At 39.8% G+C, this 288,358-nt stretch overlaps 2 protein-coding genes, 3 long non-coding RNA genes, 1 other non-coding gene and 1 pseudogene across 13 annotated transcripts in view, besides 20 other annotated features; 5 read left to right on the top strand and 2 right to left on the bottom strand.

The window, feature by feature from the left end:
• Nucleotides 1-94,222, top strand: part of HOMER1 (homer scaffold protein 1) — a 141,499-nt gene extending 47,277 nt beyond the window's left edge. For 2 of the 5 annotated variants that reach the window (NM_004272.5, XM_047417894.1), the window contains exons 2-9: nucleotides 9,840-9,996; nucleotides 15,737-15,868; nucleotides 19,713-19,805; nucleotides 27,709-27,848; nucleotides 64,803-64,959; nucleotides 69,221-69,331; nucleotides 69,955-70,035; nucleotides 90,661-94,222. In NM_004272.5, the coding sequence (NP_004263.1) occupies nucleotides 9,840-9,996; nucleotides 15,737-15,868; nucleotides 19,713-19,805; nucleotides 27,709-27,848; nucleotides 64,803-64,959; nucleotides 69,221-69,331; nucleotides 69,955-70,035; nucleotides 90,661-90,849 (1,060 nt within the window). In that variant the 3' untranslated portion in view covers nucleotides 90,850-94,222. Of the gene's footprint in view, nucleotides 1-9,839; nucleotides 9,997-15,736; nucleotides 15,869-19,712; nucleotides 19,806-27,708; nucleotides 27,849-41,623; nucleotides 44,613-64,802; nucleotides 64,960-69,220; nucleotides 69,332-69,954; nucleotides 70,036-90,660 lie in introns of those variants that run through there. The other 3 variants (NM_001277077.1, NM_001277078.1, XM_017010059.3) reach the window with 3 other exon arrangements.
• Nucleotides 50,344-50,393: an enhancer, noted in NCBI's record as "active region_22724". NCBI's record gives its function as "activates an Ori minimal core promoter by ATAC-STARR-seq in GM12878 lymphoblastoid cells {active_cell/tissue: GM12878}" and the evidence as "EXISTENCE:reporter gene assay evidence [ECO:0000049][PMID:35858748]".
• Nucleotides 85,659-86,158: an enhancer, noted in NCBI's record as "H3K4me1 hESC enhancer chr5:78676523-78677022 (GRCh37/hg19 assembly coordinates)". NCBI's record gives its function as "activates a minimal SCP1, AML or CMV promoter by ChIP-STARR-seq in primed H9 embryonic stem cells {active_cell/tissue: H9 hESC(primed)}" and the evidence as "EXISTENCE:reporter gene assay evidence [ECO:0000049][PMID:30033119]".
• Nucleotides 85,802-86,008: a silencer, noted in NCBI's record as "fragment chr5:78676673-78676879 (GRCh37/hg19 assembly coordinates)". NCBI's record gives its function as "represses an EF-1alpha promoter that drives an FKBP-Casp9 reporter gene in an ReSE screen in phorbol 12-myristate 13-acetate-treated (for megakaryocytic differentiation) K562 erythroleukemia cells {active_cell/tissue: K562(+PMA)}" and the evidence as "EXISTENCE:reporter gene assay evidence [ECO:0000049][PMID:32094911]".
• Nucleotides 94,223-101,757: 7,535 nt separating the features above from the next.
• On the top strand, nucleotides 101,758-117,503 carry LOC101929201 (uncharacterized). 2 transcript variants are annotated; one of them, XR_007058838.1, is made up of 5 exons: nucleotides 101,758-101,798; nucleotides 103,257-103,331; nucleotides 104,555-104,907; nucleotides 107,923-108,083; nucleotides 117,108-117,503. It is a non-coding gene; the product is annotated as an uncharacterized LOC101929201 (long non-coding RNA). The 2 variants fall into 2 exon arrangements; XR_002956216.2 differs by lacking the exon at nucleotides 101,758-101,798 and having other exon boundaries at nucleotides 103,136-103,331.
• A 1,340-nt stretch (nucleotides 117,504-118,843) lies between these two features.
• On the top strand, nucleotides 118,844-149,849 carry LOC102724530 (uncharacterized). Of its 2 annotated transcripts, XR_001742755.1 has the most exons (4): nucleotides 118,844-119,041; nucleotides 131,639-131,826; nucleotides 133,035-133,234; nucleotides 149,224-149,849. It is a non-coding gene; the product is annotated as an uncharacterized LOC102724530 (long non-coding RNA). The 2 variants fall into 2 exon arrangements; XR_001742756.1 differs by lacking the exon at nucleotides 133,035-133,234.
• Nucleotides 119,518-120,717: an enhancer, noted in NCBI's record as "MED14-independent group 3 enhancer chr5:78641964-78643163 (GRCh37/hg19 assembly coordinates)". NCBI's record gives its function as "activates an origin of replication core promoter dependent on BRD2, BRD4, P300/CBP and CDK7 cofactors, and independent of MED14, by STARR-seq in HCT116 cells {active_cell/tissue: HCT116}" and the evidence as "EXISTENCE:reporter gene assay evidence [ECO:0000049][PMID:35650434]".
• Nucleotides 139,647-230,727, bottom strand: JMY (junction mediating and regulatory protein, p53 cofactor). The gene is made up of 11 exons (NM_152405.5): nucleotides 229,176-230,727; nucleotides 188,775-188,948; nucleotides 176,587-176,737; nucleotides 175,559-175,728; nucleotides 166,540-166,705; nucleotides 165,995-166,182; nucleotides 160,397-160,483; nucleotides 154,360-154,455; nucleotides 152,007-152,601; nucleotides 150,548-150,858; nucleotides 139,647-145,252 (listed from the first exon to the last, which is right to left on the bottom strand). Exons 1-10 carry the CDS (start codon nucleotides 230,205-230,207, stop codon nucleotides 150,551-150,553), a joined length of 2,967 nt encoding a protein of 988 aa, NP_689618.4. The 5' UTR covers nucleotides 230,208-230,727; the 3' UTR covers nucleotides 139,647-145,252; nucleotides 150,548-150,550.
• On the top strand, nucleotides 181,916-182,770 carry RPS3AP20 (RPS3A pseudogene 20; annotated as a pseudogene).
• Nucleotides 202,543-203,067: an enhancer, noted in NCBI's record as "H3K27ac-H3K4me1 hESC enhancer chr5:78559614-78560138 (GRCh37/hg19 assembly coordinates)". NCBI's record gives its function as "activates a minimal SCP1, AML or CMV promoter by ChIP-STARR-seq in naive H9 embryonic stem cells {active_cell/tissue: H9 hESC(naive)}" and the evidence as "EXISTENCE:reporter gene assay evidence [ECO:0000049][PMID:30033119]".
• Nucleotides 203,133-203,312: an enhancer, noted in NCBI's record as "active region_22723". NCBI's record gives its function as "activates an Ori minimal core promoter by ATAC-STARR-seq in GM12878 lymphoblastoid cells {active_cell/tissue: GM12878}" and the evidence as "EXISTENCE:reporter gene assay evidence [ECO:0000049][PMID:35858748]".
• Nucleotides 204,479-205,016: an enhancer, noted in NCBI's record as "NANOG-H3K27ac hESC enhancer chr5:78557665-78558202 (GRCh37/hg19 assembly coordinates)". NCBI's record gives its function as "activates a minimal SCP1, AML or CMV promoter by ChIP-STARR-seq in primed H9 embryonic stem cells {active_cell/tissue: H9 hESC(primed)}" and the evidence as "EXISTENCE:reporter gene assay evidence [ECO:0000049][PMID:30033119]".
• Nucleotides 205,017-205,554: an enhancer, noted in NCBI's record as "H3K27ac hESC enhancer chr5:78557127-78557664 (GRCh37/hg19 assembly coordinates)". NCBI's record gives its function as "activates a minimal SCP1, AML or CMV promoter by ChIP-STARR-seq in primed H9 embryonic stem cells {active_cell/tissue: H9 hESC(primed)}" and the evidence as "EXISTENCE:reporter gene assay evidence [ECO:0000049][PMID:30033119]".
• Nucleotides 206,769-207,428: an enhancer, noted in NCBI's record as "H3K27ac-H3K4me1 hESC enhancer chr5:78555253-78555912 (GRCh37/hg19 assembly coordinates)". NCBI's record gives its function as "activates a minimal SCP1, AML or CMV promoter by ChIP-STARR-seq in primed H9 embryonic stem cells {active_cell/tissue: H9 hESC(primed)}" and the evidence as "EXISTENCE:reporter gene assay evidence [ECO:0000049][PMID:30033119]".
• Nucleotides 208,089-208,750: an enhancer, noted in NCBI's record as "H3K27ac-H3K4me1 hESC enhancer chr5:78553931-78554592 (GRCh37/hg19 assembly coordinates)". NCBI's record gives its function as "activates a minimal SCP1, AML or CMV promoter by ChIP-STARR-seq in naive H9 embryonic stem cells {active_cell/tissue: H9 hESC(naive)}" and the evidence as "EXISTENCE:reporter gene assay evidence [ECO:0000049][PMID:30033119]".
• Nucleotides 210,694-211,482: an enhancer, noted in NCBI's record as "H3K27ac-H3K4me1 hESC enhancer chr5:78551199-78551987 (GRCh37/hg19 assembly coordinates)". NCBI's record gives its function as "activates a minimal SCP1, AML or CMV promoter by ChIP-STARR-seq in primed H9 embryonic stem cells {active_cell/tissue: H9 hESC(primed)}" and the evidence as "EXISTENCE:reporter gene assay evidence [ECO:0000049][PMID:30033119]".
• Nucleotides 229,166-229,585: an enhancer, noted in NCBI's record as "active region_22722". NCBI's record gives its function as "activates an Ori minimal core promoter by ATAC-STARR-seq in GM12878 lymphoblastoid cells {active_cell/tissue: GM12878}" and the evidence as "EXISTENCE:reporter gene assay evidence [ECO:0000049][PMID:35858748]".
• Nucleotides 229,198-229,492: a silencer, noted in NCBI's record as "tiled region #9907; K562 Repressive DNase unmatched - State 1:Tss". NCBI's record gives its function as "represses a minimal TATA promoter and a strong SV40 promoter by Sharpr-MPRA in K562 cells {active_cell/tissue: K562}" and the evidence as "EXISTENCE:reporter gene assay evidence [ECO:0000049][PMID:27701403]".
• Nucleotides 229,637-230,273: an enhancer, noted in NCBI's record as "H3K27ac hESC enhancer chr5:78532408-78533044 (GRCh37/hg19 assembly coordinates)". NCBI's record gives its function as "activates a minimal SCP1, AML or CMV promoter by ChIP-STARR-seq in primed H9 embryonic stem cells {active_cell/tissue: H9 hESC(primed)}" and the evidence as "EXISTENCE:reporter gene assay evidence [ECO:0000049][PMID:30033119]".
• Nucleotides 229,637-230,655: a biological region, named in NCBI's record as "H3K27ac hESC enhancer GRCh37_chr5:78532408-78533044".
• Nucleotides 229,776-230,045: a silencer, noted in NCBI's record as "silent region_16131". NCBI's record gives its function as "represses an Ori minimal core promoter by ATAC-STARR-seq in GM12878 lymphoblastoid cells {active_cell/tissue: GM12878}" and the evidence as "EXISTENCE:reporter gene assay evidence [ECO:0000049][PMID:35858748]".
• Nucleotides 230,216-230,655: a silencer, noted in NCBI's record as "silent region_16130". NCBI's record gives its function as "represses an Ori minimal core promoter by ATAC-STARR-seq in GM12878 lymphoblastoid cells {active_cell/tissue: GM12878}" and the evidence as "EXISTENCE:reporter gene assay evidence [ECO:0000049][PMID:35858748]".
• Nucleotides 230,686-230,735: a silencer, noted in NCBI's record as "silent region_16129". NCBI's record gives its function as "represses an Ori minimal core promoter by ATAC-STARR-seq in GM12878 lymphoblastoid cells {active_cell/tissue: GM12878}" and the evidence as "EXISTENCE:reporter gene assay evidence [ECO:0000049][PMID:35858748]".
• Nucleotides 230,776-230,825: a silencer, noted in NCBI's record as "silent region_16128". NCBI's record gives its function as "represses an Ori minimal core promoter by ATAC-STARR-seq in GM12878 lymphoblastoid cells {active_cell/tissue: GM12878}" and the evidence as "EXISTENCE:reporter gene assay evidence [ECO:0000049][PMID:35858748]".
• Nucleotides 230,835-283,311, top strand: LOC124901011 (uncharacterized). Of its 2 annotated transcripts, none has more exons than XR_007058836.1 (2): nucleotides 230,835-231,047; nucleotides 282,988-283,311. It is a non-coding gene; the product is annotated as an uncharacterized LOC124901011 (long non-coding RNA). The 2 variants fall into 2 exon arrangements; XR_007058835.1 differs by lacking the exon at nucleotides 282,988-283,311 and adding an exon at nucleotides 242,932-245,339.
• Nucleotides 237,082-237,161: an enhancer, noted in NCBI's record as "active region_22721". NCBI's record gives its function as "activates an Ori minimal core promoter by ATAC-STARR-seq in GM12878 lymphoblastoid cells {active_cell/tissue: GM12878}" and the evidence as "EXISTENCE:reporter gene assay evidence [ECO:0000049][PMID:35858748]".
• Nucleotides 245,785-245,916, bottom strand: LOC124900205 (small nucleolar RNA SNORA18). The gene has a single exon (XR_007059155.1). It is a non-coding gene; the product is annotated as a small nucleolar RNA SNORA18 (small nucleolar RNA).
• Nucleotides 283,312-288,358: the final 5,047 nt, after the last annotated feature.

Genomic DNA, 288,358 nt, shown 5'->3' with positions numbered 1-288,358 from the left:
ATTGTGCCACTGCACTCCAGCTTGGTGACAGAGTGAGACTCTGTCTAAAAAAAAAATAGTTTTTAAGAACTGGATGTCTATTGGGAAATCACTTAGATTTTTAATAAAACGCCAGGAGTTTAACCTATTTGGCAATAGGTCAAATAGTACTACCTATATTAACAATAATTAAATTCTAGTTATTAACAAGAGATTACTTTCTTTAGATTTCCCAGGCATATACTGTCAGTTCTCAGAATTTAGCTTGAGTTAGTGGAAATCATTTGGGAAGAGGAGAATATTTAAAGTCAAGTAAAATGGAATGTGCCATATCAATTCTAATTGTAATTTATTTATTATTATTATTATTATTATTATTTTTGAGACAGGGTCTCCTCTGTTGGCCAGGCTGGAGTGCAGTGGCACGATCTCAGCTCACTGCAGCCTTGACTTACCTGGCTCAGGTGATCTCTCCTGTCAAGTAGCTGGGACCACAGGTGTGCGCCACCATGCCCGGCTAATTTTTTGTAGAGATGGGGTTTCCCCATATTGCCCAGCTGGTCTTGAACTCCTGGGCTCAGGCAATCTGCCTGTCTCAGCCTCCGAAAGTGCTGGGATTACAGGTATGAGCCACCACACCCAGCCTAAAAATGTAATTTTAAATGTGATCTATCAGGCATACTTGATATATTTTTAAACACTGAAATTTTACCTGAAATGGATGGGGTTTTTAATGGGTGGTAAGGACAAAGTCACTTGGCAGTTATTTAATACATACCAAGCAAGTTTCTTTGAACATTGAAGATGTTGCTTAAATGTGCATTGAATGAGGTTGCTTGCTTTTTACTCTGAATTTCAGCATATTCCTTAATACTTTATAGCTACTTATTAAAGTGGCCAAGAGTAAGTACTAAAATCTCTTAATAACTAATACCATGTCCTATAGATTATAAAAACTACTCTTAAAGTAAGAGGTGACATATAAGAAATGTAAACAGTAGCTCACGCCCGTAATCCCAGCACTTTGTGAGGCTGAGGCCGGCGGATCACGAGGACAGGAGATCGAGACCATCCTGGCTAACACGGTGAAACCCCATCTCTACTAAAAAATACAAAAAATTAGCAGGGTGTGGTGACGGGTGCCTGTAGTCCCAGCTACTCGGGAGGCTGAGGCAGGAGAATGGCGTGAACCTGGGAGGTGGAGCTTGCAGTGAGCCAAGATTGCACCACTGCACTCCAGCCTGGGCGACAGAGCGAGACTCTGTCTCAAAAAAAAAAAAAAAAAAAAAAAAAAGAAGAAATGTAAACAGTACTGTTACTCTTTAAGTGTATTTTTATATAATTTAAGAATCTTAATTTCCAAATGGAAATTTTAGATTTGATATTTTCTTCAAATACATCAATTAAATACTTAATGTCATGAAAATATTTCTGATAACTATAATGCAAACAATTATTTTTTAAAACCTTTAATTTCAGTGTTCACCCAACAGATTAAAAGATCAAGGAATTCAGATCATACATTTTTTTTTCTTTTTTAAAGAGACAGGGTCTTGCTCTGTCACCCATCCTGGAATGCAGTGGTGTACAATCATAGCTCGCTGCAGCCTCCAACTCCTGGGCTCAAATGATCCTCCTGCCTCATCCTCTTGAGTAGCTGAGACTATAGGCATGTGCCACCACAGCCAGCTAATTTTTAAATTTTTTATGGAGGCGAGGTCTTGCTGTTGGCCAACCTGGTCTGGAACTCATGGGCTCAAGCGATCCTCCCGCTTTGGCCTCCCACAGCACTAGGACTACAGAGGTGAGCCACTGTGCCTGGCCAGATCATACAATTAAAAAAAAAAATCCTTCCAGAAGTCTCGATACTTCTATTATAGCAAGGTTACTTTACAATTTTGTATTTGCTATAGAGTAACTTCCAGGTTTTAAAAAACATGCACCTGCTATATTTTTGGTTCATCACTAGGTGGAGTTGTTGCAGTATAATTATGTGTTGGGTAGCCATTAGCAGAAAAACCTTTGCATTCTTCAAAGTTCGTATATGGTTTTTAAAAAAGAACATTGTATGTATAAGCAATCAGCTTATTACACATATCATGGCATAGGGACATACAGTTGGTAGTATGTTATATTATGCAGTCATAATCTCTGAGCAGCATCAAAACAGGTATCTTAATGAGATTTTTCATGGGGTAGGATATATGTATGAGAAAGAGAGGAGGTGGTGAGATTTAAACCAGTTCCCTGATAATCGTGTGGAGTTTCAATTTATATTATTAAGTTGTACAGGATAATTCTTTCTAGGAAATTCCAGTGCTTGAGCTGCTGCATCCAAAGTCATGCTATGCCACTTCATAGTGGCACTGAAACTAAATTCTCCAGCCATTACCTATCAAGTTAAATGGTAATTAGTGTCCGTCTATTCCTGGACTTATCCTTGTCATTCTCATTTTGGCCTGAACAAGTATTGTTCAGCTTCTCTTGCCACTTCAGTCACCCAAAAGCAAGCTGAGGGTAGAATGTTTTTTGTCTTACTTTCCTGTTTACTTCAAATCAAGGGGGATGTTTTTGTCGGGAATTGGATGTACCTTCAGCACCTGTAGTCCTACAGTTAGGCATGTTTGGATTTCGCTCCTCTCCTACTTTCCCTTATTCCTCTCAGTTGAGTTCCAACCTGTTAAAATTGTCATTCTTTGATTCTTTGGCAGTCTTCAAAAATGGCCCCTAAAGCATTATTTTCCATCGTTAATTGTTATGTAAGTGTAATTTCTTCACAGTGCCATTTTAGAAAGATATTTTAATACCTATACAAGGTTAAGAAAAATTAAACAATACCTAAAGGATAAGAAAGCGAAGTAATTGAGCCCCATCCCCAGAAGCAACTACTTTTAAAAAATGTAATTTTTATTTCTTTTAGTGGTTGCCTCCATAGCTCTAATAAGCTCTTATATTACTATTTTTTTAATTGAAAGCTTTGGATTTTAAATCCTTATTGCAGAAAGTCAACTAGTGGTGAATTTTTGCCAGTTCCACATTTACCTTTCCATTTCTTCCTCTTCCCACCCATCTCAATGCAGTTATTCTTATAAATTGCTCTGTTGGTTCTACAATTTTAAATGGGGACCCCAAAATCAAATTGTGTATACTGTGGGGTGGTGTTATGAAGTGAATGAATGACCAGTGTGTAGCTTGTATAGTTCTGAACTGCCACCAATTACAGTATTGGGGGGGCATGTTAGTGCAGAGTTTATTGTAAGTAAGCCTCTTTCCTCAGTTTTCATTTGCATAGTTTTTTAAATGACAACTGTTTGAAACAATTAGCAAACGTATTATCATATAGAAGCCTGGAGATAAGGTGATTTGTTGGTCCAGTGACATCATCAAGGAACCAGAGTCTTTGTTTTTCCGTATGCTATTATCGACAGAGAATGTTGGCTTTGGTCTCAGGTATGCGCCCCTCACAGCACTAAGGGTTTCTTTAGGTCCTGATGTCACATGCAAACATACCGTTTCAGAGAATATTCCTTCTTACATGTGTACTGTCTGTGAGTGTACCTAGAAGTTTCTAGCAAACTTTTCTTGGTTATTTCTTGGAATTGTTTCAGAGGTCCATTCCTAACCCAACTTCTGGCAAGAATGGGATTGCCATGATTATCCTTAGCGAAGCTCACAGTCATATGGAAGAGGGTAGAGTATCTGAGGTTTGTTGGGGAGCAGCAAGGAAGAACAGTTGGTAGATAGTCAGCGAACAGGGTCTGCAGCAGAGTCAAATCCTCAGTGGAAAATATTACCAGCCTTATTTCTAATACTTCTTAGAATACTTAGAATACTTTCAGGCTACTTTCTTTTGGAAAATTAAAAAGAAAGGAAATTATTTGAAACCATAACCTTCTTTATAATCTCCTTTGCTGCAGTAGCCATTTGTACTTACATATCTGAAAAGGATACTTCTAAGCTAGGCATTAAAGGTATACCAGGAAATGTACAATTTCTCTTCCTTTCCTTGAGTTTGATTGTATTTATTGGACCTATGCCTTTGCACTCTCTTGGGATGAAGATTTACTGGTTAATCATATAATATTTTTGAAAGTATAGACTTCATTGGTAACTGTAAAACAGCATCATCATTGATTTTTAAAAATCAGAGCTATCCAAGTGATGAATGTTAACTGTCTGCTTTTTTTCTAGACCAAAACTTATGTATCTCCTGGAAAATAGTTTTTTGTTTTGCTCTAGTTTTTTTATGATCCTCGTTTCTTTCTTATTACGCAGATGCCTGAGAGCTAAATGTAGTAATTCTTTATGTCAGCTCTAGTGAGTTTGAGTAAGTCTTGTTTTTAAAATAAAATTCTGATTTTATTACTTTTTTCTCAGGGTTATCTTAACATTCTTCCAGTTTTCCACATCCATAGTAAGTTTTAGCATCCATCACTGTATGTAGTACTTTTAAAGAATTGTAGCTCAAGATGAAGAACTTGAGAATTATTGTTACACCAATTTCCTAGAATTCGTTTATGAATCAACAGAAAAATACTCCAGTAAGCTTTTCTTATGTCAGTAAAGTAGTTTGAATTACTTACTGTTCTGGTTATTCATGTAAGAAGTTACCGAATAGATAGTGCTCTATGATTAAAGTGTGTGTGTTTTCTGGTTTTTTTGTTTGTTTGTTTGTTTTTGAGATGGAGTCTCGCTCTGTCGCCCAGGCTGGGGGTGCAGTGGCGTGATCTTGGCTCACTGCAACCTCCGTCTCCTGGGTTCAAGTGATTCTCCTGCCGCAGCCTCCTGAGTAGCTGGGATTATAGGCATGCGACACCGTGCCTGGCTCATTTTTGTATTTTTAGTAGAGATGGGGTTTTACCATGTTGCCCAGGCTGGTCTCAAACTCCTGACCTCAAGTGATGAACCCACCTGGGCCTCCCAAAGTGCTGGGATTACAGGCGTGAGCCACTGCGCCCGGCATGGATCTATTTGTCTTTAAAATTGATTTTTAGAGCAATTTTTAAAGAGTAATTTTTAGTTTCTTAGAAGAGTTACTTTGAGTGTTCTTAACAAGTACCCGTTTAAGAAATAATACTGTAGTCGTTACTGAATAAGGCTTGAATTTTATATTATAAATATAATTAGTAATATCAGTAAAGATGGTAAGCTATCCAGACCAACTTTCAGTGAGATATTTACCTCAGAATTTGTCTTTTGATTCTCATAGCCATAAATATAAATCCTAGGAGATGTAAATATATTACATGAAAGAGTTCTGAGGTCAAATAATCTGCCAGATGCTGGATTATTTGGTGTTAGATTGGTTTCTTTACCGCAGAACTTCTCAGAACCTTTAACATGCTAATGTACGTTATAAATATTTTAGAATATAACACAGTGTTTGCGAAACTTGTTTGAACATGGACCATTCATTTCTCAGACTGTTGTTCAATATAAACACACTTCGGGAAATGCTGGTGTTTGATCCAGTTAGTATTTGTGTGAATTGTTGTAAAGAAAGCAGTGTCTAACCTTTATTTATGAGTTTTATACAGTTTATGAAAAGATATTAACTTTGATACCTGGACACTTGAACAATCAATTTCAAATGTATTACAGGTCTTTTTAAGAGATTAAGAGCTAGATTTTTAAGATAGCTTTTTAAGAGTTCAGTTATATGTAAATCTCTTAAAGATTTTAGATATAGCTTCTCTACTGCCTCTTCTACAGCTTTTTTCTAAATGGAAATTACGGACATGCTTAGTATTGAAACATACCCATCATAAAATCTGGTGATTCCCCAAACTCTGCATGCCAGCCTGGTTTTCTCTGAGCTCCAAACAAGTGTTTTTAAGTTCCTGGCCCAAGAGTTCTACATCCAAACCCTGTAGGCATCTGAACTCCTTCAAAACTGACTTCATCTTCCCCTTCCACTTCCCCAATCTTAGACTTTACTTTCTGTGGCCCATCCTTGCTAGTGGGACTGTCTTCTTTTCAGTTACCCAAAGTAGAAACCCAGGAGACTCAGATTCCTTCTTTGTCTTATACATCAGGAGTTCTCAACCTTGGCACAATGAACATTTTGAGCTGGAAAATTTTTTGTTGCGGAAAGCTATCTTGTGCATTGTAGATGTTTAGCGGCGTTCCTGGATGCTACCCACTAGATGCCAATAGCAGTTTCCCTCATTGTGACAGCCAAAACTGTGTCCAGACATTGTGAAATGTCCCGAGGAACAAACCCACCCCAGTTTGGGAACCACTGCCCTATATCCAATCTATTACTTATCTGCTGATACTGCTTCCTAAATTTACCTTTAATCCTTTATCACATCTTCATCCTGTTCCCTAAACTCCTATCCTCTTTGTTAATATTTGCGATTCTTTAGTAAGGTTCTGACTAGTCTCCCTGTGTCCAGTATTTCTCTCCAACCCACCTCCTTTTTATTGCTGCCAAATTTTGTGCATGTATATGAGAAGGTCTGGCTCTGTCACCCAAATTGGAGTGCAGTGGCATGATCTTGGCTTACTGCAACCTCTGCCTCCCACCCCAGCCTCCCAAGTAGCTGGGACTACAGGTGTGCACCACCACGCCAGACTAATTTTGGTTTTGTCATGTTGCCTAAGCTGGTCTCGAACTTGTGAGCTCAAGTGATCAGCCCAGCTTGGCCTCCCAAAGCACTGGGATTACAGGTGTGAGCCACCACACGTGGCCCAGATTTATCTTTCTAAAATGCAAAGCTGGAGCTGAGCTAGGTGGCTTACTCCTGTAATCCTAGCAACTCGGGAAGCTGAGGTGGGAGGATTGCTTGAGGCCAAGACTTCAAGACCAGCCTGGGCAATATAGTGAGAACCTATCTGTTAAAGAAAAGAAAGAAAGAAAGAAAAAAGCAAAACTATTTCGTGTTTATAATCTCTCAATAGCTTTCAGTAGACACCCTCATGAACTGTCTTCTCTCTTTTTTCATTCTCTATTTTTTCATTCTAGCCTCATTCTTCAAAGGCACTCAAACTTACCTGTACTAAGGTTCTTGCTACACAATGTACTTAGCCCTCCTCCCACTGTGCAACAGTTTGTTTCAAACTCTATTTAGGCATCTGTTTTCTATCATAGCTGTCAGTTACTTATTTTTAGAGAATCTATCGTAGTGAAGAGCATTTTGTTTTTAACATATCCATCTTTTGTCACCAAATTGAATTTTTCAAGGGCAGGGACCATCTGGATCCTACATCTTGGCATATAATAGATATTCAATAAAAGTTTGAATCATTTATTAGTATGCCCTGTCAGATGCAGTAACATCCTCATTACTTCTAGGAATTCTGTTCCCTGGATCTGTAGTGAAAATTATTTCCCTAGTCTTTATCATATAGACTTTGAAGTACAGGCTTTTGACCACAGAAATCTTAAACTATAATTTTCTTTAAAAAAACCAGCTGTTCAGAAGAGAATTAAAGAAAGCTATGTATTTAGTTGATATTCAAATGGCATTTGCTTATACAATAGCTAGCTTAAAGATTTTTATTCTGAAAGGAATTAAATTGTGTGGATTAATTAAATGTATGACTCAATATGATGTAGAAAGTCTTTACCGTACTGAAAACATTGCATTTCCATTGAGTAAGGATTTGTTGATTGGTTGTAGAAAGCTTGCAAAAGCAACGTTATTATCTTAATAACTAATTTACTATTTTAGAAAAGATGTTTATTAGAACACATTCTTATAATCACCAACTTGTGTTATTTAGGTGAATTTAGGAAACTTAACCCCTACCAAATGAAAACAACAAAAAAATCAAGTAATCGAGTTAGTAAAGAATAGTGTCTTACCTCCCTTCCTTATGTGCCTTAATAGAGTTGTGTATGATTAGATGTCCCTGTGACTTGTAACTAGCCACTCCCAGCCTGACCAACAATACTTTTACCTCAGACTTTAATTAGAAGGTGAAAAAAGAAAAATAGGGGTTGCAGGGGTTTTGGAAGATAACCCAAGCTTATAGCACCAGCCTCACTGAAAGTCAATGGTTGAGGATGGGGAAAGAGGGAATGAATAAGACGTATTCCCAATTCAGAGTTCATCATCCTGGTACAGTGTTTTGCCAGATTGTTAATAATTATTAAATGAATCCATATATAGTGGCAGTTAAACAAGAAGTAATGGCTCCACTTCATTTTTTAGGGAGTGGCACAAAATATATCACTTTCTTTTAAGAGAGATTCTTTAATAAGAAAAGTTGTATAGGAGGTTTCCAGAAATAAAACTAGGAAAGTGCCAGGTTACCTACAGGGAAGGTACCTCACTTTCACACCAACTCTCTAAGGGTTGAAATGGATATAGGAGTCACCCAACCTTTTATTAACCTTAAGAGCCATTTTGCCGTGGACTCAGATTTGCCTTGCCGTTTTTCTAATTTTTCTCCTCTCCATATTTACTCTTCCTTTCTTCAAATTTAAAATTTTAGAAATTTTAAAATTCTTCATAATTTTAAAATTAATTTACTTAATATTAAATATTACCAATTAAAATTTTCTTTATGACATTGAACTGCTTTAGAAAAGAAAGATGTGCAGTGAAATGAAATAAATGAGTTTTATTTGGGCTCTTAAAAAAACAAGCTTGATAAATGCTGCTTCCAAGATAATTTTTACTCAGAACTTGGAAATTTTTGAATTACGATGCTTCTATTATATATAGATCATCTTATGCCTGTTGTTCATACTGTAAAGAATTCTGTAATGATATTTTAAACAAGTATTTTTTATTAGTTTTGGTTCTTTGTAATTTTAAAAATCTATATCTTTAAGGCCCTGCTTGATCTAAGTAAGAGATATTTGTGGTTTCAGCAACTTTGTTTTCCATAGACTTTTAAGTATAGTAGCGATTATAGTGAATGTATGTTTTCCCAGTAAGTTCTTTACCTATTCCCAGATTATTCTGGGTTTTAAATGGGTAAAATGTGTTTAAATGGGTTTTAAATGTGGTTTTAAGTGGGTAAAAATATTAACTTTGTAAGAGTCAAATATAAGATACTTGTATTTTAGCAGAGCATAGTTTATTCTCATTATTCACATCTTCCATGAAGGTGCCAGCAACACTAAGTTAGCAAATACTGTACTGAACCATTGCTCTTAGGGAAAAATACTGTGTCATGTTCCTACCATCCTCTGCTCACGACATTTTCATCAACTAATCAATACATAACTATGTTTTATGTGTGTTTCTACTTAAAGACACCTTGCTTAATATATATTGTTAATGCATTAACATTGAACTGATGGCCAACAGCACTGTAACTCATGCCTCAGTGAAACTTATCTAACACATATTTTCTCCACATCACAGCCTTCTTGCACCTAGGAACAGCTAGCATCTGGGAACACTTCAGCATGATGCTTATGGGCCATTTTACACAGTAAAAGCACCAACAAAGTGTGAAATGTGTAAAACATGGTGCTAAATAGACCATAAAAAGGACACTTGTAAATGTAGTATGAGAACTGAAACAAGAAGGCATTGTCACTTTGTTCAGTTTCAGATGGAAATGTGCCATGTCAGGTGATGCATGGTTTTGCACTGCCCTGTGTGTGTCTGTGAAAGACTAAGAATGTGCCACACTATTGATTTGGCGGTTACAGATAAATTTTAGTGAGTAGGTGAATTCACATGTACAGACTCTTCAAATAATGAGGATTGACTATAATTGTTTTTAGAAACCTTATGACTGAATACTTAGAATATGCAAATTTGAAAGTTTCTCTTACTTTCAGGTATGTGGAAATTGTTGATTAAGCAGAATCATCCTTGCAGTTTTCATGTTCTCTTGTCTAGTGAAATAAAACTGGCTGCTTTCAGTCCATCATTTTCTTTTCTGCCCTGCAGGGAACAACCTATCTTCAGCACTCGAGCTCATGTCTTCCAAATTGACCCAAACACAAAGAAGAACTGGGTACCCACCAGCAAGCATGCAGTTACTGTGTCTTATTTCTATGACAGCACAAGAAATGTGTATAGGATAATCAGTTTAGATGGCTCAAAGGTAAGCTACGTTTACTTTGAATGATTTGGCTGGTTTTGCTTTTTTCAGTATGACATTTTAGTTCTATTCAGAACATTTTATCTTCATTAATATAAAATGTTTCCTTTTGAGTTCTTAAAACTTTTAAGAAACAAAATGGATTATTAAGGTAGCAACATGTTTTGTCCACTAAATGACTAACCACTTTATTACATTGTTACATGCCAAAATATTCTACAAATTTGAGGTCATTCCATTTATTTAATGTTCATTGCATATCTGTTATGTGTCAGGCATTATGCCAGGTACTAGGAATATAGTGGTGGACAGAATAGATATGGTCTAGAATTCTAGGAGCTCTAATTCTTTTCAAATATACTGCTACAGACTAGTAGCAGTTTAAAGTCCCTATATCCTATGAAGTTTGTCAGTGTCAATACTAAAGCTGACATTTCTTCTCTCAAGAGAAGTATAAGGACAAAACCTATTTTATTTTTAGGAGAGGCAATTAGTGTAACAGGAGCAAGGACTGCCTGGGTTCAGATCTCAACTCCACCATCTACTGAGTGTTTTCTCTTTGGGCAGATTACTTCTCTGAGCCTCATTGTTCTCAACTCAGTACTGGTGGTTGTAAGGATTAAATGAGTTAATATCTGCAAAGCACTGAAATCAGTGCTTAGAGGACAGTGTGCCCTTCAGAAGAGTTGGTTGGGGATCCCTTTTTTTTTTTTTTTTTTGAGACGGAGTCTTGCTCTGTCACCCAGCCTGGAGTACAGCTCAGCTCACTGCAACCTCTGCCTCCTGGGTTCAAGTGATTTTCTTGCCTCAGCCTCCCCAGTAGCTGGTATTACAGGCGTGCGCCTCCATGCCTGGATAATTTTTGTATTTTTAGTAGAGACAGGGTTTCACCATGTTGGCCAGGCTGGTCTTGAACTCCTGACCTCTCGATCTGTCTGCCTCAGCCTCCCAAAGTGCTGGGATTACAGGCATGAGCTACCGCGCTGGGACGGGGGATCCTTTAATCATCAATGAACTTCATGGAACTCACTTAGAGAAAGAAATTCCAAAGAAAAATCAGACTCTAAGATTCTAGGTTTGAAGTGTGTAGAAAGATGAGGTCTTCAGTTTCTTAAAGCCATGAAGCCTTTCCACTTTCAGGAATTTTAGCAATTAAATGAAGAAGGGGTTAAGTGCACACACTGTAGAGCCAGACTGACTGGTTTGAATTTTTGTTTCTACTACCTGCTTGCCATCTATATTAGTCCATTCTCATACTTCTATGAAGAAATACCTGAGACTGGGTAATTTATAAAGGAAAGAGGTTTACTTGACTCACAGTTCCACATGGCTGGGGAAGCCTCAGGAAACTTACAATCGTGGCAGAAGGTACGTCTTCACAGGGCGGCAGGAGAGAGAGTGAGAGCAAGCAGGGGAAATGCCAGATGCGTATAAAACCATCAGATCTCGTGAGAGTCACTATCACAAGAACAGCATTGGGGAAACTGCCCCCCATGATTCAATTACCTCCACCGGGTTCCACCCTTGACACATGGGGATTACAATTCAAGGTGAGATTTGGATGGGGACACAGAGCCAAACCATATCACCATCTGATCTTGAGCAAAGTATTTAGCTTCTGCATGCAGGGCTGGGCACTGAGGTTTGTGCCTGTAATTCTAGCACTTTGGGAGGCCGAGGCATGAGGATCACTTGAGACCAGGAGTTTGAGACCAGCCTGGGTAACACAGTGAGTTCCCATCTCAAAAAAAAAAAAAATTAGCTAGGTGTATTGGTGCATGCCTGTAGTCCTAGCTACTCAGGAGACTGGGGCTGGAGCTAAGGAGGTCAAAGCTGCAGTGAGCTATGATTATATCCAGAGCGAGACCCTGTCTCTTAAGGGGAAAAAAAAACTGTATGCCTCAGTTTTCTCATCTGTAAAAAGGAATGAATAAAAATACCTACATCATTCCACCATAGGGTTGTTGTGAAAAGTAAGTAAATTTAGGCAAAAGCACAGTGTATATAGTAATCACTATACAAACACTCACTGCTATTGTTGTTAATACTATTATCAGGCGATTATTGCCTAGTGTTTTATGGGGAATAAAAGATAATTTAATGCTAAACTTTTTGTCTGTTTTTTCTGTGTACTCATTCCTTATCTCCTTAACTAGGTTAACTAGATGATAAGACCCTAAGCGCTATTTGCACTTTGTGTCTTGTACATAAGTAACTAATATGTATTTACTTGAATAATTGACTTTTTCATTTTTACTTGGAGGATTTAAAGGACTTGAGAAATAGAAATAGTTCATTTCCGTGAAGCTTTATTTAGTGAAGAATAATTTTGTCATATTTTGTAACTGATTTAGTGAAGTTTGACAGATACTAGATATTATAACCTGAGACTCTAGAGTGTTTATTTCTTTTCCCTTATTTGAACCTTGAATTCTCTGTAATCTGTTTTGTTTCTGGGCCCAAACGACAGATAACGTGCCTCCTTTATTAGAAAGGAGGGTTAACAGAGGTAACAGAAAAAGATAACAATCCTCCTTTATTAGAAAGGAGAGTTAAATGTTGTATACAAAAAAAGGTCAACTGAATAGTCCCATGTCGGAGAAAAGAAACCATATGGAAGTGATTAAATAGATTTCATTTGCTAACTTAATTTTCACCAGATTAAAATACTTTGAGTTATTTTAAAGGAAGGAATTTTAGTGATTAACACATAATCCTCATGTGTTCTTCCCACTGAAGCAATATGAAATGTTGCTCTTGCATTTTTCCATTTCTGAATATACGTTGCTGATTGTAATTATTAGAATCATAAATGACTTTGGAAAAGCTTTTTGTATTTTTTTAACAAAATCTATCTTCTGTAGCAGAGTTATATTTTCTATCACATTTTCCATTTTCTAATTACTTTTCTAAACTGATGCTATTAACTGCTGCAGTTCCTACAGGAGTGGTTGTTTTTTTAAGTCAGCAATAGTGGTTTATTTGACTCAGCTAAACAAGTGTTTTCTCCATCTCACCCCCGACTTCTGCTCTTCATGATTGAGTTGGAAACCCCTTAGGTGCCCTGCCTAGAAAATGTGCACTCGTTCTCACTTAGTGCCTCTACTGTGCATATGAAGTTTGCTTTAAGGTTTTCTGATTATTCTACAGAGACCTCAGCATGGTCAAGGGCCAGGATCAGGGCACTGTGTGATCCATACATGAGGTAGTAATGACACTGCATTTCTACCTCTTTTCCTTAAAAGGACTAGAACTCCAGGGTTGAGAGACATATTTATTTTCAGAACTAAAATTTTTCTTTTAAATGCATTCTACTCAAAGAAGCTAAGAAATAAAGCTTTTTAAAAGTGTGGGATCATCTATCATTTTAAGGTTTTCTTCATTAAAGAACAAGTAATACAGAGACAAGGGAAAGGTTCAGAATGGAGATTAAAATAAAACTCATAAAAGCGGAAAGAAGTTAATTTGAAATAGTTAAAATGAGGGGGCTTAGTGACCAACTACCAGCACGTTGGTCAGTTTTCTTAGATGCCTATAAAACCTGTTGTTGACTCACTTTTGAGTTATTAGGGTCACGTATAAAATGCCCTTGTCAGAAAACACAGAGATCCCAGTTCAGATGTGCCCCCTCAGGACCAGCAAATCTAAGGCAGTGCCTACCAGTCTTGATTTCTTGCGTTTCACTCTGTCACATCCTGGTCTTTATAGTACTTACTACTGTCTGAGATTACATTGGTCAGCTATTTATTTACTTGTATGTTTACTGACTCCTTTTATTCTAGACTGTAATTTCCAATTATATTGCCCCTCTTATTGTTGTAGCTCAAATTTTTAGAACTGTGCTTGGCATTTAAAAGGTACTCAATTAAAGTTGAATAAACGAATGATTCCTTAACCATTTGTTGATAAAGTCCTTCCTATTTAGTCTTTCATTTGATGACTTCATTTGATGCCATTCAAGTTAGAGCAGTTATTAGCCACATTTTACACATCCCAAATGATATGCTAAGAAAAGCAGTTTTTGAACTGAAGGGTAAGGAAACTGTATAAGTATGAATATGTAAATTTTGTCTGAGGTAAAAACACTTAATTGAGCATAAGGGCTCTCATATAACAGTGGACACATCTTCTGTCTGAGAGAAAGGAAGGGACCACTCTGTTTTACTGGTTTTTTTTTTAGTAGGACAGGTGTCATGCATTCATTTTTATGACTTCTCCAATACCTGCATAGCTCTTAAATATTTACTTTTATACTGTTGTTCACATGGTAAACAAATTTAGTTTTGTTCAGAAAATGCTCACATGGTAAGCAAATTTAGTTCAGAAAATGCTTGATGTATCATTCCACATTTAAGAGTTCAGCAGATGACTGCTTATGGATTTGTTAACATCTGTCTATTACTATTGGAATCACTTTCTAATCTTAAATTTGGAGTGCGTTAGACTAAAGAAATGATTCCTCACTTTTATGGTATTAGCAGAGAGAATGAGTTAATATTTTATGATAATTGAAATTTATTATGGTGATCACCAAAGTTAATATTTAGTAACATGCTAAAATACTAGTTTTCTAAGAAATTATGTGTGAAACAAAAATGATAGCAATTCTCAATATCATGAATCTATACCACTTTATGAGAAAAGAAATGAGTATGCAGTTGACTCATGACACTGGTTTGAATTATGCAGGTTCACTTATACGTGGATCAAAAAATACAGTATTTGTAGGATGTGAAAACCAAGTATTAGAGAGTTGACCTCGTATATGCAGGTTCTGCAGTGCTGACTATGGGACTTGAGTATGCATAGGTTTTTAGTATACATAGGGGTCCCGGAACCAATCTCCCAAGTCTAGCAAGGAACACCTCTATATTTAGAGGTTTGTTTTTTCCTTGAGTAAAGGGAAAAAGTACTAAACGATTGCAAGTCTTTTCTGTATCATAATGTATTTCAGGTAAATCAGCTTGAAGAAAACTCAATTATGGATTTTAGAAAATCAGTGTCGGCCGGGCGCAGTGGCTCACGCCTGTAATCCCAGCACTTTGGGAGGCCGAGGCGGGCAGATCAGGAGATCGAGACCATCCTGGCTAACATGGTGAAACCCCGTCTCTACTAAAAAAAATACAAAAAAGTTAGTAGGGCGTGGTAGTGGGCGCCTGTAGTCCCAGCTACTCAGGAGGCTGAGGCAGGAGAATGGCGTGAACCCGGGAGTTGGAGCTTGCAGTTAGCCGAGATCACGCCACTGCACTCCAGCCTGGGCGACAGAGCAAGACTCCATCTAAAAAAAAAAAAAAAAAAAAAAAAAAAAGTGTCATATTTTCTATGCATATTTTCATTTTTGAAAGATTCTTTGGAGGGTGGTACCCTACTTTTAAATAAACCACTATTAAGGCCTACCTTCTTCTAGTGATTATCATCCAAAATTAATAAATATTGATTCTAAACATTCAAAAGGAAAAAACTGACCATATTAAAAACTCTTTGACACTTTTTGGATCATAGGTAAACTTATTTGAGTGTAAAATGTTGAAATTTTTGATAGAGTGTCATCATATTTATATTTTAGTTAACATATTTCCACACTATCACTTATAATGCCAGAAACTATTTCTGTAACTATCTTTATGTATTTAACGTTGTGGCTTATTGATAATCTTAAGCTTTTATGTAACTGAATGGTCTTGTATTTAAATGCCTGTTTGCTGATTTTTTGCTGGTTGCTCATACTTGCTTTATTTTTTAGGCAATAATAAATAGTACCATCACCCCAAACATGACATTTACTAAAACATCTCAGAAGTTTGGCCAGTGGGCTGATAGCCGGGCAAACACCGTTTATGGATTGGGATTCTCCTCTGAGCATCATCTTTCGAAAGTGAGTTAAATCATAAAATTTGAATGAAAATCTTCATCTTCAAGTCGTATATCTTAAATATATAATACCAAATGGAGAGTATAAAATATAGGAGAAATTTATTTAATATTCTCGAAACAGCAGTAGTGACTTCAGAGCAAGAAGTAAGAGATCATTAGATTCTGCTGTCACTTGGAAAATGTACACATTAAAAACAGTCACCATTGGTTGAGAAGGATTTATGTGGTTAATTGTCTGTGTGATAGGAATTAAAAGGTGGGGATTATCACTTCAGAATGGATTTTTGTCAGAGATTAGTACCCTCAATTGGAGATGGTCTACAAGATAGGCAGATACCAAGCTCTTTTGAATTGTGAAAACTCAAGCTGACAGTGATATAGATTTCAGCATTTTGATGTGACAGCAGGTACATATAAATTACTGTGTTTAGGGGAAATTGTGCTTTATCTGGATGTGGAATACTCCGAGCTCTGATGCAGTGCAGACTGAGATACTATAGACATCATGAGGAATTTTTAGATAATACTCACCATGTGACCAGAAAGGCCAATAAAATGCAAAGCATCACCAGGCTAAATATTGGAAATAAGACAGTTCTCCTGTCAATAAGCAAAAGCCATGTAATGTTTATACCAGCAGCACCTTGGGTTCTTGTGGATGTTACACAGAAAAGAATATATAAGAAAAAACAATCTCAGTATACTAAGTGATCAAAGAGAAAAGTAAAACTCACTTTTCTCTTCAGAGCTTGTGCCTGCCAGACCTAAAGATTTATTCTTAAAACCTCTGTTTGAAGCATTCAGTTAAAAGAATAACCATATATTTTAAATACTTTACATATGATTTGGTATATGCAGGATCTGATACTGGAACTCAGGCTAGAGAGTTGAAATTATCCAAGTGCAGAGAAATCAGGCTCTTGTAGATATACAGTGTTTATATTTACATTAAATTTTAAGCTGTTTTTCTTTACAGAAATTATTCTGTATTCAAATTCTTAAACTGGGTTCTTTTTAGAAATCTTACACTTTTATGAATATATATTGAATCTATTTTATTTTCTTCTAATTATAAACATTTCTTAACACTGTTTTCAAGTGTTTTTGTTATCTTTTGGATATGAATTATAGTTTAAATCTCAATTTTAAGGGTATTTTAACTTTCGCCTTGGTGATTATAAATCATTTTCTGTAGGATGATTAAAACAAATATTAAGGCTGGGCACAGTGGCTCATGCCTTTAATCCCAGCACTTTGAGAGGCCAAGGAGGGCAGATCATTTGAGGCCAGGAGTTCAAGACCGGCCTAGTCAACATGGCAAAACCCCGTTTCTACTAAAAATACAAAAAAATTAGCTGGGTGTGGTGGCACACACCTGTAATCCCAGCTACTTGGGAGGCTGAGACATGAGAGTCATTTGAACCCAGGAGGCAGAGGCTGCAGTGAGCCAGGATTGCGACACTGCACTCTAGCCTGGGTGACAGAGCAAGACTCTGTCTCAAAAAACAACAACAACAAACAAATATCATTTTGGTTTCTCTTGTACACATCTTATTCTTTAAATGTATTTCTTGAACTGTGGTAAAATAAGAGTTTTACATTCAAAGTATCTCAGCATAACTAGGATACAGGTTTCCATTGAACATTGCCCTTCCATAAACAGTTCTGTTGAGAAATTATATGTTTATTCTAATACTTTTGCCATCATTCAGAACCTTTTTAGAACTTTGTGTTTTTTTTTATTGCCTATTAAAGACTATAGCAAAAATCTATAAATATATCTTGCTGAATTTCTTAACTTGACAATACAAGAACTAAATCATGGATTATTTTCTCAAACTTGCCTTAAATGCTTTTTGGGCTGAGTAATTTTGTCTGTAAATTAAGTTCTTCGTTACATCTTTCAAGTTACTGAGCAGCTAGCTAATGTAGTAAAGGAATAGTTTATTAACTTCTGTCAGTTCTACTCTTTTCCCTTGTTTGAACTTTTCTCTGAGAATGGCTTTTTTTTTTTAATTTTTTTTCTTCTTTAAAGTTAGCATATGCTTTTGACCAGCCTTACTGGTGGTAAATCTAGTATTTGAGGGTAGGTTGAATATTGGGAAACAGCTCTTAAGCTCTTGGAGCCAATTCTAGCTTATATACTCACAGAACTTGGCTCCAAGAGCTTCAGATCAGTCTCTTCAGAATGTTTTGATCCAAAGCTGACAAAATCATAATTTATTTTTCAGGCTACCTTGTAGACTAATTTTGGTGTTTTGCAGACTGTAGGAGGCTCAAAGGCATTTATAATATTTTACATAAACAAAGCAAGTACATAAACATTCTAGCTTGTTTTATCAGTTAAAAGCCATGAGTAAGTCAAAACATTATAAGGGTTTGGAGAAGGCAATTCTAGACAAAGACATCTCAAAATAAGGGAAAGTACCATCGTTGAAAAAAAATGTGTGGTCTCTTAAGATTGAATGGTATGAGCAAAATTCCAGCTATGCTTGGATTGTTAGAGTGCTTACTAAGCTGTATTTTGTTATTATGGGAAATCTAAGCTGTCACTTTTTTATTTTGCTGAAAACTAAGGATATACAAATTAGCAATAGTGTAGATTTTTACGAAGTTGAGAAGGCTTTTAAAGATTAACTATTGTGGAATGTTAAATTAGTGTAAGAAAAACCTTGTATACTATTTCAGATTACATAAAGAGAAGTTTTGTTTTGATTTCATTTCCACCAATGTGAGTGAGACCCTTGTAGCTTCGTATTCAGATGTTGTACTGTTTGGAGATACTCTGTTCAATTGGAGAAGTATAGTAGCACAAATTCACTTTCCTCAGATACACATTATAGGTAGAAGTGACAAGGTTTAAGGTAAGAAGGAAAAGTTGTGATAATGATGGCTTTAATTTTGACCCTCCTCCATCTCGCCAGGATTAGAGTATCACAGGCCTTTCCTTCCAAAATTTTTCTTCCCAAGATGGAAATGAAATCAGAGTTCGTTTATGAGGGTTTGAGAAAGGAACTATAATTTCATGTTTTAATTACCAGCTCTAACAGATATTTTAAGTTGCATAGGGATTTGGGGTTTTTACATGTAGTTATTATGTAGTCTTAACTTATTCTCACTGATAATAGTGATAGACTAGCTTCCACTTCCAAAACATAAATAGATATTCTTTGTGGCCAGGATGTTTTATAGTTTCCTATGAGTTCCTAAGAATTAGCATTTCATGTACAATAATTTTTGTTTTGAAATTGTTATCCATCTTAAAGACCACTGAGTATTATTCCTTTCTGCTGCTGTACATGAGCTATTTAGGAATCTTCGGAAATAAATTTTTAGTTATGTCAGTTAGTGAAAATAGTAAATATTACTATTTGTATTACTGAAAATGCATTGTGTATTAAGAGAGTTTATATTTTAGTAAAATTTAAAAGCATTTTCTAAATACTGTGATGTTTACAAGTGGATACTTGTGAAATTCAGTTTTCTCAATGATAAACATAGCACAGTACGCTTATGTTTACTGATTCTTTCCCCTACCTTGGTCTCAGTAAATTATTTCTGAACAACCAGGAGTCCTTTAGGTAAGCTAGCTGACTCTGAAGTCTGACTTAGCTATATCATGATGTTTTGAATAAGATTTGTCAAAATACTTCATAGTGCACAGACAACTGTTTGGAATTAGGTTTCATTTCCTGTCATTTTCATATTAGAAGCTATAATTGGTTTGGAGGCTATATTGCTTGTGTAGAGTCAGTTATTCAGAAAATGAATAACTTTACTAAGGTAAAAGTGGGCACTGTGACCTATTTTTATTTGGTTAATGTATGTAGTCTCTATACATTCAGTTTGCAGAAAAGTTTCAGGAATTTAAAGAAGCTGCTCGACTAGCAAAGGAAAAATCACAAGAGAAGATGGAACTTACCAGTACACCTTCACAGGTGGGTATATCATTTCTATTCTTAATTATGAACCTTGTTCATTTCAGATAATATCCTTCATGCCAGAATTAAATCTCCAAAGTACACACAGAAATGCACCCTTTAGTGTGGTGGCTCACACCTGTAATCCCAGGACTTTGATAGGCTTAGGTGGGAGGATTACTTGAGCCCGGGATTTCAAGACTAGCCTGAGCAACATAGGGAGACCTCATCTCTACAAATTAAAAAAAAAAAAAAAAAAAAAAAAATTAGCCAAGTGTGGTGGTGCAAGCCTGTGGTCTCAGCTACTTGGGAAGCTGAGGTAGGAGGATCACTTGACTGGGAGGTCGAGGCTGCAGTGAGCTATAATTGTGCCACTGTGCTCCAGCCTGGGCAACAGCAAGACCCTGTCTCAAAAAGAAAAAGAGAGAGAGAGAAATGCACCCTTTACTTAATTTGTACTGGTGGAAAAAGGTTTTTCTATATGCCAATGCCTACAAGAATATTTGTAATCAAAATTTCAGTTTAGTAATTCAATTCAAATTATTTAATGTGCTTGTAACTTAGCAAAAGTACATAAAGATCATGTGATAGTCAAATGTAACCACAAGGGGAGTCATAGGAAAAGTTCAGGAAAACAAGTTTATTATACTTGCTGGTCCTAGAAACAGGGAAAGTCTTAAGGTGGTCAAGAGACAGAAAGCAGGAGTGAGGGGAAAGCCGAGGTAGAGCTTTATTGGAATTTCCATTGGAAAGGTAAAGCAGGGGAGGGGAAATAGTTTAGGATTGGCTGGGTTGAATAATTTCAGGGGGCTCTAAACTGTAGGGGTGGTCCCTCATTGTCTGGTAACTGGCCCTGGGATGGATTAAGTTAGAGGAATATTGTCTCCTGGATCAGATGTATGGATCAGATAGAGGAGGTATGGCTCTGGATTGGCTAGTTTGCATATCAGAGGCATGCTCTGGACTGGGCTCTTGCTGTCCTTAAGAATTAGCTAGCCCTAGAGGGGAGAAGCAGTCTCTTTGCAGCCAGAAAATTTTTTTAAAAGATGTCAGAATGTCATAATATACATAAAGTTAAAATACATGCACGTGCGTGCACACACGCACAAACAATAGGGTTTGTTTTACATACTTTTATTATTTATTTATTTATTTTTGAGCTAGAGTCATGCTCTGTCACCCAGACCGGAGTGCAGTGGCACAATCTCGGGTCGCTGCAACCTCTGCCTCCCAGGTTCAAGTGATTCTCATGCCTCAGCCTCCCAAGTAGCTGGGATTATAGGCGTGCACCACCCCACCTGGCTAATTTTTGCATTTTATTAGTGGTGGTGTTTTATCATGTTGGCCAGGCTGGTCTCCCTGGCCTCAAGTGATCCGCCTGCCTTGGCCTCCCAAAATGCTGAGATTACAGGCGTTAGCCACAGCCCCAGCCTGTTTTACATACTTTTAAAGTATACTTAAATCTGACAGTTGGAACATCTTTATGCTTAGCACTGAGACAATGGTTATAGGTTTTACAAAAGTATTACTTTTTCTTTTAACAAAGGACCTTTTACTTGTCCATCATAATCTTCCTTCAGTTGGAAGTTATATCTCCAAGTAAAGTTGATTAAATAGTTACATTTTGGTACTTTTATAATACAGTGGTTTTACTGTATGATTAATATAGAATGCCACTATTTTCAGCTTTTTAATAGTAGGCTTTTCTAAAATTAATTTTTATTTTAATTGTATCCTACTAGTAGGATTCAGCTTTTGGCTGTTCTCCTCTGTAGTAATTGTTTCTGAACTGTACTCAGTAGCTTTTATGGAAAGGAAGAATCAGATGTTACAAATGTTTCTCTGGAATAATGTCAGTAGTAGCAGATTTACATGGAACTTTCTTGAAGAAAATAGGAATTGCCTTGGAATTTAATAACTAACCAAATGATTGGAACAGTTTAGAAAATTATTTATTCTTTATCTCCCTCTCCACTTCTATCACCCAGCTCTATTTGGAAAACTACTGGTATAGAGAGTTGATTTTTTTTTTAATAAGAATAAAGGAGAGCTCTGTTAAATATGCTTAAAGTGCATATTCCCTTAGACTAAAGGTGTACTCTGGATTGAAGCCAAAGCTCCATTATACGTCTGTACATGCAATGACCTGGAATAACTTTGATGATCATTTGAAACTTCTCTTGAATCTGTCTTCTCTAAGTGCTGCGAAGGTGTAGTGATACTTTTAAACATAAAACCCCATTTAAAATTAAGTGGCAATACATATTGGGAGCTCTAGTTCCTCTGGTGAGTGATTCCAGTGTTATAAGAAGATCCAACAAACAGCACATTCAGTAAAAGAGTACTCAAAGGATTTTAATAAAAGTGTGATGGATTAAGCTTTGCCATTGTACTTAGTTCCCGTTTCTCTAATCGTAACTTCCATTTTAGTTGAATTGGTCATGAACCATTATAAGTTGCTGCTAACACCTTGTTCCTCTTTGGTGGAAGGAATGACTTTAAGCCTCTGCTTTGATTAAAGGAATATATAAAAGATGCTTATATTTGAAAAATACTATGAAATATAAAGAATAAGGAAATAAGTTCATCACTATTTGAGAGCCAAAATATATGGACCTTAATTTATCTTATCAAAACATTTGAAGCCTAATTGTCAATTTAATATACAGAAGCCAGAGAGAATCATTTTTTAAAAAGCATTTATCAGCCAGGCATGGTATGCACCTATAGTCCCAGCTACTCATGAGGCTAAGGTGGGAGGACTGCTTGAGCCCAGGGGTTTGAGGCTGCAGTGAGCTACAATCACGTCACTGCACTGCAGCCTGGGTGACAATATCTAATGTGTCTGTTTTAGTTTGAATTGTATGACCATTGGCCATACCTACCCTACTTGATTCTCAGTGGTTTAACCCAATCTGCTGAATTAATGCTGCCTGAAGAATGTAACGTAACTCTGGAATTTAGCAAAAGAACGGTTAAGTGGGGTAATTGATAATAGGTTAAACACGAAAATCGATAGTAGTAGAAACTTGGTTGGTCAAAGCTTTTGTTTTTATTTGAGGGAGGTGTAAGAGACTGGTTAAAAGTTTGAGTCAGACAAACCTAGATATAAATTACTTTTCTGTTGCCATGTAATACACTTGGTTGTTTAACACAAGTGTGTTTATACATTTATAACATGAGTATTACATTACTTATAGAATCATTGATCATCATCAATAAGTATGGTAACGACACAGTGTCAGGTCATGGTTAATAATGGGAGTTCTAGAATCTGAATTTGAAACTGGGCTCCAACCCTTAATAGTTTTCTGAGCTTAGGCAAGTCTCTGTTTTTCTTCCTCTATAAAATGAGAATGAGAACAATATGTCCTTAATAGGAATATTGTGAGAATTAAATGAGGATTAGAAAGTACTTAGCATATAGTACTAAATGCCTAATAAATGTTAACAACTGATGTGGTTGTAATGGGGAGGATGATGATGTAAGGCCTTAACATACTGTCTGGCACTAACAGTTATCTTTAAAAATTCAGATGCCTTAATTGTATATTTATACAATATGTATTTGAAAAATACTATGCGTCAGAATTCTGCATCAGAATTCCCTGAAAGACTTGCTAAAACTCAGATCGGTGAGCTCCACTCCCAGACTGTCTGATTTAGTAGGTCTAAGATGGAACCCAAGGATTTGCATTTCTAACAAGTTTTCTAGGAGATGCTGAAGCTATTCCTATGTTAGATATTATATTATATTGTAGAATATTATATATGCCTAATTCAGTTGTGAGTATTATTTTAATTTTTTAGCCATTTACATTTTAGTCATTTCAAAGTATTTAGCCTGGCTTTCATTAAAATTACCACTCTAGTTTTGCATTCAAAATCAGTAGTTTACATAGTACTTAATTCAGTTTTATAATTATATAAATAGAATTGGCATAAACAGGTTTGGGACACATACAGCTGACTCTTGGTAAGCATTTGATGCAGCTGGTGGTTGCAAAATATTCAAGCAGAGTAACAATTAACCCACTAACCCTAAGCATCAATCAGCCAATATACTTTACATAGCGAAGGAAGAGCATAAATTAATCCAGAAAGTCAGATTATAAGAACTTCTGTGGTTGTCACAAAATGGATTTCAGAAATGGTGGCTCTGGATGGTGACTAACTATAGGAAAAATGTATGACTGAGGATATGAGGATCTTGTTTGAGAGCTCAACCTCATCTTCCTTTATGTATCGTTTTGCTGTCTTCTTTCCATTCTCACTGCCATGGGATCTCAAGACTATTAGCTCCTCCCCAGTTTTTCTGTCAGGCCCTCTGCTGAGAAAACAGTGGTGTTCTCATCTTTGTTTAAGTATAAAACTGGAATGGACTGAGTCTTCCATGAATGTTTGTTAAATGGTAAAGAGAGGGCCTTGTTTTCCTTAAGCCAACAAGGTTGAAACTGTAATGGGAATTTAATTTCAGGTTTTATTGGCATGAAATGGAAGGTGGTAGTGGTATTTGGTATAGTGGGTCATGGCAGTGCTGCTGCGTACCTCCCCAGCCCATCCTTCCAATACACAGTAGGTCACTGAAACCACCCTAAAGGCTTGTCCTAGAGTGAGGGTCAAGGTCAACTTTTTTCCATGTGTTCTAGAATATTTCTCATTTTTTGGCTTTCATAGCCAAAATTTCAGTTGTGGGTTTTATTTTAATTTTCACTTAAGTTACCCACTTCACAAATGGGTAGGAAGAGAGAATTCTTAAGAAGCATTTCCTGAATCTCACATCTGTGCTCAGGTGCCTTTTTTATAATAGGTTGCATCTGTTAGTTTTGATTTCCTTGATACTCTCTCAGATTTGTTCTTCCAAAAATAAATTTTTTCTTCAGTGTTACTGTCCTTTTTCTTACTGTAGATTATTTGTTTTGGTGGGAGTTATAGGGAGAGTTTCTCAGAAAAAAAATGAGATGTAAGTGGTTTTATTTTCTCAAAGCAAGGATATAAAGTCAATAGAAAAGATTATTTCATCTGTTTTTATTTCATTTTATTTTTTGCTTTTTTTTTTCATTTTTCTTATCAGCTTTGGGTATACACACACACACACACACCCCAAAAAAGAATAACTGAAGTAGGATGTTTAGGAAATTACACACAATTTAGATTAAAAAAGAAATAGATGCTTAGAATATGTTAAATAAAAAACATGTTTCAAGTACTATTTTTAGCATATGCAAAATTTCTGGAAGGTTTTGCAGAATACTTTTGGCTACCTCTGCGGTAGTTGGAGGGAAAGAGGGTTTCATTTTCCTTTTGTGCCCTCATGTACTGTTGGAATTTTTTGTTGTTTCTCATCAGTAAATACTAATTTTATATTTTTAAAACTGACTTTAAAAAAACCCAAGTTCTCGATCGGTTCAGAATAAAAAATTAAATTAAAAAAATAAAATACCATGCTTTGGGTGGGCTTTTTGTTTTTTACTTTAGGTATAATGACCTAGGATAACTATGCCTTTACTTAAATATAGCTAATATTCAAGTTTTCTGAAGAAAAACTTGCTGCTTTGAGATGTTGGAATTGCTACAACCTCTATCCCTTTCTTTCTCCCCTTCTTAACTTGCCCCTGGGAACAGTCTTTCTACTTTAGTAGCATTAACATTTGTAGCCTCCCCAAGTTCCATGCCTCAAACCCTACTCCCTCTTATATTACCCTCAAAGTGACCGGAGCATTTATCCCAGAAGATGGTAACAACCATGAGTCAAACTGCTACTGCTCTTCCTCTCTCTCTTTTGATCCTAATGTACTTTTGCACACTCTTGTCAACCAGTTCCAGCAAATCCCTGAGTTAATCCTTAATTGCTAACCCTAGTTATGCCCTTTAAGTTTAATAAGGTAATTTATTTTTATTTTTATTTTTTATTTTGAGATGGAGTCTCACTCTGTTGCCCAGGCTGGAGTGCAGTGATCTCGGCTCGCTGGAACCTCCACCTCCCAGGTTCAAGCGATTCTTCCACCTCAGCCTCCCGAATAGCTGGGACTACAGGCACCTGCCATCATGCCCAGCTAATTTTGTTTGTATTTTTGTAGAGATTGGGTTTCATCATGTCAGCCAGGCTGGTCTTGAACTCCTGACCTCAGGTGATCCGCCTGCCTTGGCCTCCCAAGGATTACAGGCGTGAGGCACCACGTCCCGGCCGGTAACTTGTTTCTGTTATCATTTCTACTGAATTGAATCTTCACCAATTTAACTGTTTAGCAGGTTGCACATTCAACCTTTCATTATTTTAGTTTGGCTTGGCCTGTCTTGGAGAGAAATAAGCCTGATTTGTTAATACCAGAGATGATTATTTTATGATATCTTACTGGCTGGTTAAATTTTTTCTGACTAATTAATATGGTCCATAACTGACCTAGAAGTAGTCACTTTGTGATTGCTATTCCCATTATTCACTTAATAGGATTTGACTTTGTTGTAAAACATTTTTATATTGTCACATTATACTGTAGATTTTATTCGTGCATTGACTGTCAGCTAAAGGAAACAGCTGATTTAGGAGAAATATTTAATAAAAATGAAATTAAAGGTCAAAATTAGAAGTTTTACTGAAAATTGAAAAATAGTTAAGTGATAATGTGGAATTAAGAAAGTATCCTTTTGATCTTTAACAGCTTGTATAGTTTATAGCATTATGGAACCATTAGTTAAAATACTTAAATGTGAAATAAAATTCATACAGCAGTATAAAACCAGAAGTCTCAAAAACAAAAGTCTCACCACGTTAATATTTACATATTTTTTCTAGCACTTCATGTGTAACATTCTAAATGTGAAGGATATAAATATAACCCAGTTACTGTTTTACATTCTGATTTTTAAAAATTATATGCTACATTGCTCATATTTGTCTTATTTTTATTAGAGGAAATCTTGTATTTTTTTTAAGTTGACAAATTATGATCATTCCTAACCACTCCCCTGTTGGACACTTATTTTTTTCTCCCAAATATAGACAGATATTTCAATTGTAACATTTTTTTGCCCAGGGATCATAAGAGGTCCACCAAGCTGCTCTTTAACAGTCTGGTTTTAGCACCTCCCCTAGTTAATAGGTCTATCAAATGACTCCTCATTCTGATTTCCAATATCAAATTTGGATAATCTGATGGTGGCAGACATAAGTGTCAGCTTGAGCTTCATTTTAAATTCAATTTATTTAAAATGACATAAATTTTAATGTTATTTAAATAAATTTACTTTGAAAGGAAAATCTTAATGAAAAGTAGAAATAAGACAGGAAATTTTGTAAAGAAAAGTAATCCCACTATGAGTACCAGACAAGATAAGTTGAAATGCACTAACATCATTATAGATAATAGGTTATAGAGGCATTTCTTCTTGCTTTTCTAAGTAGCTCTATAGGGATTGAAAAGTAGGGCAGATAAAACGTGTTGCAAATTTCATTCACCCCTTTGCCCTCCCCCTCTCCTCATCCACTTCTTCTCCTGTACCCCTTCCATTATCTACTTCTTTCACCAAAATCACATCTTCTTGCATTTTTGTGCATCTTTTCTTCTGAAGTATAGTAATTCTTTGAATATCTTTTATTCTGACCAATTAGTTAAATAAACCAAACATTTTTAAATTATTCGAAACTGTTTCTAAATTGTGTTATATTTCCGTTTCTAAATTGTATGTTTCAGAGAGTTTTCTTGTGAGTAGCCCAGCTTCAAAAAACTTTTTCTCCTAGCTTGCCATGAATAAAAAATAAAAATTTCCATGTTTTATGTTTTTAAGTCTTTGACTCAAATTTCAGTTGAAATTTGGTTCATCAGTAAGCATACATCAAAGGCAGTTTTAACCTCAAGATGATATTGTGTACTTTAACAAAAGTGTAACTATTTTTTATCCCCCACCCCTTTTTTTAAAGGAATCCGCAGGCGGGGATCTTCAGTCTCCTTTAACACCGGAAAGTATCAACGGGACAGATGATGAAAGAACACCTGATGTGACACAGAACTCAGAGCCAAGGGCTGAACCAACTCAGAATGCATTGCCATTTTCACATAGGTACAGATTCAATTCAGCAATTATGATTAAGTAAATGTGTAAATATGGAAATGTTTGGTTTCAGGAACCCTTGTAGTTACAAGCTTTGAGTGAAAACTCCAGGTTGACTTTGACTTTTTTTTTTTTTTTTTTTACTGCTTCTGTTAACCTCAGAAATGAAATACACAAACTTTTTATTAATTTATAGTTTATAGTTGCATAGATGGACTGCAGTGAACATTTCCTTTATGTAGAAAAAGGAGCACTAGGCTAATTACAGTACAAATTGTTTTTCAGTGAAATAAAATCTTGTAAGTTGCTTCTACCTGTCTTTTAACATAGCCTCTAAAAGGCCTCCTTTATTAACCTGGTTTCTATTTTTGTGTATGTTCTTGAAGGTTATAAGTTGGAATTTTTTTTTAAGTAGGCTTTCCACTCTGAAATTAAGCTTTATCATAGTCTTTGAGATGATCTCACCACGTGATTTCACAGAAGGAAACAGTGGGATAACTTTTAGCATGGGTTTGTTAATGTTAATGGCAGATTTATCTTTGCACACCAACTAACAGGAGATAAGTCTTCACTTGCTTTTGAATTTTAAAAGAATCTGTTTCTCTGAAAACATACTATTTATCCTAAATGTGTTCCAAACCAGTTACATTCATTATTGGCCATACTTGGTGTATTTAGGATGTAAGGAGGTCTGTGCAATTGCAATCTTGCAAATGTAAAACAAGTACCTATCAGTCATCTGTTTTAAAGTTAATTTTTTGTCCTTCTTTGGAAACTTTTCACTAGGTTAGTTTTAGTTAAAGTTAGGAAAACATTTTCCTTCATTGAACATTTCTTTTGGGGACCAATTTTAAAAAAATCCTTTGGCATATTAAGCAAAATTGAAGTGAGATACTCTTCAACCCTCTTTCTCATGAGAATTTTTATTTTGATTGAAATTTGTTGAATATTAAGGGCATTGGATTAAATGCCCTTAGTAGAGGCTTAGTAGAGGCTAACATTGGGAGACCTCATTGTCAGGCTGAGGAAGAAGAAAAAATTAGTTAAGGTTTTTTAAGGAATGGCCAGGTGCAGTGGCATATGCCTGTAATCCCAGCACTTTGGGAAGCTGAGGTAGGAGGATCACCTGAGGACAGGAGTTCAAGATCAGCCTGGGCAACATAGTGAGACCCCTGTCTCTAAAAATATGTAAAAACTTAGGCCAGGCATGTTGGTGCACACACCTGTAGTCTTAGCTACTTGGGAGGCTGAGGAAGGAGGATCACTTGAGCCTGGGAATCCAAGGCTGCAGTGAGCTACGATTGTGCCACGGTGTTGCAGCCTGAGTGACAGAGTAAGACCTTGTCTATAAAAAACAAAAAAGGTTTGTTTAGGAATGAACAGAGGAAAACTGTGAGGCTATTCTAATTTGTTGCTAACAGTGCTAATAATTTTACATAAAACAGTAGATATATTGTGGAGTTATAGATTTATTGTTGTGGTATAACGATATTTTCTGTTTATAGTGATAAAGATGACTGAACACATGAAAAATTTTAGTTGTTTCTATCTGAATAATATGTTTACATTACATAGTCTTTTAAAATATGCAGTTACAATTAAATAATCATATTAGTATGCAATTTTAAAAAATATTTTACTATGTTGAGGAAAGGAAAAATTTTCTTCCTATTAAACTATATTTAACATATCCATTTAATAAACAGACTTAAAACTTCACTGAACATAATTATATACTTGATTTCTTTGGCTAACACTTAAATTGAGCCATCTGTGTGGAATACTGTAGCATTTAGAAATAAATTCTGTATTTAACATTTGTAAAAGCTATTTCTAGTTTACTTTATGCACCTAAAATTTTCTAAATGTCTACGATTTTGTTAATCCTTAGTATTTGGAGTTACTACCTGGAATTGGTCTTCTCTACGATTTTTCTCTGTTCTCAAGAGTCTAATAAGAGTTACTTTGACTTGAAGTACATAGCTGCTTTGACTACTGGAATTTATAGATGAGTCATGGAGATACTTGACAGAGTTCTGAATATAAAATTTAACAGGTCAATTTAAGTTTTTAATTATGTGAAAGGTATTACATAATCTTGTAGTTCTTACAGAAAAATACTTCACAGGATTTTTTTAAGACATTCTCTGAACTTGTTTTGATTTTACATTAATCAGTATTAATCAGTATTCACTAGTTACTTGACTGAAAACAAGATTTCCACCTGAGGTATAGAACACTGAGTATTTTAAGTTAATGCTAGAATCCCAGAATATCAGAGCTAGAAGAAACCTCAGAGATGATATAATCCATGATTTTCCAAACTGTGGTAGTTTGATATCAATTTAATAGGCCATTCGTGGCTTTCTGAAAAATGAAATGTAATGAAACCAAAGAGAAAACATTAGAGTAAAACTCATATTGAGGGTAGAAACTGTTTCAGTAGTGTACATATATGTGTGTGCGCTGACTATATTGTAAAATGTCAAAGTTTGAAAGTGTGTGCCTTTGGCATGTGGAAGACTAAATCCCAGAGGTTAGGTGAGTTGCGTAAGTCACATAGTTCATTAGTAACAACTGTGAGTCTACAACTCAGCTCTCTGATTCTGGTATGCACTGTCAGTTACAGTACATTAGGCAAATACCCAACACAAGCACATTGTTGTGTCAGGAAGTTAGTAACTGTTCCTATCCTAGGAGACCTATATGGAAATAAGATCCGTGTTTCATGATTAGAAACAGATTATTGAAATAAATTTTATTGAAATCTAAAACTCACAAGTTTTTAAACTGGGTACAGTATTATTTTTTCCCATCACAAAGGAACACAATTAAAATCTTATTTATTTTTTTATTTTTATTTATTTTTATTTATTTATTTTTTTTGAGACGGAGTCTCGCTCTGTCGCCCAGGCCGGACTGCGGACTGCAGTGGCGCAATCTCGGCTCACTGCAAGCTCCGCTTCCCGGGTTCACGCCATTCTCCTGCCTCAGCCTCCCGAGTAGCTGGGACTACAGGCGCCCGCCACCGCGCCCGGCTAATTTTTTGTATTTTTAGTAGAGACGGGGTTTCACCTTGTTAGCCAGGATGGTCTCGATCTCCCGACCTCATGATCCACCCGCCTCGGCCTCCCAAAGTGCTGGGATTACAGGCGTGAGCCACCGCGCCCGGCCTATTTATTTATTTAGAGACAGAGTCTCACTCTGTTGCCCAGGCTGGAGTGCAATGGCTCAATCTTGGCTCACTGCAAGCTCCGCCTCCCAGGTTCATGCCATTCTCCTGCCTCAGCCTCCCGAGTAGGTGGGACTACAGGCGCCCGCCACCACACCCTGCTAATTTTTTGTATTTTTAGTAGAGACGGGGTTTCACCCTGTTAGCCAGGATGGTCTCAATCTCCTGACCTCATGATCCACCCGCCTCAGCCTCCCAAAGTGCTATAAAATCTTAAGTTTTTAATGCTTATTTAGACTATATTGCCTTCCTTCTCCAATATGTGTTTTAGCAGAGAAGAATGAATAGCAAAAAAATTTTTTGCCAGTATTTCTGTTTTAGTTGATTCCATTTTACTGCTAAATAAGGAGCAAAATCACTAGAATGTCTATGTGCTAAAAATAAAAAAGATGGGATATAGGGAACAGTGATCTAGTCAGTCAGATTAGTTAAGAGTTGACTGTAGTAATAGCTACTTAGCAAGCCATTTGTTCTTTTCTTAAAATTCAAATTTTTGACTAAACCTCATGAATTTGTTAATTAACATGTCAAAAGAAGGTCCTACTTTTCATTTAGCACTGAAAGTTTTAGTAATGTGGTTAGTTTGTTCTTTAAGTCTTTCTTAAAAAGTTACTTAGCTTTAGAGAAATAAGCAAGATTTAAAACATTTTTAGTATTTATAACTTTTTATTATAAAAATTTTCAAGCATACATCAGAGAGAAAATACTATAATGAACTCCTATAAACATGTCACCTGCCTTCAACAGTTATGAAAAAATGGCCAGTCTTGTTTCATCTCTGCCCTCATCTAGTCCTCCTCCACTGTGTTATTCTTAAAGCAAATTCACAAATACTTTTCTAAAATTACTTTTGGACTTTTGAAAAACTTATTTACTAAGCTATTACAACTTTTTATATCATACCTGATTCAGTGGCATTATAGATTACCTTGAATCATTTACTACTTTCTTTGATTTTTAGCTATACAGCTGAACTAAATTTTAAATGTATGAGCTGCTCAATACTCCTTAGTCAAGTGCTATAGTACTGTATCCTTGTCATAAACTATGCAAAAACATTCTTATTGAATAAGCTTCAGTGAATTAATACTGTTTTAGTGTACTTATTTTTAAAGTTTAGAGACGTGTAAAAAAGGGAGATCATGAGGATGAAATGTTTACTGATTTTTTGGGGGGAAATGTTATTAAATTTTATCTAAATTGCTATTTCTTTCTAAAAACATTTTTTAACCTAAATGATAATATCTTTTGAGATTGAGCAGGTATACACTTGAACATCCTTTGAAACCAATCTTAGATTAGCTATATATCAAGTAAAGTAGCTATATACTAATAGGCTGGCATATACGTAAGAGGGAAGGTTTTGTTCTCTTTCCAGGGAATTCTTGTTTGCTTCATAGCATCAGCTGTCTAGAATTCTAGAATTTACTTTTTTTTTTAATAAATAATAATAGATTTTTTTAAAAAGATTTAAAGCCACTGAAAATTATCTTGGAAATAGTTGATTTTATAGTATTCCAGTGCTGTCACAATGTAATACTGAAAACTAAAAGTTTTCATTTTGTTCATTACAATTTTTTGATCCTCAAATATGGTACAATATAGATAAATAATTGTTGTCATATTTTCGAGAGTTCAGAAAAGACATATACATTAGCAGTTTGTGAAGCTATTTTTGTACTGATAAATTTTAATAACAGTTTGATTACCTTGATAGAAAATGGGCTCTTTTAAACACTGGTTATATTTAGATTCTTCTAATGTTTAGATAACGTGTTCTCATGGTGCTTCTAGAATTTATGTATTTTTGGGGATATTGCATGTACCTTCTATTCTGTTAAAGAGATTGTTTTCTGCCACATTATGTGTTTCCAACAGATAATCATTAAAGGATGTATGCAGAAATATTATTTTCTAGCATATTAGTCTTGCTTTATATCAGTATAACTACAGTTTTATCACAATGTATGACATCTGTATGGGTTTACTCCATCTGTATTTATCATCAAAGTTTTAGAAACACTCTAAAACTATGACTAGGAATTTTTGTGCAATTTCAAAAACTAAATTTCACTGGAAATTTTACATAGCATTTTAACTAAATGCTGCTTAAATACAAAAACACCAAAATAAATACAAAATTTTTATATTTAACAGAATAAATGCAAACTAAAATACAAAAGGAAGTGCTTAATCTTTTTTGTTTGTTTGTTTTTCTTGAGATGGAGTCTCACTCTGTTGCCCAGGCTGGAGTGCAGTGGTGCGATCTCAGCTCACTGCGACCTCCACCTCCCGGGTTCAAGCCATTCTCCTGTCTCAGCCTCCCAGGTAGCTGGGATTACAGGCTTACATCACCACGACTGGCTAATTTTTGTATTTTTAGTAGAGACAGGATTTCAGCATGTAAGCCAGGCTGGTGACTGAGGTCGAACTCCTGACCTCAAATTATCCACCTGCCTCGGCCCCCCAAAGGAGATGACAGGTGTGAGCCACCACGCCCAGCCCTGATCTTAAATATAGTTTGGATTTACTGTACTTTTAAGATGATAAAAACAGGAAAAAAGTGAATGGCTGTTAAGAGCTCTCAGGTACTATATTCTCCACACTGTGACATGTTTCCCTTTTTAATGGGTGGTAAGCAAATCTTAGATTATAGTAATAAACTAGAATAGAAATAATTTCTGGGAATAACTTTTGTTTGGATGAGACTGTGGACTGTATGTAAAGCTGGGACTTGGTTTCACAAGAAGTGACTTTATCATTGATATAATTGTAGGTGAAAAATTTAAGTTGTAGGATTCTCTTTAATAATTGACTTAAATATCATTATTCCTCCACTATCAAACCTCAAAAACTAGATTAAGTTTTTCTAGATTAATTTGAAGGCAAGGAATATTTGTGAGAGATCATAACTTAACAATTTAGAGATGTCAGAATTTTTTTACTATAATTGTGAACAATAGTATTTTACAAGAAGTACGGTAGTAATTTGGTCATGTACATTGTTCTGCATTCTCTGGAAACTGAGAAGCAGTTTATATATTTTAAAATAAGATGAAATAAATATAATTTAGTGACTAAGAGTGTTTATTAGCTTTCTGAATAGATACATTTACATTTTCATGTCTTGATTTTTTTTAAGAACTGACCTTCATTCTCTAAAGATTTTGAGGAAAGTGTTAAAATTTGCTAAACCATTTTGTCAAGCACTATCACTTGGTAAAGATTATTCACAAGAAAAAAACTATTCTTTATGTGAGATAAAGACATTACTAACCCACCTCCAATGGCGATTAGACCCTTCCTCTTCTCTACCTCTGCCTTACTGTTACAATTAATGGGAAAGAATTGTTCATCAATCCATTCCTAGTGATTCTCAGTTTCTCTTTTCAAGAAGACTAGCTGGAATTACAGGTGTGGTCATTTGCCATGGAACAGATTGATCCTAGATTAATTATGATCTCTTTCTTGTGGAGGGCTTTAAAAAATTCCTTTTTCCCCTCCATTTCTGTTCTTAGCCTGCTACATGGGGATTTCATTGGAAGGGAGGTAGGTGATACGGACAGTTTTGCTCTAGGACGTAGAGAAGAATGTTTTTTTCCTTTGGATTTGGCCATCTTTCCTCTTACCCAAATAGTTAGGGCCAAGATCAAGGTGTAAACCTAGGCAGAGGCCAGGCAAGCCACAAAATGTGTGACATTTGTGATATATGTGACAGTAAATAGTGGTAAGGCCTTTGGTAAAATGGAGTGTGCAGGGTTCACCTAAACATATTAAAGCTGTTTAAAATGAAGCCAAAAGAGGTTGGAGACTAGGTAACCCACATAGTTTCTAGTCTACATCTTTAAAAGAAATCTCTGTAAAGATTGGATCCAGTTCTTGCTTCATGGGGATAATACATAAGATTCATACTTCATGTGGAAATAAGGTCACAATCACTGATATTGAAAGTGGTCATTCTCCAGGGACTGCCTTCCTTGTAGAATGTGTCAAATGTAGATATGACTGAACAGTTTAAATAAATGTACATTGTACTTTTGTTTTCTGTCTGCCATTTTCCATTTAGAGTTTAGCTTGGCCGTATATTCACTGTTGACAAAATTGTTAATTTTGGGGACCTTGTTTTATTATATCTCAGCTTTATTGAGATATAATTCAAATACTAAATAACAACTACCTCAGGTATACAATTCAGTGGTTTTTAGTATATTCACAGAGTTGTATAACCATCACCACAGTGAATTTTAGAACATTTTCGTTACTCCCCACCCCCAAAAAACCCTGTACTCATTAGTAGTCATTCTCCCTATACACCCACACTCTCCCTCCACCTACCCTAGGCAACCACTAATCAACTTTCTGTCTTTATAGATTTGCCTATTCTGAACGTTGCGTATAAATGGAATCATAATATGTGGCCTTTGTGACTGGCTCCTTTCACTTAGCATGTGTTGTTTGTTTGTTTGTTTTGAGTCTTGCTCTGTCACCCAGGCTGGAGTGCAGTGGTGCAATCTTGGCTCACTGCAACCTCCATTTCCCAGGTTCAAGCAATTCTCCTTCCTCAGCCTCCCAAGTAGCTGGGATTACAGGAGCACACCACTATGCCGGCTAATATTTTTTGTAGAGATGGGCTTTCACCATTTTGGCAGGCTGGTCTCGAACTCCTGACCTCAAGTGATCCGCCCACCTTGGCTTCCCAAAGTGCTGGGATTACAGGTGTGAGCCACTGCGCCAGGCCAGCATGTGTTTTTAAGGTTGATCCATGTTATAGAATGTATCAGTATGTCATTTCCTTTTCTTGTCTGATATTCTTGCTCTATGAATATACCATGTTTTATTTATTTTTTTTTTATTTTTATTTTTTTGAGACAGAGTCTTGCTCTGTTGCCAGGCTGGATCTCAGCTCATTGCAACCTCCGCCTCCTGGGTTCAAGCAATTCTCCTGCCTCAGCTTCCCGAGTAGCTGGGACTACAGGCGTGCGCCACCATGCTCAGCTAATTTTTGTATTTTTAGTAGAAACGGGGTTTCACCATGTTGGCCAGGATGGTCTCGATCTCTTGACCTCGTGATCCACCCGCCTCGGCCTCCCAAAGTGCTAGGATTACAGGCGTGAGCCACCACGCCCGGCACCATGTTTTATTTATCCATCCATCAGTTGATAGACATTTTGGTTGCTTCCACTTTTTGAAAGTTCCAATATTATGAATAATGCTGTTATAAACATTTGTGTATGAGTTTTTGTGCAGATGTATGTTTTCAATTCTCTTGAGTATATACCTAGTAGTAGAATCACTAGGTTATGTGGTAATTCTATGTTTAGCCTTTGGAGGAACTGCAAAGCAGCTGTGCCATTTTGCATTCCCACTAGCAGATATATAAGGGTTCTGATTTCTCCATGTCATCAGCACTTGTTATTGTCTGTCTTTTTTATTATAGCCATCCTGGTTTAAGTGTGAAGTGGTATCTCATTGTGGCTTTCATTTGTATTTCATTGATGGCTAATGATATTGAGCATGTTCCCATGGGCCTTATTAGTGACTTGTGGGTATTCTTTGGAAAAATGGCTGTTCAGATCCTTTGCTCATTTTTAATTAGACTGTTTGTCTCTTTGTTGTTGAGTTGTAGTTCTTTATAATTTCTAGTTATTAACCTCCTACCAGATAATTGATTTTTAAATATTTTCTTCAGTTCTATTAGTTGTGTTTTCACTATTTTTTTTTCTTGGTGCTTTGCAGCACAAATGTTTTAATTTTTTTTTTTTTTTGAGAAGAGTCTTGCTCTGTCCCCCAGGCTGGAGTGCAGTGGCTCAATCTCGGCTCACTGCAAGCTCTGCGGCCTGGGTTCATGCCATTCCCCTGCCTCAGCCTCCCGAGTAGCTGGGACTACAGGCGCCCGCCGCCATGCCTAGCTAATTTTTTAAATTTTTAGTAGAGACGGGGTTTCACCGTGTTAGCCAGGATGGTTTTGATCTCCTGACCTCGTGATCCACCTGCCTCTTCCTCCCAAAGTGCTGGGATTACAGGCGTGAGCCACCACGCCCAGCCAATGTTTTAAATTTTTAAATAAGTCTAATTCATTTTTTTCTTTCTTGCACTTTTGGTATCATATCTAAGAAATCACTGCCTAAACTAAGGCTACAGTGATTAACACATGTTTTCTTCTGAGAGTTTTATAGTTTTGGCTCTTAGATTTAGGTCTTTGGTCCATTGATTTTTATATATGATGTGAGATAGAGGTCCACATCTATCCAGTTGTTCCAGCACCATTTGTTGAAAAGACTGCTTTTTATACACTGAACCTTGGCACCCTTGTCAAAAATCAGCTGATGGTAAATATGAGGGTTTATTTCTGGAGTCTTAATTATGTCCCATTGGTCTCAATGTTTATGCCAGTACTGCACTTTCTTTTTTTCAGACAGAGTCTTGCTTTGTCACCCAAACTGGAGTGCAGTGGGGCCGTCTTGGCTCACTGCAACCTCTGCCTCCTGGGTTCAAGCGATTTTCATGCCTCAAAGTGATTCTCATGTCTCAGCCTCCCGAGTAGCTGGGATTATAGGCATGCGCCACCACCCCCAGCTAATTTTTGTATTTTTAGTAGAGACGGGATTTCACCATGTTGGCCAGGCCAGTCTTGAACTCCTGACCTCAAGTGATCCTCCCGCCTTGGCTTCCCAAATTACAGGTGTGAGCCACTGTGCCCGGCCTACGCTGTCTTAATTAATGTATCTTTGTAGTTAAGTTTGAAATTGGGAAGTATGATCCCTTCGGTATTATTTTCAAGATTGTTTTGACTCCTCAGTACCTAGAATTTCCCTATGAATTTTAGTGCCTAGAAATTGTATATGAATTTCCTTGTGTGTTTCTTCAATGAAACCAGTTGGGATTCTGATAAGGATTGTATTGTATTGAATATGTAGATCAGTTTGGAGCTCACGGCCAAAATGTTCCTCTTAATGTTAACTTTTGTGATCTATGAACTTGAGCTGTTTTCCCATTTATTTGGAGCTTCTTTAATTAATTTCAGTGATGTTGTTTGGTTTTCAGAGTATAGATTTTCTTCTTTTGTTAAATGTATTCAGATTTTATTCTTTTTGGTGCTATTATAAATGAAATTGTTTTGTTAATTTCACTTTTGAATTGTTCATTGTTAGTATATGGAAGGATGATTGTTGTGTAGTGATCTTGTATCCTACAAACTTACTGAACTCATTTATTAGTCTTAATCATTTTTTAGTGGGTTCCTTAGGATTTTCTATATATAAAATTATATCATCTGTAAATAAAGATAGTTTACTTCCTCCTTTCCTATCAGGATATCTTTTCTTTTTTTTAAACTCATTGCTCTAGCTAGAACCTGTAGTACAGTGTTGAATAGAAGTGACAGGAGTGGACATCTTCTTAATCTTGTTCCTGATAGAAGGAAAGCGTTGAGTCGTTTACCATTAAATATGATGTTAGCTGTATGTTTTTCATAGATGCTCTTTATCAGGGTGAGGAAGTTCCCCTATATTCCTAGTTTTTCAGTGTTTGTTTTTTTCTATTAATGTTTGTTCCTATTGATTAATGATTTCCTCTTATACCCTCAGAACTTGATGGCTTTAGGAATTTATTCATTGACAAATAGAGCAATATGCTTTCTTATGTTTATTTCTTAAAAGCTAATTGATGGTTTATTTTAAAGGAAAAATGAACTGGACTAAAGAGGAAGAATTCTTACTAAAATATCACTGTTTTTAAGAGCTCTTCACTGAGTATCAGTTTTCCTATGTAAAAATATGAAACCTTCCTGTCTTCTAGCATTTTCTCTCTCCAAAATAGGTGAGGTAGCTCTTATAGAGAGGGAATGGGGGTACATTTGCTGTCTGATTTTTAAAGAGGTTTAGTTGATTTTTTTCCTTTAATTTGTTTCTAATTGAAAGAAAATAATATAAAAAAACCTTGAAGGAAGGAAAGGAAGGAAGGAAGGAAAAGAAGGAAGGAAGGAAAGGAAGGAAGGAAGGAAATGAAGGAAAGGAAGGAAGGAAGGGAAGGAAAGGAAGGAAGGAAAGGAAGGAAGGGAAGGAAGGAAGGGAAGGAAAGGAAGGAAGGAAAGGAAGGAAGGGAAGGAAGGAAGGGAAGGAAAGGAAGGAAGGAAGGTAGGAAGGAAAGGAAGGAAGGAAAGGAAGGAAGGAAGGTTGTAAACATACCATGGCCAACATGGCAAAACCCCGTCTCTACCAAAAATACAAAAATTATCTGAGTGTGGTAGTGCACGCCTGTAATCCCAGCTACTCAAGTGGCTGAGGCATGAGAATCGCTTGAACCTGGGAGGCGAAAATTGTGGTGAGCTAAGATCGTGCCACTGTACTCCAGCCTGGGTGACAGAGCGAGACTCTGCCCCAAAAACAACCAAAAAACAAACAAATACAAAAAAAAACTGGATAAATTATAGGATTATTCCAATGAATATAAAGCATGTTCTTATTAAATACGAATAAAAATACACATTCTAAAAATTATTCATTTCAAATAACTCTGATTTCTAGTGTAATTATTACTCTAGAAAAAGACTTAGCTTGTGTTTTTCCTTATTGCATTATATAAATGTCGGCTGATGATTATTTTAAAGGACCAATTATATGGTCAATACTTGTTTTACATAGACAGTGTTCTACCTAGTTTTTATTATAGAAGATTTGTTTTTCTGGATACATGTAGTTTTGAGTATTCAGCATACTTGTATATTAACCTTCAAGCAGTATATCAATGCCATAATTATGTCAAAGGACATTTTAAAGGCTGCTGTATGTACAAAGTGCAGAATTAAGTCACTAAATTAACCCAATTTTTTTTTAATTTTTATTTTTATGGATACATTATAGTTGTACATATTTATTGGGGTACATGTGATATTTTGATACAAACATACAATGTTTACCAATCAAATCTGGGTAGTCAAATATCTGTTACCTCAAACATTTATCATTTCTTTGTGCTAGGAACATTCCCCATATATTCTAGTCTAGTCATTTTGAGATAATATAATAAATTATTGTTAACTATAGTTGCCTTACTGTGCTACCAAACTCTAGATCTTACTTCTTCTATCTAACTATTTTTATTCCCATTAACCAACCCCTTTTTATCTCCCACTCCCCACTACCCTTCCCAACTTCTGGTAGCCATTCTATTCTCTACCTCCATGGCATCAATTTTTTTAGCTTCTACATATGAATAAGAATATGCAACATTTGTCTTTCTGCGCATGGCTTATTTTATTTAACATAATGTTCTCTAGTTCCATTCATGTTGTTGCAAATGACAGGATCTCATTCATTTTTATGGCAGAATCGTACTCCATTGTGTATATGTAACACATATAGTACCACATATACACAGTGTGGTACTATTTGTAGATATCCATTCATTGGTGGACACTTAGGTTGATTCTATGTCTTGACTGTTATGAATAGTGCTGCAGTAAACATGGGATTGCGGATATCTTTTTGATATACTGATTTCCTTTCTTTTAGATATCCCAGCAGTGGGATTGCTGGATCATATGGTAGTTCTATTTTTAGTCTTTTAAGGAACATCCACAGTTCTTCATAGTGGCTGTACTAATATACCTTTCCCACCAACAGGGTGCAAACTTTCCACTTTCTATCCTCACCAGCATTTGCTATTTTCTGCCCCTTTGATAATAAATCCAAATCTTTCAAGTCTCATTTACCTGACACACTAAAGGGTTTTTTTTTTTTTCAATTTTCATCAATTAAGGTTTTCCATGACATTTAATGTGACATAGTTAATGGAGAAAGGTTCCCTTCATAGCTGCATCGGTGTCTGTAACATAAGGCTATTGGAACTTTATATTAGCAAAAGTGTTTTCAGAAAGCATATTTGGTCTTATGGCTTACTTGCTTTTTCTAATTAGATCATTTTAGGGTGTGCTTTACTCACAATCTAAGTTACTATTAAAGAGACCACCTAAGGTCTCTTTGGCTCTACGAAATAATAGATTTTTTTTTTCTCTAGAGTTACAGAGAATGGATACTAGTAATTTGTTAAGTTATGTGAAGAACCATGTCATGGAATGTTACCTGAGTCCAAGAACACTGCTACTATTAGTAGTTATATCTTTTCACCTTTTTAAAACAGATAAACTGTTCTGTCATTATTACGTATAGTCAGAAAGTCTTAGGTTCCATAGCGAGGAAGGAAGCTGATCTTTAGCTGTACTTTATCTTCGAAGTCTCGCAACCCATGTGATCTACTAGATGTTCAGCCTTGAACTAATACTAGACATATTATCACATCTGGGTTTTTTGCAGAGAGAGAATTATCTTGAACAGTAAGTAATAAAGAAAAAGCATAACACACCTAAATAGTTTCTCCTCCCTTTCCCCTGTTACCACTTTTTAAAAATTTTCTGCTTGAACATTTTGCCTTTTTATGGAAAAGCTGGACTCTTTATTCTCTTACATCCTGATATCTACTGGATATATTTTTGAGAGACAGAAAAGATCAGTTCTCCAAGTTAGATTTTTTTTTTTTCCTACTCCGGAGACAGCCAGTTTCCCTTGGTGGATGATTTCTCTGATCATCTTTAGTTTTGGAACTTAGTGGAGTCACCATTTCTTGTGGAAGAAGAGGATCTACAATTTTTCCTAATTGACAAGATGCAAATAGTCCCTGACTGAGAGAAACTAACATGGAAGAAACATGAAAATTTAAAAAGACCCAATCATCACAGCTTTAACATGGAAGAGTCAAAAGAAGTAGTATCTTTAAAGAAGACACTTAACTGCTTGGATTCCTGTGTATGCCTAGATAGCATTTAAGCTATCTCCATGTAGAGGAAGAAGAGAATGACTTGGCGTGGCATCCCGTGTTTTGTTTCTTTGGCAAAATGCCATTATACTTGCTCTGCTAATTTTTGGAAGATTTAAAAGCCTTTGATGGAGAAAGATTTCTGTTGGTTGAAAATCAAAATAGCTGTTATTTCTGATAAATATAGTCAAAAATAAGCAACCTGATCTTCCTGGACTTCTTTGTAGAACTGACTCATAGATGCCATTTCTTTTTAAGATTTAAAAATATAGCCAGTTTTCTACATGTAACCAGATACTAATATTTTGATCAATTTGGTTTGTTGTCATATGAGAACACTTACCTCCCTACCTCACAGGGATGTTGTGAGGCAAATTTTAAATGTTCCTAAGAAAAGTTTAGAAATAATAACTCTTGTGGGTAGTTTCTATAATCATAAGTTTTTGTTTATTTTAGAATTTACAAATGCTTTCCCATAGTTATGAATAGACATTAGGTAACATTTTTAAATGGAAGATAATGCAGTTGTACTTGATTTATCGATGCATATCCTTGTATAAAGAATAATTTGCATGGAATGTTGCATTTTTTTTAACCAAGAGCTTTTATACAATTAAAGAAAAGCTAAAGTAAAAATGTCTGGTTTCCCCCTTTATTTAGTTGAGATTTAATTATTCATACCTCTTCTGGAATCTAACACCAATAAGTTATTTTTTGATTAAAATATTTAGAGAAAGGGTACTTCCTCCCCAAAATATGATACTAATACAAGATGTGTGCTCTTCTATTATAGAAAGCAAATATTAAAGTTGGTGAAAACGTACTTTAGAAATAAGGAAGAAATATAACAGAATTAGTCATTACCTTAACAGTATTGCTTTTCTGGTATTTAAAACTTAGAAGGGCTTCTTGTACCAGTTCCCATTTTATTATGGGACTAGTTTATAGAATGTGTTCTGAACCTAATAAAATTCAAGAGAAAATAATTTCCTGGGAGAAAATGTGAATAATACAATGGTCTGTCATTGTTGTCATGTTGGTCTCTAAAAATATGACATTCCTACCATCATCTCTGTCTCAAAAATGAAGGGATTGCACTTAGGTTCTTCTAGCTGTGCCACTAGTCGTGTTCACAGTCTTAGACAAAAGACTTTATCTCTTTGAGCTACAGTTTCCTCATATATTAAGTAAAAGGGGTGGTCAGGTGGGTAATGATTTCTGAATCTCCTTATCCTGATTATCTTAAAGTGATCCTGCCTTTAGTCTAGGAAATTAATAAGATGTCCACCTACGGCCTTCCATGGCTGAGCATGAGACTTAGTACTGCCTTTATAATCATTAAAACACCGATAATGTTATTGTGCTATATAAAAGAACCCATTACATAAGGCAGATTAGCCATTTCTGTCTTTAAATAGAACATTAGAAAAAAAGTAGTGTCCTATGCTTTTGCATTATGCACACACATAATTAAAATTACTGAAATTCCTTCCAGATGGCACCATGGATTAAAAATGTGTGATCCATCAGTTACAACTTTTCAACAATAATGTAAAATTAGCACAAGAGACCGCATAGCTTCATAGTATCCTGAAATAGATTATTATAATGGGATAAATTTCTGAACTACAATGCTAATAGCTAGGCTTATAGATTCAAACTTATAGATTGAATTAAATCTTCTATACTTGGGGATGGATTTTAGCAGTATTAAATCATAACCAGCAAAAAGAAACCAGAATGCAACTTGTGCTGTCTAGTGGCTCTCTTTGAAACACAGTGTTGATCAATGGAAAATAGTGAAGTCAATTATGCCATTTTTGGGAAAGCAAGATGTAAGCATTTAATAACTTTTACATACTGCTATACTTGGAAATATTGTAGACATTTAGTGCTTCAAGTAGTGTTGTTTGATATCTCACCTGTGAATCATACCTTACAGTCCTTGATGTAAGTTCTAGACTAACTTAAAGTGTTATACCCAAAAGGACCAGGGAAGACTATCACTTGTTTTTAATTCAGTGAAGTTAGTGATAACAAATGAGAGAAAGGTCATCTTTGTTGTTCTTCATGTTTCTTCCTTAAGAGATCATCTTGTCTCCACTCCCACTGTTTTACTTGACTAGCCAAAAAAAAAAAAAAAAAAAGAGATCATCTTTTAAGAGTCCATTTATTCAGCAATATTAGTATAAAACTTTAAATGCTAGGTAGTGAACACTATCCTTAGTACTTCCAAAAATTAGATGGTATAGTGTATAGAAGTCTATTCATTAAAGGGCCTACTTGGGTTTATATTTAATCCTGTGTTTTCATAATTTTTATTTTTTATAGTTTTATCTCTACTGTTTTTTTCTTTTTTTTTTGACAATTGTCTCATGAGAAGTAGAATGGATACAATTTCTGCTTTTTCAGGAAGAAAAATCCAAAGCATATGGTCAGGGAATTTTTCTAAAATCTATAGATAGGTACCAGAATTAGAACTTTAATCCCTTGCTTCTGTACTTCAGTCTTTCCTTAACCTGTCTTGAAGAAATTTTAAGTCACCATATGGAGACCAAATATAAAAAAGATGATAATTAACAATATTGATTCACTATTTGATGCAAAAATAAGTTATGAATCTTTAAAATGTGTAGTTGAAATTCAATGAGTATTGAGTCTGTAGGCATTTAATTTATTTAAGAAAATAACTGTGTATTTCAGTTAAGTCAGCACAGTCATGTTGATTTTTTTTTTTTTAATTTTTTTGAGATGGAGCCTCCCTCTGTCACCCAGGCTGGAGTGCAGTGGCACGATCTTGGCTCACTGCAACCTCTGTCTCCCGTGTTCAAGTGATTCTCCCACCTCAGCCTCCTGAGTAACTGGGATTAAAGACGTGCACCACCATGCCTAGCTAATTTTTGTATGTTTCTTAGAGATAGGGTTTCACCATGTTGGTCAGGCTGGTCTCGAACTCCTGACCTCAAATGATTCACCCTCCTTGGCCTCCCAAAGTGCTGGGATTAGAGGTGTGAGCCACTGCATCCGGCCTATGTTGATTTTTATAACTATTTACATTGAAAAGTATTGGCCAGGCCCGATGGTTCATGCCTGTAATTCAGTGCTATGGGAGCCTGAGCCAGGCTGATCACCTGAGGTCAGGAGTTTGAGACCAGTGTGGCCAACATGGAGAAACACCGTGTCTACTAAAAAATACAAAAAAATTAGCTGGGCATGGTGGCGGGTGCCTGTAATCCCAGCTACTCGGGAGGCTGAGGCAGGAGAATCACTTGAACCCGGAGATGGAGGTTGCAGTGAGCCAAGATTGCGCCATTGCACTCCAGCCTGGGCGACAAGAGCAAGGCCCCTTCTCAAAAAAAAAAAAAGAAAAATAACAGGGTTTAGTGTGTGTGTGTGTGCTCATAGTATTCTTGATTATGTAACTGGTAGTTTATATTTACAAAGCAAAAGTATTAGAGAATCTTAGATTAAGGTAATTTACATGATTATAGGCCATAGTAAACTTTCCTTATATGTTATATTATTTCTTTGCTCTTTTGTCTATTGATTTAGTAGTATAGCTAAGAATCCAGTCTGCATGTTTACCAAGTAGCTGGCTAAAGCTTTCAGTTCCACTGAGAGTTAAGCTTATGTTTCTGAAACCAGCATAACATAACTAAACATTTGGAACACTTGTTCTACAAGTTTTCGGATTTGAATGTAAGGGTATCTCAACCTTACAGCATCTGGGGGCACTTTGTAACAAAAGTCATTTCTTGGAAGTAGAAAGTTGAAACTTGTAACATAGCTTCAAAGGTATTCTGCAAAATATTGCCCTAATAGTTCAAAAATAGTTTCTAAATTTTATTTGAAAATAAAGAGCTCAAAAGTAGTTCTATTGTAAACCAGTGACTGAAACATATCAAGAGTCTGGGAGTACCTGGAAAGCACAGTTATCTTTGTGGAGTATTTTGTAGGCATGTTGTATACATATATAATCATATGAATTAGAAATCATTTAACTAGCAAGTTATGCATCTAAAATCACCATGAGCACACACATGTAAGCAGTTAGTGTCCAGACTGAGCATGAGCAACTCTTTGGCATAGGTCCATTTTAATACTACTTAGTTCAAAATCATGTATGGAGCATGTCTTTGTGCCAGGTGAAAGGTGAATAAGATTGCCTTCGAGGAGCTTCATGAGACAGCAGAATATATAACCAGTATGGATGATGTGGAGGTAGTGATCCATGGGGTGCTCTGGAAACTCTAAGAACAGTCCCCAAGCTCTCTCCATGATTACTCCAACATTCTCTGATGTGATACTTCCTTTACAGTTTTAACAAATATTTGAGTGCCAGGCAAACATTAGTGAACAGGTAAACAGTCTCTGTTCTTATAGTGTTTAAACTTCAGTGGGGGAATAAGAGAAATAATTGCATAACTATATAATTACTGTTATGGAAAGTGCCACAAAAGAAGAGATCAAAGTGAGGGAAGAGGGCAGGCGGTGGTATGGCTGGATCATGAAAGTAGGCTCCTTGTGGAGTCATACATAACTCATCCTTCCAGTGGGTAGAAGTTGGCCTGTGAAGTGGGGAAGGAGCGCTTCTGGCAGAGGGAGGGGCATCTGCTTTGGCCTTTGAAGCAGTTAGGTGTTTTAGTGCCCTCATCTGAGGTCGTGGTAGTGACAACTGGAAAGAATCTATAAAGACTGGGATGGAATAAATGAGAGAATTGTTCACTATTTAGCTTTGAGAGTAAGGAAATAGGAAGAAATAAAGATATTTCTGTTCACTAGCCAATAACATCTGTATCCTCCAAAATATCAGATACATAAAAGACAATAGATGTTGATTTATTACATTTAATACATTGATTGCTTAAGTTCAGAAGTTACACAAACTGATAGCCTATTTAGTTGTACATGACCGTCACAATACTAGCATCACATGTCTAAATAAATTAGAAATGCAAATCGTAATGCAGATAAAAAAAAGAATGCTTCTTTAATCATTTTACATCTTCTCCAAATGAAACCCATGAGTCAAGATATATAAATGCCCAAATTGTATAGAAATTTGTCATATAGTTCTCAGTTGCTAAAAATTTTAAGGAAGAGGTACTTCCGTGTTAAAATCCAGAAGTCATTTAGCACTGTTTGTTAAGATCCTCTGTGAATATCATGTTAAGTAGTATTAGTAAATGGAATCTAGAATAAGTGTTTTTCTTCTTGAATTTATTCACTTTTACAAAAATGCATTTGAAAGAGTGATTACTCTGAAAAGATTAACATTTTTTAGCTTGCATATGAAGTTTGTTGCCACAAGTCATTTTAATATTATTCTTGAAGAATACTCAGCATGGCAGATACGCTTCCAGATCTATATAGAATGTCTCCTAAGGCTTTAGTATGTTTTCTCTAAATAAGTAATAGTTACAGAGATATAATTTAACTGGTTGAAAGATAGGGAAAATACCACTTACCACAAGCTCATAAAACTTTTACGTAAGCAGTTCACTAATATGGGTGACCATAATGTATATGATAAAAGCCCCTCTCAAGCTTGGGAATATGTGGTCATTTGGGATGGTTTTCTGAAAGCTGTTAATAAGCTAAGTAAACCTATAGAAGCACATTTTAGTACTTAGAGTCTAGTTTTAGTAGAATCTGCATTCATCCATAGAAAGCAGTCTAGCAAATGTTAATAGTAAGGCCTGAAGTAGTTCCACAGATATCCATGTTCATATACTATTGTAAAATTATTTACTTTTCATATAAATATAGGCAAAGCATGCAGTCATCCATCTCTACAATGTAAAGTCTTTCAGGTATTAATGATAGATGTCTATTATTTCCATATCCTTAAAAAAAAATATAGACATCCTTTCTATTTTATTTGTCCATCCATATTTGTAACTATTCTGCATTTTGAAATATGTTTTGCAAATTTTGCAATGATATTTAAGGCCCTTGGAATAATAACTTAAATCTGTTTAATCCATACTTTACCAGGCTATTAAATAATTTGATCCCAACTTTTCCTTTTGATTACAGCATATTCTAAACTAGTTTAAAAGTAGTCACCTATTTTTCAGTGATCTCTGTGTGGCATTCTCAACACCCTTATATATAACTGCATATAGCCAATTGTAAATTACCCCTAAGGTAACAGAGCAAAGGAATAGCACATGTGAAAAAAGACATTGTAGTTCAGTTTGAAAAACCTTACGGGTGGGCGTCTTAATATTGCTGTGGTATGGAAGACAAAGTACCCATCCATTACAGCATCTGAATTTAATAGCCTGTGTTAGTTAATTCATACTTAGGTTAAAGGAAGCCCAAGTCACTGGTCCAGATATCATACATGACAATGTCATACAAAGAAAAATTCTTTCAAAGTCACAGATTACAAAAGAGGGTGTTAGATTAAGGGAAGCTGAGTTTTTGTGAGTAATATGCTCAAGACTGTCACTGTACTGGAAAAACAGCAAAGCAAATGTCCGCTGAAAGGGATTTCTGTCGTGTTGTTTTTCTGTAGCTAAAGTGGTGACTCTTGCTGAACTAATCTGGAGTTGGAATACAGCCAGACTTCATCACATTGGCCAGTAAAGTTAGGAGACTTTTGCTTCCATCGAGGCCGATCAGGAAGGCTTTAGAAGGAAAACCAAAAAAAGCCTCTTTTGATAATAGCTGCGCAATCAGTAGTGGACTAAGCTATTATTGATTCTGGGCTGTATTCACTTACTATCATCTCCATTTGCTTAGAATTCATTTGCATAATACTTTTCATCAGGGCCCTTACCTTTGCATATTATTTACATAGCTTATATGTGCATTTAATAAATGAAGTTGGTAGGGATGATTCTGCCACAAGTAACATGCTATTAACAAACATTTAAATAATTCGATGTTATATCCTTTGATTCTGGCCTCCTCTTCAAAAACAAATTTAAACTGAATGCAAAAGTTTTCTGATTCAAATCATGGCTAATGAAATTATTGGTTACTACTGGTTTCTAAAAGATGGAAATCTGGAAACAGATTTTACTGTAAAATTATCCATATCTTTTCACACAATTTTAGCTTTGGTAAAATCTGTTAATAAGCATCATTTCAATTCTGCCAGTACCAACAGAGATTTTTATCGTTTAAATTATTATTTCCCAACAACACTATGTATTGTACAATTTTTAGGGTGAATTTTCCTTAAGTGACCTACTCTGCAAGGAAATAGTGGCATTTTTGTCTCCAAAGTTAAATCAAATTATAGAAGGCCAGATAAAAACATTCATTTCTATCTTTAATAGATTATAATGATTATAATGCTATTACCCTGTAGATAAGAGAATGGGATTGAAATTAACTGATCTCATTCTTGGCAAGAGATAGATGTATATTCATAAGAGTTGAAAGAAACATAATTTTTTATTTAGTATGTAAGACTGATTTCCTGAAGACATCCCACTGTGGAATAGTCTAACATCATTTCCTGAATAAATTTCCAAAGAAAGCTTTTAATCAATGGTCAGTTTTTTAAGAAGGGAAATCGGCCGGGTGCGGTGGCTCACGCCTATAATCCCAGCACTTTGGGAGGCCGAGGCGGGCGGATCACGAGGTCAGGAGATTGAGACCATCCTGGCTAACACGGTGAAACCCCGTCTCTACTAAAAATACAAAACATTAGCCGGACGTGGTGGCAGGCCCCTGTAGTCCCAGCTACTCAGGAGGCTGAGGCAGGAGAATGGCGTGAACCCGGGAGGCGGAGCTTTCAGTGAGCCGAGATTGCACCACTGCACTCCAGCCTGGGCAACAGAGCGAGACTTCGTCTCAAAAAAAAAAAAAAAGTAGGGGTGCGGGGAGGGGAAATAGGGAAATCAACAAAAATACTGACTTTTGTGAATCTAGTAGATACATAATTCACAGCATCACCTTGGGTCAATTCGTTTTTCTTCTCACTTAGGAACTAGCAGTAGGTCCACTGAATAGCTTTTTATTCCCTTCCCTTAGATCTGGCTCTCAACCTTCCAAATTCACTGATGTAGGGAAACTATGATTTACGTTAAAGTATTTAAAACACCTGTAAGGCACTTTGAACCTTTCACAAATATCCCTGAGCAAGAAGTTAGTATCCACATCTCCTTCCTAAAAGAGGATAAGCTGCTTAAAATTTTCAAAGGGAATTTCTTAAGAGGCTTTAGAGTATCATGGGTAGAAACCAGCAGCGAGGATACAAAGTGGAAGTGAAACTGGGACCTCCTGTGGCTCTTCACCCTTGTATTTCCATTCCTCAGCCACAGCTACATTAGGGCATGTGGCAAAGACTACAGAAGGCACTGTGCCAGGCAAGCAGTGCACAGATGTTAGCAGATGTTACAGTGTGGAGCCATCTCCAATGGAGCTGCCCATCAGCACATAGAAATGTTGCTCTTACTGCTAGAAGCACAGTTACAGGAACCAGGACATTTCTCGGGCCCTCTTATGGGACTCTCCATTGTAGCAAATAAAAATGGAAGTAGAGCTAGACTTTTGCTGTGCTCTCTCAAATCAAATGGGAAACTATGCACTAAAGTACAGAGTGTTTTTATGGAGTACACATAACATAGATTCCCTTCTCCCCTCTCACAATCAGAAATTAACCATACCACTTCTTAGAATCATTTCTGTTTACTTATTTTCTCATTGCTTCATTAACTTGCTAAATTTATTCTGAGGTTACATAAAAGGTTTAAACTTGCTATAAATAATACATCTGTACTAAGAATGACAATATAAATCATTGAGTGCATACAATATAAATCATTGACTGGGTTTGATTTAAATTATTTCTGTTCTTTACATCAGTAATCAAAAGGAGCCACTTTAAAATATTTAATGTTAAATCTTTTCGGCTTTTTAGCAGCTTGCAGAAGATTCTTTGAGGATTCTTTATTGACTGCATATATGGAAGGTACTACCATCTGAGTGTCCCATTTTTTGTCTTCAAGAGTACATTTACATAGGCTATTTACTCCTCAAAATCACCCTATAAAGATAGTTGTTAATAACCCTAATTTTATAGATGAGAAAACTGAGACCTGATGAGGTTAGGTAACTTGCCCAAGGCCCATATCTATTAAATGACTACAGCCATAGTTTGAAGCAAGTCATCAGATTCGAGCCTGAACTTTTAACCAGCTGTTACAGCAATTGATTCTTAATACAGATGTTTAATAAAATTCTTCGAAACTCAGAAATATTTATAGAGTGATAAAGGCATACATTATACATTTTGAAGTAATTTGTTTCAGATTAATTTTCCTCAGAAAAGTCAATAGTGTTTCACTTTCTTTACCAGAGCTGAGTAAAATTCTGTATTTTATCTGATCTACGATACACCAAGAAAAAATATCGTCAATTAAACTATGACTATGACAACTCTTTTAGGTTTACGTGGACATAGATTTTAATATCAGCCTCTTTTGTACACATGTAATATATGTAAAATAAATGGCTTAAGGTGTTCTTATAACTTCATCATATGCAGGGTCCAGCTCTTCTGATTCACTTTATGACTACAATTTATGTCCATGTTTTTCACCTCGATATCATTTTTTTGTGCTATCAGTAACATTGGTGATACATTGTTTCTTTAAAAACTATTCTCGGCCAGGCACAGTAATGCCAACCCTTTGGGAGGCTGAGGCAGGTGGATTGCCTGGGCCCAGGAGTTTGAGACCACCCTAGGCAACATAGAGAAACCCTGTCTCTACAAAAAAAAAAAATACAAAAAATAGCCAGGCGTGGTGGCACTTGTCTATATTCCCAGCTGCTTGGGAGACTGAGGTGGGAGGATCACTTGAGCCCAGGAGGTTGAGCCTGCAGTGAGCCATGATTGCACCACTGCACTCCTGCTTGAGTGACAGAGTGAGACCATGTCTCAAAAAACCAAAAACCAAGAAACTATTCTACTTTTATTTCTGGGATTTTCTTCCAATGTTTATTAAAAGTATTAGTACTTAAATTCTATTTCACTTCTAAACACTGTGTTTCCTAGAATATGACCAAGTGATTTCTAGTTCACTATAGGAACTTCCTGTAAAACTTCATCAGTCAACATATATCTCAATCTGTTTACCTATAGCCAACTATATTGTATGTTGATCCAGACATGCCAGGCTATGTTGCAAAGGTGGTGGATGTTAGGCAGAGAAGGAGTCTGAGATGGAAGGTAAAACCTGGGAGATTATCAAGGCATACATTAAGAAAAAAACAAGGACCAGAGGAGGTGGCATTTAGAAGCAGGTGCCAGCAGGAGTATAAAGAATAGAACAGGGCCAGGCACAGTGGCTCATGTGTGTAATCCCAGCACTTTGAGAGGCAGAAGCAGGAGGATCATTTGAGTCCAGGAGTTCAAGACCAGCCTGGGCAACATAACAAGACCCCCTCGCTACAAAAAATTTAAAATTAGTCAAGTGTGGTGGTATGTACCTCTTGTCCCAGCTACTCCGGAGGCTGAGGCAGGAGGATTGCTTGAGCCCAGGAGTTCAGAGTTGCAGTGAGCTATGTTTGCACCACTGCACTCCAGCCTGGGCAACAGAGGGAGATCCTGTCTCTAAAAATAACAGGCCAGGCGAATAACAGGCCAGGTGCACTGTTGGGAGGCTGAGGAGGGTGGATCGCTTGAGTCCAGGAGTTTGAGACCAGCCTGGACAACACTGCAAAACTGCATCTGTACAAAAAAAAAACAAAAACAAAAGCAAAAATTAGCCAGGTATGGTTGCATGCCTGTAGTCCCAGCTACTCAGGAGGCTGAGGTGGAAAGATTGCCTGAGCCTGGGGGAGGCAGAGGTTGCAGTGATCACATCACTGCACTCCAGCCTGGGTAACAAAGCCAGACCCTATCTCAAAATAATAAACTTTTTTTTAAAAAAAGAACAGAACAATGTAAACATCTGATGAGAGGATCCCAAGAAGTACTGTGTTTAGTAAGTTAATGACTTGCTGACAAATGGAGACTTTCAGTTATATCTAATAGAAAATTTCCTTCATATACTAGGCTATTTGCCTAGCAGGACCTGAAATCGCTACTCATTTAGGTCCTTTTGACAATAAGTATTATTTATAAATAATGCAAGATTACTCTGTTTTCATTTCTTTCCTTTAAAAGGTTAACTTTTATAAAGAAAAATTCAGACCCTAAACTGTTGAAGATGTCATTAGTTTCTAAGATGACCTATTATAGCTTAGGGCCAACAGGCTGATATGAAAGCACCTAGCCCAGAAGGCGGCAGGCACACAAGTAGTTTTTTTTTTTTTTACGTTAAAATTTATTCATTCATTGCACAAATATTTATTTAGTGTTCCAGGCACTGAAAGAAGAAGCTGAAAAGAGGAAGATACAGGGAAGGTATGGGGGTAGGGGGTGGGGGCGTGAGGGTTGAAAATTTACCTGTTGGGCATAGTGTTCAGTATTTGGGTGATGAATACACTAAAAGCCCAGACTTCACTACTATGCAATATATGCATGTAAGAAATCTGCATTTATACTCCCTAAATATATATATTTTTAATGTTTAAAGATACAATTTCCTTGGGTTATATACTTTAATAGATAAGGAGTCCTGAGACCTATATAACTAGGCTATGGGGAATTGTGATGTATGACTAATACATGTGATACAGGATATGTTTGCACTTGTATTTCTCTTGGGCTTCTTGAATTTGTGTTTCTGTCTTTTGCTGACTTTGCCAATAATCTAGTTTCCTGTGATTATTTCCTTAAGTAGTCTTCCTGAACTGTACTCTTTCTCTTATTTTTCTCAAAGTCAGATTGCATAAATGTTAGACTTTCTAGTATTTCCCACAGGTTCCTGGGGCTCTATCAAATTTTTCTCCCATTTTTCTCTCTGATGTTCAAACTGGAAAATTTGTATTGATTAAGCTTTAAGTTCACTGACCCTTTCCTTTCTCACTACCATTCTGCTATTGGGTCCATTCAGTGTATTTTTAAATTTCAGTTATTATATTCTTTAGTTCTGAATTTTCCATTTGATTCCTCCTTATATCTTCTATTTAATGGCTGAAACTTTCTCCCTTTCCAGTCCCTCCTATTGTATTTGCCCTTAGTTGTTATAGCATTTTCATAACTGCTTTAATGTCTTTGTGAGATAATTCCAACATCTGTGTCATCTCGTCACTGACGTTTATTGAACTATCATTGTCTATACAACTTCAGATTTTCCTCATTCTTTGTGTCAACTAATTTTGAATTGTATTCCAGATATTTTGTCTATTATGTTATGAGACACTGGGTCTTGTTTATATCCTATGGAGAATGTTGATATTGTTGTTTTAGGGGACCATAGTTAGTTAGGTTCAACAGTTGCAAGTTTCCGTGAGCCTTCTGTGAGCTGCAGTTCCAATACCAGTTCAGTTTTCAAGTCTTCTTGCAGGGCTATTTGCATCTGTCCCATGTGTGCACTACACATTAACCAGTCTGAGACTTGGGTAATGGAATATGCCACTGTTCAGTTCTCAAAGTGTGTAGACTGTTAAGAGCAGATCCTCAAATGCACAGCTCAGGAATAAGCTTATAAACACAGATAACTTTAAGAGGTTGCTTTCCTGAGCTTATCTCACTCTGCAATGTTCCAAGTATTTTTTAGTAGACTGGACACAAATAGTTTTAAGTCAATATTGGTTGCTTCTGCGTTCACAGTTCTGGAATAGGAAGTGAGGAGACAACCCAGCAGGCAGATCCTGAGACAAGCAGTGCTGTGGAGTGCTTTCATAGTTAGGGATTGACCCCACTACTGATACAGAGAATAATGTTAAGAAAAAAACCTACTGCAACCTATTTATTTTAATTTGATTTAATTTAATTTAATTTTTTGAGATGGAGTCATGCTCTGTCGCCCAGGCTGGAGTGCTGTGGCATGATCTCCACTCACTGCAACCTCCACCTCCCAGGTTCAAGCAATTCTTCTGCCTCAGCCTCTCAAGTAGCTGGGATTACAGGCGTCTGCCACCACACCCGGCTAATTTTTGTATTTTTAGTAGCGATGGGGTTTCACCATGTTGGCCAGGCTGGTCTTGAACTCCTGGCCTCAAATGATCCACCCGCCTTGGCCTCCCAAAGTGCTGGGATTACAGGCATGAGCCACTCCACCCAGCTGCACCCTGTTTTTAAATTGTTTTTTGAAAGAGTATCGGAATATTTTTCTCAGTTCTACATAATTAACATGCCTAAAAAGTACATGCAAGGCGTTACCATTATAGAGACTCTAATAATGGGTCCTAGGCCCTGGAGGAATGGGAGAGAGGCAGCTTTCTTAGACTCTGCAAGTGACCATTCACATGTAGCATTCACTCTGCAGGTTAGATAAGTATATTGCTCATACATTAAGCTCTTATTTTGAAAATAGAGCCTTTTGAAGTACTTTTTCTTCTTGATTTTACATAGCTAATTTAATGAAGTTTAATATCTTCTCATAGAACAACTGTGACTTTATTTTTATTTTATTTTTGAGTCAGGGTCTCCCTTTGTCACCCAGGCTGGAGTGCAGTGGTGCCATCTTGACTCACTGCAGCCATGACCTCTTGGGTTCAAGCAATCCTCTTGCCTTAGTCCCACAGGTAGCTGGGACTATAGGCATATGCCACCACGCCCGGCTAATTTTTCTATTTTTGGTAGAAGTTGGGTTTCACCATGTTGCCCAGGCTGGCCTCGAACTCCTGAGCTCAAGCGATCTGCCCTCCTCTACCTCCCAAAGTGCTAGGATTATAGGCATCAGCCACTGTGCCTGGCCAGAACTTTGACTTTAGATAGGGAAAAACTGTAAAATTCCAGTTTAAGGAACCTTTCAAATGGTGTTTTTGAAGTGTTTTGAACTCCCTCTAGATTTGAAGCCAACAGGAAACCAGCTGGTCCATTTTGAAGGGAAACTTTACTGAACAGCCACAAGAATAAAGAATTGGTTTGCCCTTACTCCAGCGTTGAGACGTGAGATCATAATGGTGTTTCAGTGTATTTTCTGAATCACTGGTCTCTCCAACTAAGCACTTTAGTGATTTCTTTGTGAACAGCTCTCTTAAGGTAAAACTACCAAAACTGTACCTATAAAAAAGAAACCAAATTAACAGAGAACCTCCCCAACAGTTCTAAACAAGTATTCCTGAAAAGTGAGATGCTAACTGAAAATTTTGGTGTCAGAATTAATCCTAAGGTATTAATTGTTGCTAAATGTAAGTCTAATGGAGGAGAAATGTGATATCTTAGATTTGAATATTAAAGAAAGGAACTTTTTTTTTTTCAAAATTAATGTGCAAACTATTGAGAGGTATGGGTGTTTGGAATTTATTATAAGTTGAAGTTGTGTAGGGTATTCTAATAGGAGCATTTATTATACTTGATGAAAGGAATATATGAAGAAGCTACAAAGAGAACAGGGAAGATTGACAAAAATCAAAAACATTTTACTTCCTAAATTCTATTTCTTTTTTCTTTTTTTTTTTTTTTTTTGAGATAGAGTTTCACTCTTGTTACCCAGGCTGGAATGCAGTGGTGTGATCAGCTCACTGCAGCCTCCGCCTCCTGGGTTCAAGCGATTCTCATGCCTCAGCCTCCCTAGTAGCTGGGATTACAGGCATGCGCCACCATGCCTAGCTAATTTTCTATTTTTAGTAGAGACGTGGTTTCTCCATGTTGGTCAGGCTGGTCTCAAACTCCTGGCCTCAGGTGGTTCGCCCGCCTCGGCCTCCCAAAGTGCTGGGATTACAGGCATGAGCTACCATGCCTGGCCCTAAGTTGTATTTCATACTGCTCTAGAAAGACAGATTATTAAAGGAGCAGCTCATAAAATAGAAGAAGCAAGAATGTTCTCAGATTCAAATTTATAATACCTATGTTTTATTATAAAAATTTATTTTTGGTATCTAAGAAAAAAGAAAATTGTAAAAAGAAAATTATTTGAGACCCTGCCTCACTGCTTTTGGGCATATACCTAGAAGTAGAATTGCTGGATCATATAATTCTAAATTTTTGAGGAACAGCCATACTGTTTTCCACAGCAGCTACACCATTTTACATTCCTACCAACAGCGTACTAGGGTTCCACTTTCTCCACCTCCTCACCAACCCAACACTGATTTTGTTTTTTGATAGTGCCATCCTAGTGGATGTGAGGTGGTGTCTCATTGTGGTTTTGATTTGCATTTCCTTGATGATAATGATGTTAAACATCTTTTCAAGTGCTTAGCACCTGTTTATTTCTCTTCTTTGGGAAAATGTCTATTCAAGTTCTTTGCTCATTTTTAAATTGTTATTGTTGAGTTATAGGAGTTATTTATATATTCTAGATATTAATCCCTTATCAGATAGATGATTTGCAAATATTTTCTCTCTTTCCATGGATTGCCTTTTCACTCTGTTGATTGTGTCCTTTGGCACATGGAAGTTTTTCATTTTTATGTAGTCCACCTTACCTGTTTTTTCTTTTGTTGCCTGTGCTTTTTTGGTGTCATATTCAAGAAATCATCGCAGATCCAATGTCACAAAGGTTTTCTCCTTTTTTTTTTTTTTTTGAGACGTCTTGCCCTGTCGCCGAGGCTGGGGTGCAACGGAGCAGTCTTGGCTCACCACAACCTCCGCCTCCCCGGTTCAAGTGGTTTTCCTGTCTTAGCCTCTGGAGTAGCTGGGACTGCAGGTATTCACCACCATGCCTGGCTAATTTTGTATTTTTAGTAGAGATAGGGTTTCACCATGTTGACCAGGCTGGTCTCAAACTCCTGGCCTCAAGTGATCTGCCCACCTTGACCTCCCAAAGTGCTGGGATTATAGGCATGAGCCACCATGCCTGGTCATTACATTGATTTTTGTATGTTGAACCATCTTTGCATTCCAGGAGCTCTTCAATTTTTTTTTTTTTCTCAAGACAAAATCTTGCTTCATCAACCAGGCTGGAGTGCAGTGGCATGATCTTGGCTCACTGCAACCTCTGCCTCCTAGGTTCAAGCAGTTCTCATGCCTCAGCCTCCTGAGTAGCTGGGATTACAGGCGCCCACCACCACATCCAGCTAATTTTTGTATTTTTAGTAGAGACGGGTTTTGCCATGTTGGCCATTCTGTTCTCAAACTCCTGGCCTCAAGTGATTCACTCATGTTGGCCTCCCAAAGTGCTGGGATTAAGGCATGAGCCACCCCCTTGGCCTCTTCAATTTTTAAATAGTGTTGTTCAAAGAGAAGTTTTTAAGTTTATGAAGTTCCTGTGATCAGTTTTTTTAATGGACCATGTTTTTGGTATTGTATAATATCTAAGAAATTTTTGCCTAGCCCAAGGTCACAAAGAATTTTTTCAAGTTTTATAGTTTTATATCTTATAGAAGTTTTATATTTTTAATTTGCGTATAGACTATGAGATATGGGTTGAGATTTATTTATGTTTGTATGTGGTTATCCAATTGTTTTAGCACCATTTGTTTAAAAGACTGTTATTTCTCCTTCGTATTATCATACCTTTGGACCTTTTATAATTATCTTCATTTTAATAATTTTCATCTCTGTGTAGATCTACATTTCTCTCTGGGGTCATACTCTCACTTAAAGAACTTTCTTTAATATTTCTTGTAGGACACATCTTCTAGTAATAAATTATCTGAGCTCTTGTTTACCTGAAAAACTCTTTATTTCACCTTCATTTTGAAAGATATTTTTCCTATGTGTAGAATTCTAGGATGAGGATTGTTTTCTTTCAACACTGTCACTCCACTGTCTTCTGGATTGCATCATCTGTGATGAAGTATTACTATGCAGTAGTCCCTCCTTAACCACAGGGGATATATTGCATACTCCCAGTGGATGCCTGAAACCATGGATAGTAGTGAACCCTATATGTAGGGTTTATGTTTATGTTTTTTTCTGTAGATACATACCTGTGATAAAGTTTAATTTCTACAGTAGGCACAGTAAGAGATTAACAACATGAACTAATAATAAAATAGGACAATTATAGGAATATACTGTAATAAAAGTTATGTGAATGTGGTCTCTCCCTCTCTCAAAATATTTTATCATACTGTAATATTTTCAGACTATAGTTGACCATGTGTAACTGGAACCACAGAAAGAGAAACAATGAATAAGGAGCTACTGTAATTGTTATTTTTGTTCCTCTATGTATAATATGTTCTTGTACTTTTTGCATCTGTGGTTTCATGTCTTTTATTTTTTGAAAATACTCAGCCTTTATGTCTTCAGATATTTCCTCTGCCCTTCTCTCTTCTCCTTCTATGATTCTAGTTAAACATTTGTTAGACAGTTTACATGGCCCTTCATATCTTAGAAACTCTTTTTCTTTTTTCTCTTTGTGTTTCAGTTTGGCTGATTTCTCTTGATCTGTTTCCATGTTCACCGACTTTATGCAGCTGTGTCAAGTTCACTGAGCCTGTCAAAGGCATTCTTCACCTCTGTTGTTATGTTCTGTATTTCTAACATTTCTGTTGGGTTCTTTCCCATAGTTTTCATTGCTCTGCTAAAATTCACAATCTGAGTGAACGTGATGTCCTTCTTTCCACTAACACCTTTAACATTGCTATCTTACTTCCTTGATTTATTCAAGATCAAGATCAGATTAATCTCTGAGTATGATTCTGTTGATTGCTTTCTTTCTTGACAGTGAGGAGTGTTTTTTTTTTCTTGCTTTTTGATACATCTTGTAATTTTTTTTTTCATTGAATGCTAAACATTGTGTGGAGGACAGTAATGATGAACACTATTTCCTCCTAGAAATGGGTATGACTCTTCTGCTAGGCTGTTATTATGAAAGTTAGTCCATTTGGGGGTTGAAAGGGATTTTGATTTTGTTGTTGGTATGGTTACTATGAGTATGCTATAGCCTTTAAACATCTCTAGCATTACCTTGTGCTTAGGATTGCTAGAGGGTTCTACTCACTGCTCGACACTCATCTTTTGGTCTTTTTTTGTGTGTGTGCACACCTCAAAGAAGGTCTGTCTCTACAGTCTTGACCTTCCTGCAGTGGAAGGCTGCTATAATAGACGACAGAATGGGGTTCTCTGTTGTTTTTGTCCAGCCTCAGTCTTGGGTAGACCCTTTGTCCCAGGATCTCAGAAATGAGGCTTTCTCAGTGATCCTGCCCCTCTCCCAGTAACAGGTAAATTCAGCCTTGTGATAGTTGAGAGTCTTGTGTAGGAGTTTCCTGCCTCTGTCCCACAGGTTAGAGACCTCTGAATCCAGGACTATTTTCTGTTCCTCTCACAGAGTTACAGTGTTTTATTCTCTTTGCCCCCAGCCATAACAGGTCTTCACCTGAATCCAGGTTAAGTGGGAGAATGACAGGATTTAGGGGTATCCTTCTCCCATTGGTTTAAGATTTTGGTCCTGTGGAGAAGAAGGGTCTTGGCTAGACTTTGTGAATTTCCCAAATGGAAGTCTCTCCCCTCATCCAGGATCCTTTCTCTAGTCTCTCTCTCTGCCTCTCCAATCTTTCTCCTGAGAACCTGATAGAAGTCTGTGGTAAAGAGCCTGCAAGACGGTACAAATTCCCTTTTGTATCTCTGGCTCCCAAGAGCCTTAGAAATGCTTGTGGTAGCCATCTTGCTCATAAGTACCACTCCAAACATGAAATTGTGAAGTTATCTTCTTGATACAGGTAGAAAATAAAATGATTACACTTACCTAGATTTTATCATTAACGTATAGTATATTTCAAGATTTTACCAGAGTTGTATCTTAAACTTGAGCTTCCTTGGGTCTAAATACCAACCAAATATGAAAATACTGGATAATGCTAGGATGAATTTGAAGAATCTAGTAACCTACTCTAAACATATATTTCAACAGTCAAGCGTTTTAAAATAATTGATGTGGTGTTATAACTACCTAGACTACTCATATAAAAAGTACTTCTGCCAATCGGTATTAACTTGTAAATTACGCCAAAACAAGGCAACTAGTTCAGGAATACCAACCTTTTCTTAAACAGGTTTGTTGTAGATTCTCCATGTTCCAGGTCTACAGTGTTTTATAGATGAAATCCCTGTTACCGTATATGCATGCCTGATAAGTTTAAAATGGGAGTCAAGAAACTCCATATGATTCTACTACCCAAAACTAGTGTGAAATTCCATCCCTGATGTGAGAGCTAAAATATTTATATTTGAGGTTTTTATTAGTGTTGAAAGTTTTATTAAAATTAGTGTTATAAAATTTACTACTCATTAATTGATTTGATCTGAGGTTAGCCTTGCACTTATTTCATAGTGAATACCTTTACTTTTCATTTAGTGCATTGACTAAGCTTGCACAGATTGGCAAGCACCAGGTTTTGCTGGTAAGTGAAAGGATGGGTGTAATAACTGGAAAATACTTGTTGGAGAAAACTTGAATCAATGAAAGGAAAAAATGCAATCTGATAGATTCTGAATATAGAAAAAATTGGACAAAAATTCATAGAAAAAAATGAGAATCTGATTGAGAAGAAGAGCTCATCACAGAAAAGCCAGCTTGATTAGAACAGGAAATATAATCCATGTACTTCAATTCAGGAAGATGGGGCAAATTGATAGGTTACATAATGTGGGTTTAAAAAATTATGTTTATTAGTTTGCTTGAGTTGTCCTAAAAAATGCTGTAGACTGCATGGCTTAAACTATAGAAATCTATTTTCTCATAGTTCTGGAGGCTAGAAGTCTGAGATCAAGGCGTCTGCAGGGTCATTTCTTCCGAGGCCTCTCTCCTCGTCTTGTAGATGGCTGTCGTCTCTTTTTATGTTCGTGTGTCTGTGTCCTAATCCCCTCCTCTTGTAAGGACACCATTTATACTGGATTATGGCCCACCCTAATGACCACATTAAACCTTAATTACCTCTTTAAAGACTCTGTCTCCAAATACAGTCATACTGTGAGATCCTGGGAGTTAGAACTTCAATATATGAGTTTTGGAGGGACACAGTTCAGCCTCACGCACAGAATCGAAGAGGCAATCAGGACCGGGCACGATGGCTCATGCCTGTAATCCCAGCACTTTGGAAGGCCGAGGCGGGTGGATCACCTGAGGTCAGGAGTTAGCGACCAGCCTGGCCAACATGGTGAAACCCTATCTCTACTAAAAATATTAAAAAAAAAAAAAAATAGCTGGGCGTGGTGGTGGGCACCTCCCAGCTACTTGGGAGGCTGAGGCAGGAGAATCGCTTGAACCTGGAAGGCGGAGGTTGCATGAGCTGAGATTGTGCCATTGCACTCCAGCCTGGGCAACAAGAGCGAAACTCCATCTCAAAGAAAGAAAGAAAGAAAGAAAAGGCAGAATGTCAAGATCCTCTTGAACAGTACTGTTCAGTAGAACTTTTTGTCATGATGAAATGTTCTGTTATCTTTGCTGTCCAGGGTAGTAGCCACCAGTCATGTGTGGCTGTTGAGTGCATGAAATGTGTCTCAAATTCAAAGCTGAATTTTTTACTTTAATTTTGAAGTATTACATTTAAATAGCCACATGCTAATATTTGGATAATACAGATCTTGACTGATCTATTTATTTGACATATAAAGAACTGAGAACCAAAGTGCTTGAGTGTTGGGTCCGAGGTTACCCAGATAATTACTGAATACTTGTGATGTAAGCAGTTATAAAATGCTTGATGGATTTTACTGTCTAGTGACTATAAAATAAAACCCACATAAATATAATAGAAAAACACCCTCATTTTAAAATTATTTCTCCTGCTATAAATATGTGGTAATCCATTTTACTTTATAATTGTGTGATTTTGACAAATGGATTTTAGGAGTAAATAATTGTTGTTTCTTCCAGTTAATTTTTAAAGGTGTTTGCTATTGACATGTAACAAGTGTTTAAATTAGTTCACTAAGATGTCAATCGTCAGATTGAAGTTTCCATTTAAATAAAACGCATCTCTATAGGGGAAAAACTGGTAGGTGGTTTAAAGAAAAATCTATAATTCAGTTAGAGCAGGTGAATCCATGCATGCTTTTTTCAGAAGACATGAATCTGAAAAATCATTTCACAAAGGAAGAATAAGAAAAGAGCTTTCCTTTTCAGGATAGAAATGGATTGTTAAGTTAATAGCTTAGCTTGTTGCTTGATTCTATCCTTTCATGTTTTGATGATATTTTCTCACTTAGTAAACTTTAGGAATATTTTTAACTTTTCATTTTAAACTAATTTTAGACTTATAGAAAAATCACAAAAACTGTACAGAGTGCCCGTATACACTTCACACAGCTTCCCTTAATGTTAACATCTTGTGTAACCATAATACAATGATCAAATCCAGGGCAGTAGCATTGATACAATACTACTAACTAACCCTCAGTTTTCACCAATGTTCCCTTTCTGTTCTAGGAACCTACCTAAGATCCCACCTTGCATTTAACTGTTATTTCCTGTTTCCTTCATTTTCTTCACATGTTTGAAGAGTTTCAGTTATTTTACAGATTGTCCCTCAGTTTGGGTTTATATGATATTTTCTCATTGTTTGACTGAAGTTACGCATTTATTGCAAGAATACTACAGACACAATCTTGTGTCATTCTCTGTACATCATATCAGGGGGTTCGTGATGCTAATATGTCATATTTCTGGTGATAAACTTTAGAAATCTTGGTGATGAAAACTATGCTTTTTAAATAAAATATATGCTAAAATTACTATAAAATATCAACCCATCAAATTTACCCTAGAATACAAATGATTTATCAAACCCCCAAAAAATGGTGATTGAAGAAAGCTATAAGCCTCACTAGTTAGTTAATGGGATGAGGTTAGTAGAATTTAACTAATAGAAATAAACTTCAATAATGAGAAAGAGAAACAACCTTTTTCTTTCTAATGAGGCAATTCTTCATTGGAAAGTTAGGAAAGGAATTTTCAAGAGGAGTCTTTCCAACTAAAAGAATTGTCTTGTAGTAGAAAATTGTTTTAGTTGAGGTACTTAACTGTAGTAACTTATCAAGTAGAATATTAAATGAGGAAAAACGGTGATTGCTTTAGTCTTCTTCTATTTATGACACTGGAATTATATCAGAAGTCAAGTCTTTAGAACCAGTTTGTAGGCCTAGCCTTTCCTATGAAATCAGTTTATTGTAGCAAATGTTTGTATTTTTGACATTTTAAGGTCCTGAATAAGATGAAATAAATCAAAAACAATTTCAAAAGAAATACTACATTACATATCCCAAACCTTATGACATTTAAGCATCCTCATATGTTTTCATTAAGGAATAACATTGTACTTTAGGGTTTGACACACGTAAAAAATGTAATACATTGTTAGGTTTTTTTAATAGATGTTTTTCAGGCTATAATGTTTATTCCTTAAAAGAGAATGGGTGGAAACTCTTCTGTAGATAACTGTATCTGTCATAATGAAGGTTGGAAACATTCCACGTTAAGCCTGGTACTTGAGTACTTTTTATATTTCTTCACTTGCCAGGTTTTCTTTACTAGGAATATTTTGGTAAAGTATTTGTGTTTTTTAGTATTTTGAGGTTGTCTTTGAAAACATTCTTAGGGCTGGTCACAGTGGCTCACGCCTGTAATCCCAGTACTTTGGGAGGCTGAGGCAGGTGGATCACCTGAGGTCAGGAGTTCAAGACCAGCCTGGCCAACATGGGAAACCCCGTCTGTACTAAAAAAATACAAAAAAATTAACTGGGCATGGTGGCGTGTGCCTGTAGTCCCAGCTACTCAGGAGGCTGGGGCAGGAGAATCGCTTGAACCCAGGAGGCGGAGGTTGCAGTGAGCCAAGATTGCGCCACTACACTCCAGCCTGGGCAACAGAGCGAGACTCCATCTCAAAAAAAAAAAAAAAGAAAAGAAAACATTCTTAGACTATAAACCCTACAATAGAACTGAGTCTTGCTGTCCCTTCAAGGTAACAGTAGTTGGTGTAATGGATAGAATTTTCTTTTTGTTTTATTTTAGTTCAGCAATCAGCAAACATTGGGAGGCTGAACTGGCTACCCTCAAAGGAAATAATGCCAAACTCACTGCAGCCCTGCTGGAGTCCACTGCCAATGTGAAACAATGGAAACAGCAACTTGCTGCCTATCAAGAGGAAGCAGAACGTCTGCACAAGCGGGTAATTTCAGGGCTGATGTCTATAGGGATTTAGGGCTAACAGGTTTTCTTGATCAGAAGAAATTTGCATGTAGATTCAGCACAGGGATATCTTCTAGTTCTAGGATGTCAGAACATAGATATGGGTTGTATGATATGCATTTGTTTGATTAAGAAAAATATTTTCCATAGTTTAATGAGAATGAAGAATATACGCCTTTTGAAGTCAACAAACCATGTTGATTCCCCATATTATCCATGGGGACTAGCAGTAATGCACAAGTACATAAAAGCACTAATGTATTAGTGCTAGTTGATTAGTACTGACATGGTAGTTAAAGTGTGTGCTGAGAAAAAATTCAGGGAGTAGTTTAATTAGAATTTTAGCTTTGGGTGTTGACGGTGAAGCGGGAATGCTTTTCTCCTGAGTTGTCCTGGGGAGGGGATTCTCCATTTCTGGTTTACAAGACCAGAGTATTCCAGAGTGCGAATTCCAGTTCTGCCGGTTATTATCTGTATGATCTTTGATAAGTTATTTCCTTCTTCCAGCTCAGTATTCTCATCTGTAAAATAGGAATAATAAGTACTCTGTACAATTCCTGTGAAGATTAATTGAATACTTAATTGGCATGTAGTTGCACTGAGTCAAAAGTATGTATTCTGTACAATTCCTATGAAAATTTGTTGAGACACTTAAGTGCCGTGTAATTGCACTGTCTCAATGAGTTGCAGTGAGTCAATGAGCTGCTTTTATTATTTTCTTTTTAAAGAAGGAACAATTTGAAAAATACAAGTAGAAAATTATTAACTTTGGTAATATTAGAGATTTGGTGCAGAAAAAGAAAACCAGAAATTTCAATACCATTAATATCAGAAGCCCAGATAATTACTTGTAAAGTGTTTTAATGCTCTCAGGCCAAGAGTTTGAGATTAGCCCAGGCAACATGGCAAGACCCCATCTCCATTAAAAAAAAAAAAAAAAAAAATCTTTTTTCTTTTTTTTTTTTAATTAACCAAGCATGGGGACACACGCCTGTAGTCCTAGCTACTTGGAATGCTGAGTGGGAAGGATTGCTTGAGCCCAGGAATTGGAGGCTGCAGTGAATTATGATGGCTCTACTGCACTCTAGCTTGGGTGACAGAGCAAGACTCTGTCTCTAAAAAACAAAAAAAAAAAAGAAGAAGTTTTTTTTTTTTTAATTCAAGGCATAGAAGTGCTTCACCCAACAGATGCCTTTAATTTCTCCTTTTAAAAAAAATTCCAAGCTGGGCACATTGGCTCACACCTATAATCCCAGCACTTTGGGAGGCTAAGGAGGATGGATTGCTTGAGCCCAGGAGTTCAAGACCAGCCTGGGCAACATGGTGAAACCCCATCTCCACTAAAAATACAAAAATTAGATGGGTGTGATGGCATGTCCCTATAGTTCCAACTACTTAGGAGGCTGAGGTGGGAACATCACTTGAGCCCAGGAGGCAGAGGCTAAAGTGAGCTGAGATCACGCCACTGCATACTCCAGCTTGGGTAACAGAGCAAGGCCTTATCTCAGAAAAAAAAAAAAAAAGAAAGAAAAGGAAATGCAGTTGAGACAGAGTGGAAATGTTAGAAACTTGAGTAAATGTTATTCTATCCTGTGTGTAAAAATTAACTTAAGAGAGGTGGGGGAAAGGAGAGTTGTTTAATGGGTATAGACTTACAGTTTTGCAAGTTAAAAAAGTTCTGGAGATCTGTTTCACAGCAATGTGAATATAAATACTTAACACTATTGAACTATACACTTAAAATGACTAAGATGATAAATTTTATGATATATGTTTTTTACCACAAAAAAAAATTTATGACAATTGTCATAGCCAGAAAATATTAAGGAGCTATCATGTCTCCTTATTGTGTAATCTCTGCCCTTAAGAAATTTTCTCTTTAAATAGTCAATTGAATATTAAAGAACTTAAGAAACATAATATATTTATTTACTCACATATTTTCAGTTTCCATTGTGCTTCTTTCCTGTAGATCTGAATTTCTATCAGGTATTGTTTCCCTTCAGCCTGAATAACCTCCTTGAGCAGTTTTTGTACTCCAAGTGTACTGCCAACAAATTATCTCCACTTTTATTTAGATAAATTTTGTCTTGATTATAAGTTACATTTTACTGTTTTTTCAGAAAAATGACTAGTCATTTTTAATTTTGTATTGGACATTGCAAATGAGATGTTGTAGAGACCACAGATTTTGTTATTTTTGAATAATGTTGAGTTTTTGTTTCAACAGGCAGTTATTTGGAGATTATCTTGAATTTGTGGAGTTGTGTACTTATGCTTTGTTAGAATTCATGTATTTCAATTTTGCTGTAACCCTAGGGTAAATCACATTGTCCTAGGAAATCTTTATCTCTAAGACATAACCCTTTCCAAAGTTTCACTGCAAAGCTTGAGGTATTTACCAAGGCCCTCTAATTTAGCAGGGACTAGCAGAACTTCAAACTGTCATCTCTGTTGAGCACCATCGCAGTTTAGTTCTTTCAGCCTTCCAGCTCTTTTCCTACTCCTAGTTGTGCCAGGTGTTCTGCAGAGTCCTAAAATTCTCAGGCTTCTCAGAGAAATAAGACTATGGATTTCTGCTTGTTCAGTCAAGCAATGCAGCCAGACTGCAGAGTACCTTCAGGCAAAAAGATGTGGAAATCACCCAAAGTGACTGCTTTCTTGCAGTCTTTTGCCCAATTTGGTTACTCACCAGGTCCTTCAAACAGTTGACTTTTACATTTTGCCCACAATTTGCAATTGTTACCTATAGGAAAGTTACTCCAATAAAAACTATTTCATCATTATCAGAATTGGAACTCCCTTTAAGGAATTTATTATATAATGAGACAAAACAAATACACATTAAACAATAAGTGAAATAATTCCCAAGATTTTTGAACAGATGCTTGGTTTTGTGAACCAGAGGAGAGCCTTGAAGACTTGAGCAGATAGGAATGGCTTTCTGGAGAAAGCACATGCTGAGCTAAGAGTTAAGGGTTCGGTTAGGTCCGAGTGGTTTTCAGAGGCAAGAGAGGACATTCTAGTTAAATCAACAAGTTGGGAATGAATATCACTTGTTCTTAGGACAAGGAGATTTGCCTGCTTTTAGTTGGAAGTACTCACTGAGTATCTTGGGCAGTGTGGATGGTTGAGAAGGTTGGGGCCAATATACAGAGGATCTGAGCGTTTAGATCTGATACCGTAAAAAAGATGAGCTGCTGAAAGTCTTTGAATGGTGGAATCACAGGAATGAAAGATGAATCTTAGCAATTTGCAGAATAGACAAAAAAAAGATTATAATTAAGTCCACTGGGAGGCTGTTGGTTTTGTTCAGGTCTGGATGATAAGGGTTTGTAACGAGGCTATTAGTACATGAGAAGAAAGGAAGAAAATTATATAAGAGAGAGAATCACAGAATGTAGAGGGTAATTTGATATTTGGAAAATGCCAGGGAGAGGGATTTACTCTGTTTCTTTAATAGTCTAGAATTTACTATCTTCTAGTAAACCAAAATTTTATGAGCACATGATATATGTAAAGAACTGTGATAGGGTGTGTGTGTGCATGTGTGTGTGTGTGTGTGTGTGTATTTATATTGACTTCTGTCTATTGCTGATTCTAGTTTTAGATGGTATAACTTGAAGGACAGTGCCCCTCTCTGTTCTCTCAAAAAATACCAAGTGCTCATTAAAAGTTATATTACTCTTTGGGCCCCCAGTAAATTCTTATTGACTAACAAAATTTTATCTTACCCGTAAGAGACACTGTTGATGTAAAGTCATTCCAGTATCTAATGATTTAAGTTGTATTTTAAGCCTATTTTCTCTTCCAGATTCTCTTACATGTTGGAAATGTATTTGAAAAAATTCTCACTTCTGCAAGGCCAGTTTTCAGAACCCATATTGAATTTGAAGGCTACAGATGAAGGACAGATGGTCATATCTGATCTTGAATATGTTTTTGGAAGAAATTTTTACAGAAGACTTTCATTATAGGGATTCTCTACTGTCATTAATCACTTAATTTAAGTTATCCTAACCTTTCTATGACTAAGCCATGTAAATGATTATTTTTCCCTTTTCCTAGTTTTATATCTTTGAAGAATCTATTCACTCTACCTTGAGTGTCTTAATATTTCTCAAAATTAATTTTTATATATTTATTCAGAATATACTATTCACTTATTTGGGGCTATGTATTTAGCAAGAAACTCTTTAAAGTTGAAATTTAAGTTAATCTGTGTTCTCATTTAATTTTAGGTGACTGAACTTGAATGTGTTAGTAGCCAAGCAAATGCAGTACATACTCATAAGACAGAATTAAATCAGACAATACAAGAACTGGAAGAGACACTGAAACTGAAGGAAGAGGTATTTGCTGCTTTTTACTCATCTGTAATCTAGCTAACATGTTTGTACAAAGTATTAGATTCCATGTCAAATTTAAAAGTATTTTATGGAATAAAGTCAGGTTGTGACCTCTTTTTTAGGATGAAATTTTTCTTGAGTGGTATTAAGCTTGCTCATATTTTCTCTATCCTTATTTCTGTTATTATGAACTGTGGTGAGGCAGTCAGACCGAGATACCACCTGTTGCCTTCCAGATGAGAGTTGCATTTATACAGTCAACAGAAAATCATTAGGGGTTAAATGGATTTTAAAAGCTGTTGGTTTCTCTGGGTTCCAGTCAAAACTTTAATATCTTAGGAAAGAATTATATCCACAAAGCTTGAAGCAACATTAAAATGTTCAGGTTGTTATTTCTAAGCATTGCTGTACCAGAAGCACCAAGTTAGACTTGTTGCTGTTGCTTAAGATTATTGTTCTAGACAACATACATATAAAGATGAATTCATCCCTCTAAAAGTCAATATGAAGGAATGTTTTTAAAATCATCTTTTTCTAAGAACTAGAACAATAATTTCAGGGAAAAACAAGACCTTCCCTTGCCTTGATATAGTTTGAATGTTAAGACATTGCTCTGTCTTTTCTAGGAAATAGAAAGGTTAAAACAAGAAATTGATAATGCCAGAGAACTACAAGAACAGAGGGATTCTTTGACTCAGAAACTACAGGTGAGCTGTAGTAAAAATTGTTATTCACTTCTGCATAGAAAGGCATCATTTTTTCACATAGCACTGACTTTTTTTCTGAGACTCCATTTTGTAGGTTTTTGGTCATTTTTCTTTTCCGGGACTTCTGATTCATGCCTAATCTTTGATTTTTAAAAAGTTACTTGATAACTTCATCTATGTAGCTTATAATTATCATAGATGGTCATTTATAAATTGTAAATTATTTAGTAAATCCTTTTGGAAATTTCTACTTTTAATTAAAAAAAAATACTCTGGGTTTGGGCATGGTGGCTCATACTTGTAATTTCAGCACTTTGGGATGCTGAGGAGGAGGATCACTTGAGCCCAGGAGGTTGAGGCTGCAATGAGTCATAATCACACCACTATACTGCAGCCTGGAACAGAGTGGGATCCTGTCTTAATAAAAAGAAAGAGAGAGAGAAAGAAAGAAAACCCTGAATTTAAAGAAAAATTTGCAAATTGATTTCATTCAATTTGGGAACATTATTATTATTATTATTATTATTTTACAATGTACTAATGTATGAATTATACCAATAGTTGTGCCCTAATGGAACACAAGTTAGTACTTTTCGTTCTTCAGTGTAATTAATTTTACTCACTTTTTTCTGCATAAATAGTATTCTTCCTGATTCCAGTGTACAAAAAACATCATGTGTCAGTGATAGTCAGACATGGTAAGGGAAGATTTCTCAGAATTTATTACCAAAGTCTTCTCTTGCCAGCTCAGGCAGTTTTCTTACACCCTCAGCGTTAGGTGCCTCAATAAAGAAGGGTTAGGATGACTTTGGAGTAGAAATAAGTATATGTATAGAGTGAGGAATCTGAGATAAGGCATAATAAGAGGGACCTGAAAGCCCAGGATTGGAAAGAGGACCTAGATTATAATAAGAACAGCCAACATTTATTGAGTGCTTGCAACATATCGGACACTGGGCTTAGCACTTTACCTGTATTATGCATTTAATCCATGTAACAGTCATAATAACCCAGATGAAGAAACTGAAGCTTGGAGAGGTTAACTTGTCCAACCTATATTTAAATGGAGACAGTCAAATTTTAAAATCCAAATCTTTGACCACTAAGATAATGGTCAAAATACATTATTTTAGTAGTCAAAGACATGGGCTTTAAACCCCTTCATAATAATCCTTCATGAAATAAACAGATTCCTTATATAAAATGGAATATTTACCTCTCCCCTTCCCATCACTGGCTTTCAGTAGTCTGGGAAAAATGAGATCACTTGTTTTGGTTGGCCCTATTAAATGCCGTTTGTATATTTTAGTCGTCTATATAGATTAGTGGTCATCAACTTGGGGCACTTTTGAAGCCCAGGGGACATTTAGCAATGTGTGCAAACATTTTTTATTTTCACAATTAGTGGAGCGCCACTGATATCTAGTAGACAAAGCCAGAGATGCTGCTAAGAATCAGATTATCCAACCCAAAATGTCAATAATGCCAAGGTTGAGAAATCCTGATGTAGAACTTAAATATGAAGCATGGAATCAGGGCTGGAAGAAAGGGGGAAATTCAGTCAAGTTTTGTCTTTCGTTTGTTTTGGGTTTCGGGTACTTGCGATGATTCAAGCATATGTTAAGCACTTAACTTACATTAGCTCTAATTCTCACAGTAGCAGGTGAGGTATCCCCATTTTCAAAGAGAAGACAGCAGTTCAAAGGTGTTAACAAGTTTAATTAAGGCACTTAGCTAGAAAGTAATGAGGCCTAGATTTATTTTATTCCAAAGTCCGTTCTTTCTGCATTACCACACTTCTTCAAGCAACAAACAGTCAAGTCATCCTTAATGATTCTTTTAAAAAGTATTTTCAGTTATATACACATTTACATTGTCTCACTTATGAAGAGAAACAAAGAGATGATATATTTATATCAAATTTCTAATGTTGATAATTCTAAATGTATTTGAAGCCAGGCATAGTTGCTTATGCCTATAATCCCAGTGCTTTGGGAGGTTGAGGCAGGAAGATCTCTTGAGGCCAGGAGTTCAAGGCCAACCTGGGCAACATAGCGAAATGCTGCATCTACAAAAAAATGAAACAGTAGAATTAGCTGGGAGTGGTGGTGTGCACCTGTAGTCCCAGCTGCTTGGATCACTTGAGCCTCGCTTGAGTTGGGAGTTGCAGTGAGCTATGATCACACCACTGCACTCCAGCCTGGGTGACAGAATGAGACCCTTTCTCAATAAATGTATGAATGAATGGATTTCATCATTGATAGAGCAGTAATTGAATTTTATAGCTGGCACTTGAAATTGTGAATATAATTCTTACCCATCCTTTCACTGAATATCAAAAATATTATCAAAACAACCTACCTAGAACAGGACAGGGAAGCTTTTAGAAAACCTGAGGATGAATTCTAAAAGAACAAGCTACAGAAAATAACATATTTTTTCCAATTCAAAGAAATTTCCTCCTCTGCAGCCTTCTCCCTCCCACAGAAACATCTCCTGTTTATCAAAGGTCCCAGCACCCTTGAACTCCATTCATAAGTTCAGTACAGAAAATTGGGATCATTAAATTCCTTGGAAAAGAATCCTGAAATTGCAGTATTTAGAGTTGGATTAGTATTTAGAGTTGAATGTGGATAGAAAATGTATAGTTATTGGTAAATTAAGGATACCGTGCTACAGTTTTTCTAATTTATGAGTTTTTGATATTTGGCAATATTTGGATATTTCTGTTATAAATGTCTATGAAAAACATGCCCATTGTAAAAAAAATTAGAAAAATTTCAAAAAATGTACTTAGCAAGGTTAGTATAAAATCATAATTCCATAATATTAAAAAAATCATAATCCTGTCATCTTAAGGCAAGGTAACTGGCATTTCCTTGTCCCAGTGTTGGTTTAGATAATATTTTCTTTATAAGAGATGGATATAGATACCATTTTTTGTTTGTATACATTTTTATCTAACTTTATGTCATAAGCCCAATGGCTGCATAGAATTCTCCCATATAGAGGTATCATAGTTTTCTTCCAGCATTCCTATAGTAATGGCAGTTTATGTTGTTTCCAGTGTTATGCTATAAATAAATAATATTACAACCTTTTTCATAAATCTTTGCCTTTCTGATTATTTCTTTAAGATAAACTTTCAAACAAGAATTGCTTGGTGTCAATGTTTTAAAATTTCTTATGCTGGGAAATTGACATCTGGAAAAGCAGGGTACCCACTGGATATTGGTACCCCCTGGACCCGTTCTTTGCCATCTCTTAAGAAATGAAGTGACTCAACTATTTAGTTAATTTTTAAATTATGAATAACATTGAACAATTTTTCACATGCATTTAGTCTTTACCTGTATCTTGAAGTCACGAGTGCATTTTCACCTTAGAGCATGTGGAATATCTTTGCCTGGAATTCTTTGCCCAAATCTTCAGATGGCTGGCTTCTATTTTTAGTTTAGGTCTTAGTTCAGATGTTAATTTCTCTGACTTCCCAATTTAAGGACTATGCTACAGTCCCCACACCCCATCCCAGGTATTTTTTGTAGTATTACCATTTTTTATTTTCCTTTTAGTACTTATCACTAGCTGAAATGATCTTGTTTTTTATTTCTATTTTGTTTTTAAGCTATTTATTTTTATTTCAATAGGTTTTTGGGAACAGGCAGTGTTTGGTTACATAAATAAGTTCTTTAGTTAAACTTTTTATTTTGAAATAATTTCAGTCTTACAGAAAAGTTGCAAGAATAATACAGAAATTTTTTATATACCCTTTACTTACATTCCCCAAATGTCATTTTGGCTATATTTGCTTTGTTTTATTCTGGATGGCTCTCTTCTCTCTCTCTCTCTCTCTCTCTCTCTCTCTCTCCCTTTCCCTTCTTTTCCCTCCCTCCCTCGTAAGACAGTGGTAAGTATTCATGTATTTGTATCTAAGCACATCTAAACACAGAAAAGGTAGAGTAAAAATACAGTAGAAACGATAGAAAAGGTACAGTAAAAATACAGTAGAAAAGGTAAAAATTGTACACTTGAATAGGACACTTATCATGAATGGAACTGTAGGACTGGAAGTTGCTCTGGGTGGGTCAGTGAGTGAGTGGTGAGTGAATTTGAAGACCTAAGATATTACCATACACTGCTGTAGACTTTATCAACACTGCACTTAGACTACACTACATTTATTTTTTAAAATGTTATTTCTTCAATAATAAATTAGCCTTAGCTTACTGTAACATTTTAACTTCATAAACATTTAAAATTTTTTTAACTTTTTACTTTTTTGTAATAGCTGCAAACATAAACATGTATTCAGCTGTAGAAAACTATTTTCTTTATATCCTTAGTCTGTAACCTTTCTTCCTATTAAAAAATGTTTTTAAAACTTTTTAAACTTCTTTTAAAAAACGAAGACACAAACACACATATTAGCTGATGCCTACACAAGGTTGGGATCATCAATATCACTGTTTTCTACCTCCACATCTTGTCCCACTAGAAGGTCTTCAAGGGCAATAACAGGCATGGAGCTGTCATCTCCTATGATAACAATGCCTTCTTCTGGAATACCCCCTGAAGGACCTGCCTGGGGCTGTCAGATAATTAATGTTTTTTTAAATAAGTAGAAGGAGTACACTCTAAAATAACTTGAATAGTAATAAATAGTATAGTATAATAAATATATAAACCAGTGACATGGCCATTTATTTTTATTAAGTATTATGTACTATACATAATTGTATGTGCTATGCATTTATACAGCTGACAGCACGGTAGATTTATTTATATCGGCATCACCACAAACACATGAGTACGGCATTGTGCTGTGATGATATGGCAGCTGCTGGGTGATAGGAGTTTTTCAGCTCCCTTATAATCTTATGGGACCACTGTTGCATATGCTGTTCATGGTTGATCAAAACATTGTCATGCATTGTCATGCTGTGCATGACTGTATTCAATGGGAAGTCTTATACTTCTTATTTGATATACTTGTTCTTTCTCATTGTCTTTTTTGATTACCTAAAGTTAGTAGTGATGTGTCTACTTTGTGAAGTTTCTTTTTCTTTTCTTTTTTTTTTTTGAGACAGAGTCTCACTCTGTTGCCCAGGCTGGAATGCAGTGGCGCGATCTCAGCTCACTGTAACCTCCGCCTCCCAGGTTCAAGCTATTCTGCCTCAGCCTCCCGAGTAGCTGGGACTACAGGCACATGCCACCACGCCCGGCTAATTTTTTGCATTTTTTTAGCAGAGACGGAGTTTCACCGTGTTAGCCAGGATGGTCTCGATCTCCTGACTTCGTGATCTGCCCACCTCGGCCTCCCAAAGTGCTGGGATTACAGGCATGAGCCACTGCACCTGGCCTTTTTTTTTCATACATAAAAAAAAAAAGATTTTGGCCAGGCGCGGTGGTTCACACCTGTAATTCCAGCACTTTGGGAGACCACGGCGGGAAGATTGCTTGGGCCCAGCAGTTTGAGACCAGACTGGACAACATGGTGAGACCTTGTCTCTACAAAAAATTAGCCGGATGCGGTGGCACATGCCTGTGGTCCCAGCTACATGGGAGGCTGAGGTGGGAAGAACGTTTGAGCCCAGGAGGTTGAGGTTGCGGTGAGCCGTGATTGTGCCATGGCACTTTAGCACTGGAGACAGAACAAGACCTATCTCAAAAAAAAAAAAAACAAAAAAAAAACCCACAAAATTTTGATTAACTAGTAAGTGCCACTTATGAATTTACCTGATGAATTTCTGTTTTTATCTTATTTATTCCTGCCTTGTGCTTTGTTTTTTATTTTTTTAGCATTTTGAAAGGGGATTTAATTCCTTTTTTTCATTCTTTCACTTTTATTTATATATGTGTTTCAGGCTGTAGGTCTTCCTCTGATCATTGCTTTAAGTATATCCCATAGATTCTGATATTTAATGTTTTCATTATTATTTCTGGAAATTCTGTAATTTTGACTTTATTTCCTTTTCATACAACAGCTGTATGAAAGGTATAAAAAGTCCCTTAATTTCCTGGTGGAAGGGTCTTTTTTAATCTTTTGATTTAGTTATTAATTTATAGTTCTATTGCATTGGGATCACAGTGTTTTATTTGTATAATTTCTATGTTACGTAATTTACTGCTGCTTTTTCGGTGACATAATATTTTATCAGTTTTTATCAATGCTGCTTGTGTGTCTTGTGTTCATATACTTGGATAGTGCTTTGTGACCCAACTGAAAATATTTTCTAGTAGATGACTCATTCATGTTTATTGATATGATTTTTATGTTTGGTCTCAATTCATTGTTATCATTTCTGTGTGTGCATTGTATTAATAATTTTCCTATATGATGTGTTCTTTGCTCTTTTTAACTATCTCTTGATTTTTAAATATCTCTTGATATTTAAAATGGTCTTAGTTTTGTTGTAGTGGTTACCTTTGAACTTCCACTCCTTTAAAATGCTCCTAGTTACCTGTGTTCGTATTTAAACGTATACTGTCTGGTTTGTTTTTTGGGGGTTTTTGTTTGTTTGTTTGTTTTTTGTTTTTGAGACAGAGTCTCACTCTGTCACCCAGGCTGGAGGCCAGTGGCACAATCACAGATTCCTACAGTCTCGACCTCCTGGGCTCAAGAATTTCTCCCTACTCAGCCTCCCGAGGAGCTGGGACTACATGTGTGTGCCACCAAGCCTGGCTAATTTTTTAATTTTTTGTAGAAGTGGGGTTTCACTCTAGTGCCTAGGCTGGTCTTGAACTCCTGGGCCCAAGCAATCCTCCCACCTTGGCCTCCCAAAGTGCCAGGATTACAGGCATGAGCCACCGTGCCTGGCCTGGTTTATTAGTTTTTAATGATATCCTTTGACTCTGAATTATTAACACACTTAATAATAATGTGCTTGTTATGCTCTCATTTTTCTCTTTCTCTCCCTGTTTTTTGGTTGCATTATTTCTACCTCGTCAGAATACTAAACAGATTATTTTTTAACTATCATCTACATTTGTTTTAGTCTTTATACATTAAATATATTAAATGTTTCCTGTCTTAGTCCTTTTGTGCTGCTGTAATAGAAAACTACAATCTGGGTAATTTATAAAGAACAGAAAGTTCTCACACTTCTGGCAGCTGGAAAGCCGAGGTCAAGGTACGGGCGGGTTTGGTTGTGGGACTGCTTTCCCCTTCCAAGATGTTGCCTTGTTGCTGCATCCTCCAGAGGGAATGAATGCGGCCTCCTCACATCGGGGAAGATGGAAGAGCAAGCCACCAACACTGGAGGGGAAACCTCTTTTATAAGGACCTTACTCCCATTCATGAGGAGAGGAGCCCTCATGACCTAATCGTCTCTTAAAGGCTCCACTTCTTAATAGCATCATATTGGCCACTACATTTCAACACTTGGATTTTGGAGGGGACACATTCAAATCATAGCACTCACCATTAAGTCCTTTTTCTGAAGTTTCCACAGTGATCTCTTGGTTGGATAAAGCTTATCTTCTTGTGGATGGTTGCAAAAGAGCTCATGGATACATACTTTCTGAGATCTTGCTTATTTAAACTTTTTTTTTTCTCATGTATTCAGTATTGGGGCGAGAGCTTGGCAGGATATTTAATATAAAATCCCTGGTTCATAATTTTCTTTCATTGAGTTACTTGAAAATGACACTCCATTATTGCCTTGTTTTGTATATTTCTTTTGAGAAATCTGATTCCAGTCTGATTCTCTTGCCTTATAAGTTTTGGACTCATTTTGCTTGTGTGCCCTGAGGATTTTTCCTTTATTTTTTAAATAAAGTTTAAATGATATACTAGAATATTTCACGAAATACATTGTTGAGGGTGTTTTCCCAGGTACACAGTGGGCCTTTTTAATTTGTATATCCAGGTTTTTCTTTATTTCCAGGAAGTTTTCTTGCATAAAAGTTTTAAATACTAGTTCTGTTCTAATGTGTTATTTTTCTTCTTCAGGAGCTCCAATCTTGTGTAATTTGATTTTGTTTTTTGCAACCTCTTTCTGTTTTCTTTACTTTATCTCACTTTCATTCTCTAGGATTATTTAAAATAATAAGTAATAATTGAATTAAAAATAGTTTTATTCAAATCTATTTTTCCTTGGGTCCTTATAACTCGGTTTTCATTTCTGATAGATTATGCCTTTTTCTTCTGTTTCTCTCATGAGTTCAATCAACCTTTCTGTTCTTTGGAGTTTTGTTTACCTATTTCTATTCTAAGTTTTTCAATATATAATTCAAACTTGTTTTTAAATGCTTATTTGAGAATATTTAGTTCAGAGTGGAATATTGAGTTAGAGTTTTCTTCTGATTCATAGTTGGTTTTTGGAAGATTCATCTACTCAAGTGTTTTTAGTATTTTCTATTTTCTATTTCCTTTTGTAATAGTTTGTGTAGATGAAGATTGCTTACACATTTGCATTTTGTGGATAGAATAGCAGTTTGGGGTGGTTTATAAATTGTTAGTTCAAAAACACCCTCTTTTGCAGAGACAATCAGAAGAAAGATTGTATGTCCTTTAATAGTTTTTCTTTGGTCTTAAATTTTCCTTTCTTGCTTATTTTTCCCTTTACCCCGCAAGATTCCTTTCTCTTCCTTTTATCTTCTGCTTTTTGGAACTGTCTTCAGCCTTTCTAAGACTACCTCCTCAAGTTTCGTTTATACTGTTAAGTTCCTTTCTTATAGTCTGCTCTGGTTTTCTAGAACTTTTTTTTCAGTATTCTGGCATTCACACTGGTAGTGGTTTTCTCCTTCTTGGGGTTACCGTAGTTTAGTCTGAGCCCTTTTGTTCTCTACTCTTCTGGGCATTGCCCCCACAACTCTGCCTTCCCTTTTGCAAAGGGTTAGAGTGAGAGCTTGAGAAATACCTCTGCTGGAAATTGGTGCTTATATTTTCTAATTAAAGGCAATTTGATGTTTGTATTGTTCTGTATCTTCTAGTTATGTCGAAGTCATGGAATTTGCATGCCTTTGTATAGTTTGTATAGTTTATATAGTTTGGGGAGGATAGAGGACTGTGATTGCAGTGTACACAGTCACTATTACCTTGGCTGCCCAGAAATCTATTCTGTTTACCTCTTTATAGCCAGAGTCTTCCTTATAGAATGTATGTTCTATTAAAACAAGAACCATCTTTGTTTTATTTACTACTTTATCCCCAATGCCTAGTACATAGAAAATGTAATTGTTGAATAACTGCTTCAAAATGTGTGTATGTTTTACCCATTTTTCTATTAAATTATTCTACTTGTCTTGATTATTTATAGTTCCTATTATATAGAAGGTAACAGTCTTATAGGGCAATAATACATCTTATTCATAAGAGCTTAAGAAGTATATCAGATGTCAATTTTTCTACAGCTTTTATTTAGATTAAATGATGCAAGATTTAAATTTATAGAAAATTAAAGCTGGGTTTAGTACTGTAATCCCAGTACTTTGGGAGGCTGAAGCAGAAGGATTGCTTGAGACTAGGAGTTTGCAACTAGCCTGGGCAACATAGTAGGACCCTATCTCCACAAAAATATTTTAAAAATTAGCTGGGCATGGTGATGTGCACCTATAGTCCTAGCTACTCAGGAGCTGAGGCAGGAAGATCATGTGAGCCCAGAAGGTTGAGGCTGCAGGGAGCCATGATTGCACCACTGCACGTCTGGGTGACAGAATGAGACCTTGTGAAAGAAAGAAACGTGTACGTCTGGGTGATAGAATGAGACCTTGTGAAAGAAAGAGAGAGAGAGAGAGAGAGAGAGATAGAGAAAGAAAGGAAAGAGGAAGGAAGGAAGGAGAGGGAGGGAGGGAGAAAGAAGGAAGAGGGGGAAGGGGGAGGGGGAGGTTCAGAGAGGGAGGGAAGGAAGAAGGGAAGGGAAGGAAGAAAGGAAAGGAAGGAAGGAAGGGAGGGGAGGAGGGAGGGAGGAAGGAAGGAAATTAAGCTGATCTGGTGCCAGTGGTGGTATTCATAATTGTTATTTAATTTTCTTTTAATCATTGTAGTATTTTAGGCTCTTTAACAAATAGCATAACCTCCTGCCCAGTAGGATTTTATACTTTGTTTTTGCCTTTGTTTCCTTTTATTGATAGATAATATTTTACGTATTTATGGGATACATGTGATAATTTTTACATGTGTAGACTGTGTAATGATCAAGTCAGGGTGTTCGAGGTATTCAGCTCCTTGAGTACTTATCTGTGTGTTGGTAATATTTCAATCCCTCTCTTATAACTACTTTGAAATACACAATATATTGTTGCTAACTATAGGAACCCTAGTCTGCTATCAAACATTAGAACTTACTTCTTCTATCTAACTGTAAATATATAGCCATTCACCGATCTTTTTTCATTTTCTCCTCCCACCATCACACCTTTCCCAGCTTCTGGTAACCATCATTCTACACTCTATGTCCATGAGATCAAGTACTTCAGGTCCCACATATCAGTGAGAAGATTCAGTATTTGTCTTTCTGTGCCTGGCTTAGTTCACTTAACATGATGACCTCCAGTTCTATCCATGTTGCACCAAATGACATGATTTTACTCCTTTTTAAGGCTGAATAATATTCCATTGTATATATACCACATTTTCTTTATCCATTTATCTGCTAATGGACACTTAGGTTGATTCCATGTCTTTAGTATTGTGAATAGTGCTGTGATAAACATCCCAGTGTGGGTATCCCTTTGATGTACTGATTTATTTCCCCTTGGACATATATCCAGTATTGGGATTACATGATTGTATGTTAGTTTTTTATTTTTAGTTTTAAAAAAAAAATCTCAAATAGTTTTTAGCAGTTGTATTAATTTACATGAATCATTGTGTAAAAGAGTGCCCTTTTCGCTATATCCTCACCAGCATCTGTTCTTTTTTGTCTTTTTAATGATAGTCATTCTATCCATTCAATTCTGATGTTATCTGAAAGTAATGATAATAGCCATTGTAATTGCAGTAAGATGATAGCTTTTTTTTTTTTTTTTTTTTTTTTTGAGACAGAGTCTTGCTCTGTCACCCAGGCTAGAGTGCAGTGGTGCGATCTCGGCTCACTGCAAGCTCCGCTTCCCAGGTTGATGCCATTCTCCCTCCTCAACTTCCTGAGTAGCTGGGATTACAGATGCCCACCAACATGCCTAGCTAATTTTTATATTTTTAGTAGAGATGGGGTTTACACCATGTTGGTCAGGCTGGTCTGGAACTTTTGACCTTAGGTGATCCACCTGCCTCAGTCTCCCACAGTGCTAGGACCATAGGCATGAGCCATCGCACCTGGCCATAAGATGATATCTTATTTGGTTTTGATTTGTATTTCCTTGATGATTAGTGATATTGAGCATTTTTTAATATACCTGTTAGCCATAATATGTCTTCTTTTGAGAACTCTCTATTTATGTCCTTTGCCCATTTTTTAGTGGAGTTATTTGTGGTTTTTTGTTGAGTTGTTTGCATTTCTTGTATATTCTGGATATTAGTCCCTTGTCAGATGAATAGTTTGCAAGTAGTTTCTCCCATTCAACAGGTTGTCTCTTTGTTGTTTCCTTTGCTGTGCAGAAGCTTTTTAGTTTAATATAGTCCCATTTGTCTATTTTTGTTTTAGTTGTCTGTGTTTTTGAAGTCATAGACATGAAGTCTTTGCCTACACCAATGTCCAGAAGTGTTTTTTTTAAAGTTTTCTTCTAGTAATTTTATAGTTTTAGGTATTACATTTAAGTCTTTAATCCATCTTGAATTGATTTTCATATATGGTGAGAGGTAGGGGTCTCACCCTATCTCTGAGGGAAAAGCTTTTCCTCATTCACTATGATGTTAGTTGTGGGTTTGTCACTTAGGCTTTTATTATCTTGAAACATGTTCCTTCTGTGCCTAGTTTTTTGAGCATTTTTATCATGAAGCGATGTTGAATTTTATCAAATGTTTTTTCTGCATCTATTGATGATCATATTTTTTTCCTTCATTCTGTTGATGGGATGTATCATTTATTAATTTCTCTGTGTTAAACCATCCTTGTTTCCTTGGTATAAATCCCATTTGATTATGGTGTATCATCTTTTTGATACACTGTTGAATTCAGTTGGCTGGTATTTTGTTGAGGATTTTTACATCTGTGTTTTTCAGGGATATTGGCCTATTGTTTTCTTTTTTTGTTGTATCTTTGTCTGGTTTTTGGTATCAGAGTAATGCTGGCCTCATAGAATAAGTTAGGAAAAGTTCCCTCCTCTTCAATTTTTATGGAATAGTTTGAAGAGGATTGGTATTAGTTATTTATTGTTTTGTAGAATTTGGCAGTGAAGCCCTCTGGCCTTGTATTTTTCTTTGTTGGGAGACTTCTTACTACTGATTCAGTCTTGCTACTCATTATTGGTCTGTTCACGTTTTTTATTTCTGATTCAAATCTTGGTAAGTTGTAAGTTTCCAGGAATTCATCCATATCCTCCAGGTTTTCCAGTTTGTTCATGTATACCTCATAATAGTCTCTCGTAATCTTTTGTATTTCTGTAGTGTGAGTCGTAATGCTTCCTTTTCCATTTGTGATTTTGTTTATTTGGGTTTTTCCTCTTCTTGGTCTAGCTAGTGATTTATCAATTTTGTTTATCTTTTCAAAGAACCAAATTTTTGTTTCATTGATCCTTTATTTTTTTGTTTTATTTTTTGGTCTTTGTTTTGTTCTCCTCTGATCTTTATTATTTCCTTCTGCTATTTTGAGGTTTGGTGGTTTTTTTTTTTTTGCTTTTCTAGTTTCTTGAGGCACATTGTTAGATTGCTATTTGAAATCTTTCTACTTTTTTGATGTCGGCATTTATTGCTATAAACTTGCCTCTTAGTACTGCTTTTACTTTTGCTGTGTCACATGGGTTTTGGTATGTTGTATTTCTGTTTTGTTTCAAAATATTTTTTAATTTTCATCTTAATTTCCTCATTGACCCAATGGTTGCTCAGGAGCATGTAGTTTAATTTTCATATATTTGTATAGTTTCCACAGTTTTTCTTGGTATTGATTTCTGGTTTTATTCCATTGTGGTCTGAGAAGATAATTAATACGATTTCGATTTTTAAAAATTTGTTGAGACTTGTTTTGTGGCTTAACATATGATCTGTCTTTGAGAATGTTCCACGTGGTAATGAGAAGAATTGTTGTATAAGATGTTCTGTAGGCCAGGCGAGGTGGCTCATGCCTGTAATCCCAGCACTTTGAGAGGCCAAGGTGGGCAGATCACAAGGTCAGGAGTTCGAGACCAGCCTGGCCAACATGGTGAAACTCTGTCTCTACTAAAAATACAAAAATGAGCCGGGCATGGTGGTGGGCACCTGTAGCCCCAGCTACTCAGGAGGCTGAGGCAGGAAAATCGCTTGAACCCGGGAGGCAGAGGTTGCAGTGAGCTGAGATCGCACCACTGCACTCTAGTCTAGGTGACAGAGCTAGAGTCTGTCTCAAAAAAAAAAAAAAAAAGATGTTCTGTAAATGTCTGTTAAGTACAGTCTGTCCAAGGTCCAGTTTAAATCCAATGATTCTTTGTTGATTTTCTGTCTAGATGATCTGTCTAATGCTGAGAGTGGGGTGTTGAAGTACCATACAAATTATTGTATTGGAATCTATCTGTCTTTCAATCTAGTAATATTTACTTTATGAATTTAGGTGTGCCAGTGTTGGGAACGTATATATCCTCTTGCTGGATTGATCTCTCTATCATTATATAGTGACTTCATGTTTTCTACTGTTTTTGGATTAAGGTATATTTTATCTGATATAGGTATAGCTACTCCTGTGCACTTTTGGTTTCCATTTTCGTGGAATATCTTTTTCCATACATTTACTTTTGATCTGTAAGCCTTTTTACAAGTAAAGTATGTTTCTTGTAAGCAGCATACAGTTGGTCATAACTGTAATCCATTCAGCCAGTCTATATCTTTTAAGTGGAGAATGTAATCCATTTTCATTCTAGGTTACTATTGATATTTGAGGTTTTGTTCTGTCACATTGCTAATTGCTTTCTGGTTGTTTTGTTCTTTGTTCCTTCCTTTTTCTCCTATTGTTCGTCATTGTGATTTGGTAGTTTGGTGTAGTGATACCATTTGAATTCTTTCTCTTTTTTATTTGTGTTTAACAATATTTTATACTTTCATGTGCTCTCAGGATGGAAAATGTCATCCTTTCATTTCCAGACTTAGATCTCCCTTGAGCATTTCTTGTAGGGCTGGTATAGTGGTGATGAATTCTTTCAGCTTTTGCTTTTCTGGGAAAGACTTTATTTCTCCTTCATTTACAAAGGATAATTTTGCTGGATGTAGTATGCTTGGATAGCAGTTTTGTTTTTTGTTTTTCCTTTCAACACTATGAATATATCACCCCATTCTTTCCTGGCCTGTGAGGTTTCTGCTGAGAAATGCCCTGTTGGTCTGAAGGGGGTCCTTTTTAGGTGACAAGATGCTTATCTCTTGTTCTTTTTAGAATTTTGTCTTTAGACAATTTGACTATAATGTGCCATGGAGAAGACCTTCTTTCATTTTATCTGTTTGGGGATCTCAGAGCTTCCTGTATCTGGATGTCTAAAATCTTGCTAGATTTGGGGTGTTTTCATCTGGTATTTCATTAAATAGGTTTTCTACCCTTTTGCTCTCTCTTCACCTCCGGGAACCCTGATAATTTGCATATTTTATGGCCACTTTATGGTGTCCCGTATGTCACAGAGGCTTTGCTTATTCCTTTTTATTACTTTTTCTTTATTTTTGTCTATATTATTTCAAAAGACTTGTCTTTGAGTTCTGAAATTATTTTTTCTGTTTGATCTGGCCTATTGTTGAATCTTTTGAATGTATTTTTTATTTCATTCAATGAATTCTTCATATCCAGAATTTCTGTTTGATTCTTTTTTATAGTGTATATCTCTTTGGTAAATTTCTCATTCATAGCCTGAATTATTTTTCAGATTTCTTTGTACTTTTTTTTTTTTGGAGATGGAGTCTTGCTTTGTGGCCCAGGCTGGAGCGCAGTGGCATGATCTTGGCTTACTGCAACCTCCACCTCCGAGGTTCATGTGATTCTCCTGCCTCAGCCTTCAGAGTAGCTGGGATTACAGGTGCATACCACCATGGCCAGCTAAATTTTTGTATTTTTAGGAGAGACAGGTTTCACCATGTTGACCAGGCTGGTCTCAAACTCCTAACCTCAAGCAATCTGCCTGCCTGAGCCTCCCAAAGTTCTGGGATTACAGGCGTGAGCCACTGCACCTGGCCTCTTTGTGCGTTTTTTACAATTCTCTTGTATCTCACTAAGCTTCTTTAGAATCAATAATTTGAATTCTTTTGGGGGGACTTTATGAATTTCGTTTTGATTGGGATGTATTGCTGGAGAATTATTCTTTTCCTTGGAAGGTGTTACATTTCATTGCGTTCTCATGTTTTATGTATTCTTACACTGATATCTACACATCTGGTTTAACAGTCACTTCTGCCAACTTTTAAAATTTGCTTTCATAGGGGAAGATTCTTTCCTGTAGATGTATCTACGCTATTGGATGCACAGGGCACTTTGGCTTTGATTCCGAGTGTGTTCAGTAGCATGGTCTCTGTATGATTTCTTTGGCTGTAAATAGCATCAATAGTACCTGTGATTTTCTTAGTGGCTTAGGGTGCAGTTCGTGGAGGCTGTGGTGAAGTTTTGCTGGGGACTGGGACACCAGGTGGGCCAGTCTTTGGACCCTGATGGTGGTACCAGTGGGCCAAGTATGCCTGTCCTTAGGCTCCAGGGCTGTGTTTGCTTGCACCAGTGTTAGCAGTTCCAGGCAAGCTGATTTTGGGGTCTCCTGGTGTCTTGGAGGCCAGTAGTGGCAGCAGTGCAAGGGTGGGTGGGTTCTCCGACCCCTGGGCAACTGGTGTAGTATGGACGATGGCAGTGGTGGGACAATCCTCTGTGTCCCGTGCAGTGCATGCTGGTGTTGGCAGTGGCGGCAAAGGGCTGGATAGGCCATTCTCCAGGCCTGCAGGTGGTATGTGCAGGTAGGTGCCAGCTGTGGTGGTAGCAGCCAGGAAGGTAAGCCCAACCTTATTCCCCTGGGAGGAGTGTTTAGGTGCCAACATTGGTGGACTGGGCTGGGCAATCCCTTCACTCCCCCTACCCCCCGATTATATGCTGTGACATGGAGGGGATCAAAGCCAGGCCAATTAGGCTAGTTTTCAGGCCCCCTGATGGTATGTGCAGGTGCCAGCCATGGTAGGTAGGGGCGGGGCAATCCCCAGGAATGCTCACATTGTTGTTCTGCTGCTCAGAAGGACAATGCCACCTTCACTGGTGGCAGCCTTGGCTGATGTGTGGGAAATGTGCACGCCACTCATGCCTCAGCCCTGACGGTGGTAGCCTGTGCCTCGATGGCACTCAGCCTGGGTGCAGTAGCCTGCAGTCATTTGCACCTAAGCACTGGGTGTAACAGCCCATGTTTCTCTTGAGCCTTAGCTACAGCACTGTTGGGCTCTAGGACACTGCAGTTTATTGGAGGTGGGGCTCTAAAATGGGGCCTTGCTGCAGCTTAGGTCTCGGGTTGTGTGGCACCCAGCGCTAGTGCTCTCCCAAGAGCAGTGCTGTCACACAGTCTCCCAGCAGTGTTAGTTTCCAGTGCCTGTGAGAGCCAAGAGATTTTCCCATGACTCAGATTGCAGGATTCATGGTGGAAATATGGACCACTGAGGTTCTCTTACCCTTTATCCATATTGGGGAATCTCAGCTCCCCACCAATCCTGGCCAAGCCGACTTCCTTCTTCCTTGCTTTAGGTATTTCTTGTCACTTTTTCTGTTTAATTCCAGTGTCCTCTGTTGGATGATCCATTTGAAGTATGATTAGTCACTATTTCGGTTCTTCTTAGTAGAGGAGGCAAGTACAAATTGCTTCTAGTCAGCCATCTTGAATCCTCTCCCACCTTTTAAAGCACTCAGGAGGGAGTTGATGATTCTGGTCTACTGTGCTTTATCAGGGCTGAACAATGCCTCTCTCTAGTTGCCCCTGGTGTGTGCCTTACATTAGTAAAGGAAAAGAGGGAAATAACAGAGCCAAAATGATAATGAGCAGAAGAATGAGTTTGGAAGGAGAATGAAAGGCAAGGCCGGGCATGGTGGCTCACGTCTGTAGTCCCAGCACTTTGGGAGGCCGCGGCAGGACGATCACTTGAGCCCAGGAGTTTGAGACCAGCCTAGGCAACATAGTGAGACCCCTTCTGTACAAGAAAATAGCAAATAGAAAGGCAAGAAGGGAAAGGTTGGTTGGAAAATATGGACAAAAGGTGCTGAAGTTATTGTTGTCAGAATATATGTATATAAAATTCTCTGTCTGTAATATAAATGTATATAAATATTTATATATTTATATATTTATATATAAAATATATATTATATATTATATAAATATATAATAAATATATAATATATAAAATATATAAATATATAAATATTTATATAATATATAAAATATATAAATATATATAAATATTTATATAATATATAAAATATATAAATATATATAAATATTTATATATTTATATTACAGACAATTTTAATATATATAATAGATATATATAATATATAATATATATAATAGATATATATAATATATAATATATATTATAGATATATAAAAATATATATAATATATATTATAGATATATAAAAATATATATAATATATAAATATATTTATATAAATAATTTTTATATATAAATAAATATTTATATATTTTATATATATATATATATATATATATATATATATATGGACAAAAGGTAGACACCTAAGAAGTGCCACTCACCATGGCTTCTGTTACCTCTTGGCCCCTGTGCTCTAAGTTGTCTATTCTTGCTCTAGGAACATATTCTCTTTGCCTAAAAATAGACTAGCACCATCAAGCAGTGTATTAGGTCCTTTTTGTTATCTAACTAGTAAAATTCCTGCAAACAGAGAGGTGCTTAGAGTAGGGGATTCATTCTAGAGAGAATAACACAATTTTATTAGCTGAGGGAATTTTGTGTTTTGCTTGCTTCCATTGAAAATGTTTGACTATTGCATTGATTGGCAAGGAAACAAGGGAACCTTTCATTTTTGGGAGGGCTTTAGAGGGCAAACTGGGTGGTGCCTGGTGAAGTGGGTGTCTGCTAGTGAATGACATTTGGTCTATTTTTATAGTTGGAAACATTGTACCCTTAAGCTTATTGTTTAAGTAGGCAAGAGAGCATGCTGTGCAGTCATGAGTGGAATTTTTACATTTGATCTCAGGATCTGTGTCCTCCCTCATAGTTAAAACCTCCATGTGTTTGGCTTCTGAATTTATAAATATTTTATTAGTTTGAGATTCTCCTCTCAATTTACTTATCTTGACCTTGCAGATTAACCAAAGTGAAGAGATTGGAAACATACCTGGCTAACATCTAACAGTCAATAGTTTGAGATTCGATTCCTTAAATTCTTCCTTTAAAAATCATTATAGCTGCTTGATTCCTTTCTTATATTTTCCCAGGCTCTTGCAACTCATCTGTAGCATCCTTGAGCCTTGTCAAACCACTGACAAAGATAACCCAGAGTTATTACTTTTTAAATGTATTTGAGCCAATTTCCTTTTTTTTTTTTTTTTTTTGAGACAGAGTCTTACTCTGTCACCCCAGGCGGCTGGAGTGCAGTAACGTAATTTCGGCTCACCACAACCTCTGCCTCCCGGTTCAAGTCATTCTCCTGCCTCAGTCTCCCGAGTAGCTGAGATTACAGGTGCCTGCCACCACGCCTGGCTAATTTTTATATTTTTAGTAGAGACGAAGGGATTCGCCATGTTGGCCAGGCTGGTCTCGACCTCCTGACCTCAGGTGATTCAGCCTCCCAGAGTTCTGGGATTAAAGGCGTGAGCCTTGCCCTAATTATTTTTCTTGAAAGTTTAATTTTTACATTGTGAAAAAAATTTAGTTCTTAATTTTTTTTTCATTCTTTATCCAACTTGAGAGAAGAATAAATTTTTGGAAAAAAGTGTCTGTAATTTCAACACCAGAACTATTTTTTATTTCCTATTTCTACATTAATTCCTAGTGTTTGTCCTCATGCATACGAATTTTTGCCAGTTTCAGTGAGCTACTTTATATTCTGTTCTTTTCATTTAACATTTACCAGATTGTCTTTCAGTGATCTAATTTTTTTAAAATTTCCACTGTCCTTTAGACTTGATAGAATTCCTTTAGAGATTAACATTTAAAGGATGTATTAACATTTTGAAACATCTCATTTTCTGAGGCTATCATGTTGTGTAACTAACATCAAGATATTTTCGTTGTCCCATATAGTTTATATATCTTAATGTAAATTGTGTCAGTCACTTAGTTTCTCTCAAATGTAAAAGTGAGCTTTCCAGAACGGATATATAACAACTTTCAATTCATTGCTTATCTGAATTGCTTATTTAAAGTGTAATAGTTGGCTTTCTCCCATTTTTCTCAATCTGATTTTTTTAACCAAAATGAAATCATTAGCTTGATTTATGTCATTTTATTTTTTTAGACTCACTTTATTATATTTGTCACATTTAGAGACAATTTTAAAAGCAGTAATAGGCCAGGCGGGGTGGCTCACGCCTGTAATCCTAGCACATTTGGAGGCCGAGGCGGGTGGATCACTGGAGGTCAAGAGTTCAAGACTGGCCTGGCCAACATGGTGAAACCCCGTCTCTACTAAAAATATAAAAATTAGCCAGGTGTGGTGGCGTGTGCCTGTAATCCCAGCTACTTGGGAGGCTGAGGCAGGAGAATGGCTTGAACCTGGGAGGCGGAGGTTGCAGTGAGCCAAGATTGCACCATTGCACTCCATCCTGGGGGACAGAGTGAGACTGTGTCTCAAAGAAAAGAAACAACAACAAAAAAACAAAAGCAGTAATAACTGCTAAATAATTTTTAAGTGTGCCAGAGTTTATTCTGTCAAAAACAAATCATTTAGTGTTTTTTTTGTTGTCATGAACATTTGATTTCCTTTTGTCATTTTTTTCCCTTGGTTTGCAATGTATTGGAACTGTTAACTTATAATTCTCTAATATGTACAGTTATTATGTATCTTCACTACAGTTTCTAGCAATTGAGTGATACTCTCTACATATACATTTATTTGATATTGAGGCAAAGCAAAGAATAACATATTCAGAGGATCCTAAAATCACATTTTAGAGAGTTACTTTCTTGTCTAAATCTTTCTCTAGAGTTGCCAGTAAACAGAAAAAGTTAATTTCTTTTTCTTTCTCTGCCTGCTTTCACCTGTGATTGCTAATAATTATGCATTAGGAGAAATAGGTGGACAGCAATAAAAATGAGATCTAAGTGATCCATAAATAGGTCTTCAAGCCTGTCTTGGTATTTGAAGTACCTAGAGTGTTGCCTGGCACAAAGTAATGAGTCAGTAGATTTTCGTTGAGTGGTTAGATAGATTGATAACCAAGCCAGTCATTAAAATCGTATTGCTCTCTGGGATGGCCAAGTCTAAAATCTCCTTAAATTGTGCTAAATTAAGATTCTGCAGCTCATCCTGACAGTCAAACTGCATTGATTACCGCAATATTGGTAATAACAGAGAGTTGTATTGTTTTCTAAGTGATGAATTGACATATATACATGTTACACTTTTGTTTCTGAAGGAAGTAGAAATTCGGAACAAAGACCTGGAGGGACAACTGTCTGACTTAGAGCAACGTCTGGAGAAAAGTCAGAATGAACAAGAAGCTTTTCGCAATAACCTGAAGACACTCTTAGAAATTCTGGATGGAAAGATATTTGAACTAACAGAATTACGAGATAACTTGGCCAAGCTACTAGAATGCAGCTAAGGAAAGTGAAATTTCAGTGCCAATTAATTAAAAGATACACTGTCTCTCTTCATAGGACTGTTTAGGCTCTGCATCAAGATTGCACAAAAAAAAAAAAAAAAAAATTGAATATCACTCCTCCAGGAGGAGGATCTTTTGAAATTGGAATTGTATATTTCACTGTAAATTTTAGAATCCAGCTTGTAGCTAGTTGGGGAAAAAAGATGAAAAACTTGAACTACAAATTACCTCCATGTATATTATTGGCCATAGTTAACTAGAAAGTTATAAATAGACACTTAATGCAATCTTTTTTCCTGATATTAGCCAATGGGAGAATTAACAATGTCTAGGTCACATCCCCTTTTTGTGTTCAACACAGTGAAGATTATCTGCTTTTTAAATTAATTTATTTACGATATCTAGAGCTGTGTTTTGTGCAAAAACTTAGTGATGAAAGCCTGTCTTTTGTTGTAATCTGAATAATTTCTCAGGATATTTTTGCACTGCTGAGAAGCAGTGCCATTACCAATTAATTCTTGCCAGGAGTGAGAGAGAGCTGTATCTTTAATTGAAATATACTATAACTGGGTGTATAGAGTTCTTCCCTTTTTTGTGCTGGAAGATATTTCACTCTGGTGACTACTCTGGTACACTCTGGTGTTCTCTAATCTTGTCTGTTGTATAGTTTACTTTTCCATATTGATTCCATGTATTTATGAGAAGATATTGTCTCCCATTTTATTACACATTTTAAAGCCAACTAACGAAGGCAGCTGAGTCCCTCAGAAATTTTTCTTTTTAAGTTTCTAATAAATTTGACACACAGTACTGAAATACAGCAGCCCGTCATTGACAGGCTGGTCTAGCAATGTTAAGTATATTTACAGAATATGCAGTTACATTTATTTATATATTTTGCAAGAAATCTTTTCTGAATGATCAATGCATTTCAATTTACGAATAATAATGGTTATTGGGGAACTGTTTATTATAGATAATTTTAAGGTGTATAGCTATTTTAAAGGGGGTCCATTTACATCAAACAGCTGATCAGAGGACTCTATCTAAATTGTGATCGTGGCAGATAGAGATGGAGTCATGTACTCTATCTGGCTCTACACATCAATCACATCTTGATTCAAACCTCACAAGGCAATATTCTGAATTGTTAACTAGGTATTTCAAAACAGGAATTAAATTCAATAGGCTCTTCTCAGTGAACAGGTTTTAATGTTGTTTTGATGTAATTTTAAAAGACTTTTAGCAAACATGCATTTCTTTATATGATATATTTCTTTTACGAAGCTATTTTAAAAGTAAGCCAAGTGCTGTCTAGTCTGCTTATAAAGTAGGAATTGCATCAGAGTACATATATTCTTGCTGTACAATGCCTGTGATGTTGAGGAGGGTTCTTTTTTAAAGTGTATGCTTGAGTAACTGACTCTATGGAGTCTATAAATGCACTGACTTCTTGTTTGTACCCCAAAATGATCGAATTGTTAAGTACAAAATTAAGCTAATTAACCAATTTGTAACCATTTTTTCACTCATAAACAGCTACTCAATACTAGACAATTTTGTTTTTTATGTATGTGTATGTACGTAAATACATACATATTAATTTACATTAGAGTGAAAAATAAATGGTTTGTTTCTGAAGTTAGTTTCTTAAGTGAGTTTTCAGGTGTCTCTGAAAAATTTATAACAATCATGTATTATATGTGCTGTAACATCATGTACGTTACCTCCATCTATTTTAGGATATTTTCCTCACCTATATATTATAGGGAGAATAATTTAGATACACATGCTCAGAGCTGAGATATTTCTCTGATAAATCAGGTAACAAAATGTATTTGATTGATGGAATTTTGAAGTAAATGTGTTTTTATCCATCAGTTTCTGAGTAACAAAGAGCACCAAGTTTTAATTTAAATAGGAGATTTAACACTAGGGATCAGGGAGTTTAGTATGAAGAGTTAAAAAAATTTAAAAAACAGTGTAAGCTGTTGAAATGGCAAGTGAATTATTTTAATGATGTAATAAAATATTTTTAAATTTTGACATAGTGATCATTTAATGAAAAAACTCACCAAAATGTCTCCATTTGAATTGTATTGATAATGTGGGACATATGTGTGATTCAATATATACATATACCCATATGTATATACAGAAAATTATTTTTAATACTTTCCTACTGATAATGAAATTTAAAATTGGAAATTTTGTGAGTGTTTTTCTTGTCCAATAGAGCCTAATTGTTTCCTTTTTTAGTGATTTAACAATCTCTTGAGGGCTGCACCTTTAAATTCCCAGATTGTCAATAGACATGTACAGTATATGGGATAAGGTGGACACAAGTGCACATATAAATAAAATCTTCTTAAGACTTTTAACTATTCATTTACAGTAGGAGAGTATGTAGAAATCATCATCCACAAGTCATAATTAGGTTGTGTGCCTACTGTAGTTTTTTCCATTTCTGTATTATATAAACATTTGCATATTAAAATTTGATTTTTCCCAGAGACAAGTATTATATACTGTATCTATATTTAAATCAAACTGTGGTAATATATTTCTCAGAAAATAATGTTGGGGACTATAGCCTGAACATGTGGACTTGAAGCGACATGGAGGAGGAGGTTGATCCCATTGTGTATAAGTTAATATGTGATAACTATTGAATCTTGTACAAAAACAAAAATTGAAAAAAAAAAAGAAAAGCAAAAATACAGTTTTTATTTTGAAATACATTTGTTCTCTGGAGAATGTACTTTATCTTTTTTTCCTCCAGTCTTTTACAGATATTTAAAAGCATTTAAATGATGACAGCATTTACTTAAATCTTTCAGGTGCTACTGGATTTTGCATTAGTGTGTTATGTTGTGAAATCCTAACTTTGACATAAAAGGTTTTATAAGTATTCCCCTGCCTGGAAAATTAGTTTTTGTTCTCCTCTCTCTCTCTTTCTCTTTTCCACTTTCTTTCTGCAGACTAAAACATGCTCACGAAGTTGCATCTCTCCTTGTCTCTATAGAAGATCTCCAGCACCATCATAGATTTGATGTTCTGCTGTCATTGAACTGTTGGGAAGCAGTTAGAGGAAAAGCTCACTTTTTTTTTCAGGTGGAAATAAAAGGAACACTCAAAATTAAGCCAACACCACCACTACCTTTAAAAACTAGTTTATTTGCCCTGTTAAAATTAAATGTATTCTTTAACATGTGGGCTACAGTCTCCCATGTTTTTATTTAACTGAAGCATATACACTTCGGTCATTTATCTCCTTGTGGTCCTGATTTTGTCAGTACTGGAATGGGAGGCAGGTCGGGGAAAGTTTGTTTGATGGCAGTGGATTCTTATTGTTGTTTTAACCATTGCATTTATTTGATATCAAATGATTTTGACATCCTGAAATTCTGTGCTTGAAGTCATGAAATGATTTTCATTGAATTTTTGCCTCCTAAATGTATAGCATGAAGTAAATTAATTTATACAAAATCTTAAGAAACCTTTCAGGTAAGAAGTAGTTGAGATTGACACTGTTAGAAAATTTCTCAATTTCTAAATTTAGAAATTACTAGAAAAGGAAAGGATGTGTCATTCACCTTACTCCAAATTGCGAAAGTGTGTTTTTTCCTAATATTCGTGTTAAATTTTACCTTAAAATTTTTATGATAGTTTTTCTTCATGAGAAACTGATATATAGATGTCACGCAAATACAAGCAAAGTTACTGAATTAAAGTAGTGGGTACTTAGCATTTTTTGTTTATATATTACATAGTAAAATAGCTAAAAATCATATCCCAGAAAACTCAAAAACTCAGTCAGCACTACACTGCCTGGTGGTTTCTGCTTAGTACACTAAATAGAAAAAAAAAAAAATTTTAAGTGATTTTTACCAAAAACTTGAACTAGGGAGAAATTGCATCAGGACTAGAATAGACAGAAGGCCACAAACTCCTAGTCGACTTCTTGTCAAGTCTCTGATCTCTGTAAGGACCTCTCTTTTAGGTTAAAGGACACACTGCTTCTCGGCCTTTTGGCTAAGATCAGGTGTAGGTTAAAGGACATATTCCAGAAGCCACCCAGATTATATCTGGGTGGGAAGAGGATATTTTTTGTGAAAGCAGATGCAGAAAAAAGAGCAGGAACATGCTGCCTTCAGTTTTTATCTAAGGCATATCAGGATAGCCAGAGACACAGACCAACTATTTCCTACCTTGCTGCTGCTTTTAACCAAACAGATCGAGATGGCACTGAGTTTCAGAGACTTTCAGAAAACCCTGTCACTTGTCTTGTCAGGATTTGTAACCCAATATAAGACACCTGACATTCAGAACTCACCATTTTGTGGGATTCTGACCTACTTTTTTTTTTTTTTTTTTTTTGAGATGGAGTCTCACTCACTCTATTGCCCAGGTTGGAATGCAGTGGTGCAGTCTTGGCTCACTGCAACCTCTGCCTCCCAGGTTCAAGCAATTCTGCCTCAGCCTCCTGAGTAGCTGGGACTACAGGCACCTGCCACCACGCCTGGCCAATTTTTGTATTTTAATTAGAGTCGGGGTTTCACCATGTTGCGTAGGCTGCTCTTGAACTCCTGACCTACTTTTGTCGGTTGTTTTCGTATCAGATATACCCAGGGATAGAGGTATTACTCTGTTTTCTTCTAACAACAAGAAGTGAAGATAATGGGTGCCTAATAAATGCAAATATAAGGTCATTTCTGTAGCACAGAAAAATCTTTTGTGTTTATCAACATTCATGATTTTTCTTGTTACCTATGTATTATAACTACTTTACTATATACACAGATATATTGTCAATCACATCTATATGAATTGTGGATATGACTTACTTGATTATTCTACCTTAATTTATAAGGAATGACTATCTCAGGAAGCATGACTAGAAAGCAGATGTAGTTGAAGTCAATGTTTTCTCTGACTTCAGTTTGAAATGGAACATCAAGAAGTATGTATTAAACATCTGCTATGTGATAGGCACTGTACTAATTGATATTTTATTTCTATGGATAGTGGCCTTTCCAGGGGTATTCCTGTGGGAGGGGAGGGGGATAAGGAAGGGAAGAGGCTCAAATGATTCTACCTGCTGTTCCCATGGTTATTGGTCTGGTTATCCAGCACACTGGTGAAAAGGTGGAGGTCTTGCTCATATTTGTGGTACAGTTTTTTTGGCTTTTCTGTCTTGCTTCTCTAGAGTATCTCTGTTAGGGCACTTGTTAACTAAATATTTCACATCTGGTCTTCTGAACGTCTTCAGTCTTTGGTGTTTACAGTACTTCTTATGAAGTTATAAATTTTACTTTCTTTGCAGGTGTCATTTATGCAATATGTTTTGGACTCAATTTTTTTTAAAACTTACAAACTTCCAATAATCCAACGAAAGTAAGTAATTCTTTATATGCATAATTTTAATCTATAAAATTTAAGCAGCAAACTATTCGGCCTTGGGAAAGCAGCTCATCTCTTAAGTTTTTAATGAAATGAGTTGTAAACCTATAAAACTCATCCCCTGACACTATATAGTAGTTCAACAAGATATGGGTTTTGCTGTCAGTACTGGGTGACTTTGTGGTCAATTCTGGTTGTGCCAGAACTTAATGTCTTCCTTTTTTTTTTTTTTTTTTGAGAAAGAGTCTCGCTCTGTCCCCCAGGCTGGAGTGCAGTGGCGTGATCTCGGCTCACTGCAAGCTCCGCCTCCCAGGTTCACACCATTCTCCTGCCTCAGCCTCCTGAGTAGCTGGGACTACAGGCACCTGCCACCACGCCTGGCTAACTTTTTGTATTTTTAGTAGAGACGGGGTTTCACCGTGTTAGCCAGGACGGTCTCGATCTCCTGACGTCGTGATCTGCCCGCCTTGACCTCCCAAAGTGCTAGAATTACAGGTGTGAGCCACCACGCCCGGCCCAGAACTTTATGTCTTTCTAGGTTGATCAAACCATTAGATCAGTTGCAGAAATAACTCATGGCTCTAGGATCTTCAGAGAGATGGTAACAAAGATCAGGGTGAAGACACTTCGGTTTTTTTGTTTTGTTTTGTTTTGCTTTTTGGGGTCGGTTTTTTTTGTTTTGTTTTTTTTTTGGTCTGAGTTTTGCCCTTGTTGCCCAGGCTGGAGTGCAGTGGCACAATCTCAGCTCGCTGCAACCTCTGCTACCAAAGTCCAAGCGATTCTCATGTCCCAGCCTCCTGAGTAGCTGGGATTACAGGCGCACGCCACCACACCTGGCTAATTTTTGCATTTTTAGTAGAGATGGGGTTTCACCATGTTAGCCAGGCTGGTCTTGAACTCTTGACCTCAGGTGATCCACCCACCTCAGCCTCCCAAAGTACTGGGATTACAGGGGTGAGCCACTGTGCCCAGCCTCAAGTGTTGAGTTGTTAACCTTTCTTATTGTAATAAAATGTACATAACAAAATTTGCCGTTTTCACAGTTTTTTAAGTGTATGATTCAGCAACATTAAGCACATTCACAACGTTGTGTAACCATCACCACGTATCCCTTTCCAGAACTTTTCATCATCCCAAATAGAAACTCTGTACCCATTTAATAATAGCTCCCTATTCCTTCTACCCTCTCCACCCTCCCCACCTGCCCCTGCAGCCTGTGGCAACCTCTGTTCTACTTTATCCCTTTATAAATTGGCCTATTCAAGGTACCTCATATAAGTGGAATCATATAATATTTGTTTTGTTTGTGTCTGGCTTGTTTCACTTAGCATAATACTTTCAAGATCCATGTTGTGGCATATATCAGAATTTCATTACTTTTCAAGGCTGAATAATTTTCCATTGTGTGGATATATGATACTTTATTAATTCATCTGTTGATGGATACTTGGGTCGATTCCCCTGTTTGGTTCTTGTGACTGTTGCTGTTATGAACATTTGTGTACAATTTATCTGAGTTCTTGCTTTCTAGCATTTTTGTGGATATTTACCTAGGAGTAGAATTGCTGGATTTTATGAGAATTCTATGTTTAACTTTTTGAGGAACTGCAAAAGGATTGGGTTTGAATTAGGTAAACCTAAAAGAGTTGTAGAACAATGTGGTAGCTCACTAGGAAATCAGTCTTGGGGTTAGTGTCTGGTTAATACACCTGTATGTAATTAATTGGCCTCTGAGTCATGCCTTTTATCACTTCTTTTCTAAAACATTTATTAAGCACGTACTTTGTCGCAGGCCCCATTTTGGAATACAAACTATAGAGAGAAGCTCGCAGTTCATTGCAGAACACAGTTACTTTGCAGTGCACAAGTTATATGACAAAGGAGAACACTAGCACAGGGCAGTCCAGAGGGAAGAGAGCTTGGCTCTTTCCCAGAGGAGGTGACATCTGCCTGAGGCTTGGTGGAGGAGCAGGAGCTGGCTAGTTGAAGAAGAGGTAAAAGACAGTTGCAGAGAGTGTGCTGTGCAAAGGCTCAGAAGAGTGAAGAAAATATTGGGACATACAGAAAGTTAGAATGGATCGATACAGCCCGAAGCATAGGATGTTAGGGAAGGACGTGGCAAATGATGGGGATGGAGAAGTAGCCAAAGGCCAGAGCAGGAAGGACTTTGTAAGTCATTTTAAAAGATTTCCATTTCACACTGAACGTAACGGAGAAATATTGAGGATTTTTTTTTTTTTGCAAAGAAATGATGTAATCAGAAATATATTTTATATAGCTATTATGTACCTACAAAAATTAAAAATTATAACAAATAGGCCGGGCACAGTGGCTCACGCCTGTAATTGCAGCACTTTGGGAGGCCGAGGTGGGCAGATCACTTGAGGTCAGGAGTTGAGGCCAGCCTGGCCAACATGGTGAAACCCTGCCTCTACTGAAAAATACAAAAATTAGCTGGGCATGGTAGTGGGCCCCTGTAATCCCAGCTACTCGGGAGGTCGAAGCAGGAGGATCGCTTGAGCCCGGGAGGCAGAGGTTGCAGTGAGCCAAGATCATGCCACCGCACTCCAGCCTGGGCGGCACAGTGAGACTTCATCTCAAAAGAAAAAAAAATTATAAAAAATAATATGGTTTATAAATCAGGCAGCTATGTAAATCACAATCCCTGTTGAGAGGCTGCATTATGGCAGTAGCGGTGGGAATGGATTCAGAGTCTATAGGTGGTAGAACCGGTAGGACTTCTTGACTAATTTAGATGGCAAGGAAAAGAGGAATGCAGGATGCTTCTAGATCTCGTGGACAACCAGATGAATAATCTCATTTCCCCAGAGAGTGAATTCAGAAGGGCAGAAACTCAGTTTTGTGAGTTCTGTTTTGCATTTTACATGCCTATCGAATATCCAAGTGGAACTGTGGGTCTAGATGGAGCTCGAGAGATAACTATGAGCTGGAGATAAATATTTGGGAGTTGCCACTTTATGTAGTGGTAATTGAGAGCATAAGAAATGGAGAGAATGCAGGGTGAAAATGTCATCTTGGGGCAGATGCAGGACAAGAGCTTGTGAAAGGAATGGCCAAGAGGAATAGGTGGACAACCAGAGGAGTGGGAGCTCACAGGAGCCTTGAGTGGAGTTTCAGAAACCCAGATTTCACACAGAAACATCAACAAATCAACTTCGCGTCTCGAGGTGATGGTATTTAAACTGTGTTCTATTGAGACCCTTCATTAATATTTGGTTTTGAAATATATTTTAACATAAGTTAAAAATAGCAAACTCAAATATGGTGTTTCTAACATTTTAAAACTGAAATCCAGCAAACATCAGTGCCACGTTAACTGTTTTTTTGTGCAGGTGCCAGAATAAGGCCATTTCTGGTAAATTGAAGAGCTTCCTGGTATTTCAAGGTGAGCTGTTGAAAGAACTGGTACCATTTCTCAGTGTGAATCAGGGCTTTCTCAATGCTCTGTCACTGAAACAAAATACAGAAATAGGGTCTACATAAGATAACTTCTGTCTTCTGTAAACCTAGTCTCAAATGTTTGTTTATGAAAATAATTTTATTTTGAATGACTTAACTGCTTAAGTGTGACATCCCATGCCTTCTGTTAATATATGGGGCTTTGATGTTGTCGTTTTTAAGGGTTGGGGAGGTGTAGCTAAGAAGAAGTTAACCAACACCACTTTCTTTCTGTAGCTTATTTGCCTCTCTTCAAAGTCAAGTTTTAGAGGCTTATGTGTATTGTGTGTTTCTTTTTACATGTATTATTTTGATACTGATTATATCACGAGGACCACGTAACTTTGTGTTTGCATTGCTATAGAAAGTTTAGAGAGTTAATATTTCTGTTATCTTAAATGGTCCTCTTTTTTTCATATTTACTCATAAACTTAACTGCTTACAAATTATCTCTGATAGAAGTGCTCTCAAATTATACTCTTTGTATTTGGTTTTAGACTACTGTATGATATTTGATTTTTATTTCTAGTTTAAGTTACAATTAAAATTAGTCTGAATTTGAGTAGAATATGACTTACACTACTTGGTCAACAAATTGAGCATGTTCGACGGTCCAGGAAGAAAAAAGGAGCGATCAGTACTCAACATTGGCTCCAAATAACCCACAGAATTTGCAAATCACTTGCAAATTGTCTAATAAAGTTTAACTTTTAAACAACTTTTGTTTATATTTTTCTACTTAGTGATTAATCTTGGTCTCCTGTAGCAGAGCCTTTATTTTACAATTACAATCTGTGCATTAAAATCTCAGCGTTATACATAATAGTATAAGGCATAGAACTACCTAGACTATGGTGCATGGCCAACTACTCCATCTCACAACAGTTTTCATACAATTTCATGACCTCAGTGTTATCGTTATCCCCATTTTATAGATGGGGAGTCTGAGGTTCAGCAAGATAAAGTGATCAGCCAAACAGGAGGCAGAACCAGGAATAAAACACAGGTCCTCTGCCTCCTCTGTGCCTTTCTCCATCATGCCTGAACCATGACCTGTGGGTATTTTTTAAGAAGGCAGGTACAAAAGTTTATCAATTTTCAGTATTTAGCAACCTATCACTTAATGAGAAGGATCGAATGGTTTTCCATTTCACAATAGTATTATGTCTTCGAATTTCACCCTACTTATTTTTTTAGGAGAAACAAGTTTAATTTTAATTATATAAGTGGTTCATGTATACTTTCTTTTTGTAATTGTTTTTAATAATACAGATAAAGCAAAAATCATCCTTGACCTCTCAGTTCTATCCCTAAAAACTGTTACTATAAGCTCTTTAATGTCTATCCTTTCAGCATTTTGTATGCATTTGTATACAATATGTATGTACTTATAGAAACATGTAGTTTTGGAGGGCAAAGAGTCATAAATTTTATCATATGGTATGTTTTATTCTACAGTGTGCCTTTTTTAACTTAATCTTATTAGATGATCTGTCCAAGTTGGTACATACAGATCAGCCTGATTCCTCCGAACTCCTTCAGAGTATTATTTCATTTTATGGATATATATGATTTATTTAAACATTTCACTATTTTTTCTTTTCATTTTCATCTTACCCCCTTCTTCCCCACCTTGAGCTACTTGTTAAATGTTAGCAATATTCAGGAATAATCAGTGCCTAGTCACCAAACGTCTTGCAGTGCTTCTAATGCCTTCTCTCACTGGGGAGAATGAACTGTGGATGAACAAATGTTCCTGAAAACTAAAACTCAAAAATAAGTTTTACTAGCCTTGATGAAAATCTTCCCAAATTATACTCAAACAACATCTAGCAACATACTTTGGACATAATAATTGCACAATAAATGTGTTAAATGACTGTTCATGTTTACTGCCTTAGAAAAGAGAAGACGCCACGTGTAATTTTATTTTATTTTATTTTATATTTATTTTATTTTTTTGAGATAGAGTCTCGCTCTGTTGCCCAGGCTGGAGTGCAGTGGCAAGATCTCAGCTCACTGCAACCTCTGCCTCCCAGGTTCAAGTGATTCTCCTGCCTCAGCCTCCCGAGTAGCTGGGATTACAGGTGCGCACCGCCATACCCAGCTTATTTTTGTATTTTTAGTAGAAACGGGGTTTTGCCATGTTGGCCAGGCTAATCTTGAATTCCTGACCTCAAGTGATCCACCTGCCTTGGCCTCCCAAAGTGCTGGGATTATAGGTGTGAGCCAGCACGCCTGGCCACCACATGTAAATTTTAACGTTTGCTCGGTGACTTGGTCTTTCAGCTATTGTACAGTGTCACCATCTGGAGATGCTTGGTGATCACCAAGTTTAAAACCCAAAGTGCTGTGCTTTGTAGCCTTCAAAGTGGGAAAGAAAAAGGTAGGATTAAAAAGGAAAGAAGGAATAGGGAAATGTTTGAACCCCAGTATATCCAGACATTTCTCTCTCTTATGTCAAGAGCCTTTTGTCTCCTGATTGGTGGCTTTTCTTCTGACAGCATCCTCTGCCAGTTTGCTGTTCAGTCAAACATCTTGTGAATACCTACAATGTCACTAGGCACTCTGCCAGGCACTGGAATGCAAAGATGGGAAGACACAGCCCTATCCTCCAGAAGCTTATAATCTAATGAGGGAAGCATGCATATTAACCAAGAAGCAATCATACATCAATGCTGTTATGAAAGGTATATACACAGGAGAGAATTAGCCAATATCACTGAGAAGGTAACATTGGAACTAAGTGTAAAAGACGAATAGATGTTCACTTTGAAGATTGGAGTGATGGAGGAAAGCAAGCCACACATTTGAATTCACAGTCCTGACATACACTCTGGCTGAGCTTGGGGAATCAGAGCAAGTCATAGAGTCCAGACTACGGACTTTGTTTCATGTCCTCAGCAGTTCTGACTTTTCCCAAAGGCAGTGGAAAGCCACTGAAACCTTTGAGGAGGAGACATAGCATGACTGGATGCACATTTTAGAGACAGTAAAACATTCTGGCTACAGTATCAAGAATGGCCTAAAGAAAGCTTATGGGGCCAGGCGTGGTGGCTCACGCATATAATCCTGGCACTTTGGGAGGCCGAGGTGGACGAATCACTTGAGGTCAGGAGTTTGAGACCAGCCTGGCCAACATGATGAAACCCTGTCTACTAAAAGTACAAAAATTTGCCAGGCATGGTGGCACTTGCCTGTAATTCCAGCTACTCGGGAGGCTGAGACATGAGAATCACTTTAACCCAGGAGGCAGAGATTGCAATGAGCTGAAATCACACCACTGCTCTCTAGCCTGGGTGACAGAGTGAGACTCTGTCCAAAAAAAAAAAAAAAAGCTTATGGGAGGCCAGGTGCAATGGCTCATGCCTATAATCCCAGCACTTTGGGAGGCCGAGGTAGGAAGATTGCTTGAACCCAGGAGTTCAAGACCACCCTGGGCAACATTGTGAGACCTCATCTTTATAAAAATTAATAATAGTTTCTTAAAACAAGAAAGCTTATAGAAAACCATATTCAGGAAGATCTTTTTTTTTTAATTGTAGCAATCCAGGTAAGAGACACAGAAAACTGTAAATGATGCAAAAACAGCTGAACTGAATATGAGAGATGTTCAAGAGGTACGTGATGGGATGATATTTTGAAATTTGGATTTCTGCTGCTTTCCTGGCATTTATTCTTCCTTTCAACAAATGTATTCTATGCACTTGGCCCTCAGTTTTGGGTTATTACTGTAGTAATGAAAGGGTCAGTTCTCTACTTTTGAATTTCCCACCTCAAATGAGACTTTTTTTTTTTAATGACACCCCCCACGTAGCAAGGAAGGAGAGTGGAAGGAAATGAGAGGGTGGCAAATATCACTATGGAAGAGCCCTGAGCACAACCTCCTTTCTCCGGTTGTCTAGTACATCAGCCTTAGATGGGAGCAGGGAGGGTAAAAAAGTGAACCTTCAGACAGGATAGGAGATTGAAGAGCAGAGGACGCCCATGCCTCAAGTTCCAGGTGTGACCTACAGAAGAGTTCCCTTGGGCCAGGGTGATGCAGCAGCCACTGAGTAGAAATGACAACATGGTGTTTTTAAGCTAAGAGGGGCCCAACACATTTCTTGGAGCCCCAGTGTGGCATCGGAAAGCATCTGAAATGTTTCCGTGTCCCACTGCTCCAGCAGGTATGACAAAAGAGCTACTGTGTTAGATATGAGGACACACGTTCACCTGGGTGGATATGGGACCAAAGACAAGATGGACATCTCAGTGGATGCTGGCAGAGAAAGGGGCCAGAGGGAGCCCACTGTCTAAGCAAATGCCAGCATAAATCAGGTGGATCAAGAAACAGAAACCCTGGCCGGGCACGGTGGCTCATGCCTGTAATCCCAGCACTTTGGGAGGCCGAGGCAGGTGGATCGCCTGAGGTCAGGAGTTTGAGACCAGCCTGGCCAACATGGTGAAACCCCGTCTCTACTAAAAGTACAAAAATTAGCTGGGCATGGTGGCAGGCACCTGTAGTCCCAGGTACTTGGGAGGCTGAGGCAGGAGAATCGCTTGAACCTGGGAGGGGGAGGTTGCAGTGAGCCGAGATGGCGCCATTGCACTCCAGCCTGGGTGACGAGTGAAACTCTGTCTCAAAAAGAAAAAAAAGAAACAGAACCTGCCACACCGCAGCCCTGAAGTGCTTGAACACTGTCATCACTTAGATGTAACCCGAGGGAGCAGGTGGCAGAGGAGAAACCTTAAATTCGCTGAGTTTATATTGACTTGACAAAAAATGTTTCTACCGCCAGGCAGAAAAATGAATTTTGGAACAAAATTGAGAAAACAAAATTACATTCTTTGCATTCCCTAGTTATGACCTGAGAAGATGTCCCCGCCATCAATAGACATTGCAGGATGTGATACCACTCTGGAGGACTTTGAAGTTTCTGGATTTGGTTGAAGAAAGATGCTTTGGACATTTTGAATTTGAGATGCTTCTCCAGAAGTCTTATGGATCTGAAGCATGGGAGAGGAGTATAAGCTGGGGAAATAAGTTTGGGGGTTACCAGAAAACTAGCAGTGGGTAAGGCCATGAGCAAATGAAATCAAATAGAGGATGAAGAGAACAGGAGCCCTAGCAAACCTTGACAGTTAAAGAGTATGCAGGGAAAAGGACTTAGAAAGGACCCTGTAAAGAAAGATCCAAGATGACCTGAAGAACTGGTAAGTGATGCCATATAATCAAACAATCAATAGCATCCAGCCCAAGGATAGTTCAGGGTTGCACACAAGCTCTTTATCATGGCTCTTTTTTCTTTTTCTTTTCTTTTCTTTCTTTTTTTTTTTTTTTTTTTTTTTTTTTTGGAGACAGAGTCTCGCTGTCTCCCAGGCTGGAGTACAGTGGCACAATCTCGCCTCACTGCAACCTCTGCCTTAGGATTCAAGCAATTCTCCCTGCCTCAGCCTCCCAAGTAGCTGGGATTACAGGCACCCACCACCACACCCGGCTAATTTTTGTATTTTTTAGTAGAGACAGGTTTTCACCATGTTGGCCAGGCTGGTCTTGAACTCCTGACTTCAGGTGATCTGCCAGCCTCAGCCTCCCAAAGTGCTGGGATTACAGGTGTGAGCCACCATGCCTGGCCTTAGGCTTTTCTAATTGATCAGGAAATTATTGGCCTCACATTAGAACTTAAGAGAATGTTCTCATTGCCCAGGGATGCCAGGAGTCTGACTACAGGGATTAATTTGTGCTAATGCAGTGCAGCCTTACTTGTCATAATGTTACTGCAAGGTAAATTATAGTTCACATACACAGAGAACACTTCTGCATGCTTTGTCAACATGCTATTAGGATTTTTTCACTGTATTACCCAATTCCCCTTTTAAGAAAAGATCTCTGTCTCAAATTATTGTCAGAGATTAGAACTAGATAAGTGTGTCCTCTTTGGCCTATGTGTCTTCTAGGCAAAGAGGACTACGTAAGTCCATGATTCCCTCTTCACTCTGGCTGCTAGGAAGCTCAAGACAAGATTTTGGGCTTAATTGCTATAATGTTCCTCAGATAGTTTCTACAATTCTAGTTTTTTCTTCCTCTTAGCCCTTATTTATTTGTTCCTGCTCCTATTTCTTGATCAGTCATTTGGTCCTGTTATACTGGTGTGATGGTACCTGTGTTTTCATCAAAAGTTACTTCAAATCTTTGGTGCATTTGGAAAGATACAGAATAGCTAATTGAAAAAAAAGTCTAAGTCAGCTGGCTGTGGTGACTCACACCTGTAATCCCAGCATTTTGGGAGGCCAAGGCAGGAGGATCACTTGAGGCCAGGAGTTCAAGACAAACCTGGGCAACATAGTGAAACCTTATTTCTACAAAAAAGAAACCTAAAAATTAGCCAGGCATGCACCTGTGATCCCAGCTACTCAAGTGGCCGAGGCCAGAGGATCACTTGAACCTGGGAGGTCAAGGCTGCAGTGAGCTGTAATGCACAACTACACTCCAGCCTGGGCGACAGAGCAAGACCCTGTCTCAGAAAAAGAAAAATATCATAATTTTACAGTTTTTTAAAAAACTGTATCTTTAAGGTTGACCATGTAGCTGCTGTCTTCATATATTAGTTATAAAGTTCATTCTGATGAATAATTCAGGGAAGCTTTTTCCCAATAGTCCATCTATATGTCAACAATAGCAAAAGTAACATTTGATTGCTTGATGCTATAGGACATTTAAAGAGCCAGAGTGATAAGGGAATGATGGATTTATGTAGTTCTCTTTGCCTGGATGGAACGTAGACCAAAAAGGACAAATGTATCTAGTCCTAATCTCTCACAATAAGTTGAGACAGGGATCTTTTCTTAAAAGGAGAATTGGGTAATACAGTGAAAAAATCTTCATAGCATCTTGACAAAACATACAGAAGTGTTCTTTGTGTATGTGAATTACAGTCTACCTTGCAGTAACATTATGGAGATGAGCAAGGCTGCATTAAAGGTAACCCAATCCAGTGATAGGAAGCTTTCCTCTCTAGCCTATTATCTGTGCTTATCTCTAATGACCATTCTGGTTAGAAGTGTGGCTACTAATATTAAGTCATTAGTATAAATTTTTCCTTCTCCAAATCCAGTGTCAAAGCTCATAACAAGCTGCTTGCTTTGACTGTTGAATGGTCATGAGCAAGCACTTTTGAAGGTTATCAGAATCAAAATGGAGTCAGTTGTGTTAAAAATTGGAAAAAGGGCAGGGCACAGTGGCTTACGCCTGTAATCTCAGCACTTTGGGAGGCTGAGGTAGAAGGATTTCTTGAGGCCAAGGGTTTGAGACCAGCCTTGGCAACATAGTAAGACCCCATATCTACAAAAAAGTTTAAAAATTAGCCAGGCGCGTTAGTACACACCTGTAGTCCCAGCTACTTGGGAGGTTGAGGTGGGAGAATCACTTGAGCCCAGGAGGATGATCACAGCTGTGATCACACCATCGCACTCCAGCCTAGGTGATAGAGCAAAATTGTGACTCTGTCTCAAAAAAAATAAAAAATTGGCTGGGCACAGTGGCTCAAGCCTGTAATCCCAGCACTTAGGGAGGCAGAGATGGGTGGATCATTTAACGTTAGGCATTCAAGATCAGCCTGGCCAACATGGTGAAACCCTGCTACTACTAAAAATACAAAATTAGCCAGGCGTGGTGGTGGGTGCCTGTAATCCCAGCTACTCAGGAGGCTGAGGCAGGGGAATCACTTGAACCCGGGAGGCGGAGGTTGCAGTGAGCCAAGATTGCACCACTGCACTCCAGCCTGGGTGACAGAGTGAGACTCCATCTCAAAAAAAAAATAAAAAATAAAAAGAGGAAAATAAAACCCTAACAAATAGATCCAGGGAGGGCTATGAAGAGAGGGTTCTCACTTCCATGCCTGATAACAAAAGCTATCACAAAAGGCTGCAAAACCCACAGCCTTGCCCCAAGGCCATCACAACCTTACACAAAAAAATATTTCTATGAGGGCATCTGCTCAGCAACTACCTGTCCAACCTCAATCACTGCTATTGTTGATCTTGTAGTTTAGAATAATCATTTCAAAACAATTATGTAATCCTCCTCATTTTTCCTTTAAAATCTTTTGTCTTCTTTTGCCTCCCTGAATACACACATAGTTTGCTATGACACTCATATTCCCACTGCAATGCCCTATTCCTGAATATATATATATATATATATATAAATTTTTTTTTTTTTTTTTTTAGAGAGAGCCTCTCTGTTATTTAGGGTGACATAAATAGCGTCTGGAAGCAGGACCTGAAGTAGGATCAGTTTTGGACAGAGCTGGCAATTCTTGGTACCAGTATGCAGCACTTACAGGAGCCCTTTGAGCTCTCCACTTTCACGGCTCGCCTCTTCTGCCCTGGTGAGTCTTCTCTCAGGCTGAGCCTCCCTCTTTTTGGTAGAGGCTTTAAAAATTTTTTTAGGATCACTTTGGTTGTAAGCCTGCCTTAATAAAAGACCTTATAGGCTGGGCATGGTGGCTTATGCCTGTATTCCCAGCACTTTGGGAGGCAGGTGGGTCCTTGAGCTCAGGAGTTTGAAACCATCCTGAGCAACATAGCAAAATCCCATCTCTACAAAAAAGACAAAAATCAGCTGGGCATGGTGGCACGTGCCTGTAATCCCAGCTTCTTGGGAGGCTGAGGTGGGAGGATTGCTTGAGCCTGGGAGGTAGAGGTTGCAGTGAGCCAAGATGGCGCCACGGCACTACAACCTGAGTGACAGAGTGAGAACCTGTCAAAAAAAAAAAAAAAAAAAAATTAAAGGACCTGGCCAAGCGCAGTGGCTCACGCCTATAATCCCAACACTTTGGGAGGCCGAGTCAGGCGGATCACCTAAGGTGAGGAGTTCCAGACCAGCGTGGTCAACATGGTGAAACACTGTCTCTACTAAAAATACAAAAATTAGCTGGGCATGGTGGTGGGTGCCTGTAATTCCTGCTACTCAGAACACTGAGGCAGGAGAATCACTGGAACCTGGGAGGTGGAGGTTGCAGTGAGCTGAGATCACTGCCACTGTACTCCAGCCTGGGTAATAGAGTGAGACTCCATCTCAGAAAAAAAAAAAAAGGACCTCAGATCCCCCTGGGATGATAAAATACTTCTTGTTTTTTCTGGCAAGTTCTTTTTGGTATAAAGACAAGTGTCTTTCTGGGTTGAGCACTCTGAATTCTACGGAATTTACACTCTGTCTTTGAGGCATGTTTTTTCTGGTGAACTTACTTCTTAATTTAATATTTTGTTTGATCTGCAAACCTGGCTTAAAATTTTTGTGAACACTCTTACCCTGGTTTCATTTGGTTACAGGCATCTGTAACTCTTTTCCCTTGCTTGTTTCTGAAAATGTTCTGAGAGCAAAAATAAACATTTAATTCATACAGAATGGCTGATTAAAAGCCACTAGGGCAGCCACCACCATCTAAACATTGGTCCAAAGTCCTGACACTCTCTGATAGGATTTATAGGATCTTCTTTGCTCTCAATATATTAATAAGAACAGAATGAGATTCTCAAACATTAAGGCATGCCACGTTTTCTGGGACTGAAGCCAGCTACATATTATGATCAGTTCTTGTGCATATTTTTAAACAGATAGGCAAAGTACATAATGGAAAATTCAGAGCCAAAATGGTCATTATTTTAAACTCTCTTTAAAAACCTTGCAACTATAGAGTTAGCATATAGAGCCTTCTGAGTTCTTTGTCTGCCTCTGTTTTTTTTTTCCTTCTGCCTACTTTAAATCTGCTGATTTTTCTGTCGGTGTTATGGCATTCCAGAAAAGGTCTTGGACTGGGCATGGTGGCCCATGCCCGTAATCCTAGTGCTTTGGAAGGCCAAGACAAGAGAATGGCTTGAAGCCAGGAGTTCAAGACCAGCCTGGGCAAAACAGCAAGACCTCATTTCTACCAAAAAAAAATTTTTTTTACACTAGCTGGGCATGGTGGTGCATGCCTGTAGTCCTACCTATTTGAGAGGCTGAAGCAGGAGGATCACTTGAGCCCAGGAGTTTGAAGTTCCAATGAGCTATGATTGTGCCACTGTACTCCTGATGTGCCTGGATGACAGACTGAGACCCTGTCTCAAAAAAAAAAAAAAAAAAAAAAAGATTTTAAAGCTCTTTCAAATTATTGGCTTTACACATTACAATAGCTCCATGGCAAGTAACAATCTAGAAATCTTTGGGAATGTAAATTTAGGTTTGCCTGACTAATAATTGCATATTGTGATGAAATGGATAATTGAAGGATTGACAATATAAAAGAAAAAGAACCAGATAAGACCAGGTGTGGTGGCTCACACCTGTAATCCCAGCACTTTGGGAGGCTGAGGTGGGCAAATTATGAGGTCAGGAGCTTGAGACCAGCCTGACCAACATGGTGAAACCCTGTCTTTACTAAAAATACAAAAATTAGCCCGGTGTGGTGGCGCATGCCTGTAATCCCAGCTACTCAGGAGACTGAGGCTGGAGAATCGCTTGAAATCGGGAGGTGGAGGTTGCAGTGAGCAGAGATCATGCCACTGCACTCCAGCCTGGGTGACAGAGTGAGACTCCATCTCAAAAAAAAAAAAACAAAAAACCAAAAACCAGATAAATGTTTATAAAGTTACACACTCAGATCAAATAGATCAAAATCTTGATCTCAGAGCAATCATATGATATCTTTGTCCAGCATAAAAAATTTGCTTTGTCTGCCATGCAGGGGCCAAAAGGAGAAAGTCAAAACAAAAGCAAAGCAAAGCCTTCTAACATGTTTCCCCGTCCACATTGACTAGTCAAACACACCAGACTGGCAAAAGATAGATTATTACTAAAAATACAAGGCCGGCCAGGCGTGGTGGCTCACGCCTATAATCCCAGAATTTTGGAAGGTTGAGGCAGGCAGATCACTTGAGGTCAGGAGTTCAAGACCAGCCTGGCCAATATGGTGAAACCCTATCTCTACTAAAAGTACAAAAAAAAAAAAAAATTAGCTGGGTGTGGTGGTGCATGCCTGTAATCCCAGCTACTTGGGAGGCTGAGGCATGAGAGTTGCTTGAACCCAGGAAGCAGAGGCTGCAGTGAACTGAGATCACACCACTGCACTCCAGCCTGGGCAACCAAGCAAGATTCTGTCTCCAAAAAAAATAATACAGAGCTACTTAGAGATTTTGTTTTTCTTATACAATTTGGCCAGTCCTATCTAAAATATAAACATTGAAAATTTAAAACTAAACTTACATGAAACTAAGAAAAAGAAAAAAAAGGTGAAGGAGTTTTTTAAAAATCAAACTGCTATGGAAACTGCTTTACGCAACATTTTGGTCCACAGCCTTCATTAGATTACCTTTTTGGGGAAAATGCAGTTTAGTTGTATAAATAGGTCCCAGTTTTGTCTGAAATTTTGTCATAACTTGAATACAAGTTTTTTTTGTTTGTTTTTTTTTTTGAGACAGAGTTTCGCTCCTGTTGCCCAGGCTGGAGTGCAGTGGCACGATCTTAGCTCACTGCAACCTCTGCCTCCTGGGTTCAAGCGATTCTCCTGCCTCAGCCTCCTGAGTAGCTGGGATTACAGGCATGCGCCACCACAGCCGGCTACTTTTGTATTTTTAGTAGAGACAGGGTTTCTCCATGTTGATCAGCCTGGTCTTGAACTCTCAACTTCAGGTGATCCACCTCGGCCTCCCAAAGTGCTGGTATTACAGGCGTGAGCCACCGTGCCCGGCAATCCAAGTATGTTTTATAAACTGGTGAGTTTGTATTACTATATCATGAATAAAATTGTAAAATGAAAGCTGTAACATCTTCGTGTGTGTGTGTTTAGGTATGTTTGTGCATATGTACATGTATTATGTTGTGTCTGCATGATCAAATCTGCCGTGGTTGGCCAGAAATCATTAAGAAATTCTCTTCTGGTTGGGCCAGATGCAGTGGCTCATGCCTGTAGTCCCAGCACTTTGGGAGGCTGAGGCGGGCGGATCACCTGAGTTCAGGAGTTCAAGACCAGCCTAGCCAACATGGCGAAACCCCGTCTCTACTAAAAATAAAAAAATTAGCTGGGCATGGTGGCACATGCCTATAATCCCAGCTAACTCGAGAGGCTGAGGTGGGAGAATCGCTTGAACCCGGGAGGTGGAGGTTGCAGTTAGCCAAAATCACGCCACTGTACTCTAGCCTGGGCAAAAGAGTGAGACTCCATCTCAAAAAAAAAAGAAAAAAAGAAATTATTTTCAGATTGGCTTATATAACTGAGTGCTCATATAAAATGTGGTAATTCAAGTGCCTTTTAGTTCACATGACTTAAGTAAATTGTTAATAAGATGGTTTTAAAACTATTGGTAAAATAAAAATACAGATATCTTTAGAAGTGTCCACATACATTTTTCCCAGAGTTTACTTGTCAGACAGTTCTATATTTGTCTCTACTAGATGTTTTAAGATGTCTGGGTTTGACACAAAGGTTATATAACTATAAACCCAGCATAAACCAGAATGATCTTTGTGTAACTCTTTGATATGTAAAACTAATTTAATATTGCTCATAATGAAAACAGATTTATGAGTCATGGACAAAATACCTACATGTTTATCTTTAAAGTTCTGACTTAGGTGAAAACCTGATATTCACAGGCTATAAAAATGGTTAATAGCAAAATAATTTGAAAGGGTTCTAGGCTTTGTCTAATATGTCAGTTTTTATAAGTAATCCAGATAAATTATTAAATTGCATAAATGTAAATGGTGTAAATATTTATAAAGAAACTTTTAATTTGAAATCTTAAAATTATGTTAAATTAAGTAATAGATACTCATTAAATGTCTGGGTCATTTCCAAATAAGATTTTTTAAAAACTGAAACAGGCCAGGCGCGGTGGCTAACGCCTGTAATCCCAGCACTTTGGGAGGCTGAGGCAGGTGGATCACAAGGTCAGGAGTTCAAGACCAGCCTGGCCAAGATGGCGAAACCCCATCTCTAGTAAAAATACAAAAAAGTAGCCCGGTGCAGTGACAGGCGCCTGTAATCCCAGCTAGTTGGGAGGCTGAGGCAGGAGAATCACTTGAACCCAGGAGGTGGAGGTTGCAGTGAGCCAAGATCACGCCACTGCACTCCAGCCTGGGCAACAGAGTGAGACTCTGTCTCAAAAAAAAAAAAAAAAAAAAAAAAAAACCTGAAACAAATTGCTGAATATAAGTTTATTTGTTGTTTCTTAAATTTTATACAAAGACTAAATATACTTGGGTCTATTAATACACACAAAGTGTGTGTTTTTTGTAAAAAAAATTATAAGAAAGACATAAAAATCTGTTCTTTATTGAATAAGAATACATTTGTCTAATGTAGAGGTTATTTTAAAATTATTTCAAAATATAACTTTAGGAAGGAAATAGAAGCAAGACAGAAAGGAACCAGTAAGTAGGAAAGAGAGAAAGTAAGTTATGTGCCACATGCAGTGACTTACACTTGTAATCCCAGCACTTTGGGAGGCTGAGGTAGGAGGATCACTTGAGGCCAGGAGTTTGAGACCAGCCTGTGCCATATAGCAAGACCTCGTCTCCACAAAAAACTAAAAAAATTTAGCTGGGTATGGTGGCGTGTATCTGTAGTCCCAGCTACTCTGGAGGCTGAGGTGGGAAGATCATGTGAGCCTAGGAGTTTTAGGCTGCAGTGAGCTATGAATGTGCCACTGCACTCCAGCCTAGGCAGCAGAGCAAAACCCTGTCTCAAGAAAGATGGCTGGGCACAGTGGCTCATGCCTGTAATCCCAGCACTTTGGGAGGCTGAGGCAGGTGGATCATTTGAGGTCAGGAGTTTGAAACAAGCCCGGCCAACATGGTGAAACCCAGTCTCTACTAAAAATACAAAAATTTAGCCAGGCTTGGTGGTGGGTGCCTATAATCCCAGCTACTCAGGAGGCTGAGGCAGGAGAATCGCTTGAGCCCAGGAGGTGGAGGTTGCAATGAGCAGAGATTGTGCCACTGTATTCCAGCCTGGGAGACAGAGCAAGACCCCATCTCAAAAAAAGAAAACAACAGAAGAAAAAGAAAGTAAGGTGTATTTTTGGTAAGGTTAAAAACAAAAGAGAATAAATTTGTATGAGAAAGAATCTTATGTGGTAAATTACTTATTTATTTTTATTTATTTATTTATTTATTTATTTGAAAGGCAGGGTCTTGCCATGTTGATCTTGCACTCCTGGCCTCAAGCAGTCCACCAACCTGGGCCTCCCAAAGTGTTAGGATTACAGGGGTGACCCACCGTGCCTGGCCTTTATGTGGTAAATTTTTGCCCCACTAGTTGTTTAAGAGGAAGTATAGGACAAAGCAGAAAGTCCGAGCATGTTGTCAATGGTATGAGTAAGTCATGAAAAAGGTTTGTGGAGAACTTTATGAAAGGAGTTGTGTGTGTGATTCAGTTGGCTATAATTAGAGGGGAATTATTTGTAAGTGTTTCTAAAGTGTTTCTATGTTATAAGTGATCTTTGATATTAAAAATACACTAATGCGGCTGGGCGCAGTGGCTCATGCCTGTAATCCCTGCATTTTGGGAGGCTGAGGAGGGCAGATCAAGAGGACAAAAGATCAAGACCATCCTGGCCAACATGGTGAAACCCCATCTCTACAAAAAATACAAAAATTAGCTGGGCATGGTGGCGTGTGCCTGTAGTCCCAGCTACTCAGGAGGCTGAGGCAGGAGAATTGCTTGAACCCGGGAGGTGGAGGTTGTAGTGAGCTGAGATCGTGCCACTGCACTCCAGCCTGGTGACAGAGTGAGACTCCATCTCAAAAAAAAATAAAATAAATAAATAAATGCAAAATTAAAGTGTGGTTTCTTATGCTAGAACAACAAAGTTTTCTTTTTTTTTTTTTTGAGATGGAGTCTCACTCAGTCGCCCAGGCTGGAGTGCAGTGGCATGATCTCGGCTCACTGCAAGCTCCGCCTCCCAGGTTCACGCCATTCTCCTGCCTCAGCCTCCTGAGTAGCTGGGACTACAGGCGCCCACCACTATGCCCAGCTAATTTTTTTGTATTTTTCGTAGAGACAGGGTTTCACTGTGTTAGTCAGGATGGTCTCGATCTTCTGACCTCGTGATCCACCCATCTTGGCCTCCCAAAGTGCTGGGATTACAGGCATGAGCCACCGTGCCCGGCCACAACAAGGTTTTCTTTTTTAATGTTTTATTTTTCTAGAAAGGTTCTCACTCAGTCATCCAGGCTGGAGTTCAGTGGCCTGATCACAGCTTACTGCAGCCTCAGCCTCCCAGGCTCAAGTGATCCTCCCACCTCAGCCTCCCTAGTAGCTGGAAACATAGGCATGCACCACCACACTGAGATAATTGTTAAATTTTTTATAGTGATGGGGTCTCACCATGTTGTCCAGGCTAGTCGATTTTCTTGATATATTGATTTGCTCTTAGTAAAATTGCAAGAGGTTTTGATTTTTAAATCTGAAATCTCCTTTGTAACCGCCATCTTCTAAATTGCAGTTTATATTACTGCCATATTTTGTCCTGAGATTCATTTAATTTCCATAGTTTTAGGTTAGAAATGCTGTCTTTTTTATTCAGAGTGGTAATTTCATTTCTTGAGGTAGAGTTTTCCTCTAGAAGTTTCTCAGATTCATATCTCAGAAGTTCAACTTTGGCTGTGTCTCACTGCACACAATTTGCAGGGCATGTATAATTGTCTTCAACTCTCCTTTCCCCTCTTGAAAAGGCATATCTTTTGGCTCAGCTAGGATATTAACTTTTTCAGGTTTTTAGTAAGCTCTTGTGACTTTTTTTCCAGTTCTAACTCTGCTGTTACTGCCTGCTGCTGAAATGACTCTCTTTAAGACCTAGAAAAGCAATGTTTTCCTCTAGTATAACTTGATGTTGTACTCTTAGCTTTTCTTTTCTTTTTTTTTCTTTGAGACAGGGTCTTGCTCTGTTGCCCAAGTTGGAGTGCAGTGGCACAATCGCAGTTCACCAAAGCCTCAATCTCTCAGGCTCAAATGATCCTCCAACCTCAGCCTCCCAAGTAGCTGGGACTACAGGCAATGCCACATGCCCAGCTTACTTTTTTATTTTTTGTAGAGATGGGATATCTCTATGTTGCCCAGACTAGTCTCAAAATCCTGGCCTCAAATGATCCTCCCACCTTGGCCTCCCAAAGTACTGGGGTTACAGGCATGAGCCATTGCACCCAACCAGCTTTTCTTCATGTGTCTGAATTGTTTCATATAACCAGGAAATTTCACATGCTTTTACTTTTTCTAAGAGCCATATATTCCCCTGCTAAATGGTCGTGTGCACCTGTAATCTCAGCTACTCAGGAGACTGAGGCAGGAGAATTGTTTGAACCTGGGAGGCAGAGGTTGCGCTGAGCCGAGATCATGCCCCTGCACTCCAGTCTGGGCAACAGAACAAGACTCCATCTCAGAAAAAACAACAACAACTTTGTTACTTGTTAAATTTTTGTGGACGTAGAAACTCAGAATAACACTGACCCAACACTTTGAGATGACAGCAAAAAACTACACAACAGACAAAATTGAACTCCATAATGGAGTCCAGGCAGACTTAGCCTGAGAGCCAGTCCCTTCCAACCTCCCTTTTGTGCAAAGGTGTTTAAAAGAGTTTTGACAATGACTCCTACTTGCCATTCATTTTCTCCATCGTGGGATGAGACCAGCAACCTGGGACAAGTCTATCCCAGCACCAAGGGACACCAAAACCCAACTACAGGGTGATTGACTAGTGATACTTTTGGAGAAATATCTTGATCAAAAGGGGAATGTTTTGCTTGTGGGAACTAACAATAAAGTATAATAAAGATACAAAAAAGGAAAAAAACAAAAGAGGGAATGTGAAAGCAGAATCAAAATGGAGTCACTTGTGTTAAAAAGGAAAAAAATAAAGCCTAAAAATAGAGTGAGGGTAGGCTGTGAAGAGAGGGTTCTCACTTATATGTCTGATAACAAAAGCTGTCACAAAAGACTACAAAAAACACAGCCTTGCACAAAGGCCATTTAAGCCTTACACGCTAAATGTTCTGTGCAGACATCCACCCAGCAACTGCCTGTCCAACCTCACCCTTGTTATTGGCCTCACCCTTGTTATTGATCTTTGTAGCCAAGGATAATAATTTCAAAATCGTTATGTAATCCTCCTCATCTCTCCTTTAAAACCTTTTGTCTTCATTTTTGCCTCCCTGGGTACACACACACAGTTTACTGTGGCATGCATATTCCCATTGCACTGCCCTATTCCCAAATAAATATATGTTTTTTCTTTTTGAGAGCCTCCCTCTGTTCTTTAGAGTGACAAACTCAACAAAAATAAATAATCAAACATGTTCCTCTGTGCTGTGTTATATTCATAACTTTGGGCTTTCATTCATCATATGTCTTAGTCTATCATCTTTTTTTTAGGTGCCAGGATCTATTTTTGTCATCACCAGCCAGGAAGGATACAAGGCCTCTTCCAAGATGAAGACGAAACTATTGACAGATATTTTGTCAAGACCAAATTTTCCCTAAGGGCCCTGTCATAGATTGTTCCCTGGGCAGGATGCAGCCTCCTTCAGAGAGTGAAGAACACACCAAAAGATCCTCTACTAAATTAATCATAAGCCACATGAGGCAGGCTGGAATACAGTTACCAATCTGCTTTAATTCTCCCACTTAGATGGCCTGAAGCCGCCTGAACTGAAAGTTGGATGAAGCTCGGCTTTGAGTTTCATCGCGGGGCATCGTGTGGCCTAAGTCCTTAGCCAATGCCTGCCAAATATTAGCTTGAGTCGCAATAAAGAGAAAAGGTCCAAATTCTCCCCTTGACTAATGATTTATTCATCAAACCAACATGTCTCAAACCTGTAATTCTAGTTTTGTTTTCTGAAAAGATGTCATTCTATTTGAAAGAGAAACAGCTGTAGGGAAGGAGAATAAGAACTTTCATGGAACACACAGCATGTGTCGCGCACTCAGCATGTAAAGTCACGTGGCCCTTACTACAGCCCTGGGGAGGTGAGCAGTGGCTCTGCTTCACATACAAGCACCCTGACACTCCAGGAAATCGGTCGTCACCCAGCACCCTCTAACTAGGGAAGGATGGAATCCGATTTGAACTCAGGTGTGCTTTTTTTCTCCAGGAAGCATACTTTTCTTTGCCATCTTCAGTGATGAGAGTAACAGAGACAGAAAGATAAAAGGAGTTGACTGCTCACGAGGCTGTTGCTGGACTTTTTAGGACAGTCACTGGAAGATTCTAGTGTGTCTTCTGAATTGCTGACCATAATTCATTCTCTTCCCTCTTTTGCCTGGTTTGTTATTTGATCCCAAGACTGTGCTATAAGTTTTGGGTTGATAAAAGAGAGCTAAGAGTCCATGAAGCGCTCACACCTCCCGTCGAATACCTGATTCCTACAATGCCTGCTTCAAACATAATGGAGAAAATATTTGCAAGAAAGTTGCATGCAATGATTAAACTGCATTCCAAATATAATTTTCCTCTTGTGCCAGAGGAGATTAATTCACATGGACTCAAAAGAGCCTTGGGGACAGGTTTTTGGAAAACCAGACCCTGGCATTCCGGATGCTAAAATGCTGTCAGTAATACTAAGAGTGCTTAGGTCTCCTGCCTCCTCAGCCCTCTGGAAAGAGCCCCAGGGTTATTCGAGTTGGGATCAAATAAAGGGGGTCATTATGATAAAAAGTGGGTGACACCCCCATTCCTCACCTAGAGAACTTACTTAGCCTTCCCATACACCTTCTTCAGTAAAAATCTCCCTTCAACTTAGATTTCAATGTGAAGATTTTGGTTCCACCTTGACTGAATACTGGAATAGTTTTTGTTGCAGACTGGGAGCCAACAGTTTACCTTCAGAGTGAGAATATGTATGGGTTCCTTAAAAACATGCAGTATGGCCGGGCACCATGGCTCATGCCTGTAATCTCAGGACTTTGAGAGGCCAAGGTGGGCGGATCACTTGAGGTAAGAAGCTTGAGACCAGACGCCAACATGGTGAAACCTGGTTTCTATTAAAAATACAAAAATTAGCCTGGCGCAGTGGCGGGTGCCTGTAATCCCAGCTACTCGGGGGGCTGAGGCAGGAGAATAACTTGAACCTGGGAGGCAGAGGTTGCAGTGAGCTGAGATCGAGCCACTGCACTCCAGCCTGGGCAACAGAGCAAGACTCCGTCTCAAAAAAAAAAAACAACAACATACAAAAATGCCTTTGGGATTCAGCGTAATCTGCAGGTTATAAAAGCAACTGCAAGGATGATAGGAGCTTTTTTCACCACAGCCTAGGATGCCTTTGAGAAAACCGACAAATTTGAAAACATGATAAAGGTAACATCTCTCTGTAAGTTGTTATTTCTTCCTCTTTATTATTTGGGTCAAATAATTTTTGAATTTCATTTCAATTCTTTTCACTTTGTGAAGAAAAAGTCATTCCAAGAAACCAACTCTAAGTCATTCCATTCTAACCAATATATTCTTTTCATATCATGAATTCTCTTCTCAATGTTGTTTTTCCTGAAGGAATGAAGTAATTTTATTTGCTGTTGAGGTTATGGTCAAATACTTCCAAGTGACATGTTTCTTCCTCAAAATATGCATTTTTTTATCTACCTGATTGTAACACTCAAAATATTATGCATCAAGCAGCGTCCCGTCTAAAATAAGATTTGCTATCTTATTGCTAAAAGTGATCTTATCAATATCCCTCCAGGAATCACGCATGCTATTGACAATAGACAGCAAACATGAATTGATTTTTTTTTTTTTTTTGAGATGGAGTTTCACTCTTATTGCCCAGGCTGGAGTGCAGTGGTGCCACCTCGGCTCATCGCAACCTCCACCTCCAGGGTTCAAGCGATTCTTCTGCCTCAGCCTCCTGAGTAGCTGGGATTAAGACATGCGACACTACACCGGCTAATTTTGTATTTTTAGTAGAGACGGGTTTCTCCATGTTGGTCAGGCTGGTCTCAAACTCCCAGGACCTCAGGTGATCCACCCGCCTGGGCCTCCCAAAGTGCTGGGATTACAGGCGTGAGCCACCACGCCCGGCCGAATTGATTTTTTTAATTAGAATTTTATGAGGCTTATTTTCAGATTAGGAAAGAGATGTGCTCAATTAAAGATTTCATTCCATTTTTATTGCAAACAAGGATGAAAAAGGAACAACTATTTCCACTGGATTCTACTTGAAGGAATTCAAAGTTCACTACTGGCAGTTTGACATTTGTCAAAGGTGTGAGGTGTTTCCACAGAGGTGTTGACCTACTCAAACTGCAAAGGCCTAGCTGTTTGAGTGGGCAGTGCTGGCCTGGGGCAAAGTGATGGTCCGTCCACATGACTGTTAAGTCTCAGGGCTGGGGTTCTGTCAGAAACTCATGCTAAAAACGACTTTTCCTCATCAGATTCTAAGTTGAGAAGATGTGTCATCCAATATAAATGATGACTAAGGCCACTCCCAGCTGTGACAGTGCACAACTCTAATAGTGTGAGTCAGCTCCCAGAGCCAGGGGGCTCTTCTTGACATTTCCTTCCATGAAGAACTCCGCACACGTGCATTTGCCACGCGGTGTTCTTCACACACGTGACCTGCCACTATCTTCCATGCAGCTTGTAACTCTTTGTTGTTATTGTTTTGGGGGTTATTTTTGTTTTTAGTTTTTAATCAAGCATGATTGTTTTGTTGTTGTTGTTGTTGATTTTGTTTTTTTGTTTTGTTTTTTAGACAGGGTCTTACTCTGTTGCCCAGGCTGCAGTGAAGTGGCATGATCTTGGCTGACTGCAACATCTGCCTCCCAGGCTCAGGTGATCCTCCTGCTGCAGCCTCCTGAGTAGCTGGGATTACAGGCATGTGCCATCACACCTAGCTAATTTTTGTACTTTTGGTAAAGACGGGGTTTCACCATGTTGACCAGGCTAGTCTTGAACTGCTGACCTCAAGGGATCCACCTACCTTGGCCTCCCAAAGTGCTGGGATTACAGGTATGAGCCACCGCGCCAGCCTTTCTGGTTTTTTTTAGACAGGGTCTCATTCCCATCCCCCAGGCTGGAGTGTGGTGATGTGATCACAGCTCACTGCAGCCCCGACTTCCTGGAATCAGGTGATCCTCCCATCTCAGCCTTCCAAGTAGCTGGGACTAAAGGTGTGTGCCACCATGCCCAGCTCATTTTTGTATTTTTTGTAGAGACAGGGTTTCACCTTGTTGGCCAGGCTGATCTCAAACTCCTGGGCTCAAGCGACCTCAGCCTCCCAAAGTGCTGAGATTATAGGCATGAACCACTGTGCCAGGCCTGTATATAACTTCATTTTTGGCAGGTACCTTCATCTCACCAGGCCCTAATTTCCTCCTCTGCAAATGAGGGAAATGATGTATAACTTGTTAAAACCTCTTCTTCCATCCCTGTTATATTCAAAACATTCAGAGAAAGAGAACGTTAAAAATCAATGCCTCCAAAGAAACTCTAACCTTTTTTTGCATTGAGGGCAAAGGTGTGTCTGGCAATCATTTATTGTTTGCCTCAGGATTTTGTGAACTTTCTTTAAACATACACCTACCATATGATCCAGCCATTCTACTCCTATTTACTCAAGAAAAATAAAAATACACGTCCACACTCAGACTCGCACATGAATCTTTATTCGTAATATCCCCTGGAAACAACCCAAATACCCTCCAAGGGGTAAATGGATAAATAAAACATAGTGCATCTATACAATGGGTTACTATTTAGCAATAAAAAGAAACACATGTTGGTACAAGCAACATGAACAGATCTCATTATGCTGAGTGGAAGAAGCCAAACACAAAAGGACATACTGTTTGATTCTATTTATTTAAAATTCTAGACTCAAACCGATCTATATAGTGACAAAAAGCAGGTCGGTGGTTGCCTGTAGCAGGGGATAGAAGACAGGACTGCAGAAGAGCCCAGGAATCTTTTGGTGGCCATGGCAGTGTTGTGATCTTGGTGGTGATGGTAGTTTCATGGTGTATACAACTGTCCAGACTCATCCAGTTGTATACTTTAAGTCAGTACAACTTGTTTGTAACTTATGTCTCAATAAAGTTACTAGGGGGATCTTTTTCGTAAGCTGCTGACTGTTGAATCTGGGGCTAGGAGAAAGGTGTCATGCGCAGCCGAGAAGTTGTGTGGAACCGCGTCATCCAAAAAGCATTGATGAACCTCTGCTTGATAAGTCAGTGGGTTTTTTTTTTTTTTTTTCTTTGAGATGGAGTCTCGCTCTGTCGCCCAGGCTGGAGTGCAGTGGCGCGATCTCGGCTCATTGCAAGCTCCGTCTCCCGGGTTCACATCATTCTGCCTCAGCCTCCTGAGTCGCTGGGACTACAGGCGCCCGCCACCACACCTGGCTAATTGTGTTTTTGTATTTTTAGTAGAGACGGGGTTTCACCATGTTAGCCAGGATGGTCTCAATCTCCTGACCTTGTGATCCGCCCGCCTGGGACTCCCAAAGTGTTGGGATTACGGGCGTGAGCCACCGCGCCCAACCTGAGCCAGTGTTTAAGACTCATGTGAAACATTGTGGAGAGCCTTTTGGTTTCTGGGAAGCCTATGTGGATTTGTAGAAAAAGAGTTTATCTTATGGTTTTGGGTAAAGCCCCTGAGCAGAGAACTAGCTGGGGACTGAACAGGGTCTTGGGTTTGTGGAGCCCTTCTCTTTCTCCAGTCCCCTATGCACCCCTGAGCGCCAGCTGCCGACGGCAGGCAGCCTCTGGGTTTAGCAGGCCAGGCCCCTAGAGACCTATTTCTTTCTGCACCCTGCCCTGCAGTGGTGTGGCTTCCTCGGGGGTAGATTCCATTTTACTTCTTCCATGCCGTATTCAGAAACTAGAAGGCTGGAGAGTGTGTTCTTGTTTTATTGCCCACTGGAGTAACCTAGTTCAGTTGGAGGGGCTCAAAGAATCATAGGTTGTAGTTTTTGGAAGAAACCTCAGAGAGTCTACTGTCCAACCTCCTCATGTCCTGAAGGAGGAAACTGAGGCCCCGAGAAGCTAAGTGACTGGCCTCAGGGCACACAGGACGAAAAGCCACGGCCCTCCAGGAGTTGCCCCTTCACCACGCTCTCTCCACGACAGGCTGAAAAAGTGCAACTCAAAATCTTTCACTGTCTAAACCCAGATCCTAAACCTAAGCTGCTTAGCTTGCTGCATTTGTGCAAAACAGAAGCTGGAAAATGGCAGGCTTCTAGCTGAGAGAAAGACACCGAAGTCTCGGATGTGCTGCGAGGACGCGTGAGGGTCAAGCTTAGCATGTGAGTGAATGAGAGGCATTTATGATGATTGCGGAACTCGGCAGCAGTTATAAAAGCCTGCTCCACGGTGAAAGTGACCATGTTAAATTTCCATTCTTATTTGCATTTGCAAAAATAGAATAAAATTATTTCTTGGGTGGGAACATTTGCTGTGACTGAGCAGTGCTTCTCACTCATTGCTGCTCCTTTTACTTTTCATAGACTTCTTTTCCCATGATGGCTGTTGAAATAGGAGATACTTTATATAGAGAGAACATTCACCACAGCACATTCTGGATTGACGTTGAATCAGATTCTTCCAGTGCCAGGGAGTAAACTAGCCTTTCTGGAAACTGTGCTAACACTCAGTCCAACACGGCTTGAATTTTCAAACTGCGGCTTGGCGGGCTGAGGTCTTAGTGGTGTTCCTAACCCTCTCCTCTCATCCCGGCTCTATAATACCTGGGCAGGAGCGCCAAGTTCCCAGGGCAGAGACACTCCCCTGGCGGGCCACAATGTTCTCTCCCAGTGAAAGCCACACAGCGAGCGTCCTGCCGGTGCTGGTCCAGGGGAGGCAGAAATGACAGTTGTGTAAGTGAGCAGGGGGCTCCGCCCTGGGGTTGACCTACTGTGCTGGTAACATGTTTTGCTCTTCACAGAGATTTCCCGGAAATCAGTTGCAGAGTTTGGCAGAAGACTTCAGGTTGTAAGACAGTCAACCCCCATATAAGAGCGGCACCCTCTGGGGGGACTACTAGGTTCCTGAGGGACAGCACTTCCCCAGGTGCTGCAGGGCTGAGGCCACACCCTCTTCCCAGTGGATCCCTCTTTGCTTTCTATGCCACATTGTCCTCTCCTGATGTCCCTGCTGTGTTGTGGCTGCAGCAGATACCTCTTGTGATTCAGCCATGGTGGGTGCCTTGCATGGGTCTCACACAGGTGTCCAAAACTTCCCACCCTACTGAGAACGGTGAGGGCAGAGCCTGGCCTTTGCAGCTTGTCTCTATCACCTAGCGTTGTAGATGCGTGTACCCTGCCATATTCTGGGGGCTGAATGAATCCTGTTGAATGATTAAATTACTTGTTGAGCAAATGGTTAATAAGGTCACTGACCTGGCCAGGTGCGGTGGCTCACACCTGTAATCCCAGCACTTTGGGAGGCTGAGGCGGGTGGATCACGAGGTCAGGAGTTCGAGACCAGCCTGTCCTATATGGTGAAACCCCATCTTTACTAAAAATACAAAAATCAGCCAGGCGTGGTGGCGCGTGGCCTGTAATCCCCGCTACTCAGGAGGCTGAGGCAGGAGAATCACTTGACCCCAGGAGGCAGAGGTTGCAATGAGGTGAGATTGCACCACTGCACTCCAACCTGGGCAACAGAGCAAGACTCTATCTCAAAAAATAAACAAAAATTGCTGACCTTGAATGTGAACTATTCAGGACACTGCACTAGTGATGCAAGAAACTACTGAAAGTACAGTGGGAAAATGAAACTTTTTCTAGAAAATTAGTACCAGAATAGATCTATGGTTATTTTCATATGCACTGTTTAATTATGGAGAACTGAGGCAGCTACTTGGGGGAAAATAAGTCATACCCTCCCTCATCTCTTATAATCCCTTGAATTTAAATCTTCCTCATCATTGAGGTCAAAGGTGCTTAGGCACCAGAATTCCTGAATTGGAAATTTTCTTTTCCATTTTCTTTTTCTTTTCTTCTTTCTTTTTTTAGAGACAGGGTCTTGCTCTGTCACCCAGGCTGGAGTGCAGTGGCATGATCATAGTTCACTGCAGCCTGGAATTCCTAGGTTCAAGTGATCCTCCCATCTCAGCCTCCTGAGTAGCTGGGATGATGGGTGCGTACCACTTTTTGCAGAGACAGGGACTTGCTATGTTGCCCAGGCTGGTCTCCAACTCCTGGCCTCAAGCAATCCTCCAGCATTGGCCTCCCATAATGCTGAGATTACAGGCATGGGCCACCGCTCCCAGCCCTCCATTTTCTTTATTAATTATAAATGTGAGACAGGCACGGTGGCTCACCCCTGTAATTCCAGCACTTTGGGAGACTGAGATGGGTGTATCCCTTCAGGTCAGGAGTTTGAGATCAGCCTGGCCCACCATGGCAAAACCTTGCCTCTACTAAAAAACACACAAATTAAGCTGGGCACAGTGGCTCATGCCTGTAATCCCAGCACTTTGGGAGGCCGAAGTGGGTGGGTCACCTGAGGTCAGGAGTTCCAGACCAGCCTGGAAAACATGGTGAAACCCCATCTCTACTAAAAATACAAAAATTAGCTGGGTATGGTGGCGCATGCCTGTAATCCCAGCTACTTGGGAGGCTGAGGCAGAAGAATCGCTTGAACCAGGGAGGGAGAGGTTGTAGTGAGCTGAGATTACAACATTGTACTCCAGCCTGGACAACAAGAGTGAAACTCCATCCAAAAAAAAAATACAAAAATTAGCCAGGTGTGGTGGCGTGCACCTGTAATCCCAGCTACTTGGGAGGTTGAGGCACAAGAATCGCTTGAACCTGGGAGGTGGAGTTTGCAGTGAGCTGAGATCGCAGCACTGCACTCCAGCCTGGGAGACAGTGAGACTCTGTCTCAAAACAAACAAACAAAAATATATGTGTGTATATATATTAATATATATATGTGTATATTTATATATATATGGTCTTCTTTACCTCAGAAATAGGAATACAATTACTATTTCAAGCTACTTTTACTATTTATTTTTTCAATCATCATAGAAGTATGTCCTAATGGCTCTTACCTTTAAAAAAAATCCTCCTCGAGATCAGGCAGCAATATTTGCTGTTCTGCAATATTTTCTGTTCTGCAGCCTCTGCTGGTGATACCCAGGCAAACAGGGTCTAGAGTGGACCTCCAGCAAACTCCAACAGACCTGCAGCTGAGGGACCTGACTCTTAGAAGGAAAACTAACAAACAGAAAGGAATACATCAACATCAACTAAAAGGACATCCACACCAAAACCGCATCTGTAGGTCACCAGCATCAAAGACCAAAGGTAGATAAAACCACAAAGATGGGGAGAAACCGAGCAGAAAAGCTGAAAATTCCAAAAACCAGAGTGCCTCTTCTCCTCCAAAGGATCGGAGCTCCTCGCCAGCAATGGAGCAAAGCTGGACAGAGAATGACTCTGACGAGTTGACAGAAGTAGGCTTCAGATGGTCGGTAATAACAAACTTCTCTGAGCTAAAGGAGGATGTTCGAACCCATTGCAAGGGAGCTAAAAACCTTGAAAAAAGATTAGACCAATGGCTAAGTAGAATAAACAGTGTAGAGAAGAGCTTAAATGACTGATGGAGCTAAAAACCATGCACAAGAACTACGTGACATATGCACAAGCTTCAGTAGCTGATTCAATCAAGTGGAAGAAAGGGTATCAGTGATTGAAGATCAAATTAATGAAATAAAGCAAGAGGAGAAGTTTAGAGAAAAAAGAGTAAAAAGAAACGAACAAAGCCTCCAAGAAATATGGGACTATGTGAAAAGACCAAATCTGCATTTGATTGGTGCACCTGAAAGTGATGGGGAGAATGGAACTAAATTGGAAAACACTCTTCAGGATATTATCCAGGAGAACTTCCCCAACCTAGCAAGGCAGGCCAACATTCAAATTCAGGAAATACAGAGAACACCACAAAGACACTCCTCGAGAAGAGCAACTCCAAGACACATAATTGTCAGATTCACCAAGGTTGAAATGAAGGAAAAAATGTTAAGGGCAGCCAGAGAGAAAGGTCAGATTACCCACAAAGGGAAGCCCATCAGACTAACAGTGGATCTCTCAGCAGAAACTCTACAAGCCAGAAGAGAGTGGGGGCCAATATTCAACATTCTTAAAGGAAAGAATTTTCAACCCAGAATTTTATATCCAGGCAAACTAAACTTCATAAGGGAAGGAGAAAAAAAATCTTTTCCAGACAAGCAAATGATAGAGATTTTGTCACCACCAGGCCTGCCCTACAAGAGCTCCTGAAGGAAGCACTAAACATGGAAAGGAACAACTGGTACCAGCCGCTGCAAAATCATGCCAAAATGTAAAGACCATCGAGACTAGGAAGAAACTGCATCAACTAATGAGCAAAATCACCAGCTAACATCATAATGACAGGATCAAATTCACACATAACAATATTAACCTTAAATGTAAATGGACTAAACGCCCCAATTAAAAGACACAGACTGGCAAATTGGATAAAGAGTCAAGACCCATCAGTATGCTGTATTCAGGAGGCCCATCTCATGCGCAGAGACACACATAGGCTCAAAATAAAGGGATGGAGGAAGATCTACCAAGCAAATGGAAAGCAAAAAAAAGCAGGGATTGCAATCCTAGTCTCTGATAAAACAGACTTTAAACCAACAAACATCAAAAGAAACAAAGAAGGCCATTACATAATGGTAAAGGGATCAATTCAACAAGAAGAGCTAACTATCCTAAATATATAAATATATATGCACCCAATCCAGGAGCACCCAGATTCATAAAGCAAGTCCTTAGAGACCTACAAAGATACTTAGACTCCCACACAATAATAGTGGGAGACTTTAACACCTCACTGACAATATTAGACAGATCAATGAGACAGAAGGTTAACAAGGATATCCAGGACTTGAACTCAGCTCTGCACCAAGCGGACCTAATAGACATCTACAGAACTCTCCACCCCAAATCAACAGAATATACATTCTTCTCAGCACCACATCGCACTTATTCCAAAATTGACCACATAGTTGGAAGTAAAGCACTCCTCAGCCAATGTAAAAGAACAGAAATCACAACAAACTGTCTCTCAGACCACAGTGCAATCAAATTAGACTTCAGGATTAAGAAATTCACTCAAAACTGCACAACTACATGGAAACTGAACAATCTGCTCCTGAATGACTACTGGGTACATAACGAAATGAAGGCAGAAATAAAAATGTTCTTTGAAACCAATGAGAACAAAGATACAACATACCAGAATCTCTGGGACACATTTAAAGCAGTATGTAGAGGGAAATATATAGCACTAAATGCCCACAAGAGAAAGCAGGAAAGATCTAAAATTGACACCCTAACATCACAATTAAAAGAACAAAAGAAGCAAGAGCAAACAAATTCAAAAGCTAGCAGAAGGCAAGAAATAACTAAGATCAGAGCAGAACTGAAGGAGATAGAGACACAAAAAAAACCTTCAAAAAATCAATGAATCCAGGAGCTGGTTTCTTGAAAAGATCAACAAAATTGATAGACCACTAGCAAGATTAATAAAGAAGAAAAGAGAGAAGAATCAAATAGATGCAATAAAAACTGATAAAGAGGATATCACCACTGATCCCACAGAAATACAAACTACCATCAGAGAATACTATAAACACCTCTATACAAATAAACTAGAAAATCTAGAAGAAACAGATAAATTACTGGACACATACACCCTCCCAAGACTAAATCAGAAGAAGTTGAACCTCTGAATAGACCAATAACAGGCTCTGAAATTAGGCAATAATTAATAGCCTACCAACCAAAAAAAGTCCAGGACCAGATGGATTCACAGCCAAATTCTACCAGAGGTATAAAGAGGAGCTGGTGCCATTCCTTCTGAAACTATTCCAATCAATAGAAAAAGAGGGAATCCTCCCTAACTCATTTTATGAGGCCAGCATCATCCTGATACCAAAGCCTGGCAGAGACACAACAAAAAAAGAGAATTTTAGACCAATATCCCTGATGAACATCGATGCAAAAATCCTCAATAGAATACTGGCAAACCGAATCCAGCAGCACATCAAAAAGCTTATCCACCATGATCAAGTCAGCTTCCTCCCTGGGATGCAAGGCTGGTTCAACATACGCAAATCAATAAACGTAATCCATCACATAAACAAAACCAACAACAAAAACCACATGATTATCTCAATAGATGCAGAAAAGGCCTTCGATAAAATTCAACATCGTTTCATGCTAAAAACTCTCAATAAACTAGGTATGGTTGGAATGTATCTCAAAATAATAAGAGCTATTTGTGACAAACCCACAGCCAATATACTGAATGGGCAAAAACTGGAAGCATTCCCTTTGAAAATTAGCACAAGACAGGGATGCCCTCTCTCACCTCTCCTATTCAACATAGTGTTGGAAGTTCTGGCCAGGACAATCAGGCAAGAGAAAGAAATAAAGGGTATTCAGTTAGGAAAAGAGGAAGCCAAATTGTGCCTGTTTGCAGATGACATGATTGTATATTTAGAAAATCCCATCGTTGCAGCCCCAAATTTCCTTAAGCTGTTAAGCAACTTCAGCAGAGTCTCAGGATACAAAATCAATGTGCAAAAATCACAAGCAGTCCTATACACCAGTAACAGACAGAGAGCCAAATCATGAGTGAACTCCCATTCACAACTGCTACAAAGAGAATAAAATACCTAGGAATCCAATTTACAAGGGATGTGAAGGACCTCTTCAAGGGGAACTACAAACCACTGCTCAATGAAATAAAAGAGGACACAAACAAATGAAAGAACATTCTATGCTCATGGATAGGAAGAATCAATGTCGTGAAAATGGCCATACTGCCCAAGGTAATTTCTAGATTCAGTGCCATGCCCATCAAGCTACCAATGACTTTTCTTCACAGAATTGGAAAAAACTACTTGAAAGTTCATATGGAACCAAAAAAGCCACATTGCCAAGACAATCCTAAGCAAAAAGAGCAAAGCTGGAGGCATCAAGCTACCTGACTTCAAACTATACTACAAGGCTACAGTAACCAAAACAGCATGGTACTGGTACCAAACAGATATATAGACCAATGGAACAGAACAGACGCCTCAGAAATAGCACCACACATCTACAACCATCTGATCTTTGACAACCCTGACAAAAACAAGCAATGGGGAAAGGATTCCCTATTTAATAAATGGTGCTGGGAAAACTGGCTAGCCATATGTAGAAAGCTGAAACTGGATCCTTTCCTTACACCTTATACAAAAATTAATTCAAGATGGATTAAAGACTTAAATGTTAGACCTAAAATCATAAAAACCCTAGAAGAAAACCTAGGCAATACCATTCAGGACATAGGCCTGAGCAAGGACTTCATGACTAAAACACCAAAAGCAATGGCAACAAAAGCCAAAATTGACAAATGGGATCTAATTAAACTAAAGAGCTTCTGCATAGCAAAAGAAACTACCATCAGAGTGAACAGGCAACCTACAGAATGGGAGAAAATTTTTGCAGTCTACCCATCTGACAAAGGGCTAATATCCAGAATCTACAAAGAACTTAAACAAATTTACAAGAAAAAATCAAACAACCCCATCCAAAAGTGGGCAAAGGATATGAACAGATACTTCTCAAAAGACATTTATGCAGCCAACAAACACATGAAAAAATGCTCATCATCACTGGTCATCAGAGAAATGCAAATCAAAAGCACAATGAGATACCATCTCACACCAGTTAGAATGGCGATCATTAAAAAGTCAGGAAGCAACAGGTGCTGGAGAGGAATGCTTTTACACTGTTGGTGGGAGTGTAAACTAGTTCAACCATTTTGGAAGTCAGTGTGGCCATTCCTCAAGGATCTAGAACTAGAATTACCATTTGACCCAGCCATCCCATTACTGGGTATATACCCAAAGGATTATAAATCATGCTACTATAAAGACACATGCACACATATGTTTATTGTGGCACTATTTACAATAGCAAAAACTTGGAACCAACCAAAATGTCCATCAATGACAGACTGGATTAAGAAAATGTGGCACATACACACCATAGAATACTATGTAGCCATAAAAAAGGATGAGTTCATGTCCTTTGCAGGTACATGGATGAAGCTGGAAACCATCATTCTGAGCAAACTGTCACAAGGACAGAAAACCAAACACCGCATGTTCTCACTCATAGGTGGGAAGTGAACAATAAGAGGACTTGGACACAGGAAGGGGAGCATCACACATGGGGGCCTGTCGTGGGTTGGGGGGTAGGGGAGCGAGAGCATTAGGAGAAATACCTAATGTAAGTGATGAATTAATGAGTGCAGCAAACCAACATGGCACATGTATACCTGCGTAACAAACCTGCATGTTGTGTACATGTACTGTAGAACTTAAAGTATAAAAAAAAAAAAAATTCCTCCTCAAATCACTTGAACCTGGGAGGCGGAGGTTGTGGTGAGCGAAGATTACACCACTGCACTCCAGCCTGGGCAACAAGAGCGAAACTCCATCTCAATAATAAATTAAAAAAAAAAAAAAAATCCTATGGCTGGGCGCGGTGGCTCACGCCTGTAATCCCAGCACTTTGGAAGGCTGATGCGGGTGGATCACGAGGTCAAGAGATGGAGACCATCGTGGCTAACACGGTGAAACCCTGTCTCTACTAAAAATACAAAAAATTAGCCGGGCGTGGTGGCGGGCGCCTGTAGTCCCAGCTACTCGTGAGGCCGAGGAAGGAGAATGGCGTGAACCCGGGAGGCGGAGCTTGCAGTGAGCCGAGATCGCGCCACTGCACTCCAGCCTGGGCGACAGAGCGAGACTCCCTCTCAAAAAAAAAAATAATAATAATAATAAATAATCCTTTTCATAGCTGTCAGTTGATTTTCTTTCTCGCTGTAAAACTTGTGTGTGCTCACACATTGTCTCCTCTTCCTTTCCATTCGCTCCTCAGACTTCCCCCTGGATTCAGCCCCTCTACTCTGCCAACATTGCTCTCACCAGGGTACCCAGTGACCTCCAAGTTGCCCACTGTGGGAGCACTCCTGAGTCCTCATCTTACTGGAACGCTCCTCACGACCATCAGGGAATCTTCTGCTGCCCATGAAAGGAAGCCCAACTCGAATTGCTGCAAGCAGAACTGTGAGTTTCTGAAATCATTTCTTTGATTATTTTCTCCCCTCTATTTTCCTTTCCCTGGGGGCAGTAATCGAATGTGGGTTTGGGAACTCATCCTCTGGTTGTCTTTTCTGTTGTTCAGGTCTTTGGTTGCTTATTCAGCTTTAGGAGTTTCTGGCTGTACTTTTAAACTTTGTGTTTAATTTGTAATTTTAGCTCTCATAGTTTTAGTTTCTAAGTGTGGTTCCTTGTTCTCAGAATATTCCTTTTTATCGCAACACATTCTTGTTTCATAGATACAGTATCTCACCTCATTTTTTTCTGATTAAAAATAATTTTAATTAAACTTTTTTTCCCCCTAGTTTCTGAATGTCTGTGTTTTCTCAGAATTGCTTTCTTCAGTCTGTTTGTGTCCATGGTATGGACACTTTCTGAAAATGCCACTGTGACTCTTAAGTGGTCTGCTTCTGTTCTACAGTGAGATGCTGGAGCTCTGGGGTGGGGACGCTGACTGACTGGTGGCTTTGGGGATCGACATCTTCAGAGAGATTGGGTGGGATGCCAGCTGTGTCATGTCACAAACCTTCCCCTCACCCCCAACACAAACAACATGTGGAGGTCTCTTCTGGGGCCATTTAGCGTTTCCAGGGAGGGTCTTCCAGACCCACCGGGTGTATGTGTTTGGCTGAGTGCCCTCCCAGAACCAGGCAGGAGAGGGCAGCCAGGAGTCTCACGGCTCTGGCAGCAGACTTTATTAATAACGGAGTCCTCCAGTGTTCCATGTTACCTTCAACCTCCTCTTGTTCCTGTTGGTTGAGTCCAGATCTCCTCTGGCTCATTTTGTCCAGAAAATGAACTCTAGTGTCTTGCAGTGGGAAGGGAGGGCATGGAAGAGGGGAAGGGTCTAACTGCTCCTGCTTCAAATTTTCCACCAGTCCCTTTTTTCAACTTTGTCCTTCAACCCCACCTTCCAAAGAACACAGTGCCTCCGAGTGCTGGGCCGCAGGGCTGCACTGCAGACCCTCAGGTCAGCTGCCTCTAGTCGGCTAAGTCATTTCCCCTTCATGCATCCGTCACTTTCTCCCCTTTGTTCTTTGTCTCTCTGCTGCCATGCTAGGGCCTTAGGAGGGAGTATCAAGAAAATCATGTTTTAATCCACTGTATTTAACTCCAAGATCTTTTGTGTTCATCATATTTTTAAAATAGTTTCTTTTTTTTTTTTTTTTAAATAGAGATGGGGGTCTCGCCACGTTGCCCAAGCTGGTCTCGAACTCCTGGGCTCAGGTGATCCACCTTGGCCTCTGAAAGTGCTGGGATCACAGGTGAGAGCCATCAGTGATTGTTTAGGATGCAGTTCCACAGAAAGTCAGTCAGAAAATAGAAATTCCACATTCTTCAATTGCACCCAGTTCTACAAAGAGCAGACATGAAGGTAGGGATTTTTCTTTGTTTTTATTGTTAACTTAAAGTGTTCCCTATTGAATAACATTCATTTTGTGACATGTGAATGAAACAATTCCCATTTCTTTTATGTAAGGACATGTAGATGATTACTGATGCTTTTTCAGATCTGTCCAAGAGGATATATTTTAGCCTCAGAGGTTTTTGCTTTTAAATTACTCAGATCTTTGTAGTCCTTTGTGAATAATTTTGGCATCACATCTTTAGGAGAACAATAATAGCTGACACTTACATAATGTGCCAGGCACTCTTCTATGCACTTTATTTTTTATTTTTTTATTTTTTTATCTTTTGTTTTTTGAGACGGAGTCTAGCTCTGTCGCCAGGCTGGAGTGCAGTGGCACAATCTCGGCTCACTGCAACCTCCGCCTGCCAGGTTCACGCAGTTCTCCTGCCTCAGCCTCCTGAGTAGCTGGGATTACAGGTGTGCGCCACCACACCCGGCTAATTTTTGTGTTTTTAGTAGAGACGGGGTTTCACCATGTTGGTCAGGCTGGTCTCGAACTCCTGACCTAGTGATCCACCCGCCTCAACCTCCCAAAGTGCTGGGATTACAGGCGTGAGCCACCGTGCCCTGCCTATGCACTTTAAATATACTCACTAAACCCATACAGCAACCATGAGGTAGATCTCATTACTGCCTTCAATTTACAGATGAATGAGAAGAAGCAGAGAAGTGACTTGCCCAGCCTCACACAGCTAGTAGGCAGCACCAGAGCCCTTGCTCTTAACCACTGTGTCATGCTATTTTGAAGCAGCTTTTTTCAAAGTAACTTGAAAAAATGCAAACCCACTTCTCAAAGGAGAACATTTAAAATGTTAAAATACCTAGGGCAGGAGAGTTTACAAAACACACACACACACACAAAGCCAATTAAAGGGAGCACAGAACTGTGTAACCCAGAAGTCTGAGATGAGTTGGCTTTTCCATTGGAGCACTAAATTTAGCTTGTAATTCTTGCCAGCTAATAAAAAAAAGTAAAGCATGTTAGATTATATGGTTCTCCTTGTTTTGTAGAGCAAGAACGCTAATTATTTTGTGGAGAAAAAAACTTTTTGGCAACTAAATTCCAGAAGTAATTTCTAGAATTTTAATAAAAAGCCCTGTGTTAGAGCTTTTAAAAAACTTTTTATATTGTAAAATGTAATACTTATTTAGAAAAATGTGTAAACACGAATGCACAGGTTACTGAATTATTGTAAATTAAACCTCACAACCGGCCAGGCGCGGTGGCTCACGCCTGTAATCCTAGCACTTCGGAGTCCAAGGTGGGTGGATCACGAGGTCAGATGTTCGAGACCAGCCTGGCCAACATAGTGAAACCCCGTCTCTACTAAAAATACAAAAAATTAGCTGGGCGTGGTGGCAGGCGCCTGTAATCCGAGCTACTTGGGAGGCTGAGGCAGGAGAACTGCTTGAACCTGGGGGGCGGAGGTTGCGGTGAGCCTAAATCACGCCACTGCACTCCAGCCCGGGCGACAGTGCGAGACTCCGTCTCAAAACAAAACGAAACAAAACGAAACAAAACACCTCACGACCACCCTGGCCCAGAAGTAGAAACGTGACAGCCCCACAGAAGTCCTTGGTGTGTCCCGTTCCCAGTCATAAAGCTCTCCTCTCCTGCAAAGGTGACCACTGTTTTGATTTTTTTATGGTCATCACCCCCTTGCTTTTCTTTATAGTTTTATTGCCTGAATAATACCCCTAAAACACTACAGTTTAGTTTTGCCTATTTTGAAACTTTATATGACTGGAGTCATATTTTATATATTCTTTTCAGCTCCTTTTGCTCAACTTTCTATCAGTGAGATTCATCCAAATTGTTGCATGTAGCTGTATTCCTTTTGCTCTGTCTTACTCCATTGCATCACTAGATTACATTTGAGGAATATACCGCAATTTGCCCATTCACCTGTTGATGGACATCTGGGTTATTTTAGTTGCTGCCTATTGAGGATCATGCTGCTATAAACATTCTTGCCTATGTCTCCCCGTTTAGGCATACACATATTTCAGCTGCATAAGGAAGTGTTGGGCCACAGAGTGAGCATATATTGAACTTTTGTAGATAATGCCTACCAGCTTTCCAAATAGTTGTTGCAGTGTATATGACCATCAGTAGTATATAAACGTTGTTTTCCAAATACTTGCCCACACTTAAAATCGTCAATCTTTAAAATTTTAACCAGTCTTGAGGGTTAAATTTGGTTTTAATTATGCTTTTTGTTACTTTTTTGTATGCACATTTAGCCATTTGTATTTCTTCTTTTATGAGTTGCCTACTCAAGTCTCACGCCCATGTTTCCACTGCATTGTTTGTCTTCTTTTCATTGATTTGTTAACTTTCCAAAACAATGATACTAATATATAGAAATTCAGTTGGTATTTATTTATTTATTTATTGACACAGAGTCTTGCTCTGTTGCCCAGGCTGAAGGGCAGTGGCATGATCTCGGCTCACTGCAACCTCCACCTCCTGGGTTCAAGCAGCTCTCCTGCCTCAGCCTCCCAAGTAGCTGGGATTACAGGTGACTGCCACCACACCTGGCTAATTTTTGTATTTTTAGTAGAGACAGGGTTTCACCATGTTGGCCAGGCTGGTCTCAAACTCCTGACCTCAAGTGATCTGCCCACCTTGACCTTCCAAAGTGCTGGGATTACAGATGTGAGCCACTGTGCCCAGCCTCAGCTGATATTTACTTTTATTACATTAAAAAATAAAAAATAATTTTATTAAGCAACCTCACTAAACCTCTTAATCCTAGTAATTTATCTATTGATACTCTTGGATTTTCTACATATGTAACCATTATATCTGCCACCAAAATGTCCATTTCTGTCTTTCCCTCCAATCCTTAATGCCTTTTATATATTTCTTGCCTAACTGCAATGTTAGTACCTCTAATATGATGGTGAAACAAAATAGTTGACAGAGGGTACCCTTGTTCTTTGTCGCAATCTCAAAGGAGGCTATACTACCTGGTAGTGCACGAGCCCTCTTCATTTGCCACAAAAGAAGAGAAAGATTGGTGCAATCTTGGACTTTCCTATCTCAGGCTGAAAGTGATGCACGTTATTTGCTTTTTCATCTCACCGGGTAGAATTAGTTACAAGGCTCTTTATCAGCAACGGTGCTAGTAGATGTAGGGGGCAGTTGATGGGACATCTGGTGAGCAGGCTCTGCCACACAAGGGGCCGACATAGAGGATAACAGGGGAGTTACTTGAGGAAAAGCAGGAAGTCCTCTGTGAGGAGCTGGCATCTCAGTGGAAGGCTCAATGATGATGCATTAGCTTCCAGGGCTGCTGTAACAAAGGGCACAGGCTGGCTGGCTTACGCAACAGGAATCCCTGTCTCACTGTTCTGGAAGTCAGAAGTCCAAAATCAAGTTGTCAGCAGGATTGGTTCCTTCTAAGGGCTGTGAGGGAGGGATCTGTTCGAGGCCCCTCTCCTTGGCTTATGGATCACCTTTTCTGGTGTTTCTTCCTTCTTCTATAAATGTCTGTGTCCAAATTTCCGTTTTCATAAAGACATCAGTCATATTAGATTAGCGTCTACCTTAATGACCTCACTTTAACTTGACTATCTCTGTAAAGACTCTATCTCCAAATAAGGACACGTTCTGAGGTACTAGGGGTTAGAACTTAAAGTATGAATTTTGGGAGACACCAAGTTGGCCATACTTACAAAAGGGAGGGAGGTGAACAATTCTAGGGAGAGGGCAGAGTCTGCGCACAGGTCCTAAGGTAAGAAAGAGATTACACATGTGGCTGGAGCCCAGTAAGCAGTGGGGTGGATAGCAGGGGCCAAATCACATCTCCTTGTAGTTTATGGGTAGGAAATTTATGGCTTTATTCCAACTGCAGTGGAAATTGGAGAGCTTTATGCAGGGGAGAGACATGATCTCACCACGTTGTGGGTATAGAATGAGTTGCAGGCAGACAAGAGTAGCAGTGGGAAGACAGGGCAGGAAGCCAGTGAAGCGTCTAGTGGATAGATGACGTAGGCTGGGACCCAAGGGTGGCAGGGGATAGAGAAAGAAGTGTGTGTGTGCCAGGTGTATATTAGAGTTAGGTATGACAGGACTGGGAGATTTGGATGGGAGCCGGGAAGTGAGGTTGAGAAAGGTATCAAGGATAACTTCTAAATTCTGAAAGGCAGAACTGGAGGAATTGTGAAAGACGGGGAAAAGTGGGAAAATTAGGGTTCAGGTTTTGATGGTGATAGGGTCAAGGGGACTGTTTTGGGCATGTTATATTTCAGATACGTGTGAGGCTTCCAAAGAAAGAGGTCACTAGGCAACTGAACACATATGGACCTGCGTACATACAGTGAACTGAGAAGAGGCGAGGACATGGAGTCATGATGAGAGAGATGTCATCTGGAACCATGAGAAAGAGTAACTAGGCAGAGAGGGAAGAGTTATGAAAGAAGCCTAGAAATACTTAGATATTTTTTGTTTCAACCATCCATGAAAGCCAAATCATCACGCTTCTATGTAACGGAGTGAAAGCATGACTGGGGTTGAGATGATGCTGAAGTACTGCCTTCTGATAAGTCAACTTGATGCAATGACAAAAGTTAGATAACGGTAGGCAAAGTTGGAATTGGCATTAGAAAACCTTTCAGCAAGTGCTGGGTCACAATAAATGTTTGGTTGCATTTTCTGACAACTCTTGGAAGTTCCAGAGTTAATCCTGTGTTTCAGAAATTGTGGGACTGACCCACGAGCTTGTTGCACAGGTAAGCCATCCTGTTTCTGAAAAGAGGTGGGTCACAAAGTGCCCTATAGGGAAGACCAAATAATTCCTCTAAAAGGATATTTGAGCCACCAGAATAACTTGAATACTTACTTACTCAAGTAAGATCCCAGAAGTTTGGGTCTTTAAGCATGAAAAAGATCATTTTGGTCTATAACATGGAATGTTGTTGCCACCTGGACTACTTCATCTCAGAGAACCACTGTATGGCATCTGTATAATGTAATTTTGAATACACATATAATGTCACATGTCCTAGGCATATCAGAAAATAATATGCCTAGGATGGCTAGACTGTAAGTTCCCCTCCCTCCCCTTACTCCTCTCCCATGACTTTAGAGGTGATCTACTTAATGGCATTTATTCGTCTGGCTTATACACTTACACACTGTACAATATCTGCAAAACAATTCACAGTAGGGTGTCTTTTTATTTTTTTTTTATTTTTTGAGATAGAGTCTCGCTCTGTTGCCCAGGCTGGAGTGCAGTGGTGTGATCTCAGCTCACTGCAACCTCTGCCTCCCAGGTTCAAGCAATTCTCCAGCCTCAGCCTCCTGAGTAGCTGGGATTACAGGCACATGCCACCATGCCCGGCTAATTCTTGCATTTTTTAGTAGAGATGGGGTTTCGCCATGTTGGCCAGGCTGGTCTCGAACTGCTGACCTCAAGTGATCGGCTCGCCTTGGCCTCCCAGAGTGCTGGGGTTACAGGTGTGAACCACCGCGCCCAGCCTATACAAAGTTTTAAGAATAACCATATGATTAATTCCTGCTATACTTCCCTTCCATTGAAAAATGTTTACAAACAATATAAGGTTTCTTGTGGAGTTTTCCAATCTCTCACCAGTCTTTCATTACACAAAACATCTGTTGATGCACTTGGGGATGAATAACCTTTCAATTGTTCTTGGTATTAAACAGTTCTGACAGAAATTGGCCAGTATATTTAATTGTTTAAGGCTTTTCCTCAAAACCATATTTTCCTCATAAGCTTGCAATGACTTGGTAAAATCATTATTGCACATTTCAATATAAAGGGCTCCAGATCACCAGAGGAATATGGCAAGACATTTACTGAGGGTGGAAAGAGATCAAACTGGCTGCGGTCACTGGAATGTTCTAGCTCTGAAAGCGTGTAAGTAGAAATTCCTGAGACTAAGGGAAAATTTCAGATACTACAGTTTTCAGGGTATCACTGGAAGTGAGACAAACAACTGCTGAGGCATTGGTGGGGATCTATGTTTCTTTTCTTCTTTTCTTTTCTGTTCTATTTTTGAGATTTTGATCTATTTGATCTGAGTGTGTAACTTTATAAATATTTTTCTGCCTCTCCCCACCCCCATTTAAAAATTTTCCAATTTGGAAGTCAGCACTTCCAAACTTTGTGAATATTTATAAACAATGAGAAAGTTCATTAATAGCACAAAGAAAGTTGCCATCAAAATATGTCACAACAAACAGCGCTCAGGAAGAGGCAGAAATACAGGCATGGATGGTCTCTGGATCCTGTTCTCCATGTTATAACTTTTGTCATAACAGATATACAACTTGCTATGGTCCTCCTATTTGAAATGAAGTGAAAATATGTACCACTGATATTTTAAACAAACAAAATCAGGTTAATTAATTCAAATAAATATCCTTTATTAAAGAAAAAGAGGAATATTGTTAAAAGCACCAAAACTGTAGGTTGTTACATTGCATGTACAACAAGAGAAAGGTGATTGCAATACTTGGTGTACAAGTACTTAACTCTGAAGTCATGAGTGTAAAAAACATGAAATACAAAGCAATACAATTACAATGCAGAAAAGCTGCACTAAAGAGCAAAAGGCAACAGTCAAAACGATTACTGGAGATTTCATGGTATTGCTATAAATGCTTGCTTAGTTTTTCCTCTGTACTTTTAATACTTTAGGATGTTAATTGAACATATTTAAGTATTGTAAATTTGCAAGAGTTGGCATTTACAATACACTGTGCACACTGTCCATTTAATGTAATGGTACTAAAGCCATCCTTACAAGCCAAGCAAAGCACAATGTGCTAGTGTTTTGCTTCTACCTTTTATAATATTGCACAAAGCTAGTAAATGGTGAATGAGTTTTCCATTAAAATTTTCATTTACCCAGAACCGATAAAAATCATGTCAGTCTCCTTAGCCCTAATGGGCAATTAATTATTCATGCAAAATAATCTGCAGCCTTCCATTTTTCATTAACTACATATTATAGTTTGCACACTTGGAAAGACATATAATACAATGAGAAATTCAATGAAACAATGGAGATTCTGTCAAAGTTAAAGAACTCAGAAGTCACTGTATGGGTAGCATCATTTACCCCTCTTGGTTCACAAATGAAGGGAAAATGCCACCTAGTGATTATGCAGACTTTTTAAAACCAATATAATTAGTATTGGGAAAAGCTGGAATAATTTGTTACACCCTTTGATAGCTACCCATAGAACATGCAAGTAAAAAAAAAAAAAATCCCCAAATTTCCCTTGTTAAAACTGAACTCTGTAACCAACATCCATACCTTGTGTTTTCATCTACACATCACTTTTCAAGGTCTTTCCTATCCACCAATTCCCCCAAATTTAGCCACTCTTAGTGTGCCTAATTAAAAACAACAAAAAACACCAGCAAAAAACAAAACTTTCCCCTAACCCGCAAAACAAATGACTGCTTTGAGATTCAGTGTGAAATAACATTCATCAGTTATTTAACAAGTCAACCTCAGAGGTATTTTCTGTACATGCACCTTACAGTGGCATAATGTCTCTGCAGAAGGGAAGAGACAGTATAAATTTGGAATTCAATCAATTAAATCCTACAATTGCGAAGTTGTACATTTACTGTGGGCAAAACGTAGAAAACTTTACAATAAACACATCTTAAGAATAACCCAATGGGGAAACTTTTCATACATTCACACACACAAACGCACACTCTCGCCGAATCTAGACTCCCTCCCGCCTTTCCAAACCCTTTGCTTACATAACATAGTTTAGGCAACAATATAAACTCACTTTGTAGGAAAACTTTTAAATTACACTATATCGGATAAAAAATACCATTGCTTCATTTTACAAAGCAATTAAGCAGTGACCCTTCTTAATGTGCTTTAACTAAAGAGCACTTTGCAGCAAAGTTCAGAAATAACTACTGAATTGTTCAGTAGCACTAAATAGATGCAACATGCTCTAACAGTAAGGTGCTTCCACTTTCTCACCCCTTTTCCATCTGAAATAAATCTTGCTGGTCACTCCTCTAACCATAGCTCTTTTTCTATGCTAAGCAGTAAGTGGGAAATAGAATCTGTTTAAAATGCACACTTAATTTTATGTTATCATTTACATTTAGTGCAATAATTAGGTAAAACTTAAGGTTTCTGCTTTCATTATCAAATGGCTGCATTTTAACAATGTGTCTGCAATGGTTTTGAAATGTCTTACAGCTGTTCATTTTTTACAAGTAACCTGGTAAAGCGTATGAAATTTCAACTCCCTGATAGAGCCCTTAAGGACCCAATAGTACTTTTTACACATTGGTATCTGATGTTAAGTTTGTAATACTTCAATAATAAAGCTGAAAAAAGAAAACCCCAAAAACCTTGTATTTAGCTTTGCCTAGGCTAAAAGCATTGACTTAAATTTATACAAACACTCATGTGACTGTAACTTAAAAATGGTGTCTTAGGGAATGTGTAAAATTAAATTGTATTAATTGTATACTGATCCCATTCCAAACAGAGAGAATGCTGCCCATTAGTTTTTGTTTCACTGATTTAAGAGTTTTAATTCTTAGTGTCTACTATGGCCCAAGTATGCTTTGCAACTTGACACACATTCTGTGATATAAAGTGGCCATGCCATATGTTACCAAATATTACTACATAGTTCAACTTTGTGGAAACAATTTTTTTCCTTATTACATAGAGTAAGTCAAAGTGCTGAAAATTATTTTCTGGTTTTGTGTTATGAGAAAAGCTCTACATTTCTATTCCCACTATTACAGCTGTGTCTAGGAGTCTCCTTTTAAAAAATGCATTACAGAAATATTTCAGTTCCACAATGAAGAATTAAGGAATGATTGTTTTTATGCTGCTCACAAACTCAGTAAGCCTATATAATACAAGCAAAACCATTCTTCATCTTTTAAAAAATCCTCTTTAGCCAGGCATTCCTCATACTGCTGTAATATACACAATGATTTTAAATAATTAAAAATACCTTTCCTACACATGCTACATTGGTTATAATTTTGGTTGCATTAGGAGCCATTTGAAATTGACAGTCAAGTGGGCAGTAACATTAATCTCAAAATGTCCCAAACTCATTTACTTGTTTTACCTATTTTAAATGCATTGCAGTTGAGACTAGATTGGAAATTAACTTCTAAATTGACTCAGCATAAGCAAACAGCGGTTTGTGGATACAGAAATCATATATTAACAGAAATGTGTCCAATATTTTGAAGCACATAAAAAGTACGGGCGAGTTTGGAACTGGAAATGTGAGCATCTACAAGTACCATCATAACTAAATATACACATATTTAGTATCAAGGCCGAAGATCCTGATTTTATTAGAGGCAAGAAGAAAAAAGGACATTTAACCAGGCTTACATAATTTTTGTTGGGTTCTGAAGCTACTTTAAAATTAACAGGTGGGTTCCACTGGTAATGTCATCTTGATGGACAAGTAGACCCTAGTTATTTGAAATTTTATTATTATTTGTGAGTAACTCCAAAGGTTTTTGACCTGCAATCATTTGAAATTTTGTAGAAGTAGGAACCTGCACCTTAAGGCAAGGAAATGGGTGTGTTGGAAAGTTATTTACAAGAGGATGGGCATAGCTGGCTGCCAACAATACTCTGCTTTAACCTCCTTCTTTTCCAAGTGTGAGGTGACTCTCATGGAGAACTGTAACAGGATGGGTTGAGAGACTTGTAGATGTATCCATGAGGCTGAGTGGAGTTCTACACACCCTCCACCCTCCACTCTTTGCTAGAGACTTATGATTACAGCACACTCTGGAAGACAGACCACAGGACATATGTATAAAATGAGCCTATTTTATAATGAAATCCCAAAAGTAAAAGAGTAGCAAATTCCCTCTCAAGATATGAATGTTCCAGGGTTTCTGGTTAATTTAACATTAGATCCGTCCGTATTTTTCTGAATTTGAATAAATGAAAAAAAGTGAACCAGCACCCAAAGAACTGGATATATGAAATGTTGACACATGGGTACGTAAAAACTGGATAGCATAAAATTGATACATGATTTTGTAAAGGTTTGCAAATTTGCTTTAACTTTTTCAAATATATTCATATAACCAATCACTCTTTGGGTTAAGAAATACGCTTTAATATTTTACCAAGGGCAAATAGGACACTATCACCACCCCCATGCTGTTGAAGCTTCCATATTACATCTGTATTTCTAATCTTCCCAGATAAGATGTGGGAATAGTGTGGGAACTAAAACCAATGTATTATGAAGATGCTGCAGAGAAGCTCCTAGTCTCATCAATAAACGTATTACTAACATTTAAATAAATAAAAGATTTTGTCAGGCTGGGCACAGAGGCTCACGCCTATAATCCTAGCACTTTAGCAGGCCGAGGCTGGCAGATTGCTTGAGTCCAGGAGTTCAAGACCAGCGTGGGCAACATGGCAAAACCCTGTCTCTATAAAAAATATAAAAATTAGCTGGGGCATGGTGGCATGTGCCTGTTTTGTTTTGAAATAATAAAAAAAGTTGTTGTCTTACATAACCTGTTGCCAGAAAATTTTCTCCCTAATTATTTTCAAGAAAACACTTTAAAATAACAAAGGTGTGAGCATTTCTTTTTTTCTCTAGGAATACCAATTCATATACACTGGGCTTTTGCTCCAGTACTGCTTTCTGGGTTTAGGCCAGATAATTGTCTTAAAAGAAATAAAGTGATTTTTGGTATTTTAGTTCTTAACTCCCTCCACAGAAAGGCCAAGATCTGTCTTATGCAGAATTATATGTACAGGGTACTGCACACTGAGTCCAATGATCTACATGTATTCAAGCCCACAACAATCCTGCTGAAAATCTGGAACATATAAATGTGTCCTTCAGGACTCCATCACAGCCAAAATCAGCACCTAAAGCTGTGTATAAGTTTAAAATTTTAGTGACTATAACAAAGGCATTCTCCCAAAATTCCATTCAGTGCATGTGAAGATGGTGAAATGCCAGCCACGGAGACTTGTCTCTACTTTCTATCTTTGTAGAGCACATGCTTTTCACTGTGGAGCATAAAAATAAAAACTTAAAATGGTAATTTGTGAAAAGAGTTAAGATCTGCATCCCTATGATTGAATCTTGATTTTTGATTCTCAATAGGAAAGTCATGTCAGTCATAGCAATCAAGCAATAATTCAAACAAAATAAAAATAATTTGAAATATTATCAAAGTACTGCCTTCCATAAACAAGGATGCACATAAAATTCAAACTATTATAAATTCAAGAAATATGAAGAGTGATTTAAAAGCACGGAAACTTCAAAACCTTACAAAGTATAAGACTCCTAAAAATATGCCATGTTAAATGTATCATGTTGTGAACATATTAATAGATGTATCTCCATAAATGCAGCTTTTCAGATGTTGCTGAACATCTTTATGAAAAATCCTTTGGAAATGAGTAATGCGGACATTTTAGGTGTATTTCCATTTGATTTTAATGCCTGACTTACAGCTATCATGATGATAAACTTTCTCAGAGTGTCACAGTATTTAATATAAGCTGATATGGAAGAAGCTATTTTTTCAGATGACTTTTCAGTGCATTGAAAGATGGTTCTCAAAGCAGTCCCAATACAGCTCACAGTAGATCTCTGTCAACCCAGTGTTCTTCCAACTTACAGCAAGCCCTAGCTTAACTGGCCATTACAAGGATGTAAATATGTGGATGGAAGGAGAATGTGCTTAAAAAACAGAAATCTCCAGAAGGCCTTTTCTTCATTGCAGTCAGGAACATTGCACATGTAAAATTCATGTTAACCATCATCTATTGGAACGACTGGAAAGTGATAACCTGCCAATTGTGCTTCCTTTCTTCACACCACTGAACCAATGAACTTTGGATCTAATGTTATCCAACTGAGGAACCAAGTGCTTAAACTGTCATTTTCCAAAAGAATCAGAACCAATCTTGAATGATATTTTTCTTCTGTTATGTCACCTGTTTACAAACAAAATAATACAGACCATTAAAAAAAAGACCCTTTAAAGATACAGTGTATTTACGTTCCCTCAAAAAGTGTAAAAAAGACATTTTTTACAAAAGGCCATGACTGTATTCTTAAAGCAGTAAAAATGAAAACAAAATAATCTAAATACAGATTTTGATCACTTTTAAAAGACTATTAGATTTTCATTTTTATTATTTTTACTCTAACACTGTATGAAAACTATATACTAAAAAGGTAAATTCAGTCTAAACTATTTGCCCCATAAACTGCTACTAGAGTAAGAACAACTAAATGGTGTCTTCAAAATGCAGTAGAAACTGTTTTTGTTAGACTAACATTTAGAGGACAGGATTAATACCAATCTTTAAATGGATACTTCACCCGGGCATTTTATTGAAAAGTGTTGTGCTTAAGATCTATGGGGCGTACCCAAAGCACAGGAGCATTTATATAAAAGACATACTCTTCAGATAAAAGCTGACAGGAACATGAATAAAGTACCAACTTAATACAGTTCTGCATTTTCTAATACTGTAGCTACATGTGGCTAATGAGCACTTGATATGTGTCTAGTGTGACTGATCTAGTTTGATTTAAATCCAGTTTGATTTAAAAATCTAAAACAGTAAGTACTATTTTTCCATTAAATACAATTTTGCTGTTTTGGTAGGACATTTCTCATTAAGTATCAGATCCTTAGCATTCAAACTGAGATGTGCTACTAGTATATATAAAACATACACTGAATTTTGAAGACTTAGTGTGAAAAAAAGAAATAGAAAGCAATGTCCTTAGTTTTTAATGTTGATTATGTGTTGAAGGATACTACTTTGGCTACATTGTGTCAAATAAAATATTACAAACATCAGTTTCACATGTTCCTTTTCATTTTTGATGTGACTATTGGACATTTTAAAATTACATGTCTCAAACTATATTTCCTTTGAACTACATTGCTATAGTTACTTTAGAAGACTCCTACAGGGGCCTAGCACAGTGGCTCACGCCTGTAATCCCAGCACTTTGGGAGGCTGAGGAGGGTGGATCAGTTGAGGTCAGGAGTTCGAGACCAGTCTGGCCAACATGGTGAAACCCCTCTCTACTAAAACTTCAAAAAAATTAGCTGGGCATGGTGGTGCGCCTGTAATCCCAGATTGAACCCGGGAGATGGAGATTGCAGCGAGCCAAATACGGCGCCACTGCACTCCAGCCTGGCTGACACAGTGAGACTCCATCTCAAAAAAAAAAAAAAGACTCTCACAGGAAACAAACTAGAAGCTTATTTATTTATTGAGACAGATTTCCTCCTGCCTCAGCCTCCCAAGTAGCTGGGACTACAGGTGTGAGCCACCACGCCCAGCTACTTTTTGTATTTTTAGTGGAGATGTGTTTCGTCATGTTGCCCAGGCTAGTCTTGAATTCCTGGGCTCAAGTGATCCACCCACCCCCAGCCTCCTGAAGTACTGCAGAATTACAGGCCTGAAACTTAAAGTTCACACTCAGCCTGAAACTTATTTTAAACCTCTATGTAATTACATACATTTTAAGAAATTTCCTTGAGCATGACTATGGCTATCTCTGGAAAGAGAAGAGTTTCAGAGGGGAACGAACAAGGCAGAACAAGGGACCTTCATTACCTACTTTATGAATATTCAAGAAATTAGCTCTTAAAAGTATATAAGTACATTAATGACAAAATCTATAATCAAGAAATCTGGCCAGGCACAGTGGCTCACACCTGTAATCCCAGCACTTAGGGAGGCAGAAGCAGGTGGATCACCTGAGATCAGGAGTTTGAGACCAGCCTGGCCAACATGGTGAAACCCCATCTCTACAAAAATACAAAAATTAGCTGGGAGTGGTAACACACGCCTATAATCCCAGCTACTCCGGAGGCTGAGGCAGGAGAATCTCTTGAATCACGAGGCACAGGTTGCAGTGAGTCAAGATCACACCACTGCACTCCAGCTTGGGCAACAAGAGTGAAACTCAGTCTTGAAGAAAAGAAAAAAAGAGAGAGAGAAAAAAAAAAGGAATCTAATAAATTAATGGGAAATACAAATTGCGGTAAAGCCTTCTTAGCCATTTGTAGATAAAAAGTTCACAGCCTTTTAGTCTCCATGATCACAAAGTAGTGATACACAGCTACTTCATCACTGCCTAATCAGTCCATACTAGTCTATGGTTTGCTTCTGGGTTAGCACACATTTAGTAAAGGGAGACTGCAAACTTCCAAGCTCATATATTTTCTAAGTGTTTCACTGTTTCTCTCTCAACATTGTACCACATATTCCAGCCATCAGCCGTCTCCCACACCCCCGAAAAAAGTTTTAAGCAATTTTCAAAGTGTATACACCATGCACCATGTTAACATCTGATACTAAGGCTAAATTAGTAGCCAGAAGCTATGAGTAACATCCCAGCCACTTGAGTATACAAAATGCTGATGCAATGTCTAGGGTTAGGCAGGATATGGTGGGATGGGAGGAGACAGACAAGGATAGGCTGACTTGAGCAGCTGCTGGTGTGCTGTGAATGGGCCACTGTGGACCATCTGTAATGAAAGAGCTAAACACACATTTATGTGAAGGTCCAGCTGTGGAATTAGTCAGTGCAAAGATGGTAGTTTTAGGCACAAGCTTAAGCAGCTTCCTGAGAAGCTACAGCAGAAGGAAACAACACATGGTAGTAAGAACTGTAAAGTGGGAGACAACCTACAAATATCCACTATGGAAAAGATTCCCAGTTAGACATACCTGAGAGTCTAGACATTCACAAACTGATATGCATCCCTCTCTCTCTCTCTCTCTCTCTCTCTCTCTCTCTCTCTCTCTATATATATATATATATATATTCCTTTACAAAGCATAGTGGACATATGTACAAGCAAAAATAACTCGAAGTTACTTTGGGATCCAAAAACATAAGTCATACAAAGTGACTGTTACATGTAACTGTATACATAATAGGAAAAAAAGCAGGATAATGCTACTACTGAATGTTGGCTGAATCATGGTGAATGTAATATTACCCTTTTTAAGTTATTGATTGATGCAGATGCTGGTGGAGAGGTACTACAGGAATATTTACCTAATGAACCCATACCCAAAGGAACAGGTGAAACTGCTTTCAGTAATATTTTACCTAATGTAACTAATAGAATCTTTCAATATGTAATCAGTTGTTTAAAAACTGACATACATTACATTTTTATATTATGTCTTCAAAATCTAGATGTGTACTTGCATATACATTAGATCTACTCAGAATTCTTTTTTTTGGGCCAGGCATGGTGGCTCACACCTGTAATCCCAGCACTTTGGGAGGCTGAGGTGGGTAGATCATTTGAGGTCAGGAGTTCGAGACCAGCCTGGCCAAGATGGTGAAACCCTATCTCTACTAAAAATACAAAAAAAAAAAAGAAAAAAGAGCCGGGCATCATGGCAGTCGCCTGTAATCCCAGCTACTCAGGAGGCTGAGGCACGAGATTCACTTGAACCCACGAGGTGGAGCTTGCAGCGAGCCGAGATCATGTCACTGCACTCCACCCTGGGTGAGAGAGTGAAACCCTGTCAAAAAAAGATTTTTTTTCTTTGTTGTTCTACTCAGAATTCTTAAGTCAAGGACAGAATGTCCATTTTTAATAAGCTCCCCAAGTTAATTCTTATGATCAAACATGTTTTAAGAATTATTATGCTAATCGGGGCAACCATAAGGAGACCCTGTCTCTACAAAGAAATTAAAAAATTAGCCCGGCATGGTGGCATGTGTCTGGAGTCCCAGCTACTTGGGATGCTTGATCCCAGAAGGTTGAGGCTGCAGTGAGCCATGAACGTGCCACTGCACTCCAGCCTGAGCAACAGAGGGAGACTCTGTCTCTAAAATAAAAAAAGAAATTCAACAAAAATAATTCACAGGGCTAACACATGAATTAATTATTCCTTTACTTATTCCCTTCTAGGACTCAAGTCTTCCCTACTTTGGTGAATGTTTGAAGCCTAGAGAAACATATTCCATCAAGAAAGAATAATAATTAATAGAACATGTTTGTATACTCTATAAATTTTATACAAATTACAACATTTCAGTTACCATCATTATAAATTTGATATACTGTTTAATTTATACCATGTTATCTTTAATGTTTCTATATATTTGGTGTAATCTGTGCCATATTACTCTATAATTAGTATATTAAAATGTAGTAGACTATAGCTCTCTATTATATTAGGAGAATGCTACATGTGTAACCAAAGAGAATCTTAATATGTATAGGAGTATTCATTAGATATGTAGATAATTTTTATATATTAATGATACCTGCAAATTTGTCTAGATAATACAGTAACTGTGACAATAAGTAGTTTTTTTTAAGGGTTTAGAAAGTTAAATAATCAGACAATGCAACAATTTTTCCAGAATGATCTTAGAAAACTCCTTTGAGGTCAGCTAACATGACATCAAAATTCAGTGTGCATAACAGTTTGTTACTGAAATACTTTGTCAGAAAAGGCTTTGCATTAAAAAAAAAATTGACGTATTGATTTCTTTTTACAGACGGGGTATTGCTATATTGCCCAGGCCGGATTTGAACGCCTGGGCTCAAGAGATCCTCATGCCTCAACCTCTGAGTAACTGGGACTACAGAAGCGAACCACTGAACCTGGAAAGCCTTTTTTTTTTTTTTTTTTTTTTTTAAGACTGAGTCTCACTCTGTTGCCCAGGGCAGTGGCACGATCTCAGCTCACTGCAACCTCCGCCTCCTGGGTTCAAGTGATTCTCTTGCCTCAGCCTCTCGAGTAGCTGGGATTACAGATGCCCGCCACCACGCCCGGCTAATTTTTATATTTTTAGTAGAGAAGAGGTTTCACCATGTTGGCCAGGCTAGTCTTGAACTCCTGACCTCAAGTGATCTGCCTGCTTCAGCCTCCCAAAGTGCTAGAACTACAGGTGTGAGCCACTGTGCCAGGCCCTTTTCTGTTTTTTTAGGGCAAGAATGAGACTGTCACTTTACTTGCAATTACAGCTGTATAGCAGAAATTTTTAATGAGGAGGACATTTTTAAAAATAGTATTTACATAGCAATAATCATTAAAAAGTTATCTTAAGTTTCTAGAAACTACAGAATTAAGTAAAACCTGAAGTTCATAAATTTGTGATCCATGCTAAAATTGGGTTATAAAACAAACGATATGCCTCAGGCTCAATAAAAAATACCCCAAACCTCATCATCCGATATAAAACCTGTATTACTGAATGCTACTAAAGACAATAAGGCCGTTTACTTGTTAGTTCTCCCAGTCTGTGCAAGGTAAAGCCTCCTCTTCGTCCTCTGACTCTGGGGATGCTTCTTTAATTCTTCTAAGAGCTTCATGGATGCTCCGTGTTAGAGGGTCTGTATCGGGTAGAAGTGTGAAGGATTCTCTCAAAACATCCTTCTGTACCTTCTTCAATTTTACCCCTTTCCTTATTTGTGCCAAGATATTATTACTATCATCTTCATCAGGAAAAGGAGGCAGAGTTCGCTGTTCAACCTTTTTCAGATGAAAACTACCACGCTTCAAGGAGGCTAGCACCTCATCCATGGGTGAGCTCACTTTGGAAAATGAAACAGAACAGTATTACAGTTAGGACTGCACTTAATTAGAATGAAACTGTATAACCTCTACCGTTCGCAACTGTGAAAGCACAGGACGCTGAAACACCATCTTCAAAATGGATCATGAAATGTGTGCAGAAGGTGATCAGAACACAAGGGATCCTAATTATCCTTCTTTTTAGAAAATCCCAAGACCCAATCCATGGTGGGTACTGTTGGTATTCCTATCATTTCCTACATGAGAGAAGTGACCAGATTGGGAACTGGGAGGTGGTCTTAGTAGTATTATGGGTGTGATTCCCAAAGGATTTCCATATTGCAGTTGCTCCACCCAAATTCAGAGTGATGGGGTTACACATTTTGTTTTTAAAAATTAATTTTTGTTTATTATGGAGACTGTGCTTTTTTCATTTAGTTGTTTTACATGTGAAATCCTACTCAGATTACATCAAGAAATGTTTTATAGAATGGTCCTTCAGGTTAAAATGTAATATACAAGTAATATGTAACATTTATATAATGTTCTCCCCATGCAAAATGCAAATTCCTTAAAGGCAAAAGGCAAGGGTTATTCTCTGCTCTTTTTAGAAATAATTTTATTTGTGCTTGAATCTCTCTTAACAAAAAAAATTAGAAAAAAAAATAGTAACCTTATTGAGGCACATCTGTCACATTGTAAGTTGAACAGATTACTCCCTGTTCTTCTTTGCTTCTTTATACAAATACACAAAAGTCCTCAACAAATGTATGAACAAATGTTACATGATCCTGCCAATGTCTTCCCTGTGGTGACAGTCCTTACCAGATATCTTACCCTTTCTGATATGAGTATTTTTTTAAAAATCTCAGGTTTAAAATCAAAACTTTTTCCCTAACACAAAAGGAGCCACCCATTATACATTACCAAACATGAATGTATCACTTTAGAAGATCTGTTTTTAAAACATGCCTAACAGCCCAAGAAGGCATACATTTCTGTGTACTTTATGCACTAAGAATTCTCCTCTAGTGTGACTTTGAAAACCTGTTTACTATCAAATAATGTCAAAAATAAAGTGTTTTAAGCTTTGCAACGTCAAAAAATATAGTTTTTTACTATGCCTGATGTCATACAACAGATGGACCATGAAAATATGTTGACGTACCTCTCCTCCTCTGCAAACCTTCAGCAGTCTTTCTGAGCTTCTTCCGTGCACTGACCAGCTGGCTGCTGTCAAAGAGGTGTGCTGAGGGGGCACTGGCTGACTTTGGGATCCTCTTCTCATTCCCCTCCTTTCTAGGCAGATCTTTCTCCAGTGTCTCTGGGCCACTGTCCTTAGCAACAGGCAGAGGTGGTGGTGGTGGGGGAGGGGGAGGAGGTGGGGGAGGTGGTGGTGTTGGAGGAAGAGGGGATGGGAGTGGATTTATGGTAACAGAACATGGTTCGAGGTTGTTATTCAAAAGTGGAAGAGATATAGTGGGAGGCAGTTCAGAGGTAACACCACTGAGAGGTAATGAGGTGGCTTCAAGTTGTGTTAATGAAGTATCTTCAAGTTGCACAAGGCTCTGGGGTTCTGTTGTCTGTGATGGCCCACGCTTGACTCTTCCTTCTCCCACCTCTTCAGTTTTCTCTTCTACCTGTAACACACTTGGTAAAGAGTCACAATGATCCTCTTGGAGAACAGGACTTGCTGCACCTTTTCTTCTTGCATGAGCTAGTCGTAATCTGGTTGATTTAAGTATGACTTGCCCAGGATACCTCTAAAATACCAGAAGTTATTGGAACTGGTTAAATGTTATTGAAACAATTTATGAGCACATGCCTATTTATTTTCTCCTTCAAATAAAAGATGTTATGTGGCCGGGTGTGGTGGCTCACGCCTGTAATCCCAGCACTTTGGGAGGCCGAGGCGGGTGGATCACCTGAGATCAGGAGTTTGAGACCAGCCTGGCCGACATGGTGAAACCCCGTCACTACTAAAAATACAAAAATTAGCTGGGTGTGGTGGCAGGCACCTGTAGTCCCAGCTACTCAGGAGGCTGAGGCAGGAGAATTGCTTGAACCCGGGAGGCGGAAGTTGCAGTGAGCCGAGATTGTGCCACCGCACTCCAGCCTGAGTGACAGAGTGAGATTCCATCTCAAAAATGTTATGTTGGCTTATTGGTTATTTCACCCTTAAAGTTATACAGAAAATCCGAAAGTACCTAATAATAGCTTACAAACAATTATGAATTTATTATTTGCCTATCAAATCCACGATTGATAATTCAAATATTCAAAATTATGATTAAAAAAAGATTTTTAGTGAATAAAACTACTAAATGTATAAAACAAATAGCATGTAAAATGCAAAACATAAGTGATGTCAAATGTATAAATGCTACTGGTATGCAAAAAGTTTCCTATGTTTTCAAATGCACACACGAGAAAATTAAAATATTCTTTAACAGGTTACTTGGCATTTTTAAAAAGCTCCATCAACTATATATCCATTTTATGACAGAATGAAGAGAGAAATACATTTTTTTCAGTACTTACTGGTAGAACTCTTATATATATTTTACCATGGTAAGACCTTTTGTTTGTTTGTTTGTTTTTGAGACAGGGTCTCACTCTGTTGCCCAGACTGGAGTGCAGTGGTATGATCACAGCTCACTGCAGCCATGACCTCCCTGGCTCAGGTAATCCTCCCACTTCAGCCACCCAAATGGCCGGAACCACAGGCATGTTCCACCATGCCAGGCTAATTTGTATAGAGACAGGGTTTCGCCATGTTACCCAGGCTGGTCTTGAACTCCCCGGCTCAAGCAATCCACCTGCCTCAGCCTCATAAAGTGCTGGGATTACAGGCGTGAGCCACATTTACTTAATAACAAGGCTTTTCCCCTGCCTCACCTCCTTTTTTTCCACTGTAACACTTGTTCAAAAGCCTACTTCACCTACAAAGTGATCCTTCAGCATGCATAACTGAAGTAAGGCTCCAGAGTACTTTAAAAATGAGAACTGTGAGGCTTCAGCACAGTTCTGAGGAGATGTGTGGATACTGTGGTATCAGTGTGTGGTCATGGCTTACCCTGGCAAGAGAACTGCTGAAGCATTTCTCAAATATGCTGCTCCCCTCCACCTCTAATTCTGCCAATGGTCATTTGATGTATTACCACCACAGGCTGATGTATGTGGAATAAATAACATGCTGATGCTTGAGCTGGATAGTCAGTTGTGATTTAACTAATTTTTTAAACTCAAGAGGAATCTAGGTTTCCCAGAGGCCCTTATCATTCCTCTTATACTACTGAAGCTGTGGGTCAAAGGTCACAAGAATACTAAATTCGGAAAACCACCAGAGGAAATGGAGCCATGCCATTAAAACAATTTTAAAAAGGACTTCCATGGTTATAATAGTTTATAAATAAGGGAAAACCAAGTTTTTCCCACAAAGAAATCCTACAGGTGTATATGTAGCTCTGTTAAAAAAAAAAAAAAAAGAAAAACAATAAATGGACCATTACTTTTAATACCTGTTTAAATGTTCGAAGTCTATCCAGTGTTCTCTGTCTCTCTTGGCTAACCCAGGCACTTTTTCTTTCTTCTTCATCATGTAATTTTTCTCTCTTCTGGTAAAAAATTAATAATAATTCCATTATGCTGTGTCCCAATTTTTATCATTAATAGGAAAAAAGATGAGAAGTTATCCTAATGTGGGCCAAAGGGGATGATTCACTGAACAAAATTTTTTTTTGTTCATGAAACATGAAATATTTTTAATACTTCATGAAACATGAAATATGAAAGCATGAAACATGAAATATTTTTAATACACAGTTTTAGTGTAAAATACTTCTAGCTGCTATATTATGCTAACTTAAATGTAGATGACTTTAAAAAATAAAATCAGCAACCAGCCAGACACGGTGGCTCACACCTATAATCCTAGCACTTTGGGAGGCTGAGGCGGGTGGATCACCTCAGGTCAGGGGTTCGAGACCAGCCAGGCCAACATGGTGAAACCCTATCTCTACCCAAAATACAAAAATTAGCCGGTCGTGGTGATGCATGCCTGTAATCCCAGCTACTTGGGAGGCTGAGGCAGGAGAATCGCTTGAACCTGGGAGGCAGAGGTTGCAGTGAGCCGAGATAGTGCCACTGTACTCCAGCCTGGGCAACAGAGTGGGACTCTGTCTCAAAAAAACAAACGAACAAAAGCAATCAAATCAACAACCAATATAACCAGCAGTTAGAAAAATATTTTTCAAGCATTATCCATGAATCATCTGGTTTAGTATCACAGCTTATTTTTGGCAGTTATCTAAACAAACTTTTAATTTTCCCTATAGAGTTGAATCATCTAAAAGCTATATAATAAAATCTCATTTGGTAAAATTAATTTTAGTTAAATAAATGAAAAGGCTTTCTATATAGGTAAATGGGTTGTCTATTTTCTTGCTTTGTTTTAAAAAATTAGAGATACCTCCCAGAAGACCAGACCAGATAATTTCAAATGGAAATTAACTACCCTCTCTTCCATTGTTCTCCTGTCCTTTTCAGATCCAACCCCCCATTCTATTCTTCTATCATTTCTCTCCTCTTCCCCACCAGCTTTCCCTAAACAATATAATTTCTAATGAGAATTACTGTTGCATTTGCATTGGGTGATTGTATCATAAACTCTAACAAGAAAGTATGAGCAGGGACGTAAGGGTGGCAGGGAGACAACAGGAAACTGGAAAATAAAGCCAAGTGTGGTGGCTCATGCCTATAATCCCTGCACTTTGGGAGGCTGAGGCAGGAGGATTGCTTGAGGCCAGGAGTTGAAGACCAGCCTGAGCAACACAGTGAGACCCTATCTCTACCAAAAAAAAAAAAAAAAAGAAGGTGTGGTAGGCTAATTTTCTGAATAAAATGCAATCTAGTAATATACTACTAATTTACACAAAAGGACACAAAGATACACCACACATGAACACAATTCAAAAGGGCTCTTAGAGCCTGAAATAAGTTAGCATGTGCCCAAGACAAGCATACGCCACCATGCCCAGCTATTTTAAAAATTTTTTATAGAGACAGGGTCAGCCTGGTCTCGAACTCCTGGGCCCAAGTGATCCTCCTGCTTCGGCCTCCCAAAGGCTAGGATTACAGACAGGAGCCACCATGTATGTTTTCTTGAAGTGAAAGCCTGGAGTTTTGAGTGTACTTACAAAAAATAAGAGTTCATTCTTTAATGGGGAAAACAGAATTCTCTTATCCAATTTGAGCTAATAACAATTTAAAATAGTAGTATTAATAAGTAATCCTCATATTTTGTTTTAGAGAGTTTACTATCAAATATTAAAATAAACTTCCTTAGTCTTGCATATTTAATTCACAAGGATGTCCAGGGGAAACTGTTGCAATAATAAGGTTAACATCTAAGAATCTGTATTTTAAACAATCCACCACATAAGAGGTTCTGACACTGGTGGTTTAAAACTAGCATTGAAAAACAATGATCTATTTTGATCTAAGCTAACTTTCATTATGCTTTATCTGTATGTGTTAAAGATGACTAGTTATTTAATGGATTCATTCTCTGACAATTATATATTCCAACCAAGATATTAGGCAAAATTCTAAGGCAGATGACATTTATCTTTGGGATTACCTTAAGAATCAATTTCTTGGCCAGGAGTGGTGGCTCACACCTGTAATCCCAGCACTTTGGGAAGGCGAGGCGGGCAGATAACTCAAGGGCAGCAGTTTGAGACCACCCTGGCCAACATGGTGAAACCCCATCTACTAAAAATACAAAAATTAGCCAGGTGTGGTGGCATGTGCCTGTAATCCCAGCTACATGGGAGGCTGAGGCAGGAGAATGGCTCAAAGCCAGGAGGTAGAGGTTGCAGTGAGCAGAGATGGCACCACTGCACTTCAGCCTGGGTAGAGTAAGACTCCATCTCAAAAAAAAAAAAAAAAAAAAAAAAAAGGAAAAGAAAGATAATCGATTTACTAATTTTTACTCCTGTTGCCCCCAAAAAATAGATCTGGGAAAAAGATCTGATACTCATTCATTCTAAAAAGTTAATTAGTTCTTCCCCTCCACCAAAATCTTATGTTTTATAAAAAGAAATATATTGGAAGTGTGGAACCTTCATAAGTAAACTGATAATGCAAGTACAAATGGTTATAGCAGGGAGCAACTTACCTCACTGTCATGCTGGTCCCCTGACTAATCTTATAAAGCAGTTTCTGACCCACAGAAACAGTAATGAAAAATAAAAGTACATTAATTAATCTATTTCTAGATTCTAGGAGAAAGGTAATCTTATAGTTTATGGGTAGTTTGGCTAATTTTATGTGGTTAAAATGAAGAGTAAGGGGCAGCATTAGCTAAGAATGTGCCTTAAGGAGTAATGGAGACAAATTTAAGCCCTTTGGCCTTTAGTATGATGCTAAAGACAGAAAATTTTAGAAATATCCAAATACAGAGATATGGTCATGTTGGCATTTCTGATATTTAAGTACAAATTACTGGTGTTAACTAATTTAAGACACATCTGTAAAGATGACTGTCAGGATAATATATATTGTGTGGGATGCGGCACAGCAATATGGGAGTAGGAGAAGGTTTCTAATGTAACTTTATATAAAGTGAACTAATATTCTCAGCAACCTAGGAATAGAGGGGGAACTTCCTAATATTCTTAGCAAACTAGGAATAGAGGGGGAACTTCCTCTACTTGATAAAGAACATCTATCCCAAAACCTACAGGTAACATCACACTTACTGGTGAGAAACTAGAGCTTTCTTGCTAAGATCAGGAACAAGACAAAGATGTCCCCCTTACCACTCCTTTCACCATTATACTGAAGTGCTAGCTAATGCAATAAGAAAGAGAAATAAAAGCTATACAGAAATAAAACTGTCTGAAGACAGATGTAGAAAATCTGAAAGAAAACTGACAAAAAAAATCTAGATTATAGATTATTAAGAAAAAGCTTAATTAACAAAAGTCAATTGTTTTGTAATACACCAGCAATGAACAACTGGAGTTTTCAATTAAAAACATAATACTATTTATATTACCACCTCCCTGACAAAGAAGAGGAAGAAAGACTTAGGTATCTTAGGTATAAATCTTACAAAAGGTGTACAAGATCTTTATGAGGAAAATTATAAAACTCTGATGAAAGAATCAAAGAATTAAATAGATGAAAAATATTCTTTGTTCATGGATAGGAATATTCAATGTTAAGATGTTAGGTGTAGGAGAAGGCGGTAGAGGCTAAAATAAACATAATAATTAAAAAGCAAAAAAACTAAAAGAAGAAGTATTTTAAAATGAAAAAAACAAAAAAGATATTAGGTCATCCCTACTTGACTTATAAATTCAACACTGTCCCAATCAAAATCCCAGCAATTTTTTTGTGGCTACTGACAAGCTGATTCTAAAGCTTATATGGAGAGGCAAAAGACCTAGATGAACAAAACAAAATAGGACACCCAAAAATAGACTGAAGAGACAGAATCATCTGATCTTTGACAAAGGAACAAGACAATTCAATGGAGAAAGGACAGTCTTTTAAACAAATGGTGCTGGAACAACAGGAAGTCCACAAGCCTAAACTAGACACAAACCTTATACCCTTCACAAAAATTACCTCAAAATGGATCACAGACTTAAATATAAAACACAAAACTATAAAACTCCTAAAAGATAACATAGGAGCAAATCTAGCTGATTTGGGGACTGGCAATGACTTTTTAGATGCAACACCAAAGGAATGAACCATGATAGAAAGTGCTGGTAAATTGGACTTTGTTAAAACACTTCTGTTCTGCAACAGACACTGTCAAAAGAATGAGAAAACAAGCCACAGATCATGAGAAAATATTTGCAAAACAAAGGGACATATCTGATAAAGGAGTGTAAGCCAAAATATATGAAGAACTCCTAAAACTCAACAATAAGAAAATAAAAATCCAATTTAAAAAATGAGCAAAAAGGCTAGGCACGGTGGCTCATGCCTGTAATCCCAGCACATTTGGAGGCCAAGGAGGGCAGATCACTTGAGGTCAGGAGTTCAAGACCAGCCTGGCCAACATGGTGAAACCCCATCTCTACTAAAAACAAAAATTAGCTGGGCGTGGTGATGCATGTCTGTAGTCCCAGCTACTCAGGAGGCTGAGACAGGAGAATTGCTTGAACCCAGGAGATGGACGTTGCAGTGAGCCGAGATCGCGCCACTGCACTCCAGCCTTGGTGACAGAATAAGACTCCAAAAAACAAAAGAGCAAAAGATCTGAACAGACACCTTACTAGAGATATATAGAGGGGCAAGTAGGCATTTGGACAGATGCGCTCTTTCGCTCTCTGTATATGTATCTATTTATCTATATATCTGCATTAAAGATTTGCAAATTAAAACAACAGTAAAAGCCAGGCACAGGAGTCCATACCTGTAGTCCCAGGAGGTTAAAGCAGGAGGACTGCTTGAGCCCAGGAGTTTGCGGCTAACCTGGGCAACCTATCAAGACTCCATCTCTTAAACACACACACGCACCCACACACACCAAAAGATACCACTATACACCTGTCAGAATGGCTAAAATTCAAAAACGTAACAACAGCAAAATGCTATAGAGGATGTGGAAAAACCTGAACTCTCACTCATTGCTGGTGGGAGTTCAAAATGGAACAGCCACTATGGAAGACAGTTTTGCAGTTTCTCACAAAACTAAATACACTCTTACCATACTCTCCAGCATTCATGCTCCTTGTTATTTACCCAAATTGGCTGAAATTTATGTGCACAAAAAGCCCTCCATGGGTGTTTATAGCAGCTTTACTAATTGCTGCCAAAGCTTAGAAGCAACCAAGATGTCCTTCAATAGGCACATGGATAAACAAACTGAGACATCCACACAATGGAACATTATTTGGTGTTAAAATGAGCTATCAAGCCATGAAGACATGGAGCAACCTTAAATGCACGTTACTATGTTAAAGAGGCCAACTGAATAGGTTACATACTGTATCATTCCAACTATACATTGGTAAAGGCAAAACTATGAAGACTATAAAAAGATCAGTGTTTGCTAGGGGCTTGGGGAGAGAGAGGGATGAGTAGCGGAACAAAGGGATTTTTGGAGCAGTGAAATTATTCCATATGATACTATAATAGCAGATTCATGTCATTATACACTGTCAAAACCAACAGAACACAAAACACCAAGAAAGAACCCTAACATAAGCAACAGATTTTGGGGAATGGTGATGTTCAATGTTTCACTGATTTTAACAAATATTCCACTCTGGGGGATGTTGACAGTGGAAAGGCTATCAAGTGTGGGGACAGGAGTATAGGAGATGTTGACGGTAGGGGAGGCTACGTGTGCGGGTTGAGGGTATAGGAACTCTGTATTCTCCAATCAATTTTGCCTAAAAACTGCTCATTATATAAACTGAACTAATGTTAACATGCAGTTATAAGTTTTTTTATCATTCTCTACAGATTTTATCCACTCTAAAACATGCAAAAAAATTAAGTTTTGTTCAAAATCTTCGAATCCAAACTTACTAGTTGTACTGTGTGATGGGTTCTATATTCATCTTCAATCCGAGTGCGCTGTTGGATTTTTTCATTGTGTTTTGCAATACATATTTCCTGTAAATACATAAAATGTGTTTTAATACAAGTGAAACTTGAAAGACTCTGAACACCACACCAAGGTTAAATTTTGATCTTAATATATACCACCTACAGAACAAAGTATCACATTGACCACCTCTTGTTTCTTATTTGGACAACTGAAGCTGTAAAAGCCAAGTAATCAGGATCTTACGAAAAGACTCCTCTATGAAACTATTAACTTCTATAGACCTCCTGGTTTCTCTTTTTTGAAGGAGGAGGGATGGGGCAAGGTGGACTGAAGGGGGTTGTCCTGAAAGGTCTCTTTCAGATCTGAAGTCTGCATCCAGAAGATTCCACATCTCATTATACTTTTTTCTGAGAGATGGGGGTCTCACTATGTTGCCCAGACTGGTCTTGAACTCCTGGCCTCAAGTAATCCCCCTGGCTCAGCCTCCTGAGTTACTGGGATTACAGGCATGAGTCATGGCACCTGGCTTCATTATGCTCTTTAAACATGTCTGGGCAAAAAAGAATATGAAAGTATTTACTTATATAAAATATGTATTGTTAAGCTCCCTCTGACAAGTTAAAGACCATGAATTTTTTGTCCAGACTGGCTTAAACAATATGAGATCTGAATCTTTTGGTCGCAGACATAAGAGCTGCAAGAGACCTGGAAGACTAGAAAGTCAAAATTATCAAAATTATTTAGAAACTATGAAAAAAAAGCATATATTTTCCAATCACCATATAAAACAGGATTTTTGCAATAACTGTGAGATATGCACTACTTTATAAAATTATGCACTATATTCTGGTAACTTTTTACCAGTACCAAGCTAAATCTTCATTTACCCTGTGTCCTTTCCTAAGGAAACTATTTGGAGAAGTTTTCCAGATAAAAGGGTTAGTCTCCAACATTCCAAAGCTATACTAAAATGATCACTTTTTTTTTTTGAGATGGAGTCTCACTGTTGCCCAGGCTGGAGTGTGGTGGCATGATCTCTGGCTTACTGCAACCTCCGCCTCCCAGGTTCAAGAGATTCTCCCATCTCAGCCTCCCAAGCAGCTGGGACTACAGGCGCATGCCATCACGCCTGGCTAATTTTTTTGTATTTTTAGTAGAGACGGGGTTTCACCATGTTGGCCAGATTGGTTGAACTCCTGACCTCAAGTGATCTGCCCACCTTGACCTCCCAAAGTGCTGGGATTACAGGTGTGAGCCACCATGCCCAGCCTAAAATGATCACTCTTTCAATTAGAGAAAGTCAAATAATAACCTTTGAAGTCAGTAAACTGTTATTTTAAAGCAAAATGTCATTTTTTACTTCATGTTCTTTACCCACTCTGGTTCACTCTATTGCCTATCAAGAATCTATCCAGTGCAATGGGGAAAACAAAGGGCGTGTTAGATAATGTCATGACTTGGTGATACAGTAACTCAGGTCTCTGAGTGTCTAGGACAGAATCCTACCCCTGCTCCATATTAGCTGCTTTTCCTTAGGTGATTTATGTCACTACCAGAAGCGTTGGTTCCCTTGCTTATAAATGAGGATACAGGTCCACAATCCCTTATCTAGAACAGAGGTCAGACATGTTTTGAAATTCAAAGTTTTTTGATAATTTAGAGAATGGTGTTAAGTTGTATATACCATATATATCCTAATAAGCAAGATCTGAAACCATATCCCATAATAAGCAGTAATAGTTAAATGAATTGTCAAAGTGAGAATAAGATAATAAATAACTTCATGTTAGCTCAGGTCTGGTTTTGCCACCAAATGAAGTATGAAAATGATTCTAATTTTCTGAGCTCTCTGGATTTCATTTGACTACTGGGAGAATTAAAGAAGATAAAAAACAAAGAAAATTGTTATTTTTGTTACTCTTCTTGAAATGTTTAATCACAAAGCATTGACTTCACCAGCACAGCCGGGGACCACCTATCTCCACTCTTTCAAGGGGTGAGGCAGGACATGAACTGTGTATGCAATCTTAAGATGAGTGCCAGAGAAACCAAGAAGCCAGTGACCTTGGGCATGTTGATATGTAAACAAGGGAATATAGGATTATGTTACATAGGGAGACATTTGTTTTTCCTTGTATATTTGATCTTCTCAGTAGCTTTTCTTTTTAGGACTTAGTGTTTTGCATTTCCTATCTTTTCACCACCCTTCCTTATTTCACTACTCCTTCCCTCTGCAGTTCTGCCACCTCAGTTGCTGGGCTTGGGGTACAGGCACACAAGTGTAAATGGAGAGATTCTCCAAGGCTGGGTTTCCCTACTTCAGATTTAGATTAACACAGAAATGAAGACTGAAGAATACTGATTAAATTGCTATGAGCTAACACTTATCAACAAGGGAAGAGCTGGTATTAAGCCGGTATTAAGTTCAGCCTGAAGCTCTTAATACTGCTAGAAGAGTACACAGCTCTGTGGGCCATGGTCACCAAGGTTGCTCCTCTTCACCCCTCACCTGTACAGTTTCCTTTGCTATTCCGTCAGTCACTGCTTTAAACCTCTGCTGCACTCCCTTCTCAGACCACCAAGATCTACTCCTTGCCCACAACTTTTCTCGAAACTCTGAACATAAGGCCCCAATAGTCTCCCAATATTGGATGTCATGGAGTCATTTCTTTCTTCCTTTACCTTTCTGGAGCACCTGAGCCTACTGACCATCCTGTTGTGTGGAATCATCATCTTCACTTCTATGACTTCGAGCTCTCCTGCTTCTTCCAACTTCGATTACCCTTTCTCTTTGATCCCGTTCTTCTGCACACACTTTCAAATGTTCCCCAGTGTTCTTTCCTTAGAGCCTTTCTCCTCGCACTACATCACAGCAGCTCAGTCTTTCATAGCCTGTGCCCTTTACAATGCTTTCTCACCCCTAGCCAAGAACGTTTTGCTTCCTGAATTACAAATATTAAATACAATGAAGGTTTTTCTTCCTCAAACTATGTATCTATCCTGCTCCACCACCTTCCCTTGCTCTTTCCTATCAGCCTCCCACCTCCACCTCATCATTCCTAAGAACACCCTCCTCAGGCTGGGCACAGTGGCTCACACCTGCAATCCCAGCACTTTGGGAGGCTGAGGATTGCTTGAGCTCAGGAGTTTGAGACCAGCCTGGGCAACATAGTGAGCCCCTGTCTCTATAAAAAAATAAATAAAATATTTTAAAAATCACCTGCTCAGTATGTTGTTCTGAGACCATCTCATACACTCTTATAAGACCCAGGTGCCCAATTGTCTCAACTGTCTCACAGCCATCTCTACCTGGATGCCCAAGACCTCTTATATGCAAGTCTAAAACTCAGCTTATCACCTCCCACCCATATGTGCTCTTCCTCTGGGTTTTCCATCTTGGTTGGTGACACCATCATCTACCTCAATGCCCAATCCAGAAACCAGAGGGTTGATAGAGAATGGCTCTTCCTCCCTCCTTCACCACATCACTAAATCCTACTAACTTTTTCTGCAAAGTGTCAGATCTAGACAGTTCAAGATTTGTCCATCTCTTACCCTGCACAGGCACCCACTTACTTCATAGTCTTAACCTCTCAACCTTATTGAGGTGGAGGATAATGACACCTTCCAATCAGAACCTTTCCATCTCTTCTCCCTCTAACCTATTTTTCATGCTGCCTTATCTTGCTAAAATGTGAATCTGTTCATACTACCCCTTTGCTTAACTTATACTACAGACAAAGCTCAGGCTTGTTAATGTGGTATGTAAAATTTCCCATAACTTGGTCCCCGCCCTGCAGCATGTCTTACAATGTAGAATGCTCTGACAAACCATGCTGTTTTCTGCTTCAGTGTCTTTGCTAAAAACTATTCTGTCCTGCTTGTAATTACCCCAACACCATCAATCTGGCCAATTTCTATTCAGATGTTAAAAGCCAGTACAAGTGTCATCTCTTCAGAGAAGCCTTTCCTCACTCCCTGCTCTTGCTGTTTTTGGCCGGCAGAACACTCATCTGTTCACCTGGTTTGCCTTCTCTAAAAGACTAGGAGGAGCAGGGACTATGCCTTGCTCATCTTTGTATCCTAAGTCTAACAATGTGCCTAGCATACTGGTGAATTAAAATGAAATCAGACTTTCAATTAAGTCTGAATTGCATAGCATTTTCAAAAACTTGCAGGTTTGCAAATTCCGAGTCTCAAAAGTACTGCACTATACACCTAAAAGTAATATATAAAATACTCCTAATATTCCTCAAAAATGTGCTCTTCTGAAATCTTATTTACTTTTCATTCTCCCCTAAAACTGTTCTATAAGACCTGCTGAAATCACTGCAATGTTTTTTTTTTTTTTTTTTTGAGACGGAGTTTCACTCTTGTTGTCCAGGCTGGAGTGCAATGGTGCCATCTTGGCTCACTGCAACCTCCACCTTCTGGGTTCAAGCGATTCTCCTGCCTCAGCCTCCCGAGTAGCTGGGATTACAGGCGCGTGCCACCATGCCTGGCTAATTTTTTGTATTTTTAGTAGAGACAGGGTTTCACCATGTTGGCTGGTCTCGAACTCCTGACCTCAGGTGATCCACCCACCTCAGCCTCCCAAAGTGCTGGGATTACAGGCATGAGCCACCGCGCCCAGCCTGCAATGTTTACCTGGTTGGTGCAGATTGGAACGTGAAATGAAGCTCACAACCAGGGCTGACACAGCAGTGGGTTTCAATTACCACTGTCACGGGGAAATAGCAAAGGCACATAATTATGTGAAAGCCAGGGCTCTGGATGGCAAGGTAACTGTTCTGTTGATGGACAACGTGATAGAAGGTCCTGGGTTCTTGACTTACTGTGGATACATGCCTGTCTGAGTTTCTTTAATGTGCAAGAGCTATCTATTTCAAAAAGCAAAGGTATTGATTTTCTGTGGAATGAGGAAGTGGTAGCCTTGGAATGTGGTGAAGAGCAGGAAGGTGGGTTCTCAGAGAACATGACATACTTTTATAATACTTGAGCTTAAAGCGAATCAGTACCACACAGTCATCAGTTTGGTCTAGGTTGGAGAGCTAGTTCCAGATTCCAACTCTACACTTACAGTGACTAGAAACAGCTCCACGATAGTTAACATCTGGACTAGAGTGCAAAACATTTTTTAAGACACAGGAAGAATCACATTTCCACAAAATGAGTCATTCCAAATATCAAGAATCAAACATTCTAAAATGTAATCAAAGTTAAATAAAGAAATAACAATCTATAAAATTCTTTAAGGTCAGAATCAGGGCTTGTAAAAAACATCGCTGGGCCTCCTTAAATAAAAAGGGAGCCAGGAATCACATTATCAGGGATCCTGTAGTCAAGGCCTTTAGCAGAGTCACCATTAGTGTTTCTAGAGGTAAAGAGAACATCACTATTGGCTGTTCCAATGTGTTTAAGAGGGCAATTCTCAGAGCACTATAAACGCATTGAGCACTGATAAGAGATAGTGCTTACTTAGTTTTAAAACATAAGCAAGTTTTAAAGACAAAACAGATGAGATTAGTAGATACGGATAAAAGACTAAATAATGAACAAAAGCAATATTTAAATACCTTTTTATTTCTGAGGTAGGATTTCTTGGCAGAAACCCGTCCACGTCTTGCTTCCAGCTGGCGTGCTTTCTGCTGAAGTTTCTGCAGCTCTTCTCTCTGTAAGTACGCAGATGCTGCCATCTCTTCCTTCTCCAGCATGGCCTCCATGCTTTCGTAAGTGTCATAGTATACCACTTCATCTCTTTTTTCTGTTACAGAACAGCAAAAAAGAGTAGTGGTAAAGAATATGGGCTAGGGTTTGGAAAGAACAAGGTTCTAATCTCATTACTGGCTCTGCAACCTCAGGCAAAGCCATTATCTCTTAAGCTTCTTTGTAAGTGGTGATTATTATTTAATACACCTCATAGAGTGAATGTATGCAAAGTGTTTAGCAGTATCTGGCAAACAGTAAGTGCTCAATAAATGCTAGAAATCACCCCCCCACACTCTATCCCTACAGAAAACAATTTTTTAAATGTCTTAACAAAAGAAACATACCTAGTCCATAAGTATTTTCTCATGTATTCAATCTTTGGTGAACTTATGTGGTTAAATGCACGCCATACCTGATATAAGTCTTTTGATGCTTTCTAGTTGCGCTGTCAATAGTAACTCTTCACACTTCAAGATTTCAAACTGTACTTCATACAACTGAAGTTGCAGATCATAATAATCAGCTTCTAACTGATCCAATCGTGCTATCGCTTCTGTACCACCCCGCAAACTCTGCATCTGCATTGAAAATACAAATTAAAAAATTTCTAGCTGGTGGGGACAAGAAAATTGAGTTAGTATTAAAAATTAATACTAATCAGATAGCATAAACCTATTAAGTAATTCCTCTCAGAAAGAAACTTGTAGGCATGGAATCTAGACTTTAAAAATATATATATATATATGTATAAAACAGTAATAATCAAGTCATATTATATGGTGGAAGTAGGCAAACATGGTAAAAATAAGGTTTTAATGTTTATGTTATACTTATGCATATTTATGGTAATAATATATGTATCATCTGGATATAAATGCTTTCCCTCTCAAAAGTGGATGCTAAGTTATGTAGTTGTTCTTTTCACAGAGATATATGAAAATGACGGGGCTATTCTCAGATATTTACAAGAATGGTAAAAGCTGGTTAATGCCACATATCTGGGGTTTTGCTTTGCTCCATGGTCACAGACTGGCTAGGTTCTGGGATCTGCTGACTATAGAGTGAGGTGAGAATATGTGACTGGAACAGCAGAAGACAATTGCTTTAGATGGAAATCCTTGCAATCCGTAAGGTGTCACTTTAGGTAAATGTAATCAACGTCCTAGGCTGAACTTAAAGTGAGATCCAGAAATTTCTGGGCATGGCTCATAAAGTGAAGGATGGTCTTCTGTGAGGTTTGCTTGGTTGGTCAGTTCTCGGTGCTGGAGTGGGAAAATTTTTGCCAGGAATGAAGGAAACCACCAAGGGGAAAGTGTACTTTAGATAACTGGTTCCTAACCCTACTATTTCTATGGCTTTCTATTTGGCTGTACGGAAAAAGGCAGATAAAAGAAGCCAAAGGAATGGCTTTTCAAGAGTCAGTGAGATGTGAAGGACAAGCATAGTTCTCTAGAGTGAGACAGTAAGCATTCTTCCAAGAACATAGCACCACTGCTTTGGTAGTTTAAAGGTTCATGCTTAGCAGCTCCAGGAAAGCCCCGATACGGGCATCAGTGTGCCCTCAGAGCCAAAGGAGCAATAGTGAGGAGCCCTGGATTCAAGTGGCTTCCCAAGGAGTGACCTTCAAAGGAGGAGACGAGAGGAACAAAAGGGAAAATTATTAAGAGTATTGTTTACGAGCTCATGTGAGACATCACTGGGGTCCCAGAATACCAAAGAAATACTTGACTGGCTGTACAGGGACAACCTACAGGGAAAAAGACAGTGAATTCTTATTTTCCTAAATGATCCCTTTTGTCTGGCGAGGTTGGTAAAACCTGTCAGCACATAAAAAGAATACGTTTTAAAGAAAATTCCAGCTTTTGCTTTACAGTCTATATATCTACACAGTCTTACCCAATAATTAGAATATTTTTCCTTAAAATATAATTTCAAATCCCTTTCACAAGAATTTTGAACTGAAAAGCAATGGTTAGGCTCCAGTCTAAACGTGCAGTTGTAAAAATTTAAAAATAACCAGGTGAATTAAATACAGTGGTACTTTGTTTTATGAATATTTTATAAACGGATACTTAATAGATTATCTAAGTGTAAGACTGTGAGTGATCCCGCTGTGTTAGGAAATATTTTATGGGTGACAAACAACGTATATAACCCCAAAGTGGGTTTAATTATAGCAGCTAGGGAGGGGAATGTGAACAATATGAACTGTTGTTTTTGTCCTAAGTCATAAAATAAGAACCAAGGAATAATGTCTACCTTGAGACTCGTGGACTCGCCACTTTAGATGATAAACATCCCTTTTCATACTCTCTTGGGGCTCTTGCCCAGCTCTGCAAACACAGCTGTAGGATATACATTGTTCCAGTATCTGCACCCACACTCTCTATTACCACAGCATACAAACAGGTAAGATATCTAATGTTAGAAGGCTTTATTCTCAAGTGGGGAATCGTTAAGTTAAAACCTTAGTGTAAACCAGTCTAAAAACCTTAATCTAAGATTACTTTCCAGTGATATTGTTCAGATCCAGGCTGTGAGTTCATTTTCACTACTCTGGTTCTACCCAACTAAGTGACCATTTTCTGCTACGTTCATGATGCTCTGCTAAGTTCTTCCCCTAGCACTCTGTAAGTTTCTCTCTCCTGCCCAATCTCTTGGCTAAGGAAAAAAGTTGAAAGTCCCCCAGTGACATGCCTTTACGCTGTCAGCTTTCTCAACCACAAAGAGAACAGTACTCTGACTGCAGCCCAGAGCCAGGGTACTTTAAAAGCACTTGAGAAGCGCAGTGCTACCAGCACACACTCAATATCAAAAATCAAACTGAGAAAGGAAGTAGGTATTCTCTTACAAGCAGTGACCTCACCCTCAATTTTTTGGTTCGGTGAGTTCTATCTAGACCAAGAGTCCAGACGTGGATTTGCCAAGGGCTGTGGTCTAAAGATAACCAAAACCTCATCAGAGGCAGACAAGCAGTGAAGGAGTCTGTTAAATCCCAACCTCTGAAAGGACAAACAATAGGTCAGTGGTGGACTTTGGGAAAAGCTAAAGGGTTGTAGAACCAGAACATACAGGACTTTTATGAGATCAGCAAAGGAGAAAAGGATGCTATGACTCAGAGAAATCTGTGAGGGCAAAATAATACTCTGAGGTCTATCTAATCTTCAATGTGGAGGCAAAATCCTTAGTATAAGGCATGAAGAGGTATGGAGCGGGCACCCTGCTCCAAATTTCCTCCCTGTTTTAACATCTGAAATTTCCAGACTGAGTTTTCCTGTCCTCAGCTGACAGCCACAGAACTAAGAGAAACAGAATCCAGGGTGAAAAGAGAACTAATTCCAGATAATGGAGCAGTGCAGGGAAGGTGGGTGCCACAATGGGGTGTCTTTTTTATATCTGAGAGCAGTGCTTCCCTGGGCAAGAAGAAAGAAGCCCTGAAAGTAGTTTAAATACTCAAAGGAAAAATTGGCCATCTTAAAATTTAACTTAGCTCAACTTTTACTCTCCTAAACATACTTCAAGTATCAGGATACCAGTACCCCAAACCAAATTGTAACCTCCCAATGTGATCCAGGTAATGACTAGCAAAGTTTGAGCTAGACTCAGTTCTCCTGATTCCTACAAGAGTGCTCTTTCCACTAGAAAAAATTAGGGATTACCAGCCCAAAAAGACGGAAAAATATCAAAGTGTTATTGTTATTGTTTTACAGCAAATCTAGTAAGGGGATGAAGTACCAATTCATGTCCATACATCCATGTAAGTACAACATACCCTGCTGACTCCACAATCATTCTCACCATGTGTAATAATGATAAAGTAGTTTTCATGTATACCTATTTTGACTGTACTTTATCATGAAACCAGATGGCACTTTTTGCAAACTATGCAAATGAATTATGCCCTTGTTCTGCCTTTTACCCTACTGTGCTAGAAAATTCCAATGACATTAGAGGAACTATTAAAAGAGCTACCTGTGGACTGAATCATTCATTCAAAAAATACTCACTGAGCATCCACCACTGTTTGAGTTACAGAAAATATGCAGTCAACAAGAAATGAAATGAGGGTTCGAAAATAAGTCATAGCTAGGCATAGTGGCATGTGCCTGTAATCCTAGTGACTTAGGAGGCTGAGACAGTAGGGACTCTGAGTCCCAGGAGTTTGAGCTTGTGGTGAGCTATGATCGTGCCACTGCACTCCAGCATCGGTGACAGGGCAAGGCTATATCTTTTTTTTAAAGGGTCATAAAAACCTTGGACAGCATAAGGTGAATGATGTTAAGGGCAAGTTTTCAACCAAAACTAGCCCTATTATGTAGAAAGAATGAACATGAGAATTAGTAACAGACAAGCCTGAGTATAAATACAGGTTTCACCAGTAACAACTGCACAAATATGGGTAACACAAGTTGACAGAATTATCTGAATTCCACATGTCAGAAATCCTGGAAAATGGAAAATTCCCATAATTTAATGTCAAACCAAATCTCACAATCCATTTGTGGAAAAATGTGATCTGAACTTTTCATAAACTATTTTTAATCCTTAGGTATTCCATTTAATGTGACCATGTGTTTCATTAGTGGACTAATAACACTTGTCTGAAGTTATATGCTCTATCTTACCTTTCTAAAATCTAAAAAAACCCTGGGATTCTGAAATATATCTGTCTTCAGGGAATTCAGATAATGGTTTTGGGCTTATAGCATAAAAGGTTATGTTTGAGAATTTAACAAGATAATACACATAAAGCACTAAGGACAGGGACTAAAACATTTTAAACTTTAACTGCTGCCAAAACAGAATTCATATGGTGAAAACAGAATTTAAGATAAACTAAGGCCTTTAGAGTGGAACCTACCTTTTTGTATTTAGACTCTTTGAAATATATAGTGTGCACCTATGGAATAATCTACTTATTGACAAATAAAATGAAAACTAAAAACCAATCTCCTTGCCTGGACAAGGACCTCAAAAACCCCACCTCAGCTCAGACTCAGGCTGTGTCTACCACATCACAGCTTCTTACTATTGGAAGTTTCTGGCAAGGCCCATACAAAATGTCACATCACCTAGTCAACAGCATGCTTTGTGAACCCTGAAATGTTGGTTGAGGCAAGTAAACATCTTAAGCATGGAAATTATGTATCTTTTTCTTCTCTGTATTCCCTTCTGGGATACTGGCACAAAACATAACATACAATTATAGTAATAATCACTAATATTTATCCAGGTCTTACTCTATGTCAAGTGCTATAGCAAATGCTTTATATGCATTAACTCATGAAATCATAACATTCCAGAAGGTATATAATATTTACATTTCAAAGACAGGTTAAGGAACTCACTGAAGCTTTCCTAAAGAGTTAAGTTTGCAGAACTGAGATCTATAGAGGTGCTCTGTTCAGTAAGGTAGCCACAAGCCACATGTGGTTATTTAAATTTAATTTAAAATGCTGTTCCTCTGTTGCATAAGCCTCATTTCAAAAGCTCATTAGCCACATATGGCTGAAAACTACCCTACTGGAGAGGGTAAACATAGAACATTTCCATGATTACAGGGCGTTCTGCTGGACAGCACTGTCCAAATCCTAAGCTCATATCCACCATGGTATATAATCAATGCTCAATAAATACTTGACGAATTAAAACTGAAAGAGGGGAATATAACCTTAGTTAATCATAATTTAGCTACATGCTTGTAGGAGAAAGACAAAAATAAGTAGCTAATCTTCAAGACTAGTATGCATTCATATTCTATTAGATTATGTATGTTCAGAGAAATTATCAAGGAATTATAAATAGATGGGGAATTGTTAAAATCCTCTGCCAGGGAAAGAAAGCACACTGATATACCTTTTTTTTTTTTTTTGAGACAGAGTTTCACTCTTGTCGCACAGGCTTGAGTGCAGTGGCATCATCTCGACTCACTGCAACCTGTGCCTCCTGAGTTCAAGCTATTCTCCTGCTTCAGCCTCCCGAGTAGCTGGGATTATAGGTGCTCACCACCACATCTGGCTAATTTTTGGTATTTTTAGTGGAGACAGAATTTCGTCATCTTGGCCAGGCTGGTCTCGAACTCCTGACCTCAGATGATCCGCCCGTCTTGGCCTCCCAAAGTGCTAGGATTACAGGCATAAGCCACTGCGCCTGGCCCTGATATACTTTTTAAAGTCTTTCAGCCACACGAATTGGAATCTAAAGGGTTTTCTGGTTAATCCCGGTTAACCACAAAATAGAAGTCTACAATTTAATCCAGATGTTTCATGATTTGCTTCATGATGGCTTTATTTCATTTCATTTTAATTTAATTTTATTTTATTTTAGACGGAGTCTCACTCTGTCGCCCAAGCTGTTGGAGTGCAGTGGCACAATCTCGGCTCACTGCAGCCTCTGCCTCCCAGGTTCAAGCGATTCTCCTGCCTCAGCCTCCAGAGTAGCTGGGACTACAGGAGCACGCCACCCACCTGGCTAATTTTTTGTATTTTTAGTAGAGACAGGGTTTTGCCATATTGGTCAGGCTGGTCTTGAACTCCTGACCTCAGGTGATCTACCCGCCTCAGCCTCCCAAAGTGCTGAGATTACAGGCGTGAGCCACCATGCCCAACCTCATGATGGCATTTTAATTTTATCATCATCTATTTCAATTAATAACTATATAGAAAATCTCCTTATTTCAACATTAATCCTTATTTTAATAACACTTCCAGCATATACTCTACTCCTAATCCTGTGTGGTTGTATGTATTTTAATCTTGTCCAATAGTTTAAAACAAAAAACGTAAGCTATATCTGATAACCTGGATTAACAATATAGAACTGAAAATAAAGACTTACTTGCATGGTCAGATTATGCTATTATTTCCAAATCTAGATGGGGAGTATACTATTGAAAGAGTAGAATAAAGTAGCTACAACTAGTTAAACTCACAAAGGATTCTTTCACAGGTATTGGGCTAAAAACACAGTATTTTCAGCAGTTTTGATGAGGAAATCAGAACATGGGCAGTCATTCTGAAATAAGAGGCTCAGATATAGATAATTTGAGAACCTACTAAAATTGTGTGCAAAATTGCATATATATGTACATTACTCTGAGTACAGGGTTGTCATATTCTTAAAGGGGCAAGAATGACCTAAAAGGGGTAAGAATGATTATAATTAAGACTCAGCGCCAGACGCAGTGGCTCACACCTATAATCTCAGAACTTTGGGAGTCCATGACATGAGGGGTCTCTTGAGGCCATGAGTTAGAGAACAGCCTAGGCAACACAGCAAGACTCTGTCTCTATTTTAACTAACTAAATTAATTTAAAAAAAAAAAAAAGTTAAAAAAAGTTAAAAAGTTAAAGGGGGTATAAATTAAAAGGAACAGTATCAACTCCTAAGAGCAGTTAATTCTTTCAAGTCAAACAGAATTTTGCCTGCTTAGGTAATATTTAATATTTCAGTGTTAATTCAGAACATTTATTTCAAGTATGGTATTACGCTTGTGGCAAATATTCTGAAATACTTTACATTTAATTTTTAAATTAAATTTAAATTAAAAACATTTTCATTTTTAGGGTTGTCTTAATTTTGTCACATCAAGAAGAACTTTGTTTTAAAAATAACCTATGGGGACAAATCACAGGGTAGTACTGTTTTGCAAAACCTCTACTGGCAAAGAACTGTTCTGGAATGGGCTTAATAATTCACATTTACTCTCTTTCTCATGAGTAATGTGGGCATGTTAAATTAATGCTAATAAAATTGGTACATCACCACACATAGATACAAAGCACAATACCTATCTAAATTATACACAAAACAAGCATAAACCTGGCAAGAATGACAGCTGGCAGTTTTAACAAATACTGTGAAGAATTCAAATACAATCCAGACTATTACATTAATGGGACAGCCCCAGGGAATAGGACCCCCCCCACTCCCCAAGATAATCATCTCAAACTCTCAGGACCCATTTCATGCTCGTTTTTCCTCTACTACTCTAGACCAACTACAGTAAGAGTAGTCAGAAATCTTACCCTCCCCTGCTCTCTTAGGCAGCTGTCCACTGACAGAATAACTCAGTGTTAGCCAGGTTAGAACAATAATGCTAGATAATATAATGAAGACGGGCTGGGCATGGACCTTAACTCCAGCACCTTGGGAGACAGATGCAGAAGGACTGCTTGAGCCCAGGAGTTCAAGATGAGCCTGGGCAATATAGGGAGACCTCGTCTCTACAAAAAAATAAGTAAATAAATAAAAATTTGCAAGGTGTTGGGGGGGGTGCGTGCCTGCTACTCAGGAGCCTGAGGTAGGACTGCTTGAGCCCCAAGAGGTCAGGGCTGCAGTGAGTTGTGATCGCACTCCAGCCTGGGTGACAGAATGAGACACTGTTTCAACAACAACAACAAAGATGAAGATAAAGGTGGTACTCTATTATAAGCAAAAAGAGGGACTTAAGTTTAAAAGTTCTAGAATTTAAGACAACTCCAGAGAGCCAGTAACATGAGGGGAACAAGCTAATTAGAAAAGGATATTATAGTAGAAATGCCTCAGGGGAACATGAGATGGGGATGAAATCCATGCACAGCGATTCTGAATATAAAGTGTGAACAATTTCCCGGATAAGCCAAGTTCCAATTTTACCTTCTAATAACCAGCAAATAAAAATAAGGGGGAAATGAAATAATGATAAAAATCCATCAACAAAAAGTGTATATGAGCATAAGCACTTCAAAAATGTCAATGAGAACCATCTTGCTGTACAACCTAAGCCAAAAAAATACATATTTTACATAATGCTGTATTCTTATAACTAAAGCAGAGATGATGATTTGTTCTTCTCTAGCAACTAAAATGTGCTACTTTAATAAATATGTACTCAGTGTTTTCAAGCCAATGAGGGCAGCCCACAAAATGGGTATGAATATTTATAACTGTCAATAGTAAAAAAGGATAGACAGTGACTGTAGCGGGTACAGAGGTGGTGGGAGATGGGGGAGACCAGTGTGTTCCAGTAGGAATAAAATGGGAAGTTCCAAAATGTAATGGTATAAAAGCATTATATAATCAATCCTAACAAAATGCCACTGCCTTAGAAATTTTACTGAATTTCTCTGGTCAGTGATACTTTCTTAATAATTGCTGGAAAGCTTTACGTTTTTACAGTATTAAAAACTTTACAGCAACTAAGAAATTCTGATGCTGGCCCCTCTGATCAACAGTGCAGTGCTGCCAACCATCACACTGTGATGCTGTGAAATACGCTACGTCTAACTCTTCTAATGACAACTTAAGTCACAGGACCTATTCTAAGTGTTTTCATCTCATGAAGATGGCATAAAATCACTGCCTATCGAATCAAAAAAATGTCTTGTGCAAAGATTAAAATGACAAACTGTAACTTTTTCTGATTTTATATTTCTGATGATTTTTGTTACCTCTTCCTTTAGTGCATGTTTCCGCTGTTCCAAGCATATCTCTTTAGCTCTCATCATCTGCAAAGTTTCCTTAGAAACTGCATACTGGAGTTTTTCCATCCGTTCAGCAGCCGCTGCCCATGATGCTTTACCAAATTTCTTCTGATCAGCTCGCATTCGATCATACACAGCTATTAATAATTTTTTAAAGAGAAATTAAGACAAATAACAACTTAATACTGAAGCATTTGAAAAAGATTTCACTGACCACACAAAGAGAAACAAATCCTGCTGTCATGATAAACTGCTTATAACTTTTTTCTTTTTTTCTTTTATGAGATGGAGTCTCGCTCTGTTGCCCAGGCTGGAGTGCAGTGGCGCGATTTCAGCTCACTGCAACCTCCGCCTCCCGGGTTCAAGCAATTCTCTGCCTCAGCCTCCCGAGTAGCTGGGATTACAGGCACCCACCACCATGCCCGGCTAATTTTTGTATTTTTAGTAGAGATGGGGTTTCACCATCTTGGCCAGGCTGGTCTTGAACTCTTGACCTTGTGATCCACCTGCCTCGGCCTCCCAAAGTGCTAGGATTACAGGCGTGAGCCACCGTGCCCGGCCGACATTTCTAAAACATAATTTGAGAGTATCTTAGATTCTAATGTCTTCAATCTGTCCTCAGAAATAACGTTCTGCAGTTAAAACACTTATAAAATTAGCTTTCAGAAACTTTAAAAATACTCTCACATGTCCGGTGTTATTAACTTTCAAAGTTTCCAGGAAAGCATTAATTCTGTGAGGTTTTATGGTTTTTTCCTCAGTATGTTAGTAGAAACACAATTATTTACTATTCATATTTAAATTATATATATTTAAATATATGTATCTATGAAAAGACTGATAGGATGTGCCTTAATTTGCTAATAGTGGTTTTCTCTAATTGCTGGGATTATGAGTGATCTTTATATACTTTTCTATGTAATTTTTCTGAACATAAAATACTTAACCACTCATTTTCAAAAATACCTAAAGGATAAATTTACTGAGAAACCTACCTTTTTGAGCTTTAGCTGTTATTTCAAAGTACTTGACAGTAAGATCTTGAATAGACAGTACAGCCATGTGAGCTTTCCGCTGCCAATCAGCATCTTCTTTTTGTAGACTCTCAATTCTTCGAGGTCCCAGATAATCATTCTCCATGGAAATCTTCAGAGAGAAAAAGAAAAAATTAAGAAGTTCAAGTCTTTCTTCTACTCATTCCTCAAACATTTAAAGTTTATATACCACAAAGAATACTTGTTCTTCCCTGCTCAAGAGGATAAGCTATTAGTTTACAAAACAAGTGAATTAACAATAATACTGAAGATATTTGACATAGAAACCTATTCCCCATTTTGCCCTTTCTTCCATCCCCCTCTCACTCCATACGTAGGCAAAGAATATATACCAATATGTTAAGACTGATTGTTTTTAGGTGTCTCGATGAGGAATTTATTTCCTCCTCTATGATAAAATATCTTTTTTGGTTAAGACTTATTTATGCCCCCCCCCAAATTACTTAAATTGTTTATTTCCTTAACAGCCACTATATAAAACAATTGAAAACCTGGATTTTCACAATGACAATATAAAAACCAGCCTATAGGCATACTGAAAAGACTTTAGATAACAATAACAGAGGAAGGCCAGGCACGGTGGCTCAGATAGCTGAAAATCAAAGGATGGACAGGAATGAACCAGGTGAATGCTAAAACAAAATTTAAAGAAGTGATAATATTAAAAGTATATTTCAAAACACTACATAAGTATGTTTTAACATGGAAGAAAGGTACAATCAAGAACTGCAATGGATCACTTATACATACAATCTTGCTTTACCATATACAGAGAAATAGCTATCAGCAAGTTATATATGAAGCCAATGACAACTTTATTAGGATAAATTAAAAAAAAAACAGGCAAAATGTTAACCCACCCATGACACACTTAAAAAAACACTGATCAAGTATAATTAAGCCACTAAAAAGCTAGTAATGAATTCTGAAGGTAGAAATAATACAACCCATATTCTCCTTTTTTTTTTTTTTTTTTTGAGACGGCGTCTCGCTTTGTTGTCCAGGTTGGAGTACAGTAGTGCGATCTTGGCTTGCTGCAACCTCCGCCTCCCAGGTTCAAGTGATTCTCCTGCCTCAGCCTCCTGAGTAGCTGGGATTACAGATGCCCGCCACCACACTCGGCTAATTTTTGTATTTTTATTATAGATGGGGTTTTGTCATGTTGGCCAGCCTGGTCTCGAACTCCTGACCTCAAATGATCCGACCGCCACAGCCTCCCAAAGTGCTGGGATTACAGGCTTGAGCCACCACACCTGGCCTACAACCCATAGTCTCTAAACAATGCTGTGAAAGGAAAATAAAATCTCAAGACCCCAAACTCACTATATCAAAGGGCAAGATAAGCTTGGGAGCTGAGTCACGCAAAAACTGCTTTCCTTTTGCTCCCAGACAGACAGGGAGGATTGCTTGTGACCAGGAGTTGGGAGACCAGCGTGGGTACCATAGCAAGACCCCATCTCTACTAAAAACAAACAAACAAACAAACAAAAAAAAACAAAACAAAACAAAAAGAATTAGAATACCAAAAAAACAAAAAAAAAAGTCATGAGTGAGCATGCCTAAGACATCAAGGGGAGCATCAGGTGTAGAAATCTGGGTGCAAAGTCTGGGCAGACTTTCGAAAGGGAATAATGAGTAATATCTGGAAATATTAAGAGTAGAATTTTATATTAACAGAATTTTAGCCAGATACTAAAGATGGTTAAGTGTGTCTCTGGGTAAAACACCTATGAGAAAAATAAAAGGTATTGTGGGGAAAGAGTATCATTTGTGTAGATGAGGACAAACTTCATTGAGGTTCATTAACTGCAGATGGCTTTGAAGAAGGGGTAGGATTTTGACGGGTACATAAAGAGAGAAAAACCACTGAAAAGGCATGCGAGAGGTGAGGAGCAATCTGAGCAAAAGCCTAAAAATTTTTGTGCCTGCTAAGGGATGGAAAGCAGTCCAGCCTGCTTGCTTTCAGGAGAGAAAAATGAAAGTAATGAGAGATACTAGGAAAGTAGGTTGTTATCATATGAGGTTGTCTTAAAAGACATTTAAAATGTCAGGCTAAGGACCGTGTATTTAATTTGACAGGAAACCACTGTGGGATTCTATGCACTAAGTGACATATTTAGACTTCATCTTAGATTTAAGGATTCTGGTGGAGTTGTTTGCTATAAGAAAATTGGTATGTGTGCTTTCTTTTATTGCAATTACCTCTGAATTTAAAACATACAGGTTTAAAAGCATACAATTAGTATTTACAAGTATGGGATAGAAATTTAATAATGATACAAGTCAAAACTTAAATCCCTTACTCAGGATATTATAATAGAAGTTCTTCTCAATGACATGATTACACTTTATTTAACAATACAAAGAAAAGACAAATGGAAATTAGTGAAGTTATACCTTTTTTGAAAAGTCTAAATCCTTTGACAATTATGTGAAGATAACATAGTTTGCTACCTTAATATATTCAAATATACAGAAGGTGAAATACTCGAATGCCCAGTATGCTTTTCTTTTAAGCTGCTGTTTAACTGACTTTAAATTTTTCTTTTCTTTAGAGATGGGGGTCTCACTATGTTGCCCAGGCTGGAGTGCAGGGGCTAGTCACAGGCACAATCATTAGCGCACTGCAGCCTCAAACTCTCAGCCTCAAGTGTCCTCCTGCCTCAGTCTCCCAGCAAGCTGACACTACAAGTGCACACCACCATGCCCAGCCTTTAACTGACTTTTAAAACTCAGCAGCTGTAACATCTGTCCAAAGGTTAAAGATCCGTAATTAGTCGATTGTACCTAAAACCTTAAGCTAGTTCCCCCTAACTTTGAAAGTCTGAAGATGTGTGTACATTCTTGTCTATTCATCTCCAAGTTCATCCTTCTGTCTTGTGATGCTAGGTTTGAGAGTGCAAATCACATTTAGCCTTTGCCAATAGAAGAGTTTGGAAGAGGGAGGAGATATGCTTCTATCTGCATCCCTTGACTTCAACTGGTGGCTGTTCCTGTCAGCATCACCCAAGCCTTATTTCACCCCAGCATCGGCAGTTCCTTTCTGAAGCAGTAACGGAATCTAATTTGCAGTTTTTTCAACCCTAGGCTCATAGTACAACCCCCAAGACAAACCAACCCCTCAGTACTGAATCCTCTGAGAACTAGGTCTCTCCATTGAGCACCAGGCAAGCAATGCCCTCTTTTTCAGGTCAGCTCCACGGGGTTCCTCCTCTATGCTTCAGTTTTAATAATTCCAATCCCTTCTCTTTGTTTCTCCAACCCTAGGAGTGGTAGCTGTTTTTACAATTGCTTCCTCTGGAAGTACCTTAGAGTTACTTTCTTGCCTTCTCAATTATCTGGTTAACAACTTTATACCTAATTAACAAATTCTTTATATTAGATTCTCTCTGTTGAAATAACTAGTTTTTCTGATTAGCTCTCAACAGATACAACTATGGAACAGAAATTTAATAGTGTTCAGAATTCAAAAATCTTAATACAAAAATCATTCTTACTTGCATGGTTAAGTCCATGTACCATTTATCGAAAGAAAAGTGTAAAACTTGCATTATGGATTTTTTTTTTTTTTTATGGAGTCTTGCTCTGTCACCCACACTGGAGTGCAGTGGTGCAATCTCAGCTCACTGCAACCTCCAACTCCCGGTCTCAAGCAAGTCTCCTGCCTCAGCTTCCTGAGTAGTTGGGATTGCACGAGCACGCCACCACACCCGGCTAATTTATTTTTATTTTTAGTAGAGATGGGGTTTCACGACGTTGGCCAGGCTGGTCTTGAACTCCTGACCTCAGGTGATTTGCCCACCTCGGCCTCTCGAAGTGCTGGGATTACAGGTGTGAGCCACTGCGCCCAGCCTTGAGGCTTTTTGAAGAGGCAAAAAAAATTTTTTTTTAACCTGTGGCAAGTTATTTGAAAGTAACTTGTACTTTGTTGTGGATTAATGTCTTTACCTTTATGAGTACAGCTACAAATACAAAGAACATAAACATGCTTTCTATGCTTTTTAATGCTGTCTTTTAACTGATTTTTGAAGTTTCGTAGCTTTAATGTTGCAGCCAACTCGTAAGCAACTTGTTTAATAGTTTATTGTACCTAAGACATTAAACAAGGGTACTAAGTACTTTTCCTAACTTGGCAAATTTGAAGATGTGCAGCACTGGTTAGATGGATCATGTGCTAAAAACAATGACACCTCTGTTTTCAATTTCAGTGCTAGAAAGAAAACAGTGCCTGTTTTTAACACGGAAAAAAAGCGCGTGTCAGCTAGGATAGCGAAACTAGTTTATAAATACAAATTACCTGACGTGGAATTATTATGAAGCACAGCACTTGGATACTGGCTTTTATGTAAGAAACACAGTAGGGGGGAAATCCACCTTAGATTCTTTGGTAAAACAATGCCAAGATAAATCTGTGAATGTACCATCATGAAGAAGATGAGGGGGAAAAAACTGTGAATATACTAATGTAACAGCACCCACAATGCAAATATTCCAGACCCTGGAGTTGCCTGAAGATGACTCTTGAATGATCTAACAACATGATTAGCTTAGTATCTATTCATGGGTTTTTATATTCAGAGCAAATATTGTTGAGAGATTCTTATAGCTAAGCCAAGTGTGAGAAACTATGCTTAAAAAAAAAAAAAGAGAGAAATCGAAACTCAAGTGAACTAAAGGAAAGTATAGCTCAGGTGAGATATGAGTATCTTAATGTATAATGGTGGCACTACCTAGTTCACAGTGTGCATGCGGTGGATGCATACAGTGGTAAAAACTGCACCCTGCACAATAAATAGCACCCAGCCAAGGGGATGGAGTAGATACTGAAATGCAGCCCATGCTTTGCCAGGCCATGTGTATTTCTACACTTGATGAAAAAGGGCTCTTTCCTAATTTGTTTGATGGGTGACTGGCAGTGGGCGGGTGGGGGGCAGGGGGTGCAGTTTTCTATTTCACAGAAAGGCACCTACAGACTTGCCCTGGGGGTTGGGATAAGAATGAAATGCACATTCAAGAATTTACTAGGAGACAACTGGCAAAATGAGGTGACTGGCTACAACAGAAAGAAATGCAAGTGCCTTCCAGTTTCTAGCTTATTTACTTTCAGGAAGTATTTAAAAATAAGTTGGACAATCTGTCTGAAGTGCTTATGGTTGATCAAGATGATGAGTATAGTCCAGCTGGCTCTGACTCATTAAAGACACTGGATTTAAAAATCTAGAGGTTCGTCTAGTTTCAACTTCATTTTACTTTCATTTGAAAGTAACTTCCTTTTGGCTCTCTGACCAGCACCATGGCGGTTGGCAAGAACAAGCACCTTACGAAAGGCAGCAAAAAGGGGGCCAAGAAGAAAGTGGTTGATCCATTTTCTAAGAAAGATTGGTATGATGTGAAAGCACCTGCTATGTTCAATATAAGAAATATTGGAAAGATGCTCATCACCAGGACCCAAGGAACCAAAATTGCATCTGATGGTCTCAAGGGTCGTGTGTTTGAAGTGAGTCTTGCTGATTTGCAGAATGATGAAGTTGCACTTAGAAAATTCAAGCTGATTACTGAAGATGTTCAGGGTAAAAACTGCCTAACTTCCATGGCATGGATCTTACCTGTGACAAAATGTGTTCCATGGTCAAAAAATGGCAGACAATGATTGAAGCTCACGTTGACGTCAGGACTATTGATGGTTACTTGCTTCGTCTGTTCTGTGTTGGTTTTACTAAAAAACGCAACAATCAGATACAGAAGACCTCTTATGCCCAGCACCAACGGGTCCGCCAAATCCGGAAGAAGATGATGGAAATCATGACCCGAGAGGTGCAGACAAATGCCTTGAAAGAAGTGGTCAATAAATTGATTCCAGACAGCATTGGAAAAGACATAGAAAAGGCTTGCCAATCTATCCTCTCCATGATGTCTTCGTTAGAAAAGTAAAAATGCTGAAGAAGCCCAAGTTTGAATTGGGAAAGCTCATGGAGCTTCATGGTGAAGGCAGTAGTTCTGGAAAAGCCACTGGGGACGAGAGAGGTGCTAAAGTTGAACGAGCTGATGGTTTTGAACCACCAGTCCAAGAATCTGTTTAAAGTTCAGACTTCAAATAGTGGCAAATAAAAAGTGCTATTTGTGAAAAAAAATAAAAATAAAATAAAAAAATAAAAAAAAGAAAGTAATTTGTACCTTGCTGTTGGATTAATATCTTTACCTTCAAAATGTGTTTATAGCTACAAATACAAAGAATACAAACACGCTTTTTGCACTTTTTAATGCTGTTTCTAACTGACTTTTGAAGTTTTGTAGATTTAATACTGCAGTCAATTTGGTAAGACCCAGAAAAACTCAGACCCAGAAAAATTGTAACCTTCAGTTCAGTATGTGAAATCCCTAAGCTGTTTCAAGTCCTGTTTTATTAGGCTAGTGGTTCTCAAACTTAAGTGTGTATCATAATCACCTGGAAAGCTTGTCAAAACAAAGATTGCTGAGGTCCATTCCTAGAGTTTCAGTAGAGAAGATCTGAGGTGAAGCCCAAGAATCTGTATTTCTACAGGATTCCAGGTTATACTGATACTACTAGTCAGGTGATCACATTTTTGAGACCCAATGTAGTAGACTTAGAATCTGTGAGCTCCCTAAAGGGGTGTCTATCTCAGAAAGACTTCCTGGCCTAAAATAATGCTGGGTAGGCAGGAGCTGCTTAATACTTAACAGGTGAGATATTATGTTAATATCATAAATATTAAATGTAAAAACAAATATAAATACATTATACATTTGGGATGCCAAGTTCTCTTCTTTCCTATCATACTTTAATACCTAGGTTAATGAAACCATTGGAAATCAAGCTCTTCATAAAGAGAAAAGGTCAATTATTTGGTTAACTACTTTATACCTAGTTAACAAATTCTTTATATTAAATTCTCTCTGTTGACGGCTGGGTGCAGTGGCTCACACCTGTAATCCCAGCACTTTGGGAGGCAGAGGCGGGTGGATCACCTGAGGTCGGGAGTTCAAGACCAGCCTAACATGGAGGAAACCCCCCTCTACTAAAAAATACAAAATTAGCCAGGCATTGCGGCACATGCCTGTAATCCCAGCTACTCCGGGAGGCTGAGGCAGGAGAATTGCTTGAACCCGGGAAGCAGAGGTTGCGGTGAGACTGCACCACTGCACTCCAGCCTGGGCAACAAGAGTGAAACTCCGTCTCAAAATAATAATAATTATTATTATTATTATCATTCTCTGTTGAAATAACCGGTTTGATATTTTGATTAGAACCCAACAGACACAACTGTCCATAGAATATAATAACATTCCAACCATCTTTCCTCTCATCTTCTATAAATCCTTAGACTAAAAGCATACCAAACAATTCACACCCTGTGGATAACAGCAGGTTTTGCTATCAAACACGTGTTCAATCCCAACCACGCTACTTTCTGGCAACCATCAATGGTGCTGGATTGGTGTGAAGATTCAATTAAGTTAGTGCCAATACCACATTACCTGGTTAAAGCACAAGCACTAAGTATAAGCACTAAACCATTCCTCTTTGTACATCTCTTCATCAGGAATATTCTCTATTCCAATCTCTGACAGAGATTGTAACGTACCCACTTCCTACTGAAAATTCTTATTCATTCTTCAATAGTGAAGCACTAGATAGTCCCTCTTTTCACATATATCTTTAGGCACTGATCACCCCATTTTGTGTGCTTCTTATATAAGTGTGTACATTCTTCACATTTAACTTTTTTTAAAAAATCACGTTTATTGAGATATAACTTGCCTACAAAAGGCAACATTTTGAATGTAAATTGTGATTGATTTTGACAAATGTGTACATTCATTTTTATCACTAAAATCTAGATTTAAAGAATCACTCCAAAGTTGTCTGTGGTGCTTGCTCCCTGTCAATTTCCCCTAAGCCACCCAAGGCAACAATTATTTAGCTTTCTGTTAGTACAGATCAAAATCATCATTTCTAGAATTTCTTATTTTTTTTTTATTTTTTGAGACAGTGTCTCGCTCTGTCACCCAGGTTGGAATGCAGTGGCATGATCTCGGCTCACTGCAAGCTCCACCTCCCAGGTTCATGTCATTCTCCCACCTCAGCCTCCCAAGTAGCTGGGACTACAGGTGGCCACCACCATGCCCGGCCAATTTTTTTTGTATTTTTAGTAGAGACAGGGTTTCACCGTGTTAGCCAGTGTGGTCTCCATCTCCTGACCTTGTGATCCGCCCGCCTCGGCCTCCCAAAGTGCTGGGATTACAGGCATGAGCCACTACACCTGGCCTAGAATTTCAAATAAAGGTATCACAAAGTTTATGCTCTTTGTGTTAGATGTCTTTTCCTCAGCATATTTCCTGTAAGCAATTTTACTATGGCTTAATTTATATACAACCAAGTGAATCCATTTAGAGTGGTCAACTCAATGAGTTTTGACAGCTGTATACACCTCTGAAACAACATTAATCAAATACTGACCATTTCCATCAACTCCAAAAGATTCTTCGTGCCCCTTTTAAGTCCATCCCCCTTTATGCATTATATATTCTTTTGTATTTGGCTTCTTTGACTTAGCATGATTTTAAGATTTACCCATGCTGTGTCCATCAGTTCATTCCTTTGCATTGCCAAAAATTATTCTATTATAGTCACGTGCTGCGTAATGATGTTTCAGTCAACAATGAAACACATATACAATAGGGGTTTGATAAAATTATATTGGAGCTGAAAAATCTGTTTGATTGGCCTAGTGACATCTCGATGATCCTGATCCTGGGTAGGCCCTAGATGTGTGATTGTGCTCCAGTTTTTAACAAAAAGGTTTTAAAAGTAAAAAAAAAAAAAAAAAAAAAAAAAATTAATTTCTTGGCTGGGCACAGTGACTCACGCCTGTAATCCCAGCACTTTGGGAGGCCGAGGTGGGTGGATCACGAGGTCAGGAGATCGAGACCATCCTGGCCAACACAGTGAAACCCCGTCTCTACTAAAAATACAAAAAATTAGCCGGGTGTGGTGGCAGGTGCCTGTAGTCCCAGCTACTCGGGAAGCTGAGGCAGGAGAATGGCACGAACCCGGGAGGCGGAGCTTGCAGTGAGCCAAAATCGCGCCACTGCACTCCAGCCTGGGCAACAGAGCGAGACTCTGTCTCAAAAAAATAAATAAATAAAAATAAAAATAAAAATAAATTATTTTCTTTTTTTCTATTACTAATACATCTTAGTAATACTTAAAACAACTACTTTGCTAATCAATTATACTTGCTTTTTTTTTTTTAGCTCCTCCAGATTTAAAAAGTCTGAGTAGATTTTTTAACTTAGAAGTAACAAGTAACCAGTAATGCAGTTAAAAAAAAAAAATCTTTGGAATCAGAAATGCCTGATTTGAGTACTGTATCAGTTCTACCACTTACAAATTAGCTGTGAACAAGTACATAATTATCCCAATATTAGTTTTCTTATCTATGAAGTAGGAAAATACAAATAATAAGAGTACCCAACTTACAAGGTTGTGTGATAATTAAATTAGCGGATCTTTTTAAAGCAATACAACACACTCAATCTAATGTAATGTATGAGTTGCTAACTAAATCTAGTTGTTGGCTAACAAAAACTTATATCTGCAAATTCACAAGTAGGATCAAGAATAAAAGAATAGTCATGATTGATGGGGCATTTTCTCAATGTCTTAGAAAAAGAAATGCAGTGAAATACCATTTTTACTGTCAGAAAAGACACAAATTTTCAAAATATGTTTTCTGTTCCTCTTCACCTACATTCTACTTCCCAGGAAAAATGTAGCAGTTAAGTGATGCTAGTGGACAATATAGGCTGACAAGTAGGGTCAACCAATTTGCTAATATTAATACCCAATACAAATCATGATATAATTATGTAAAAGAATGTGTACAGATTCTGGATAGTCAGTGCTGTGCTATAGAGATTATGTCTGCTAAACAATGCAGCAGTCTAAAGTAGGTGGGTATCCAGGTCGTCCAGTTTATTCCTGGCCTTCTAGTCAAGTTCTTAGCAGACAAATATCCATGATTCATTTAAAGAAACAGGAATTTCCAGGCTGGGCAGTGGCTCATGCCTATAATCCCAGCACTTTGGGCAATCAAGGTGGGCAGATTGCTGGAGTTCAAGAGTTCTGGACCAGCCTGGGCAACAGATGGAGACCTCCGCACAAAAACTACGACAAAAAACAGCTGGGCGTGGTGGCATGCGCCCATAGTCCCAGCTACTTGTGGGGCTGAGGTGGGAAGACTGCTTGAACCCAGGACATCGAGACTGCAGTGAGCTGAGATCATGCCACTGTACTCCAGCCCAGGTGACAAAGACGCTGTCTCAAAAAAACAAAACAAAACAAAACAAAAAAAACCAGGAATTTCCAACATCTAAAAATTATTTGTTCCATGTTGCTGTTTTAACCCAAATGCCAAATTTATGATAAAACTGACTGACCAAAACAAATCCCCCCCTCAAAAAGCTGACAGCACAGCTATTTTCCAAAAGTATTGATAAAGGAGTATGTCTAAGTCGTGTGACTGTCCTACTCTCCACCCTGATACGTTAGTAAAGAGAAAATAAGACACACAGACAACCTTACTTTCTCATACCTTTTCAAATATACTCACCCCTGTCCCCACGCATAAGGTTCTCAAAGTAATTGCTAATTTTCTCAAATACTCAATCTTACATAATGATATTCCAACTTAACCTATTAGGTAAAAAGACAATTTTAATGTTCTAGTTCAGCAACATTTATATATGAATTACACATAACATTTAAGGTCAGCTATAAAATCAAACCCTTAAATGCTTGCCTCAAAAAATGCTTTTTCACCCATGTTGTGGGGGAAAAAATTTAATTTTATTTTTGAGACAGAGTCTTGCTGTGTCGCCCAGGCTGGAGTGCAGTGGTGCAATCTCGGCTCACTGCAACCTCCACCTCCCAGGTTAAAGTGATTCTCCTGCCTCAGCCCTTCGAGTAGCTGGGACTACAGGCATGCACTACCATGCTCAGCTAATTTTTGTATTTTTAGTAGAGATGGGTTTTCACCATGTTGACTAGGCTGGTCTTGAACTCCTGACCTCAGGTGATCCACCTGCCTCAGCCTCCCAAAGTGCTGGGATTACAGGCATGATCCATGCCTGGCTGAAAAAAATTTTTTGTAATATACTTTGTCACACACTAATAAAAAATTTCATGTATTTAAAGTTCTGTCATTAAAAACTTAAAACTTTCCTAACAAGTTCTTCTAAAACAAATGTTCCCAAAACTGGCTGGGCATGGTGGTTCACACACCTGTAGTCCCAGAACTTCGGGAGGCCGAGGTGGGCAAATCGCTTGAGCCCAGGAGTTCCAGACCAGCCTGGGCAACATGGCGAGATCCCATCTCGAAAAAAAAAAAAAAAAAAGAAATGTTCCCAAAACTTTTTCTTCTTCTTGGAGACAAGGTGTTGCCTAGGCTGGAGTGCAGTGGCACAATCATGGCTCATTGCAGCCATGACCTCCTGGGTTCAAGCAATCTTCCGCCTACCTCAGCCTCCTAAGTAGCTGAGACTATAGGCATGTGCCACCACATCCAGCTAGTTTGATTTTTTTTTTTTTTTTTTTTTTTTTTTTGTAGAGACGGGTTCTCCGTGTTGCCCAGGCTGGTCTCAAGCTCGGAGCTCAAGTGATCCTCTTGCCTCAGCATCCCAAAATGTTGAGACTACGGGTGTGAGGCACCACGCTCAGCCTGCCCAAAATTTCTGGTAATGAAGTCTAAGAGTACACAGTCTCCAAAACATTAAAGAGGAGACATGACTAGAGGAGGAAGGAAAGTGCAGGAAAGGGAGAAAATAGGAATCCTCCCAATGTATTTACAACTTTGTGCTAACTTGAACACATTACTTTCTGGGCTATCCTCAACCCTGGCTACTCAGCAGAATTGCCTTTTGAGGTGCTTTAGAATGGATACTCAGGCTACAACCCTATTCTACCAAACAAGAAACTTTGCAGAAATAGGACCAGGTACCTTCTTTTTTTTTTTTTTTTTAAAGTTCCTCTTGTGGATAACGCATGGCCTTTCAGGCTGAGAACTATGAAACAGGCAGGCTACTAGTTAGGATTAATAAAAAAATACCTTGATCTGCTGTCTTCGTAGCATGGCAAGTTCTCTCATGTCTCGGAATGGCTGTAGTAAATACTGATAGAGTTCGGTTGTAGCTTCTGCAAGGCTGCTGTAGGCTTCATCCTCCATCTGATACAAGTCCAGAAGCTCCACCATGCTCTCTGTATTCTTGTGCTTATCCAAGAGCTGTGGAACAAGACAGTTTCACAACTAAGAAAATCAATTCTAATAACCTATAAATACTTGCTTTGAACTCTCCCTATCATGCCAGGACCTCGGAACCCTAAAACACAGAAGCAAGAGGGAATGAAAAGCATTGACTGCTTTTCATCACTATCTCCATACTTCTGGTGTCTCACTACTCAAGACCATGGCCTGAATATTTCTTTTGAGGCTCAAAGTATTGAGCTTAGCCTTAACACTTCCCATTTTTTATTTTCCTTTTTTTTTTGTTTTTGAGACAGGGTTTCACTCCTGTCACCCAGGCTGGAGTGCAATGGTGCGATCTCAGCTTGCTGCAACCTCCACCTCCTGGGCTGAAGTGATTCTCCTGCATTAGCCTCCCAAGTAGCTGGGACTACAGGCACACACCACCACACCTGGCTAGTTATTGTATATATTTTTTTTTTTTTGTAGAGACGGGGTCTCACCATGTTGCCCAGGCTGGTCTTGAACTCCTTGGCTCAAGACAGCCACCCGCCTCGGCCTCCCAAAGTGCTAAGATTACAGGCGTGAGCCACTGGACCCAGCCCAAAAAATTTTCTGCTATCTAGTAGAATGAAAACCATCCAAATCTGGAACATTTCCAATAAATTTCTTCAATTTCTACCTGTCACCTCCTTCAAAATCATGTCAGGCACTGGCCTACGAGCTGGACATACAAAAACATGGTCCTGGTCCTCACAGCTTACAGTGTAGTGAATAAACAGAAAACAATTTTTAAATAATTTAAATTTTATAAAAAATTATTCTTTTCCCCATGGTTCTTTTAGAGACAAAGAATTTCAAACTGTGATAAATATTATTAAAATTATAAATAAAAGTTTTATAAAAGAATGAGGCCAGGTGCAGTGGCTCATGCCTGTAATCCCAACACTTTGGAAGGCCAAAGTAAGAGGATTGCTTGAGGCCAAGAGTTTGAGGCAGGCCTGGGCAATGTAGTGAGACCTTGTATGTATAAAAACAATAATCGGCCAGGCATGGTGGCTGAAGCCTGTAATCCTAGCACTTTGGGAGGCCGTGGGGGGTGGATCACAAGGTCCAGTAATTGAAATGATCCTGGCCAACATGGTGAAACCCCGTCTCTACTAAAAATACAAAAATTAGCTGGGTGTAGTGGCGTGCACCTGTAGTCCCAGCCACTCGGGAGGCTGAGGCAGGAGAATCAATTGAACCCGGGAGGCAGAGGTTGCAGTGAGCCGAGATCACGCCACTGAACTCCAGCCTGGCGACAGAGTGAGACTCGTCTCAAAAAAACAATAATTTAATCTTAGGCAAGATTTCTTGGGAGAAAAAATGTAAAAATTAGCTGATAGTCCCAGCTATGGGAGGCTGAGGCATGAGAATTGAGCCCAGGAGGACGGGTCTGCAGTGAGCTGTGATTGTGCCACAGAACTGCAGCCTAGGTGACGAAGTGAGACCTTGTCTCAAAAAAAAGAACAAACAAAACAAAAAGCAGCCAGGCACAGTGGCTCATGCCTGTACTCCCAGCACTTTGGGAGGCCGAGGCAGGCAGATCACTTGAGGTCAGGAGTTTGAGAGCAGTCTTGGCCAACATGGTGAAACCCCACCTCTACTAAAATTACAAAAATCAGCCAGGCGTGGTGGCACACACCCATAATCCCAGCTCCTTGGGAGGCTGAGGCAGGAGAATCACTTGAACCGGGTAGGCAGAGGTTGCAGTGAGCCAAGACTGTACCATTGCACTCCAGCCTGGGTGACAGAGTGAGACTCCATCTCAAAAGGCAAGTAAATACATAAAAATAACAAATGAAAAGAACTAATACAGAAGACAGTAATTTATATATGCATACATGGACTCCATTTACCTGCTGGCAGTATCACCTCCCCAAAGGCACAAAATTCTTCTATTCCTTTTCATACCTATAGTTTCCACTACTATCTTTCTCCCCACTTATTTTCATTTTAGTTGTTGTATCAGTTCATATGTGTAATCATGCTGAATTGAGACTTCAGACTCATTTCCTGTTCATATTTTTGGCACAACATGTAGCAGCACTGTATTATTAACAATCATGATAAATCAGACAATCTACATTAAAGTGCTTTTATAACAAAAAAAGTGCCAAACAAATATTAGCTATCATTCTGTTTTTTTAAGGCTACTGTTAAAACTAATATGGAGAATTTTGACTTCTCTAGTATTAGCTAAGCAGTTCTATCAGAGCAACTTTTGCCACTGATAACAACAACAAACCGTGGGGCAAAATATCACAAAACAACTGCCTGTAGGCACTACAGAGTGACCAAAATAGCTATAAAATGGAAGGGACATCAACAATACCTTGGAAGCAGGGAGGGCTCTAGACGGTTTATTCATGCCTTTCAGCCTGAGGGTGTGCCCCAGTGGATGCCAAAAGAAGGGGAGAGGTATGACTAAAAACTCAGAAACCCTTGCCAGGCACGGTGGCTCACGCCTGTAATCCCAGCACTGTGGGAGGCCAAGATGGGTGGATCACGAGGTCAGGAGATCGACAACATCCTGGCTAACATGGTGAAACCCCGTCTCTACTAAAAATACAAAAAAATTAGCCAGGCGTGGTGGCGGGCACCTGTAGTCCCAGCTGCTCGGGAGGCTGAGGCAGGAGGATGGTGTGAACCTGGGAGGCGGAGCTTGCAGTGAGCTGAGATCGCGCCACTGCACTCCAGCCTGGTGGGCAACAGAGCAAGACTCCATCTCCAAAAAAAAAAAAAAAAAACCCTCAGAAACCCACAGTCTTGTTGGCTTGCTGGCTTGAAGAATCTGAGGATAGAGTTCAGGACAACCACAGCAGCTAGAAAGCCAGAGAACAGTGATGAAAGGGAGACAGCCTAAGAAGAAGAAAGTCCAAATTCATATATAAACTCTACTCAAATTTCTGGCTGATCACTGGAACTATACATGCACAGGACAGGTACTAAACAATCCAGATAAAACAAAACAATAAATATTTCATCTGCTGCCTTCCGTGAAGGAGGTAGAGTTTGACATCTGAATCCAATCAACTTGACTGCTGAAGACAAGACTGTAAAAATCAACACTCTGAGGGAACATAACAGAATCCAGAGGCTCTACAATTTATCATTCACAATGTCTATTATATAATCCAAGATTAACAGACCAACAAAGAAATAGGAAAACAAAACTCAGTCATCAAAAAGCAATCAATGGGGCAGGTGCGGTGGATCAAGCCTATAATCCCAGCACTTTGGGAGGCAAAGGCAGGCAGATCACTTGAGGTCAGGAGTTCGAGACCAGCCTTGGCAACATGGTGAAACAGTTTCTACTGAAAATACAAAAATTAGCCAGGTGTGGAGGAGCACACCTACAGTCCCAGCTACTGGGGAGGCTGAGGCAGGAGAATCACTTGAACCCAGGAGGCAGAGGTTGCAATGAGCTGAGATCATGCCACTGCACTACAGCCTGGGTGACAGAGCAACTCTGTCTCAATTAAAAACAAACAAACAAACAAAAAAAAACACTATTTTTAAAAAAAGCAATCAATGAAGACCAATCATAAGATGAAACAGATATGGATTTAACAGACAAATATTTCAAAGCAGCTATTATAACGCTAATTGGACATAAAAGAAATACACTCAACAAGAATAAACAGGAAATCTCAAAAAATAGAAACTAATTCTAGGATAGAAAATTCGCTGTATGGGTATAGAGTATGGTTCTAATAACAGTCAATGAACTTGAAGATAAAGATAAATTATCCAATCTTATAGAAAAAAAAGAAAGTGCTGGGTGTGGTGGTTCACTCCTGTAATCCCAGCACTTAGGGAGGTCAAGGCGGGCAGATCACGAGGTCAGGAGATGGAGACCATCCTGGTTAACATGGTGAAACCCCATCTCTACTAAAAATACAAAAATTAGCCAGGCATGGTGGCGGGCACCTGTAGTCCCAGCTACTCGGGAGGCTGAGGCAGAAGAATGGCATGAACCCGGGAGGCGGAGCTTGCAGTGAGCCGAGATAGCGCCATTGCACTCCAGGATGGGCAACAGAGCGAGACTCCATCTCAAAAAGAAAAAAGAAAAAAAAACAAAAAAGAAAGCCTCAGGGACTCATGGGGCAATATTAAAAGGTCTTCCCCCACAACCCGAGATGAGGTCTCACTATATTGCTTAGGCTGGTCTCGAACTCTTGGATTCAAGCAATCCTAGTGCCTCAGCCTCCCAAAGTGTTAGGATTATAGGCGTACGCCATTGTACCTGGCCAAAAGGTCTTAACATATATTGAACTGAAGTTCCAGAGGAGAAGAGAAAATGATTCAGAACAAAATATTACAAGAAAAATCCCAAATTTGGCGAAAGACATAAATCTACACATGCAAGAAGCTCTAATAGCTCCAAGCAGATAAATGCAGTTACCCACAAGTAGGTTTATCATATTATAGTCAAACTACTGGAACTCAAAAATAAAAGAGAAATTCCTGAAAACAGCTAGAGAAAAATAACATAGGAGGAACAAGTACACCTATGAATGCTGACTACAAACTAGAAACAATAGAGAACAGATGAGGAATAAACAAAACACAACAAAACATCTGTCAACCCAGAATTCCATTTCCAAGCAAATATCCCTCCTGAACAAAGAAAAAATAAACAGTTAAATTAAAAGAGAACTCATCACCAGCAGATGGACACCATAAGAAATGTTCTTTAAAATGTGTTCAGATTGAAGGAAAATGATACACATGGAAACTTAGATTTTCATAAAGGAATAAAGATTGCTGGAAATGATATTAGTAGGAAAATAGACTATTTTTCCTCTTAATTTCTATAAAATACACAGGAGTGTTCAAAGCAAAAATCATACGACTGTACTGAAGTTTATAATGTATCTGACTATAATAAATATGAAACCTAAAGCATAAAGAACAGGGTTAGAGATGAATCTATACAGACACATATGGGTTCTTAAGTATAAGATGGGCTGGGTGCAGTGGCTCGTGCCTGTAATCCCAGCACTTTGGGAGGCCGAGGCAGGTGGATCACTTGAGGTTGGGAGTTTGAGACCAGCCTGGCCAACATGGCAAAACCCTGTCTCACTACTAGAAATACAAAAATTAGCCAAGCATGGCAGCACACACCTGCAATCCCAGCTACTCGGGAAGCTGAGGCACGAGAATCACTTGAACTCACGAGTTTGAGGCTGCAGTGAGCTATGACTGAGCCACTGCACTCTAACCTGGGAGAAAGAACAAAGCCCTGTCTCTTAAAAAGAGATGAAGTGGTACAATATTAACTCCAAGTATGGTTTAATCCCTATGGCAACCACTAAAAGAATAATAATTTAAGAAGGTATGCTATAAGCCCCAATATATTCAAGTTATTAAATTAACCCAAAAGAAATCAGGAAAAGAAGAGGAGAAAAAAGAAGTAAAAACTACACGCTATTTTCATATACATACCTCTATGTCAAAAAAAAGAAAAGAAAAAAAAGGAAACCAAAACAGAAGATATAAACAGAAAACAAATAGACCTAAATCCAACCTTGTCAAGAATTATATGAAATATAAATGGACTAAACTCTTTAATTTAAAGGTAGAGTTGTTGGAATGGATATAAAAGGAAGCCACAATTATATGTTGCCTAGAAGAGATAAATATTGAAAACAAAGACACAAATAAGTTGAAAGCAAACAGTAAAGCATAAGAAGCCTGGAGGGACTATTTTAATATCAAAGAGTAGATAGACTGTAAGATATAGAGTATTACTGGAGATAATGCAGAACTTCTTTTTTTTTTTTTTTTTAAAGACAGAATCTCACTCTATGACACAGGCTGGAGTGCAGTGGTGTGATCTCAGCTCACTGCAACCTCCACCTCCCGGGTTCAAGCAATTCTCCTGCCTCAGCCTCCCAAGTAGCTGGGATTACAGGTGTGCACCACCAAGCCTGGCTAATTTTTTTGTATTTTAGTAGAGACAGAGTTTCACCATGTTGCCCCCTGGATGGTCTTGAACTCCTGAGCTCAGATAATCCGCCTGCCTCGGCCTCCCAAAGCACTTAGGATTACAGGCGTGAGCCACTGCGCCCAGCCCAGAACATTTTATAAACACGAAAGAGTCAATTCATCAGGAAGACACAACAATCATATGTGTACATACCTAATAATGGAACTTCAAAGTACATTAAGTTATAATGGAAAGAATTTTTAAAAAGAAGGAAGAAAGTTGACAGAGTTGGTGATTTTAACACTCCTCAGTCACAACATCCTCGTTAGCATAACGGTGAGTAAAAGAAAATGAGACACAAATGTACAAAAAAATTCAGTAGAAACAACAGGTAATCTGAACAGACCTATATCCATGCAAGTGATTGAATCAATAACTATACCCTTCCAAAACAGAATGCATCAGGCCCAGATAGGTTCATAGGTGAATTCTACCAGATATTTAAGAAAGAAATTATACCAGTTCTCTCAAATATCTTCTAGAAAATAGAAGTAGAGGGAATACTTCCTAACTCGTTTTGTGAGGCCAGGTTTAGCCTAACAGCAAAAACAGACAAACACTACAAGAAAGAAAAACTACAGGCTGAGCATGATGGATTGCACCTGTAACCCCAGCACTTTGGAAAGCCTAGGGAGGAGAATCACTTGAGCTCAGGAATTCAAGGCCAGCCTGAGCAACATAGCGAGACTCTCTCTACTAAAATTTAAAAAAAAAAAAAAATAGCCAGGTGTGGTGGGAGACTTGCTTGACCCTGTGAAGTCAAGGCTGCAGTGAGTCCTGATCATGCCACTGCCCTCCAGCCTGGGCAACACAGCAAGGCCCTGTCTTAAAAAAACTACAGACTGACATCTCCCATTAGCACAGACACAAAAATCCTCCACAAAATATTTAGCAAATCCAACCAATGTAAAAAGAATTATATACCATAACTGAATGTGATTTATTCCAAGTATACAAAAGGCTAGCTCAACAGTCAATAATCAATTGTCATCTACTACAAAAACAGGCTAAACAAGAAAAATCACATGATCATATCAACAGATGCAGAAAATGCATTTCACAAAATCCAACACTCAATTCATGATAAAACTCTCAGCAAACTAGGAATGGAAAACCTCCTTCACCTTGATAAAAAAAAACCTTGAGCTAACATATTTAATGGTGAGAAAGTATTTATGGTGTATATATATTTATAATAATAAATATATAATATATAAATATATTAATATAAATATATTTTATATTTATGTAAATATATATTTTATATAAATATTTATGTAAATATATTTTATATAAACATTTATGTAAATATACATTTTAAATATTTATGTAAATATACATTTTAAATATTTATGTAAATATACATTTTAAATATTTATGTAAATATATATTTTAAATATTTATGTAAATATATATTTTATGTAAATATTTATGTAAATATACATTTTAAATATTTATGTAAATATATATTTTAAATATTTATGTAAATATATATTTTAAATATTTATGTAAATATATATTTTATGTAAATATTTATGTAAATATACATTTTAAATATTTATGTAAATATATATTTTAAATATTTATGTAAATATATATTTTAAATATTTATGTAAATATATATTTTATATAAACATATAAATTTTTATATATGCATTTATATTTAATGGTGTTCCCACTATGATGAGGCAAAAAGCAAGGATGTCCCCTTTACTACTCCTATTTAACATAGTACTGAAAGTCCTAATTAATGCAATAACAAAAGAAAAGGAAATTTAAAATGTGTAGACTGGGAAGCAGTAAAACTGTCTCTGCTTGCAGATGACCTATTTGTCCATGTAGAAAATGAACTCACGTACACACACCCACACACTCCTCCAGGCCAGGTGCAGTGGTTCATGTCTGGCAATCTCACCCCTCTGGGAGGCAGAGGCAGGAGAATCACTTCAGCCCAGGAGTTCAAGACCCACCTGGGCAACATAGTAGGACATCATGTATACAAAAAAAAATTTTTTAATTAGCTGGACACGGTAGCACATGCCTGCAGTCCTAGCTACTGCAGAGGCTGAGGCAGGAATCCTTGAACCTAGGAGTTCAAGGTTGCAGTGAGCTATGATTGCGCCACTGCACTCCAGCCTAGGTGACAGGGCAATACCCTGTCTCTAAAAAAAAAAATAAATAAAAAATAAAATACATTAATTTCAAAAAAAATTCCAAATGTTATTTCTATTAGCACACCAAAAATTAGGTATAAATCTAACAATATATGTACAAGATCTTTAACAAGAAAGCTATAAAACTCTGACAAAGGAAATCAAAGTAGATCTAAGGAAATATTCCATGTGTATGCATAGGAAGACTCAATACTAACAAGGTATTAGTTCTTCCTAACTTGATCTATAAATTCAATGCAATCCTAATCAAAATCTCTGCAAGTTATTTTGTGGGTATCAAAAAATAAATTCTAAAGTTTATACAGAGGTGAAAAGACTCAGAATAGCTAACACAATATTGAAGAATGTTGAAGGTCTGACACTCCTCAACCTCTTTCAGACACTCTAAAGCTACAGTAGTCAAGACAGTAGGGTATCTGTGAAAGAACAGACAAGTAGACCAATGGAACAGAATAGAGTCCAAAAATAAATCCACACAAATACAGTTAAATGATCTTTTAACAGAGAGCAAAGACAATTCAATAGAAGAGTCTTAAAAAAGAATCTAGACACAGACCTTGCACTCTTCACAAAAATTAACTCAAAATTGATCATGGAATTAAATGTAAAACTGAAAACTATAAAACTTCTAGAAGATAACATGGAAGAAAATCCAGCTGACCTTGCCTTTGGCCTTGACTTTAGATATGACACCAAAAACACAATCCATTAAAAAATTGGTGAGTGGGACTTCATTTAACTTCTGCTCTGCAAAAGACACTATTAAGAATGAAAAGACAGGCTACAGATGGAGAAAAAACATTTGCAAAAGACATATCTGATAAAAGACTGTTACCAAAAGTATACAAAGAACTCCTGAAGCTCAACAGTAAAAAAAGATCCAATTTACAAATGGGCAAAATATCTCATTGAAAATATACAGATGACAAATAAGCATGTGAAAAGATGCTCACCGGGCGCGGTGGCTCACGCCTGTAATCCCAGCACTTTGGGAAGCCGAGGCGGGTGGATCATAAGGTCAAGAGATCGAGACCATCCTGGCCAACATGGTGAAACCCCGTCTCTATTAAAAGTATAAAAAAATTAGCCGGGCATGGTGGTGGGCGCCTGTAGTCCCAGCTACTCGGGAGGCTGAGGCAGAAGAATCGCTTGAACCCGGGAGGTGGAGGTTGCAGTGAGCCGAGATCACGCCATCACACTCCAGCCTGGGCGACAGAGCGAGACGCCATCTCAAGAAATAAATAAATAAATAAATAAAAAATAAATAAAAAGATGCTCAACATCACATAGCATTAGGGAATTATAAATCAAAATGAGATACCAATACATACCTATTAAAATAGTGAAAATCCAAAACCCTGACATCAGAAAATGCTAGAGGATGCGGAACAACCAGAACTCATTCACTGTTGATGGAAATGCAACTGTACAGCTACATTGGGAGACACCATAACAGTCTTATTTTTTATTTACTTTGATAGATGACTGAGAGATAGACAGGCAGGATCTCACTCTTGCCCAGGCTGGAGTGCAGTGGCACATTCGTAACTCCCTGCAGCCTGGAACTCCTGGGCTCAAGTGATTTTCCCACCGTAGCCTCCTGAGGAGCTGAAACTACAGGTGCGCACCACCACACCCACTAATTTTTTAAATTTTTTGTAGCGATGGGTCTCACTGTGTTGCTCAGGCTCATCTTGAACTCCTGGCTTCAATCTTCCCACCTCAGTCTCTCCCAAAGTGTTTGCATTACAGGCATGGGCCACTATGTCCAGCCCACTCTGACAGTTTCTTACAAAACTACACATACCTTACCACCTAATCCAGAAATCATGGATCATTAATATTTATCCAAATGAGTTGGAAACTTTTATCTACACAAAAACCTGCACACTAAAGTTTATAGAAGCTTAATTTTAACTACCAAAACATGAATGCAACCAAGATGTCTTTCAACAGGTGAATGGATAAGCAAATTGTAGTACATCCATACAATGAAATGTTCGGCAAGAAAAAGAAATGAGCTGGGTGGGCACTGTGGCCCAGGCCTGTAATCCCAGCACTTTGTGAGAGCAAGGTAAGAGGATTGCTTGACCCTGGGAGTTTGAGACCAGCCTGGGCAACACAGGGAGATCCCATCTGTATAAAAAATAAATATTTTTTAAAAGGGAAAAGAAATGAACTATCAAGCTGCAAAAAGATATGGAACACCTTATATGTATATTGCTAACTGAAACAACTAATCTGAAAAGGCTATATATGATTCCAACTACATAACATCCTGGAAATGCCAAACTACAGAGAGTAAAAAGACCACTGGTTGCCAGAGGCTAGGAGAGATGGAGCACTCCAATGAACAGATGGAGCACTCCAATCAACAGATGGGGCCCAGGGGATTTTCAGAGCAGTTAAACTATTTTGTATATTATAATGGTGTACACAGGACAGCAGGACATTATGCATTTGTCAAAACATAGAAACTCTAGGGTTCTACATTTTATAAAAAAGGAAAACAAACCCAGAACTGTACAAAAAATTAATTTTAATATAAACTATGGATTACTCAATAATCTATGGATACTGGTTCATAAATTATAACAAATGTACCACACCAATGCAAAATGTTAATAATAGGGAAGACTGAAGGCAGGAGAGAGGTATGAAGTATGGAATCTCTGTACTATCTGCTCAATTTTTCTGTAAACCTAAAACTGATGTAAAAACTCAAGTCTATTAATTTTTAAAAACAGATGACACAAGCCTAAAGACATGTTATATTTCATTGTATGTGTTAAACTATCATAAAAGTAAAACAAAGAAATCATTCAAAATAAAGCCATAATAACCAATTAACACTGATTTTCATACCTGCTGACACCTATTTTTTGTAAGCTGATCAAAGCTGTGTCTGTCTTTCTACTTTGTTAACAGGCGGTTTTTTGGTTGGTTCTATTATTTGTTTTTAATAGTCAACTAGAGCAAAAAGAAGCAATTCAAACATCAGTGTGGGGTTTGGTGAAGAGAAGTTGGTTAATGGATACAAAAATACAGTTAGAAGGAATAAATTCTGGTATTCAACAGTATAGTAGGAAAATTATAGTTAACAGTAATTTATTGTTTATTTCAAAACAGTTGGAAGAACTGTAATGTACCCAACACAAAAACAGGATAAATGGTTGAGGTGATGGATATTGCAATTACCTGACGTGATCATTATACATTGTATATGCATATCAAAATATCACATGTACCACCTAAATATGTACAACTATATCAATTAAAAATACAAAACGCCCCTGACCTTGGTCATTTAACAAGTATTAATACATGATTTACATACTTAACTAGTCAAGAAAGAACGATATTTGTGGACTGCTCACTCTGTGCCCAGCATTGATTTATCCAACAAATATTTCTGTGATTCTACCACTAGGTAGACATTCTACCAGACACTAGGGACACAATGGTGAACCAAACAGACATCGTCTCTGCTTCTAAAGAGCTTACTTAATCTGTAGAGACATTAATCAAACTCCCAAACAAATTTAAAACTGAACGCCTCTGTGAATGAGAGGCAAATACCTTGCAAATAAGACTACACACATGGACAGAGGACAGGCCACATGGGATTTTGCTTGTGATGAAAGCTAAGAAAAGTTGGCCAGGCACGGTGGCTCACACCTATAATCCCAGCACTTTGGGAGGCCAAGTTGGGTGGATCACCTGAGGTCAGGAGTTCGAGACCAGCATGGCCAACATGGTGAAACCCTGTCTCTACTAAAAATACAGTACTAGCCGAGTGTGGTGGCGCATATGCCAGTAATCCCAGCTACTCGGGAGGCTGAAGCAGAAGAATCACTTGAACCTGGGAGGCGGAGGTTGCAGTGAGCCGAGATCGTGCCACTGCACTCCAGCCTGGACAAGAGTGAAATTCTGCCTCAAAAAAAAAAAAAAAAAAAAGAATCATCACAGATGAGCAATCTGGGTGGGAAACAGTGGGTGAGGCCGTGTCATCATGCTCCCTGAGAAAGTTCATAGGAGGGAGTGGGACATCACACTGAGTCCATAAATGCAGCACATTCTAATAAGCAGTAAGCCCATCTACAGAGTGGGGGAAAAAGAACATTGCATGTGGTCAATCCGTCCTGTTTAATCTTTAGTCTACAGAGTTCAATTCAACTAACTAAATGGCCATATCAAAGTGACGGTACCTTGCTACTCAAAGTATGGTCTGGGACCAGCAACATTGGTGTCACCTAGGAACTTGTTACAAATGAAACCAGAACCTCACCTTTAGATCTGCAGAATGGGACTCTGAATTGTAGTTAAGACTGCCAAGTGATAAGTGTATACATTAAACTTTGAGAAGCACTGCTTTAATAAATATCTTAATATCCCCATATTAACCATCAGTTAGTGAGGCAAGTATCTCTGAAGTTATATAAATTATGTAGTCAATTTACTTATCTATAAAATTAAAACATATAACATTTTTCTTGAATCTAAAACAGTTTTTTGGCCGGGTGCAGTAGCTCACGCCTGTAATCCCAGCACTTTGGGAGGCCAAGGCGGGCGGATCACGAGGTCAGGAGATCAAGACCATCCTGGCTAACAAGGTGAAACCTGTCTCTACTGAAAATACAAAAAATTAGCCAGGCATGGTGGCGGGCGCCTGTAGTCCCAGCTACTCAGGAGGCTGAGGCAGGAGAATGAATGGCATGAACCTGGGAGGCAGGGCTTATAGTAAGCCAAGATCGTGCCACTCACTCCAGCGTGGGTGACAGTGATAGCGCAAGACTCTGCCTCAAAAAATTACATAAATAAATAAAATAAAATAAAATAACTTTTCCCACTCTTTCTCTCACTGCATTTACTGTCATTCTATGTTAGATTAATGACTACTATTTAAACTAAAATTGAGCCAAAACTCATTTCTTATGGTTCAGTTCCTCTACTGAAGCATTTTTAGTTATTCTAAGAAAAAACACTGTTATTACTGAATCACAGAATGATCTTCAGCGTTAGAAGGCAGGCACAGAGTGACAAAATCAGCCTAGTTTCTCTCCAGCATTGGCCAGGGTCTTATCTCCAGTGCATGGGTCATTCAACAAAGTTGGCCTTAATGCAATGGCCATTAAAATTATATTAACTCTTTTCATTCTGATGAAATATTATTTGCTTTTAAAAATCATGATTTATGCCAGGCGCAGTGGCTCACACCTGTAATTCCAGCACTTTGGCAGGCTTTACCTCCTACAGTGAGGTAGGAGGATCACTTGAGCTCAGGAGTTCAAGACCAGCCTGGGCAACATAGTGAGACCATGTCTCTACAAAAAAAAAAAATTAAAAATTATGGCCAGGTGAAGTGGCTCACACCTGTAATTCCAGCCCTCTGGGAGGCTGAGGTCAGCGGATTGCTTAAGCCCAGGAGTTCGAAACCAGCCTGGGTAACACAGTAAAACCCCACCTCTACTAAAAACACAAAAAATTAGCCAGGTGTGGTGGCACACAGCTGTAGTCCCAGCTACTCAGGAGGTTGAGGTGAAAGAATCACCTGAGCCCGGGAGGGCCAGGCTGCAGTGAGCCAAGATCACATCACTGTACTCTACCCTGGGCAACCAGAGTGAGACCCTATCTTTAAAAAAAAACAAAAAGGCCAAGCACAGTGACTCGCGCCTGTAATCCCAGCACTTTGGGAGGCTGAGGCAGGCAGATCACCAGAGGTCAGGAGTTTGAGACCAGCCTGGCCAACATGGTGAAACCCCGTCTCTACTAATTAGCTGGGTGTGGTGGCAGGCGCCTGTAATCCCAGCTACTCTGGAGGCTGAGGCAGGAGAATTGCTTGCACCTGGGAGGCGGAGACTGCAGTGAGCCGAGATCGTACCACTGCACTCCAGCCTGGGCGACAAGAGTGAAACTCTGTTTCAAAAAAAAAAAAAGACGGACATGGTGGCACACATCAGGATGCCAAAGCAGGAGGCTGATGCTGTAGTAAGCCATGATTGCACCGGTGTACTCCAGCCTAGACAAAAAGGCAAGACTCTATAAAAAAAAATTTTAGTGGCCACAGGCGGTGGCTCACACCTACAATCCCAGCACTTTGGAACACCTTGAGGTCAGGAGTTCAAGACCAGCCTGGGCCACATGGTGAAAACCCTGTCTCCACAAAAAAGTGAAAAATCAGCCAGGCGTAGTGGCGCACACCTGTTGACCCAGCTAGTCAGGAAGTTGAGGCTGCAGGATCACTTGAGCCCGGGAGATGGAGGTTGCAGTGAGTTGAGATCACGCTACTGCACACTAGCCTGGGTGACAGAGCACATCCTGCCTGAAAAGAAAAAAAAAATCAAAAAACCTGTTTGTAACAAAGACCGTGCATATTCAAGGATACTTGGGTCTGAGTCTTCTCGGCAGCTGTCCTTACTTTGGCCCAAGTAAACTCTTCAAATATATTTTGTGCCTCAGCCTCTTCCTTTTAGGTCAAAGGCAATAATTCCCTTCTTCCAAGAATATGTACATACAAAGAAGCCCTTTATCTTATACTTCGCTTGAAAACTAACACTTTCTTCGAGATAATGGTTTTCTACCAGGTTTCAGGAATAGCAAAAGTGTTAAAAGAATGAGGGGAAAAAAATGGTGCCAACATCTTTCAATAGTAAAATCCCCCTGAGTCATTTACAAGTGATCAAATGCCACAATTCAACAGTAAGCGAACCCTCAAACACTAGGCTTCTTTGGGCTCTTCTTACAGGGTCAATAAAGTAAATGTAATACAAAGTTTAGATACTATTTTCTGCCAACACAAAAACATCAAGTCATTATATGATTATTAATTAAGTCACAATACCACTGTACACAAATATGTACAATAACTGAGGACAGAATATCAGTTACTCTATCCAAACATTAACATTTTTATCTATTATTTCCACCATGCTTTTTGTCCTCAGACAGAATAGTACTTTACAAAGCTATTATGCAGCACCTAAACTTAATACTCTTGCAGAGAAGCCCAAGCCATCTCACCTAACACTGCTAATTTATTAATCTGCCTTCTTTCCTATAAAGTTTCATGTTTTTCCAATACTAGACTACCTTAAAAACAATTTTAATTTCAATTGGTCAAACTATTTTAATCTAAGTATTGGCAAATAATCTTAAAATACAGGGAATGCATTTTATAACTTCATTTCAAAAGATACAATTTACTAAGCATTAGACTTTCGTGTAAACCGTTTCCTATAATTCATGATAAAAGAATTCAACAGGTGAAAAAATAATCACTAACTTGATATAATTATAAAACTTAATTTTTGATTTTGCTAACTAAAAACTGACAAAGTCCAGGGAATAAATAAACTGAGCTATGGGCATTTGCAGGTTATAAACTGCAAAATGTGTAAGGTACTATAAATAATGCATATAAAAGACTAAAAGGAATTATAAAGAAAGTCGAATTATTTAGGATTAAGGATATTTGAGATGAAGAGGGAAGGCCTTAATTTAAAATGCAGCAGATGCACCTAAAATGTGAAAGATGCATTTTGCTAAATTTGAGAAGATTCACTGAGAGCCACACTGAATAAGAACGCAGATGGATCTGAATGAGAATACAACCACAAAGGGTTTCAGAAGTGCTGAAGCTCAACCAGCACAACATAAAAACGGCCACAGCAGGATTCAGCAGAAAGGAAGGACAAAGAGCAGGGGCCTGGAAAGTAAAGCTTTGATAATTTCTGCTTCAAAATCTGACATATCTCTTGTAGGATTTTAGAAAATGATTTTGCTCTATTGATTCACTTAAGAAACATGAAGCAGAGGTTGGGCATGGTGGCTCACGCCTGTAATCCCAGCACTTTGGGAGGCCTAGACGGGCAGATCACTTGAGGCCAGGAGTTTGACAGCAGCTTGGCCAACATGGTGAAACCCTGTCTCTACTAAAAATACAAAAATTAGCCGGGCATGGTAGTGCACGCCTGTAATCCCAGCAGGGTTATTTGCCAAAGTTAAGGAAATATGCCCGGGAGACAGGTCTACGCCTTTCTCTGAAGATAATTTTGAGGGCTCCAAATTTAAAGGGGAAAGGGCAGGTTACTGAGAAGTACACAATTTTCATGTAAGGGGGGTTAGGGAAAATAGTAATTCACGCCTTTGTCTGGCCCAGTGAATCTGCACTTTATTTTTTTAGAGACAGCCTCTCGCTTTTTCACCCATGCTGGAGTACAGTGGCTCCATCATGGCTCATTATAACCTCAACCTCCAGGGCTTAAGTGATCTTCCTGTCTCAGCCTCCTGAGTAGCTGGGACTACAGTCACGTGCCACTATGCCTGGCTAATTTTTTGATTATTATTATTATTATTATTTGTAGAGACGGCACTTTTACATAAGATAACCCAAACAAAATGGGGCAGGAGAACAATCAGATATGCATTTGTCTGGTGGGCAGGGGGGTGACTGCACCTGTAAGGATATGCTATCAATTTACATTGCCATGGTAAAATTTTAGCAGAAAAACCTCAGGGTAAAGATCTTGGAGCTCACTATGAATTTGCTTGTGGGCAAAATATGGCGGAAGCATGTAGCTTTTCATCTTGTAGCCATCTTATTTAGGAACCAAAAGGGACAGGTTTGTGTGACCCAGTTCCCAGCTTAACTTTTCCCTTTGGCTTAATGAGTTTGGGGTCCCTAGATTTATTTTCCTTTCACAAAATCTATAAGTAATATCTTTACCATTAATTATTAAAACATGCAAATAATTACTGTGAAAGGGAGTGACTTAGGATACTTGGATGGAAGGAACCTACCCCAGCAATGATACTGCATCTGTGGCCCTGGGAACTGCCTTTAGGTCCATTTGGTCTGTTTCCCCTACTGAGAAATAAGGACCAGTGCCATACATTTCCACATTTACACTGCCCATCTCTGTTCTTGCTTTGTAAAACTACTGAATTATTTTTATATTATTCCTGCTAATTATTACTTGTTAATACTAAAATCTGAGAAAAAAAAAGACTCAAGGGACATGAAATCAAAAAAGAAAAAAAAAATCTGGGGCCAGGTGTGGTCGCTCATGCCTGCAATCCCAGCACTTTGGGAGGCCAAGGTGGGTGGATCACTTGAGCTCAAGGGTTTGAGACCAGCCTGGGCAACATGGCAAAACCCCGTCTCTACAAAAAAAAAAAAAACCCACAAAAATCAGCTGGGTATGGTGGTTCATGCCCATATTCCCAGCTACTCAGGAGGCTGACGTGGGAGGATCGCTTGCTCCCAGGAGGTTGAGGCTGCAGTGAGGCAAGATCAAGCCACTCATGGCAGTGGCGGGCCATCTAGACTGGCTGCTGCCATCACATCAGTTGCAGTGGGGAGGCATAAGCGGTGGTGGCAAGAGCAGCTGTGGGAGCGGCAGTGGTGGCAGTGGGTTTCCTGTGCCCCATGTCCTGGAGGCACCTGACTGAACCACCCCCACCATCACAGGGCCAGGCAGGAACCACTCCCAGGCCTGGAGTCTCCGCCACAGCCTCAACCTTGCTTCCTACCGCATCCCAAGGGTCTGTGAGCACCTGGCTGAAGGGTACAGCTAGGACTTGTGAGGCCAGCCCTGGGTGCGTCAGGTTCATTTGTGTGGCGCTGGCCAGGGCTGCCATGCCACCTGTACCTCGACCACTGTCCTGGGAGACACTGCAATGGGGCCAGGCTGAGTTGCCTGCCAGCAGGGTAGCAGTACAGTCGGGCACTGAGGGGCAGGCAGAGAGGGGCCCTGAGGCAGAGGTGGGCCCAGGATGTGCATATGCCATGCTCCATGGAGCCAGTGGGAGCCAGGGGCATGCAGGATTCCCACCCTCCCAGGGGTGGCTACAGCTGCCCAAGCTACAGCTGCAGATCCAGGCATCTCTGCACTCTCCGGGGCCTGGGAAGGCCCCACCTTGCCCCTGCAGGCTCGGAGGTGTCTGCTCCCACTGCCTGGACTTTCCTCAATATCAGCGCCTGTTCCACTCACAAGGCAAAGTTGAGGCCAACCCTAGGTCTGTCACAACCTGGCTGGGTGTGCACAGGCTCGGGGGCAGTGCTGACACACCAGCCCCTGCCACTTCAGCCTGCTGCGGACTTTGGGCACCAATGAGCACAGAAGAGAGGCCAAGGGGGTGCTGAGGGCAGCTCAGCGCTGGCCCACAGACACTCCTTGGCACAAACAGCCTGGGCACCATAAATGGCAGCAGGAGGCAGACAAGCTCCTGGGCAGGAGTGGGTGAGTCCTTGGTGAAGCACCACCTTCAAGTCGGGGAGGGCCTGAAGCCTGGGTGTCAGACTGCTGATCCTACTGACTGGGGTGGGAACTTGTGGTGCCTTTTCCAGGCCCGCCCATGTTTGCCCACGGACCATTTCGCACACACTTCCTCCCCTGAGGCCCATAAAAGCCCCATATTCAGCCAGATGATGGGAGAGCAGCTGCAGAGAGAAGCTGCCCACCCCAGGGTCTCCTCTCTGCTGAGGGCTGAAGAGACGACCAGATAGCCAGCTGGAGAGATGAACTACCCTCTCTTCTGAGAGCTGGACACTCGTCGGGATGACCTGCCCAGCAGAGAAAAGCTACCCTCTCTACTGAGAGCTGAAGAAATGATGGGACAACCAGCTTCAGAGAGGAGCTACCCTCTCTGCTGAAAGCTGAACACTCATCGGGACATGCTGGCTACGGAGAGGAGCTGCCCACTACAGGTCTCCTCTGAGTTGTTCTATTGCTCAATAAAGCTCCTCTTTGTCTTGCTCACTCTCCACTTGTCTCTTGTCTGTGTACTTCATTCTTGCTGGATGCAGGACAAGAACTCAAGACCCAGGGAATGGCAGGGCTAAAAGAGCTGTAACACAAACAGGGCTGAAACACCCCTTGCCCACAATGTTACAGCCAACAAGAGGACAGAAGAGCTGTGGCCCTCTGGGGAGCCCAGACCTAGGAGCTCCCCAAGCCAGAGCGGTGACACCCTCTTTAAGGCGCTGCAGTTCCTGGAGTCTCCAAGCTTCCAGGCACCACACTGCATTCCCTGGTGTCAGCCATGGAAACTGCTTATGGTATCCCTGGTCCAGCCACAGCCTCATAGGGAGCTGGTGCCAGTACTGGCACCTGGAGCTGCCCGCCCCACCACCGCCAGAGTGCCTGGTTGTATGCAGTGGCCAGACCCCACGCTCACTAACACACCCCTCACCGCTCCATGACTGGCTCTCCCTTGGCAGGCATGGGACCCAGACTGGTAGCAGGAGCTGAGCACAGCCTGCCAGGCTGAGTGGGTAGAATGAGCCCAGCAGGCCAGAGGAAAACTCAGGCAAAGGCACCACTGGCCACACAAGTTTCTGGCTGGTGAGGCGACACCCCAAGGATCCCGTAACACCACTGTACTCCAGCCAGAGGGAGACCCTGTCAAAAAAAAAAAAAAAACAACAAAAACAAAAAAAGCCCTAATATCTGAATTTATAAAGTAATGCTCCAAACTGATATTTTTATTTCTTTTTAGTTCAAAGATAAATATTGTAGAAACTGATATTTAAAATGATTTTCAGATTCTTTCCTTTGTAGATAAGTAGTAAATTTCAGTAAATTTGACTGTGTTCTACCCCTGGGAAAATACATACCTCTCATTAAAATGTACATACACACTCTGTACATACATGTTATGTATAAAAAATCAAAGGCCGGGCACAGTGGCTCATGACTGTAATCCCAGCACTTTGGGAGTCTGAGGCAGGCGGACCACTTGAGGTTAGGAGTTCAAGACCAGCCTGGCCAACATGGTGAAACCCTGTCTCTACTAAAAACACAAAAATTAGCCAGGTGTTGGGGTGCATGCCTATAATCCCAGCTACTCAGGAGGCTGAGGCAGGAGAATTGCTTGAACACAGGAGGCAGAAGTTGCAGTGAGTCGAGACTGCACCACTGCACTCCAGCCTGGGCAACAAGAGTAAGACTCCGTCTCCAAAAAAAAAAGATAATCTGTTTTCATCTCTTAGGGACTTACAATGCACTTTAAGGGGCATGAGGGGTCCGTAAAGAGAAAAACCAGGGTGGCAGTTATGGATGATATCAGCTGTCAACATAAAGCCTCTTTGATTTCTGAATTTCTAACACAATTTCTGATTTTTTCTTGTTTGTTTGAGACAGGGTCACGCTGCTGCCCACGCTAGCATGCAGTGGTGCAATCATGGCCTACTGCAGCCTCGACATTCCTGGTTTCAGGTGATCCTCCCACCTCAGCCTCACAAGCAGCTGAGACCACAGGCTTACATCACCATGCCTGGCAAATTTTTGTAGTTTTTGTAGAGACAGGGTTTCACCATGTTCACCACGCTGCTCTTGAACTCTTGGACTCAAGCAATCCGCTCACCTCAGCCTCCCAAAGTACTAGGATTATAGACATGAGCCACCATGTCCAGCCTCTGATTTCTTACAGTGGTCAGAAATGACTTTCTATAGGGAAGGGACCTGATCTGGCCCTACCTAGAAAGAAGTATGGAACTTAGCCGGGCATGGTAGCTCACGCCTGTAATCACGGCTACTTGGGAGGCTGAGGCAGGAGAATCACTTGAACCTGGGAGGTAAAGATTGCAGTGAGCCGAGATCGCACCACTGCACTCCAGCCTGGGTGACAGAGTGAGTGAGACTCCATCTCAAAAAAAAAAATAAAATCAAATAAAATAATAATAATAATAAAATAAGGAATGTGGAACTTAACCAAAAAAAAAAGGCAGTGGTGATGGTGTACATAATGGAGCAAAAATAGGACTGTGTATAGTGACTTCAGCAAATAATGCATTTAAAAGGCTTGGCTATGGCTGGGCCTGGTGGCTCATGCCTGTAATATCGGCTAGTTACTAGGGAGGCTGAGGTGGGAGGATGAATTGAGCTCAAGACTTGAGACTGCAGTGAACTATGATCGCAACCCTAGGCGATGGAGAACCTGTCAAGCAAGAAAGAAATGAAAGGAAGGGTGGGGGAGGGAGGAAGGCAGGAAGGTCAGCACAATGGGAACAGGTGCAGAAAAGAAAGAAAGAAGGACAGGTGCAGTGGTTCAGGTCTGTAATCCCACCACTTTTGGAGGCCAAAAAGGAACAATCACTTGAGGCCAACAGTTCGAGACCAGCCTGGATAACACAGACTCCATCCCTAAAAAACATTTTTTAAGTTAGCTAAGGGGAATAGGACAGAGCAAGATGATGCAAATTACCCTTTACGAGACTCTGCACATTCTCAGCTGTGGTAGCTATGGGGTGGGGCGAGACTACTTCTGCTTGATTCCTGGCACCAGGTTAGCTATCAGGTCAGCCACGGTGGGGTAGAACACCAAGTGGGCTCATGGGGTCCCTGATTCCAGGACTTGACTCTTGGATGGCATTTCTGAACCTGCCCTGGACTATAGGAGAAGCTACTGCCCTGAAGGGTGGTTGAAAGGTGAGTCCCAGGCCAGGCAACATTCACCACAAACTGACTTAAGAGCCCTTGGGCCTGAAGGGAACATCAGCAGCAGTCTGCCAGTACTCCCCCTGGGCTTGTTCCTCTGGGATGAGGTTCCTCTGCCACTGGGAAGGGGAGGGAAAAGTGGGAAGGACTCCACCTAGTGGTGTGAGTGCCAGCTCAGCTGCCATACAATAGAACACCAGGTAGACTTCCAAGGTTTCTGATTCTAGTCCCTGGCTTCCAGAAAGGACCCATCAGGGACCTGGGGGAATTCTTCCCTCTGAAGGGAAGGGCACAGGCCTGGCTGGCTGGCTTTGCCACTTGCTGATTGTAGAGCCCTAGGGCCTTGAATGAACGTAGGCGGTAGCCAGGGAGTGGTTATAGCAGGCCTTGGGGGAGACCCAGTGCTGTGCTGGCTTCAGGTCTGACTCAGCACAGTCCCAGTGGTGATGGCCACAGGAGTGCTTGTGTCCCTCCACCCCCAGGTCTAGATGGCTCAGAACAGAGAGAGAAACTCTGTTGTTAAGGATAAAGTAAGGGAAGAGAACAAGAGTCTTTGCCTGGTAATCCAGTGAATTCTTTCACATCTTGACCAAGACCATCAAGGTGGTACCTTTATGAGTCTGCAACAACCACAGCAATATTGGGCTTGGGGTGTCCCCTAAAACAGATACAGCTTACATCACAACACCCAAGTCCTTTAGAATATGTGGAAAGCCTTCCCAAGAAGGACAGGTACAAACAAACCCAGACAGTGCAGATCACAGTAAATACCTAACTCTTCAATGCTCAGACACAGATGAACATCTACAAGTACCAAGATGATCTAGGAAAACATGACATCACTAAATGAACTATTAATAAATAAGCCACCAGGAACCAATCCTATAGAAACAGAGATATGTGGCCAGGTGCAGTGGCACACTCCTGTAATACCAGAACTTTGGGAGGCCGAGGCAAGCAGATCAATTGAGGTCAGGAGTTCCAGACCAGCCTGGCCAACATGGCGAAACCCCATCTCTACTAAAAATACAAAAATTAGCCAGGCGTGGTGGTGGGTGCCTGTAATCCCAGGTACTCAGGAGGCGGAGGCAGGAGAATCCCTTGAACCTGGGAGGTGGAAGTTGCAGTGAGTCGAGATGGCACCACTACAAGACCCTGTCTCAAAAAAAAGGAGAGAGAGATATGTGACCTTTCAGACAGAGAATTCAAAGTAGCTTTTTTGGGGGGAAACTAAAAGAATTTCAAGATAACACAGAGGAGGAATTCAGATTTCTATCAGACAAACTTAATAAAGAGATTGAAATAAAAGAACCAAGCAGAAATTCCAGAGCTAAAAAACACAATTGGCATATTGAAGAATGAATGCATCAGAGGCTTTTAATGACAGAACTGATCAAGCAGAAGAAAGAAATAGTGAGCTTGAAGACAGACTATTTGAAAATACAGTCAAGAGGAAAAAAAAAAGAGAAAACAATGAAGTGTGACTGCAGGATTTAAAAAATAGCCTCGAAAGGGCAAATCTAAGAGTTATTGGCCTTAATGAGGAGGTAGAGAGATGGGGTAGAAAGTTTATTCAAAGGGATAATAACACAGAACTTCCCAAACCTAGAGAAAGATACCAATATCCAAGTAAAAGAAGGTTATTATAGAACACCAAGAAGACTTAACTAAAGACTACAAGGCATTTAATAATCAAACTTCCAACAGTCAAAGATAAAGAAAAGATCCTAAAAGAAGTGAGAGAAAAGAAACAAATAACATACAATGAGGCTCCAATACATCTGGTAGCAGACTTTTCAGTAGAAGCCTTACAGGCCAGGAGAGAGCGGCATGACATAAAGTGCTGAAAGAAAAATCTTTTACCCTAGAATAGAATACCAGCAAAAATATCCTTTCAAACTTGAAGGAGAAAATAAAGACTTTCCCTGACAAAAGCTGAGGAATTTCATTAACACCAGACCTGCTCTACAAGAAATGCTAAAGGGAGTACTTCAATCAGAAAGAAAAGGACATTAATGAGCAATAAAAAAGTCATCTACCAAGCTGGGGCGTGATGGCTCATGCCTGTAATCCCAGCACTTTGGAAGGCTGAGGCGGGCAGATCACGAACGAGGTCAGGAGTTTGAGACAAGCCTTCCCAACATCGCGAAACCCCGTCTCTACTAAAAATACAAAAAAAAAAAAAATAGCTGGGCGTGGTGGTGGGCACCTGTAATCCAGCTACTCAGGAGGCTGAGGCAGGAGCATCATTTGAACCTGGGAGGAGGAGGTTGCAGTGAGCCAAGATCAAGCCACTGCACTGTAGCCTGTGTGACAGAGCAAGACTCTGTCTTTAAAAAAAAAAAAAAAAAAAAGTCATCTACCAGCACTTTCAGGGGACAGGATGGGTGGATCACTTGAGCCCAGTATTTCGAGACCAGCCTGGGCAACATGGCAAAACCCCATTTCTACAAAAAAATAAAGAGTGGTGGCATACACTTGTGGCCCCAGCTACTAGGGAGGTTGAGATGGGGGCACTGCTTGAGCCTGCACTCCACTGCATGCCACTGTACTCCAGCCTAGACAGAGTGAGACCCTGTCTCAAAAAAGAAAAATCATCTGAAAGTACAAAACTCACTGATAATAGTAAGTAAACAGAAAAACAGATTATAACACTGTAACTGTGGTGTGTAAGCTACTCTTATCTTAGAAAGATTAAATGATGAACCAGGCTGGGCGGTGGCTCACGCCTATAATCCCAGCACTTTGGGAGGCTGCGGTGGGCAGATCATGAGGTCAGGAGATCAAGACTATCCTGGCTAACACGGTGAAACCCCATCTCTACTAAAAACACAAAAAACCAGCTGGGCTTGGTGGCGGATGCCTGTAATCCCAACTACTCAGGAGGCTGAGGCAGAAGAATCGCTTGAACCCAGGAGGCGGAGGTTGTAGTGACCCGAGATTGCGCCACTGCACTCCAGCCTGGGCGACAGAGCGAGACTCCATCTCCAAAAAAAAAAGATTAAATGATGAACCAATCAAAAATAACGGTTAGACAACTTACAATAAGATATATAGAAACAACAACAACAACAAAAGAAACAACAAAAAGTTAAAAAGTGGGGAGACAAAGTTAAGATTAGAGTCTTTATTAGTGGTAAGTTGTTATCAGCTTAAAATACTGGGTCATGAGATAGTATTTGCAAGCTTCATGGTAACCTCAAACCAAAAAACATAAAAAACATACAATGGATTCGCAAAAAGAAAAAGATCAAGAAATTAAATAGTATCACCAGAAAAAATCACCTTCAATAAAAGACATGAAGAAAGAGAGAGGAGACCACAAAACAAACAGAAAACAACAAAATGGCAGGAATAAGGTACTTATCAATAACACTGAATGCAAATGGACTAAACTCTCCAATTGTTAGACACAGATGGACTGAATGGATTAAAAAACAAGACCCAATGATCTGTTACCTACAAGAAACACATTCACCTATGAAGACATACATGAAAAAGTTATTCCATGTCAATGGAAACAAAGCAGGAATAGCTATACTTAGACAAAATAGATTTCAAGACAACAACTAGAGACAAAGAAGGTCATTATATAGTGATAAAGGGGTCAATTTAGCAAGAGGGTATAGCAATTTTAAATATATATGCACCTAACACTGGAGCACCCAGACATATAAAGCAAATATTAGAGCTAAAGAGAGAGAGGCCTCAATACAGTAATACCTGGAGACTTCAACATCCCACTTTCAGCGCAGGACAGATCTTCCAGACAGAAAATCAACAAAGAAACACTGGACTTAATTTGCATCATAGGTCAAACAGACCTAACAAAAACTTACAGAACATTTCATCCAACAGATACAGAATACATGTTCTTTTCCTTAGCATATCTATCACTCTCAAGGATAGGCCATGTTATGTCACAAAGCAAGCCTTAAAACATTAAAAAAAAAAAAAAAAACCTGACTATCAAGCATTTTCTCTGACCAAAATGAGATAAACTAGAAATCACTAACAAGAGGAATTATGGAAACTATACAAATACATGGAAATTAAACAATATGCTCCTGAATGACCAGTAGGTCAATGAAGAAATTAAGAAGGAAAATTTATTAAAACAAATCATAATGGAAACACAACATACCAAAACCTATGGGATACAGCAAAAGCAGTACCAAGAGGGAAACTTATAGCTATAAGTGCCTATATCAAAAAGAAGAAAAGGCTGGGCATGGTGGCTCATGCCTGTAATCCCAGCACTTTGAGAGGCCGAGGCAGGCAGATCACCTGAGGTCGGGAGTTCAAGAACAGCCTGACCAACATGGAGAAACCCCATCTCTACTAAAAATACAAAAAATTAGCCGGGCGTGGTGGCACATGCCTGTAATCCCAGCTACTCGGGAGGCTGAGGCAGAAGAATCGCTTGAATCCAGGAGGCAGAGGTTCCAGTGAGCTGATATCTTGCCATTGCACTCCAGCCTGGGCAACAAGAGTGAAACTGTCTCAAAAAATAAATAAATAAATAAAAATAAAAAAATAAAAATCACAACAATTGAACTCATTGAAATAGACAATTGAAATAGAGAGTAGAATGATGGTTACCAGAGTGTGGGAAGGGTAGGAAGGAAGTTGAGGGGGAGGTGGGGGCGGCTAATGGGTAAAAAAAAAAAAAATAGAATGAATGAGACCCGGTATTTGATAGCATAACTGGGTGACAACAGTCAATAATAATTTAATAGTGTAATTGGATTGTTTGCAAAACAAAGGACAAATGCTTGAGGGGACGGATTCCCTATGTTTCATGATTTGATTATTATGCATTACATATCTGTATCAAAACATCTTATGTATTCCATAAATATATACACCTACTATGTACCCCCCAAAATTAAGTTAAAAATTAGCTGGGCATGGTGGCGCATGGCTGTAGTCCCAGTAACTCAGGAGCCTGAGATGGGAGGATCACTTGAGCCTAGGAGGTTGAGGCTGCAATGAGCCATGATTGTGCCACTGTACTCCAGCCTGGGTGATGGAGGGATATTCTGTCTCAAAGTATAATAAAATATATTTATAATAAAGAAATAACTACAGATATGCCCAGCTATCTTAAATCACATTCATTTTTCCCTCCTTCCCAACCAAACAGGAATGGGCATTTTCAAATAACTTGACTTTTTTCCAATCTTTCTCCCCACCCTCCACAGTCAAATAAATTGGCTTGTTAAAAAAATCAGCATATACAAATACCTACATACTCTTCTTAAGAAATATAAATCTGGATCCTTTGAAAATCACACTAATGAAATAAAAGTGAAGAATTATAGGCAGTTCTCAATTATTAAATATATTGTACCCTAAAGGCACATTTAACTTTGTTTTTTACCATAGACAATATTTTAAGTTATGGTTAGACTTTGCAAAGCTACCCCAAACCACAGTAAACATGTAAAAGTGCAATGAAAGATATTAAAATACAACATCTTGCTAGAGTAAGTATGAAAATACTAATCAGAAATGCCAACATTAAAAAAAAAGTAGGTATAATTAGAAAGAATTAATAGTGGGGTAAAATTTCTAGTGAAGTGTGAGAGGCTGTTAAAAGCACCTGGATAGCTCTTACTTCATATGCCAAAAAAAAAAAAAAAAAAGAAAAATAATTAAAAATTAAAAAATACCTAACACAAGATCTATTTATTAAATAAACAATTGTTGAAGGAGATTTAAAGGTATTTTTAAGGGCTTCCAGAGGTTAATGCTTACCATTTCTTTAATAGTTATTTCAACTGGAATATTTGCAAATCAATTGTGATCAGGGTTGTCTGGGACGCCTACAAACAAAGTAAAGGTAAATACAGAAAAAAATGGAGAAGAGCTATCAATAAAATTGACAAGAAAAAATACTAGAATCACCGTTTTAACTGACTGTATCAAAAGGACCACCTGTCCTGTGATGTCAACGAATATAATAATGTATACACGAAGCAGCAACAAGGGACTTGGGAAAGCACGTACTAGGAGTTCCTATGGAGGGTACAGGAGGCTGAAGATCAACCCGTTAGATTTTTCTTGTTGTTTTGACATTGTTTTGGCTTGGAAATATTTTACCTGTACAGCACCAGCTTCCATTACAAACACGGTTTTTAGTACAAACAAGTTTGGGTTTAGGAGGAACCCAGCATCAGTATGAGTTGCTTCAGGAAAAAGTAGATGAGAAAGTATCACAATAGCAGCTGACATTTATGACGGTTTCTATATTAGATACCACGCTAGGCACTTCACGTACATTCTTTCATTCTTCCTAACAATCTTATGATGTAGGTATATAGTTATTATGCCATTTTAGAGATGAAGAACCACGGGCAGAAAGCTCAGTTACTACCAAGAGTTAAGCTAGTGGAAAGTAGAAGTGAGGTATGAACCCCTGTAGCCTAACTCAAACTCTGGAACCACTGCCCCACATGGCCTCTACTCAAGGCCAGTCAATTCATCTTTCCTTAAGGGAAAGATCCCAATCTTGAGTCAAGGGAGACTGAAAATACGATGAAATTTAATACAAAAGGAAAACTTGAATAGAGTAACTGGGGAATGGTGCAGTTAGACAAAATGAAAAGAGAAAAACATTACTCAATTTTGAAATTCCTTCCAGTTTTCAATTTTTAAACCCAAAAACATGCTGATACTTCAGATAAATACCTGTTCCTCCATTCATCTCCTTTAAGATAATTTCTACCAAGAAATAGAACAGTCTTACTTCAAGTTATGGGTCTCATAAGGCTCAATGCAGAGTAAAACCTGCTCAAGAGCCAACTCCAAGGCTATACAGGGAGCCAGTGACTTGATAACATACTGTTTACAAAAGCAAGCATCTAGGCAGCTTCACTATGAGCTGGCATATCATTTCCTTTTGGTAAACTAATGTTATTCATTCCCATGAAATTTTCAAGTGTAAATACTGCTACTCTAAAATTAATTCACAAGGGCAGGCACGGTGGCTCACACCTGTAATCCCAGCACTTTGGGAGGCCAATGCAGGAGGACTGCTTGAGCTCAGGAGTTTGAGACCAGCCTGGCCAATATGGCAAAACTCCATTTCTACTAAAAACACAAAATAACAATAATGAAGTTAATTCACACCGTTTTTCTTAGTCCTTCATTTCTTTAACCCTACTTTTCATAAACTTTTCATTAGCAACCCCACTACCAAAATTCACATCACCTAACAAGAGGGAAAAAAAAGGGCAGGCACAGTGGCTCATGTCTGCAGTCTCAGAACTTTGGGAGGGCAAGGCGGGAGGATAAGTTGAACTCAGGAGTTTGAGACCAGCCTAGGTGACACAGTGAGACCTCTTCTCTACAAAATAAAAATTAAAAAGTCAGCCAGACGTGGTGGTACACACCTGTAGTTCCAGCTACTCCAGAGACTGAGGCGGGAGGATCACTAGAGCCCAGGAGATCAAGGCTACATACAGTGAGCCATGACGGCACCACTGCATTCCAGCCTGCGCTGACAGAACAAGACCCTCTCTTAAACATACAGATGTAGGATTTCTAAACTGAAAATAAAGTAAGAAATTAACATCCTTAACTGTCCTCCCTTCTGGACTAGTCAGAAAAATTGTTAGTAAGAAACTTTTTTTTTTTTCTATATGGGACTGAGGTGAGGTAATTATTTACTATAATTATAAGAAGGAGGCCGGCGCGGTGGCTCAAGCTTATAATCCCAGCACTTTGGGAGGCTGAGGCGGGTGGATCACCTGAGGTCAGGAGTTTGAGATCAGCCTGGCCAACATGGTGAAACCCCATCTCTACTAAAAATACAAAAAACTTAGCTGGGTGTGGTAGCACGCACCTGTAACCCCAGCTACTTGGGAGGCTGAGGCAGGAGAATTGCTTGCACCTGGGAGGCAGAGGCTGCAGTGAGCCGAGATCGTGCCACTGCACTCCAGCCTGGGTGACAGAGGGAGACTCTGTCTCAAAAAAAAGGGAGGAAAGTACAAGACTAAATTCAATGTTATGGACTATTTAAAATGGAAATAAGGCCAGGAGTTCGAGACCAGCCTGGCCAACTTGGTGAAATCCCGTCTCTACTAAAAATACAAAAGTTAAAAGGCCAGATGCGGTGGCTCACGCCTGTAATCCCAGCACTTTGGGAGGCCGAGGTGGGCGGATCATGAGGTCAGGAGTTTGAGACCAGCCAGGCCAATATGGTGAAACCCCATCTCTACTAAAAATACAAAAATTAGCCAGGTGTGGTGGTGTGTACCTGTAGTCCCAGCTACTCAGGAGGCAGAGGCAGAAGAAACACCTGAACCTGGGAGGTGGAGGTTGCAGTGAGCCAAGATTCTGCCACTGCACTCCAGCCTGAGCAGCAGAACGAGACTCTGTCTCAAAATAAAATAAAATAAAATAAAATATAAAATAAAATAAAATAAAATATAAAAAATAAAATAAAATAAAATAAAATACAAAAATACAAAAGTTACCCAGGCATGGTGGCGGGTGCCTGTAATCCCAGCTACTTGGGAGGCTGAGGCAGGAGAATTGCTTGAACCTGGGAGGTGGAAGTTGCAGTGAGCAGAGATTGTGCCACTATACTCCATCCTGGGCAACAGAGCAAGACTCCGCCTCAAAAAATAAATAAATAAATAAACAAAATAAAAAGGAAATAGAAGTGATAGCAGGGGCCGGGCAAGGTGGCTCACGTTTATAATCCCAATACTTTAGGAGACTGAGGCAGGCAGATGGCTTGAGCTCAGGAGACTGAGACCCGCATGGGCAACATGGTGAAACCCTGTTTCAACAACAACTAAAAAATACAAAAAATTAGCCAGGTGTGGTGGCACCTGCCTGTAGTCCCAACTACTTGAGACTACAAGGTTGAAGTGGGAGAATCACTTGAACCCGAGAGGTGGAGGTTGCAGTGAACCGAGATCACGCCACCACACTCCAGCCTGGGTGACAGAGTGAGACTCCATCTCAAAAAATAAAAAGGAAAAATAAAGTAGCCTCCTTTGGATTGCATCATTCTCTAATCCCAAACAAAAAAAGGTAATTACAGTATATGTATATAATTAAGATTTTCCAAAAATATCATCAGCTAAGCACTATTGCTTTTGTCCACTGTTGAGACACTGAACATATATTTCAATTGGACAACATTTAAATTTATCACTTATCCTCACTCTCTTTCTACAGGGATGCAGACAGTCCAGTGGTTAACAAGGCAGGCTTGGATTTGAATCCGGTTCTTTCATACAATAGATACGTTATGTAGGCAAATTTACCAATTCTCTACCTCTGCTGCAAAATCCTTATCTCTTAGGTAGATACAAATATTAATCAAAGTTTAGATTTATCAAGTGTTTACTAGATGCCAGGCACTGTTCTGAGTGCTTTATAGCATACTTTTTTTTTTTTGAGATGGTGTCTTGCTCTGTCGCCCAGGCTAGAGTGCAGTGCCGCAATCTTGGCTCACTGCAACCTCTACCTCCCAGGTTCAAGTGATTCTCCTGCCTCAGCCTCCCAAGTTAGCTGGGATTACAGGTGTCCAACACCACACCCAGCTAATTTTCGCATTTTTAGTAGAGACAGGGTTTTACCATGTTGGCCAGGCTAGTCTCAAACTCTTGACCTCATGATCCGCCTGCCTCGGCCTCCCAAAGTGCTGGGATTACAGGCGTGAGATACTGTGCCCGGCCAACATACCTATTTTTAAATCACTCTATGAGGCAGCAGTATTAATCTCTCTACAGATGAAGAAGCTAAGGCACTGCATCAGGTAACTTGCCCAAAATCACAGATATTAACAAGGAGAAGTCAGGTCTCAAACTCACTTGCATCCTACCTCTTACTGTCTAATCTACGTGTGAACTGAGATAATGTACACAAAGATCTTTGTAAAGTGCTTGGCCTACAGTAAGCATTCAATAAAGGTTAACTAACTATTGCAGTTATTGAAAACTTGTTATATACATCCTTATACACACTCCAGTTATGGCCCCATAGGTGTGGATAGAAACTCATCTAGATAGGACGGCAAGGAGAAAGATAGGCCTAGAGAAATAATTTTAATAAGTAAGCATTCACTTTGCAAGTATAACTTTCAGTTATCAAAAACTGATCGGAAAAGCAGTTTTAATACTAAAAACCACAGGGAGAAGTGAAAAAAGAACAGAAAATTTGAAGTATAAGTAATGAATGATTTAAGGATGTAAGGATAAACACACACAAAATGAAACACTACTGCCATATTCAAATGCCCTTTGTACTTCAAAGTGAATTTAGGCTTTCTCAAAGCCTAAAAACACTAGCAATATTAAAAGTGCTGCGATTTCAACAGTCATCTTACTGCAAGGAGATGGAAACCTGAATACAGGCTGGGTGCAGTGGCTCACACCTGTAATCCCAGAACTTTGGGAGGCTGAGGCAGATGGATACCTGAGTTTAGGAGTTCAAGACCAGCCTGGCCAACACAGTGAAAACCCGTCTCTATTAAAAATACAAAAATTAGCTGGGTATGGTGGCAGATGCCTGTAATCCCAGCTACCCAGGAGACTGAGGCAGAATAATCATTTGAACCTGGGAGGCGGAGGTTGCAGTGAGCCAAAGTCATGCCACTGCACTCCAGTCTGGGCGACAGAGTGAGGCCTCATCTCAAAAAAAGAAAAAAACCAAGTTGCTCAGGTCCCAACCCTTGCCACACTGTGCCTATCAACTGCTGTGGGTCCTTTAAAAAGAGGCCATACTTACCTCACTTTATAAACTAAAAACTAAGGCCCAAAAAGGCTAGTCAACAGCCTAAGGTCAAACAACTCATATTACAATCAGGACAAAAATACAGATTTTTCCCGAGCCATATCCATTTAATTTTTTTTTTTCCATGAAGCACTCAAGACAGTGTAGTGGGATGCTTCTGAAAAAGCACCCTGCTTCAACTACCTCCAAGCACCAGGATGACTTCATGACCAATTTTATTTAAAATTTCTTCCCAAAGAAACAGTGTTCATCACTGCATTTTCCCAGTGCCTATACTACTATTTGTTGAATAAACTAAGACCCTAGCCACTACCCTCAAACCTGAAAGTTACAAATAAAATTCCGAATCATTAAAGTAACTTCATACATTTATCCTTAAAAATCCTCCTCTGTGAAATGTCTAACCCATCAGCCCCATTATTTCACAGCCCATTTTATAGAACCTTTGCTACAGTCTGAAAAAGAGTCTACTATATAGAATTGTAATTATATTTAATTTAAAATTCAAGGACAAACATAAAGGACAATCCCCCACATTTAGGAAAACAACTCCAAATTTTCTGGCCTTTTGCTGGATAAATTCTTCTCTGCCCCTATGCAGTTTAATAACTTAGATATGCTGTGTTAAGGCTACTTGGTATTATCAAGTCCCCTAAAAGAAGCCTGAAAAACCAAATGAACTTCACTATCTCTACCAAAAAAAAAAAAAACAAATAGTTACAAGAACTATTATTTAGTTTTCAGTGCCTATGTCTCTTACACTTGGAACTTAATTTCTCCTACCAACAACTGAGTGAATCAGGCAGATTCAGAGGAAGCAGGTCCTGGCCTTTTAGAGAGTGAAAAGAGCCACAGGAAACTTCTCGTTACCAAAAAAAAAAAAAATAGGCACACATACATTTAACCATCAATGGAGCAACAGAGGGCTCATCTTGTGCTTTCAAGACCTACTGTCAAAAATATTTTACAGTTAATGAAACGTCAAATGAAGCAGCAATGGAGAAGGTTAACAGATCGATTAAAATTACATGTGAGAATTTGCAAAGATAAGATGGCTAATTCAAATACAGCAGCTGCTATGTTTGACAAACCAATTTTCCCACCCATCTTCTCCCTTCTCTCCCCATCTCTCTCAGACACACATACACACTCCCTTATAATAATATCACTGAAGTGTTGTCTAAGTTAACCTCATTTTAGCAAGGAGGAAACATCCCCAGACTTCATGTCTATGAAGTATCTGGGCCAGGCGTGGTGGCTCATGCTTGTAATCCCAGCACTGTGGGAGGCCGAAGCAGGTGGATCACCTGAGGTCAGGAGTTCGAGACCAGCCTGGCCAACATGGTGAAACCCCATCTCTACTAAAAATACAAAAGTTAGCTGGGTGTGGTGGCACATGCTTGTAATCCCAGTTACTCAGGAGGCTGAGGCAGGAGAATCGCTAGAAGCCGGGCAGTGGAGGCTGCAGTGAGCCGAGATCACACCACTGCACTCCAGCCTGGGTGACAGAGCAAGCCTGTCTCAAAAAAAAAAAAAAGGAAAAAAAGAAAAAAGAAAGAAATCTCTGGTGGACTGGGCATCTTGTGATGTTAAGTGGCAAGCAGAGAAACCATTACACAAATTAATTACCAAGAAGGGTGACATCCTGCTACCAGTCTCCATGTTTTTGTTTTATAGAAGCCCTAAACTAGAAGCATATATCCATTTTTCTATACTTACATCTTTTTCAGTGATGCAAAAAACTGTCTAAAAGTACATTTGGGTACAGGATTGAAGAAAATGATTAGCATCAAAATATTGTAAATGTTTCCAACTTTCAAGTCTTTCATCAATACTTTAAGAATCCCACAAATTCACTTAGTTTCATTATTCTTTAACTGTATTTTACAGTAAAAGAGCAGTTTGCAATATTTTCATGGGAGTATAACATGGTTAGACAAGGCATCAAGCTACAATGTTGACATATCTTCTGTCTTGAAAGTCTACAGCTCCCATATGTCCTCAACATGTAATATCCTATTTTTCAATACTTCCAGTCAATGCAGTCAAGAACTGCCAGACAGAGCAGCTCTCTTCATTGGAATCATATTATATCCTTCCCTATAAATAGCAGCCTGCTTCCACCATTTATTTATATGTAATCATGGGTCATGGCTTGCTGGCCCAGTGAAAGACAGGTGGCGTCCCAAGACTCCTAAAGTACTGTCATTTCTCTAATGTATATAGTTGGGGTTTCAGCAGGGCTTGAGTTTTAAAACTAATCTTAGGTTTTCAAGAAAATTAGAAAAGTTATTTTCTAAGGACCCAAAGGTATCCTTGGGAGGACACCTGTTAAACAAAACTTCCTCCTAGAGCTCCTTGCCCCTTGCCCCTTCAGTTAAATAACCTCAGAAGTCAGGAGCTGTTTTCCAGCTTAGCCATTAAGATACAAAAACAAAACAAACAAAAAACTTCCCCACAATTGGGCACTCTTCTCTAACATAAACCTATCCTTGCACCACTAGGCAACACCTTTCTCTAAAACATCACATTCAGACTGCCCTACCTCATGCTTGTCATAATTAATTCGAAATGAGTTATCCTAAATCAAAAGCAGTTATTGAGTGTTTGCATGCACGTGTAATCCCAGCTACTTGGGAGGCTGAAGCAAAAGAATTGCGTGAACTTGGAAGGCAGAGGTTGCAGTGAGCTGAGATACTGCCATTGTACTCCAGCCTGGGCAACAGAGTGAGACACTGTCTTTAAAAAAAAAAAAAAAAAGTCATTATTGAACTGACTGCATTTTAAAATAATACCACTCCCCAATTCTCAAGAGTAGAGATTGACATCCTTTCTCTTTAAGGAAGGAATACAGTCCCTTGGATTAAGAACCCCAACAGGCCACAGGCATGGCAGAAAAGGCACACGTTTGGATTAAGACAAATCTAGGCTTTCATCGGAGCTTGGTTACTCAGCTGTTTAGCCTTGGTGAAGTCCACAGGACCTCTTTAAGTCTCATTTTCTGCCTCAGTAAAATAGGTATAAAACACCCACTGATCTCAGCAGATAGTGAATAATAAATATTAGTTACAGTCCCCACAAAAAGGGCTGAATGGAAAACCAGATAATCCTTGTTACATGAAAAAAGGGAAAATAACACTTCCTGGAAGCCTCTTTAGTAAGTGCCAGGCACTTTGTTAGGCCCTTTCTCATACTGTCTTACTCAAATCTTAAGACATCCTTTATTTCCCCCACCTTCCTTTTTAAAAGAGGTTAAATAACTAAGCAGGTCATCAGAAGTGGTTAGTCCTATTTTCAACCTAGGTGTTTCTGACTCCACTCACTCAACAGGCTATTTATTATGTGGCTTACACGGATAATTTTGAAAACACATGCTACTTCCAAACCGTGGTTTCAACAGAAGAGAAGTTAGAATTGAGCACATCTTTATAAACATAATAAATTCCAAAATGAACACTGATGATTAGATCTTAATCAAGCCTACCATCATAATTAAGGTTTACTATCTAAAGCACCACAGTTAATCATCTTGAGAATAGCTGTCCTTATACAGAAACCATTATTTATAAAATCCAGGTCAAACCTAAGCTGCAGTATGGGCCACCAACGCACATACACTAATACAAACCTCAGCTCTGACCAACAACCAAGGCTACTGCTGAAAACTGTTCAAAGAGGTCTTGGTGGCACCTGCATTCATTTAAGGACTGATTCAGTGTCTACTGTATAAATACTGCTTCCAATAGTAAACTCTTGTAAAAGTCCAAATTCAAACATACCAGTAACAAATTTCACCTTTCACTTGGATTTAGCCCCTAAGAAGTATAATGTACATTATAGCATAAACATAACTTTTAAACGCACTGTGAAACCAAAACATTCCTGTGACTCACATTATTGCCTTTCTCTCTAAAATGCACACATGCCCACAGATATAAAACTCGGCAGGACGCCCCATTAAAATCCATCCATAGCCCCTCTTACAGGGAATTCACCATCCCCAAGTAAAAACCTCTTACTGAGGAATTTATTTATGTTTTAAGAAATTTTCCTTTGAAGTACTAAAAGAAAATTTCTCGTTTTAAAAACACTGTCCTTTGAGGAATTTACACTTATCAATTTATAAAAATTTTACTTACAACTTCACATTAAAAGGACACATCTTCTAAGTCCTTTAAATTCTTGCAATAGTAAGAATAAATTAATTTTAAAAACTTCTCTAGTTTCCTTTATCCACTAATTAAGAGTGCTCACAAGATGTGTGGTCCTGAACTAGGGGTGGCAAAGAAGAGAGTTCCAAGGTATTGTCAAAGCCAAGGACCTTGAAAAGCTTACAATCTAGTTGTACAGTCTGTTCTATTAAAAACAAACAAAAAAAAGTTCAACAACTTACTAACCATTTTGAACAAAAACAGGTGATTTTAAGTTGAAACCTTTAAATGGACAGGGAAAGGAATACTGTAGGAAAAAAGACCAAAAAATAGATTCATAGAAATTAAAGAAGGAAAAGGACTAAGTATTGTAAGTGACCAAAGGACTAAGCATTCTAACATATCCTCAAAAGTAACATATCCTCAAGAATGCATTTGATTTATCAGATAAACCTAGCTTGAAAAGCTATAGCCAATTCCACAAACTAAGTCAATAGAATAACACAAACATGGCACAACTTCTATAAAAATGTTACCTTAAAAAATGTTACTGCAAACTATTAAGAAAGCAAAGTTAAATTTAATTAGCTTAAGACAAATACATGGCTAGCATCCTATACACTTTCATTATCATGCCCATGGCAGACATCACCAATCAATCACACCACACTTCCCTCCCTCCCCCAATATAATCTAAAGACACAATCTTCCAGCAGAAGTCAAGATAGGCATTATTACTGAAACTATTTGTTGTCCTTGATGGCTATTTTTCAAATATTGAAGTTGCCGGGTGCAGTGGTTCACGCCTGTAATCCTAGCACTTTGGGAGGCCGAGGCAGTTAGATCACCTGAGGTCAGGAGTTCAAGACCAGCCTGGCCAACACTGGGAAACCCTGTCACTACAAAAATACAAAAATTAGCCAGGCATGGTAGCGGCGACTGTAATCACAGCTACTTGGGAGGCTGAGCAAGGAGAACTGCTTGAACCCGGGAGGTGGAGGTTGCAGTGAGCTGAGATTGCACCAGTACAGTCCAGCCTGGGCAATAGTGCAAAACTCTGTTTGGAGGGGGCGGGGGGAGGCTGGGTGCGGTGGCTCACGCCTGTAATTCTAGCACTTTGGGAAGCTGAGGCAGGCGGATCACCAGGTCAGGAGTTCGAGACCAGCTTGGCCAACATGGTAAAACCCCATCTCTACTAAAAATACAAAAATTAGCCGGACAAGGTGGCACACGCCTATAATCCCAGCTACTCAGGAGGCTGAGGGAGGAGAATCACTGGAACCCGGGAGGCAGAGGTTGCAGTGAGCCAAGATCGCGCCACTACACTTCAGCCTGGGCGACAGAGCGAGACTCCATCTCAAAAAAAAAAAGAAAGAAAAAAAGTATAATTTTCTGTTAAAGAAAATAAATCATTATGGTCAAGAGAACCTTAATTAGGAACACATTTTTTAAAAAATGTAATCCCCTTTTTAAAGAGTTCTAGAAAATTATATTTTTTGAGAGCTTATTTTTGACCCATTTGAATTAAAAAACCGGAGATAGTCGCTTTTTCTCTTTTTCTTTTTCTTTTCTTTTTTTTTTTTGAGACGGAGTCTCGCTCTGTCGCCCAGGCTCGAGTGCACTGGCATGATCTCAGCTCATTGCAAGCTACGCCTCCTGGGTTCACGCCATTCTCCTGCCTCAGCCTCCCAGTAGCTAGGACTACAGGTGCCCGCCACCACACCCGGCTAATTTTTTCTTTTGTATTTTTAGTAGAGACGGGGTTTCACCGTGTTAGCCAGGATGGTCTCGATCTCCTGACCTCGTGATCCGCCCGCCTCGGCCTCCCAAAGTGTTGGGATTACAGGCATGAGCCACCGCGACCGGCCTGACAGTCGCTTTTTCTGAGTATCCAAAAAGTTACAATCAGACAGGCCCATTCATTAAGGGATTTTTAAGAATATGTATTTTAAAAAATATATCTGTAAATCTAATAAGAGAAAGAAGCACTAACGGTTCTTGCAGTTTAAGAGAAATACAGGTCAATATTAACCAAACACTTCTGAGAATATATGTGGTCACTTAAGATTTGTCACTTCCTTCAAAATAATTTAAGGTAGACTCCCGAAGTGAGGTGATAAAAAAGGGAAATAAAAACAGATCCCTGGAACTCTAGGATCATGTTATAGTGGGTGACATTTAGCATACAGTAAACCAACAGGAAGCAGTGAAAATCTGGATTCGGGAAGTTGTAAGAGAGTACTATGGTATAAGTGAGAAACAAACATTTCTTAAATACTCAAATCTAATAAAGAAAAATATCTAATATTCTACGAAAAAAACATGAGGCTCTAGCTCCCTAATCTAACAACAAGGTTCAACTATTATATATACATAAGCAGATAACAACACAATCTTAGGAATATAAACACCATTAAAAGGGGCATTTCAGGCCGGGCACAGTGGCTCACGCCTGTAATCCCAGCACTTTGGGAGGCCGAGGCGGGCGGATCACGAGGTCAGGAGATCGAGACCATACTGGCCAAGATGGTGAAACCCCGTCTCTACTAAAAACACAAAAAGTAGCCGGGCTAACGTGTTAGCCGGGCGTGGTGGCGCGCACCTGTAGTCCCAGCTACTCAGGAGTCTGAGGCAGGAGAATCGCTTGAACCCGGGAGGGGGAGGCTGCAGTGAGCCCAGATGGTGCCACTGTACTCCAGCCTGGGAGACGGAGCAAAACTGCTTCCAAAAAAAAAAAAAAAAAAGAAGGCGCGGAGGGCGGGGGTGCATTTCTCCACCAATCTCAATTGCATTAATAGTAAAAACAGTAACTTGCTTTGAGAAACTACGTGTAGTAGTATCCATTAGGGAAAACTGGGTCTATTTTAAAAGACTTTTTTAGTAAAGTTCCTTCAGCAGAAGCTAGTGAGCAGGCATGAATTACACATTTCCTACACATTCTAGAGCCCCATATGTATATCCATTCAGACCCTTTCTTCCACTTTTTTTTTGTTATTTTAAGGATTAGTTTGAAAAGGCTTTTGTACTTCTACAGTAAGTACAAAAATACAACGAACATTCCTGCCCAGAATCTTTATTTCTACCTAAAACAGCAGTGAAACCTGAGCCATCTGTAAAGACCTGAGGTAGTCCAAAAAAAAAGAAACAAAACACTTCTAAAAAACCTTTTAAAAATAAATTTGCATCCGATAGTCACTAGGTGCTTTTTCACTTAGGTCACTCGTTTAAAAATGAATTTAAAATTTGCGTAGGTTGCCACACTGCACAAAGAAGAATCAAAACAGATCAACTTTGCTCCGTAAGACAAACTATTTTAAATAAAGGTGACAAGGACAAAGAAGAGTTGACATCTGGGCAGTTATTGCTGGAAGAGCTTTAGGGGTAGAAAAATGCTCAGGTAGCCCATGCTTACAGAACACTTTTCTTAGTGGCTTTAATTGCGCATTACCAGTACTGAGTAGTACACAGAGCGCACTTACTACTTTTGATAAATGGGGGAGGAAATAAAGACGAAGGTCCTTCAGAGAGTCAATTAAGCAGCCACCGAGAGGGATGAAGGGCAAGGTAGATCAGGAACCCCTCTTGGTTTCCGCTTGTCCAGAAAAACAACCGTCCTACTGCGCACACCCGACACCGAGGCTCCAGCCTTTGGTTTGGCCAGTAAACCAAAAGCGACCAGTAGAGCCCAGACTAGGAGCTCACTCACTCACCTCCTGGATGCGCTTCCTGGCCCGCTGAAGCACTTCTTCGTAGCCCTTCTGCCGCAGCTCGCTGAGGCTTTCGTAATACTCCTCGGGATCATCGGTCTCGGTGAAGAGCACCTGGGAGAGGATCTTCCAGCCGCAGGTGTCCAGGCCGTGGCCCAGGTAGACCTGGAGCTGGTAACACAGAGTGTCGATTTCCTGCTCGGTCATCTCGGGGGCGCCCCCAAACAGCACAGTCCACATGCCCGAAGGTTCCTCGGGGAACACCGGCAGGCACGGCTCCAACTGCGAGTTCACCGAGCACAGCTGCTGGTGCACGGCGCGCAGGTCCTGGAAAGAAAACAGTCCGGCCCAGCTGCACTCTTCGGCCGGAGACTCCAGCTCGGTGGCGGGCGGCGGCTGCTCCGCGTCCGAGAGCGCCAGAGGTGCCTCGTCCTCCTTCACCATTTCCAGCACCTCTATCTCCTCGGAGACCGTCCCAGAGGCGCTCACTATCCGTACAGAGGACACCTGGGCCTCTCTGGGCGCCGGCCGGGCTGCTGCAGCGGCTGCCCCCGCCGCATCGTCGGCTTCAGATGTTTTCTGACCCGGGATGGGTTTGGCCCGCACTGGGCTCCTAAGACGACTCTCCGCCCCTTTGCTGCCAGGACTCCGCAGCCGCGGGTCCCCCAGAAGGCTGCGAGTGCTCCGAGGAGAGCCGCCCTCCGCCCAGGCCGAGCTCCGCCGGGGCCCGGGGCTCCTAACCAGAGTTGCAGAGGCAGTGGCCTCGGGCCGACCCCTGCCCGCCGGGCTGCCGGGCCCGCGGCTCCCGTCGGACGCAGCTCCGCCGGCCTCGGCGCCCCCTCGCGCCCCCGCTTGCTCCCGGGAGCCGCTCCTCTGCCTCTGGGCCGTCCGGTTGTGGCAGGTTATGGCAAACTTGCCCTCAATCTCGTTCCAGGCCACAATAAAGACGAATTTGTGTTTCTCGCGCTCGTCGAACACATGGGGCCGCACAGCCACCCAGTCCGACTCGAGCGTCTCCTCCAGCGCGAACGACATGGTGGCTCCGGCTTCTCGCCGCGGGGAAGGGCCGCCGGCCCGGCCCGCCCGAGGACTCCCCGCTGGCTGCGCCGCGCCCCCCGCTCACCCTCGCCGGGCGCCTTCAGCCATCTTAGTGCGCCGGCCGGCTCTCCCGGCTCGTTCGCCTGTCCCTCCGCGCCCCGACCGCCGAGCTCCTTTGTGGCGCGGATCGAGAGAAGGACAATAAGCGTCCCGGGAGCAGGTAGTTCACATGGTCACCTGCGGCCGGATCTGTTTACAAGCTCCGCGCTGCCGCAGCGCCTCGCGGCCGCCCGCCGCCCCCCGCGCGAGGCCGTGGAGCTGCGTCTGCGGCGCTCCGGTGGTGAGGCGCGGGTCCCGCGGGGTCAGGCCGGCGCTGTATGCGTCCCGGTCGCTCGCCCAGGTCAAGATCCCCGCCCCCGCCCCTGGTGCTGCTGCAGAAAGCCCGGAGCCGGCCTGACTGATGAACCCGTCTCCTAAACTCTGCGCCTCAGCATCGCCACAATGTTGCCATTCGACTGCTGACGTCGGCGGCTCCACGAGGGACGTAAACATGGGCACGTGCCGCACGCTGGTGACGCGGCGGCGGCGGCGCGCGCACCCCGCCCGCGCGCGCCGGCGCCTCCTCTCGGCGTCCCCTGAGCCAGCCCGCGAGCGGCCGCGCTCCCGACTCTCCTTCCTTCCGCGCAGCCTCCAGTTCCCCGGGGCTGGAGCCGGCTGTCGGCTGGTTGCCGGCTCCGAGGGCGATGAGAGTGGCAGGTGTGCCCTGCTGCACAGGTGGCCTCCGAACCCGGGAAAAGAGGAACTAAGGCGGAGGAACTGAGACGTTTCGAATTCCAGGTATTGAGACCCTCGAATGTACATTTGCCTCCATTCTCCTGGAGGGAGCCCGGACGGAGAGTCGCTCCTGCGTTCAGAAGTAGCGTGTTGCCGCGGGGAACGGTGTGCTGAACTATGTGGGGCTCGCCCCCAGCCTGTTAGGTTCTCCCCTAATGCCCTTGAGACCAAAACAAAAAACAAAAACAATTCCAGAAGCTTTTCTGGAAAGACAGAGTTTAATATATGAAAGGAAGGTGTCTGAGGAAAGCCCAGTAACAGTCCAAAACAAAATGAAAAATGAAAATGCCATGTCCTAACAGCATGAATGTTTACATTTCAGTTCATTGGTGTTTTATTGCTTCAGGTTTCATCATTATGTACTGTTCTGTGAACCTCGTTTTGAGGTCACTGGGCTTTAGCCCTTTTGAAGTTGTATTCAATTATGGGAGTTCCCAGAATGCATATACAAAAACAGTCATATCAATCTCTGCTATTCTTACTAAACTATGATGAAACACATTCTTAAAATTAGTAGACTTTATAATAATTATTGGCATTCTTTTTCCGATTAGTATTCAAGTCACAGATGTTGTGCACCATAGTAAAGCACAATGGAAATTAGTTCTTTTACATTTATTCACATTTCTAAAGTATATACAAAACCGTTTGGATTAGCCTTGTATTGTTAGGTTCAGTAAAAACAGCTGTTTATTCAGATGACAGAACAGTACTGAACTAGCTAAGCTTCAAACTTAGTTCAGTATTGTCCATCTTAAACTCTAAGCTTCAACACTTGGTTCAGTATTGTCCTGATATTTGAATAAACAGCCAAAAAAAATTTTTTTTTTGAGACAGAGTCTCACTCTGTGGCCCAGGCTGGAGCACAGTGGCACGATGTCAGCTTACTGCAGCCTCTGCCTCCCGGGTTCAAGCGATTCTCCTGCCTCAGCCTCCCAAGTAGCTGGGATTACAGGCACACACCACCAAGCCCGACTAATTTTTGTATTTTTATTAGAGACGGGGTTTCTTCATGTTGGCCAAGCTGGTCTCGAACTTCTGGCCTCAGGTGATCCGACCGCCTTGGCCTCTCAAAGTGCTGGGATTACAGTCGTGAGCCACTGAGCCCAGCTGGTTTTTAACATTTTGTACAGTTCATTATTTGAAACCACAAATTTTCAAAGTTTGTAACTGAGTTTGTGTCAAATCTCAAATGCAAGTCAGAGACACGTTCTGAAAGGCAAAAAAGAGAGAAAACCCATTTCAAATCTGAATTACGGGGCTGGGCATGGTGGCTGACGCCTGTAATCCCAGCACTTTGGGAGGCTGAGGTGGGCAGATCACTTGAGGTCAGGAGTTCAAGACCAGCCTGGACAACATGGTGAAACCCCGTCTCTATAAAAAATACAAAATTAGTCGGGTGTGGTGGCACGTGCCTGTAATCCCAGCTACTTGGGAGGCTGAGGCAGGAGAATTGCTTGAACCCGGGAGGCGAAGGTTGCAGTGATCTGAGATCATGCCACCGCACTCCAGCCTGGGGGACAGAGACTCCACCTCAAAAAAGAAAAAAGAAAAAAGGTTTGAATTACCAGCTAAGCAAACAATAGCACATTGTAGAAAACTTTCTCTTCTTTTTTGCTAAAAAGCAACTGCAAAAAGCTAGTTTTTCTGATAAAGCATTACTGACATGATCCCATTATGTATAATTGTGAATACAGAGAATGAGTATTAAAAGAATTTGTTTACAAGTTCTCTTCAGAGTAGAGGACAAGAAAAAGAAAAAAATTATTATTTAAAAAAATAGTCCGGGTGCGGTGGCTCACGCCTGTAATCCCAGCACTTTGGGAGGCTAAGGTGGGCAGATCGCAAAGTCAGAAGTTCGAGACTAGCCTGGCTAACATGGTGAAACCCCGTCTCTACCAAAAATCCAAAAATTAGCTGGGCGTTGTGGCAGGTGCCTGTAATCCCAGCTACTCGGGAGGCTGAGGCAGGAGAATCGTTTGAACCCGGGAGGCAGAGGTTGCAGTGAGCTGAGATCGTGCCATTGCACTCCAGTGCCTGGGCAACAAGAGCGAAACTCCGTCTGAAAAAAATAAAAAATAATAATATTTTGGCTGGATGGCTGGACACAGTGACTCATGCCTGTAATCCAAATGCTTTGGAAGAATTGCTTGAGCCCAAGAGTTTAAGAGCAGCCTGGGCAACATGGGGAGACCCTGCCTCTACAAAAAAATAAAATAGACCGGGCGCGGTGGCTCCAGCCTGTAATCCCAGCACTTTGGGAGGCTGAGGCGGGTGAATCACCTGAGGTCGGGAGTTCGAGACCAGCCTGACCAACATGGAGAAACCCCATCTCTACTAACAATACAAAATTCACCAGGTGTGGTGGTACATGCCTGTAATCCCAGCTACTTGGGAGACTGAGGCAGGAGAATCTCTTGAACCCGGGAGGCGGAGGTTGCGGTGAGCAGAGATTGCTCGATTGCACTCCAGCCTGGGCAATGAGCAAAACTCCGTCTCAAAAAAATAAAAATAAAAAATAAAATAAAATAAATAGCTGGCCATGGTGGTATGCACCTGTGGTCCCAGCTACTTGGGAGGCTGAGGTGGGAGAACTGCTTGAGCTCAGGAGGTCAAGGCTGCAGTGAGCCATGATCGCACCACTGCAGTCCAGCCTGGGCAACAGAGTGGGACTCTGTCTCAAAATAAATAAATAGACCAGGTGTGGTGGCTCATGTCTGTAATCCCAGCACTTTGGGAGGCCGAGGTGGGTGAATCACTAAAGGTCAGCAATTCGAGACCAGCCTGGCCAACATGGTGAAACCCCATCTCTGCTAAAAATACAAAAATTAGCCAAGCGTGGTGGTGGGCACCTGTAATCCCAGGCTGTAATCGGGAGGCTGAGGCAGGAGAATCACTTGAACCTGGGAGGCAGAAGTGGCAGTGAACCGAGATTGCGCCACTTCACTCCAGCCTGGGCAACAGAGCAAGACTTCGTCTCAAAAATAAATAAATAAATGGAAATAAAGAATGTTATAAGAAATATTTTATGTGCACGTATATTAAAATTATAATATTTCGTCAAGTGGTGTTAAGAGTAAAATAACATGAAATTATATTTATTCATGGATAGAAAATTTTATCTTATCAGAATAGTGATACACAAAATTGGTTCACAGTTACACAGGTGTTAAGTATTTCCTCTCAATACACTGGCCACTGTGTTTTGTCAAATGAGATGTTTCAGTGTTTCTTGTTCGTGCTATGTTAGTAACTGTTATCCTAGAAATGAAGAGAAACAAACCAAAATTCCCATGATAGGTTACTATAGTACTCTACAATTCTTTGTTTAGGTCTGTATCTGATTGCCAAGCAAGATCTCTCAGTGTATAAGTTACTCCCTGGGAATAAGCAAAGCTACAGAAAAACCCCACATACACCATACCAGCCTTCAAAGGGCTTAAAACTATTATCTGTTTGAAGTTTTTAGAACTATTGTGCATCTTTAGGTAATTCAGGAAATGCTTTAACTCTTTAGAACTTTTCATAAAAACTATAATAGTTTACATAGTGATTTTCAAATTATATAGCATTTTCTCACCTCATAATAACCATGAAATGTAGGTATGAAAGGAATAAGCATCTTTAATTTATATAGGAGAAAACAGCAGTTCAGATTAGTTAGGTTACACATCCCAGGGTTGGGAGCAGGGAGCAACTTCAGTTCCGGGGTCCATTTGCAAATCCACTGGTGTCTCAGTTAGATTCTCCCGGAAGCAGACACTGAGAAGTAGGAACGCAAAAAATTTATGGGGTGCCGGGTGCGGTGGCTCATGCCTGCAATCCCAGCACTTTGGGAGGCTAAGGTGGGCGGTCACTTGAGGTCAGGAGTATGAGACCAGCCTGGCCAATATGGTGAAACCCCGTCTCTACTAAAAATATAAAAATTAGCCGGGCGTGGTGGCACAAGCCTGTAGTCCCTGCTACTTGGGAGGCTGAGGCACGAGAATCGCTTGAACCCGAAAGGTGGAGGTTGCAGTGAGTCGAGATCATGTCACTGCACGCCAGCCTAGGCATCAGAGTGAGACTCTGTCTCAAAACGAAAAAAAAAAAAGTATGGAGGCGACCCCTGTGGAAGAGAAGGGGAAGGGGCAGAGGCAGAATCAGGCAGGCTAATCCAACAGGGAGTTCTGAGGCAAAAATTTCCCTTAAAGAAGTTCCTCATGGCCAGGCACGGTGGCTCATACCTCTAATCCCAGCACTTTGGGAGGCCAAGGCGAGTGGATCACCTGAGGTCAGGAGTTCAAGACTAGCCTGACCAACATGGAGAAAACCCATCTCTACTAAAAATACAAAATTAGCCAGGCGTGGTGGCGCATGCCTGTAATCCCAGCTACTTGAGAGGCTGAGGCAGGAGAATCACTTGAACCCAGGAGGAGGAGGTTGCAGTGAGCCAAGATCACACCATTGCACTCCAGCCTGGGCAGCAAGAGCGAAACTCTGTCTCAAAAAAAAAAAAAAAAAAAAAGAAGTTCCTCTCATTGGGTAGATATAGCCAGGCCTTGCTCAGTCATTGGCTGGGGACCACCCTGAGAAAAGCACAGGATAAAAACCTGAAGCTGATGCTGAAGACACTAACAGGTGGGGAGTGTCCACTTACCATACTCCTTGCAGCTGAGGGGTGGCTCCTTTCTAGAAGGGGGATCTAACTGACACATCTTCACAACTGCCACAGTTTACCTTGTGTGCCACATGGATCCACTTCATAAAAACACGTGGGAAGCATCTCCTCTAGGGCTCTGGTAGGCCTCTGTTCCCGAGGGAAAACAAAAGAGGGAGGTTATTGGGGCAAACTACAGCCTCCATAGCCACAGCTGATCTCGCAGCCACAACTGGTGCTCCTTTTTCTCTTTTCTTTTTAATTTTTGTTTGTTTGTTTAAGACAGGATCTTGCTCTGTCACCCAGGCTGGAGTGCAGTGGTGCAATCTTGGCTTACTGCAGCATCTACCTCCTGTGCTCAAGCAATCCTCCCACCTCAACATCCTGAGTAGCTTGGGACCATAGGTATGCGCCACCACGCTCAACTAATTTTTTTTTGTAGCGACGGGTGTCTCCTTATGTTGCCCAGACTGGTTCCGAACCCCTGAGTTCAAGCTGTCCTCCTGCCTTGGCTTACCAAGGTGCTAGGACATTTACAAGATACACAAGCAGTAAGGGTGCACCTAGCACAGCAGTGGTCCTCGGAAACCAAAAGTGTTCTCCCCACTGGAGGCCACATACAAGATTCCATCTGTATCTTTTTCCTTCTAGTAAAGCTCTCCTATAGTTAGGCTGGACTGTTTTTTGGTTTTTGTTTGTTTGTTTGTTTGTTTTTTGAGATGGAGTTCCGCTCTTGTTGCCCAGGCTGGAGTGCAATGGCACCATCTCGGCTCACTGCAACCTCTGCCTCCCAGGTTCAAGCGATTCTCCTGCCTCAGCCTCCCGAGTAGCTGGGGTTACAGGTATGTGCCACCATGCCTGGCCAATTTTTTGTATTTTTAGTAGAGACTGGGTGTTTCCATATTGGTAAGGCTGATCTCGAACTCCTGACCTCAGGTTATCCAGCTGCCTCGGCCTCCCAAAGTGCTGGGATTACAGGTATGAGCCACCATGCCTCACCAGGCTGGACTGTTTTATCCACAAACAGAAGATGCCTTTTCAGAAGGAAGATGGATCCTTTTTGTGATGATCCACAAGAACTGAGCCACAGATGGAACTGAATGGCTGTCAGATGGAACCAAGTTCTTCCGTTTGTCAGTGTCAACAATCTGAGAGCCTGAGACTTTTTTTTTCCACAATCACCGGAACCCGGTCAGGATATTTTACTCTGATCTTCGGGAACTGCACGCATCTGTTTTCTAGCGAGTGGTTCTCCTTGAACATCCACTTCAGGGTGGTGGCAGGGAGGGGACATAGCCGGCTCTAGAAACCACAGAGCTCAGCACAACCACCATGACAACAATGGCAGTGGCAACAACACACAGGCCTGTTCTTTACTCTTAAGGGAATGTCCTGACCACAGGATGTGCAGAAACTTTACTGAGGTAGAAAGTACCTAATTTTTTTACGGTTTATCTCGCTCTAGAGTGCATGTGCCTTACCAGCATTTCCAGCATGATAGTATTCTCTTACTAATCCTGGCCTGATCAGCATGATGTCATCAATGTAATGAATGAATCAACATGATATTCTGCAATTTGTCCAGATGGTCCCAATGTCTTCAGGCTATATTATGACAGATGGTCAAAGAATTAACATGGCCCTGGAGCACATTGTTGCTGATCTTCTTTCCTAACTGAGATAGAAGAGAACACATTTGCCAAATCAGTGGCTGCATACTGTGTACCAGAGACTGTATTATCTGTTTTAGGAAAGACACCACATCTGGCCAGGCAGCTGTGATCAGGTCTATTTCTTGGTTGAACGTTAGTCTCCAGGATCTGTCTGGTTTTTGCAAGGACCAGACCAGCAAATTAAACAGAGGTAGGTTAGGGACCAGCATGCCTGCATCTTTAAGAGTGGCCCTAACTTCTGCCATCCCTCTCCAGGATTATACTGGTTTTGATTCACTATCTTGGTGGGAGGGAGGCAGTTTGGGAGGCTTCTACCAGACCTTCCCCATTATCATAGCCCCCACCAACAGGTACAGCCTGTGGGTTACTCTGCCACAGTGTCAATCCCAATGAGATATTTGGGGACCAGGGAAATATTCACCAGGTAGTTTCATAGACCACTGGACTCACTCCTGGGCCAGGGCTTCATTTACTGGCCCCTGTAGGCCCCCCCTCTAACACAGCCCATGATGATGTTTCCAGTCATTGGGTATCTGTGTCAACTTGGACCCTGTCTCCAGAAGTTCCTGGAATGTTGGAGTAAATCCCTCACTCCAGTGAACAGTCACTCATGTCTTCCACAGAAGAACTGGAGAAATCACTATGTATTGCAGGGTTCTTGGTACTGGGATCTGGCCATCTCTTAAAGCAATGGGCACTAGGTCTGAAAACTGATTTAGGTGCAGAAACTGGGCAAGAGAGATCCTTTTGGGTAACTGCCCTCAACCTCCTGCTCATCTACCCTTGCTCTATTTTGATCATGTACATTAAGCAGTGCCTGTTGGCTGCCCAGCTATTTTGCCCCCAGGGATGTTGTTTTCTATTAACCATAACTGTGGACATTGTGACCCTCTGGCTTTTGGTGGTGAAGTGCTACCACCTGGCCTCTGTTGTTCAGGTCTTTTCATCGCCATTGCTATTCGTGAGCCAAATTATGTGACTGCTTCACTGACCATTAACCCTGGCCTGTGGAGGAGAGCCACACTGAACTTCATCACCATGCTAGGGCCCCTGCCATCATCATATTACTAATGCTCTTGGTAAATGTGTGTCCTTTGAGCTTTCCTGGAGAACATACTCCTTATTTTGGCCCCGTGTAATTTATCCATTCCAGCATTCCCACTTCCTGAGCCTTTTACTCCCTTTCTCTTCCCTATACCATGGGAAGCATTTTAATACAGTCTCTGTGAGGGCCATTGCTTTTTTCAGGCTTCTAGGAGTACCCTGGTAGCAAGTTTCATCATCCCCTGGATGCAGCCTCACTCCTTGCATTCAGTAGCAAATTCTTTAAGGGGGATCTGAGCAGTTCGTGTCCTGATCTGCTATGAGTACCCTTTTTGGTATTGTACATTATATCAATTATGGCCAATTATCCTTATTTTCAACTCCCGAGTGGCTAGACAGGAAAAAGAAAGAAATGATGTGAGGAAAGTTGGGAAGCTCTGCACAGTGATCCCTGAGAGCCCTGGCACCACTTTAGGAGACGTGGTAGGTCACTCTGTACATGTTCTTCCTCAGCAAGGGGGGTTTTCCCAAAAGGGACACAAGAAGAAATCTTACTCAGTGGAGTAAATGGAAAGAAGAGGGAGCATGTCTGTCTGGTTCCTTCCTATTTCTCCTTTCCTCAGAGTCAAGTTTCACCCCACAGGGAGTTCACGCTTCCATGTTGCCTCATCCAGCCCTTCAGGAAGCCAGAGTCTGTGCTCCAGTGTGGCATTTCAGCCAACCTAGAAATGAAGGGTGACTTAGCACAGAGAGGTTCAACAAGTGGGGCATGCAGGCCACTGATCTCTGCAAGGGCAGCAGTGCCGGGGTGCTCTGGGATACAGGCAGTGCCTTCGGAAAGAAGGGCAATTGAAGACAGTTGAGAAGGTGAACAAAGTTTACATCTAACAAATTTTAAAGTTTTATTATTTTTATTTTTATATTCTTGGGGTCTCACTATTTTGCCCAGGCTGGAGTGCAGCAGCTATTTGCAGGCTGAATCCCACTACTGATCAGTACTGGAGTTTTATTTTATTTAATTAACTTATTTATTTTGAGACAGAGTCTTGCTCTATTGCTCAGGCTGGAGTGCAGTGTTGCGATCTCGGCTCACTGCAGTCTCGACCTCCCAGGCTCAATCGATCCTGCCACCTCAGCCTCTGGAGTAGCTGGGACTACCTGTAGGTGCGTGCCACCACGCCCAGGTAATCTTTTATTTTTTGTAGATACCAGTTATCCTATGTTGCCCAGGCTGGTCTCCAACTCCTGGGCTCAAGCAATCCTCCCACCTCAGCCTCCCTAAGTGCTGAGATTACAGGTGTGAGTCACTGTGCCCAGCCAACCTGGACTATTCTAAATTTTAACAGTGCCTAAGAGAATCATGCTTAATTAAAAACTAGCTGGACGTGGTGGCTTACGCCTGTAATCCCAGCACTTTGGGAGGCCGAGATGGGCGGATCCCTTGATTCCAGGAGTTCAAGTCCAACCTGGGCAGCACGAAGAAACCCTCATCTCTACCAAAAATACAAAAATTAGCCAGGCATTGTGGTGTATACCTGTAGTCCCAGCTGCTTGGGAGGATGAGGCAGGAGGATTGCTGGAGCCTGGGAGGTGGAGGTTGCAAAAAAATAATGACTTTTAGTGTTACTGCAGATGCAACGCATGTTCACTGTAGACCAATTTAAAACTATAGATAAACCAAAACAACAAACTTTTTCTTTTTTTTAAGAGACGGAGTCTCGCTCTGTTGCCCAGGCTGGAGTGCAGTGGTGCAATCTCGGCTCGCTGCAACCTCAGCCTCCCAGGTTCTAGCAACTCCTGCCTCAGCCTCTTGAGTAGCTGGGACTACAGGCGCACACCACCACACCCATCTAATTTTTTGTATTTTAGTAGAGACGGGGTTTCACCTTGTTATCCACTGTGGTCTCAAACTCCTGAGCTCAGACAATCCGCCCGCCTCGCCTCCCAAAGCGCTAGGATTACAGGGGTGAGCCACCACACCCGGCCAAGAAACTTTAAATACTACCTAGAGACAATCCCTTTTAAAACTTTAGTGTATGTCTTTTTATACCATTTTCTAGGCTTCTAGGCTCATTTGCAAAAATGAGATACCACTGTAAATACTTAATCTGTAAATTATCTTTTTCAGGAGTCTCTCTGAGTCTTCTGGCTCAGGGAGCTGTCCTATAACATAAATAAGTAAATTTTTTTTTACAATGGTTGTTGAAGATACTAATAAATATTCAGGGCTGGGCACAGTGGTTTATAGCTGTAATCCCACCACTTCGGGAGGTCAAGGTGGGAGGATTGCTTTAGCCCAGGAGTTTGAGACCAGCCTGGGGAACATAATGAGACCCATCTGTAAAAAAAGAAAATTAAATTCACCTTTAGTATTATCTTATTAAAATTCCATTGTGCATTTACACAATCATTTACCTTATCAGTCCCTTCAGAAGAACATTTAAGTTGTTATCACTTACATCCTTGCAGCTAAATCTTTGAGTACATCCTAATACCTGTCTGTTTTTAATGACCTATCTAAGGAATCCTTTGAAACCTATACACTTAACCACTGTGTTAGCTAAGAGCCTCCAAAAAGGCTGGGTGTGGCGGCTCATGCCTATAATCCCAGCACTTTGGGAGTCCGAGGCGAGTGAATCACTTGAGGTCAGGAGTTCGAGACCAGCCGGGCCAACATGGTGAAACCCCGTCTCTACAAAAAATGCAAAAATTAGTTGGGCATGGTGGCTCACTCCTGTAGTCCTGGCTACTCAGGAGGATAAGTGGAAGGATGGCTTAAGCTCAGGAGGTAGAGATTGCAATGAGCCAAGATTGTGCCACTGCACTACAACCTGGGCAACAGAGCCAGACCCTGTCTCAAAAAAAAAAAAAAAATCCTCCAAGAAGCAGTCACAAAAATGGGATCAGATGTGCAAGAGATTTTGGTAGGGGAAATGCCTATGGAGGAAAATGAGAAGGAAGCTGGAGCAAGAACAGAGCAAGGATGATCCAGGTCAGACCCATATGAAGGAGAGGGAGAGGAAAGGAAATTTCAGTAAGAAGCATGTTAAGAGTAGAGTCCATCTAAGAAAGTTTTCACTAGGCCAATGGGGAATCCTCAAGGCAAAGTTACCTGAATTTTGAGTCTCACAGAAGCAGGCCTGCCTGTCTTCCTGCCACACTCAGTCATTGGCTGAGAGCAGCCTAGGGGAGTGTGGTGGATTCCAAATGCAGCAGTCAGGGCCCTCAGTCTGTCATGCTGGGAGATCTGAAAGGAACGTTCTCATGGCTGCCACGAACACCATCTGTGCTTTAAAAAGATTTGGTACTACTCATTCACTGATTCATGACACATTGAGAACACAAATATGAATAGGGATGTGGTGTTTACATTCTAGTAATTCACTTCAGTTTGAGTGGATTATTACAAATAGTTTTTTCAGAAGTAGACTTTCAGAATCTCCTAAGCAGATTTTCAGAGTGTGGCTTCATTATGTTGTTTGAAATAATTTTTCAAATTCCAAGCTAAATAATAAATGGAGTTTGAGTTCTTCCTCACTTTGTAGTACTCCTTTCTCTATTCATCTTACCTAATGTAAAAAATCTGAATATAACTTAATAAAGTTTAGAACTGAAAGCACCTGTGCAAAATTATGACAGAGAACTCTGACATAGTTGACTCCATCTTGCTTCTGACCTCCAAGCTGTCCTTGGTCATTCTTGTGCATAGGCCAAGCTAACGTTGGGAGAAATTTGTAGTTTAACTTGAAAGCAAGGATGATAAACAGTCTCTCCCTCCCTCCTTGCTCAGGGACTGACAACTGCCTTTGTAAGACTAATGAAAGGCCGAAAGATTAGGATTATGGGAGGGGTCTGAACTCTGATAAAATGTAGTATAGTTTGTATAATCCCTTACTGCTCAGGATTCATGTGGCCAGAGGTCACAAGGTAGGTATAGTCTCTACAGTCTCTTACAGCTCAGGAGTCATGCGGTCAGAGGTCACAAGATTTGTGACTTCCCCAATTGCTCCTATAGATAACATCACTATTGTAGAACCTAAAATGGGTTTTTTGAGAGATTTTTCAGACTTGATCCCACCTGGCCTGGTGACTCAACTGGTTCTATGGCCCCATCCAGAGGCAGACTCAGCACAAGGACCATTTTCCAAACGCCTATGATTTCCATCCCCAACCAATCAGCAGCACCGATTCCCTAGCCCCGTCACCAAATTGTCCATAAAAACTCTAACCTGAAAGCCTTTGGGGAGACTGATTTGAGTGATAACCCCAGTTCTCCCATGTGGTTGGTCTCATGTCAATTAAACTCTTGCTCTACTGCAGTGAATTCATTTTATCTGTGCAGTGGGCAAGAAGAACCCATCTGGCAATTACAGAACCTAGAACAATAACAGCATTTCTAAAAAGTGTTTTCGAGAAAAAGAATAATACACACATCCCCAAATGCACATTTTGTCTTACTTTTTATTCATTATATCCCTTATATATATAATATTACAATATATTTATGGTATTTTTTGTTTTTGTTTTTAAGATGGAGTCTGGCTCTGCCGCCCAGGCTGAAGTGTGGTGCAATCCCAGCTCACTGCAATCTCCGCCTCCCGGGTTCAAATGGTTCTCCTGCCTCAGCTTCCCAAGTAGCTGGGATTACAGGTGCCCACCACCATGCCCAGCTAATTTTTGTATTTTTAGAAGATACAGGGTTTCACCATGTTGGTCAGGCTAGTTTTGAACTCCTGACCTCATGTAATCCGCCCCTCCTCATCCTCCCAAAGTGCTGGGATTACAGGCATGAGTCACGGCACCCGACCAATATATACATATCTGGTTTTCTGTTAGAGTTTTATAGATGCTTTAACAAATTACCACAAACTTAAAGACTTAAAACTCAAACTTATTAAAGTTCAAGAGGTCAGAAGTCTGAAATGAGCCTTACTGGGCTAAAACCAAGGTGTCTGAAGGGCTGCATTCCTTCTGGAGGCTCTAGAACGGAATCCATTTCCATGCTCTCTCTAGCTTCAAGATACTCCCCACATTTCCAGGCTGTAGCCTCCTTGCTTCATCTTATAAGCCAGCAACAGTGGGTGAAGTTCTTTTCTCAGTACATCAGTCTTTCTCAGGGACAGATCCTACTTCTGTTACCATGTCTTTCTCTGACTCTTGACTCCTGCCTTCCTATTCCAATTCTAAGGACCCTGTGATTACATTAGTCCCACCTGGATAGTCCAGGATGCTCTATTTTTGTTTGCTTTTATTTTTAATTTTTATTATTATTTTTAAACAGAGTCTCACTCCGTCACCCAGGTTGGAATGCAATGGTGCAATCTTGGCTCACTGCAACCTCTGCCTCCCAGGTTCCAGCGATTCTCCTGCCTCAGCCTCCTGAGTAGCTGGGATTACAGGCATGCACTGCCACACCTGGATAATTTTTGTATTTTTAGTAGAGATGGGGTTTAGCCATGTTGGCCAGGTCGGTGTCAAACTCCTGACCTCAAGTGACCCACATAACAGCAGAGGTACTGCTCTTTGCAGAGAAGGGCTACCCCGTAGGCAATGCGCCCAGAGTAGCCGTGGATAATCTATTTTAAGGTCAGATGATTAGCAATCTTAATGCCATCTGTAGCCTTCATTCTCCTTTCTCCCTTTGCTAATTCACATATTCACAGGTTTCACAGATAAGCACACGTACATATTGTGTTGTGGGGGTATTATTCTGCCCCCAGGTCTTATAGCCAAAGCCTCCAATAGAGTGTTGATTAGGAACTTCTGGTATTTATTAGTCGTCTTCTGGACATTCACGAAAATAATTTTACAAATTTATCATTCTTAAGGTATTTGTCATAGATACCTTTTGGTAGTTATATATTATTATATAAGTTTTCTACTTCTTTTTTTTTTTTTTTTTAGTAGAGACAGGTTTTCCCCATGTTGCCCAGGCTGGTCTGGAACTCTTGGCCTCAAGTGATCCGCCCACCTCAGCCTCCCAAAGTGTGGGATTACAGGCATGAGTCACCACACCTGGCCAGAAAGTTTTCTTCTATTTTTTGTTGTTGAGACAGTGTCTCACTCTGTCTTCCAGGCTGGAGTGCAATGGCATGAGCACAGCCCACTGAAGCCTCAACCTCCCGGGTCAAGCAATCCTCCCACCTCAGCCTTCCTAGTAGCTGGGACTGTAGGTGTGCACCACCACGCCTGGCTAATCTTTGTATTTTTTGTAGAGATGGGGTTTTGCCATAGGCTGTTTTCTTCTATTCTATGGTTCTCATAATACTACTTTGTAACAAGCCATTCTAAGATTTAAAGTGATGCAAAAACAATGATTTATTATTGTTTCTCTTGTCTCTGTAGGGCTTGGTTGGTGGTTCTGGGCTTGCTTGGGTGGTTCTCACTTGGGGCTTGACCAGGCTGGACATCCAATATGGCTTCTCCACTCATGTGTCTGGTGCTTCCGTGCTCCTCCATATGGCCTCTCTCTCCCACAGAGTAACTTGTAGCATTTATTGAGATAATCACATTTTTCTTCATTAATCTGTTAATGTTGACGGAATTTAACGCACTGGTTGTTTACTAGGGTGTGCCCTTTGTTGAAAAGAATAGGAGGGAGTGGAGAGGGAAGATGAAGACATCATGCTGTGATGGGGGCCCAATAGCCCTGACTCCATGGGGAGCTATGGAGCTAGGTTGCTCCTACAGTGGGCTAGGTGTCTATGCATTCGCCCAGTCATGGGATGTGGGTTGTCCTTGGAAGGGTCAACCTTGGGTGAAACTGAAATGATTCTCTAAAGGGACTGAAAGCTGGATGAACGTTGTACACTGACAGCACTCTCAGCAGTTGAGGCAACAAGCCTTTCCTTGAAAGAAGATCTGGGCTATGCCTCTCCATGTCTGCCATAAGGTTCATAGTATTATTATTATTAAGTCAATAAATTTTCATTCAAGAAATTTCATGTTGAGGTTCCTTCCACTGTCCATCAAGGAACTAAAGTTCCTCTAAAGAGTTGGAGTCAAAAGTTATCTTCAATAGATTTATCTTCAAATTAGCCCTTTTTAATAGAAGTGATGCTTAATTCAGTTATCCCGTCATACCATAATTCTTTATTTTGGCTTCTTTCATCTCCTTTTAATATGGATATATTCACGGAGGCTTCAAAATTCACCTATGGAAAAAATCAATAATCTTTGGGATCTAATTTCTACAACCAATTTACTTTAGGGTAATTTTTAGAGTAGGTGGATCTTCCTGGTTCTCAATTTGACACCCTCTCTAAACATGTGTTCAATCATACTCATTTCTAAGCTATCACACTCAAGAATAATAGTACAGATCTGTGGAATATGCCAATATCTACAGTAAAAGATACATTATTAGGTCTTTCATAATTTTAGCAACTGTCTTGTAGTTCCTTCCCACAGACCTAACTAATAGTCCTGTGAGTAAAGCAAAACCACAGAGTTAGTCTATGAGGAGTTTCCAACAACATGCAGCTACAGGAAAAGCCCCATTGGAATAGACCTCCACCAATAATAATATTATCTATAATAGTAAAAATCTGGAAACAACCTCAATCTCCATCATATAGTAATCAATAAATGTATATAGGATAGTCCCTACAATAAAAAAATACAGAAAAAATGAATGAACTAATATGACGTCTGTGAAAAACTAAATTTACCATCTTTCAACATGATTAATTCTCAGAAACATGATGTTAAGTGACCAAAAAAAAAAAAAAAAAGAGAACAACCACAAACAGAAAAAAGCATGTAGGCAGGGCATGGTGGCTCATGCCTGTAATATCAGCACTGTTGGGGGCGCTGAGGAGGGAGGATCCCTTGAACTGAGGAGTTTGAGACCAGCCTGGGAAACACAGGGAGACCCCATCTCAAGAAAAAAGAGGTATATATGTTACTTCTATAAAATTTTAAAACATTTGAAGTACAACTATATATTGTTTATAGATCAAAAATATGTAGGAAAAGTATAAAAATATTCATAGAAATTTTAAACACTGAGGCTGGGCGTAGTGGCTCAAGCCTGTAATCCCAGCACTTTGGAAGGCAGAGGTGTGCGGATCATGAGGTCAGGAGTTTGCGACCAACCTGGCCAACATGGTGAAACCCCATCTCTACTAAAAATACAAAAAAATTAGCCGGGTGTGTTGGCGCGCACCTGTAATCCCAGCTACTCGGGAGGCTGAGGCAGGAGAATCATTTCAACCTGGGAGGTGAAGTTTGCAGTGAGCTGAGATCATGCCACTGTACTCCAGCCTGGGCGCCTGCCTCAGCCTCCCAAAGTGCTGGGATTACAGGCGTGAGCCACCATGCCTGGCCAAAAAGAAATTTTAAACACTGAATTCCTCATAGTGTCTACAAAGGAAGGGTGAGGACTAGGCTCAGGGTAAGGGATTCAGGGGGCCACAACTATATCTGTAAGTGTTGTTTCTTTAAAAACAAAATCTGTATTTGGGGAAAGAGAAAGAAAAAAAAAATAAAATCTGAATTAATACAGCACTACATAGCACAATGATAATAGATGATGAAGTTGGGTGTTGAGTACCTCAGTATTCATTATAATATTTATTGCATTTTAAAAGTACTCCATTATAAAATTAATAATTAAAAAACAGATCGGAGTGGTGGCTCACGCCTGTAATCCCAGCACTTTGGAAGGGCGAGGCGCGCAGATCACCTGAGGTGAGGAGTTTGAGACCAGTCTAGCCGACGTGGTGAAACCCTGTCTCTACTAAATAAATATTAGGCGGGTGTGATGGTGGACGCCTGTAATCCCAGCTACTCGGGAAGCTGATGTAGGGAGAATTGCTTCAATCCAGGAGGAGGAGGTTGCAGTGAGCTAAGATCCCGCCACTGTGCTCCAGCCGGGGTGACAGAGCGAGACTCCGTCTCAAAAAACAAACAAACAAAACACCAATCAACCAAACAAAAAAAAAAAAAACAAGGCGCGGGTGTGGTGGGTCACACTTGTAATCCTAGCACTTTGGGAGTCCAGGGCGAGCAAATTGCTTGAGCCCAGGTGTTTGAGACTAGCCTGGGCAACATGGCAAAACCCAGTCCCTATTAAAAACAAAAACAAACAAAAAAAAAACAAGCGGCTATTAAAACAAAATTAATTACAGCTACATTTGTTAACATGGACGTGGCCAGGCGTGGTGGCTCATGCCTGTAATCCCAGCATTTTGGGAGGCCGAGGCGGGCAGATCACCGGAAGTCGGGAGTGCGAGACCAGCCTGACCAAAATGGAGAAACCCTGCCTCTACTAAAAATACAAAATTAGCTGGGCGTGGTGGTGCATGCCTGTAATACCAGCTACTCGGGAGGCTAAGGCAGGAGAATCGCTTGAATCCGGGAGGCAGAAGTTGTGGTGAGCCGAGATGGCACCATTGCACTCCAGCCTGAGCAACAAGAGTGAAAAAAAAAAAAAAAACAAACACCTGGACGTATTTCAAAAGCAATGTTACATGAAAAAAAAAGTTGCAGTATGGTATATACATTATGATGCTATTTCTTTCAGTTTTAAAAATAAAATGATAATATTATTTATGGATCTATATTTGTATGGAGACTTACATGGTAAAAATATTTTTCTTTCTTTTTTTTTATTTTTGGGACAGGGCCTCTGTCACCCAGGCTAGAGTGTAGTGGATATGATCATAGCTCACTGCAGCCTCAACCACCTGGCCTCAAATGGTCCTCCCATCTCAGCCTCCTGGAGCAGTTGGGACTACAGGCACACACCAGCATGCCTGGCTAATTTTTTTTTTGTTTGTTTTTGAGATGGTTTCTTATTCTGTTGCCCAGGCTGGAGTGCAAAGGCTTGATCTTGGCCCACTGCAACCTCTGCCTCCCAGGTTCAAGTGATTCTCCTGCCTCAGCCTCCTGAGTAGCTGAGACAACAGGCACCCACCACCACGCCTGACTAATTTTTGTATTTTTTTTTTTTTCTTGAGACGGAGTCTCGCTCTGCTTCCCAGGCTGGAGTGCAGTGGCACCATCTCGGCTCACTGCAAGCTCCGCCTCCCAGGTTCGCGCCATTCTCCTGCCTCAGCCTCCCGAGTAGCTGGGACTACAGGTGCCCGCCACCACGCCCGGCTAATTTTTTGTATTTTTAGTAGAGATGGGGTTTCACCATGTTAGCCAGGATGGTCTCGATCTCCTGACCTCGTGATCTGCCCACCTCGGCCTCCCAAAGTGCTGGGATTACAGGCGTGAGCCACCACACCTGGCCTAATTTTTGTATCTTTAGTAGAGACAGGGTTTCACCATGTTGGCCAGGTGTGATTTTTTTTATTTTTATTTTTATTTTTGTATAAACAGGGGTGTCATCATTTTGCCTAGGCTGGTCTCACTCTTGGGCTCAAGGGATTCTTCTACCTTGGCCTCCCAAAGTGCTGGGGTTACAGGCATGAGCCACTGTGCCCAGCCCTCTCTCTCTCTCTCTCTCTCTCTTTTTGTGATTGCAAAAGAGTTAAGGGTTGCATGAATAAACTTTCTTTCCTGCAAAAATACTTCCAAATTAAAGGGCACGACACACACCAAGATCCAAATCGTTTTTCCTCTGAGAAGCAAGGGAAATGAATAGGATTGAGGAGGGATGCGAAAGAGATTTCCAAATATTTACATTGGTTAAATCTGGATATTGAGTATATGGGTGTTTATTATATTACCCTTTGTGCTTCTTGGTATGTTTGAGATTGTTCTTATTTTTAAATAAATTAACCCTTCCATTCTGCATGGTATTTCCCTTTGGTGGTAATGCGACTAACCACATAAGTATATCCTGTCACTTGGTTGGCATAAAAAGGGAAGGCTGGGCACAGTGGATCACACCTGTAATCCCAGCACTTTGGGAGGCCAAGGCAAGAGGATCTCGAGGTCAGGAGTTCAAGACCAGCCTGACCAACATGGTGAAACCCCGTCTCTACTAAAAATACAAAAATTAGCCAGGCATGGTGGTGCCCGCCTGTAATTCAGCTACTCAGGAGGCTGACGTAGGAGAATCGCTTGAACCCTGGAGGTGGAGGTTGCAGTGAGCCGAGATCGTGCCATTGCACTCCAGCCTGGGTGACAGAGCGAGACTTCATCTCAAAAAACAACAACAGCAACAACAACAGAAACGGAAAAGATGTCCTCTATCAATCTGCCATTTCCTTTTGTTCTGGTATACCCATTGCTGCACCCATTTTTTTCAATGACTGATTTGATATCATTAGTTAAAAACTACTCCCTGAAGGCTTATGCTCCCTCTTATGTCTGTGGGTGTGAAACTGCATTGCTGTCTTGGGAGAACAGTGGAGTACTAGGCACCGGCAATTAAGAGAATAAGCTCGATAGTTGATTCCACTACACCCGGGCCCTAGATGTTCCCCACAAAGGCTGAGGCGGTGGATCACTTGAGGTCAGGAGTTCGAGACCAGCCTGGCCAACATGCTAAAACCCCGTCTCTATTAAAAACACAAAAATTAGCCAGGCATGGTGGCACATGGCTGTAATCCCAGCTACTCAGGAGGCTGAGGCAGGAGAATTGCCTGAACCTGGGAGGCAGAGGTTGCAGTGAGCCGCGATGGCGCCACTGCACTGTAGCCTGGGCAACAGAACGACACCCCATCTCAAAAAAAAAAAAAAAAAAAAACCAGCCTAGGCAAGATGGTGAAACCCCATCTCTTAAAAAAAAAATCCAAATTTAGTCTATAACTATAACCTTTCGTGTGTGTGTGTTATTTTTTTAGACAAGGTTACACTGGAGTGCAGTGGTACAATCACAGCTCACTGCAGCCTTGACCTCCTGGGCCTAAGTGATCCTCCTTGGGCCCAGGCATGCACTACCATGCCAGGCTAATTTTTTTTTTTAATTTTTTTAAAGACAGGGTCTCAAGCTCCTGGGCTCAAGTGATCCTCCTGCCTTGACCTCCCAAAGTGCTGGAATTACAGGTGTGAGCCACCTCGCCTGGCCAGTACTCCATATGTTATTCTCTGATCTTTGTTAATTCACATATCCGTTTTGCATAGCTGCCATCTGTATGTGAAGGGCCAAGGGAAGACTTCCCCTTTGCCCTTGAAGGTTTGCTGAAATCAGCTGACAAAAGTCAGATTAGTAGGAGAAAAGACATAACACAATTTTATTTTAATGTGCATAGCATGGAATTGCAGATTGAGTACCCAGTAACCCAACCCCGAGTACAGAAGCTTACATACTCTTTTTTAAAAAACATTAAAATAGAGACAGGGTCTCGCTATGTTGCCCATGCTGGTCTCGAACTCCTGGACTCAGGGGATGCTTCCACCTCTTCCTCCCAGAGTGCTCAGATTACAGGTGTGAGCCACCAGGCAGGCCTACATCCTCTTTTTCAAAAGGGCGAGGGGAGATAGGGAATGTAGACAATTCATTTGAGAGGCGGAAAATGATTTGTTTTTTTTATTTGTTCAGACAGAGTCTTGCTTGCTGTGTTGCCCAGGCTGGAGTGCAGTGGCACCATCTTGGCTCACTGCAACCTCCACCTCCCCAGTTCAAGCGATTCTCATGCCTCAGCCTCCCAAGTAGCTGGGATTATAGGCACATGCCATCACGCCTGGCTAATTTTTTTGTATTTTTAGTAGAGACAGGGTTTCATCATGTTGGCCAGGCTGGTCTCAAACTCCTGACCTCAGGTGATCCTCCAAAGTGCTGGGATTACAAGCATGAGCCACTGTGCCTAGTCATGCCACTGAGGGTTTTTTTCTATTTTTATTTAATTTAATTTTTTGAGATGGGTGTCTCACTATGTTGCCTAGTCTAGTCTCGAACTCCTGAGATCAAGTGATCCACCCGCCTTGGCCTCCCAATGTGCTGGGATTACAGACACGAGCCACAGTGCCTGACCAAATGATTATTAGGGAGAATAAATACATAGGAATTAACTTCTAATGATCCTCTTTGTGAAAAAGTCCCTCCAGGTGTGGTTGCATTTCTGTCTTTTCTGAGATAGATACTGAGATTTCAGCGAGGGGAGGAAGGCAATTGTGTTTTTTGTTTTGTTTTGTTTTTGTTTTTGTTTTTGAGACGGAGTTTCACTCTTGTCGCCCAGGCTGGAGTGCAGTGGTGCGATCTCAGCTCAATGCAACCTCTGCCTCCCGGGTTCAAGCGATTTTCCTGCCTCAGCCTCCTGAGTAGCTGGGATTACAGTCGCCTGCCATCACGACTGACTAATTTACTTATTTATTTATGTTTTGTATTTTTAGTAGAGATGAGATTTCACCACGTTGGTGAGGCTGGTCTGGAACTCCTGACCTCAGGTGATCCACCCACCTCAGCCTCCCAAAGCAGTGGGATTACAGGCATGAGCCACCGTGCCCAGCCTTTTTTTTTTTTTTTTTTTTTTTTGAGATGGAGTCTTGCTCTGTCTCCCAGGCTGGAGTGCAATGGCATGATCTCAGCTCACTGCAACCTCCGCCTCCAGGGTTCAAGTGATTCTCCTGCCTCAGCCTCCCGAGTAGCTGGGATTACAGGTACATGCCATCACGCCCTGCTAATTTTTGTATTTTTAGTACAGACAGGGTTTCAGCATGTTGGCCAGGCTGGTCTCAAACTCCTGACCTCAAGTGATCCACCTGCCTTGGCTTCCCAAAGTGCTGGGATTACAGGCGTGAGCCACCGCACCCGGCCCCCAGTTGTGTTTCTTTTGGAAAGAAGCTCTCTTGATCAGATAGGGAAATTCCAGAGAGAGTCCAGGCAAGGTTTAAGGGACCTTGATTCTGAGGCAGCTTCTAAGCCTTCTCAGCATGTCAAAGCACAGTCTTTAGGGTATCTCTTTCTGAGGATTACCACCTACATAAGGATTTTGATGTCTTTTTATTAAACTTCAGCTACCACTTCTGTGTGTCCACCTAGTTCATGCACTAGTCAGTGTTTCATAGTTTTCTATCTTGACAATGTACCAGTTTGCTCAGCCTTACTTCTATTGTTGAACTTTTGAGATTTTTCCAATTTTCCAGTTTTATAAATAGCATTTCTATGACCATCTTTGTACACACTACTTCTTTTCTTTCTGGTCATTTCCTTGAGCTTAATCCTACAAGTGGAATTAGTGGGCTAAAGGGTATGAATAATTTTAGAACTCTAAATACATATTCCAATATTACATCAATTTACCTTTGACCCAACAATATTGAGTTTGCTTGTTTTCATATATTTCAAAAAAATGTAATAGACATATAATGGTTATTAAAAGTTTCTTAATTCAAAATTTTCCCAGGCTGGAGTGCAATGGCACCATCTCGGCTCACTGCAACCTCCACCTCTTGGGTTCAAGCAATTCTCCTGCCTCAGCCTCCAGAGTAGCTGGGATTACAAATGCATGCCACCACGCCCAGCTAATTTTTGTATTTTTAGTAAAGACAGGATTTTGCCATGTTGGCCAGGCTGGTCTCAAACTCCTGATCTCAGGTGATCCTCCTGCCTCAGCCTCCCAAAGTGCTGTGATTACAGGCGTAAGCCACTGCACCCGGCCCTTTTTGTCTGATTATTAAAAATAATACTCATTTTGGAAAAAAAAAACTCAAGTAAGTGAAAGTGCCCTGGAAACCTCCACCCGGCCAAAAGGTGACATGTTGCCATTTGGCTTACAGTCTTTCACTTATTTCATATACCTGGATAGTTTCGTTCTTTTGTTGTTGTTGTTGTTGTTTTGCTTTTTTGAGACGGAGTCTGACTCTGTCACCCAGGTTGGAATGAAGTAACGCAATCTTGGCTCACTGCAACCTCTGTTTCCCAGGTTCAAGCAATTCTCCTGCCTCAGCCTCCCCAGTAACTGGGATTACAGGTGCGTGCCACCACGACCAGCTGATTTTTTGTATTTTTAGTAGAGGTGGGGTTTCACCATGTTGGTCAGGCTGGTCTTAACTCCTGACCTCAAGCAATCTACCTGCTTTGACCTCCCAAAGTGCTGGAATTACAGGCATGAGCCACTGCGTCTGGGTCTGTCGCCCAGGCTGGAGTGCAGTGGCCCGATCTCGGCTCACTGCAAACTCTGCCCCCCAGGTCCACGCCATTCTCCTGCCTCAGCCTCCCGAGTAGCTGGGACTACAGGCACCCGCCATCACGCCCGGCTATTTTTTTTGTATTGTTAGTAGAGACAGGGTTTCACTGTGTTATCCAGGATGGTCTTGATCTCCTGACCTCGTGATCCACCCACCTCGGCCTCCCAAAGTGCTGGGATTACAGGCGTGAGCCACCTCACCTGGCCAAAACATTTGGAAGTTCTTTAGAAACCCACCCAATCGGCCGAGTGTGGTGGCTCACGCCTGTAATCCCAGCACTTTGGGAGGCCAGTGCTGGTGGATCACTTGAGGTCAGGAGTTTGAGACCAGCCTGGCCAACATAGTGAAACCCCGTCTCTACTAAAAATACAAAAATTAGCCAGCATCATGGTGCACGCCTGTAGTCCCAGCTACTCGGGAGGCTGAGGCAGGAGAATCACTTGAACCCTGGAGGCAGAGGTTGCAGTGAACTGAGATCATGCCATTGTACTCCAGCCTGGGTGACAGAGCAAGACTCTGTCTCAAAAAAAAAAAAAAAAAACTAAACTAAAAAACAAAGAAACCCAACCCACCCAATTAATATAGCCTGTGTGTTTGCTATTCTTCACTCTTGCCTTAGATTATCCCTTTTCTCTCTGAATCTATAACCCTAACCTCTTTACCAGCTCTTTTTCCTGAAACTTCCAAAATAATCCAATCTCCTTAAAGCTTTACCTACTACCATTGACCTTTCAGCTGCAAGTTCTTTTTTTTTTTTTTCTTCACAGTCCACTCTAAACCACAGCAGCAGTTCAGAACACTATGCTGGACTGTACCCCAGATGATTTAAATCAGGATCTTAAAGAATAGGGCCCAGGAATCTACACTTTAAAAAGTGCCCTGAGTGATTCTAGTTGTAGGTAGGGTTGAAAAGCCACCGAGTTATTCTGATTTCTAGAATGATTGATCTATACCTGCTTGTTTCTACTTTTTTACAAATCACTTTCTTCTTAATTCCCTACAAATTGGACTCTGAGTCTTCTGATTTTTTTTGAAACCCATAACTTCCCTTGGATCTAATTCAACAGTATTCAGTCCTGAGAGTGGGTGGTACATCTAGAAGTTGGCCTTTCTGCCTCTGATGTACTTTCAGTGTTAATTTACAAGTTTCATATTTGGTTGTTTCAGAGTTTTATGTTTGCTAGTGTATGATTTTTCTTTTATTTATTTATTTTTTTGAGATGGAGTCTCATTTGGTCGCCCAGGGTGGAGTGCAGTGGCACCGTGTCGACTCACTGCAACCTCTGTCTCCTGAGTTCAAGCAATTCTCCTGCCTCAGCCTCCCAAGTAGCTGTGATTACAGGAACCCATCACCATGCCTGGTTAATTTTTATAGAGATGGGGTTTCATCATATTGGCCAGGCTGGTCTCGAATTCCTGACCTCAGATGATTTGCCCGCCTCAGCCTCCCAAAGTGCTTGGATTACAGGCGTGAGCCACTGCGCCTGACATCTTTTTTTTTCTTTCTTTTTTTTTTTTTTTTGAGATGGAGTCTTGCTCTGTTACCCAAGCTGGAGTGCAGTGGCACAATCTCGGCTCACTGCAACCTCTGCCTCCCAGGTTCAAGCGATTCTCCTGCCTCAGCCTCCTGAGTAGCTGGGACTACAGGCGCATGCCACCATGCCTGGCTAATTTTTGTATTTTTAGTAGAGACAGGGTTTCACTATGTTGGCCAGGCTGGTCTCGAACTCCTGACCTCATGATCCACCCGCCTCAGCCTCCCATAGTGCTGGGATTACAGGCATGAGCCACCGCGCCTGGCCTCTCTCTTTTTTTTTTTTTTTAAACGGACTCTTGTTCCGTCGCCCAGGCTGGAGGGTAGTGGTGCAACCTCTACTCACTGCGACCTCTGCCTCCCTGGCTTAAACCATCCTCACACCTCAGCCTCCTAAGTAGCTAGGACTACAGGTGCATGCCATCATGCCCAGCTAACTTTTGTATTTTTAGTACAGACAAGGTTTTGCCATGTTGCCCAGGCTGATCTCGAATTCCTGAGCTCAAGAGATCTGCCTGCGTCAGCCTCCAAAAGAGCTAGGATTACAGGCGTGAGCTACTATACCCAGCCTAGTGTGTATTTATTCCTGTATTGCAAACTGCCCCCAAAATTTATCAGCTTAAAACAATAAAAACCAGGCTGGGGGCAGTGGCTCACGTCTGTAATCCCTGCACTTTGGGAGGCCGAGGCGGGCAGATCACGAGGTCAGGAGATCGAGACCATCCTGGCTAACACGGTGAAACCCCGTCTCTACTAACACAAAAAAATTAGCCGGGCGTGGTGGCGGGTGCCTGTATTCCCAGCTACTTGGGAGGCTAAGGCAGGAGAATAGCATGAACCCAGGAGGCAGAGCTTGCAGTGATCCCGGCCTGGGTGACAGAGCGAGACTCTGTCTCAAAAAAAATAAAAATAAAAATAAAAATAAAACAAACCACTTATTTGTTCTCATGCTGCCATTCAAGCAGGGCTGAGTGGGCCCTGCTAGTCTCTGCTCCATATTATGTTGCCTGGACATGCTTTACTCACACGTCTGCTGCCTCACTTGCCTTCAATGCTCTAACAGAGTAGTTGGACTGTTTTATACAGTGGCTCAAGGGCCCTTGAGAGAAAAAGTGAAAACCACCAGGTTTCTTAATACCCAGGCCTGCAATGGGAAGGGTGCCGTTTTTGCCACATTCTGTGGGTGAGAGCAAGTTCCAGGCCAGCCCAGATTAAAAGAGAGAAGAAATAGACTCCACTCTGGATAGAGAACAGCATATGTGAAGATGGATGGTAGGTTTCAAACAGGGAAAATATACCAGCCACATGGAAGATAATATTTTGAATCATGGATTGAATAAATAGATTAATGGATAAAATGGGACAAAAATATTTTAAAATATACAAATAGTCCTTAGACAAATAAAGATTTAAATCTTTTATATAAGGGAATGTATTATTTGTTATTTATTTATTTATTTGATACAGGGTCTTGCTCTGTTACCCAGGCTAGTGTGCACTGGCGTAATCTTGGCTCACTGCAACCTCTGCTCCCAGGCTCAAGCAATCCTCCCACCTCAGCATCCCCAGTAGCTGGGACCACAGGTGTGCACTGCCATGCTTGGCTAATGTGTGTGGTTTTTTAAAAAAATTTTTATAGAGACAGGATTTCACCATGTTGCCCAGGCTGGTCTCGAACTCCTGGGCTGAAGTGATCTGCCTGCCTCAACCTCCCAAAGTGCTGGGATTATAGGGGTGAGCCACTGCACCCCGCCAACGGAATGTATTTAATAATACAGACTGTATTTCATTTTGCACCAAAAGAGAGGCTGAGGGAAGCGATGGATATGTTACATCAAGACAGACTGTGTGAGGCCAGCCTAGATAGTGGGAAGCTAGGGACACTTCAGCTAGAACAGAAGGATATATCCTTAGCAGGCCCCTAAGTGAGGTAGAACAGAGGTCAGGTCCAGGCAGGTCAGGTCTGAGAGTGCAGAGCAGGGGCAGAAGTCATCAAGGATTGGATGTGCTGCAGGTTCAGGCAACAAGTCTTCATCAGTGAAGTCAGACCCTTGCACTAGAAACCTGGGACAACTGAAGGACAATGATCTGGGGGCTCAGGCCAACAGGAGACAAGATACTGGGAAACCAGCACTAAGCATGGAGATTGACCCTGGGCACACTGCCCTCTGAGCTCCTTCTCCACCCCTAGCCTGGGGCAGCACTGGCCTTAGATGATGTTGGGCCTTAGTCCATAAAAGGAGACAGTGTGGCTGGAGTACAAGAATGAAGAGGCCAGAGGCAGATAGTTCCCAACAGATTGGGCCCAGTGAAAGCCATTATCCTCCCTTTGATCAATAACTCCAAAAAGGATGCCACAATATTTAGACCATCCATTTCAGTGTTTTATCACGCTGCTACAAAGGGCCTTTTGTACAGATACATAGTCTTTGTCTTACAAAGCCCCAAAATATAGGAAATATGCTGAGTTTTCCTAACTGCCTAATGAATAACCATTTGTAATCAACTGTCCATACTGAAAACCCTTAAAGGTATTATGGAACACATTTTATATTTTTATTACCTGCCAAATATAACAATTCCATTTTAGAACTGAATCTAGCCAAAAGCATAAAGTGGGAAGAGTTTCCTGTGATGCTCTTGGCATATCCTTTCTTAACCCTTCTCTCTCTCTCATTTCAGGACTCTATTTTTTTTTTTCTTTTAGAGACTGGATCTTGCTCTTTCGCCCAGGCTGCAGTGCAGTGGCATGATCGGCATGATCACCACTTATTGCAGCCTCGACTTTCTGGGCTCAAGTGATCCTCCCATCTTAGTTACCTGAGTAACTGGGACTACAGGTGCATGCTGCCATGCCTGGCTAAGTTTTTTTTATTTTTTTTGTAGAGACAGGGTCTCACTATGTTGCCCAGGCTGGTCTCAAACTCCTGGGTTCAAGTGATCCTCCTGCCTCAGCCTCCCAAAGTGCTGGGATTACAAACAAGAGTCACTGTGCCTGGTCTCAGGACTTCTGTTTCCTTGCTGGTTCATCTGTTCTCTCTACCCTCTTTTCCAGAAGAAGCACAGCTCTTGGTATAAGCTGGTGATAATTGTTTTTGCCAGAATAACTCAAAATATGATGCAGTAACCAGACTACCAGATGGCCTGCTGTGATCCCCACTTCCTGATATTCACAGCCTTGTCAAATTCCTTCCTACACTGTATGAGGGTTGGTCTGTGTGACCAATAGAGTATGGCAAAAGTATGTTCCTTCCAAGGTTATTAAAGACTAGGGCTTCCTTCCAAGGTTATTAAAGACTGGGGTTCTATCTTGGGTCTCTTTCATTCTATTTTTTTTTTTTTTTTTAGAGATGGTGTCTTGCTACGTTAACCCGGCTGGATTTGAACTTCTGGGCTCAAGGGATCCTTCTTCCTCAGCCTCCTGACTAGTTGGGACTATAGGCACAAGCCACTATGCCCAGGCTTGCAATCTATATTTTTAAGATGCTTATGGGGCAATTGTTACAAACTCTTAAATTTGAGATGTACTGTCGTCGTCGTCTTCTTCTTCTTCTCCTCCTTCTCCTTCTTCTCCTTCTCTTCCTTCCTCCTCCTCCACCTTCTCTTCTCCTTCTTCCTGTCCTTCTTCTCCTCCTTCTCCTTCTTCCTCTTCCTTTTCTTCTTTTTTTTTTTTTTTTTTTTGAGACAGAGTCTTGCTCTGTTGCCCAGGCTGGAGTACAGTGGCACGATCTCAGCTCACTGCAACCTCTGCCCTGCAGGGTTCAAGAGATTCTTCTGCCTCAGCCTCCCAAGTAGCTGGGACTACAGGCGCGTGCCATCACGCCTGGCTAATTTTTTGTATTTTTAGTAGAGACAGGGTTTCACCGTGTTAGCCAGGACGGTCTCAATCTCCTGACCTCATGATTTGCTCACCTCGGCCTCCCAAAGTGTTGGGATTACAGGTGTGAGTCACTGCGCCCAGGCTTTTTTTTTTTTGGAGACAGAATCTTGCTCTGTTGCCCAGGCTGGAGTGCAGTGGTGCAATCTTGGCTCACTGCAACCTCTGCGTCCTGGGCTCAAGTGATTCTCCTGCCTCGGCCTCCCAAGTATCTGGGATTATAGGTGGGTACCACCACACCTGGCTAAGTTTTCGTATTTTTAATAAAGACAGGGTTTCACCATGTTGGCCAGGCTGATCTTGAACTCCTGACCTCAAGTGATCCACCTGCCTCAGCCTCCCAAAATACTGGGATTATGGGCCACTGCACTCGGCCCTACTGACTTACTTTAATTCATTAGTATTACTTCTTCCAAATGTATTTGTATTTTAATTCTAATTTATAAGACGTAAAGCAACAAGTATTATCTGGGGGCTTAAACACTACGTCTAGAGATTCTTGATGCTTTTGGATTCTATACATTATTTCTTCTCTTTTGAGACAAGGTCACACTCTATTGCCCAGGCTGGAGTGTGGAGTGCAGTGGTGCCATCTCTGGTGTACTGCAACCTCGGCCTCCTGGGAGAATCAAGCAATTCTTGTGCTTCAGCCTCCTAAGTAGCTGGGACTACAGGCACGCGCCACCACGCCCAGCTAAATTTTGTATTTTTAGTAGAGACGGGGTTTCACCATGTTGGCCAGGCTGGTCTTAACTCCTGACCTCAAGCAATCTACCTGCCTTGGCCTCCCAAAGTGCTGGGATTACAAAACATTATTTTAAATACTGTTCATGGTATGCTTGAAGCAGTTAAAAGACTGAATGAATACTAGGCAAGTCAAAAATGACTACGATCCAATCCAGTCACTCCTTTTTTTTTTTTTTATTTTGAGACACAGTCTTTCTCTGTCACCCAGGCTGGAGGGAAGTGGTGCGATCTTGGCTCATTGCAGCCTCTGCCTCCTGCGCTCAAGTGATCCTGTCACCTCAGCCTCCCAAATAGCTGTGACTACAGGCACACATTACCACGCCCAGCTAATTCTTGTATTTTTAGTAGAGACAGGGTTTTACCATGTTGCCCAGGCTGATCTCAAACTCTTGGACTCAAGCAATCTGCCCGCACCGGCCTCTGAAAGTGCTGGGATTACAGATGTGAGCCACCGTGCCTGGCTCCAGTCACTCATTTAGTGTATCCTTGTCCACAAAAGTGGATATCCACACAACACACTTCTCCCTTGGTTACACTTTAGCCCTGTGCCACTGTTTGAACAGCACAATTTATTACTCTGTATGTGTTCACTCATAAACTAAAGGGGCCAGATTTATTCATACTCCAGCAAGATTATGCCAAGCTTTGTGCTGGACATGAGTTAGGCCTCACCATTATGCATTCTGGTATATGCTCTGCCTTATGTCAGGCTCTATGCAATGTTCCACTGGTAAAAGATTCAAACTGTTTAGAACCATAGCCCAAACTCAGCATTAGAGATGGTTGTTATATTAGAGTTCTGACACGAAAAAGACTACACATTCAAACTGTGATAATTTAGGAAGAGTTTAATGAAAGGGCTAGAAATGAAGGTGTGAGATAAGTGTAGGGAAACTGCAAGGCATAGTGCAGCACCCAGAGGCTAGTAACTGCACAGCTGTGTTACCACCTCTCATGGCTAAAGGAAGGGATCACTTCCTGGAAATGGAGACGGAGACAGGGGCTGTGTGTAGAGTCACCTTAAAGGAGCTGAGATCTTTGGTAGAGAAAGGTATCCAGCATCCCAACCACACCCTCCCTTCCTCTCATCTCCTGCCAGTGCTTTTCACTGGCCAAGCCCCAACAGGAAACCAGAGGGCAAGAGAGTCTCTTGAAACACTTCATAGAGGTCAGCTTGCTGGAGAAGTGGGGAGAGTGGATGTAGGGGTGGGATGAAGGAAATAGAAGATAGCTGGCACAGCCATCTATCCGTCCATGCATAAAGTTATCAGCATTTTTTAGTTCCAAAATCAACGACCCAAACTCACTAAGATACAGCTTATTTCATAATGGAGAATTTGATGAATGCTTGTTTGCTTTTCCAAACCTCGTGATCACAAATATTACAGTTATAGCCTCTTTCAGGCTGTATATTTTTCAGCAGAGTGTTAATATTTTTATTCTGTTTTAATATGTGACTCTCCTTGTCTATTTTAATTAAAAGTATTTGAGGAAATGGGCTATTAAAAGCTGTATCTATATAAGTAGAGGGCAAACTTACAGGAAGATGAAGGTGTCATAGACACATGGTGTTGAAGAAGGTTCAGAAGTAGAAGTGGGATATCTGGAATAAATGGTCCTTGAGCACACAGGCCTAAGGTGAGTGGAAGGAAAGAATGAACCAGGAGACAAGGAAATGGTAAATAGCTCAAGGTACATTTCTAAATATTTTTGAACACAAGAAACACATGGTTTTATTGACTTACCAAGTCTTCATAGTCACTAAGCATGGTTAGTAGATGTTTTTCTCTTTGCCATTGGGAGGTCGTCAGGGGCTTTATGAGTAAAATTTTAGTATGCAGTATTTATTTACTTTTATGGGCTTTAAACCTCTGAAATGTGGTATGGGTGGAGAGAAGGTACCTCTTTGAAATGAGAATAATAAAATCTGGGATTTGAAGGAGATCTTCCACTAGTATAAGAATCTAATTTACAACATTCTTACCATATAACTTTCCAATCATTTAAAGGAGGCCATTGCTAAGGAGCTCAATGTTTCCTTAGGCATCGTTTCAACTTTGTGCCTGCTCAGTCATTATAAAGCATTTTCTCCTAGAAGCAGAGATACATTTTTACAGCTTCTGCCTATGGGTTCTGGAGAAGAGAAAAAGTAATATTTTCCCTCACCCATTGCCAGGTACATGGCTGAGGTACATATAACAAGAGACAAATTAACAATAGAAAAACATACTAATTTGTTTAATAAAAATTTTATGTGACATGGGAGCCTTCAGAAATGGAGACCCAAACAAAAGGAAAAATCTGTGTATTTTTATACTTAGGTTTGAGGAAGAGTGGACAGTCATGAAGAAATATAATTGGACAAAGAAAGTATGACCTAATAGTAATAAACTAAGGGAAATTTAGCAAGAGCTGTTGGTTCAGATTCTTCTTGACATCTCTGAGTCTTCGAAAATAAGGATGTTTCTTTCCTCTTAATGTAGGGAAGCTACCTTTGTTATGAGTATTTTATGACCAGCTTCAGGCAGAGGAGAAGGACCAGTCAGAGACTTTCCTGCTTCTGCTATTTTCTCAAATACCAAAGTGACATATTTTGGGGTTAATGTTCTCCCCATTCTGCCCATCAGCTCTCCTGCCATTTGGATGGGCTTCTCATTGTCTATTCCCTCTTCTATACGAAAAGGTCTCCTGATAATCTTCTTTCTGTTTCTTCTAGCTTTCTTTTACCCTGGTGAAATAATTAACGCTAATAAGAGATGTGCATAACATTTTATTGGCACACTGTGAACTAGACAGTGGGCTAGACGTTTTATACATTCTATTGCCAGTCTTTACAAAAACATTACAAGATTGGTATTTTCTTTTCTTTTCTTTTTTTTTTTTTTTGAGATGGAGTCTCACTCTGCCACCCAGGCTGGAGTGCAGTAGTGTGATCTTGGCTCACTGCGACCTTTGCCTCCCGGGTTCAAGCTATTCTGTCTCAGCCTCCCGAGTAGCTGGGACTACAGGTGCCCACCACCACACCTGGCTAATTTTTGTATTTTTAGTAGAGATGGGGTTTCACCATATTGGCCAGGCTGGTCTTGAACTCCTGACCTTGTGATTTGCCCAACTCGGCCTCCCAAAGTGCTGGGATTACAGGCGTGAGCCACCGCGCCTGGCCAAGATCAGTATTTTCATACCCATTTTACAGGTGAGAAAGGTCATGAAACTTCTAAGTGGCTGAGCTGGGATTAGAAAACCGATCTGAGGTCTGGCATGGTGGCTCACGCCTGTAATCCCAGCACTGTGGTAGGCTGAGGTGGGCAGATCACCTGAAGTCAGGAGTTCAAGACCACCCTGGCCAACATGGTGATACACTGTCTCCACTAAAAATTAAAAAAAAATTAGCTGGGGGTGGTGGTGTGCACTTGTAGTCCTAGCTACTCGGGAGGCTGAGGCAGGAGAATTGCTTGAATGATTCTCGGGAGGAGGAGGTTGCTGTGAAATGAGATCGTAGGTTGCAATGAGCTGAGGTTGCAGCCAGCTGAGATCGCGCCACTGCACTCCAGCATGGGCGACAAGAGCGGAAACTCTATCTCAAAAAAGAAAAAAAAAGAAAGAAAGAAAAGATAACAGATCTGAGTTCAAGCGTACATTCTTTCCCCCAGTCTCAGTTCCTTCATTTCCCAGACATCCTCAGCATCCTGATCACTCTCTGGGTTAGTGTTTCTCAAACTGATGATTTTAAAAATCTGAACGGGGTACGGTGGCTCACACCTGTTATCTCAGCACTCTGGGGGCTGAGGCGGGAAGATCACTTAATCCCAGGAGTTCGAGACCAGGCTGGCAACACGGCCGAATCCTGTTTCTACGAAAAATACAATAATTAGCTGGGTATGGTGATACGTGCCTGTGGTCACAGCTACTTAGGAGGCTGAGCGGGGAGAATGGCTGTGCCTGGGAGGTGGAGGCTGCAGTGAGCTGTGATTGCACCCCTGCACCCCAGCCTAGGTGACAGAGCAAGACCCTGTCTCAAAAACTAAAACAAAACAAAATTCTGGTTGAGTAGGATCATTGTTGTTATTACAGAACAAAAAGAAAAATATATATTTGGAAAGTAGTGTGCTAAGCAAATTGAAAGAAGTTTCTATACTTTAGCACTTCCCAGAGCTTTGGATATGCTAAGTGCATTTTGAAGCTCTAGGAGGAATATAGAGGACTCAGGGTATTCTAATCCTATTTGACCCCGAGACTTTTTTTTTTGGTAGAATTATGGTCACCAGTATTCTCTTTGGTGTACACTGCTCTGAATTCATTTTTCTTTGTCAGTATTGTTTTGAAAATGTGGTATCTGCTGGGTGCGGTGGCTCACTCCTATAATCCCAGCACTTTGGGAGGCCGAGGCAGGTGGATCATGAGGTCAGGAGTTCAAGACCAGCCTGGCCAAGATGGTGAAACCCTGTCTCTACTAAAAATACAAAAAGTAGCCAGGCACAGTGATGGGTGCCTGTAATCCCAGCTACTCGGGAGGGTGAGGCAGAGAATTGCTTGAACCCGGGAGGCGGAGGTTGCAGTGAGCCAATCGAGATTGCACCACTGCACTCCAACCTGGGCGACAGAGCTCAACTTCCTCAATACTATAGCTATTTTCTTACTTGTATTATTTTAAAAATTTTATTCCTTGTCGTATATTTAAATCTTCTTCTTTTTTCAGACATGGGGTCTCGCTGTGTTGCCCAGGCTAATCTTGAACCCCTGGCTTCAAGTAATCCTCCCACCTTGGCCTCTCAAAGTGCTGGAATTACAGGTGTGTGCCACCATTTCTGGCCTGAATCTTCAAGGATTGAACAGAAAACCCTAGTTTGAGACATTTTAGAAATTAGTGACACAAAATTGACTCTTAGAAGATGGGAATTTTTTAGTATTAAGCTGTTTTGAAGGAAGAACAATGGACTATGATTCAACAGATTTTACAGGAACAACACCAACAAGAGTCATCAGGAAACTATTTCTTAGACCTTGCTTCACTCAACCCAGGAGATTTATGATCCTGAGTTGTTCAGTGACAAAAAATACCATTTATCTTGAACAAAATGGGGCACTGACTGTTGAATTTGACCTGAGCTTTGTAATCCTGGAAAAAGGTTAAGGTTAATAAATCCCCTTCCCTGGCTGGGTGGGGTGGCTCACATCTGTAATCCCAGCACTTTGGGAGGCTGAGGCTAGTGGATCACCTGATATCAGGAGTTGGAGACCAGCCTGACCAACATGGTGAAACCCTGCCTCTACTAAAAATACAAAAACTAGCAGGGTGTGGTGGCACATGCCTGTGGCCCCAGGTACCCAGGAGGCTGAAGCACGAGGATCGGTTGAACCTGGGAGGCGGAGGTTGTGGTGAGCCAAGATCGCGCCACTGTACTCCAGCCTGGGCAACAGAGTGAGACTCTGTCTCAAAAAAAAGAAAAAAAAGAAATTCCCCTACCCTTTGTGTTCCGGAAATGGGCTTATTGCAAAGAACCACACTTCCCCCTAGGATTTAGATAAGATTCACAGATGTCCCTCTTGTTCACCTATGCCAAGGCCAGACCCTCCAGGTTCCCATTGTCTGCCTCATAAAGACTAGTTGAATTGCTTATGTCCATGGAATCAAAACTGTAACAGAGTGCTAGTTAATCCAACTTTGATTAAGTTTCTCCCCTTCCCCCAGGCTCCTAAATTTTGGCTGCCCCTCAGTCTAAAAGTCCTTCCCTAAATGCCTCTCCCAAAAATAGGCTCACCTCAGGATAAAACATTGTCTGATCTGCTAACCAGTCATGCTACCCCCACCCTTTAATCCCACTTCTGCACGCCTGGTTCTTTCTAGCCTTGTTTACTCCTCTCTAAAAAAGAAAATCCCTTTTTGCCTAACCTTTCAGAGGCTTGCAGATGTTATTGTTCTCCCAGTTACCATTATCTTTCTCATACCCGCCACTTGCATTAATCCTTTCGAATAAGTTATCTCCTTATCTTAATCGGATTTGTTTTCTATGTGACTCACACAACTATTTTATTCCCTTGAAAGCAATGAGTTAGGTGGACACAGATAACATTTTAATGGAAACTTTTGAGGATACAAGAAGATATAGTTTGAAAGATTTGTTTATGGTGGTAACTAACGTTAATACCACAAACAAAAATAAGTAGTATAATAAAAATTCATTATAATAGGAATTTTCTGACAGAGTTGGAACTTAAAAGACTAGTCATAGTATAAACTAAATAGTGACATTTTCAATTCCAGGACCTAACTCTTTTAAAAATTATTCTGAAAATAATTTTAAAAATTAAGGTCTAAGCTATTTTGAATGATACTAAATGATGAATACATGTCATTATACATTTGTCAAAACTCATATAATGTTCAACATCAAGAGTGAATCCCTAATGTAAACTATGGGCTTTGGTTGATATGATGTGTTAGCGTTGGTCCATGGATTGTGACAAATGTACAGAATGTCAATGGTGGGGAGGCTGTGGGTGTCCAGTAGAGGGTGCATGTGGGAACTCTGTACTTTCCCCTTAATTTTGCTATAAACCTAAAACTGGTCTGAAAAATGGAGTCTATTTGTTTAAAAAAAAAAGTAACAAAACCAAAACCACGAAAAACAAAGTTCAGTTGATTTTCAAATTAATAACAAGCTCAAGCTCATTTTATACTGCCATGTCAAAAGGATATAATGAAATGGAAAACTTCTGAACTGAGTTTTGAATCATTGTTTCTTAGGTATATAGCTATATAAAGAAAGTCTTGTTTAACGTTTGAATCTAGAGACAACAACGCACTAGAAAAGTGGTTGTACTATCAACCCAGGCCCTATTCAAGCTGGAAAAATTGCGGTGCAGCTGGGTATGGTGGCTCATGCCTGTAATCTCAGCACTTTGGGAGGCTGAGGTGGGAGAATTGCTGGAGCCCAGGAGTTGGAAACCAGCCTGGGCAACACAGTGAGACCACATCTGAACAAAAAATAAAAAATTAGTTGGGTGTAGTGGCACCTGCCTGTGGTTCCAGCTGCTGGGAGGTTGAGGTGGGAGGATTGATTGAGCCCAAGCAGTTGAGGCTGCAGTGAGCCATGTTTGTACCACTGCACTCCAGCCTGGGTGACAGAGTGAGACCTTGTCTCTCTCTCTCTTTTTTTTTTTTTTTGCGGCAGACTCTCACTCTGTCCCAGGCTGGAATGCAGTGGCACGATCTCTGTTCACTGCAACCTCTGCCTCCCAGGTTCAAGCGATTCTCCTGCCTCAGCTTTCAAAGTAGCTGGGATTACAGGCACGCACTACTACGCCCAGCTAATTTTTGTATTTTTAGTAGGGATGTAATTTATATCATTTAATTTTTTTAATTTTTTTAAATTTTTTATTTTTTTGAGACGGGAGTCTTGCTCTGTTGCCCAGGCTGGAGTGCAGTAGCACGATCTCGGCTCACTGCAAGCTCCACCTCCTGGGTTCATGCCATTCTCCTGCCTCACCCTCCTGAGTAGCTGGGACTATAGGCGCCCGCCACCACGCCTGGCTAATTTTTTTGTATTTTTAGTAGACACAGGGTTTCACCGTGTTAGCCAGAATGGTCTCTATCTCCTGACCTTGGTGATCCACCCACCTCGGCCTCCCAAAGTGCTGGGATTACAGGCGTGAGCCACCGCGCCTGGCCTATATCATTTTAAAACAATGTATCAAAAACTATGGAAGACTATATCTACATTAATAGGCAATTTCAGAAAATTGGAAAATGCAGTTTTGTTTAAGAGTTCAATTTCTCATCATTTAATTACTTTTTTCTTTTTTAAAAAAAATCTAATGTATTTACTTATTATCATTTAATTAAAATATATATTTAGGCCAAGCACAGTGGCTCACGCCTGTAATCCCAGCACTTTGGGAGGCCGAGGTGGGCAGATCACTTGAGGTCAGGAGTTTGAGGCCAGCCTGGCCAACATAGTGAAACCCCGTTTCTACTAAAAATACAAAAATTAGCTGGGCATGGTGGCACATGCCTGTAGTCCCTGCTACTCGGGAGGCTGAGGCAGGAGAATCACTTGAACCCGGGAGGCAGAGATTGCAGTGAACCAATATCACACCACTGCATTCCAGCCTCGGTGACAGTGCGAGACTCTTTTTCACATACACAAAAAGTAAATAAATAAAAATAAAATAAAATAAATTAGCTGGGTGTGGGGGTGCACGCCTGTAATCTCAGCTACTGTGGAGGCTGAAGCACGAGAATCGCTTGAACCTGGGAGGCGGAGGTTGCAGTGAGCCAAGATTGTGCCACTGCACTCCAGCCTGGAGAACAGAGCGAGACTCTGTCTCAAAAAAACACAAAAATATATTTGTGTGTTAGAAAATTGGTGGTCCAGGTGTGGTGGCTCATGCCTGTAATTGCAGCAGTTTGGGAGGCTGAGGCAGGCAGATCAGTTGAGTCCAGGAGTTTGAGACCAGCCTGGGCAACTAAAAATACAAAAAAATTAGCCGGATATGGTGGTGCACGCCTGTGGTCCCAGCTATTCCAGAGGCTGAGGCGGGAGGATCACCTGAGCCCGGGAGGCAGACGTTGCAGTGAGCTGAAACCCCTGCCACCACTCAGCACTCCAACCTAGGTGACAGAGTGAGACCCTATCTCAAAAAAAAAAAAAAAAAAGTGAAAAAACCTTACATTATCCATAACATAAAAGTATAAATATGTGTATGTACATATTTTTTTCTCATGTATTAGCCAAAGGGTAAAAATAGTACTTTTTACAATATTTTTATCATAAACAATTTCAAAATAATTTAAAGAATGGTACAATGATGATTATTTATATTCAGCAATCGTTAATGTTTCCCCATATTTTCATTATCAATCTCTATGTGCTTTGTTTATGGGTGTGTTTCTTAGCCATTTGAAATTAAGTTGTAGACATTTTGAAACTTCATCTTTAAATATTTCAGCATGTATCAACCAAGAATAAGGGGACTGGTCTACTTAATCATATGCCAGTGGAGAGGGAAGCGGTGGAAGTAGTCTGCTCTGGGTGCAGGGAATAATTGGATACACTGTCTATAAAGAATTAAAAATACATGTAATAAAAACCGACCATACACCAGCAATTCTAAAAATGTCACTAACAAAATACTTCTTGCTAAGAAATTTTTTTTTTTTTTTGGTTTACACTGTCAACAATTGTTGCATTCTGTTGAATAATACATATAAGCTTCAAGTGACCTCTTTTTTTTTGAGACAGAATCTCATTCTGTTACCCAGGCTAGAGTGCAGTGGTGCCACAGCTCACTGAAGCCTCCACCTCCCGGGTTCAAGCAATTTTCGTGCCTCAGCCTCCTGAGTAGCTGGGACTACAGGTGCGCACCACCACACCCAGCTAGTTTTTACATTTTTTGGTAGAGACGGGGTTTCACCATGTTGGCCAGGTTGGTCTCGAAATCCTGACCTCAAGTGATCCACCCACCTGGGCCTCCCAAAGTGCTGGGATTATAGGAGTGAGCCACCGTGCCTGGCCAAGTGAGCACTTTTTATTATTTTAAAGTAAACATTGTGTTCCAATGGCAACTAAAGAGTTTTATTTTATTTTATTTTATTTTATTTTATTTATTTTTGAGACGGAGTCTCACTCTGTCTCCCAGGCTGGAATGCAGTGGCGCCATCTTGGCTCACTGCAACCTCCACCTCCTGGGTTCAAGAGATTCTCCTGCCTCAGCCTCCTGAGTAGCTGGGATTACAGGCACGTGCCACCACGCCTGGCTAATTTTGCGTTTTTAGTAGAGACGGGGTTTTACCACGTTGGTCAGGCTGATCTGGAACTCCTGACCTCGTGATCCACCCACCTTGGCCTTCCAAAGCGCTGGGATTACAGGCATGAGCCACCAAGCCAGGCCAACTAAAGAGTTTTAAATACAAACTTGGCCCCTTGGTGTCCTGGGATTGAAATACAAGCATTAGTTTTGAAAATAAATTCTAAATGGAAATGGCTTGGAATTGTGGAACTAGAGTGAGTGGGTATGGGGAGAGGGAAACACAGTTTGTGTTTCCAACCCCTGTAGTACTAATATTCCTGCATCTAGATGGTAGGTTTGAAAGGAGCAATGATGGCATGGTCATTGTAACGATAAGAAAAAGAATGTGAATTACAGCAATTCTGTCACTCAGCACGACCACTTGGATATTTTATTCGAGAGTAAAATTAAGTACAGTGAAACAGAGGTGCAATATTTTTGTTTGGTAATTTTACAACATTTTCTAAAGTCTAAACATCTTTTTGTGGATGGAATTCAGCCATGGGTCAGGCCTAGTTTTGTAAGGGCTGGGTCTCATGAAGTGTTTGGGGACAAATACCAGAACACATAACTTTAGAGAGGCTGGAACTCCTGCACAGAAAGCTAACTAGTTTTAGTTGATAAATAGACTATCCTGGTTAACATAAATAATATCTTTATATTAGCTGGAATTCTTCTTATTTAATTGCAATGAAATGCTAACATCATTATTCATTACTATAAACAACCAATATGTAGGTATAATTTTCACCTTAACAATTAATGCGATTACAGTAAATAGTATTAATGCTTTATAATTTCGTGTATGTGTGTAATTTTTTTTTTAATTGTATTGCATTTGTTTTTTTGTTGTTTTTTTTTTTTGAGACGGAGTCTCACTCTGTTGTCCAGGCTAGAGTGCAGTGGTGCGATCTTGGCTCACCACAACCTCCGCCTCCTGGATTCAAGCGATTATCCTGCCTCAGGCTCCCGCCTCAGCCTCCTGAGTAGCTGGGACTACAGGCATGTGCCACCATGCCCGGCTAACTTTTGTAGTTTTAGTAGAGATGGGATTTCACTGTGTTGGCCAGGCTGGTCTCAAACTCCTGACCTTTTCATCCCAAAGTGCTAGGATTACAGGTGTGAGCCATCGTGTGTCGCCTGGTTTTTTTTTTTTTTTTTAATTTTTGGTAGAGATGAGGTCTTGCTATGTTATCCAGGCTGGTCTCAAACTCCTGACCTCAAGCAATCCTCCCTCCTTGGCCTCTCAAAGTGGGATTATAGGCATAAACCACCACTGCTGGCCTCCTGGCATGTTTTATACATATGAAATTTTATATATATATGAAGTTCAATAAAATAAAATTTCAGGCCTGGAGGCTGAAGCAGGGAGATCTCTTGAGCATAGGAGTTCAAGGTTGCAGTGAACTATGATCTCACAATTGCATTCCAGCCTGGGTAACAGAGCAAGACCCTGTTTCTAAAAAATATTTTTAAAGTAAAAAAGAAATTAAATTTTACTGTATTTTTCTGGTTATTATTAATTTGATTTCATGATTGTTACTGAAAGTAATTTTGTCGTATGAAAAAAGTAGGGATTTAAAAATGATTAATTCTAGGTATCAGATAAACTAGATGTGCCATTGATCATGCCCTGAAGGATTAGCAATACTTCCCTATTGTCATTAACATTCACCCAACTGGCACTTTTTAGACTTTAGATTTTGCAAAATTTGGTCAGATTGAGGAGGAAGGAAGAGAATATTAGATATTTCTACTATCTTACTTCTCCTAGAAAACAAACTAGAGGCCAGGCGCGGTGGCTTACACCTGTAATCCCAGCACTTTGGGAGGCCGAGGCAGGCAGATCACGAGGTCAGGAGTTCGAGACCAGCCTGGCCAATATGGTGAAACCCCGTCTCTACTGAAAATACAAAAAGTAGCTGGGCATGGTGGTACATGCCTGTAATCCCAGCTACTCAGGAGGCTGAGGCAGGAGAATCGTTTGAACCAGGGAGTTGGAGGTTGCAGTGAGCCGAGATCGCGCCACGTCTCAAAAAACAGTAGAGCAAGAATGAAGAAACAGAATTGCTAAACATTAGTAATATGATAATAACAATAAAACCACCCACAATGATAATGTATTTAGAAAACACTTGCTAACTGGTCTAGCAGAAAATGAATTACAACAGTTTTGCAGAATTTATAGCCTCTTCCACCTAGAAATAAAGAACCATTTGTAACAGAATGGGGACCCTCCAGAGGGCTGGATCCATTAGGATGGAAGTAGGGCCCCTTGGCTGCTGTCTGTGTGCCAGCACAGGTGACCACAAACTCTGCTGACAGCAAGACAATAATTTTAGGAGGTAAGAATGTTTTCCTTCTGCTATTGCATCAACGATCCCTAAGGTTTGAGAAAAATGAAAAAGCACTTCAGTTCCTGTTTTACCCCCCTTAAATTGTGGACAGTAACTCTGGAGAACCTATCACTAGTTTGTCGAATATTTCTTCCAGTTTATACTCCTCCCCACCCTCACTGGGAAGTATAGTAGAGTGGAGAAAAGCCTGCAATTTGTGTGGATTCTAATTTTTATTTACTTGGGTAAATTATTTACCTTCCTAGTACTTCTGGGCCTTCATTTGAAAACTGAGGATAATAAAATTCCCTCCCTAGGACCATTTATTGAATACTTAGGACACCCAGAGCTGTTTGTGAGCATTTCATGTGTATTAACTTGTTGAATCCTCACAACAGATCCTATGAGATCAGAACTATTAGTAATCTCCCTTTACCGAGGAAACTGAAGTTAAGTAATTTGTCCAGGTTTGTCTTATTAACACTTCCTTAATCACTCTACTTATTCAAGTAGCCTTTGAAGCTTTGTCACAAAATCAATGTTTCACAAATTTCTATAAAATCATGACATTAGAGAAGCACCTAATCCAGCGGTCCCCAAACTTTTTGGCACCAGGGACTGGTTTCATGGAAGACAGTTTTTCCATGGACTGGGAGGGCAGTGGGCAGGGGTTGGTTTCAGGATGAAACTGTTCCACTTCAGATCATCAGGCATTAGATTCTCATAAGGAGTATGCAACCTAGATCCCTCACATGTGCAGTTCAAAGTAGGGTCTGTGCTCCTATGAGAATCTAATGCCGCTGCTGTTCTGATAGGAGGTGGAGCTAGGGTAGTAATGCTCACTAGCCTTCGGCTCACCTCCTGCTGTGCAGCCCGGTTCCTAACAGGCCATGGACCAGTACTGAGGGCTGGGGACCCCTGACCTAATCCAGTGATTCTCAAACCTAATGTACATGAGGATCACCTGCATGGCTTGTTAAAACTTAAGTTGTTGGTCCCCACCTTCAGAGTTTCTGATGCCCTAGGTCTGGTATGGGGCTCAATAATTGCATTACTAACACATTCCCAGGTGATGCTGATGCTGCTGGTCTACACTTTCTTTGAGAAAGCTACAGCTCTAAACTAACTTTGTCAACTGACCAGTCTGCTTGTTATGACACTTTGGTCGCGTCTGCTCTGAATGTTGTTGGCAAATGTGCAGAATGGCCTCAGGAGTGTGAGGCTGACTCATCAGGTTACTGTGACCTGTATTAGCTGCAGCTGGTGGCTGATTTCAAAATGGAGCAATTAAAGATTAAGACATCAAATCACAGGAAATTAAGATGAAGCACCACCAAGTATAAAACTCATAAAATTGCTAGCATTCCCCTGTTTTTGTCACACACGTGCATCCTGTTTTGCTCTGTTATTCTATCTGACATAAGACCACACCCTGAACAAACAAAAGACTGTCTCTGCCGTCAGAAACTGATCAGGCTCACAGGTGGGCAAGAAAATGGATATATATTCAATGAAATACGATTCTGGTGCTGATAATTTTATTTATTTATTTATTTATTTATTTTTTGAGACAGAGTCTCGCTCTGTCGCCCAGGCTGGAGTGCAGTGGCACGATATCGGCTCACTGCAAGCTCCGTCTCCCGGGTTCACGCCATTCTCCTGCCTCAGCCTCCCAAGTAGCTGGGACTACAGGCACCTGCCACCACGCCTGGCTAAGTTTTTTTGTTTTTTTTTTGTTTTTTGAGACGGAGTCTCGCTCTATCGCCCAGGCTGGAGTGCAGTGGCGCGATCTCGGCTCACTGCAAGCTCCGCCTCCCGGGTTCACGCTATTCTCCTGCCTCAGCCTCCGGAGTAACTGGGACTACAGGCGCCCGCCACCGTGCCCTGCTAATTTTTTGTATTTTTAGTAGAGACGGGGTTTCACGTATTAGCCAGGATGGTCTCGATCTCCTGACCTTGTGATCCGCCCGTCTCAGTCTCCCAAAGTGCTGGGATTACAGGCGTAAGCCACCGCACCCGGCCCGCCTGGCTAAGTTTTTGTATTTTCAGTAGAGACGGGGTTTCACTGTGTTAGCCAGGATGGTCTCGATCTCCTGACCTCGTGATCCACCTGCCTCAGCCTCCCAAAGTGCTGGGATTACAGGCATGAGCCACCGCGTCCGGCAGTGCTGATAATTTTAAAAATGACATTATAAAAAGACATATTACCCAAATTTTATAAATATCCATACTCTGTAACAGTGGCAGAGTATGAATCTGAATTTCTGTTGCCTCCAAAGAGTGGCTTCTTTATGCCAAAATAATTTCTCTGAGTGTTTTCTGAGTTAGAACTTCATGTAACTATTTCATATGGATTCATTATTGACTTACATGATATGGCTTCTTAGGATAAAAAACTGAAGCATATTTTAAGACAAATATATGAATTTGAAATATAGGCTAAGATGGAAACAAGATGAAATTTCATAATGCTAATTAATAATTCATTTAACTTCTTAGAAGTATATCTTCTGGGCCAGGCGTGGTGGTTCATGCCTGTAATCCCAGCACTTTGGGAGGCCAAGGCGGGAGGATCACCTGAGGTCGGGAGTTCGAGACCAGCCTGACCAACTTGGAGAAACCCCGTCTCTACCAAAAATGCAAAATTAGCCAGGCATGGTGGTGCATGCCTGTAATCCCAGCTACCCGGGAGGCAGAGGTTGCGGTGAGCTGATATTGCGCCATTGCACTCCAAGCTGGACAACAAGAGCGAAACTCCATGTCAAAAAAAAAAAAAAAGTAATGTATCTTTTGCATTTTTCTTTTTTTTTTTTTTTTTTTTAGTTTTTTTGCAGATCACAGAACTTTACTAAGATGGAATCATGGCTGGGAGCAGTGGCTCACGCCTGTAATCCTAGCACTTTGGGAGGCCAAGCGGGCAGATCACCTGAGGTCAGGAGTTCAAGACCAGCCTGGCCAACCTGGTGAAACTCCCGTCTCTACTAAAAATACAAAAAAAAAAAAAAAATTTAGCCAAGCATGGTGGTGGGCACCTGTAGTCCCAGCTACTCAGGAGGCTGAGGCAGGAGAATTGCTTGAACCCAGGAGGTGGAGGTTGCAGTGAGCCGATATCACACTACTGCACTCCAGCCTGGGTGACACAGCTAGACTCTGTCTCAAAAAAAAAAAAAAAAAAAGATGGAATTACCGCTAATTACATAAAAGCTACTTGTCTAAATCAAAACCCATGAGTTTCACATAAATTCATAGTTATAAAACTAGAAACAAATGTCATATTCAGAACCGTAAGGAAATATCCTGACGACTAGGTGATGAAGGCTGGCGTGAATGAGTCTGCCCATTTATTTCGAGCTGTTATTATCACTTGTCTTATCTGCAGCTGGTGCCCATTTATTTCAAGCTGCTGTGGGCCATGCAGTAGTCGCTTGCATACAAGAAGTCTCATCACAGAGCTGTAGCTGCTCTCAGGCCTTTACTCTTTTCTCCACCTGCTGGCATTGCTCTCTCACTGTTAGGGGATTCACTCATTCCTCTCCCTTGTCCTCCTCCTTGGGATCTCTAGGCCCAGTCAGCATCTTTTACTCGTCCTCCACTCCCATGTCCGGCTAAAGTTCTCAATTCAACAGCATCAGTGGCACCTAATCTACTTCAGGATCAATAAGCTGCATTTCTTCTTATATACACTCATTTTAAAAATTTAACTTGATTAGCACCAAGTAAAATGTTGCAAGTAATTACTTCCCTAATGTTTTTTCTAGAATTAGAACAAGATGAGTTTCTATTTTTGTTTTTCTGGGTTTTTTTAAATGTGCTTTTTTTTCTTTTTTTCTTTTTTGAGACAGAGTCTCCCTCTGTTGCCCAGCCTGGAGTGCAGTGGTATGATCTCGGCCAGCTCACTGCAACCTCTGCCTCCTGGTTTCAAGCAATTCTCCTGCTTCAGCCTCCCAAGTAGCTGGGATTTACCATACTCAGCTAATTATTATTATTATTATTTTTTTTTTTTTTGAGAAGGAGCCATCACGCTCAGCCCCTAGATGAGTTTTTAAATTTTTATTTTACTTTTTTAAGAATTCCAAGGGGAGCCGGGCGTGGTGGCTTACGCCTGTAATCCCAGCACTTTGGGAGGCCGAGGCGGGCGGATCACGAGGTCAGGAGATCGAGACCATCCTGGCTAACACAGTGAAACCCCGTCTCTACTAAAAATACAAAAAAAAATTAGCTGGGTGTGGTGGCGGGCACCTGTAATCCCAGCTACTCAGGAGGCTGAGGCAGGAGAATGGTGTGAACCCGGGAGGCGGAGCTTGCAGTGAGCCGAGATTGGGCCACTGCACTCCAGCCTGGGTGACAGAGCGAGACTCCATCTGAAAAAAAAAAAAAAAAAAAAGAATTCCAAGGGGAATCAAGGCAGTTTTATAAAAAATTCATTCTACTAATCTCTGAGTAGTACTTTTCTGAATCTGTTCAGTCTACTATTTCAAATGACTGCAGTGATGCACATAATTTAGGATGGAATTGATTTAAATAAAATTCATCTAAAATTCACTAAATTTAGATTTAGATTACTACCCAGGAAGGTGAAATGTAATGTTTGCAGCTTCCTATCTCTTATTTGATTTAACTATAATATGGTTCTCAACTCATAAATGTTTCATTTTTGGAAGGCCTATACAATACATTTCAAGTGGTAATTAGTTTTGATAATTTCTCCAATTATTTTTGCTCTCTAATCAGGAAAATGAAGCATTTGAAACAAATAATTGTGAATTCATTGAGAGGTTTAATCACCTCTGAGTCAGTAGGCTTATCATGATTTTGTTTGGCATGCTTTACGATTACGTTAATATATCAACCAACACCTGAAAAACCATGCACATGTAAATGTTTAGTTTGATTATAGCAAAAAATGCTGAAATTTTTCTGAAGACACACAAAAATGTTGTCGTTCATACAACCTGGAGAACAAATCTTTTACCTCCACCCCCTGACTCCTTCGGCGCTGAGTACAGCACAGGAAGTTAGTAAGTCCTCATGTTTGCGATCATTCCTTTGCAGAAATTAACATAGGAGATGACAGATGTCTTGCTGCTGAAACTAATGCTGCTTAAAGAAAGAAAAAACTGCAATTTTAGCATTTTGGCTTGGTATGTGTACAAGATAATAAGCTGTGTGAGTTTAGAAGCTTGGAACCAATTCAACTAACAGATGCCAGTATGGCTCAACAGTAATGTCACATGCCGTCTCCACTGTGATCTGTATCTCTGTGCTGATCATCTTGTATTAAAAGGGCTATTTTTACTCTTGATATGCCTTACTAGAAGTACGCTACCTTTGGAAATTATTGTTTATCCTTAGAAGAAGGTATTGTGTGTGTGTGTGTGTGTGTGTGTGTGTTTCATTTAATACACAGCACTAGGATGCTCTAGGGTGAGGGGACATGCCTTCAGATTACACTGACAGAAAGACTGGAGAGCCCTGGTTCTTGGAATACTGAAGCTCATGCTGGGCTGTCCTGGACTATCTCAGACATTTAATTGCTACCCTATGATTGGACTTGAGAAATTTTTCAAGTTTCCTCAGCAAAACATTTATAAATCATCTCTCAGGGTGAGTTAATTTTGCAGAACTAACGCTACCTATGACAAGAGCTAACATTAAATGCTTAGTATGGGCCAAGAACAGCCGAGCACAGCAGCTAACACCTATAATCCCAGCACTTTGGGAGGCTGAGGTGGGAGGATTACTTGAGCCCAGAAATTTGAGACCAGCCCTGGCAACATATCGAGACCCTGTCTCTACAAGAACAACAAAAAAAAGCATGGTTTTTGTTTGTTTGTTTGTTTTGAGTTTCACTCTGTCACCCAGGCTGGAGTACAGTGGTATCATCATAGCACTGCAGCCTCGAATCTTGCAGGCTCTAAAGATCCCTGACATCAGCCTCCTGAGTAGCTGGGACTGCAGGCATGTACCACCATGCTGGGCCAATTTTTAAATTATTTTTTAAGAGACAGGGTCTTGCTGTGTTGCCTAGGCTGGTCATGGACTCCTGGCCTCAAGCCACATCTCTACAAAAAAATTTAAAAATTAGCTGGGCATGGTGGAGAAAGGATCACTTGAGCCCAAAAGTTTAAGGCTGCAATGAGCTGCGAGTGAGCCACTGCACTCGTAGGCTGCCCACTCCAGCCTGGGCAACGGAGTGAGACCCTGACTCTTAAAAAAAAAAAGTTCCTATTGCGTGTGGCTGTTGGGAAAACAAAATTAGTTAGCATATATGAGCTCTTTAAAACAGTGCCCAACACTTAGTAAGCACTCAATAAATGTTAGCTTTTAATACTGTGGGTATCTGTTGTAGTTTTGGGATCAAACTTCACATAACTGCGAATATTTTAAAATGTCAAAACTTTGGATCCTTTTTCTTGGTATTTCCTAGCTTAGGAGCCTTAAGAAATCAGAATTCTCATTTCAGTCTGTCTCCACTCCTGCCCAAGCAGGAACTCCCAACTTTAAGGTATTGCGTAGGCAGGGATTCAAACAGGTAAAGGCAAGAGTTTGAGCAAGAGAAGGAGGAGGAGGGACAATAAGCTCAGAAGAAGGGCTGAGTGGGCATACTCAAGATGGGCATATCAAGGAACTGGTTACATACCAATACGTATGAAGCTTGTTTCCTATACACAAAGTCCACACTGATAGCTTGGCCAGCTGGAGGTGTCACTCTGTCAGTGGGTCCCACCCATTCCTCTGCTACCACCTGTCTTACTCCTACCTCCTGTCCTTCAGATACTCTCCATTTCCCCTCAACACTGGCCATTGCCACCACCTTCATGTTACAATGTCAAGGGGTGTCCTGATGCCACTGCAGAAAGTACCTATCTCTGTTCAGCCTCAAGAGAGGAACTTCATAAATCCAAGACATTGCCAGAGCTAGGCTCATCCTCCTGAAAAGGGTGACTGAAATGAGATAATTTTTTTTTAATAAAATGGGGGCTGGGCACAGTGGCTCACACCTGTAATCCCAGCACTTTGGGAGGCTGAGGTGGGCGGATCACTTGAGGTCAAGAGTTCGAGACCAGCTTGGCCAACATGGTGAAACCTCGTCTCTACTAAAACTACAAAAATTAGCTGGGCGTGGTGGCAGGCACTTGTAATCCCAGCTACTCAGGAGGCTGAGGCAGGAGAATTGCTTCAACCCAGAGGTGGAGGTTGCAGTGAGCTGAGATCATGCCACTGCACTCCAGCCTAGGTGACAGAGCAAGATTCAGTCTAAAAAAAATAAAAATAAAAATACAGATGGGGTTTTGCTACATTGCCCCATGGTCTTGAACTCCTGGCCGAGTGATTCTGCTGCCTCAGCCTCCCAAAGTTTTGGGATTATTGACCTACACCACCACACCCAGCCAGATAATTTTTAAGTTGATTCATTTTATTAAAAGCCAATGTTTAATTTTTTATTTATTTTTTAAAGCCAGTATTTTAAAGCCCTCTATCAGACAAAAACTCTTGGCGTTTTCCTTTAAGATATACTCATGTTCAAATACATCATTATAGACTAAGACATAATTTAAATTATGACATGTCCCATAATTTCAAATATATATTCCTTAATTTAGAATATATACTTCTTTTTTTTTTTTTTTTTTTTTAGACGAAGTCACGCTCTGTTGCCCAGGCTGGAGAGCAGTGGCACTATCTCAGTTCACTGCAACCTCTGCCTCCTGGGTTCAAGCCATTCTTATGCCTCAGCCTCCTGAGTAGCTGGGATTATAGGCACACGCCACCACACCCAACTAATTTTTGTATTTTTATTTTATTTTTTTTATTTTTATTTTTTTTATTTATTTATTTATTTTTTTTTTTTTGAGACGGAGTCTCGCTCTGTTGCCCAGGCTGGAGTGCAGTGGCGGGATCTCGGCTCACTGCAAGCTCCGCCTCCCGGGTTCACGCCATTCTCCTGCCTCAGCCTCCCAAGTAGCTGGGACTACAGGCGCCCGCCACTACGCCCGGCTAATTTTTTGTATTTTTAGTAGAGACGGGGTTTCACCGTTTTAGCCGGGATGGTCTCGATCTCCTGACCTCATGATCCGCCCGCCTCGGCCTCCCAAAGTGCTGGGATTACAGGCGTGAGCCACCGCGCCCGGCCCAATTTTTGTATTTTTAGTAGAGACGAGGTTTTACCATGTTGGTCAGGCTGGTCTTGAACTCCTCAACTGAGATGATCCACCTGCCTTGGCCTCCCAAAGTGCTGGGATTACAGGCGTGAGCCAGCACACCCAGCATGGAATATATACTTCTTACACCTTTGAATTTTAGGAACAAAAGGTACTTTTGAGAGCATTCCATTTCATGTTAGCATTTTTTAGTTGAGGAAACTGAGAGGTGGTGAGGTAAAGACATTTGTCCTCGTTCACAGGGCTAATTAGTAGAGCTGAGACAAGAACAGAATTCTCAGTCAAGAGTTATTTTTATTACATCATAGAGGACCTGTCCTCCAAAGTAATTACTGTCATTTTGAAGGGTTCCAGAATGTGAGGATATGTGGAAGAGTAGCATCAACAGCTCATGCAGAATGGGAGTTAGGGGTACTAGTGTGTAATCTTGGGAAAGTTATTCCCACCTCTTTGCAAGTCACAGTTTACCTGATTGCAAATGTTTCAGTGTGTTTGTAGAGTGTCTGCTCTATATTAGGGACAGAATCAGTATTAGATGCATGTAAATAAAAAACCATGTATGTATTTTGGCACCCAATAATTGTTAACTGTCATTTCTGAAAGGCACATTGTGGGAATCTAATAAAGTAACACCTTCCAGCTTTGCAAAATTGAGAATACCTAGGAACATCTACATCCTGGATCCTTTTCTAGGTCTTTCCCAACTGGGAGAAATAAGAATTATCTTCCTAACTCCAGCCTGTCTCCACCTCAGCCCAAGCAGGCACCATCCAACCAGTGTTCAGCCCAGTGCCTAAAAAAGAAATGTTTGTAAAAAGTAAATGCAATGGTATCTCTGGAATTTTTTTCTTTTTCTTTTTCTTTTTTTTTTTTTTGAGACAGAGTTTTGTTCTTGTTGCCCAGGCTGGAGTGCAATAGTGCAGTTGTGGCTCACTGCAACCTCTGCCTCCCGGGTTCACGAGATTTTCCTGCCTCAGCCTCCCGAGTAACTGGGATTACAGGTACTCACCATCATGCCCAGCTAATTTTTTTGTTATTTTTAGTAGAGACAGAGTTTCACCATGTTGGCCAGGCTGGTCCCTAATTCCTGAACTCAAGTGATCCACTCACCTCGGCCTCCCAAAGTGTTGGGATTACAAGCATGAGCCACTGCGCCTGACCTATACTTTTTTTTCTTTTTTTCATTTTTTGAGACGGAGTCTTGCATTGTCACCCGGACTGGAGTGCAATGGTGCGATCTTGGCTCACTGTAACCTCCACCTCCTGGGTTCACGTGATCCTCCTGCCTCAGCCTCCTGAGTATCTGGGATTACAGGCACATACCAGCACACCTGGCTAATTTTTTTGTATTTTTAGTGGAGACGGGTTTCACTATGTTGGCCAGGCTGGTCTCAAACTCCTGACCTCGTGATCCACCCGCCTTGGCCTCCCAAAGTGCTGGGATTACAGGCGTGAGCCACCGTGCTCAGCCTAGAATTTTTTTTCTAGACGGAGTCTTGCTCTGTCACCCAGGCTGGAGTGCAATGGCGTGAGCCACCGCACCTGGCCAGTATCTCTAGAATTTTGATATAAAAGTGACTTAGAGGTGATCATCTAGTTGGAATTGGAGATTAGCGGGCTTGAATGGAAACTGGATTTTCTAAAGGAAATGATGGTAATAAAATGGGTGTGGTCAATGTTCCCTTAAACCAGCCGTTGAAGTCACCGATGAATGAATCTGTAAATGAATGAATACAGCAGAGCCAGAGTTCTGTCTTAGCAGACACCACCACTGCGATGCAACCTCCAACTATACCGGGGATGGAAGGAATCTCAAAATGGGACCTCAGATGGCCTTTTCCTATATTAATGTATATTAATTGCATATTAATGTATCATTTTTACCTTTGACACCACCAGGCTAGAGAAGACTGCACTGTAATGGTTACACAAGAGATGCGTTCAATGGCTTCAAGGAAGATAACTTGAACATGGCTTTTGACCTAAGACTTGTGGCCCACAGCTTAGAAAACAATGTTCTAGAGTGTATAGTGTATATACTTTTTTTTTTTTTTTGAGATGGAGTCTCACTCTGTTGCCCAGGCTGGAGTGCAGTGCCACAATCTTGGCTGACTGCAACCTTCGCCTCCCAGGTTCAAGTGAGTCACCTGCCTCAGCCTCCTGGGTAGCTGGGATTACAGCTGGGTAGCTGGGATTACACCACACCTGGCTAATTTTTGCATTTTTAGTAGAGACAGGATTTCACCATGTTGGCCAGGTTGGTCTTCAACTCCTGACTTCAGGTGATCTGCCCACCTCGGCCTCCCAAAGTGCCGGGATTATAGACGTGAGCCACCACGCCCTGCCTACAGTGTATATACTTTTTTAAAAAATCTTTTCTTTGTGACAGGGTCTCTGTCACCAGGCTGGAGTACAGTGGTATGATCTCAGCCGTGAACACTGCAGCCTCTGCCTCCAGGGTTCAAGTTATTCCTGTGCCTCAGCTTCCCAAGTAGCTGGGATTACAGGTGTGCACCACCATGCCAGGCTAATTTTTGTATTTTTAGTAGAGATGGGGTTTTGCTTTGTTGGCCAGGGTGGTCTTGAACTCTATACCTCGGGTGATCTTTTCACTGACTGTAATGCACCCAAATGGTGGCTCAGCCTTAATCCAATGAGGTGGTTAGGTTAGCAGTTTTTGAACTGGTAGTGCTGGCTTTAAATTCTTGTTTTACTACCTGTTCTTCAAAGTGGTATGAGATTAATGAACCATTTTACATCTTGATGTGAAAGAAAATCATATGTATGAGCTATTATTGTTCTGTTTATAATCCAGAATGATCTGATGAGGTAGCATGTTTAGACACCTAAATGATAATGGAGAGTTTGTGTTGTTTTTAATTCATTTGATTGATTTGTTGAGTTTTTAATTAATTTGAGTTTTTATTTTTTTATTATTATTTATTATTTTATTATTATTTTTAACCCAATGGTTCTTTCAGATATATAATTTGAGTTTTTAATTGAACAGTGAGTTTTTAATTCACATGGAACAAGAATTACTCATCTTCTCTTTGTTGGCAAACTCCATCTTATCCATTTAATGCTGATCTCTTTTTTTTTTTTTTTTTTTTAGATTTATTTTTATCTCCATCTGGAAACTTGTCTGACTGGTCTTTGCTTCTGAAGACATCAGGTTATTAAAAAGTCTTGGCGTTCCTTCCTTGATGACTGCCCAAATGACTAACTAAGTTTGAGGCAAATTCTTTTTCTTTATTTTTTCACTATTTTAGTTCACTGCACAGATGTATGAGGCAAATTCTTGTTACATAACTTTGTCATATAATTCCAGAGAATCAACAGACATCAGTCATTAAAGTGTTTTTTTTTTTTTCATTACAAAGGACCACCATATTTATTAAAATTTATTAAATAGAATAAAGCAAGACTTTATTCTAGACTTTTAGTTTGTCTTCTTTGGTCTTCATGATTAGACTTTCTTTAGAAGATTGAAAGCAATTTTTCCTCTGTTGCTGAGACCTTTTCCATCTGGCAAATGCTGCCTTTTCAATGGAGCTGAAAAATGGCTTGATTTATTTTTGTTTGTTGTTTCTGCGTTTATTTACCAACGTAATTAATATTATCAAAACTGTTCTTGGAACACAGCTTAATCCCTCAGCTTTTGTTTTTGATGCTAGGATGATTAGCTCTAGAAGAAAAAAATTATACGCCAGGCATAATAGCAGCGGTAGCATTTCTTAACCTTCCTCCTGCCCACGTTTGTTTACTCACACATCCATCTGTAATGTCTCAGAATTAATCACTGTTCCTTTAGTCTAAAGATAATTGAGAGGCCTCTTTTCTGAGTCTTTACAATTGAATCTCTTCTGATAAATGGACCATAGGAACCATTCACTGACACAAATTCCCTTTTCTGAGAAAAGGAAGTTACTGTTTTTTTTGTTGTTGGTTGGTTGGTTGTTTTTGAGACAGAGTCTTACTCTGTTGCCCCAGGCTGGAATGCAGTGACACAGTCTCAGTTCCCTGCAACCTCCACCTCCTGGGTTCAAGCAGTTCTCCTGCTTCAGCCTCCTGAGTAGCTGGGACTACAGGCATGTGCCACCACACCTGACTAATTTTTGTATTTTTAGTAGAGACAGGATTTCACCATGTTGGCCAGGCTGGTCTCGAACTCCTGACCTCAGGTAATCCATCTGCCCCGGCCTCCCAAAGTGCTGGGATTACAGGCGTGAGCCACCGTGCCCGGCCAGAAGTCACTGTTTTTAACACAGCACTCCTTAGCCCCTCTCAGCCAGAATATTTTATTGTCATATCCCCATTTAAAAATGTTGGGTTATTTAATAAAAATGAATTTCAGCAATGCTGTTTTCATTCCATATGTCTTCCCTTCCCTTTATTTTTTAGAGACAGGGTCTCACTGTGTTGCCCAGGCTGGGTTTGAACTCCTGAGCTCAAGGGACCCTTCTGAATAGCTGGAATTACAGATGTGAGCCACTGTACTTGGCTCTCTTCCCTTTTCTTTTTAATTCCATGCTTAACCCTTTGTGACTCTAGTAAAAATATTTCCATAGTCCAACATGCTGGGATTCTGGACTAACAGGACCTAAAGTGCCAAATGTCCTGTGTTAACTCATAAGTTCCACTGATGATAAATTGTGCAATAAACAGTGCAATAGTGAGTTACTGATTTTTCTGCCAAAAGGAGGCATTTCTTTTCTCTATAAGAGCACCTGATTTTGAGTTGTTAAGGAACCACAATTCAGTCCATAATGGCTATTCTCTTTATTTGGCTCTTTCTCAATTATTCCATTTCCTTTAGTTTATTGTTCTTTTCTGCCACTAAACTAACTTTTTCATCTCTGCCTAAGATCATCTTTTTCACCCTCCCCATTTTGGTTTCTAAAGAAAACTTAGAAAAGGAAAGTGCAAAGGTAGAAATCCATGGTCAAGACTGTGAGAGAAAGAAACAGAGAGGAAAGAGAGGCTGAGGAGGGCCAGTAGCTGGTGAGTGGGTGGAGTAGATTGTCATTAACACTTCAGGGCTCCTTCTTCCTCAGCTAGCTAATCTAAAGCCAGGACTTGGCCATTGCAACTCCCTAGGGCTTCTGTTCACAACTTCAAGACCATTTGCAAGGCAGACTGCCTTAGAAGGCAATTGGTTAGTTATCTCCCTTGTTGGCCCACAGTGTGATTTTGCCACAGTACCCGCTGGCCTGGTATCATGGATATCTGACAAGCCTGCCTCATGGAGACCTAACAGATCTGCTTCTCTCTCTTCTTTCCTTTATTACACTCAGAGAGAGGCCCAGAGGAGGAGGAAGCTGCAGGCATATATGTCTCCCTCTATGAGAGAGCACTTGTGAAATTCACTGTGCAGAGAAAACAATGCTGTGGGGGTGTCATTTTCAGTTGTCCTATTGCTGGCATGACAATTTAAACAGTACTATTTCCCTGATCTGTTTGGGCTTGGTTTCCACTCTTGCATAATGTACATGCCAGATTCTTTGTACTGTGGACAGCAGAGAGCCCACAGATATCTGGGCTTGGAGAGCTGTAGGGTTCTCTAATTTTATGAGTCAAGCAGAGACTACTATATATATATGTAATCTCATATTCTTATTTCTCAAACAATATCTCAACATTAAAGGCCAGTTTTAATTGTTCTTACATATTTTATTAATTTATTTACATTTAGACTGGCTTATTTTCATCCACATAATCTGTCAGCATATCAACAGTTGTTTCAGATATTTAGATACTTTGATAATGCATTATTTACATTTCTCTTGAACGACAAAAACAAAACAGTATACAGTGCTATTTTAATCACAGTAGTGGCTCAAAGATTCTAAAAAGAAAAAAAAGGAAGCTCTTTCTTAACACAAGGAAACTAAGTGTACTGTGTTCTTTCACCTGCTTATAGGAATTTATTGGAAAAAATGGAATCAGAGATATTTGCCCTTTTTATTAAAATCAGCTTAATAGTTCTTAGCACCACTTTCTACCACATTGTATAATTAATCTTGGGGTACTAGATTCTCCAGATGTGTAGCTTTTTGTTTTCCTGGGGATTGTGACTTTTTTAAGTGGTTTTATTTTTTTAATTTATTTTAGGTTTAGGGGTACATGTGTAGGTTTGTTATATAGGTAAACTTGTGTCACGAGGGTTTGTTGTACAGATTATTTCACCACGCAGGTATTAAACTTACTAACCAATAGTTATTTTTTCTGCCCCCCTCCTGGCTCCCACCCTCCATCCTTAAGGAAGCCCCAGTGTCTGTTGCTGACTTCTTTGTTTTCACGATTTGTCATCATTTAGCTCCCACTTATAAATGAGAACATGTGGTAGTCGGTTTCCCTTCCCTTCCCTTCCCTTCCCTTCCCTTCCCTTCCCTTCCCTTCCCTTCCCTTCCCTTCCCTTCCCTTCCCTTCCCTTCCCTTCCCTTCCCTTCCCTTCCCTTCCCTTCCCTTCCTTTCCTTCCCTTCCCTTCCCTTCCCTTCCCTTCCCTTCCCTTCCCTTCCCTTCCCTTCCCTTCCCTTCCCTTCCCTTCCCTTCCCTTCCCTTCCCTTCCCTTCCCTTCCCTTCCCTTCCCTTCCTTTCCTTTCCTTTCCTTTCTTTTCTTTTGTTCTTTTTGAGACGGAGTCTCGCTCTGTTGCCCAGGCTGTAGTGCGGTGGCTCAACCTCGGCTCACTGCAAGCCCTGCCTCCCAGGTTCACGCCATTCTCCTGGCTCAGCCTCCCGAGTAGCTGGGACTATAGGCGCCCGCCACCAGGCCCAGCTAATTTTTCGATTTTTTTTTTTTTTTTTTTTTTTTGAGACAGAGTCTGGCTCTGTCCCCCAGGCTGGAGTGCAGTGGCGCAATCTCGGCTCACTGCAAGCTCTGCCTCCCGGGTTAACGCCATTCTCCTGCCTTAGCCTCCCGAGTAGCTGGGACTACAGGCACCCGCCACCGCGCCTGGCAATTTTTTGTATTTTTAGTAGAGACGAGATTTCACCATGTTAGCCAGGATGGTCTTGATCTCCTGACCTCGTGATCCGCCTGCCTCGGCCTCCCAAAGTGCTGGGATTACAGGCGTGAGCCACCACGCCCGGCCTCTTTTTGTTTTGAGACAAAGTTTCCCTCTTGTCTCCCAGGCTGGAGTGCAATGGCACGATCTCGACTCACTGCAACCTCCGCCTCCCAGGTTCAAGCGATTCTCCTGCCTCAGCCTCCTGAGTAGCTGGGATTACAGGCTCCCACTAACACGCCCAGCTAATTTTTTTTGTATTTTTCGTTTTTAGTAGAGTCGGGGTTTCTCCATGTTGACCAGGCTGGTCTCGAACTCCTGACCTCAGGTGTTCTGCCCCCCTCGGCCTCCCAAAGTGTTGTGCTGGGATTACAGGCATGAGCCACCGTGCCCAGCCCTGGGTTCTTTTTAAATATTTATTTATTTATTTATTTTTTTGAGACAGTGTCTCACTCTGTTGCCCAGACAGGAGTGCAGTGGCATGATCACGGTTCCCTGCAGTTTCAACCTCCTATTATATATATATATAATTATTATATATGAATATAAATATATAAATGTATATAAAATAATATACACATATATACACATATATACAATAAACATACATATATATAAAACTTGTCCAAGTGAGCCACTGCACCAGCCTATATGTATGTTTTTATATATATAATATATAGTATATATACTTAGTATATATACTAGTATATATACTTAGTATATATACTAATATATATACTATATATAATATATATTATATAATATAATACTATATATAATATATAGTATTATATAATATAATACTATATATAATATATAGTATTATATAATAAATATACTATATTATATATAGTATATATATTATATAATACTATAATACATATTATATATAGTATTATATACTATAATACTATATTATATATAGTATATTATATATAATATATAGTGTATATAGTGTATATATAATGTATATAGTATATATACACCATATATTATATATAATATATAATATATGGTGTATATATTATATATAATATACAATATATTTAATATATTATATATAATATACAATATATTTAATATAATATATAATATATGTAATATAATATATAATATATGTAATATATAATATATATGTGATATATAATATATGTAATATATAATATATGTGATATATTATATAATATATGTGATATATATGTGATATATAATATATGTGATATATATGTGATATATTATATAATATATGTGATATATATGTGATATATTATATAATATATGTGATATATTATATAATATATAATATATGTAATATATATTATATATTGTGTGTGTGTGTGTGTGTGTGTGTGTGTGTGTGTATACATTTTTTTTTTTTTTTTGAGACAGAGTCTTGCTCTGTTGCCCAGGCTGGAGTGCAGTGGCATGATCTCGGCTCACTGCAACCTCCACCTGCCGGCTTTCAAGCGATTCTCCTG

This window comes from Homo sapiens, chromosome 5 (assembly GCF_000001405.40).
Source record: "Homo sapiens chromosome 5, GRCh38.p14 Primary Assembly".
NCBI lineage: Eukaryota > Metazoa > Chordata > Mammalia > Primates > Hominidae > Homo > Homo sapiens.
This window is presented reverse-complemented; position numbering and strand designations above follow the sequence as displayed.

What these genes read in the sequence shown, in the direction of transcription:
- JMY (NM_152405.5), bottom strand. Translation starts at nt 230,207, where the DNA reads ATGTCGTTCGCGCTGGAGGAGACGCTCGAGTCGGACTGGGTGGCTGTG. An exon ending in CCTACCTCAGAAATAAAAAG is followed by an intron (nt 160,484 to 165,994) that starts GTATTTAAATAT and finishes ATGTATTTACAG; the next exon opens with GAAATATGTATTGCAAAACA. An exon ending in AGGTTTGCAGAGGAGGAGAG is followed by an intron (nt 150,859 to 152,006) that starts GTACGTCAACAT and finishes CATTTTCCAAAG; the next exon opens with TGAGCTCACCCATGGATGAG.